This window comes from Engystomops pustulosus, chromosome 1 (assembly GCF_040894005.1).
Source record: "Engystomops pustulosus chromosome 1, aEngPut4.maternal, whole genome shotgun sequence".
NCBI classification, from domain to species: Eukaryota; Metazoa; Chordata; class Amphibia; order Anura; family Leptodactylidae; genus Engystomops; species Engystomops pustulosus.
This window is the reverse complement of record NC_092411.1, coordinates 61,780,599-62,068,956: the sequence shown is the minus strand read 5'-3', so window position 1 is coordinate 62,068,956 and position 288,358 is coordinate 61,780,599. Positions and strand designations below refer to the sequence as shown.

At 39.8% G+C, this 288,358-nt stretch overlaps 1 protein-coding gene across 1 annotated transcript; it reads right to left on the bottom strand.

Annotated features, from left to right (window-relative positions):
* Nucleotides 1–66,036: 66,036 nt before the first annotated feature.
* CHSY3 (chondroitin sulfate synthase 3) lies at nt 66,037–277,272 on the bottom strand. The gene is made up of 3 exons (XM_072141788.1): nt 276,509–277,272; nt 246,517–246,800; nt 66,037–69,627 (listed from the first exon to the last, which is right to left on the bottom strand). The coding sequence occupies exons 1-3, from the start codon at nt 277,122–277,124 to the stop codon at nt 68,065–68,067; spliced, it is 2,463 nt and encodes an 820-aa protein (XP_071997889.1). The 5' UTR covers nt 277,125–277,272; the 3' UTR covers nt 66,037–68,064.
* Between the last annotated feature and the right edge of the window lie 11,086 nt (nt 277,273–288,358).

Here is a 288,358-nt window from a genome sequence, read left to right as displayed (position 1 = left end):
TCAGTGGGCAACGGATCATGTCTCGTATTTGGGCATAAAGTTGAGTTTCCCAACTTCTAAACTTTTCCATCTAAATTACGTCCCTTTACTAGAAGACATTGAAAAAGAACTAATTACTTACGCTAAAATGTATATCTCCTGGGTAGGAAGAGTGGCGGCTATAAAAATGATGGTATTGCCCAAAATTCTATATATCTTTAGGAACGTCCCGATCCTTGTCACAAGAGCTTATTTAAAAAAGTTACAAAGTTTAATAAATAAATATGTATGGTTATATGGAAGACCCCGAGTAGCGACAAAAATCTTATACCGCCATCAAAAGAAAGGAGGATTGGGCTTACCATGCATAGCCAATTACTATGATGCAGCTATCCTAGATCAAACCAGACAATGGTTGATACAATCCTCCCCTAAACATTGGATACAAATGGAAAGTGACGCTTTCCCTTCCATTCCAATGGCAGCACAATTATGGGCGATAACGTTAAAATGCAAAGTGCCTCAGCCGACATTCTGTACATCCATAGCGGGTCTAAACAGATGGGAACACTACACTAATAATATTCCTGTCCTTACATTGAAAGTGAAAGACTTACCTCTTAAGTGGATATCGTACCTAGTGTCGGATTTGGATTTTAAGAATTGGATTGATATGGGGGTCAATACAATTGCAGATATATGGGAAAGTGATCATTTATGGGCATTTTCGGAGATTAAATCTAAATATTCAATCCCAACTCATGACTTCTACAAATATTTACGCCTACGACATGTCATTTCAAATATCTTAAAAGATAATAAAACGTCAAAAACATTATTTGATTTAACCTTTTTTCATCCTACAAAATTAGCAAAAGGCATTAGCCTGGGATACAAACAAATTGAAAAATTATCAATGTCCCAATCCCTCCCCCAATTTAAACAATGGGAGAATGATCTGGCAGTGGAGATAGATGATGATACATGGGAAGCATCCTTTCAAATTATGACAAAGCTGTCTAAATGTGCGTCACACATGGAGATTAGAAGAAAAATTTTATATAAATGGTATTATACTCCAGCAAAGTTAGCACGAATATACCCCACTTTGTCAAGCTTATGTTGGAGATGTAGAAAGGACAAAGGAACTCTACTTCATATATTTTGGTCTTGTTCAAAACTTGTGGGATTCTGGGCTCAACTACAAAAGTTGGTACAAAACATAATAAAACGGTCATTTGAGTTAAAGCCAGAATTAGTTTTATTGGGGGTGGGTTTAGAAGTTCTTACTTCTGATGAAAGAATCATAGTGTACCATTTAACAACTATCGCCATTTCCCTATTGGCGTCACTATGGAAATCAAAAGAAATACCATCATTTAGCGAATTAACCAGGCGTATGAATGTAATATGCAATATGGAAAGAATAGTGGCGTTTCAGGACGGGAAACCTAGTCTGTTTTATAAGTGTTGGGATATGTGGTTATCATCAGTTTTCTATAAAGCTACTATAAATGCCATAAATAATGTATAATTAACAGCAAGCAATAGTTACCTATATGACTGAAGAAATCCTAGAATATAATTCCTAGAATATAAACGAGATAGTAATATCTTTCTTTAGAAAGTTAGTATAGACTTGCCTAGTTTGGTTTAAGTTGGTTTAAGTTACTATGTATGTTATATGCGACTATTATTATAAATATTCTAAAATAGAGCTCAAAATGATGAACAAATTCTGTATACATTAATGCACAGCACAATGATGTATGATTACTGCGTATGTATATGTTGGAAGCTCTAATAAAAATGTTATTAAAAAAAAAAAAAAAAAAAAAAAAGGATATAGTAGAGCTGGAACGGGTGCAAAGGAGAGCAACCAGGATTATTAGGGGAATGGGGGGATTATAATACACTGACAGATTACAAAATTTGGGATTATTCAGTTTAGAAAAAAGACGACTGAGGGGAGACCTCATTACAATGTACAAATACCTGAACAGACAGTACAAGGATCTCTCCAAAGATCTTTTTATACCTAGGCCTGTGACCAGGACAAGGGGGCATCCTCTGCGCCTAGAGGAGAGGCGATTCTACCAACATAGACAAAGGTTCTTTACTGTAAGAGCAGTGAGACTGTGGAACTCTCTGCCGCAGGAGGTTGTTATGGCAGACTCTATGTACAAATAGAGGCCTGGATACCTTTCTGGAGAGAAAAAATATCACAGGTTATGGGGATAAAACATTTATTTAATTCTTAAAGGTTGGACTTGATGGACTTGTGTCTTTTTCCAGCCTTATATACTATAATACTATGATACAAATTTACCGGCTTTCACTGTGCGCTCCAATTGACACATCTATTTAATTATTTGGGTCAATACAATCACATGGATACCTAATAACTGTTTTATAATATGGTGTACGGACCTGTGTAAGGTAGCATTTTGAATGGTGATGTAGAAATATACTCGAGTATAAGCCTACCCCCAAAAAACTATTGACTTGAGTCCCCAGCCCCCAGCCCAAGGTAGTTAGCCAGCCCCCTGCCCCTGTCAAAACTCATCTTTCCGACGCCCCTGCAGGTCTTCTCTTCTTCGGTCCAGCAGCGGCAGGTGACACCAGAGCACGCTCTGATTGGCACACATAATATGATGACAGCAGGGAAAAGAAGACATGCGGGGTGCGTTGGAAAGGTGAGTTTTGACTTTATATATTTCTAGACACGAGTATAGGCCGAGTTTGAGTTTTTCAGCACATTTTTCTGTGCAGAAAAACTCGGCTTATTCGCAAGTATATACTGTATTCTAAATCTGATTTGCAAAAAATAAAAATCCTTCTTCAGCGATGTTAAACATATTGGGGGACATTTTGACATTTTTCAGGGTAGTTTTCTTGCATACAAGCCCTGCAATAGATTAAATTCACAGCATACAGCCAAGAACTGTGCCTATTTTCCCCCTTAGGCATCTTCACGTCAAATGGTCATGGAGGGTTATAAAGGGGGTTTGGCTGGCGGCTCAGTGGGCTGGTACTCTGCCTAAAGTCTGCATATAGGCGCAGGCTATGTCACAACTCTATGCGAGGTCAGCGCTGCCACTAGTGGATTTAGGCCAGAGCCTGCTGATAAATCCACTAGTACTGGGAGGTGCGGACAACATCATTTGGCACTAAGTGCCAGTGTATGATAAATGTGTCCCTATGGTTTTGTTTCATGAGTAATTCCCCTATATATTCAGACCCTAGAAATTATTTTCTGCATATCCAAGGAGGACCAAAACTTTATACTGGAGGACGTAATAATGCTTGTGATGAAAGAATATCTAATGTATCATAGTCGGTCTGTATCCCTTTATCAGTTATAAGACGGGAAAACACTTAAATATAAGATTGCAATAAATGGGTCCTTAAAAAATTATGACTTAAACACTTCTGTCCTTTGTATAAATGTTCTGTTTGCTGACATTTCAGTTAGAGCGTAAATTGATCTCCAATGGAAAATATTTATTTCAGCCATTAATAGGGTGGCATTTCAACACATTCTATGCCAACGCGTTCATTCCTCAAAGACTATTTAATAAACATGATGGCACAATAGTCTTGGATATTTGACATAACATATTTGATGACTATTGATTAGGAAGCTAGACTCATTATATGAACAGTGTATTAACCTGTCCATGGAAAAATTTATTTTCCTCTTCGCCATTTCCACAGCTGCTGCACAATCATATAAATCTGAAAGTGTAAAAGGTGAATGTGGTGCTTAGTTGAGAGAAAGTTCTTATTGATGCATTACAATAAATATTTTATTACAAATATGCTGTAAAGTATAGGAAGTAGTAATAAAGTGTACACTAAAGTAGTTACATAAATTACCATCAAGTGAAGAGATAAGGATTAGGCAAAGATGTTCAAAGCTTATAGTTTTTTCCATCATCATACATGCATGTTCTTATTATTATTTAAAAGGTAATAGCTTGAGAATTAACTGTGTAGGTTGTCCTGCAAGGAGACATTTTAAAAAAGTGACTTCTTCCCCATAAAAATTCAGAAAACATTAATAATAACTAAATGTACAGTTTATAGTTCCCCAAATGATTTAATTACTATATATTTACCACACACCCTCCCCGCAACTATAGCTGACCCCCTCAATACTTCATAACCCCCCCCCCCCCCCGAGCCCCGCAAGCAACTCCCCATCTAGTCAGTGAGCACCAGAGATTTTCCATTAAATACCACTGTGTCAATGTGAAAGGCCACATTAGGGGAAATCTACCTTCAGGTGTGAAATGATGAACAAAGCAATTCTGCAACTTTTTAAAGAAGGGACCTGTAAGTTTGGACTTTTGACGTTCAGCATCCAGAAACTCCTCCTTTGTTGATATAACCATAGGAGCTGACAGAGCTGCCGGTTCCAGCCACTGCTGCACCAGGCATCTCTGGGCAACCAGGCGAAAGTGTGGAACAATTTTGGAATGTATGAACCTTTACCTTCCCCTCTGAGTTTTCCACTGGGTTGCAACGAAAAAGAAACAAAAGTGGATCGCTAGCTAAAGATGCTCCCCTTTTTCGCCCTGATTCTGTTCTTCCTCCCATAACTGCTATGAATGAGGACACTCTCACAATCCTTGAAATCAGTCAGTGCCAGGTGTTTGACATTTGGGCAGGCGATCTGGAAAGTGTGGTAAGGGCGGAAGATTGAATGCATAAACTGCTCTATGCAGAATTCTAAAATGTGTGTCCCTCCAAACTTCATTTACCACTATCTTCTAAATGTTTTTCCAACACTTCAGTAGGGCCTCCCCTGACTCCCCTGAGTGTCCCATTATATGATGCCCGTTATGTGGCGCCCGTTATGTGGCGTATTTGTGTTGCCCTGTCTGTGAACTGCACCTCCTTCAGACCTGTCTGTTATCAAATACCTTTGTAGAGAAATGAATTACTCCCTTTGCTGGGGCCTCCAATGACATATCCACCAAGCTATTCTGAATCCCTGAATTGGCCTACAAATCCTTAGTGCCCTCTGCCAGGTTGAACAAAAGTGACAAAAGTGGACATCCCTGGCAGGTGCCCTTCTGCAAAGGGAAGTGTCTGGAAAGAAAGCCTTGGGTTCCCACCTAGGCCCTCAGTTTGGTGTACAGGGAGGACAGGAGCCTGTAAATCCCATTTTATCCAGGACCTGCCTGAGCCACCCACATCAAATGTTGTCTAATGCCTTTTCTGTGTCTGTGGTGACAAGGGCAGGCAATGGATTCTCCCTGGGTAAGCACAGGGACATGTCTATTGCCAACAGGACCCAATGGACTTTGATGACTGCTGATGAGAGATGAGGGAAGGTAGGATTAAAGTCAAACAATCAGCAAGTATTTTGAATAGTAATTGTTGGTCCATATTTATGAGGGAAATGGTACTCTCCAGGTCATTCCCTTTCATAAGCAGCAGCTTGATATGTGCTGCATTCATATGAGGTGGAAGTGGAGCCCCACCTAGTATACTGGATTACATGTCCAAGAGAGTAGGAGCTACTCATATCCTCATGGCCTTATAAAATGCACCAGAATAACCGTCCAGTAATGGAGCCTTTCCAGTAGCTAAATTCTTGATTGTGGCCTGTACTTCCTCTGTCATGGGAGAATGCTGATCGTCCGAGATAGAGGGAATGGGCCAAACAGGAAAGAAAATCCTTTCCCAGTAATGCATCAAGGGGGGCATTGAGGATAGAGACTGATAGTAGTCTCCTAGGATCTGATTTATGTTTCTCAGGTCCACTGCCATTCTCCCCTCTGGTTGTCCTATCCTAAGAATATGTGAGCTGGATCATCAGCCTTTTGCCAGATTAGCAAGTAGGTAGCCAGACTTACTACCAAATTTGTGCAGCTCTAACTCTAGGTTGGACCTGGTAAACTTTCCCATCTCTCTGCCCACGTTTTGAATTCCTCCTGAGCCTGAATCTTAGTGCCTGGGATGGATTAGCAATGAACACTGTATACTCTTGTTTGACCCTCTCACTAGCCTGCTGAAATAGGGTGGACATGGTTCTTTTTTAATGCCTGGACATGTTTCATGATGTGGTATCTCACTGCCACCTTTCCTCCCTTCCAGAATAGTAGCGGATCTGCTACATGTTTCTTGTTTCTCACCATATGCTCTAGCCGCCAGCCCCTCAGGAGTTCCACAAAACATTCATCTTTGTGCCAGATATAATCAATGCCCTTCGGGCATACCTCTACAGGGTCACACAGCACAGGTGAATGATCTGCTGTCCCTGCTGTGATTTAACCTTGATTTGATTTAATCTGGAACAACTTTCCACCATATTTTATGTAAGGACCATTCATATATTTATATAAATTAATCATGTCGTAGTCATTTCTTTACCAGACTAAATAAATCCAGTTGTTTAATCTTATTTAATTTATGATCTACTAGTACCCCCAGGTCTTTCTCAACAAGGGGCCCAGATTTACTTCCCCAAGGACATATTTTGCCTTTGGATTATCAGCCCCCAGGTGCATAACCTTACATTTATCCAAACTGAATCTCATTTGCAAAGTGGATGACCAAACACTTAGTTTGTCCAAGTCACCCTGCAGCCTATGAACATCCTCCATAGACTGTATTACAGTGCACAGCTTGGTGTCGTCTGCAAAAATAGACATAGTGCTATTAATTTCTACCTCTATATCCTTAATAAATATATTAAATAATAGTGGGCCAAGCACAGAACCCTTGGGTACACCACTCATAACTGGTGACCATTCTGAGTAGGAATCATTGACCACAACTCTCTGGATAGGATCCTTCTGTCAGTTTTCAATCCAATTGCAAATCATTCCTGCCAAACCAATAGACCTTATTTTACCCATCAGGCGTTTATGAGGGACAGTGTCAAACACATTTGCAAAATCCAAGAACACAATATCCACAGCTGCTCCTCCATCCAGGCATCGGCTCACCTCTTCATAGAACCAGATCAGGTTAGTCTGACAACTTCTATCCTTAGTAAACCCATGCTGGCTGTCACTTATTATACTATTTGTTGTCACATACTCCTGTATGTAGTCTTTTACTAACCCTTCCAATATTTTCCCCACAATGTAAGTTAAGCTTACAGGCCTGTAATTGCCTGGTGAAGTTATAGAGATTTTTTTAAATATTGGCACAACATTCCCCACTCTTCGTCTGAGCTCCCACCAGCTACTAGAAACTAAATTAAGGGAACAGTCATAGAACTAAGCCTATCAAATAAAAGCATGCAAAAAAAGTGGCAATACTCCAATCGCATGTGTAATAAGGAATGTGAAAAAACTGTACTTGTAAGAAGTAAATGTGTACAGTATAGCTGAGTGCAATTTTCTTTTCCTTGTCATAACATTTCTAATCAAAATACTTAAAACAATAATGAAATCACTCACATATCAGCCACAGGGGGGAAATGGACCAAAGAAATACTAAATGAATTCTAGTCAAATCAGGAAACGCTTAATTCTATGAACAGTGTAGGAAGGTGAATTGATTTTATGCGTGGGTCACAGAAAGCCACTGGCAAAGCCCCAGAAAACTCAGTAACCTGACTTATGCACAGTAAATATCTGGTAGATGATAAACAACAAACAAAGCCTGAAGAAAGGATATTAAAGTGGCCAATTTATAATGGATAACCTTCAATATACAACCTTGCAACACCGTCTAACTAAAGGAAACAAAGGGGGAGATTTATCTTTTTTTTTTTTCTTTAAAATGTTTGGACAAAGAATGTTGCACATTTGTGCACAGTTTTTTGTGCATTTTTCTGTGACTTTTCCTTATTTACACCACAACGCATGGTTTACAGGTATAGGATTGATTTGTATTAATTATCTAACAAATCTAGCTATTAAGGCTCAAGTTAGTTGTATTGGCCTTCTGCCACTTTGACAAAAGTAAAAACAAAAATGTGTAAGAGCTTGCCTAGTCTTGGCTGGTGAGTTTAGAGGAAAGAAACCGCTTTGCAGCGTTGCAGAAATTTTAAAAACACCTGGACAACACACAAGACAAACATGTTAGCCTAAAAAGCAGAAGCCTGAATTCAGTGGGTAGGAAAAGTATTCAAAGCCATTTACATTTTTAATTTTTATTACAGCCAATTGGCTAGATCAAAAAAAGTTTTTTCCTCATTAATGTACACTCTGCAATCTTGACAGAAAAAAAACAGAAATGTAGATATTTCTGCTAATTTATCAAACAAGAAAAACTTAAATTATATGGCTATGAATATTTAAACCCTTTGCTGTGACACTCACTTTTAACTCACATGCTGTCCATTTACTTCTGATCCTCCTTGATACGGTTCTATTCCTTCATGATAGCTATCTATATAACAGCTTTGTTTAATTAAACTACCGTATATACTCGAGTATAAGCTGACCCGAGTATAAGCCGAGGTACCCAGTTTTACCACCAAAAACTGGAAAAACCTATTGACTCGAGTATAAGCCAAGGGTGGGAAATGCATTGGTCACAGCCTCCCAGTATATAGCTGCCAGCCCCCTTCAGTATACAGTCTGCCAGCCCCTTTGTGTATACAGCCTGCCAGCCCCTTTGTGTATACAGCCTGCCAGCCCCTTTGAGTATACAGCCTGCCAGCCCCTTTGTGTATACAGCCTTCCAGCCCCTCTGTGTATACAGCCTGCCAGCCCCTTTGTGCATACAGCCTGCCAGCCCCTTTGTGTATACAGCCTGCCAGCCCCTTTGTGCATACAGCCTGCTAGCCCATTTGTGTATACAGCCTGCCAGCCCCTTTATCTATAATGCCTGCCAGCCCCCTGTTGCGGGTAAAAAAAATAATAAACTTACTACTCACCATTCCGACGGCCCGGACAGCTCCTCTTCAGCTTCATCTTCATGTCGCAGGTCCGCGGCAGCTCCGTGGCCGCGCCTCTTCTGTCTTCATGCCGGCTCAGGGCTGCGACAGCTCAGGGCGGGCCATGCATCAAAAGTAGACTGACTAAAAAACTGGAATGAGAAAAGATAAATCTCCACCAATATATGTGAGATGATTTGATGGAAACTGGCAAAAGACAATTATGGAAAATTATTCAAGCAACAACATTTAAAAGAGATACATCATTTAGCTTTACCTATTTTATGTAGATACATTTAGTAGCTTTCCTGTAGCCTTCATAGAAAATTGTCTACCCAGCCAATAATAATATGGGGTCTTACTAATATAGGAAACATATCTTGGGACAAACCAATGAAGTAAAGCAGAAGTATATCATCATAGTGTATTTTAGTTTATATGGTTGAAAAAAGACACATGTCCACAAGAGATTTATGGGAAAAAATAGAGATAGAGACAGTGCCCCCTTGTCTTTTGATTTGATTTAATCTGAAACAATTTACCACCATATTTTTTGTATGGACCATTGATATATTCAAATAAATTAATCATGTCCCCTCGTAGTCGTCTCTTTTCCAGACTAAATAAATCAAGTTGTTTTAATCTTTCCTCATAACTGAGACCCTCTATACCCCTTATCATTTTTTCGTTGAACCCTCTCCAGCTCCAGGGCATCCTTTTTATGGACCGGAGCCCAGAACTGGACAGCATATTCCAGTCGAGGCCGAACCAATGCCTTGTACAGTAGTAATATTACATCCCTATCACGAGAGTCCATACCACTTTTGATATGACAAGATCTTGCTGGCTTTAGAGGCAGCTGATTTACATTGCAAGCTGTTATTCAATTTATGATCTACTATTACACCCAGCTCCTTCTCAACAAGGGACTCTCCCAGATTTACTCCCCCAAGGACATATGCTGCCTGTGGATTATTAGCCCCCAAGTGCATAACCTTACATTTATCCAAATTGAACCTTGTCTAGTGCCAGTCACTTTGCACCACACCAAACATTATGGAATCCCGAAGACTTTAGACAGCAATTGGTACAGCAATAACAGAACTGAGTTCTTAAAGAGCTCTGGGGTGTAACCCATCTGGTTCAGGAGCCTTGTACACATTGATTTTATTGAGCTTAGAGTGGATCATGTCTACATTCAGCCAGTCTAATATATTACAGGATGCATGACTCTCACTGGCGCCGCACACATCAGAAGTTCATTTTCTATTGTATCTCCGCGATTTAGTATCTCCGCCTTCTCTTGGTCTCCATTCACCGATGCCCCATTTTTAGAATAAAGGGGTCCAACCTGTTCTGACCATTTTTTTTGTATTGCATATACTTAAAAAATTTCTTGGGATTTGTTTTGCTATCTTTAGCCACCTGTCTTTCAATTTGTATTTTGGCCGATTTTATTTCCTTCTTACAGATTTTGGTAAGTTTTTTGTAAGTATTGGAAGAAGAGACAATCATATTTTTATGACGTTAAAACAAAAGTAAAAGAGTAAAGGAGTAGCATTGAAAAGTACAGATTTGCGTACTTGCATTTACACATGGTGTGAAATGCACAGACTCCTTCCATGATCAAATGTTGAGGTAACATGAAGAGTGTGGAAGACATGTACGATGTCCTGAGGGGGGAAACAACGGGGAGGGGGGAGGAGATATGGGGGACTTAGAAGTTTTTTTTTATTTCCTGAGGGTGGGGGAAAATCACTCCTCACTGGTCCCTCCCATAAGACTAGGGGCACAGCTCTGCATACAGAAAAGTAAACTTTGATGTAACTTCCTTTTTTTTTTGGAAACAGACCGTTTTACTTTAAAAATTCTTTGCCAATGTGTACACTATTCTTTTTGAGGGCATGGAGGAGTCAGAAAAAGGGCTTCTGATGACAGGTTCTCTTTAAGAACAAGAATGTTTTGATAGAAAGGCAGGTGTGTATCCTTACTTCTATTTATATTCCGTTCTTGAACATATGAAAACCAGTTACAGGAAGTTTAGATGCCATGAAAAATTTATTACATATTGATTTTAGAGAAGAGCTGCAAAATATATTTTAACATCAGTAGATTCTGACAAATATCATCGAGGGAATATGGAGGTCCAACATATTTTCACTGCAAGTAGAATTATGTATTGTTCTTTTTTTGTGAAAATATCAGGGGTAATGAAGTTTTAAGCAGATTCAGTGAATATCAGTTGAGCTCAAAATGCCTGGTCTTATATGTGGTTACAAATTTAATGGTGGATTCTTGGTCATGAGAAGAGTGTAAGAAGAAAATGTTATTTTTCTAGTTGTCACATAATCTGGAATACTCATTAACACAAAGTGCACTCTAAATTACCAGGCTACATCTGGCAGGGTACAGGCCATATGAATTCTTGCAGTTGGGAGATGAATTATTGGCGGTCGTTTGTTTATAATTAAATAAGATTATTTTCATGCCTCAATCATGAAAAAAATATTGAATAAATTAATATAAAGTATTTACTCATGCTTCCACGCATTTGGCTGATAAATATGCTGCGCCAGATTTATAACTGTGATGATAAATTCTGTGAAAGTGCAAGACTGTCCAGTTCTACTTAAGATCTTCTTTAACTATTTTCAGTCTTGACAAATGTGGCAAATTAATAGTCTGGCCAAAGTGGATTAACTCCCCCCATTATCATTGCCAACCAAATGGGGGTAATGTATCATTAGACTGGCTGACTTGAACAGTTCTATGTCTGTCTATGGAGCTCTGCTGCAGTCACATTCATGAAAGTGGCTTTGGCCCTTCATAAATGTGCTTATGCTCCTTGGGTTGTTTGCGACTGTCGCATGAAAAGTTGGGAAAAAAACCATCACAAGTCACAACATAGACCATCGTGAGATCTGGTGTAAATTTGTGCCTAAACTTTCGCCTAAGCCGAAATTTGTGCCAAATCAAAAAATCATTAAGTCGTTAAAAATCATTAATAATGACTTTGATGCAAGCAGGGTATACTGTATGTCAAAGTGACTTTGCACTGTCCTATGTACAACAATGCCAAACATAGACAAAAAAACCTAATGATAAATTACCCCAGTTGTTACTATCATGCTGTTTGAGTTGCCTCATATATACGTAGCCTAAAGCCACCATTGTTTTCCACAGTTTTCACATGCTACCTATAATAAGAAGTTATACAACTAAATGGAGATATCTACATTTGGCACTGTGTTCCTTGTTTAACGCCTGAACAGCTTATCAATGCGGCGATCTGATGTCGCTGCCGCCCATTACTAGTCTACCCTAAGCATAAGCAATCATTAAAATTTGTTAAGAACCATTTTAAGAAAATAAGTTGTACATTCTTTTGGGATCATTTGGGGTCTTTTGGGGGGGGGGTGTTTGATTTATCTTAGAGAGATCTGAGTATGTTTTGAAAAAAAAGTCACACAAGAGTGGTGATTTTTTACTCAAAAATGTGATATTTTTGCCATCACTATGCAGTATTGTCGTTAACATCTGGATTCCAAAGATGAATTATGCGTAACAGGTGGTCACTTTCAACTTTTTTATAGTGCCAGTTAGAATACACACCAATAATCAACCATGGGTGACAGCAGAACTTTACTCGGTGGAAAGAAAAGAGCTTATCGAGTCGGGTATAAGAAAACCTCTCAAATTCTCTAAAAAGAGGTCAAACTGAAAAATTAAGACTGAAAGAACTCCTTTAGGAAGATAAATGATGGAGCGGTCACGGGAAATGTGGGAGGGATTGAAGTTAATCACAGGGAGGCCGCCAAGGACAGTCAGGAACAAACTGAATCGATTTGATGTAGGTAGTGCAGGAGACTGCAGATAATATACTATCAAACGCAGGAAATTATTTATTACAGCAAGAAACATCAGGTGATGGCTTGGAAGTGACACTCACAGAATCCAACGATGTAAGAGCAAAGTTGCATAGATTAAACGTGAGTAAATCAGGGTGTTCTTATAAACTAAAATCCAGAGTTGTGAAGGTCTGTAGTACAGAACTGACACAAGTGTTTTCAAAACTTTAATTTAAGTCTTATCCATGAAAAATTACCAACTTAATGGAAGACCTCTAACATTATCCCAATCTGTAAGGTGTCCAGACCTGTCTGAATGATTACAGACCAATGTCCTGACAATGTTGATTATCTGGTGATGAGGCCGGTGATGCAGCACTTATCAGGAGCTGTCAAGCCATTTCTGCTGCTGCAACTTGCTTGGAGGATGCTTTGATACACTGGCTGCAGGTGTATATTCCTACATTAAGACCATGGTAAGGCTGACAGCAATACATTTGACACCATCATTCCTGCACTGCTGAAGGAGAAATGTAAGTCTATGCATGTATAACCAAAACTGTCTAATTGACTAGTGGCCAGACCACAAGGGTTCCGCATGGGTTGCACATGGCATGACAAGTTGTGTTCAATATTGAGCCCTTCAATATTGCTCTATTGCTCTATTTTTGTTTATCATTTATATGTCGGATTTTAGGATAACTTAATCAGAATTTTTTTACAGAAGTTTTCAGATGTCTTCAGATATATTAAAGATGGATATGATAAAGTGTATAGAAAAACAGTTGAGGAATTCACAAAATGTTGCGTGTGCAATGGATTTGCACTACATGTCTGAAGAACCAAAGAATTGGTGATTAGTTTCTTGCAACAAACTGCAGGGATGGGCAAACCATTGTGTGTTGGGGGCATCGAAGTGGAGAAAGTATAGTGCTTCAAATACTTGGGCGTCATGATTCATGACAAATTAAACTGGCATCATCATGTGGAGAAACATTGGTGCCCAGGGACCAGAGTAGTTTATCTTTCTTACCCAGATTTTAGGGACCTTTAATGTTTGTACGACAATATTAGTCTCTTTGTATCACACAGCTATAATGAGTGCTCCTTTTTTTGCTATAACAGCATAGGGCAGATGTCTCTCCGCTATAGATACAGGGAGTCCCCTACTTAAGAACACCTGACTTACAGGCGACCACTAGTTACAAACGGACGTCTGGATGTTGGTAATTTACTGTACTTTAGCCTTAGGCTACAATAATCAGCTATAACAGTTATCACAGGTGTCTGCAATTAAGATTTATTGTTAATCCTGGTTCTTATGACAATCCAATATTTTTAAAATCCAATTGTCACAGAAACCTAAACATTTTTGACTGGGGTTACAATAATAAAATATACAGTTCCGACTTACATTCAAACTCAACTTAAGAACAAACCTACAGAGCCAACCTTGTACGTAACCCGGGGGCTATAGTCAGACTTTAAATAAGAAAATCTAGAAATCGGCTTCAACTGTGGGCCTTGTGTCATACAACTGCGACTGCATATAACAGGATAAATCACTCAAGAAAGCAAATAAAATTCAGCCTCAGCAAAGTGTTTTTTGCTCACATTATTTTCTTTTGAGGGCGTCAGTCTGAGAGTTAGAGAAGATCCTTATTCCATTAACCCATTCCATAGCCAATGATAGTGCCGGATTGAGAGTAGGAAAAGGAGACTGTGATGACATATTTGTTTAAGCAGAATGCTTTCTTTTACTGTAACTATTTATTTTTTATGTGTCTTAAACCTACATGATGCTTTTTTGTATGATTTTTCTAATATATTGTATTGTTAGTGCTGGTAGCGTATGAGTTACTTGAATTTCCCATCAAGACAATAAAGTTATATTGTAATAGGGAATAACTAATCCATGGCAAACACGTTGGGTGGATGTACTACAGCAAAGTAGAATGGTAACTTGACTTAAATTACAATTCTTTGTCCCATTAAAAACAACACCCAAAATAATGTGTATGTGTGTTCTCACCATAAACTGACACTAACTGACAGTCTGAATCAGCACCGGATCGCCCCTTTAGGTGCAGAATTTTGTGGCATGTCGGGCATAGTGCAGCCGCAACGCAAAACTGGCGCATACACTTTATAAATACATGCGCAGGAAGTTTGCATGTTCGTTTCAGTCAGACAAAAACACTGACGCAAACACTTTAATAAATGTGGCCCAATATATCAAGATATTTGAAATATTATGGATAGTACAATTCTTTAGTTAAATAGACATGATAAAAGTAGAAAATCAAATACTCAAGTTGAATAGAAGAACTGCATTCCAGCACTCGCCCTATCTTCTTAAAAACAGGTAGGACGATCAGATTGTGGCACACACAAATTGGGGGGCTTTCACGCGACAAAATTGGGGGGGGGCGGGCCGTCGGACGATCCGACGGGTTCGGACTGAGCGCGGGATTTAACATTTAAATTTGTGTCGCAAGCCCAAGCACTTACATGCAACGGGAAGAAGAAGGTGAACTCTGGCGGACCTGACCGGGGAGAAACACATGCAGGATATTGGGCACTGGATCTATGCGGATCGCGGCACAGTGCATCATCATCAGGGAACGCACCTCGGGGATCGCGACTCGGACAGGTAAGTAAATGCGCCCCTATGTGTCATCACGTTGGACTTGTACTAAACTCTGGCACATAGCTGTTCGATTTTTTCACACATCAGACTTTTTCTCGCGGTGCATCTGCGTAGCAATACATGAAAAGGAACGCATGTCCTTCTTTGATGTAAATCTGAGGATCATCCTAGTGTGGTCAGTTTTTCTTGCATAGGTTTCAAGGAAATAGCTGAGAATCTGACACAGCTGAAAGGTGATTTTGTGCTCCACAAAAAAACAGTGTTGCTTAGCACTCGGACCAAACTCTGACCAAAATCTGATCAAGCTTGCACGATTTTCACTGAGCAAAGTCGTACGATTTTCAACACGGTTCATGGGCAAGAAGCCGTAGTGCTATACTACATTCCTCAAGTTATGTGAGTGCACATTACTTTGTACCCTTTGTACATAGCTATGATTGAAGTTCTAAGCTTCTCGTCCCATTAAGAAAATCTCTGTTGCCAATACTATGGTTGCTAGGCATTGTATCCATAGCAACCAGTATCTCTCCAACATTCAGATTGAAGATGGATCGACATTGTGCTGTCAGAGGAGCAAAACAACAGCTTGGCAGCAGTAAAGCAACGGCATTCATCATCTTAGACTGCAGTATGAAACTTTTTGATGCTAAACTAATATCTAATGTTTTTGAACAGATGGAAGGTATATCAGATTCTGGTTACAACTTTTTCACAATTTTTATGTGTTCTTATATTTCTGGGGTCTTGTTTTTGCTACTTAAACAATGTATTGTGAAATAAAAAACTTTAATTATTAATAATAAATGTGAAAAGATTTTACAGAGAATTACCAGTGGAAGCATTTTGTTTCTATTAATACTTACCTATGCATCATTGGCAAAATGTCAGGGACTTGAAGGCTCCTTTTGTGATGTTAGCTCCGTGATTGGCCCCTCCATACCAGTTGTGTGATTAGTCACCTGGCCTGCACCAATGGGCTCATGAGGGGACATCACAGGGTGGGAGTGGGCGGAGCTTTATACTTGTCTTTTACCCACATTAAAGGAATAAAATTAGAAAATCCATCTACAAATATATTGTGCAGTTTCCTCTAAGTAAGAGAGCACCCCATATGTGGACGTAACCTGCTATTTGGTCATATGATGGGGCACAGAAGGGAAGGAGCACCAATGAACTTTTGTAGAGCAGAATAGATTTCAGGTGCCATGTTGTGTTTGTAGAGCCCCTGAGGCCACGTTGACATGTGACATTTTGGTTGTGTTTTGAATCAATCCAAAGGCTTCACCTGCAATCACATGTTGAGATGCATTCATTTTGTGTTTAGTTAATGTATTGGAAATACAATGTTACCATACCACTGTATGTCATGACAAGTTTACACACACAACCAAAATGCAACGTGTGAACATGGCCTCAGGTACCACAAACCCAGCAATTTGCAAACTTTTTATCATGTGGTATCGGAGCATTTTAACCCCTTGTCACTGATGGGCTTTTTCCATGTTAATTCATTTTTATCGGACCCTACTTTCAAAAATCAATAACTTTTTATTTTTCCATTTACAGAGTTGCTTGTTTTCTGCTTACCAAAATTGTATTTTATAGTGGAAATAAAATAAACCCATATTTGAGCCGTTTTCTTGTGGGCTCTGATTTTAGGTCTTTTACTGTACATTCCAAATGGCATCTCTAATATATTCTTTGGTTCGGTACGATCACAGGGATACCAAATTTATAAAAGTTTTATTAGATGTTAATAGACAAAAAATGTACCAAAGAAAAAAATTATTAATTTTACCATATTCCAAATACTTTTTCATACTTAGGAGTACAGATTTGGCTAAGGTGTCATTTTTCCCGAGACAAGCTGAGGTTTTCATTGCTACCATTTTGGGGACTGTGCGACCTTTAGATCACTTTTTATAAAAAATTTGCAAAATTTGCAAAAAAAGTGTTGCAAAACGGCAAAAAAGTGGCCCTTTGGACATTTGAGTGCATTTTTCCATTACAGGGTTTACTGAATGGAGTAACCGTTTTTTTATATTGTCATAGATTGGGAATTTTGGGGTGTGGCAATAACTAATATGTTGTGTTTTGTTACTTTTTTCCACTTTTTTTTTTACATTATTTATTGTTTTATATGTGTTAGGGGCTTTTGAGACATTTTAATGAATTTTAATTTACATTTTTATTTACCGTATATACTCGAGTATAAGCCGAGTTTTTCAGCACAAAAAATGTGCTGAAAAACACTAACTCGGCTTATACTCGAGTCAAAAAGCTAAAAAAAAAAAAAAAAAAAAAAGACTAAAAAAAATAAATCTAAACTCACCTTTTCAGCGGCCACGCGAGTCTTCTATGCGATCCCTCTGGCTGCGGCAGCAGGTCCGAGTCACTGACTTCAGCCGCCGGCGTGATCGTATTGTGTGTGCCGGCAGCACACACTGTGATGTGAGTGCTGCGGCTGACGTCAGAGCTGTGCGCCGCATGGACCTGGCGCCGCAGCCAGAGGGATCACATAGAAGACTCGCGCGGCCGCCGAAAAGGTGAGTTTAGATTTTTTTTTTTTTTTAAATTAACTGTCCGGCTCCATAACGGGCCGGGGACCCGGCTCTTTAAGAGGGCACAGGGGCTGGTGGCTACAAATTGGGGCAGGGGGTTAAAGGCTACAAATTGGGGCAGGGGGTTAAAGGCTACAAATTGGGGCAGGGGCTGAGAGGCTACATATTGGGACAGGGGCTGACAGGTTATGTATAGGGGGCAGGGGCTGACAGGCTATATATTGGGGCAGGGGCTGGCAGACTACACTGGGGCAGCGGCTGGCAGGCTATGTACTACTGGGGGCTGGCTGGCAGCTATATACTACAGGGGGCTGCTGTCTATATTCTACTGGGGGCTTGGTGGCTATATACTTGGGGGGGCTGTGACCAATGCATTTCCCCCCCTCGGCTTATACTCGAGTCAATAGGTTTTCCCAGTTTTTTTGTGGTAAAATTAGGGGCCTCGGCTTATACTCGGGTCGGCTTATACTCGAGTATATACGGTATATTTTATTTTGTGTGTTTCTTTTGTATTTTTACAATACTAGTAAATGAACTTGTGATCATGTGATCACTAGTTCATAATAATGCACTGCAATAACCATGTATTGCAGTGCATCAAGTGTCAGCCTATGCATTTGCATAGGCCGACAGGCAGCTACTCGCCAGGGGCACATGACAATGATAGTCCCGGCAGTGAAGACGGAACCCCGTGACTTTTTTTGCAGAATTTCTTATATTAAGGAATAAAAGTATATTAAAAATGTTCTTATAACCCCCCCCCACACACACACACACATATATACCATCACAATAACCTATACATAGACACTGTGACTGTTGTAATCTTTTTATATTTGTTATTCATGGTTTCTTTCCTTTGAAAATAAACTTTTAAAACATATGCTCTGAGCCAGAAGGGTTCTATGGGGTGTTATCAGAGCCCGTCTGTGCTGTAGCATCACAGGCTGCTACACTGTGCACGAACACTTCCCCCTACCACTATGTGCTAAAACTTACTGCTGCCATGAGATTAAAGCAGGCAGATGGAGGGTGAGTAGGGCTAATGCCGAAATATGGTCTCAAAGAAGTTTATCATGAATGCCATGTTCTGGATTGCTGGGTTATCCACATTCGTTAAGTGCACTATATGGGTTTTTTTTTTATTATTAATTATACCATTATTTTTGGAAATAATATGGTCAATGGACATTACTCTTTGTTTTTACACTTAAAAGAAATTGGATGGGATAACCTGTATATGTACAGTATTTGCCTGGGGGCCATCACAGTCCTTCCTTTGCCATTGTTAAGATGAGTTCTGCTACTATGTGTCACATTTCCTTTATAAATATATTTTAAGTTCTACAAATAAAACATAAATATCCCAAATAGTTAATGCAAAGCACAATAAAAAAATATCCCAAAGCAAAGTACATCATGCATAAAATAATAAATACATTCTTCCTCACAAAGCAGTAAAAATGAGAACAAGCGGAAGAACTTAAATATAACTCAGAAACAAATCAAGTTGAATGTTCTGAGGAAAAAACTGAATCTGAGTTTCTTAAGTCCTTTTCTAATGTTGAATTAATTTGGCATTCCCATAATAACATTTATCTTTTGTAAAACAGATCTCTTTGAAATCCCTTTCCCCGGCTCATTAGCTCATTCTGATGTAGAGTAGACCACGAGTAAACTGTTTGTAGCTTCATTTGAATTTTCTCCGTTTTCTGGCTGCGTTCCACATTTCTCGGGGATACATTTGCGAAGTTATGAGTAATAATCATATTGTTCTTTACAGAACCATATACGAATGTGTGTTGTAAATCAAATGTCTACATGCTTATTAGAGATGAGCGAACATGCTCGTCCGAGCTTGATGCTCGGTCGAGCATTAGGGTACTCGAAACTGCTCGTTGCTCGGACGAATACTTCGCCCGCTCGAGAAAATGGCAGCTCCCGCCGTTTTGCTTTTTGGCGGCCAGAAACAGAGCCAATCACAAGCCAGGAGACTCTGCACTCCACCCAGCATGACGTGGTACCCTTACACGTCGATAGCAGTGGTTGGCTGGCCAGATCAGGTGACCCTGGGATAGACTAGCCGCTGCCCGCGCTGCTCGGATCATTCTGTGTCTGGATGCCGCTAGGGAGAGAGCTGCTGCTGGTCAGGGAAAGCGTTAGGGTGTTCTATTAGCTTACTGTTAGGCAGGAGTGATTCTCAAAGAACCCAACAGCCCTTCTTAGGGCTACAATAACGTTCTACTTTTTTTATTTTAATTTGCATCTAGTACCATTTTGTGAGGAATTAGCAGGGGGACTTGCTACCGTTGTGTTTAGCTCTTAGTGGCACACATATCCATAGCAAAGACCGAAGTGGGAAAATTTAGTAGGGGTTGGATTTCAATTAGGCACTAACTCAGTTTCATCTCATCTGACAGTAGTGTGCTTTGATACTTGGCTAGAAAATAGCCATAGGAGAATACAAAGAGCTTACTTACGCATACAGTAGCGTTCTATATATTTGATTTCTGGTTGATCTGCTGGTGGCTGTACTTTCTGCAGTGCATGTACTAGCCAATTCTGAGCAATTTGTAGTGAGACTTGCGACCGCTGTGTTCTGCGCTTAGTGACGCACATATCCATAGCAAAGACCGAAGTGGGAAAATTTAGTAGGGGTTGGATTTCAATTAGGCACTAACTCAGTGTCATCTCATCTGGCATAGTAGTGTGCTTTGATACTTGGCTAGAAAATAGCCATAGGAGAATACAAAGAGCTTACTTACGCATACAGTAGCGTTCTATATATTTGATTTCTGGTTGATCTGCTGGTGGCTGTACTTTCTGCAGTGCATGTACTAGCCAATTCTGAGCAATTTGTAGTGAGACTTGCGACCGCTGTGTTCTGCGCTTAGTGACGCACATATCCATAGCAAAGACCGAAGTGGGAAAATTTAGTAGGGGTTGGATTTCAATTAGGCACTAACTCAGTGTCATCTCAACTGGCATAGTAGTGTGCTTTGATACTTGGCTAGAAAATAGCCATAGGAGAATACAAAGAGCTTACTTACGCATACAGTAGCGTTCTATATATTTGATTTCTGGTTGATCTGCTGGTGGCTGTACTTTCTGCAGTGCATGTACTAGCCAATTCTGAGCAATTTGTAGTGAGACTTGCGACCGCTGTGTTCTGCGCTTAGTGACGCACATATCCATAGCAAAGACCGAAGTGGGAAAATTTAGTAGGGGTTGGATTTCAATTAGGCACTAACTCAGTGTCATCTCATCTGGCATAGTAGTGTGCTTTGATACTTGGCTAGAAAATAGCCATAGGAGAATACAAAGAGCTTACTTACGCATACAGTAGCGTTCTATATATTTGATTTCTGGTTGATCTGCTGGTGGCTGTACTTTCTGCAGTGCATGTACTAGCCAATTCTGAGCAATTTGTAGTGAGACTTGCGACCGCTGTGTTCTGCGCTTAGTGACGCACATATCCATAGCAAAGACCGAAGTGGGAAAATTTAGTAGGGGTTGGATTTCAATTAGGCACTAACTCAGTGTCATCTCATCTGGCATAGTAGTGTGCTTTGATACTTGGCTAGAAAATAGCCATAGGAGAATACAAAGAGCTTACTTACGCATACAGTAGCGTTCTATATATTTGATTTCTGGTTGATCTGCTGGTGGCTGTACTTTCTGCAGTGCATGTACTAGCCAATTCTGAGCAATTTGTAGTGAGACTTGCGACCGCTGTGTTCTGCGCTTAGTGACGCACATATCCATAGCAAAGACCGAAGTGGGAAAATTTAGTAGGGGTTGGATTTCAATTAGGCACTAACTCAGTGTCATCTCATCTGGCATAGTAGTGTGCTTTGATACTTGGCTAGAAAATAGCCATAGGAGAATACAAAGAGCTTACTTACGCATACAGTAGCGTTCTATATATTTGATTTCTGGTTGATCTGCTGGTGGCTGTACTTTCTGCAGTGCATGTACTAGCCAATTCTGAGCAATTTGTAGTGAGACTTGCGACCGCTGTGTTCTGCGCTTAGTGACGCACATATCCATAGCAAAGACCGAAGTGGGAAAATTTAGTAGGGGTTGGATTTCAATTAGGCACTAACTCAGTGTCATCTCATCTGGCATAGTAGTGTGCTTTGATACTTGGCTAGAAAATAGCCATAGCAATAGGATAGCATTGTTTGGTTTTAAAAACTCAAAAAAAAAACAAAAAACACAAAAAAAAAAAAAAAACAAAAAAAAAACAAAAAAAAGTAAAAAAAAAAATAAAGTTATAACTCTCATTTTAAAAATGTTTAACCCGAGGGCTAGGGGTAGAGGACGAGGGCGGGGACGTGGGCGTCCAACTACTGCAGGGGTCAGAGGCCGTGGTCCTGGGCGGGGTGAGACACCACCTGCTGATGAGGGAGCAGGGGAACGCCGCAGAGCTACACTCCCTAGGTTCATGTCTGAAGTTACTGGGACTCGTGGTAGAGCACTGTTGAGGCCAGAACAGTGCGAACAGGTGATGTCGTGGATTGCTGACAATGCTTCGAGCAATTTGTCCACCACCAGTCAGTCTTCCACGCAGTCCACCCATGTCACCGAAATCGCCACTCCTCCAGCTCCTGCACCTCAGCCTCCTCCCCCCCAGTCTGCCCCCTCCCAGGAAAATTTGGCATTTGAACCGGCATACTCTGAGGAACTGTTTTCTGGACCCTTCCCACAGTCACAAACCACTTGTCCGGTTGCTGCTGAGCAATTTTCCGATGCCCAGGTTTTCCAACAGTCACAGTCTGTGGGTGATGATGACCTTCTTGACGTAGTGGAAGTGTGTAAAGAGGTGTCCGACGATGAGGAGACACGGTTGTCAGACAGTGGGGAAGTTGTTGTCAGGGCAGGAAGTCCGAGGGGGGAGCAGACTGAGGGATCGGAGGATGATGAGGTGACAGACCCAAGCTGGGTTGAGAGGCCGGGTGAACACAGTGCTTCTGAGACGGAGGAGAGTCCTCGACCAGAACAGGTTGGAAGAGGCAGTGGTGGGGCCAGACGGAGAGGCAGGGCCAGAGCTGGTGCATCAGCGCCAAATGTGTCAACTAGTGAAGCTCCCGTGGCGAGGGCTCCTGCGGCGAGGGCTAGATCTTCAGAAGTCTGGAGGTTCTTTAAGGAAACACCGGATGACCGACGGACTGTGGTGTGCAACATTTGCCAAACCAGGCTCAGCAGGGGTTCCACCACTACTAGCTTAACTACCACCAGTATGCGCAGGCATATGAATGCTAAACACCCCACTCAGTGGCAACAAGCCCGTTCACCTCCGGCCGTGCACACCACTGCTCCTTCCCCTGTGTCAGCTGCTAGTCAGCCCCCTGCCCAGGACCCTGCCACAAAAACCCCATCGTCGCCTCCACGATCCTCCACAGCATCCACCAGCGTTCAGCTCTCCATACCCCAGACGCTGGAGCGGAAACGCAAATATAGTGCAACCCACCCGCACGCCCAAGCCCTTAATGTGCACATCTCCAGATTGCTTAGCCTGGAGATGCTGCCCTATAGGCTAGTAGAGACCGAGGCCTTTCGCAACCTCATGGCGGCGGCCGCCCCTCGGTATTCGGTCCCCAGCCGCCACTACTTTTCCCGATGTGCCGTCCCAGCCCTGCACCAGCACGTGTCAGACAACATCATCCGTGCCCTGACCAACGCCGTTTCTGACAAGGTCCACCTGACCACGGACACGTGGACGAGTGCTGCCGGGCAGGGCCACTATATATCGCTGACGGCACATTGGGTTAACTTGGTGGAGGCTGGGACCGAGCCTGACACTGGGGCTGCTCATATACTGCCGACGCCGAGGATTGCGGGGCCTACCTCGGTCCAGGTGTTTCAGGCCTACTATGCCTCCTCCTCCTCCCACCCCTCCTCCACCTCCTCCTCCGAACTACCATCCGTGGGCACGGCGCCATCAGTCGGTAGCTCTAGGCACAGCAGCAGTGCCGTCGCTAAGCGACAGCAGGCGGTGCTCAAACTGCTGAGCCTAGGCGACAAAAGGCACACCGCCCAAGAGCTATTACAGGGCATCACGGCGCAGACTGATCTGTGGCTGGCACCACTGAACCTCAAGCCGGGAATGGTTGTGTGTGACAACGGCCGTAACCTGGTGGCGGCTCTGCAACTCGGCAGACTGACACATGTGCCATGCCTGGCCCATGTGTTAAATCTGATAGTTCAGCGTTTCCTCAAGACATACCCCAATCTGTCTGATTTGCTCACGAAGGTGCGCCGCATCTGTGCGCATTTCAGGAAGTCCAGCCCAGATGCTGCCACTCTCAGGGCAGCGCAGCGCCGCCTCCAACTGCCCGCTCACCGACTGTTGTGCGACGTGCCCACGAGGTGGAATTCAACACTGACCATGTTATCCAGAGTTTACCAGCAGCGCAGAGCGATTGTAGACTGCCAGATGTCAACTTCCACCAGAACTGGTAGTCAGGTCAGTCAGCTTCCTCAAGTCTACAATGAGGAGTGGACGTGGATGTCTGATATCTGTCAGGTGCTGAGTAACTTTGAGGAGTCAACACAGATGGTCAGTGGCGATGCCGCCATCATCAGCCTCACCATCCCGCTGCTTGGCCTGTTGAAAAACTCTCTGGTCAGCATGAAGTCGGAAGCTTTGCGCTCGTCACAAGAGACAGGGGAAGAATATTCCCTTGTTGATAGCCAAAGCACCCTCAGGTCTGTTTCTCAGCGCATATCGGAGGAGGTGGAGGTGGAGGAGGATGAGGAGGAAGAGGAGGAGAATGTTGGTGAGACACAAGAGGGGACCATTGTTGAGTCCTTTACTGTTCAGCGTGTATGGGCAGAAGAAGAGGAGTTGGAGGAGTTGGAGGAGGAGGAAATGGACAGTCAGGCCAGTGAGGGGAGTGAATTCTTACACGTTGGTACTCTGGCGCATATGGCAGATTTCATGCTAGGCTGCCTATCCCGTGACCCTCGCGTTCAAAGAATTTATTCCAGCACCGATTACTGGGTGTTCACTCTCCTGGACCCACGGTACAAGCAAAATCTTTCCACTCTCATCCCTGCAGAGGAAAGGAGTGTGAGAATGCATGAATACCAGCAGGCCCTGGTGCACAAGCTGAAACAGTATTTCCCTTCTGACAGCGCTAGCGGCAGAGTGCGTAGTTCTGTGGGACAAGTAGCGAGGGAGAGTAGGCGAGCAGGCAGCTTGTCCAGCACTGGCAAGGGTACGCTTTACAAGGCTTTTGCCAGCTTTATGTCACCCCAGCAAGACACTGTCACCTGTCCCCAGTCTCGGCAGAGTAGGGCTGATCTTTACAGAAAGATGGTGAGGGAGTACGTAGCTGACCATACCATCGTCCTAAATGATCACACAGCTCCCTACAACTACTGGGTTTCAAAGCTGGACATGTGGCACGAACTGGCGCTGTACGCCTTGGAGGTTCTTGCCTGCCCTGCCGCTAGCGTCTTGTCCGAGCGGGTTTTCAGTGCAGCTGGTGGCATCATCACCGATAAGCGTACACGCCTGTCGACTGACAGCGCTGACAGGCTGACGCTTATTAAAATGAATAAAGGCTGGATTTCTCAGAATTTCCAATCTCCACCAGGTGAAGGAAGCTCAACCTGAATAATTGATCCACTCCTCCTCCTCCTCATTTTCCTCCTTCTCCTCCTCTTTGTACAGTAAAGCAGAGGAAAATGGCTATTTTTTGACAGGGCCCACTGGCTCTTGCTATAGTACTTCATGCATTTAATTTTTCTGGAGGGCCACCTACCCGGTCCTCTGTTTGAAACAATTTTTGTGAGTGCCACATACAGGCACTCAATCTATTCCATTTTACTGCAGGGCCACCTACCTGCTCCTCTGGTTTGAAACATTTTTGGGACTGCCACATACAGGCACTCAATCTATTCCATTTTACTGGAGGGCCACCTACCTGCTCCTCTGGTTTGAAAAATTTTTGGGACTGCCACATACAGGCACTCAATCTATTCCATTTTACTGCAGGGCCACCTACCTGCTCCTCTGGTTTGAAACATTTTTGGGACTGCCACATACAGGCACTCAATCTATTCCATTTTACTGCAGGGCCACCTACCTGCTCCTCTGGTTTGAAACATTTTTGGGACTGCCACATACAGGCACTCAATCTATTCCATTTTACTGCAGGGCCACCTACCTGCTCCTCTGGTTTGAAACATTTTTGGGACTGCCACATACAGGCACTCAATCTATTCCATTTTACTGCAGGGCCACCTACCTGCTCCTCTGGTTTGAAACATTTTTGGGACTGCCACATACAGGCACTCAATCTATTCCATTTTACTGGAGGGCCACCTACCTGCTCCTCTGGTTTGAAAAATTTTTGGGACTGCCACATGCAGGCACTCAATCTATTCCATTTTACTGCAGGGCCACCTACCTGCTCCTCTGGTTTGAAAAATTTTTGGGACTGCCACATACAGGCACTCAATCTATTCCATTTTACTGCAGGGCCACCTACCTGCTCCTCTGGTTTGAAACATTTTTGGGACTGCCACATACAGGCACTCAATCTATTCCATTTTACTGCAGGGCCACCTACCTGCTCCTCTGGTTTGAAACATTTTTGGGACTGCCACATACAGGCACTCAATCTATTCCATTTTACTGGAGGGCCACCTACCTGCTCCTCTGGTTTGAAAAATTTTTGGGACTGCCACATACAGGCACTCAATCTATTCCATTTTACTGCAGGGCCACCTACCTGCTCCTCTGGTTTGAAACATTTTTGGGACTGCCACATACAGGCACTCAATCTATTCCATTTTACTGGAGGGCCACCTACCTGCTCCTCTGGTTTGAAAAATGTTTGGGACTGCCACATACAGGCACTATCCAAATTAAATTGTCTCCATAGCAGCCTCCACACGTTGTCTCCATTGCTACCTCCAAAAGTCGTCCATATAGCTGCCTCCATACATCGTCCCTTTATCAAACGAGGTGTGTCAGGCAGAAATTTGGGTTGTTTTCATGGATTCCACATCAAAGTTGTTAACTTTGTCGCCACCCTGCTGTGTTATCCACAAAATATACTGGCAAACTTTTACCATTTAGGGATATTATTTCAGCGCTTCTTGCGCATCTGTTTACATTCCCCTCACCCGCCATATCCTAAACTTATAAGAACGCTACTACACTTGATCTTATACAAAAGGTTCTTAGAAGTGCTGTTTGGGGAGTAGCCTAGAGACAGGGGCTTGAATTGGCGAAAGCTCGCCTGGCAGCGGAGCGCCAGCTCCATGCGCATCATGCGCTTCTTGCGCATCTGTTTACATTCCCCTCACCCGCCATATCCCAAACTTATAAGAACGCTACTACACTTAACTTGGTGCAGGCTGGGACCGAGTCTGACCCTGGGGCTGGTCATATACTGCCGACGCAGAGAATTGCGGGGCCTACCTCGGTCCAGGTCTCAAAGGCCTACTATACCTCCTCCCACCCCTCCTCCACCTCCTCCTCCTCCGAATTACCATCCGTGGGCATGGCGCCATCAGTCGGTAGCTCTAGGCACAGCAGCAGTGCCGTCGCTAAGCGACAGCAGGCGGTGCTGAAACTGCTGAGCCTAGGCGATAAAAGGCACACCGCCCAAGAGCTATTACAGGGCATTCCACATCAAAGTTGTTAACTTTGTCGCCACCCTGCTGTGTAATCCACAAAATATACTTGCAAACTTTTACCATTTAGGGATATTATTTCAGCGCTTCTTGCGCATCTGTTTACATTCCCCTCACCCGCCATATCCTAAACTTATAAGAACGCTACTACACTTGATCTTATACAAAAGGTTCTTAGAAGTGCTGTTTGGGGAGTAGCCTAGAGACAGGGGCTTGGATTGGCAAAAGCTCGCCTGGCTGCAGAGCGCCAGCTCCATCCCAAGATCCAACTAACATAGTTGCAGCACCTTTAATCTACTACTAGTTCACTGCCTCCATAATAATAATAATAATAATCTTTATTTATATAGCGCCATCATATTCCGTAGCGCTTTACAAATCATAGGAAACAAATACAAATGTATTGTAACAGAGCACAACATTTGTATGGAACAACAGGAGTGAGGTCCCTGCTCGCCAGAGCTTACGGTTTATGAAGATGATGGGGTAACACGAGGTAAAAGAATATTTAACGGTCAAGCCATTCTTCTTAGGGAATAGAACAAAATATAATAAATGGAATTGCTGTCGCTTGAACCACTCAGCCGTCATCTTATATACCAGGTCCAGGGTGAATGGGACTGCAGAGAAGTCTGGTGCCTGTTGGTTGCTGGATAACAGATGGGAGGACGACACAGGACGGGTTAGTAGAAGAGTTAAAACTTCATGCAGTTAATGAGTGTTATAGGCTTGCCTAAAGAAATGGGTTTTAAGAGCACGTTTGAAACTTTGGAGGTTAGGTATTAGTCTGATAGTCCAGGGCAGAGCATTCCATAGAATTGGTGCAGCTCTAGAGAAGTCTTGGAGACGCGAGTGGGAGGTCCGCACTAGGGTAGAGGTTAATCTAAGATCACTGGCGGATCTAAGAGCACGGGTTGGGCGATAGACTGAGATAAGAGAGGAGAGGTAGGGGGGTGCAGCATTATACAGAGCTTTATGGATGAGGGTTATTATTATTTTAAACTGTATTCGAAAGGAGACTGGCAGCCAGTGCAGCGACTGGCATGAACTGTAAGCATACATGGTCCCCTTATCAAACGAGCTGTGTCAGGCAGAATTTTGGGTTGTTTTCATGGCTTCCATGTTAACTTTGTCGCCACCCTGCTGTGTAATCCACAAAATATACTGGCAAACTTTTATCATGTACCGATATTATTTGAGCGCTTCTTGCTCACCTCCTTTGGTTCCTCTCTGACACCCATTGGTTTGAAGCCTGAGTCCAATTAGGGTATGTCGCCATGCCACTCTCTAGCCTGCTGCCGCTGCCTCTGCCTCTGCATGCCGTCCCCTATAGTGTCAGGGTCAATTATTGGATGTTTTACATGCTATCTAGCTTCATTCTGTCACTCTGTCATGGCCATGCTGTTGCCCATAATTTCGGCATAATGGTGCGATTAAGCAGCCTCAGAGGCATCCATGCATGCTGCCCCTGCTGTTTCCTGTCCATTTCCGTGGTGTTTCCATCCTTTTCTGAGGTTCCCAGGTGTTTGGCCAAGCTTCCCTGTGCAGAGCCTTGGTCCCCTTGAAAAATGCTCGAGTCTCCCATTGACTTCAATGGGGTTCGTTATTCGAGACGAGCACTCGAGCATCGGGAAAAGTTCGTCTCGAATAACGAGTACCCGAGCATTTTAGTGTTCGCTCATCTCTAATGCTTATGCATTGGGGCACAATATATAAAACATGTACGGAATTAATACAGCACATCTAGCTCTGAGGTGGATTTAAAGTCAGAAGTCAAGAAAAATTCATAACCAATAATTGAGATAAAAATTCCCCAGAAGTATTATATAGTATTCTGCAATCATATATTACTGTATGCTTATGTGAACTAGATGAAAATGCTAAATTTGACTATTTGCGACATGCCTATAGCCAAATTGAAGATAAATCAATATTAAGTGTACAAAAGACACCATTGCTAATAGAACTGCTAAGGAAAAAAGAATTGAAGAGAAAATTATTATCAGTGTGTTATATAAAGGGAAAAAAGATCAAGCCCTGCTTACTAGAAAATTCCAAAGTAAAGAGAGATGGTTAAAGGTTGTTCAAGAACTTACGGAAGCAAGTTGGAAATGTATATACGATAATGTGAAAAGATGTTCTATGAATTTGAACTGCAGATTTATTCAGTTTAGTAGATTATATTATTATATTATTCCCCAGCTCCAGTTAGTAGGTTTTACCCTAATTAATAATCTCCGAGCCCAAGATGTCAAATTATGGGAGCAAATCTTTAGAATATGTTATGGGATTGTAAAAAAGTAAGGGAATATTGGTTAGACATAATAAAACAAATTGAAGAGATTCTCGGAGTGGTTATTGTGGGATCAATGAGGTTATGTGTGTTGGGGGATGATCACTATCTAAAGATACCCAGAGAGGAGAAGGAAAAGTTGATTAAAATGATATGAATAGCAAAATTACTGATATTCAAGAATTGGATGAGTAAAAAATTTGCCTAAGAAGGAAAGTTGGGAAGAATTGTTTAATAAGTACACCAGATACGAAGTTACACAAATAAAAAATGTTTTTCTTTTTAATAAAACTGTATTAAACTCTCCAGGCAGAGCGGGGTATGTTCTTATATAAAGGAAAAATGTCGGAAAATGTACTTGAAATATAAAATAATAATGTAATGTTTTGTAATGCAAGGTTAAAATACATGTATGGAATTTTTATGGATTTGTACAATAAAAGGAAAAAAAATAAATAAAAATAATTTAAAAAATTGTATTACTGAATGCTGGTTTACTTTGTGATAAATTTGAAGAAAATGGTACAATGGCATCTCTTTGAGAAATGAATTAATGTAGTAAAAAGCCATTGTCATAATACATGGCCGCTGACTGATGAGTGGCAGGAACCCCGAAACAGCTGTGAAAGGGAATTACTGGTTTGGTTCATATAACTTTGAAATTCTGACATTAACTCGACAATCCTAAGCTGTGGATTTAATTGCACACATTAAGAAATACACCACAGACCCTTTTTGTCTAGTTTGGATTGGTGGTTTTATGAAAATAGTATTTTTAGATATATTTCACACTATAAAATGTGTCCATGTGCCCAGGCTTTTTTGTTATTCTAGTACAGTGGTGGCGAACCTATGGCACGGGTGCCAGAGGCGACACTCAGAGCTGTTTCTGTGGGCACCCGGGCCATCACCCTAGCACACCAGACAGGACTCAAAGAATCTTCTTCTAGTCCCAAGCAACTTTAAATATGCTGCTTTCAGTCAGAAATTAAACTGATACTCAATTCGCTACCTGGGATCGTAGGAAGAGGGAGAATGAGGAGACACGGCCGAATTATCTTTGGAGGACCTCCTGTCGGCCCCACAATTCTCTGTGTACAGAGGGACACTGGAAAGAAGCTAAAATGATGCAAATTTCCATCTTTCTTTCTACTGTGCTGCTGTCCTCAGGAGGCCAATATGATTGAACGTTGTTGAAAAACAGGGAGCAATAAGTTACTGCTTTAATTTTTGGTTGGCACCTGATGATAGATAGGGGGGTTTAGGATTGCAGATTTGGTACTCGGACGCTAAAAGCTTCACCATCACTGTTTGCAATTAGTGTAGAGTGGATCCGAACCGTAAATTTCGGCTTCCAAACCCAGTTAGTTTGTGTGCAGGTCCCACTCAACATCCCCTCTTATAATACTTGCATTCTGTTCTGGCACTGATTTTGAGTGTCAATTTAATTGTCGCCTGCATAGCCACCAGTTTCATTTAAATAAGTGTGGGTGCCAGCTCTTTTTAGCCAAGGCACATACATGCTTTGATTTGGGAGAGGATTCACTCTCCCCTATGACATCATGGGGAAGTGCTGATCCTCCCCAAAAAAGGAACGTGTGACTGGTAACAGCTGGCGTGCACCCCAGATTCATTTGAATACTACTGGGAGCATTGCTAGCGATGATCACTGTAATAATTGTCTGGGCTTCCACACGTAGACAGCATTTTTAACTTTGGGTGCAAACAAACTCAGCTGGACCAAAATTTAATCTGGGTCCACTACTTCCTATTTGTATTGAACATTCTTTCCAAAACTTTTCTTATACCAATTCTTACATTAATTACTTACTATATGAGCTGTTTATGATCTTTTGTCTTTCTAGATCAAAGTGAAATCTAAAGTGCATAAAGAAATGTATAACCTGGAGGTCATCCATGGACTTGAAGTGTATGGGGGAGATTTATCTGAAGGTTCTGAGAGCAAAACAGTTCTAGTTGCATGGCAACTAATCAGAGCTCAGCTTTAATACAATAAACAGCAGTGAAAAAATGAAAGCTGATCTCTGATTGGTTCCTATAAGCAACTAGAAAAGTTTTACCTGAGACACTTCAGATAAATCTCCCCCATTATAATTTAATACAAGGCTGTAGAAAAACTAGAAAACATATTTGTATATAAAGTTGGTAGTTTTTATAGACACAATTCACTTTTTATATGATGAAATGATAATATACTGTATATACTTGTGTATATGCCAAGTTTTTCAGCACAAAAAATGTGCTGAAAATCCTCATCTCGGCTTATACACCATTCAATTAAAAAAATAAACTTACATACTTACTTTCCATTGCCCCAAATGCTCGGCGCAACTTCCAGATGTTGGTTTGGCTCCTCTTTTGTCTTCTCCGCAATGCTCCGGTCCCCACAGTTCCTCTACTGTCTTCTGTCTGCTGTAACACCTGGCAAAGACGCGGTATACTACATGGAGCTGCCTGGCTGTAAACTACAGGGGCTGACTGGCTGTATACTACTGGGGGCTAGCTGGCTGTATACTACTGGGGACTGGCTGGCTGTATAATACAGGAGGCTCGCTTGCTATATACTAATGGGGGCTGGCTGTATACTAAGGGGGGCTTGCTGGCTATATACTGGGAGGCTGTGAACAATGCATTCCCCACCCTCAGCTTATACCCGAGTCAAAAGGTTTTCCCAGTTTTTGGTGGTAAAATTAGGGTCCACGGCTTATACTTGGGTCGGCTCATACTCGAGTATATACGGTACTATCAATACTGAAATACTGGCCAATGTTTCTGGACATGTAGAGACCAGAGCTAAACAGCTGGGTTGCCGATTCATTAGATGTGTTGCTTTGTACCTCTGGGCTATTCAATATGAATGTGGCTAATGAATACTTGCTAGCTGTTTGTGTGGTTTCCCATCACACACCAGAATATACTATAGGTTAATTGGCTTTTTCTGACATTGACCTTTGTGTACATAAGATGGATGTTTACAACGTAAGCCTAATGGAGAACACAAATTAATTGACAAATTCTGTACAAGGCTGTGGAATATGGTGACACTGTAATAGTAGGAAATAAATCAACAAATGTACATTTCACTATAACTTATTTTATTGGCAGTCTTCTTCCTTTTCCTGGCCAGACTTAATTGACTGACCTTCAAGATTTTCTTTTCTCACACTTAGTTCTGGCAATATCAATGTTCGGTTCATTTGCAAAATATAATTTATGGCTCACAGCCAAATAATTCTGTAGTTCAAATGAACTAATATAGCTAATACAATAAGTTATGTCCAGGAAAACGATGGCTTAATTTAGATGTACAATACTATGTCCAATGTTTAAGAGAACAATAATTTACTGATCTCTTTTTTTTTTTTTTTACTATTATTAGATATGTGCTTATTATGAGAAAATAACATGCAGCTCTAAACCAATGTACATTACAAAGCTGCTAGGGAACAAGAGGAAGGTGATTATATAGTGAAGAACTAACAGCCCACACATGTCCTGGGAGCTTGTACAGAAAACTGCTCCTTTCAGGGTCTTTTCAATTTCAATTAGATCCTACTAAGATTTTCTTTTCTATATTCTCTTTGTTTACATTATGAAATACAATAAACAATACTCTGTAAGAAATGGGCTGTGTCTCGGGTCGCAGTTGCACCCGTGTCCCTCTCCGCGCTGCCTGCTCCTCCCGGGTTCACTTATGTTCCTGCTCCATCCCTGGTTTCCCATCGCGCACGATTGCGCTCCTAGATTTATAGGGCCAGCGCACCGCTAATTAACGCTGGCCATTTCCTACATATGAGTAAAATCTGGCCTCTCCCAGCATTCCCAGCCAGATCTTTGTTCCTAGTGCCTTTGAGAAAGCTGTTCCATGCGTTTTGCTGTGTTTACGAATTCCCATTGTGACCCTGGTTCCGTTATTGACTCCGATCCTGTGATGCCTGTCCTGACCTACCGCTACGTCCCCAACTCCGATCCTGTGCTGCTGTGCTTACCTTCCAATTCTGTACTGCGCCTTGGCTGCCACCATGGATAATGTTGCGCCCGTGGAACGCTCTAATTGTGCCATGCCACAACAAGTCCAACCTGCTTTGCAGTGGGTTCTGGTGAAAACCGGGTACCACTTAGACTTCGGTCCCAGGTGTTAGCTTATGTCATCATCTGTGGTGGTACAGAGAATCCACTACCACTAACCCTCACATGGGCAATGGGCGAAGATCAGCCTGCAAGACCTATCATATAACTTGGCCAATGGCACTCTGTTATTCCTCAAGCGCAAAGTCCCCATATGATGCAATGCAGTTCTATACTATACTATATACAGTACTAAAAGGCAGTGGTGGAAAACCTATGGCACGGGTGCTGGGTGCCCCAACCCTCCACCCCAGCACACAGTTGCCACACAGACCTCAAGACCTCCTCCTGCAGTCCCAAGCAGCCCAGGACGTGCCACACAAGCAAAATTTGAAATAAAACTGCCTTAGGCAGCACAAAGTAGCCCATATCGGACAATGAGGGTGAATATTAAAACGTCACTTTTATTACTATTCAAAATTGTAAAATAACAGTAGCATATCTACTGAGTCCTCAACTGAGAAGTGTATAAAAACACAAATGCCTAAGGCTCACTAGCTTCAGAGTAAGAAAATAATTCTGGTGTAGAAAGATGTAGCATTAAATCCTAACCTGGATAGCAAATATGGAGTGGGCTGTGAGGTATAAAACCCTAGTAGTTATAAAGCAAAAATATCCCTCAGTGAGTGAATCCAATCATTGTCATACATAGCAAAGGATAGAGAGTGCAGACTCAGGTAGACAGAGTTGTCAGTGATATTACGGCAATGGATTATTATCATCTTAACTAGAGATGAGCGAACACTAAAATGCTCGGGTACTCGTTATTCGAGACGAACTTTTCCCGATGCTCGAGTGCTCGTCTCGAATAACGAACCCCATTGAAGTCAATGGGAGACTCGAGCATTTTTCAAGGGGACCAAGGCTCTGCACAGGGAAGCTTGGCCAAACACCTGGGAACCTCAGAAAAGGATGGAAACACCACGGAAATGGACAGGAAACAGCAGGGGCAGCATGCATGGATGACTCTGAGGCTGCTTAATCGCACCATTATGCCGAAATTATGGGCAACAGCATGGCCATGACAGAGTGACAGAATGAAGCTAGATAGCATGTAAAACATCCAATAATTGACCCTGACACTATAGGGGACGGCATGCAGAGGCAGAGGCAGCGGCAGCAGGCTAGAGAGTGGCATGGCGACATACCCTAATTGGACTCAGGCTTCAAACCAATGGGTGTCAGAGAGGAACCAAAGGAGGTGAGCAAGAAGCGCTCAAATAATATCGGTACATGATAAAAGTTTGCCAGTATATTTTGTGGATTACACAGCAGGGTGGCGACAAAGTTAACATGGAAGCCATGAAAACAACCCAAAATTCTGCCTGACACAGCTCGTTTGATAAGGGGACCATGTATGCTTACAGTTCATGCCAGTCGCTGCACTGGCTGCCAGTCTCCTTTCGAATACAGTTTAAAATAATAATAACCCTCATCCATAAAGCTCTGTATAATGCTGCACCCCCCTACCTCTCCTCTCTTATCTCAGTCTATCGCCCAACCCGTGCTCTTAGATCCGCCAGTGATCTTAGATTAACCTCTACCCTAGTGCGGACCTCCCACTCGCGTCTCCAAGACTTCTCTAGAGCTGCACCAATTCTATGGAATGCTCTGCCCTGGACTATCAGACTAATACCTAACCTCCAAAGTTTCAAACGTGCTCTTAAAACCCATTTCTTTAGGCAAGCCTATAACACTCATTAACTGCATGAAGTTTTAACTCTTCTACTAACCCGTCCTGTGTCGTCCTCCCATCTGTTATCCAGCAACCAACAGGCACCAGACTTCTCTGCAGTCCCATTCACCCTGGACCTGGTATATAAGATGACGGCTGAGTGGTTCAAGCGACAGCAATTCCATTTATTATATTTTTTTCTATTCCCTAAGAAGAATGGCTTGACCATTAAATATTCTTTTACCTCGTGTTACCCCATCATCTTCATAAACCGTAAGCTCTGGCGAGCAGGGACCTCACTCCTGTTGTTCCATACAAATGTTGTGCTCTGTTACATTACATTTGTATTTGTTTCCTATGATTTGTAAAGCGCTACAGAATATGATGACGCTATATAAATAAAGATTATTATTATTATTATTATGGAGGCAGTGAACTAGTAGTAGATTAAAGGTGCTGCAACTATGTTAGTTGGATCTTGGGATGGAGCTGGCGCTCTGCAGCCAGGCGAGCTTTTGCCAATCCAAGCCCCTGTCTCTAGGCTACTCCCCAAACAGCACTTCTAAGAACCTTTTGTATAAGATCAAGTGTAGTAGCGTTCTTATAAGTTTAGGATATGGCGGGTGAGGGGAATGTAAACAGATGCGCAAGAAGCGCTGAAATAATATCCCTAAATGGTAAAAGTTTGCAAGTATATTTTGTGGATTACACAGCAGGGTGGCGACAAAGTTAACAACTTTGATGTGGAATGCCCTGTAATAGCTCTTGGGCGGTGTGCCTTTTATCGCCTAGGCTCAGCAGTTTCAGCACCGCCTGCTGTCGCTTAGCGACGGCACTGCTGCTGTGCCTAGAGCTACCGACTGATGGCGCCATGCCCACGGATGGTAATTCGGAGGAGGAGGAGGTGGAGGAGGGGTGGGAGGAGGTATAGTAGGCCTTTGAGACCTGGACCGAGGTAGGCCCCGCAATTCTCTGCGTCGGCAGTATATGACCAGCCCCAGGGTCAGACTCGGTCCCAGCCTGCACCAAGTTAAGTGTAGTAGCGTTCTTATAAGTTTGGGATATGGCGGGTGAGGGGAATGTAAACAGATGCGCAAGAAGCGCATGATGCGCATGGAGCTGGCGCTCCGCTGCCAGGCGAGCTTTCGCCAATTCAAGCCCCTGTCTCTAGGCTACTCCCCAAACAGCACTTCTAAGAACCTTTTGTATAAGATCAAGTGTAGTAGCGTTCTTATAAGTTTAGGATATGCCGGGTGAGGGGAATGTAAACAGATGCGCAAGAAGCGCATGATGCGCATGGAGCTGGCGCTCCGCTGCCAGGCGAGCTTTCGCCAATTCAAGCCCCTGTCTCTAGGCTACTCCCCAAACAGCACTTCTAAGAACCTTTTGTATAAGATCAAGTGTAGTAGCGTTCTTATAAGTTTAGGATATGCCGGGTGAGGGGAATGTAAACAGATGCGCAAGAAGCGCTGAAATAATATCCCTAAATGGTAAAAGTTTGCCAGTATATTTTGTGGATAACACAGCAGGGTGGCGACAAAGTTAACAACTTTGATGTGGAATCCATGAAAACAACCCAAATTTCTGCCTGACACACCTCGTTTGATAAAGGGACGATGTATGGAGGCAGCTATATGGACGACTTTTGGAGGTAGCAATGGAGACAACGTGTGGAGGCTGCTATGGAGACAATTTAATTTGGATAGTGCCTGTATGTGGCAGTCCCAAACATTTTTCAAACCAGAGGAGCAGGTAGGTGGCCCTCCAGTAAAATGGAATAGATTGAGTGCCTGTATGTGGCAGTCCCAAAAATGTTTCAAACCAGAGGAGCAGGTAGGTGGCCCTGCAGTAAAATGGAATAGATTGAGTGCCTGTATGTGGCAGTCCCAAAAATTTTTCAAACCAGAGGAGCAGGTAGGTGGCCCTCCAGTAAAATGGAATAGATTGAGTGCCTGTATGTGGCAGTCCCAAAAATGTTTCAAACCAGAGGAGCAGGTAGGTGGCCCTGCAGTAAAATGGAATAGATTGAGTGCCTGTATGTGGCACTCACAAAAATTGTTTCAAACAGAGGACCGGGTAGGTGGCCCTCCAGAAAAATTAAATGCATGAAGTACTATAGCAAGAGCCAGTGGGCCCTGTCAAAAAATAGCCATTTTCCTCTGCTTTACTGTACAAAGAGGAGGAGAAGGAGGAAAATGAGGAGGAGGAGGAGTGGATCAATTATTCAGGTTGAGCTTCCTTCACCTGGTGGAGATTGGAAATTCTGAGAAATCCAGCCTTTATTCATTTTAATAAGCGTCAGCCTGTCAGCGCTGTCAGTCGACAGGCGTGTACGCTTATCGGTGATGATGCCACCAGCTGCACTGAAAACCCGCTCGGACAAGACGCTAGCGGCAGGGCAGGCAAGAACCTCCAAGGCGTACAGCGCCAGTTCGTGCCACATGTCCAGCTTTGAAACCCAGTAGTTGTAGGGAGCTGTGTGATCATTTAGGACGATGGTATGGTCAGCTACGTACTCCCTCACCATCTTTCTGTAAAGATCAGCCCTACTCTGCCGAGACTGGGGACAGGTGACAGTGTCTTGCTGGGGTGACATAAAGCTGGCAAAAGCCTTGTAAAGCGTACCCTTGCCAGTGCTGGACAAGCTGCCTGCTCGCCTACTCTCCCTCGCTACTTGTCCCGCAGAACTACGCACTCTGCCGCTAGCGCTGTCAGAAGGGAAATACTGTTTCAGCTTGTGCACCAGGGCCTGCTGGTATTCATGCATTCTCACACTCCTTTCCTCTGCAGGGATGAGAGTGGAAAGATTTTGCTTGTACCGTGGGTCCAGGAGAGTGAACACCCAGTAATCGGTGCTGGAATAAATTCTTTGAACGCGAGGGTCACGGGATAGGCAGCCTAGCATGAAATCTGCCATATGCGCCAGAGTACCAACGCGTAAGAATTCACTCCCCTCACTGGCCTGACTGTCCATTTCCTCCTCCTCCAACTCCTCCAACTCCTCTTCTTCTGCCCATACACGCTGAACAGTAAAGGACTCAACAATGGTCCCCTCTTGTGTCTCACCAACATTCTCCTCCTCTTCCTCCTCATCCTCCTCCACCTCCACCTCCTCCGATATGCGCTGAGAAACAGACCTGAGGGTGCTTTGGCTATCAACAAGGGAATATTCTTCCCCTGTCTCTTGTGACGAGCGCAAAGCTTCCGACTTCATGCTGACCAGAGAGTTTTTCAACAGGCCAAGCAGCGGGATGGTGAGGCTGATGATGGCGGCATCGCCACTGACCATCTGTGTTGACTCCTCAAAGTTACTCAGCACCTGACAGATATCAGACATCCACGTCCACTCCTCATTGTAGACTTGAGGAAGCTGACTGACCTGACTACCAGTTCTGGTGGAAGTTGACATCTGGCAGTCTACAATCGCTCTGCGCTGCTGGTAAACTCTGGATAACATGGTCAGTGTTGAATTCCACCTCGTGGGCACGTCGCACAACAGTCGGTGAGCGGGCAGTTGGAGGCGGCGCTGCGCTGCCCTGAGAGTGGCAGCATCTGGGCTGGACTTCCTGAAATGCGCACAGATGCGGCGCACCTTCGTGAGCAAATCAGACAGATTGGGGTATGTCTTGAGGAAACGCTGAACTATCAGATTTAACACATGGGCCAGGCATGGCACATGTGTCAGTCTGCCGAGTTGCAGAGCCGCCACCAGGTTACGGCCGTTGTCACACACAACCATTCCCGGCTTGAGGTTCAGTGGTGCCAGCCACAGATCAGTCTGCGCCGTGATGCCCTGTAATAGCTCTTGGGCGGTGTGCCTTTTGTCGCCTAGGCTCAGCAGTTTGAGCACCGCCTGCTGTCGCTTAGCGACGGCACTGCTGCTGTGCCTAGAGCTACCGACTGATGGCGCCGTGCCCACGGATGGTAGTTCGGAGGAGGAGGTGGAGGAGGGGTGGGAGGAGGAGGAGGCATAGTAGGCCTGAAACACCTGGACCGAGGTAGGCCCCGCAATCCTCGGCGTCGGCAGTATATGAGCAGCCCCAGTGTCAGACTCGGTCCCAGCCTCCACCAAGTTAACCCAATGTGCCGTCAGCGATATATAGTGGCCCTGCCCGGCAGCACTCGTCCACGTGTCCGTGGTCAGGTGGACCTTGTCAGAAACGGCGTTGGTCAGGGCACGGATGATGTTGTCTGACACGTGCTGGTGCAGGGCTGGGACGGCACATCGGGAAAAGTAGTGGCGGCTGGGGACCGAATACCGAGGGGCGGCCGCCGCCATGAGGTTGCGAAAGGCCTCGGTCTCTACTAGCCTATAGGGCAGCATCTCCAGGCTAAGCAATCTGGAGATGTGCACATTAAGGGCTTGGGCGTGCGGGTGGGTTGCACTATATTTGCGTTTCCGCTCCAGCGTCTGGGGTATGGAGAGCTGAACGCTGGTGGATGCTGTGGAGGATCGTGGAGGCGACGATGGGGTTTTTGTGGCAGGGTCCTGGGCAGGGGGCTGACTAGCAGCTGACACAGGGGAAGGAGCAGTGGTGTGCACGGCCGGAGGTGAACGGGCTTGTTGCCACTGAGTGGGGTGTTTAGCATTCATATGCCTGCGCATACTGGTGGTAGTTAAGCTAGTAGTGGTGGAACCCCTGCTGAGCCTGGTTTGGCAAATGTTGCACACCACAGTCCGTCGGTCATCCGGTGTTTCCTTAAAGAACCTCCAGACTTCTGAAGATCTAGCCCTCGCCGCAGGAGCCCTCGCCACGGGAGCTTCACTAGTTGACACATTTGGCGCTGATGCACCAGCTCTGGCCCTGCCTCTCCGTCTGGCCCCACCACTGCCTCTTCCAACCTGTTCTGGTCGAGGACTCTCCTCCGTCTCAGAAGCACTGTGTTCACCCGGCCTCTCAACCCAGCTTGGGTCTGTCACCTCATCATCCTCCGATCCCTCAGTCTGCTCCCCCCTCGGACTTCCTGCCCTGACAACAACTTCCCCACTGTCTGACAACCGTGTCTCCTCATCGTCGGACACCTCTTTACACACTTCCACTACGTCAAGAAGGTCATCATCACCCACAGACTGTGACTGTTGGAAAACCTGGGCATCGGAAAATTGCTCAGCAGCAACCGGACAAGTGGTTTGTGACTGTGGGAAGGGTCCAGAAAACAGTTCCTCAGAGTATGCCGGTTCAAATGCCAAATTTTCCTGGGAGGGGGCAGACTGGGGGGGAGGAGGCTGAGGTGCAGGAGCTGGAGGAGTGGCGATTTCGGTGACATGGGTGGACTGCGTGGAAGACTGACTGGTGGTGGACAAATTGCTCGAAGCATTGTCAGCAATCCACGACATCACCTGTTCGCACTGTTCTGGCCTCAACAGTGCTCTACCACGAGTCCCAGTAACTTCAGACATGAACCTAGGGAGTGTAGCTCTGCGGCGTTCCCCTGCTCCCTCATCAGCAGGTGGTGTCTCACCCCGCCCAGGACCACGGCCTCTGACCCCTGCAGTAGTTGGACGCCCACGTCCCCGCCCTCGTCCTCTACCCCTAGCCCTCGGGTTAAACATTTTTAAAATGAGAGTTATAACTTTATTTTTTTTTTTACTTTTTTTTGTTTTTTTTTGTTTTTTTTTGTGTTTTTTGTTTTTTTTTGAGTTTTTAAAACCAAACAATGCTATCCTATTGCTATGGCTATTTTCTAGCCAAGTATCAAAGCACACTACTATGCCAGATGAGATGACACTGAGTTAGTGCCTAATTGAAATCCAACCCCTACTAAATTTTCCCACTTCGGTCTTTGCTATGGATATGTGCGTCACTAAGCGCAGAACACAGCGGTCGCAAGTCTCACTACAAATTGCTCAGAATTGGCTAGTACATGCACTGCAGAAAGTACAGCCACCAGCAGATCAACCAGAAATCAAATATATAGAACGCTACTGTATGCGTAAGTAAGCTCTTTGTATTCTCCTATGGCTATTTTCTAGCCAAGTATCAAAGCACACTACTATGCCAGATGAGATGACACTGAGTTAGTGCCTAATTGAAATCCAACCCCTACTAAATTTTCCCACTTCGGTCTTTGCTATGGATATGTGCGTCACTAAGCGCAGAACACAGCGGTCGCAAGTCTCACTACAAATTGCTCAGAATTGGCTAGTACATGCACTGCAGAAAGTACAGCCACCAGCAGATCAACCAGAAATCAAATATATAGAACGCTACTGTATGCGTAAGTAAGCTCTTTGTATTCTCCTATGGCTATTTTCTAGCCAAGTATCAAAGCACACTACTATGCCAGATGAGATGACACTGAGTTAGTGCCTAATTGAAATCCAACCCCTACTAAATTTTCCCACTTCGGTCTTTGCTATGGATATGTGCGTCACTAAGCGCAGAACACAGCGGTCGCAAGTCTCACTACAAATTGCTCAGAATTGGCTAGTACATGCACTGCAGAAAGTACAGCCACCAGCAGATCAACCAGAAATCAAATATATAGAACGCTACTGTATGCGTAAGTAAGCTCTTTGTATTCTCCTATGGCTATTTTCTAGCCAAGTATCAAAGCACACTACTATGCCAGATGAGATGACACTGAGTTAGTGCCTAATTGAAATCCAACCCCTACTAAATTTTCCCACTTCGGTCTTTGCTATGGATATGTGTGCCACTAAGAGCTAAACACAACGGTAGCAAGTCCCCCTGCTAATTCCTCACAAAATGGTACTAGATGCAAATTAAAATAAAAAAAGTAGAACGTTATTGTAGCCCTAAGAAGGGCTGTTGGGTTCTTTGAGAATCACTCCTGCCTAACAGTAAGCTAATAGAACACCCTAACGCTTTCCCTGACCAGCAGCAGCTCTCTCCCTAGCGGCATCCAGACACAGAATGATCCGAGCAGCGCGGGCAGCGGCTAGTCTATCCCAGGGTCACCTGATCTGGCCAGCCAACCACTGCTATCGACGTGTAAGGGTACCACGTCATGCTGGGTGGAGTGCAGAGTCTCCTGGCTTGTGATTGGCTCTGTTTCTGGCCGCCAAAAAGCAAAACGGCGGGAGCTGCCATTTTCTCGAGCGGGCGAAGTATTCGTCCGAGCAACGAGCAGTTTCGAGTACCCTAATGCTCGACCGAGCATCAAGCTCGGACGAGCATGTTCGCTCATCTCTAATCTTAACCCATGCATGAAGTTCTGTAACATGAGATTGTATTCAATCCCAATTATGTACAAAAGACTGTCACTCTGTTTCGTATTAAATCGTGTGAATAGTCCTATAGTAGCACAAGTTTAAATATACACAGCAGTAGCAATCCCCAACTAACCCTAAGCTCAACATATCGCAATGGGTTAACCTCAGCCAACCCAGCCACAATCTGCTATCCCTGGAGGTATGCTCAGCTAAGTAGAGAATATGACAACTGAGCACACTGCATATTAAAGTATAACTGACATTAGCCCCCCCAACAAGTTTCGCCAGAGAACTGGCTTCATCAGGGGTTGGGCTAATACTGATTCACGGCGAGACAACGCCAGACATATAAAAACAATGCCCCTCCCATGTAAAGTCCACTATCCAATGGATTTGAAAGAATCTGATAGGTCCAATATAATGAGCAACAGAATCGATTAACCAGTGAGAGAGTTAAGTTTACAGAGTAGTGCTAAACAGCTGATTGTGTGTCAGTCGATTTTCTATCTCTACCACTAGGTGGCTGCTGTGATGTGTGCATGACAGCGGACTTAGATCACGGAGGCAATGGCTATTTTGCATGCCCACGCACTTGGTCCGAACTCGTATAGGCATCGGAGATGAGTCTGATAGTAGACAGACATAGAATCCTGGTAAGTAGGCTAGATGGGTCCCGGAGCTCATTTATTGTCGTTGTATACTAATGATAGCAGAACCGTGAGTGTTATTAGTTACACCAAATTACTGGATACAGATAAATGTCTTGCTCTGTTGCACTAGATTCAAATGCTCAGCAATGTTCATTGTTAATATGCACCGGGGTCCTCATATGTAAGAAGTAAATAGCTACTACACCGTGCAGATTTATTATTCCCAAGTTGCCTTCTCTATGTTGCATGAACCCTGTAAAGATAAATATGGACGAAATATAGTAGTTGGAGGGATTCAGTTCTCATTATTCGAGCATCATAAGTAATATTTTAAAGTAAATTAGGTATTTACAATGTAAAGTATGGGAAAGAACAAGTGTGGGGTATCCTTGTTGGATAAGATAGGGGTATCCTTATTGGTTGTGAGAGAACTGATATGGCTAGAAATCCTCCTGCGAAATTGTTGAACGGTCTTACCTACATATAGATGTGGGCAGGCACATTGTGCCACATACACCACGTACCAATTGTACTTCTACAATTCATGAAACGTCTGATAGAAAATGTTGTATTATCAGCTGGGTTGACAAATGTTTTAGTTCTTGGTATGAAGGGGCAGATTGCGCAAGCCCCGAAAGCAACCGTTTTTGTCCCCCTTATCGGAGTTATGTCAGGTTTCAATGTTATGTCAGGGTCAGCATGTAGTTCCTCCAGTGCCTCACCTACTCAGCATTGAGATTTTTAAACTATTGTCTCTTATCCATTTTAAGTTTCTCAATGTCATTGGAGACTAATTGTACAAAAGTCTCAATGTTCTGGTATTTGGAGAAAGGGGGCATGTTTGGACCTAGGTCGCATATCTGTGAGTGGAGCTTGTATGTTAGATGGACCTGTAGCCCTGTAGCATTCTCTTCCTCCAGTGCCAAGAGTGACTCCAGGGCCTGTGTTTCCCTTTGCTTCAATCTTTTCTTGTCAGTTTCCTCTTCTTTGTGCATCTTATGTAGTGCTAATTTGCGGGCAAATAAATGAATATCTTTAATCCATAAAAAAGGTGAAGGTGAAGGTGAAAAAGTGAGACCTTTTTGTAGCAGTAAAAGCATGTAAAGTGAAAGTGTTTTGGATGACAAATTTATGACTAAATTATACATGGGATTTTGTATCTGTGGAGTTATTATTTCGCGAGGTACCCCCATTTCTCGTGATCCCTGAGCTGTACACTCAGGGTCTGTGTACCTAAAAAAGGAGACGGAAAATATGTGGTTGTCAAATATGGAATGATAGAGGTCTGTGTATTGAAAGGAGGTGGTTGTGCCGTGGACATAGGTGTGCACGGTGCCTCTAGTATTCTCCTGGGATCTGAATTTTGTGTCACTGCTGTGCTGGGTGAATGATGTAAACTGTTTAAAGGTAATGAGGAGGAAGAGGAGGCCAATTGTGCACCTAGAGTAGGGGGGTTGTTTGTTTCCGTGCATGGTGCCACTGGTATGTTGTTCCCAAGGCTGCTACTATTACTAGTGGCTCTCTTATGGCAAGAGGATTTTCGATTTCTGAAGTTCTTACGTTTCTTACCACCCTGTGAGTTAGAATGATTTAGGCCGGGATCTTCTGCACTCGTGAAATCTGATTCAGAGATGTCACTATATAAGGGTAAAAGTATAGTTTCCATTTCATTTTTGATTATTTTTCTGAAGGTAAATCTGCCATGTTTCAAAATCTTTTCTATCTCTTAGATATTTCTGATGTTTTTTATCCTTAATATCTTTCACAAGGGTGTCAATGTGTTTCTGTAGTTTATTTTCAAGTGTCAAGAAATCCGTATGTTGATTGAATGCCTGTATATCCTAAATCTCTTTCTGTAGTTTCTCTTGTAGTTTATATAAATTCTTTTTTTCATATGTACTCGATCATGCGTAATGAGTTTTCAGTTAAGATGGCTTGCCAACCCCTTAAAAATTCAGGGTCATCTTGATGTAAGTTGGGGGTTATTTGTATACTCAGCCCCCTATACACTAATTTTTGGTTCAAATAGGTGTCAAAACTAACAACCTCCCAGCTCACTCTTATGTACTGTTTATACGTTTTACTAACATCACTAAAGGCCAGATGGATATTGCTCTGGTTCAATGGTAGGTCTTGAGTGGAAAAGACCTGTGTAGCCTGTTGAGTAATATTCTCAAGGTTAATCACCTGTGATAACAAACCTCCATAGCAAGGTTATCCATGAGGGTCAAAGTAAGTAGACTCCAGTGAGGAGAATATTATAAGATTACCTCTATATGCTGTATATAAAGTGACTATGTAATTTGACAACAATAGCTAGAGAAACACACTTGGTACCCCTTAATACAAAGGGGCAAAATCGGAGGTATCACAAGATGCTATATAGGAGGGATAAAGCTTGTGGGGTTTACTATATATTTTTCAAAAAGTTGGACCTGAGGACCACGTCAGGGATTTAGACTAAATTTAGGCAGCACAAAGTAGCCCATATCCAGACAATGAGTGGGAATATTAAAACGTCACTTTTATTAATATTCAAAATTGTAAAATAACAGTAGCATATCTGCTGAGTGCTCAACCGAGAAGACATTTGTCAACCCAGCTGATAATACAACATTTAAAATCAGACGTTTCATGAATTTCGTGAATAAGTATTAGCCCAACCCCTGATGAAGCCAGTTCTCTGGCAAAACATGTCCGGGGGCTAATGTCAGTTACACTATAATATGCAGTGTGCTGAGGCTTTAGTTGTCATATTCTCTACTTAGCTGAGCATACCTCCAGGGAAAGCAGATTGGGGCTGGGTTGGCTAAGGTTAACCCATTGCGATATGTTGAGCTTAGGGTTAGTTTGGGATTACTACTGCTGTGTATATTTAAACTTGTTCTACTATAGGACTATTCACACAAATTAATAAGAAGCAGAGTGTCAGTCTTCTGTATACAATTGGGATAGAATACAATCTCATGTTACAGAACTTCATGCATGGGTTTAGATGATAATAATCCATTGCATATTTCATCAAAGTAATATCACTGCCAACTCTGTCTACCTGAGGCTGCACCCCCTAACCTTTGCTCTGTATGACAATGATTGGATTCACTCCTTGAGGGAGATTATTGCTTTATATCTAATAGGGTTTTCTACCTCACAGCCCACTCCATATGCGCTATCCAGGTTAGGATTTAATGCTACATCTTTTAGAGTAAGAATTATTTTCTTACTCTGAAGCTAGTGAGCCTTAGGCATTTGTGTTTTTAAACATTTCTCAGTTGAGCACTCAGTAGAAATGCTACTGTTATTTTACAATTTTGAATATTAATAAAAGTGACGTTCTAATATTCACACTCATTGGCTACTTTGTGCTGCCTAAGGCAGTTTTGTGTTAAATTTAGTCAAAACTCCCTGCCGTGTCCAACTTTTTGAAAAACACATTTAAAAGCAACACATCCTTGGCTGCCAGGGACTACAAAAGGAGATCGGAGATGTGGATAGAGCTGGATTATCCTAAGAGCTCCTGGTCCACACCCCGCTATTCTTCAAGTTCAGTGGATCCTGGATGGATACTACAATAATAATCCTTCTTTCTACTTTATTGGTGTCCTCAGGATGCCATTATGATTGAAAGATGTGGCAATAGTAGCTACGAGCAATAAGGTACTACTTAAATTGGGTTATAGAAAAAAGTAGAATGGCACTCACCATAAATCTTCTTGTTAAATCCTGTTTATTGAAAAATATTCACATGCAATGTGTACAAAGGGAGGGTAGGAAAAACATGCAGAACATCACATAGTTACAAGCTAACTAAAGCCGTTCCACTTTCAAGGTTCATCTGGTTAATAACTTTTTTCTATAACCCTATGTATGGACACTGCTTTCCTATCCAGGAATAGAGCGCCACCATTAGAAAAAAATTGTACTTCCTGGTACTTATGACATCAAAAGAAAGATTTTCTTTGTGTGCCTAAGGAACAATAAGTACCGTATATACTCGTGTATAAGCCGAGTTTTTCAGCACAAAAAATGTGCTGAAAATCGTCCCCTCGGCTTATACACGAGTCAATGCACGAGTGGCCCCGATGTGCAGCGCTGCTCCCCCGATGTCCGCGCAGCTCGTCTTCTGGCTTCCCTGCCGTCTTCTTTCTTCGGCTGGGCACCGCCATGTTTTTTCCCCGGCCAGCATCTAGTATGACGTCAGCAGCGGCGCTACATACTATGTACCTGCAGGGGAGAACGATGGCGGCGCCCAGCAGAAGAAAGAAGATGAGCGTGGAAGCCAGAAGACGAGCCGCGCAGCCATCGGGGGAGCAGCGCTGCACATCAGGGCCACCGAAAGGTGAGTATATAAGTTTATTTTTTTAATGCTGGGCTTGCTGTATACTACTGGGGGCAATCTGTATACTACTGGGGGCAGGCTGGGCTGGCTGTATACTACTGGGGGCAAGCTGTATACTACTGGGGGCAAGCTGTATACTACTGGGGGCAAGCTGTATGCTACTGGGGGCAAGCTGTATGCTACTGGGGGCAAGCTGAATACTACTGGGGGCAAGCTGAATACTACTGGGGGCAAGCTGTATACTACTGGGGGCAGGCTGTATACTACTGGGGGCAGGCTGGGCTGGCTGTATACTACTGGGGGCAAGCTGGGCTGGCTGTATACTACTATGTTAGGTATCACCACCTCCCAACCAAAAGTCCCAAACTGTCAAAAGATAAAAACTGAAAATAGTGCCCAACTGTCTAGACCACTTTTTCGCCATTTCACAACCAAGAAAAATTTGAGTAAAAAAATAAAAGGTCACACAGTCCACAAAAATTTAGCAATGAAAATGTCAGCTTGTCCTGTGAGAAATAAAACATTATACAGTTCCGTATACGATTGTAAGAAAAAATTATTACTTCAGAATATGGTGACAATTCTAAATCGGAACAAGACAGAAAAAGGTTGCCTAGTTGGCTAACTCACTTTTCAAGTCAAGAAAAATACATCCAGAATGTACCAGTACCATGCGTAAAACGTAACTTTTAATAATTACTGATAAAATAAGTTCACAGTGAACCACAATAGTATGCACATCAACCATCTAGTCAGCAAAAACACATCAGAAAGGGAGCTCGTCTCCAATAAGTCTCGTCTGACACGGTCCCAGGTAATACCACACTGTGTCTTAGTGCATTCCTGTATAGCATATGACACGGTGCATCATCTCAAACCCACAGACCAACATTAATCCTGACAGTAAGGAATAATAGGGTAGATCTCACCAGTCTTCGATGCACCGTCTTCTGGTCGAGCGGTACTGGTCCGGAGGTACAGGACCTATTAAATCCTATGATCGCTTTGTAAATCTCAGTCGGGTTGTTTAGAAGAATTTCATATGCTCCCCTATCCTTAAGCAGGTCAAGACACATTTCTTTGTAGTAAGATGTATGGCATAACTACCGTGTTACCGCCCTTATCAGAGGGCTTGATTGTTATTGAAGGTTCTTTTTCCATAACCTGGAGAGTGTGCATCTCTTTCTTACTGAAATTAAAGGGGGTATACTGTTTTTCCAACTGCCTAAGATCCTGTATGACCCTATTTAGAAACACGTCTACTGGTGAGACATCAAAGCTGGGAGGGAGTCGGGTACTTTTTAACTTACAGTCTGTAAAAGGGCCTCTACCACTGTGTACTGGATTGTTCTTATTTACTAGACTAGTCAGTAATCTAATGTCTGGGAGAATGTCAGCAGGAACGAAACGCGAAGGGATTACATATTAGGGACTAACAGGGTCTGAAAGGGACAGTACTGGGACCATCCTTGTCAGGGCGGGAGCAATATTGCGGGGTCAGGATACAAAGCGATCGTAGGGCTTAATTGGTCCTGTACCTCCGGACCAGTACCACTCGACCAGGAGACGGCGCATCGAAGACTGGTGAGATCCACCCTATTATTCCTTACTGTCCGGATTAATGTTGGTCTGTGGGTTTGAGATGATGCACCGTGTCATATGCTATACAGGAATGCACTAAGGCATGGTGAGGTATTACTGGGGACCGTGTCAGACGAGACTTATTGGAGGTCTGAACGAGCTCCCTTTCTGATGTGTTTTTGCTGACTAGATGGTTGATGTGCATACTATTGTGGTTCACTGTGAACTTATTTTATCAGTAAGAATATGGTGACACAAAGAATTTTCTTTATACAAATCTAACATAATATAATCTATTATATGTATAAAAAAATAAAACCTATATGAATTTGGTGTCCACGTGATCGCATTGACCTAATCGGACTGAACTGTGAAGGCTGTAAAAACAGAGCCCACAAGAAAATGCTCGTCGGGAAGCTGTGCTGGTGGAGAATCCTACATGTCAGAACTGGCACAGGCTAAAGCTTGTGCCCACACTGTGGCCAGGGCCCCCTTCATGCCCACTTACCATGAAGACTGTGTGAGGGGTAAATAATCACAATTCTTGGCCGTGCACTAGGAATTGTGATTTAGTCAATTCTTGTTCACCAGAAAACTGGGGTACAAGCCCCCCTCCTTAGTACATGTTGAAACCTGGAATATAACATAATGCTCAGTGCATGCTGCCATTATGCAGGGAACACAATAAACACAAATTTTCAGCATATTTGCCTCCTCTTTCCTAATCTATAATTCTCACTGAAATTTGACTCCTAGCTCATGTTATCTAGCAAGATTAGGTGTTCAGTTACAAATGTAATTGTCGATTCACCCCCTAACAATGGTGGCCCTACACATAATGCACTGTTCACAATTCTCCCCTGCTTAAGAGAGACTAAGTCAGTGCCTGTCTCATGTCCCAAAACTTGAGGAGAACATCAACGCACCCCATTCGGATGCTTTTGAATATTATTTTTATCTGGACTCTTCTCACTGATCCCATAGTTGCCATATAGAAAATCACAATGTACAGATGTATTAAAAATAGCCCACAGACATCTGGCCACGGCAGTTATGTCCACAGATCTTTTAGCTCCATTAATGAACTGTTTACACATTAACCTACACAACTGTCAGTATAGCCTTAGGCATTGCCATTACGGCATCACTTTGGATAACAGCTGTATGACCTCTATGTATTGTAAATGACGCTGTCCAATCTGACTGTGATAATAGTCTCTTTACAATATGATTACACAGTGTTCTGCTTTTCTATCGGAATCCAATATTTTAGAAATTGAGATTCAGCAGTAAAATAATACTGTACAGTCAAGGAGGCTAATAAGCAACATATCATGTTTTATGCTATGGCTGACATGACACCATTTCAGATTTTCCACAACAGTACATTCTGATAACATTATATGAAGGAAAGCAATTATATTTTAGACATGGTTGTATAGTGGTTCTTGCTTGTTTTTCTGTATTTTACACTTTTGTAGTGTTTCAGAAATCAGCCAGGAATACAGTACATGGCTCTGACACATGTACGGTGCTTGTAATTCTGCTATTTCTTTTCAATTTATCTTCCTAAACGCAGTGAGTTGCTGGTTGCTAACAATAGAGAAGAGGTTATAAATTCTTGTTATAAACGTAATGAACTCCTGGATGGATTTTTCTAGTAATTTGTATCTATCCCTGCTCCTATAGCTGTTCTTATTTTGGATTGGACATGTATTACCAATAGTCTGGGGGGGGGGGAGTGTTGTTCTTTACTTTGGGATTTTAATCTAGGACTATATTAAAACTTTTAATTACAGTACAGATATCACTGCCAAATCTTCAAACATCCCCACGCTTTGATCTCATTGGTGTTATATGGTTACTGTTTGATTACTCATTCTAAGAGATGTAAAGATGTGTACTGTATATTTATGTGCTTGTAACAATGCATGTATTGTATATTTTGTTTAGCTTATTTTGTGTTCAATGTGGTGGCTCAGTGGTCATCACTAATGCCTTGCAGTGCTGAAGTTCTGGATTTAGAAGAATGGCTGAACCATTATCAATCTCTTATACCTCTTGTGACACCTCTTTCCCTATAATAGACTGTAAGCTCTTGTGAGCAGGGTCCTCATCCCTATTTTTTCATATTACAATGAAATCTACCATATATACTCGAGTATAAGCCTAGTTTTTCAGCACAAAAAAATGTGCAGAAAAAACAAACGTGGCTTATACCTGAGTAAAAAATATATCAAAATTCCCCTTTCCAGCTTCCCCTGCTGCTGGCTATATACAGGGGCAAGGGGCTGGGGGGCAGGTGCTGGCTATATACTATGGGGCAGGGTCGGGCAGGCTATATACTGGGGAGGCTGTGATCAATGCATTTCCCACCCTCTGCTTAAACTCGAGTCAATAGGTTTTTACGCGTTTTTGTGGTAAAATTAGGGGCCTCGGCTTATACTTGGGTCGGCTTATACTCAAGTATATACGGGTAATTGCACCAGAGTATGATGCTGACTCTGCCCCGCGGCACACTCTAGACTTATTCAGATGACCTGCAGCACAGCACAAGAATGCATTGTGATGGCAGGGCAATTATAAGCCAGGTATGACATTGCATAGAATTGTGCTATAGCTTGTGCCTAAAGGGCGCTGGCTATAGGCACCAGTCCATACCATTAGTATGAGTACATCAAGACTTTAACATGGCACCAAAGCTGAACTCTCTCAATACAGGGTGGTTGTCTACTGTTTATACAGGAAACAACTGCTGTTTGGTATTGGTATTATCCACAAGAGTTTAATCTTTTAAGGGCCACATTTGTACTTTTTTGTTTTTAAATTATAGGACTTTTTGCGATTAATATGAAAATTTATATTGTTTGATGTTTAGTAGGTTTCATAGTTTTATGTTATTACATTTGTGGTAGGGGTAGATATGTGGCGAAATGTTTCATTCATAATGTACATTTAGACAACTTGTAAAATAAAATATGACAAGAGTGCTGTTTAGGAAAAAAGTTGCTCTCAAATACCAATCATATTTTTTATATTCCAGAAAAGTATAGAAGCTCTACTATAATCTCTTTTTATCTCATTGGTTATCATGCTGCTTGGCAGTGAATCATCTGCGAATCATCAGTGTTTTCCATGAGATATTTTGGTGGTAAAGGAAATGAATCTTTCTATGTTTGTGATTGGTCACTTACACTGATTCACAATAACAAATATTACTATAGTATTTACCAATTGTCATACAAGCAAAATGTTATTGCTCTTTAATGTTTTATGTAATCTGTAATATGTCCCATGATCTCCACAGCACTGAGGAATATGATGGCACCATGTAAATATAGATTTATTATTATTATTATTATTATTATTATTATTATTATTATGCACGAATTGGACAATGCAATTCATATTAAAAAGTTTATGTGTAACAGGAGTAGAAATCTATCAATATAAAAGCAATAATCTGCATTTGGCACTTAAAGTGTATGTTAGCTTTCAAAAACTTAGCCTAGGTGTGCAGGAGTACAGACCAAAAATTTGGGACACACCTTCTCATTCAAAGAATTTTCTGTATTTCCATGACTATAAAAAATGTAGATTCACACTGAAGGGATCATAACTATTAACACATGTGGAATTATATACTTAACAAAAAAGTGTTAAATAACTGAAATATTTTAGGTTCATCTAAGTAGCCACCTTGTGCTCTGATTACTGCGTTGCACACTCTTGGCATTATCTTGATGAGCTTCAAGAGGTAGTCACCAGAAAAGGTTAGAAAAAAGCAGGTAAGTAAAGAAAAACGAGTGGACATCATTTCTCTAAGAAATGAAGGTCAGTCAGTCTGTTTATTGGTTGCAAAAACCATCAAGTGCTACAAAGAAACTGGCTCAAATGAGGAGTGCCCCAGGAAAGGAAGACCAAGAGTTACCTCTGCTGCGGAGGATAAGTTCATCCGAGTCATCAGTCATCAGCAAAAATCGCAGGAAAACAGCAGCTCAGATTAGAGACCAGGTCAATGCCATACAGCGTTCTTGCAGCAGACACATCTCTACAACAACTGTGATCAAGAAGGAGAGTGATGGGGTGCTATGCCAGATGACCTGGCCTCCACAGTCACCAGAAGTGAACCCAATCGAAATGGTTTGGGGTGAGCTGGACCGCAGAGATAAGACAAGAGGGCCAACAAGTGCTAAGCATCTCTCAGAACTCCTTCAAGACCTTTGGAAGACCATGTCAGGTGACTACCTCTTGAAGCTCATCAAGAGAATGCCAAGAGTGTGCAAGCATTAATCAAAGCAAAAGGTGGCTACTTTGAAGAACCTACAATATAAGACATATTTTCAGTTGTTTCACACTTTTTTTCTTAAGTATATAAATAAACATGCATTAATTAATAGTTTTGATGCCTTCAGTGTGAATCTACAATTTTTATAGTCATTAAAACACAGAAAACTCTTTGAATGAGTAGGTGTGTCCAAAATTTTGGTCTGTACTATATATATCTTACCTAAAAGTATAAGAAGTTCATAGTGACTTCAAGTGGAACTGGCATGCTCTTGCAATAGCTGGGTTACGAACCAATACAATAGAAAATACAAAATAAATGGAGAGTAGGCACTACTATAAAAAAGAATTAAAAATAGTAAATACCCACATATAAAATGTATTATATCAACATGTGATGATGATTATAATAATAATATAGTTGATATATATTAAAAAGTAATACACTTGATGTATGTAGTTTAAAAGTCCACCAAATTTATCAGGGTATATACTCCTGAATGATAAATAACAAAGAAGTGCCAAGATTATGCACACTTTCTAGCGCACAGCTCTATTTAATGTGTCTGATGCCATGTTACCTTTTATTAGGTTACACAGATTCATTGCATATACACTCAGGGCCAATCACATATCATGTTTAGACACCCCTCCCTTCCCCCCACACACATTTAGGGGATTTATTATGGTTTATCCGCGTCCCCACCAGTCGTATGTCGGGGCAGAGAGCAAGCTGGCAGAGGGGCAGGCATAGGGCACATTTATTATAGTAAATCTACTATAGTAGGAAACTCCACCAGTTCCAATCTGGTCTACAGGTCGGGACTGGCATAGTTTGCGCCCAAATTCATTAAGAGGACCGCTAAAGGAGGGGGGTTTAAGACATCAATATGTGGTTAGTTAATTGGGGTTCTATAAGGTGGCAATTTTAAACAGAATAAAATAAAATACAATATATTTGTGTATTTTATTATTGTTTCATCTCGTGATTGCCAGGATGCAAAGAAGCAGCAAACCTGACACTGCCTGTATTCTCTGCACAGCGCTCGAGCAAGCAATGTGTATGAGACAGAAGTGGCATTTACCACATTCGGTGCCTGATCACTCGGTCCGCTTCCTGAAGCCTGAACTGTTAATATTCTATGGCCTAAGCTTTAGGGCCTCGGACTACCTGCTGTAAATCTACAGTGGGTGGTCTGGAACCTGTTAAATAAGTGGGAACTTGAAGAATGTGATAAATGTCTTTTAATAATAAGTATAAACTTTGTATTCACACTGTAACAACATTAACTCAATTTCTCCTACTTATAATTAAGTGTAAAGTTCTGAACCAGTTATTTCAGTAATTGTTCCTTGAAATGTAAGTGTACAGTATGTGGTGCAATGCAGTGACTCCTACATTTATTCATCCTTTCAGATAGCAGAGTATACAGATATAGACAATGTAAGCTAAGCATCAGACAACTGTGTAGATAATGCTTTATAATAACTGTAATTTCACATGTACTTACGCTTGTTCCCAGTGTCAGAAGGGGGAGGGAGGTTGTCAAAAGATGTTCTTCCAAATGAAATCATTTATTATTCCCGAGAGAAAAGAATTAATCACGAGACAAAGAATCATAATGAAAGATGTGTAATAATAAGATAGTGGAAATATTTATGAAATTGTTGTTCACTTCAGGTAATAATATAAACATTGTTGCTGGATTTAGATTAAACTTGATGAGTGTTATATACATATGTTGCTTTTATATACAGTAATATAAAGTAATATAAATGTAATCTCTCTGGAAATGCTCAGAGAGAAGTCATGATTCGTGGAGCATCAAATAATCATAATATATTTATTGACATCTTGATTTTTTGTCCAATTCTAAGTCAATTTAATGTCCCTATCTTACACTACTAGAAAAAGTTTTTTGAAACATGCTATTTTCCACATACGAGTACTGTATATTCAAATGAAGTCAACTTACAATAATTCAGATCTAATCAAATCAAAGTCCAGTTAGATTAAAAGATGAGATTAAATATGACCAGTCACTACTCATCTAATGAGTGAATAGATAGTATCAGAGTGTAGATGGGTAAACTTCCCATTGGTCACACCCAGTTGTCAATTTGTTTCTAATAGTTATAAGGGAAGTATACAATATTAGAAAATATACTTCAAAGTTATTTGATGGGGAAAATATTTACGGAAACTGACATATCAAGACAAGTTATCTTCCATTTTCTCAAGAAGGAATTGTGCAAATATCTAAATATTTTTAATGATGATACTGTATACATAGGGGAACATGTATTATTATTTCTGCTAGTCAAATTGTCTCATTTTTGCGACTTTTGTAGTTTTTGTGACTTTTTTGAAACTTTTTACTTTTCAAGATGTTCCGTGCAACTTTTCAAATCTGCACCTGGTCCAGGGCAGGTGCAAATGAAGTTTTTTTTTCATGAACCCTATTTTAACATGTAAATTGGAATTATTTCACATGCTTTAAATGTATAAAATTTTGCACAGTAACCTGTTTTTTGAAAATTTTGAAATTTTTGCATTTACATTTTAAAATGTATTGGTTACGTCTGAGGGTGCAGTCACATGTCGCGTCTAATGCATGCCTTTAAAAACGTATTGCAACAGCTGAGATTTGCCTAATTAAACATCTGTTATCAATTATGTTAACACATGCATTAATGAAATGTTAACGCATCGGCATTTACGATGCAGTGTGCAAATGCAAATGTTAACAGTAATTTAATTAGGCAAATCACCTCTCCTCAGCTGTTGTAAAAGGTTTCAAGATGCAATCAAGATGTGTGACCACAGACTCATATGTCGTCATCTCCCTGGGGTGTGACTACAGTGCTTAAAAATGCAGGACATAGCAGCAAATCCTAAATTATCAGTAGTGTCCCCTCCTGTATACAACCCCCTCGTGTGGCTTATGTCCATGTGGATTAGCGTCATTTGCAACAAAAAGTCTCAAAAAGAAGAAAAAATGTATCACAAGTAAAAAGACAGTATCATACATAAGGTGCAAAAACTAGCTGCCAGAGTCTCTAAAATTCACCTCAGAGAGACCAAACTATGATACATATCCTCCATAGGGTTGTTAATGTTTCATAAAGAGGAATGGGATAAGAGTAGAAACATTTTCATGCAGTTATCAGGGATCCCACCTAATACTAAAACGGTCCAGTTGCTATAGAGATGGGAGGCATAAGCAGCACTCACTCCTTCCATCCAGCCAAAACAGATGGGCACAAGGCCATGTGCAGGAAAAGTTTTACGTTTAATTTATGTGAAATATAGAATATTCTCTAGGGTTTGTAAACTTACAATTTGTGCATCGCTGTGAAGTATCGGTATATCCATTGTTAAGGAGGTTGCACTGGTTTTGGACACCATCTTGACTACTGTCCGCCATCTTAGATACAGCGGCCAACTTGGGGGGGGGGGGTATGCTTCCCTTTTAGAAGCTATAGAGTTAAATGTTTTAATTCAGCTATTTTTCTCATTTAAACTGTTGTTTGCCTTTTCACAATATCCTTGGCATATCTTACTGCCCTTCAGGCCTCTGTATTCTTGTTATTTTGGTTATGAAGAAGCTTCTAGGAGCCATTGTGTAGATAAGCATGGCTGTAAACAAGGCCTAGTCATTTTTCCCAGAATGTACTGGTAAAAAAACATAATGGCCAATAGAATCTAAGTGTCTTATCTCCTTTCATACAACACCCCAAATGCTGATCTCTATGTGCTAAAATACAGCTGTGACTGTTTGAAATAAACAGTTGGATTTGAGTGCATCGGAAGACTGGACTGTGTCTTTCATTTACTCTGTCATCTCGCTGCCGGCAGCTATCTCATCCTCCCTCAAAGGGTTAATTAGGACTCACCTTACAAAAGTCAAGAGGGCTGTTGGGGCCCTGCATAAAAAATCCCTAACACCATTAAACTAACAATGATGGCTAAATGCCAAGTTCCAAAAATCAATAAATATTGGGTACTAGGTGCATCAATATACATCTGCGAGAATTCAGAATCTCCCAGTTTCCGAAAAATAGTTGTATAGAAAAACAAACAGTCCATACAGTTTATATATGTTTTCTTTAGTAATTAAACACAAAATTACAAAGATACAAATAGTTTTTTCCACATTGTATCCTTCAGAGAAATATCATGAATAACTTTTTCACATTATATTCTCAGAGTATGCTTCCCCAGACACTCTCCGCCAAAATATCACAGGATGCAGCTCACATCATCTGACTCTATGGGGCACAGGGGCGCTGCTAGGGTGGTAAAAGATCCGGGGCACGGGCCTCAATGCATTTGTATCAGACTTTAAGTAATACCCCCTCCTGTACATAACCCCCTCGCATGTGGCTGTGCCAATAACAACTTTACTGAGGGTATATACAGCTACAGAAACCACAGGAGAAATCCTGACTTACATCCAGTGACTGCTGGTGACATGTCCAATTCATTATTAGGGTGGTGGCACACGTGACGTTTTGAACCTGCGGTTAGTCCATTTTTAGTCATGTGTTTTCAGTCCGTTAAAAAAAAATCGTTTTTTGTCCAGTTTTCCCAATTATCTTTATTAAAAACTAGCAAAAATGGATGTGTTTTCTAAAAACGGGTTCAAAACACCAACCACCCTTAGACCCGGCATCACCACGTCTCCTTTCTGTGGAGTTCACCACACAGACATGCGTTCACATGTTGCAGTTTCAAATGCTTCGCAATCAGTTTTGAGGTGGTTTTATCTGCAGTTTTGTTATTTTAACAAGTGAAAGACATTTGTGGAACAGGTTTCCCCTTCAAACTTAAATTCACCAGTTCATGTCTTTCACTTGTTAAATGAACAAAACTGTACCTAAAACCATCTCAAAACTGCCGGTGTTTTGCATTAAATTAACGAAAAAACACCGGCGGCTCATTCCCGATCGCAGGTGTTTCCATAGAAACACCGATGCAATTGGGCCGCGGCCCGCCCCGGTAGGCGCGGCTTTGTCTGCGCTTGTAATTTCAAACGCAGACAAAGCAGTGCGTGTGGCACCGACCTTAGGTTGCGCTCACACTATTGCATTTAAACAAATACAAGACACCAGGCGCTTGTTATCACATGCATTTCACTGGAAATGCGAGATCAAACCTAGGCCCTTCCTACTGACACATGTGGACACGCCCCAAGGAATGTCCCCCACACAAATCCCCCTGTCATGTCCCCCACACAGATCCCCCTGTCATGTGCCCCACACAGATCCCCCTGTCATGTGCCCCACACAGATCCCCTTGTCATGTGCCCCATACAGATCCCCTTGTCATGTGCCCATATAGATCCCCCTGTCATGTGCTCCATACAGATCCCCCTGTCATGTGCCCATACAGATCCCCTTGTCATGTGCCCATATAGATCCCCTTGTCATGTGCCCATATAGATCCCCTTTCATGTGCCCCATACAGATCCCCCTGCCATGTGCCCATATAGATCCCCCTGCCATGTGCCCATATAGATCCCCCTGTTATGTGCCCCATGCAGATCCCCCTGTTATGTGCCCCATACAGATCCCCCTGTCATGTGCCCATATAGATCTTATATGTTCTCCCTCTCACCTCACTCCTGCAGCTCTGTGCACTGCTTCCCCCTGCAGGTCATGTGACATCATCACAGGTCCTGCAGGGAAAGCAGTGAACACTAGGATCGTGAAGAGAGAGACGAGGATGCCCGGGCAACGGGACCTGATGTCCTGCAGACCCAGGGAGATACGGGGCACCGGCCAAAAGATCCGGGGCATGAGCCCCGGATCTTTTGACCTAGCGACACCCCTGACTAAGAATGTAGGAAACTGCACCAAAAGTGCTCTGCCCATGTATAATGTTCGGTGCACCAGATTTTGAGAAAGTGTGCGAGAAATCCGGAATCTGGCGCTTGCCCGCACTAGTCCGGCAGAACTTTTTTGTGGTGCACCTTTGACATAGGGCGTGCAACAGACTTTGCATGTTAAACCTGGCACACGGTCCGAATGAGCACAGGAACGCCCTCTAATTTGTGTTGCATGGAGGCAATTGCAGTTGTGCCACAAAAGGGTCACGAGCAACACATTTGTGGTGCATACACTTCTTAACCCCTTAAGGATGCAGGTTTTTTTTGCTCATTTCACGCTCCCCACTTTTAAAAATCCATAACTTTTTCATTTTTCTGTGTACAGAGCTGTGTGGGGGCTTAATTTCTGCGTAAAAAATTTTACTTCTCTGTGGCATTATTTATTATTCCATGCCATGTACTGGGAAGCTGGAATAAAATTCAAAATGTGGAAATATTGGGAAAAAAATGCGTTTGCGTCACATTCTTGTGGGCTCACTTAGCGCTCCAAATAACACCTCTACTTTATTCTTGGTTTGGTACAATCACGGTGATATTTATACAGGTTTTATTGTGTTTCAATACATTTACAAAAAGTAAACAAATGTGAACAAAGAAAATCTTATGGCACTAATAACTTTTTCATACTTTGGTCTATGGAGCCGAGTTGGGTGTCAATTTTTTTTCAAAATGAGCCGACATTTTCATTGTGACATTTTGATCACTTTTTATTCCATTTTTTATGTCATGTAAAATGGTGTAAAAGTCGCCTTTCAGACATTTGGGCGCTATTATCTTTTTCGTGGTTCACCGCCGGCAATAACCGTTTTTATATTTTGATAGATCGTGCATTTTGTGACACAGCAATACCTATTGTGTCTGTGACTTTTACTGTTTATTACATTTTATATAAGTTCTAGGGAAAGGGGGTGATTTGAACTTTTAGGTTTTGAACTTTTTAAAATTCCAATTTCCAATTTTTTAGACCCTCTAGGGTACATTAGCACTAGATGGTCTGATCGTTCCTACCATATACTTACTGTAAATGCAACTGTATTGCAGTATATGGCATTTTTGCACAGTATACATTACAATGAGCCACGATCAGATCCAAGATGACGGCGCCCACACGCCGCTGTCTTTTGCATGCCGCCGGCATCAGAAGAGTTAATACACATGATCGGTGCTAGCACCGTCCACGGGTATTAGCAGTGGGGGTTTGCTGCAATATGCTACAAACCCCACCTGTGTATGAAGAGGGCTCAGCCCGCGAGCTCTCTTCATCCATCCCCACACCTATGCGCCATACACGTACCTGCAAGCAGTTTCCACTAGAAAGAATATGCAGAGTACAACATAAAACTGGTGCAAAGCTCTTAGTAAATGTGCCCCTATGTCTTGTCTCTTGTAATGTCTCTGCCTGATGTCCAAGGTGAAGTTCATATATAAGAGAAAGAGAACTATATTTTATGGAAGTTTGAAAGATTGGAAAAGGTAATTTACCATTCAAACACAAAGAATATATTTAACCTTACTCTTTTTGAGAATATAATGTAAAAAAGTTATTGCTGATATTTCTTTGGAATATACCATGTGGAAAAAACTATTCATATCTTTGTTATTTTGTATTTAATCACTAAAGTGCAAGAAAAAATATTTGAACTGTGTCGACTGTATTTTTCCCTAAATACCACGCTCCTCCAGCTTGCACACTCAAGTAGCCATATACCTGCAGAACAGCACGTCTTGAAACTGTTTTTGAAACAACTGTATGAGCTAAAACTTTAGGATATAGTTTTATTGTGCTGAATAAATACACTAAAAACACAAAAGTGCAATGATGTTAAAGAAATGCAATATTTTATAAAATTAACAGAGGAACAAAATTATAATTTTGCATAAGTTACCAGACCAGCAAGTAACCAATAATACCTTAAATAATACACAATGAAAAACAAAAAGCATCATGGGTCTCAATAGACAATGTAATGCATAAAATGACTGCACATTGAAAAAACTCATTACAGTCTAGAACCTATTCCACAACCCTTGGTTTTATACAGAGCTGCTGGCAAGATTAATCCTCTATAATATGCATTGCTGTTTTAAAGATATTTCTTTTCTGGACCACCAAGTCATAAAGCAGTGGAGCATATTAAAAAAAAAATCTATAAATACAGTAAAAATCTTATAGTCCGGCACCCTTCAGTCTTGAACAAGGGTTGTCTAGCACCCATCAAAACAAAGTTCAAGTTCTAGCAGTCTAGAAATTTTTATTAATTGATGATGAAATATTATGTGACCCAAAAAGACTCCAAAAGAGTTAAAAAGTTTCTGCTTGGCCTAAGTTTCACCAGATATTGTAACTGTTATAGTAAAGCCCCTTCTACACTGGCGTTTTTCACGCGCGAGTTCTGCGCGTGCATTTGACGCGCAGAACTTGCATTGCACTCTGTCCCATTGTATTCAATGGGTCTTTCTTCATTTGCGTTGTTTTGCACGCGCGTGCTTGCGCTCGTTTGCACGCGCGTCAAAATCGCAGCATGCTCTATTTTTGCGTTTCACGCGCATTTTTCACGCCCCATTCAAGTCTATGGGGACGTATCAAAAACGCATTGCACTCGCAAACATTGCAAGTGCAATGCGAGTGCAATGCGTTTTAAACGTAAGGGTTGCTAGGTGACCAGTATAACAGTATTTCCCCTGCTCGCGAACGATCATTTAATTAAAAAAACACAATGAAGAACAGTTAAGAATAGAATAAAAACAGTGAACACAGTGAACACAGGATCATTTAAGATAAAAACACAGTGCAGAACACAGTGCAGAATAGATTACAGATGTTCGGCACATCTGCTTACTTGTCGGGAGATACGCGCAGAACGGTGCGGCCAAAATAGCATGTGAAGAACAATATATATGTGTGAAGAACACATTGCAGATGTATTTAAACATCTGCAATTTGTTCTTCACACACATATATAGCATGTGAAGAACAATATATATGTGTGAAGAACACATTGCAGATGTATTTAAACATCTGCAATTTGTTCTTCACACACATATATATTGTTCTTCACATGCTATTTTGGCCGCACCGTTCCGTGCGTATCTCCCGACAAGTAAGCAGATGTGCCGAACATCTGTAATCTATTCTGCACTGTGTTCTGCAGTGTTTTTTTCTCTTAAATGATCCTGTGGTCACTGTTTTCACTGTGTTCACTGGTTTTATTCTATTCTTCACTGTTCTTCACATCTGCTAACTTGTCGGGAGATAATATACACGGGGAACAGTGAAGAATAGATCGCAGATGTTTGCTACTTATCAGAAGACATTATTTTTTAATTAAATAACCCATTTTAATCCCAAACCATGGTCCCTTTGAAAAATGCTCGATTCTCCCATTGACTCGCGCGTGAAAAATGTGCCGAAAACGCAAAAAAAACGCTAACACCACGCGCGTGAAAAACGCAAAAACGCTAATTACTCCAAGGAAAAATGGAACAAAAACGCAGCCAAAAACGTCAGTTTTTCACGCATTGCACCCTGACGTGAAACGCAACGCTAGTGTGGAAGAGGCCTAAGACTGTCCAATAAGTACTGCTATCTCAATCACTTCACACAGGGACAACTTATCTGCTGATTTGTGTCATGGGAACAATGTTACGGTAAACATTATGTCAGTGTTTTTTGACCTAGACTTGAGCGCTGATCGTATTTACAGATACTGTTGTGCATAAGTGGTACTTTCCATGCACCACACAGGTAACATTTATTTTTAATGGGCTTTTGCATTTTCAATACTAATTAAGTCTCATTTTCATCCTTTTTTTTAAGGTGGCTGATAACCTACTAAGGGTCGTTTTCCATTCTGGTCATAATTATTCTTGCAGAACTTGTTGGAAAATATGCAAGTTACGTTTTCCAGGATGGAACAAGGAAAACAATGCCTTATTTTACTACTATGTAAGGCAGCCCTCTTAACATTAAGTATGACTTTCAAGAAGCCTAGTGACATGATGTCATGAGGATTTAAGCCAAACCAGTATATCTATTCCAGAAAGAAAAGATTCCCAACTATAGAGTGCACTGTTTCTACAGGGTTGCGTCTCTTCAGTACAGTGTAGGGAACTGGTGGAGCTGAGTGAGAGACATCTTGAAAAACGTAACTTGCAAATTTCACAGAATCTCCTTCTGGAGCAATGGCTATAAGTCTCCACCTGCCTACACAGCGGCCTTAATCGTCAAAGTCTCCGTATGGAGAACTCTTACTTTCCGACCTGCATCAGTTGTTCTGACCAAAACCAGAACTGGTTGAGGGCACAAAATAGCTGGAAATCTTTCCATTATACTCAATCTCTATTTGCTCACCACACAAAGTTTTGACAATAACTGATGCAAAAATTGATAAAATTAATGAGGTATGATTTGGCACAAAATGCTGGGAGTTTGTCCATTAATGTATGTCTATTAAGTCATCAACGGAGAAAACAGTGACCGGCACCATCCGACCATTAAGGCATATCCCCAGTGAAGCCCGGCACGGATCTTGGCAGGGTAGATTGGCCTTCTTGCACAAATCTATAAACGGTGGTGCTCAGCAAGAGCAAAAGTAGTTCATGAAGCAAATATAGAATACAGCGGCACTCACCAATTCGGTGCGAGGAAATCTTTATTGAGGTGCGTACAGAGGCAGAGCGGGGCCAGGCCTCAATAAAGATTTCTTCGCACCGAATTGGTGAGTGCCGCTGTATTCTATATTTGCTTCATGGTATGTCTATTAAGACTTACAAATTTGCATTACTAGAGTAACTGCACTTGTTATGTTTCACCTGCAGATTTCCTGTATAGCATATGGCAAAAAATGCAGTAACAGTAAGTACAGTAACATTGTAGTGCATGGGATTGATCACAGTGATGATACTGACCGGCAGCAAAAAAGTGATATGTCACTTAATGCTGCAGATTCGGGGGTAGAAATGAACTTTTGCAATGCAAGGATACACGTAGATACCCTTACATTACCAGACTTAGCTTGTAGCACCGAACACAAGAAAAGCTAATACCAACACTATTTACCTGTATATTCCTGGACTATAGGGATGTTTGTTATTAGAAGACACATATTATATACATTTTATAACTAGTAAAACAAAATACTCTAATAATGCATGTGCCAGATTATAAGATTTTTACTTTTTTTTTCTTAAAAGATCATTTTTTTCTTTGCATTTTTTCGCCACATATTTTCCCACTTAGACAAATTTGGCTCATTTTCAAATATGGTGGGAAACAGGAAACGGCTTCTTGTTTTCTAATAATATGCAGTTTCTTCAGCATTTCATGATCATTTCATAAGCATTTACTTTTGGAAAGAAGGCATAATAAATTCACATAACCTTAAAATAGCAGCTATTCATTTCTGGAATGAATACATCTCCATCTGCTGAATATCACTTAAATGGACCAACTATCAAAATCGGCAGATTTAAGAAGCCAGATGTTGGGGTTACAGCAATACTACAACTGGTCTTTCAATTACAAATAAACTGATAAAAGAAGATGATTTAAATACAACATTTCAACAAACCATCTGTACAATGCATTTCTCACATCTGGGGTCACACATTTGCTTGATGATTATGAAAAACCTTTTAGCATTTTTTTTTATTTTTCTGCTGATTGTCATATTTCATATGTGACACCCTTGGGAAGTTTAATGTACACATATGCAGTATATAAAAGTATACAGTACATTTAACATATACTAGTCCTGTGTATCTGTTTGAACCTTACTACCAAATATAAGAAATTTCTGTAATCACTTTAAGAAATCTTGTTTTCTAATTTTTTTTTTAAAGGAAATGTATTACCGGATTTCTTTACCTATGAGAAGCAAATGGTGAAGCATATCCCTTTATCTATTTGACTACAGGGGCTGACACCTTGTCTTGGCTTCTTTAACAGCATTTAGTGAGATGCTTTACTGCAGCCTCATGACCATTGGTAGCTATAGACTGGATTCAACTCATTGAGGTCTATGCTTCTTGAGTAGATATGATCATCTATTGTCAGTAGTGGACAGCAGTATAGATAATGATTATGTGTTTTATAGAGGTGTTATCTTATATTGTAATCCTGTCTGTAGCCACAAAATTTCCTAAGGAATTCCTTCAGCCTACTATTATTTTTAAAAAAAAGATGGTGACGTAGGAACATTTTTTGGCTCTGAAATAAGTTACTCACTTTACGTAGTAAAATCACTTTGTACAAGAATTTTTTTTTTCACTGCACACCTGGTTTAGACATCTAAAAGTGCATATGAAAACCTCAACATGTGAACACACCCTAAAGGAAGTGTTATAAAAGATTAGAAAAACATGTCTATTTCCTATCATTAAGTGTGTAATAGAGTGGTACTGAATATCTCCTTTTTTCCCAATCACTTGATGTTATATATATATAAGAAAATGGCAGCACTTTGAGATTCAATGTGAAAAAAATGTACCGATTTATTTCAACTTGTGCCAAGCTACGTTTTGGCTCTTAAGCACTTGAGAGAAACTGCACTTGAGAAAGGCTCTAGGCTTTAGGAGCCGACCCGTAGCTTGGCACATGTTGGAATAAATCAGTATGTTTTTTTCACATTGAATCTCAGAGTGCTGCCATTTTCTTTTTACCTATACTTTGGAGGAACTTTGGTCCGGGTTCTGGGAAGTGCACCTGAGTGGTATTTATATGTGTATAATATATACAATTATTGAGCTATATGTCATTTTTTAAAATTCGTATAAGGGTGAGTTGACATTTCCGTTAGGTCTTTAGTTATTTCCTTACATTATTTTGATCCACAACCATTTAAGGTTGCACAGATGCAAGTCTTTCCAGCCAATACACAGAGATATGGTATAATAAAAGGGCAGCTCCTTGAGTTCAACTGGTTATAGCTCAAAATAAAATAAGGCCTTAACTTTTGCGCTAAGGGCACCTAGTTCACCATTTGATTAGGAAGTTTGAGGGCATCTCATTAAACTATTACTAATTCCGGTATTGGTAATTACATTTTTTTTCTTTCTTTCTGATATGACCACATTTCACTGGAAAATGGTTTTGGATATCTAGCTGTTGCAGAACTTTAGTCTGATTTGGAGAAAAAAAAATGGTATAAAACCCAAATGAATTGCAGCAAACTTTGGGATTAAAGCTGGAAAAAAAAGTCTGTTTATTGATTGTCCAATCGGAAGAGGTGCTATTTACTATATTGCATAAGGTAGCAGACAGGCATCAGCAATGAGTCTGCTGAGCGCACAATCCATTAAGCTGTTGACAAGGTTTGAAATCTGTCCTGAGGGGACGGTATAAAGCACCAAAATATGGAAATTACAGTTCTTACATGCAGTCTACAGAGTTATAGTAGATAACACTTTTCAAGCTTCAGACAGTTTCAAAGCTTTTCTATCACAAATATTCTCATATCAGGTTAGAGGAAAGACTGAAATCTGTTTTCAATTGGTCAACAGGGACATAATATATGTTAATTGACTGTTATCTTTTACAAACCATTCATTAATACAATTGATTATTGAAATGTGTAATTGTAAGGGCAACTTCTAAAGATGACAGATTTTTTTATACAATCTAAGCAGTACTGCACCTTTAAATATCCAGCAATTTGTCACATTAATTCTTACAACACAATGAATTTAATGGAAATATATTTATGGTTGAACTCACATAAAAAAATTGCATATTTCTTAAAAAAGGAAATATGGTTGATGGTTCTGTGTTTTAAATACTATTTTTCATGTAATTCATCTTCTTGCCAGCATATAATAGAAAATGGATTCTAGAATGTTCAGTACTTGAATATTGAAGCAATCATATTCCCTAGGGAATAAAGAGTCGATTTATTATAGGAGGAACACATTCAAAAATGGACGCATAGTAAGACATATTGGACCTTGGTAGCCAGTACCAGCTGTTCATGAAAAGACCCTCCTAATGCAGTTTTAAAAAATAAAGATACAATCATAGTTATCTTTTACTTTAAAAATTCTAAAGATGAACAAAAGTAGTGTCTGTTTATTTAAGTCTTGTTATAAATTATAAAACTCAAGTCTCTTCCCAAAGGGAAGCATAATGCACTTCTGTGGTACCTTTGCCAGCAAATATTTGGGTCACATTGAGAAACAAAATAATGATATCACATCCTATTCCCTAGTAAGAGCTGTCTTCTTGGTCGGATGATGTCGTCTTGATAAGTGTGCTCCATGAGATCGTTGAACTCATTCGCAAATTTTAACTAATTTCCAAACACAAAAATGGGAATAGTAACCTCATCTTCAGCAGGAAATTAAAATATTGCTAATCACTAGAGTTCATTTTTATTAATGTGAGTGAACAGCAAATATCCTTTGGAAGACACAGAGGAGTTTGTAGACAATGATGACAAAGTTTACAGCATGAGGTAAACTCCTCTTGATGTCAAAGTAAGTAGACATGTCAGGAGTGCGTTCGGTTATATCCAACACCTAAATGTTTCTCTAGCCATATCTCTGCTAATTGAGATGCAGATGCAAATGTACTTGCTTTAGAACCCAGGCACATTTTATACTGTTTAGGGTTTAAATTGGGGTCACATTGGACAGGATGAAAAACATGAACCACCCCAGTTTCTTGACTTCGAAAGGCCTTCAGACCAGAAGAGATAACCTTTGTAAAGAGATCAACGTCTTCTAAGCCCCATCCTTGAATGGAGGTATCAAAACCACCAACTTTCAGCAGGTCACTTTTATAAATACAAGTTATACCGTATCCATAGTCTCGCCAAAAGCCAGTTTTTTTTGTAAACACAAAGTTACTGTCTGCAGGAGGGTTTCCCCCATATATTACTTTTGGGTCATACTGACTAAATACAATGGGATAATACACTTGTTGTCCCTGAATAGTGTTATCCCGACACCTTTGTAGAAATTCCGAAGTGAACAGCAAGTCTACATCACAAAAGAGCAATAAAGTGTCGTTATCAAACAGAGCAGATCCCTTGTCAAGACTCAACCCCCTGGAAAACTGTCCTGACATTTTCATTATGGACATCTCCGACTGTGGGTACTTGTTTTGATATTCTGCCATGAGTGCCATGTGCTTGTCGGAGTCTGTGTTTGTTTCAGAATCAAATAAAATGACGATTAGCTTTACATTTTGCTTCGGGATCAGGCAGACCTTCTCATAATTCTCCATAAACCTGGCAAAGATATCATACCTTCCGGTGAGCGGAACAAGGAAATGTATTTTCTTGTCACTCTTTTCTTTCATTTCCTTTGTCATATGAAGAGCAGAAAACATTTTTAATGAGTTCGAGAGAAATGAAAAAGACTGTGTGTCACTGTTAATGCTCTGCAAGAAGCTCTGCACATCCAGTTCTTCATCTTCTTTGAAAAATGGCTTACTAAATGACTGCTGTAGATATGCATGACGTCTTACTGGAACAGTCAGTTTTCTCCCTTTATGCCTTTTGTACAACAGCAACATGTCTAAAATATATTCTACTCCATACATAGGATGGATCCTGCGGTAGCCATACTGGATTTCTTTAAAATCAATTAACCTTCCTCTTGATTTGGAGTTCTCATTGATCATTTCCATTACTTGCATTACCGTGTCATCCAAAGACACCTTGAGAAGGTTATTCAGACTCTGGCATGGTGGTGTGTTTGCAGACATTGAATAAATATGCTTTCCTGTAAGAAACTCCCATTCAATTACTTCATTCCTTTCCCGTGGCTGAAATCTATTGAATGATGGCATCATACCAAGCTGCTGGTCTAGCTTGTTTATCTCCGTGTTACTAAGCTTGCTCATCAAAACACTTTCCCTATGAAGCTGGATGGTGTGAAAGCGTAATTCAGAAATCTTGCGGCTCAGTATATAATTATGGAGTCTGTACTGGTATGCCGGCCTTTTATTAGGGTGCAGTGTTATAGCTGTATGAATTTTGCTGTTGTGCAGATCTTGTATATATCCTTTTCGGTTGTGTTCATAATTTTCGTGGAATAGTTGCTGCATCTGAAAAAAAAGGACAAATAAAAGTTGTAATATTAATATAGCCGAATAAAAATATGTTAATGCTTCACATAAACTTTAGTTTTGAATAGAAATAGTGACTTAAAAAAATCAATAAAAACTCCATTTACAGATGTAATTTTATCCTTGAAATAATGAAAAAAGCTAATTTAGTGTCTACAAGATTAATTTCAATGAGTGGAAGCTCATTGAAATGATCAAATTTTGGTTTCGGTAGGACAGATTTTTGGTAAAAAAGGTTTAGGTAAAAAACGAGGTAGCCTGCATATATTAATTTGAAGCCCATTAATTAAATGTAGAATAAAGGCATGCAGAATTTGCTGCAATGTGAATATACCGTTAAAGGGAACGTGTCACCACCTTTTTCATAAAAGCAGGTATTGACAGGTTTCCACAGTCCCCTAAGAGCACAAGGGCAGCCTTCTTTTACCTAAAAAACTCTTCTCAGAAGCTGGTAAAATAAACTTTCATTCTCTATCTGGTATCCAGGCAGACAAGGCAGCGGGGCGTGGCCTCCATGGCCAAGTCAGGGGCACGTCCTGTCCTCCCTCAGCAAGCCACCACCTCCTCAGTGACATCATCCGGCTGGCTGGCCAAATTCCTGCACCTGCACACACTTCTCTTCCATTGTCTTTCATGTGCAGTGAGCATCGGGCGGGTTTGCGTCCTCCACCTGCTCACGTCTCATGCGCAGCTTCGTGCACCGCGTTGCTTAGCAGGGAGCGATATGCAAAAGCTGTCTCTGACTCACTGCCTTGTCTGCCTGTATACAATTTAGGGAATCAAAGTTCACCCTTCAAAAGAAGGGTGTCCTTGTGCCATTAGGGTTCTGTGGGGACCGGTCAATACCTGTTTTTATGAATAAGGTGGTGACAAGTCCCATAAGGTTAGCTGCAACTGTTTTCTTAACTAGTTTGCTCTCAACTTGTCTCCATATTCAGAACTATCCATAATCACATGTTCACACCAAATATTAATTTGTTAAAGGTAAACTCTTGTTTTCTAATCTAACTATTCATTCATTAGCAACAAACAATGCAATAAAATAGCATGGCCAGAATGCTAGATTTCTGAGAGCTACTCATATCATCCATTCTAAACTATAAAATACCAATGTAAATGTAGACTTAACTCTGGTGATTTTAATATATGAGCCTCACATTGATGCTTTGGATCAGTATGTTGTATCAGTTCCTCCATGAGTTAGAGTGCACACGGTTTCCATCTTTACAAGCACTATATAATATATCTGTGTCATTATACAAGAAGTGTTCTGATTTTCCTACATGTTGATTCTCCATGTTTAGTAGCCATTTTTTTTAAAGTTTATACACTTTCAGGCATATATCCATTTGCTTTGAGTTTGGAGCCAGAACATCCATTAGCTTTTATACACATCTGTGTTACAGAACAATGGGAGCTAATTGAAGGAGCTCAATAATGTAATCCATGATGTCAGGATAACACATTTTGTAAACTTGACTCGCAAAGCATAAATCTCCAGAACTAAACAAATATGTATAATCGTTTTTCGGAACTTGGGAAGGTTTATATCTTCTACTTCTTTATTCCATATTACATTGTCCATGACCATATAAGGTACATTGCAGGGGAGAAAACTGTAGGAGTTGGCCTGGGAACTTGGCAGCCGCCCTGATGTAATTGAGGCACTGGTTTATAACAACTTTCTAAGAAAGGCATAGTGTTCATTGCATGGGCAGCTGTAGAGGATTGTCACTAACACAACTTAAATATATGTCTGCCCTAACCTTTCTTGGGTATAAAGGGATAGGGGAAATAATGTGTACTAGATGTAACACAACATATGTGTTACAGTATGTTGCAGGCACTACACCACACAGTCACAGAACCCAAGTACAATGATAGCCAGGATGCCAATAGAGCGGCAGTCACATCTCCTCCTTATAGTACAGCCTTCTTATATGGCAGTCACTAGTGCCCCTCATACTGTCACTCATATGACCCTCTTAAAGTGACAGTTACAGGCATTTATAGCATCAGCCAAAGTCCATCTTATACTGTTCCATTCCATGGAAAAAAAATTAATCTTTTTCACATGAAGAGTGACCTCTCTTTATCTGTAGTCACAGACCCTTATAATATTAAGGGTGGATGCATTGTATGATGAGTTAATTGAGTATCATTGGTAAAACAGATTAATTACATAGGCATTGAACAAGACCTTAAAGGAAAGCTGTTACCAGCAGCTCCCGCAACATAGTAGCTTCAGTCTTTATACATGTTCCACTGATGCCCATATCCATAGGATGAGAGCCCCCATTCTTCTAAATAAGACTTTTATTGTTCCCCTCTGTTACTAAACATCTAGTTAAGAAGGTGGGAGAGATCTGGCTGACAGTCAAGCTTCACAGATGCGCCGTGCATGTGCGACTACAGTGTCTTTTTTAGAAGAATGGTGGTTCTACTCCCATGGATAGAAGCATCAGTGGTACATGTAAAAAGATATCTAAAAGGTACTGTGTGTGATTTGGGTAAGTGTGTGTGTGTGTGGGGGGGGGGGGGTGTCAATGGTGACAGTTTTCCTTTACTATCAGATTGGTGAAGTTCCAAAATACTTTTACAGATCAGCTGTTCTCAGAAGCCGATGGATATACAGTATGAAGGAAACAGTTCTCTGTGTTGTGGTCATACCAGATTACTGCAGATCAACCTCTGCTTATTTGAATGGAACATAAGCTGCAGGCACTCAGTTTGGCCACTTTAAAAAAAACAGTGCTATCTGTTCTTGTACACCAAATATTTTTGCCACTACAATTTCTATACGTATTTCAGTGATTATTATACAGTAGATTTGATTTAGTCAAAGTGATGCAGACAGATTTCACTTGCTTAGCCGCACTTTTACAAAGTCGGTTTATGCTTATTTGGCACCTATAAAAGTTTGCCATTGCAACACTTTGAAACATGTTAAAATATTCACCCATTTCACCATCTTTGTGAATGAAACCATTTTAGTTATATCCCGGATAGACAAATCACTGTGCAGCAGTAGCCGGTACTTAACAGCAGAGAACAAGTTCCCTTAATTCATTATATAAACATAAATACTTAAAAAATTAGTAGTGCCATGATAAGCTTTTGCCCATTTTTCAGAGCGAGTGTTTGTAGAGGGGTCTAAGTCTTTGCCGAGTGGTTCAATAAACCCTTTAAGAACAGTGTTATTAATGCCTGTAAAATTCTTTAATATATTTACTTTCATTCACTAGCTATGAGCCTCTAATACAATTTCTTTCATTCCCAGGAAAAGATCCATAGTACAAGCAGGGAATTGCTTACAAAAGATTAATATTGGGAGCTTGAACAAATATTGCCGGTATGATACATATACTTCAAAGAAGCACAAAATGTGGAAGCGTTTCATCCTACAGTAACTCACAAGCTTGAAAAGCTAAATATAGTAAATGTAAGATAATTACTAATTACTTTACACTTTTTCTACTTTAAAAAACTGCAAAGAGGAATAAGAACAGAGAGAGTTAGAACACAGAGAATATAATTTCAGTTTACTGTAGGTCCACAAGTTGCCAATTCTTTACTCTTGCCATATATATTTGGCTGACAGCTCGCTCTTCTGGCCCCTCATATCATCCACTATCAGATCATAAGTGTACATGCTTATTTCAGGAGGAAGAGGGATAAGCCACCTAGAAAAAGCTCTGGCAGCTTCTTATCTCTCCAGCATGTTGTAACTTGAAAGTCTAAGCATGTTTAGATTACGTAGTTTTAAGACTGAGAAATCCAACACATATTGTATCAAAACATGGCACACACCAAGTAGTCTTAAATTTTTCTCTGTTTTAATTCTAACTCTATTATAACAATAAGCCTCCACCAATATATAATGAATATAATCCGAATAGGCACGACGGGGTAGAAATCCAACACAGACTTGTTCAAGGAACATGAACGTGTGATACAAAACCACATAATTCTATTAATAAATGAATAGAACAAAACTCAATGTCATTAGTCACAAAAATTAGCTTAAATAGTTTGATTCTATGATCCACAAAATGTTATGCTCTTTTTAAAGTAGGCAGAGTTATTGCCAAGATGGCCATCACTGAATACTACAAGTCCCATGACCCTTTAGTTCTCAGTATCTCCTCCTCCGTCTTATGCTCTGCTCCCAGTGATGATGTAACAGACTGTCCTGCTCTGTTACCATAGTAATGATGTGTAACTGCCATCACTGTACATTACCTCACTGAGATGATGTCTCGCCATAGCACTGGCCACACTGAATGCACTACAACCAACCACAGCCAAACATAGTGATGATCACATAACCTGCCTAGGTAAGGTGCAGGACATGTGATGTGGACATCCGACCAGCGGCCATCTTTTGTCCTGTGTCTGGTCCGTGCGGAGGAAATCATCTGACTGATTAAAGGGTCAGTAGCATTTTAATTCTTCATTACAGTCTATGCCAACAGCATTTTTCTGCTAAGAGGACCCTATTGTATATGGATCCATTTGTATATGAATTATGCTTATTCCTGGAATACCCCTTTAAGGAGAGTCTGCAGAAGAAATGTAAGAATGACCCATGTATTCATGCAAAGACTTTTCAATTTGTCCATGTACAGATTACCCCAACAAATGGGTGTAATCTGCATGTAGGGCCAGTTCACATGACAGCATTAAAATTCGATTATACCCTTGCAAGAAATGATATAATATAACTCATGCCGAGGATTTATGTAAGCCATTCCCAAACGCTTACATATATGGATGCTTTTTTCCCTTAAAATTTAGGTTATTTAGTAGCAAAAAGTGGATTCTGCTGCATTTTTGCCATTTTGAATTAAAGTAGAGTATTACATAAGAAGTCAACATACACTTATGACAACATTGAGACTGCACAGGTTTTTACTTTCTTTTTAATGTTTTGCCTTGTTGAATTCATATTTAGTATCTTTTATGTCACATGTGCCCTTGGCCAGGGTTAAGGGACACTAAGTACAGCATCAGATAAAAACTGTCTCTTGTACATGATATAGTTCTACCGATTTACTAAGCTAAGAACATATTACAAATTATTAACAGTTCCCCAATTTTTAATATGTATACAAATATATTTTTAAGGGATACTTGATGTAATATTAGACACGGATCACAAGTTAAATGACAAGGTATTTTGGGACCTACATGTATATTGGACACTACTTGGGCACAGATCTTTAGGAATATTTCTTTAGCTCTTTTAATAAAATTATTCAATATAATATTAACATAGTTTATACTATTCACCACTTTAGTAAAAATGTGATAATGTGTGATATTACTAAATGTGAACTTTTGCATGTGATTTGGACTTGGTCCTAGAATTTAAGTGTATTGGGAACATATATATGAGCATGTTAGGCAGGATTTTGGAGTTAACATTTACCCATCTATTCAACTTCCAATTTTTGGACTAACAAGGAGTATTGTATCGAACAGAAGGGCAGACCGGTGATTATTTAAGCTATGCATATTGCCTGTGTGTTTATAGCCAGAAATGGGGAAGTATATTCAGTGAATATACAAAAGGAGGATATTTAATTTTTTTTGGTACTTGGGTTATTTTATATTATTTTGATTCCGGTATTAATATTTGTTACTATGTATTTATTGAACATTATTTGTGGGGCTAGTACTCCTCCAGTTCCACATTTTCAATAGATATAATGACATTTGTTTTCACGTTTCCTCAACATCTGGTCTGGTCACAGTGCTTAAGTCTTTATTTTTGTTCTTAAGAAGTAGATTTTAGTACTACATTCTCACGCTCAACATCATCTTAGGGTGATTTTTTTTTCCTGTTGATTAAACGCAAAGGATTAAGTCAAGCCTCCTTTCCACTGAATTTATCAGTATTAGAGTTTTATCATAATTTTATCCCTGCAGCTCACATCAAATTAAGACAACATAAGTAAGGTCAGTTCTTCCTTCCTATTTCTAAGTAGTATAGGAATACATTAACAAATCCCATGCTTGAAACTTTAGGCAGGTGATTAAACACTTTGCATAAATCAATGGTTCAAGTGAATAAAAAACATATCGTATTAAGGAAAAAATCCTCTTTCTCCACTTGTGAGATACTTTTTCTCTTTGCCTTCCATACTGATCATTCACTCTTAATTTACTGTTAAATTCCATATTGAGAGGGGAGATGGATGATCAGCTCACTGAAGGATCAGATTACAGCTGCGGCACTTTAATGTTTAGGGAGATAGGAAAGATAGGAAAAGATGATGTAATGCAATAGAAAGAAAGGTACGTGGATGTTGCTGGTACGAGTGAGTTTATAACTACACGGACATTTATAAAGACTGGTGCATCAGGTGGAAGTCTTAATAATACTAATAGGTGCACAAGAGGCTAAAAATTTCTGACCTGTTAGTTAATCCGACTCAGCACATAAATGATGTAACAAAGTACAACCTGGCATAGGTATCAGCTGTAATCTTCACCATTATCCTAGTAAAGGCTATAGTAAATTTATCAACCAAGGAGCAGGGCTGGTATTAGGGGCGGGAAACTGGGCATTTTCCCAGGGCACCCTGTCCCAAGGGGGTCCACTGCATCTATCAATCTATAATATGTATTATATTTATCTTCTATTTTCAATCTACCTATCATCTATCTCCTGTAAAATTATGTTACAGTCCCATATTTCAGATTGCCTTACCATACTACTGTTGTAAACTACAAAGTGTTATCATTGTGCGGGGCTAAAGGGAGCCTCTAACTGACTTCATAAAATAGTTTTATTTTTAGTTTTATTTAAAACTTCTAGTTTTGCTAAGGACCCCACTTTATCTAAAACCGACTTTGCCAGGGAGTCTCTGCCCTTGTCCCCCTTGTGCCCTACTATACCTTAAAAAGTAATGTAAGGGATGGAAAGGGGGAAAATGATTCTTGGTTGTGCAACAGAAATTGCAACTTTTTCATGCCTTGTATGCCAGAAAATTAACATATCCTCCCTACATAATTTATTTATAATGTGTAACCATAAAAAGACAAACAGTAAGCCTACATACTTACTGCAAAACAGCCTAGCAATCTACCATCAATTGCATTTCTATCTCATATCTATATATCACACCAAAAGTATAGAAATGGAAGCTGCTCATTTTCTAGCTACAGATTTTTGCAAAAATATTTCATTGTAAAATATCCAATTCAAATTAAACATACACATATTTAAGAATGTTTATGTGGCACATAACTGTGCAAAAAATTGTATTTATCACCATAGAAACTAGACAAACAATAGGTCTCTTTACTGGCTCAGGATCATACTGTGAAAGCTGTAATTCTAGATCCTCTTTCTGTATTGATTATCATTTCATTGGCTTAAGAAGATCTCTTAAGGAAAGTGGTTTGCTTTACTGCATCCTTTAATTGAACAGCTATGTTTAGCTTCGATTCATAAATCAAATACAGACCAATGTCATATGTTTAAACATACATCCTTAAATGTCACAAGAAGATTGACGTGTATATGCTTTAGTAGAGATCTGCAGGCTAAAGCCAGCAGTAGACCCTAAATGAATGTAAAAGATGATTTACTATTCTCTTTTTAAATCCATTCCAGAGATTGGCTTCAAAATACTGATTTGTCATTTTTTTTCTACATATTTTTTTATTACTACTCATATTTTTTGTTAACAACTCATTCTGGTAAATTTGTATTCTATTTAGTTATTCTATAACAATTTACAAACATATTTGTCAATCTGTTTTCAATTAGTTTTTTTTTTTTTAAATCTAGGTTGCAAAAAACTGTCTAAAATGCGTAAAAGGGTTTTAGAAAGTTTAAGACAATTAAAAATAAAATTAAAAATACATGTTAAACTGTTTCATTGCAGTCAACTGGTAAGATCAAAAAAGTACTTACTCTTTGCTCATTAGTGTACATTCTGCACCCTATCTTTAAAGAAAAAAACAGAAATGTAGATATTTTTGCTAATTTATTAAACAAGAAAAACTGAAATATCATATGGTCATAAGTATTCAGGCTCTTTTCTGTGACACTCATATTTAATTCACATGCTGTCCATTTCCTTGTGATCTTCTTTGAGATGGTTCTACTCCTTCATTGCCAGCCATCTGTGTTTAATTAAGATAATTTTACTTGATTAGGAAAGGTACACGCCTGTCTATATAAGACCTCATAGCTCACAGTGCATGATGTCTAAGGAACTGCCCAAGGAGCTCAGAGAAAGAATTATGGCAAGATTACAAAACAATTTCTGCAGCACTCATTCCTAAGAGCACAAAGGCCACCATAATTCTTAAATTGAAGAAGTTTGGGACAACCACTTTTCTTCCTTTCCCTGCTAATCCAGCCAAACAATGTCAACTATAACTGCAGCCCTTCACCAGTTGGGGCTTTATGGCAGAATATGTCAATGGAAGCCTCTCCTCAGTGCAAGACATATGAAAGCCTGCATACAGTTTGCAAAAAACACATGAAGAACTCCCAGACTATGAAAAATAAGACTCTCTGGTCTGATGAGATGAAGATTAAACTTTTTGGTGTTAATTCTAAGCGGTATGTGCTCATCACCTGCCAAATAAAATCCCAACAGTGAATCATGGTGGTGGAAGCATCATGTTGATTGCAATTGAAGGAAAGATGAATGCAGCCAAGTGCAGAGATATCCTGTATGAAAACCTCTCCCAGAGTGCTCTGGACCTAAGACTGGGCCAATGGTTCACCTTTAAAGAGGACAATGACCCTAAGCAGAAAGCTGAAATAACAAAACAGTGGCTTCAGAACAACTCGGTGACTATTCAGGACTGGCCCAGCCTGACATGATCCCATTTCAGCATCTCTAGAGAGACTTGAAAATGGCTTCCACCAGCACTCATCATCCGACCTGAGGGAACTAGAGAGGATCTGCAAGGAAGAATGGCAGAGGATCCCTAAATCCAGGTGTAAAAAACTTTTTGCATCATTCCCAAGAAGACTCATGGCCGTACTAGCTAAAAAGGTACTTTTACTCAATACGGAACAAAGGGTCTGAATACTTATGACCATGTGACAGTTCAGTTTTTCTTGTTTGATAAATTAGCAAAAATATCTACATTTCTGTTTTTTTTCAAGATAGGGAGCAGAGTGTATATTAATAAGCAAAAAGGATTTTTTTTTTGAATTTGCCAATTGGCTGCAATGAAATTTAAAGGGGTCTAAATACTTTCCATACCCAATGTAGATCTATTAAATGTTCTGCATTGCTTTTTTGAAATGTAAAGTAAAGCCATTGGTTTACAAATGTCTTTACCAGCTGCCATTCCTAACCATAAAATGGCTGCAGATAGAGAGACATATAATCTATAACTCCCCATGACCAATATATACATTTAATGACCATATGATATCATTCATTAATACAATCATAAGGTCCTGGTATCTGCACCCTACGACATGGTATCTGTACCCTAGGAGGTCAAGATATAGCAGTTTATGTGCTCTTTGGTAGAGCGGTGGTGTAGACTTTTTCCAGACTGTGTGCTTACATCTGTTCCTGACCTCTAAATGAAATGTTTTAATGTTCCTCAATGCTAAATGTTTACTTTCCTTCTTGTGTTAACCCCTTAACGCTGAAGCCACTTTTCACCTTCCTGACACGGCCCATTTTTTCAAATCTGCCCTGTGTCACTATAAGTGGTTATAACTTCGGAACGCTTTAACATATCCAAGTGATTTTAAAATTGTTTTCTCGTGACACATCGTACTTCAGGTTATTTGAAAAATTTTGGTGGTATGTTTTGCATTTATTTATGAGAAAATCAGATATTTGGTGAAAATTTGGAAAAATTTTTGATTTTTGAACTTCAAAATGTTCTACTTTTTCCATACATAGTCATAACCGCAAAAAAACGTAATAACTAACATTCACTAAATGTCTAATTTATGTGGACATGGTTTTTTATGCATACTCTTATTTTTGTAGGATGTTATGGGACTTTGAACATTAGGTGCGTTTTTTCACATTTTCATAAAAAACGCAAAATCCTGCTATTGAGGGACCTGCTCAGGTTTCAAATCACTTTGAGAGACCTAAATAAAAGTAAACCCCATAAATTACCCCATTATAGAAACTACGCCCCTCAACGTACGTGAAACAACTTTTATGAAGTTTGTTAACCCTTTAATTGTTTTACAGGGGTTAGCACAAAATCGGATGCAATTTTGAAAGTAACATTTTTTTGGCTAAATTAATATGTTTTTCAAAAAATGTACAAATTCTCAGTGGATAAAATACCAAAACGCTCCACAAAATTTGATACCCAATCTCTTCCGTGTATAATAATACCCCATATGTGGTGGTAACCTGCTGTATGGGCACACGCCAGGGCATCGAAGGGAAGCTGCGCCATTCAGAGCAGATTATGCATTGTCAATTTTTATTGGCTATACAATCTTTATTTTTTTGTCAATTAGGACATATAAGGGCTTATTTTCTGCGACATGAGATGCACTTTACAAATACTTCATTTTAGTGGGTCATTAGCTTATTGATGAGATTTTATTAACTCTTGAATGTATGGGTGAAAAGAAAATTGTCAATTTTGGTTTACTTTCTTTTTTGTATTTTTTGGGGGTCGTACACCGTTCACTAAAAATACTATATTATCTTCATTCTATAGATCACTACGATTACGGTGATACCTCATTTATATAGTTTTTCATTTATTTTTACAATTTTACTGGATAAAAACTAATATAGAGGAAATCTCATTTGTTTTTGCATCGCCATCTTTTCGGAGACGTAACTTTAATATTTTTTGGTTGACAGAGCTAGTTTAGGGCTTATTTTTTACGTGTTGAGTTGTTCTTTTCAGTGGTACCATTTTTGCGCACATAACTGTTTTTGATCACTTTTTAGAACATTTTTGTGTAAAGATTTTATGAAAAATGTAAATTTTTGGCGTGTTTTTCGGGTTTTGTTTTTACGGCGTTCACCGAGCGTGTCCAATAATGTTTCTGAGTTATTGTACGGATTGTTACGGACGCGGCGATACCAAATATGTGGGGGTTTTTGGCGATTTTGTGTTTTTTTCACTTTATTGCATGTATATAGGGAATATTTGTGTTTAGGGGACTTTAACTTTATTTAATTAATTATTTTTATTTAAAAATGATTTTATGTAGTATTTTTAACATTTTTATTAACTTTTACAGGTTAGCTTGAATAAGTGATCCACTGATCACTTGTTCAAGCTCTTCTTCACATTACACAGTGTAATACAGATGCGCATGCTCAGTGTGTTACAGCCGGGTCCTGTCAGAAGGCAGCACCCGGCTCCCGGCAGGAGGATCGCGCAGCCCCGGGCACCGGCAGTCCCGGGGCTGCGATCGGAGCAGCGGACCCCCCCGGTAAGCGCCGCGGGGGGGTCCGATTTTTCTGAAATGCCCCTTGCACGCCGCGGTCGGAGAAATCTCCGATCGCGGGTGTTAGAGGCAGGTGTCGGCTATAATATATAGCTGAAACCTGCAGCTTCTGGCGCCGGCTCCGTTCAGGAGCCGGTGCCAGAAGCATGACGTAATAGTACTGCATTTTGCGGGAACGCACCTCCCGCGATGCAGTACTATTACGTCAAATGTCGGGAAGGGGTTAATGGTGTGATTAAAATAGGAGTAAGTTCTCTTCTAAGTTCATTACTAATGATAGACTTTGAAATATATCAACATTCAGAAGCTGCAGGTAGTGATAAAGTCATTTGTTCCAGAACAAAAAAAAATTGTCCTTGCGCAACAAGGTTTACAATTGATTTCATGCATTCTAAACCAAACATACCTTGAGAATGCTGTAGCTACACTGATGCAGAATCATATCTGGTTTAATCTCTGAGCTGAGTGGTTTTGCTGAAAAAATAATAATAGAATTATGACAATGAGGCTCTGTCACTCCTTTGCCTGACTCCAGAACTTCTCCTTTCACATTAAGCATGCACTGCTCCGGAGAATGATGTAATCACTGTGTTGTCTCTGACAGGCAGAAGAAATCAATTACTGCACCATCCCCTAGCTGCTGTGTATGAGTGATACAGCTCAGGTTGATTAGTCTTGTCTGGACAGTTCAGGAAGCTTGTGTAACATGCAGGCTAAAGGCAATCCAGATTTCCCAAGGTCCAGAATGTTATAATTGTTTTTGCAGCAAAACCACTCAGCTCAGGGATTATACAAGATATGTTTCTTCATCAGTGTAGCTATGGCATTCTCAAGGTATGTTTGGTTCATAATGCAGGAAATCAAATGACAAATTAATATTATTGATGAAAAATAATTCAATTTTCCAATTTACCTTCTGTATCAATTTCTCAGAGTTTTCTAGATCTCTGCTTGCTGTCCTGCTATAGAAAGCTGCATTGTTTATTTCCAGTTGACAGAAGTCTGACCATGGTCACACAGGTGCTCCTGTGTGACCATGGTCAGATTGGTACAGAAAGTATATAGGAAAATTGTATTACTTTTCATTGCACAAACAATAACATTTATTTCCTGAAATGGGAATTACCCTTTAAGTTACCAATCTGCTATGAGTCAACCATGACTTAACTATAATTTCTAGTCATGTCTTATTTCTGCTGATCCCCTTGCTTGTAAACCTCCATAGAGTATACTACAGAGCCTATCATCTCTTTCAGTTGTAGCTGTAACAGTGCTGCTGTCTTCTCACAAAAGCCTTTCTGTATCCACCTCAGTTAACATACCAACATGGACACACATGCTCAGTCTTGCTTCTGTCTCTATTTTCAGTTTCAGACACACAAGGTGTTTCCAGTGTGGTTAGCTAGCTTCTTCGGAAGTACCAGAACCTGCAGCAGAGAAGATGTAGCTACACCTGGAATCCCTTGCAGATCTGAAGCAGTAAAAAAAATGAAGCTGCCCAATTGTTAAAAAGAAAAGGTCCCAGTTTATATGGCAATTAGCTCGTAATAAGCATGGGAGAAGTGATCTTTTATTTTTATACAGCACACAGTGACAAACATAGGCAAACAGAGCTATGGCACATGAACATCCAGAAACCAAATCTTTTGGATAGATGGATTTAAAATAAAATGAATGCCAAATTGATCAGGAGCACAACAAATCCTGATAAAGTACATTATTTAGCATTTTTTTAATAAGTGGTAGGTCCCCTAATGATGGACTAAATCTAATTCCTTTTGGACAAACTCATAAAATACCTACAAAAAAGTCCAAGAAAGTGCTTGTTAAGTGGGGGGGCTGTACATAAAAATTACATTTGCCAGAGCTCCTGTTGGGCGGAAGTTGTCAGAGCAGAGGGACGGCGGAATGGGACAACAAGAGCAGCAGCAAAAATAAGTACAGGTTTATATTTTTGTACAGCCCCCCCCCCCCTCCAGCAACCTTGAAACTTTTTATAATGTTGGACAACCCCTTTAAAGAGATTCAGCATTATAATGGAATAGATCTTTGTACAAAAATGCCCTTATCAGGTCACATGGATGGAGAAGATTCATGTTAGGATGTCTCCTCTAGGCATCAAATAGTTCCCAGAGTCCATGTACATCATCACAAGCCTGGATGGCAATTGCCTAATGTATATTATGGTGTCATCCTGACAAGGTGAAGGGGCAAGAGTTATTCAATTGGACTTCATTGTGCATCAAAAACTTCACAAAACAGTGGTGCAGAGTATGGTAACTAATAGGTGACAAAAAGCATAGGCTTGGCAATAAAGAGAAGATGCGTCACAATAATCTAACATTTTTAGACCATATTCACTAAATATGAAAGAAGGAGATTTTGTCATAAGGAATTTTCTTACTCCCATAAACCACTGTACAGCAAAGGATCTACCACATAGGTTATCAGTAAATAAGATTTGGAGGAGAAAAGCTAGTTGTGTTGTCTGGACAGTGACCTATACTCATCTAGCATTTATATGCATATCAAATTCTCACTGCAGCTCATGTGCTTTATGAAGAAAGAATAAGTTTTATGAAGGATCTTTAGATAGATCACTGGGTGTAGAGCATTAGTGACCATAACACGGTTGTTGTGTTTTGTGGTTAACAGCCTCTAACTTAGCCAAATCATTTACCTACACTTTGCTGAAGAGATGATAATATATTAACACAGCACTGTTCACAGCTGGGATTCTGTTCTTTATGGAACTGCTATACTGGTTTGACTATTATCATGCATCATGTCATTAGGCTTTCTGATATAGTCATGCTCTATGTTAGGGCTCATTCACACTGACGTCTGCGTGGCCGTTCATGTACGTCCCCATAGTCGGCAATAGCGGCATGGCGGGGATCCGGTGCCAAACATGTGTTGCACCTATCCGGGCCGCACACCGCTAAAACATAGAGCATGCTCCTCACCTCCAGCACACGGCGGTATTTGAATGTACCCTTAAAGGGGGCTGCCTTACAAGGTAGCCAAGAGGCAAAGTGTATTTATATATCTAATTTGCAACTAAATGTCAGACAGCCTTAGTAAATGTTCCCCTACTAAAACTTCTTTCTGTCATGTTCCTTTAAGGAATTTTGAAGCAGTATGTGTTGATAAATAAGCCTTTGTGTCTATTTTTGGGAAGCTCTGCTGGCTAAAATTGTATCTGTTCACAGAGGAGATAATCCAATAGGAAGAGGAATGGTATAGAACACAATCACAAAAAAAAAGAAAATTATCATGTAAATAAGTGGACGCCGAGCAGATAAAAATAGATTTGCTTGTACCAGACGACATCATTGAATCTTTGCTGAAGGTCTATGGGAAGAGAATGTAATGTGAAACCAGCGCAGAACAGATGTTCAAAGAGTAAGAACAAATTCAAATTTGGTTGATTTCACACTTTTTGATGCATTTTCGCTCAGGCAGCTGGGGTTATTTTTACAGCTTGTAAATAAAGGAATGACACTGTATTTCCATCTGTGCAGTTTAAGTTCTAATTAATCCTTTCTGTTTCTTAATTTTTACTTTTAAGTGACATTGTATTATTACACACGCGTTGGGAAATATTGGTAGCATGTTAATAGAAAGAGACACAGGACCCTTGGGTCCTTCAAACATGTTTTACACCAAATCTCATGGCAGATGCCACAGCTGCAGCCAGGAACTCCCAAGAAAAGAACAAATGAGCATGTGTGCGTCCGGGATCAGTTACAGGGATATCTGGTAATCCGTTAAGACTGCTTGTAAATTGCAATTTATGTGCAGTTTTGCTTCCTGTATGTTCTGAACAGAAAACTCAAATCTCCCATCTATTCTCATTATTTTCCTGCTTTTCTGACCTTTCAAAGAAATGTTTTAATATTATGTTTTACCTAAAATGCCACTACCATTCTACACCAGTTTCCATTTACAAAAATTAACTCTTTGCTGTTTGATTTGAACTTGAGTTTTCATGAATTAATAAATAATCTTATACTAATAACATCTTTGATACGTTTACCGGTCTGATTTTCTTGTCCTTTCTGATTAACATACAGGGGCAAATTAACTAAAAATTGTGCAAACTACACTTTTTACGTTTTACTGTGAGGTGTGCAGGGTGTGCGCCCGATTCATTTCTGGCGCAAGTTCTTCATGAATCCGGCGCCCCCTGCACTGCCCCGACATAGTGCACCACTTTTTATTGGCACAACTTTAACATGGGGCTTGCAACACAATTCTGTCAGGCTCTGCATGATAAATGTGACGCATGGTCCAACTGTGCACTGGAACGCCCCCCTTCAGTGTCAAAATTTGTGTCGCGTGAAGAATAGTGCAGCCGCGACACAAAAGGGTCTTGTGAGCCACATTTATGGCGCGGGCACTTCTAAAAGGAACGTACAAAGTCTGCCCTTAACTAATGTTCAAGGGATATTGGTGGATGCTCTTACACCTATCATCATCTTGGTCATTGGCTGATGGAGTGATATGACACCATATTGGAGGATAGCAGCTGAATTGTACCAAGCAATAAGGTAGCAAATCCATATGGCACAGATTAGGAATCACAACAGGTGTTTTACTGCTTTCATGTGCTGCAAATATTGGAAGCGGCATGGTAAAGTTGTCACATAAGATAACATGCTGCAGGTTGAAAGCATTTTGGAAAAACTACCCAGCTACCTGACTACCCTTCTGTTGTGTGACCGTTGCCTTAGTTAGAGGGATATGTTTACACAGCAGGAAAAAATATTTTATTTTTTACTATGGGCCCCACAGGGTATGAAAATACACACCTGGTTCTGGTGCACTGGTATAGCATGGTGCTAGCATACATGCTTGTATACAGAGGCTCAGCAGTGATGTCTCATTAATAGCCGCATGTGCTCTATAGCCTCTGGCTGCCACCTGTATTAGGTTGTGTCACTTATCAAGCCGGTATATTCATTGATTGGGATTTATCATTGGGGTTTTTGTCTATATCTACCACAATAGTGCCTTTATATTTATTTATATTATTGACAATGCTCAATTTGCCATAAAAATTTGCAGTACAAACCATATGTGTAGGATTTTCAAAACCCAGGGAATATGTAACAAGAGATTGTACACCCATGTGATTATACTTTTATTTTTATTACACATTTATATTCTGATGTGTATTGGTGTTGTTAATTTAAAAAGGGTGTTCCAGTTTCATCAAAAAATTGCTATACGTGGTTTTGTAGATCTCTGCTTGCTGTCTCTCTCTGTCTATACAGTATAACATACACAATTATATACAGTACTTTTTTAAATGTTATTGTAGAATTTCAGTCACATAGTAATTGTCACAGTCTTTTCATCACTTTTTCATACTATATTTCCTTTCTCTCAACATGAAATCAATTTGCAGTGGGAATTGTAACTGATACTCATTTCTCATACTTTTAAGCTTATAGCATCTTATGACATATGGATTTTGTGCCTACTATTGCATTGGCAAATACGCTTTATACAGCAATAAATATTAGCTCACTCATAAAGAATGTCAGCAAATAAAAAATACACAGAAAACATGAGAAATGAAGGGAAGGATTAGGGTTATAAATTAAATTTTTCAAAACCAGGAGAAAGGTTTAGCACAAAGTGCTTTGTCAAAGCCTAAGTATGTGTGGCTTGACCAGGCTAGACGGAGAGATTTAGAAGGGATTCAATCACTGTAGGGATTGTGTGTAAAGCAGTAAATCAGTGAGGTATACATATCTGGCAGTAATATATTCAACAACAACAATACAGAAGAAAACCTTATTTAAAGTACACAGAGCAATATTACCACATGGGTCCTCCTCTAATGTAATATGACGAACCAACAAAACTGAATGAAATAGTATAAAGAGGGGTCACAAACATAATAGCTCTAATTTCAATCTTAGCCTAGCATCTCTTTATCTGGAATTTTGGGTAGACAAGTAGAAATCCTCTAAGTAGTCCTGTGATCAGGAAATACAATGAAGCTTTGTTTGATTAATTATAAACCCTAAAATACATAGGCATGAAAGTAGCTGATCAATTTTTAATTGATTATTTGTATTGCAAATGTAGGAGCAGTACCATGCATAATCGAAGCCATGTATATTATATATTGTATATTACAATATTCATCCCCAGTATTGTTGTGGTTATTTTTTTTACTATGGGCCCCAGGGGATATGAAAGTAACAAGAGCTCTGATATCAAGCACTCTGGTGTCATCATCGGCATTTGTTTGAGTAGGGAGGCTCCGATACAGTATTGACAGTGAACGTGCCAGATTAAGTCTAACACAGATCACAATCAGAGGCTGTTAACAAGTCACCACTGAGTCTCCCTATTCAAATAGAGGCTTTTTGAATGATGGGAGGTCCTTTGTTTCATCAGAGAACCAGAGAGAGGTGAGAAGTGTCAGACTGGAGTGCCTAGGGCCCATCGGTAAAATCTTTTAATGGGCCCACCACTGTACACTGTAGCTTGAATTTTAGCCATTGCCTTAGACACTTATGGTCTTAGGAGCCCTGTCAATAACCTGCTGACTGGTCTTTGCCTGTAACTTATGCCCTCTTAGCTGTGTGAGTCAGCAATATATACCCATTAAATAGGGCCTGTGGGCCCTCCAAGCTCAGGGACCCACCGGTGAAACCACCAGTTCACCTGTGGGCCAGTCTGAGCCTGGGTAAGTATACCCTATTTGTTATTTAATTATTCCTGGAGATCATATTAAAACTATAACACAAAATATTGCATTGATTCATACACACTGAAGTATTCACTCAGTAGAAATGACATCACACGTAAACAAAGAATCACAGCTGTCAGAACTGACCGATGCTGAAATCCTTCATAGATGAAGTCACTTTGCTGATGGCTCAGTTCTCATGGTTAGTCTGCATCTTAGTAGACGTTGTGTCGTCTCACATGGTGATTCATAAAAATAAATCTACTGCTCGCTCTCTGCCTGTCATCTCATGTTATTAGAGGCTATAATTCTCTGTTTAAAAAGTTTGAAATATTTTGAAATCTAATTACCTCTAATTTGCTGAATTCAGGATGTGAACGGTAAACTAAAATAGAACAATTTCAGAGCAGTAGAAATGAGCCATTAGATGTCCCTAGGTAATGGGTGCTGTGAAATAGTACAAGGTGTGGGAAAAATCTTTTACAAAAATAAAGTTTTAACACTGTGAAGACAACCCCAATTGGTCAATCACTTGCCACTATTATAATTGGGTTGGTTTACAAATACTTTTGTTGAAATGTATATGTATAGGAAAGATACAATAATAATACATAACATAAAATGAAAAAGGAAAGTGATTTTACCCCATAAATTCTTCACCCTTGTCACAACCTCTAGCAGTATGTAAATGATCTACTAATACTAATGTACGGCATGGGGGAGCTGTAGCAATGACTGCCACAAGGTCTCCTGCTGCTACTTTTAAGCTTGAAAAAATTAGCACTAGGGTTTATTTTCGGGAAAACGGGGTGACAACTATAGAATATTACTTTACCCAATATTGCAAACTATATAAACTTGATGAAAGATTGTAATATGAAGTGTTTCAGAAAGTTTTATACATCTTATTTTTCACAATTTATTAACATAAATCAGGACACATCAACAACTATTGTATTTTTTAGTTTTCTGGTCAGAATATAATATGTTACAATATGGTCTAATTTAGTTACCAAAATAATGGATTATGTAAAATAATTAAGATCATATGCTTTCTTTTTGCTATAATTCTGTTTGTATTATTGTGCATTCTAGAATATTTTCTACTGAAAAAGAAAGCAGCGTGATTTAATCCTGGAGAGATTAGATCTAAATCGTTTCCATAATAATAGCAATAATTGGGGCAATCTGCATACCCCTTCAGCGATGGCAAGCCATTGTAATCAGTAAATGCCGATACCTTCTGTGTTTAATTGGTTACAGAATGTTCCAAATTACATGAGACTGCTGTAAGCATCATTCAGATGTTTCCTTCTCTTTCAGGCAGGATTATTACATCTGGTAAATTCTAGCTCCAATGGAAATTCGTAAAATTCAAAGCAGAAGCTCATCCGACATTTCTATTATTTCCTTGGGAACACACAACTCATTTCATTTAACAATAGAGGTCTCATTGCAATTGAATTCTTTTCTTAAGTTTATAGGTAAAAGTTTAGAACAATAAATTGATTCAGAGTAAGACCTCAAACAGGCCACAAACAGGGGAGAGTTTTGACTGTTTCGACGGGTGAGTGCTGCTCACCTTTCCATCTCCAAAGGTGCTGAGGGGCCGGCGCCCGGCTCGGTCACAGTGTGGTGAGCACACTAGGTTTGTGACCATGCACAATATACCTCTATTGGGGCTGTGATCATATGTGGTTATGTAAAAGAGGCTTAAGGTCCCCTTCCACACTTGTGTTGCAGATCACGTCAGAGTTTGCTCAGGGTGCGATCAGGGTTTGGTCAGTGAAAAACTGACATTTTTCATCAGAGTTCAACCAGTTTTCAGTCAGAGTTTGTTCAGTGTCTCGGTTTTTTACCCACTTTTCAATGCATTTTCAAGGTCTGAGGTTTATCTTTTCTATGGCAGTTGATGCGTGAAAAACGCATTGCACTTGCATGTGTCTCAGAGTACAATGTGTTTTTGATGCGTCTCCATAGACTTGTATGGTGCGTCTACAAACGTGTGTCTACAGAATGAATACACAGAATGCAGGTGACATATTGGGCAGCATCCAGGTGAGGTAATAAATAGTATTATTTTATTCTCCATATGTATAATGAGTCATTCCTATTACAGTGTTGCTACAGGTTGTCCCATGTTTATGGATTATGTTATAAAGCAGCAGTGACTGAGTAGAAACTCTGGAAAACAAACATCAGTCTTGGTTACTAGGTATACACAAGCAGTAATATATACATAAATGACCTACCACTGTAAAGCTATGTAAACACAAAGCCTCATCTGTAGTAAAGACTCCTAAACAAAAAAGTAACCATAACATTTCCCAGAGCTATATTTACAGAAATACATTATTTACCCATACCTCTTCTAAAAGGGGTTGAAAAAAAATTGCCACATGTCCAAAAATAAATAATTAATAATATAACAAAAATACTTCCAATTTTATCAAACTATGTACTATATCTTCCTCATGTCTACGACAGCGTCTTCCTCAGTTTGCTCAAGAAGATTTAGGAGATTTTGATTTTTTTCTTTCATTTACGTCTTCCATCAGTCTGTACTGGATTCTAATGTCTGGCTGACCCAGTATCTGCCACACCCATCTTTCTGTAATCTGCCTTGGTCCTGATAGAGTTAACTCTACTACCTTTGCTACAGGACCTTTCCTTCCTTTAAATATTCAGCACAGACTACACTCATTGCTGGTCAAATTTGTGTCCTAGCTTTGTTTTCTTGTATTACAATATTTTGTAAGCTTCTGGTATTTGATCTCTGGCCTGTATATCTGACTCTTTTGGATCACGTTTTTGCCATTGTCTGATCCCACTGTTGCTCTACCGAGTTTGTTCACTCCTACTTACACTGTATTGTGTTTTTTGTTTGTTTGTTTGTAATGTACTGTGTGTTCATTGAGACCTAAGGAGGATTAGTCTCCTAGTTATCTACCTCCGAATTAGTTGGGGCCAGGCAATAGGAAGGGAGGGTGGGGAAGTGGGTTTAGCATCAAGGCCTACTATCTGTGTCAATCTTTTTACAGAAATTTTTCACTTGTCAGATTTCTTGCCTCATCCCCTTACTTATCTTTGGAGAGATAGAGAAATCAGATTTTTACATCTGTAGATGGAAGAAACAGCCTTGAATGCCACACTTTTCTGTTCCCAAATGACAACAGGGAAATAAAAGCTAAAGAGTACATAAATACTGTTAATAAGGGAACAGAAAGAGGTACACAGACAGTGTTGCTGCTGCTTCAAGTGTCCTTTGTTACTTACTGGCAGTGATGGTCTAAGTGAGTGTGAGGGTTAAGACCTTGATGTTTTTTCTCAGATGTCTCTCAGTTACATAATTAGCAGTAAAGCTTTCTATATACTGGGTAGTTATTTGCTTCACCTACCTGTGATTCTGCCTGATCTAGATGCTAGTAGTTTACTTTCTGCTCTGTTTCCTGACTAACCCTTGCATTCTGATTTTGTACGCACTTCCATCTGGCTACAACTTTGGTTTATATTCTAACTAATCTCTTGAATACTATTTAATCTCTTAGGTATTCTTTTGGTCTGACTTGGCTTGGAGATCTAGATTTGTTTTACCTTTTCACTTTTAACTCAATGCAGGGAACTTTAACCGGTTGAGGGTCACCATCTATGGTAAAGTATGCAGGGATAGCAGGGGCTTATCATATCAGTGTCATATTTTAATATGCAACATAATGCTTATCTACACAAGTCTGTACTATTAATTGGATAAATATGGAAAATTTTCAGTAAATGGAAGTACCGGTAAGCTTTGTATCCCACTGGAAACCAGCTTCTTATTTTGTTACTAAGACGTAACCAATAAGATGTAAAGATTTTTATTATTTTAATTATATCATGACTATAAAAAAGACAATTAAATTTAGATGTGTTCAGATATTTACAAATAAAGATAACGACCCGATTAATTACTATGAGAAACATATTCACCAATTCTTCTTACTCTTTATTTAGTAAAATTAACTCCATTGCTCCAATTTGAGGCAACATAATGGGGACATCGGAGAATCACATGTTGCGATCGAGAAACCTGTTCTGTTTCTTTGAAGTTTACTGAATTCCCTTTTATGTTTTCTGTTGCTCGCAGTGTCTTATATTGACAAATATTAAAACCTCTTTTTCTGCGCTTTCTGCCAAAGCAGAAGAAAAATGCCGGGAGCACCACTTTTTATTAATGGCACATGAAACATTTAATAAAGAACATACTTTTTCTTTTACTGATCTAACTAAAACTAGTTTGGAAATATTCCGTGAGGGTATAATGCGAGAAGTAAGATTCTTTTTTTTTTTCAAACTGGCACACGACAAGTAAAAATAGTATTGGGAAGTAATGCTGCTCATAATCCAGTTTTATGCAGCAATTATCACTTAATAATAAGACATAATCTATTAATGTGCTGAAAAGTAATTCAGCCACATTAAAAAAAGAATAGAAATAGAGCACATATTTAAAATAAAATACAACATAAAAGTATAGATTCAGTACATACATTGTAGAATAATTGAGATTTGTCTAGAAAACCCCTGGGAGGCAGAAGATTGGGCAAGATGAAATAGATGGCACTTATTTTCCTATGGCTTCTCATTCCTACAATATAGCTATTCCCACTCCTGGGTTCCTGGGGGGAACTAAGGCTGCTGTGGCACGGGCTGTGGAGGCACTGTGGCTGCTGGTGGGCACTGTGGCTACTGAGGGGATGCTGTCGCTGCTGGGGGAGGCACTATGGCTGCTTGGGCACTGTAAGTATTGGTTGCTGATTGGCACATACAGGCCATGCCAATGTCTCAGGTTATTGTTATTTAACCCCTTACCAACATTTGATGTAGTTGTAAATCTCGAGCGCCAGGCACTTGCCACATTGTGACGTACCACTACGTCCCACCGACCGGTGAATGGAGCCGGTGCCAGAAGCTGTAGGTGTCAGCTGTATATTACAGCCGACATCCACCTCTAACACTCGCGATCAGGGGTTCCTTGTGGGTGTTAACCCCTTACACGCCGCTTTCATGCAAGGGGGTAAGAACTTCTGGTGTGCTCTAGTCATACTTCAAACACTAAACTATGGTCACTTAGCAGATATATCTGAATTTAGAAATTAAAGTAATTCTATTCTCATCAAGTAGAAATACCAAAAAAATATAGAAAGAGATGGAAAGTCACTGAATAGGTGAATCATTATATTCTAGTCACTCATTAAACTTTAGAAAGACGATTTACTTGAGGTCACTGCAAATGTTAAAAATGCTATATGACAGTCATAAAAAAATCACATGGCCTTGCTTTGACCTTGGCTTAATCATTGTCTTTTTTTCTTTCTTAAAAATTGAAACCTTTCACTGCAATTGTGCTCATATTAATATGTGAGTAGACTGGGTGATATTAATTAATAATTTTAGATATTTTCAAGTACCGTATATTTCAAATAAAATCAGTATTTTAAGATGTGCTTAAAAATAGGATTCTGCTTGCAAATAGGAGTCGCAATGGATACAAGAATTCCTGAAAAATTTACAGCACTGTGACAGGTTTACAGCTTGTATGACCATAACATTTGTCTCCTGGAATGTCTTATAAATTACAATTGTTAGAATAAAATGTGTCACAGGTGCCATGGATAGTGCTGAGACCCCCACTGATCCCATGGATAGGGCCTAACTTTCCTTCGTGGGAAAACCCCTTTAAGTGTCTGTCTCAAGCCTTATGTGATCTGAAAGATGAGATTCTTATGTTTAATACAACAAAAATAATGTTTTTTAATTAATGATTTGTGTTTTAAACTTTTTGTTATTTATTTTTACTATTTTTTAACCCCCTTCCCCAAGGTTGTTTCATCTATACAGGCTCCAATCACAATCTATTTCCCGTGGTCACATGGACAAAACCACAGTGTAAGACAGTAGTCGCTTATGTAGAGGACTTTCTTCCTATGCCCTCTCCGTACTTCCTATTTAACCGCACAGTGTACTATTGCTAATGAACATTTTTAATTATTGCTAATTACTTGTACTGGTTGCCCTGTTTAGTGGATAAACCTTGTATCTTTACATGTTTCTAGAAGGTGGAGATTCATTATAAGTCAATGAACTAATTTATGTCTGGTCAATCCTTTTAGGATTAATTTTATTCCTTTAGTGTACTGGTTGGTTGTCTGGCACTGTCAAATAGTGAATATTTACTTTGAGAGTACTAAAGTGACTTATCTGGTGCTGGGTGACAGCTTGTTATCATAACTGTGTATGTTCATCCATTGTAGGAATATTGTTTTGACTTATCTTGGGTTATTTGTCACTTTAATATCAAAGCTGATCTAAGGCTCTACTCCCAGCTTCCATATATAAATAAAAATGATGACTAATGTTGAAAAAGCTAAAATGTTGAAAAAAATGATTGATTAAATTTAAAATCTTACAGGAACACAGATTCATTTCATATTTAGTAAAAACACAATCACATTTAAATAACTGTGACAAAGCAAGTAACTGTGTACTTAAATGTCAAAAAGATCAATAGCATTTATTCCCAACAAAACCTTTCAAAAATTATTGGAAATTATGATTAACAACCACAATTTTATAAAAATAAATGAAAGTACTTTAGCAGAAATTGGCACTTTCCCATAAGGCCCAGAAGTAGGATTGAAATGCACACCCAAACGATCTGATTCTCACGGTTAATTGAGATGGGGGAGACAAGTCCAACAGCCTGTGAGCCATTTAGGCTTATTAGCATAATTTTTAAAGTTGATTTTATAAGGAAGAAAGCCATGGACAAATATAACATAATTGACAAATATAAGAAGATTATCACAGTCACAGTGCCTGGATCTTTGAGTAAGTGCCCCTGGTTTATAATGCTTGATATTGATGGTAGGTTTCCTTTAAATAGCTACCTGTTCCTGATGGAATATTTAATGGTACTTTTCAGTAAATCTCTTCCATTAGACATGTCTCTGCATATATACAGGCGGTGCCCTACTGAAGAACACGCGACTTACAGATGACCCCTAGTTACAAACGGACCTCTGGATGTTGCCAATTTACTGTACTTTAGCCTTGGGTTACAATAAACAGCTATAACAATTATCACTGGTGTCTGTAATGAAGCTTTATTATTAATCCTGGTTCTTATGAGAATCCAACATTTTTAAAATCCAATTGTCACAGAGACCCAAAAAAGTTTGGCTGGGGTTGCAATGATAAAGTATACAGTTCCGACTTACATACAAATTCAACTTAAGAACAAAACTACAGAATTTCCATTGTATTCACTATACTTTATACTGTAGTGTCTATAAGATGTGTATGAGCGTTAAGTATTTGGTGTGTTATATAGAGTTTTAATGAAGCTGTAATTTTTAGTCTCAGTCCAGGGGAAGCCTACAATTGGCAGACTTTAAATCTCTGCTAATCTGACTTGGCACAATGTAAGTGTTAATCTAACAACTAATTAACAGTATATACAGTAAGCCGCTGGAGATCATTTTCAGCAGAGAGTCACCATAAAATAGACATGTGTTATGATCACAAACTTGAAATGTGACTTATCTTTACAGAGGCAAGAATTTTTTTTTACAACAGAAATATCCTGTTCTTTCTGTGCACTAAGTATAAAGTTTAATGGAGGACATATACACGTTGCAGAGTATTGCACAGTTACAAGTTAACAGAACAGCACTTATGTCATAGTGGTGCAGTCAGAAATGGGACCACCTAGAAATCGTTAAGGGTACAACTACCCACAGAATGAGACAGTAAAGTAATCAGAATAAAATGAAAGAGTTAAAGTCTGGAAAACCAAAACATGACAGGTTACCAGATAGACAGTGCAAAATAAAAGACAAAGGGGCAGATTTACTTACCCGGTCCATTCGCGATCCGGCGGCGCATTCTCTGTGGTGGATTCGGGTCCGGCCGGGATTCACTAAGGTAGTTCCTCCGAGGTCCACCAGGTGGCACTGCTGCGCTGAAGTTCCCCGAGGTCCGCCGGAATGCACTGAAGTTCACCGGCCTATTCCTAGTGAAGGTAAGCGCGAGTCACACGCCATTTTTTTTTAAAAATGCGCTGGTTTTTCAGAATCCATTGGGTTTTCGTTTGGTCACACCCCCGATTTCCGTTGCGTGCATGCCAGTGCCGATGCGCCCCCACCCGTCGGGAAAAGCACAAATCGGGCCCTTAATAAATGACCCCCATTGTCATGCTTAACAAAGGGAACAGGGAATGAATTCATGAATTACCAGGCAATGCCATGATTAAGGACAGGTAGTGTGTCCGAAACGCGTAGGCGATTGTCGTGCTTCTGAGTGGAATGTTTGTATCGCTATTCATGCATTAAATAAAGAAATTATCGGGATTCAGGATCTTTGCTGGATCGTGCATTTACTTCTACAATGCATAAAAATGCCTTCACTAGGCTCCAGTTGACTTGGAAAGTGTTGTAGTTGCCCAGGCAGAGCACGGGAGCCACAGCTCTATCCAACAACAGGTTGGAGCAGGAGGTATTTGGAAGCCTCTTCCCCAGAGTAGGAGCCACTCATCAGATAAAGTCTTGGAATGGGTGAGGTAAATGTAAGTGGCCTTTACTATGTCACAGTGGGCAGAGGTTTAAATTTTTCTGTCCTTCTCTTAGGCCAACAATAAGTATAGGTGTATATCCCTTATAGTAGTTCAGAGGTAGAAGCAAAAAACATTGCTGAAGTTGGATTTTACCTTAATACTCGAAAAAACACCCATTACACCATGGCCAACTTGTTATCTTACTGGTAGCTTTAACACACAATTTTTTTGCCACAGCATCACAATACTTAAAGGAACAAATCAATGCTAAGGGGCTACATTAGATCGTTGTGATGTAGATTTACAGACTGTTACTCTGTTTCAATCTCCCCACTGCTCCCTCAGCACTGATACTACAGCAGGAACTGCTCACTCAGGGCCGGCACCAAAACTGGACGTACATAAAGAAACCATGGTGTTGAGGGGGGGGGGGGGGGTGTATTTAATGAATACATAGGGTATGAGGGGGGGGGGGCTGTATAGAAAATACCCATGAGGGGGCTTTATATAAAATACTCATGAGGGGGCTGTTTGGGATGATAACCAAGGGAATATTTTAGGGAGAGACTGTTTTAGTCTAAGATTTTTTAATGCTGCCATATTTACTGCAAAGAGGCCTACATAAACCTGAAGCTGACGCTGTGCTTACTGAACAAGTGCTGAGGGAGCAGGGGGAAGGGTGACACAGTGTGACAAGTATAAGATTACCAGAGTCACGGTGCCTGTATCTATGAGTAATTGCCCCAGGCTTATGATGCTTGATTCTGATGGTAGATTTCCTTTAATGTGGAATGCTAGTTATAAACATATACAGTATTCATTTTTTCATAATCCTTTTAATTCCAACTGATCCCCAAAGGGTAGAGTAGGGATAATATTTCATGTAGAGCCAGCCCTTTAATAAAGAGGAGGGGTTTATCAATTTTACTCCTGCCATGCAAACATATAATATACTTTTTCCTAATACAGATGCAGAGCACCGGGGGGGGGGAGGGGGGGGGGGCTTCAGGAGGAGAGAGAGAGGAGAAGGGATGATCAAGCAACATAGACAATATTCAATGTATATTTTTCAGTTTTAACTGTAATATAACTCAAAATGAGGAAGTGCTGCTTTTTTTTAAATGAGAAAAATACTTTGTGCATTCTCTGTGTTTAGTTTGCATTCAACACTTTACTATAAAACGGTAAAGGATTTTGCAAGTGCAGTATTAGATATTATGTTCTAAAGGGCACCTGTCCTATAAGATGTCCTTTAAACCCATCATTGAAAAGTCTACAATTTACTGTAATGATGTAATTCATCCTATGTCTAGACCTCATACACTGGCAATTCAACACCTTAAACATTTCCCCAACATCCAGTAGATTTCGAAATGTTCTATTCGCATAGATAGTAGATTTTAACTGAAGTTGAAGTGATTATATTAGGAGCTGAGAAAAAACTGATGCTTTCAATTTTTCTTTGAGCTCTTAATTTGCAAATCAGCTAAGGATTTCTCGATTTCTCTTCTCTTGTTCCCAATTCCTGCAAAGTTAATTACACACTTGCCTGTCTTTTTAATTTGCATTTAGCTGCAATATAAAAAAATGAAACCAACATGAAGAAGAAGTTATTATATACACAAAAGTAGTTCAATTGGGAGCCTGGAGCGTATATCATAGCTACAGAAAAGACAGATAATTAATGATGCACATTTACAGCTTTCAGCAAGCCCCGTATTATGAAGGAACGGAGACAAACCAATTCCTTCCCACTGCAAAATACATGGTCATTATAAAACCTGGGCACGAGAAGGAAGAGAGGCAGGGTTCAGCTGACAGTTAATTGCCGTTAGGTGGAAAGGAGGCTTAACACCAACACACCTACCCACTTGTCATCAATCTACATTAAAGTGCCATAAGCGGATTGTAGCTCTTACATGTAACATTTCTCTTTCTAAATTGGTTCTCACTTGTAGAATTAACCTACAACTTTATGGATTATTATCTCCTGGGGGAGATCTATCAACAACTTTCTTTCCAAAAGTTCTAAAATCTGTGGTACAAGTTCTTTGATTGGAATACACTGTCTTTCATAGGGTTGCTAGTTACTTTGTGTTTGTTTCCTTGTGCGATGGTATATGTTTTTGTTTTTCCATCCAAAACCAGGTCTGACAGAACAGAGGCAAACTAAAAACATGTTATTTCCTATTTTGTTGTTCCAAGGTTTAATCACCAGAGGTGACAGGAGTTCTTTACTGTGAGAACTGTCAATCTGTGGAGTAGCCTGCCTCAGGTGCTGGTCACAGTAGGGACAGCAGAGAGCTTCAAGAAGGCTCTAGATGCTTTTTATATCTAAAAAACATTGACATTTATGGTATAATATAGAATTGCTTCCCTTAAATCCCTTCCTCATCCAATCCCGTCCCTTCCTTGAACTTGATAGGCATGAACTTGATAAGCAGAGATCTAGAAAACAGTGAGAGATTGATACAGAAAGTATATTGGAAAATTGTATAACTTTTAATTATTTTCATTATTCAAACAATAGCAATTACTTGTTTAAATGGAACACCCCTTTAAGTTTGTCTGGAATAACATAAACAAATCAATGGATTTGAGCAAATTTCCATCAACAGATTAAATGTGATTAGTTCTCCAAGATGTTTAGAACAATTTCCACGCTGAGTTCCTTCGAAAAACCGTGTGCAAGTAAATCTAGAAGAACTGAGGTAATTTTGAAGCCAAAGGGAGGTCATGCCAAATCCTGATCTAACTAGGTTTTCTCTTTTGTTTATTCACTGAGCATTTTATAAATTGATAAAAACAATCAATTAACACTTCTATCTTGAAAACATTCATATTTGAAGAGCGCTCTATACAAGTTCACCCATTATAGGCATCATGTGGTTTGTGCTGCTTTTTAAAGCAATTGCGTTTTTCATCTCATAACCATCTGGATTGTAAACCTCACTGTCCTCACCTTATATCTGCCTTTTAAATAAAGTCCCCATCTGTGCAGCAGTATCGCAAATGTCTATGGCAATATACTGTCCTTGGTAGTAATGGAAACCTCAGTATCACTTAGAGAGGAAAAATAATATAAAAACACAACGCAGCAACATATAAAATGTTATATTGCTCATAAAATAAAGTATTTACATTGTCGTATACTTTTCACACCTACATAGCAAACAAAGTGTATGATTAAGAGGATGGTTGGCCTTGAAATGCGTAGCTGATATGTTACCTGTACCCTGTACCTGTGCTGGATATGTTTTATGGATTGATTGGAATTTCCCAAATAAAGTCTGAAGACTGAAGTCTTTTTAACTCTTTAACACAACTCCTTGACGCTCCTTGGCATACCTGTATGTCATTCAGCTCACGGGGTGAGCCCTCGTCATATAGACATGGGGTTTGCTGCATACTGCAGCATTTAAAAGACGAGGCACATAGGAGCCCAAATCTTTATTTTGATCCTTGCTGCCAGTGATGTCATTAGAAGCAGCGATCTGTTGCCATAACAGCCTCAAATCATTCAAAGACCTGAGGCTGTCTCGTTTTAACCCATGATTTGTGTGCGATTTTCACATTGTAATAGATGATGTGGAGAATCCCTGTATACTGCTATACTGTAGTATGCCAGTACTGCTAGGGTATATGCTAGGGTCAATCAGACAACCTTGGGTTCAAGTACCCTTGGGGGTCTGAAAAGTAGTAAAGAAAAAAAAGGTAATAATATAAACAGAGTTTTATATTATCCCAGCCACAAAATGTACTGAGAATGGCTGCAAAGGCTCCTTGGTAACCATATTAAGATAAGGAGAAGAAAACAGGCTGAAGGACAAAAAGAGTCAAGGAGAAGCAGATTAAATAAAATGGTGTTTTAATCATGACATGGCTGGACAGTGGATAACATGACCGCCGGCCTAGACAAGATGGTGGCTGGGTGAACAAAAATGGTGTCTGGAGAGAAATATGATATCTCTCACAAGCTCTAATATGTTTTTGTTTCCCATTTATAAACTAATGAAAATGTAGGTGTCTTTTTCTACACAGAATTATTTACCCAGTCAGAATCTTTCTTCAAAGTCTCCTTGGCACGGTGATTGTGTTATCCGCTTCCTCTGTGATGTCTCTCTTGCCAACATGATTCATCATTTTGGCTTCAAACACCATCCCTGCTGATGACAGTCATTCTAAGCCACATCATATGTCATCTAATAGGCCATAGAATCACGGATTCTTGTACATCTCTTATAGGGCTCTAATTTACTAAGTTAAAAACCAGATGAAAGATTGTGGTTTGGAAAGGAGTTGAGGATTGCATAATCCTCTACTGTGCATTAGAAGTGTTGTAATCTTCAATAAGAATACACAAATGAGATACCTATTAAATACTCATTCATTTTTATCCACTAATAAGGATTTCATGATGAGCTAGTAAAGTCTGATGCTCTGTTCAAATAGAAAAAAACATCAATATGGATTTCTAGTGCAGTGTTTTCCGTATTAGTTTTAGCCTTACTCACACCGTCATTCCACACTGATGAGGAAAAAAATAACGGGTTCACTAGTATCTCAGTTGAGGTTCATGCTTTAAAGGGGATGGCTTCTGGAATGTTGACCAGGCTAATTACAATACCCTAATTGGTCACCCATAGTCTCTGGGAGCCAAAAGTCATGTCATGTGACCCATTGGCGGCAGGGCTCTAGACTTCCTGTGACATCCCATGTCTGCCAGTAGATCAGGGGTTAATGTGCTCATTACTGAATGCATGCCCCTTCGTGAACACCACTTCCATATCGGTGGAGGGTAGTGTGTGCCAAGGACCTTAGAACGACAGTCCAACCACTGACATGGAAGTGGTTATCACAGTAAAAACTCAATGGCCCCCATGATCCACTGGAAGTTCACAGAGCTCTGGACATCACAGGAATTCCCGAGTACTGCTTCGGGCAGGTCACGGGTCTAATGGTTCCCATGGCCTGAAGGAAACGTTGACCACAGTGAGTACAATATGGATGACCCTATTAGGGAATAGCTTTCCTTTCATGGCTCTAAAAAGGTTTAGATACTGACTCAATAGATTCCAGTAGAGGACACCATTATGAATGCATCGCTATTAAGACTGCCTACCAGATGGAGCGCTGCGACAGGAATCAGTATCCATAAACAATTTATTTAGCAATTTATTTACACCAGTTAGTGTACCTGTTGTAAGTATTGATTCATTTAATGTTCATGTGATGTTCAGGTTTGCCACATCTAAGTTGTTTAGTACATTTTCCAACAAAATGTGCAGCTTGAGGCAGAACATTTCGTTTAACATTTTTTGCCACTTCTCCTTCGAAACAAGGTCAGATCCTACTTAGCATTGCATTTAGCACAAGACAGATTCATTAACACATTCTACAAAGTGCACCAGTATTAATAAATCTCCTGAATTATTTCATCGTATTTGGCAAACCATCTCCCTTACCTCTGTTTACAGCATTGTCACTCAAGAACAAACATTTATCCCTTTGGAGACTAATTTATGAGTCAACTTTCTCCCAAAACGGTAAAAATCAGACAGAAATACACAAAGTATCGGCCGCCTGACTCCGCTTACATTCATTCGAGACTTCTTTCATGGACGAGGTGAGACATTGCACCTTTTACCCTCTCCATTACAATAAAAAACATATTACACTGCAGAGAGATATTGCAAATGCATTTGTTGTGCTCTACAGTGACCCAATGAATACTAATACAGCTGTAAGCAGAGATCTCACATGAGATATACTGACACACAGTTGAATGAGAAATGAATCATCTGACGAGGCTGCGCTATCACTTACAGACATATAATTCCATTAGCTTTGAGCTCCTATTGTGCCGGTTTCATTTTAGTTAGTAAACAGAATGTGGAAGCCATTTAATTAGGAATCCATATTATTATATTACCGGGCTATCAACTACATTAATTAAATAACTCATAATCCATACAGAAAAGCTCACTGTGAATCAGAATAAAGTCTAATATGTTATGAATATTTGCACCTGTGTGACATCATATGACCATGGACAGATTACTATTCATTAGAAATGAACAAAAATAATAATTCTTTTTACTGAATTTTTCCTACAGAGATGTAGAAAATTATAAGAAATATGTTATGAAAGTTTTTGAGATTTTCGCAAAGTATTTGTAACAAACATTTACAAAAATCATCTTATTTTTTTAATGTATGGTATTCACCCTCAACACTCAAAACTGCAATATGTGAAGAAACCTAAAGGGATCATCTGGATGTTGAAAGACATGGGCTTTCCAGAATTCCCACACCCAGTGCTTGTTTTATGTCACCAGTCCCTGCTGAGGCAACTGATTTGTCCCATCCAAGAGTCTCAATATACCAATGTGGGCTGGGACATCAGGGTTGGAGTAACTATAATATAATAGTCACTATATATAAATACTATAGTATAATATAATATAGTAATATTTTTGCTGGTTTTTCTTACGTCGGCTCCAGTATTTCCCTAGCAAACTTTAAAAGCAATTTTCTACAACTTAACTATTAATTGCCTTTTTCTAGGATAGGCATTCAAGATAAAGTGGGTTACATAAAGTATTCAGACCCATTTACATTTTTCCCTCTTCGTTTTATTGCAGCCAATTGGTAGGATCATAAAAGTTCTTTTTGTTGCTCATTAATGTACATGCTGCATCCCATCTTGACAGAAAAAAACTGAAATGTAGATTTTTTGCGTATTTATTAAATAAGAAAAACTTGCCCAATTGGGGACAGGGACCAATTTGCCATGCTTTGTAAAGCACTGCGTAATCTGTAGGCACTATATAAAGAATTATTATTATAGCTTTGTTCTTAAGTTGTATTTGTATGTAAGTCGAAACTGTATATTTCATAATTATAGATCCAGACAATTTTTTTTTTTTGCCCCAGTGACAATTGGAGTTTCAAAATTTTTTTGCTATAATCGGGCTAAGAATTATTGAAAATGCTTCACTACAGACTCCTTACAGCTGATCATTGCAACCTGGGACTAAAGTAAAGCCTCCAGAGAGCTTCACTAGAGGTCACAGTGGGAAGAGGGGTCCATCTTTAACTAGAGGTCGTCTGTAAGGCAGGTGTCCTTAAGTAGGAGACCGCCTTTATTTGCAAAAACTAGACAACCCATTTAAGCAAGTCCATCAAGTACAAGAAAATTCCTTTACATTTGCAACTTTCTATTGTGTGAAAACAATGTAAAACCCACACGAGTATAACTGTGCAACAGTCAATGCTGGGAAATCACATGGAGACATATTCTTGTTATTGATATCCATGGACATGTTAAGGTCAGATTCCATAGCATTTGGCCGGGGTTTTACGAGTTTTCATGGTGTCATTTGATATAATAATGCATGTCATGCTGGATGATCCAAATGATGTGATAACTTTCATTCACAATGGTGAGACTGCAGCAAGCTGTTAGTACAGCAGTTTATTTGGTGCATGTTTCCGAAGCTTTCTTAAATTAAAATCCAACTTTTCATGCAGAAAAACTCATTCAAATGGAAGTATGCGAGAGCCAAATCCCAGTGTAACCATCTAAACTCATTCTACAAAGTTTTACATTATAAAGAAGACTTAAAACCCCCCTTGGTGAACACAACTTGAAGAAGTAGGTCCCGCTTTCATTTTACTCAATGGAATTCACTTCAAATGAATTCTTTAACTCAGGAATATGGCTTAGAAAACAAGTAGCGGGGCGACTATAAAGCCGTAATCTGGTTATGTATCTCATTTCTAATTCTAATATTCTGTATTAGATGAAAAACCTTGCAGATTCTGTGCTACCAAGGATAAACAACACGCGGGGCTCGGGAAGACTTCAGGTTTTGTAACTAGGAGGATCTATTAATGAAATACAATGAATTCATTATAGGCAACACTCAGGTTTAAAACTTTGTGACAGTCATACAGAACTTAAAGAAAACATGCCAAAATGGGAAACAGTACATTGGCTATGTAATGTGAGTAAAGTAAAAGAGATACAAGCTGAAACATAAAATATGATCATTCCGAATAAAAATGGAGACATATTGAATATAATTATAACAGCAATATAAGTTACAAAGTAAACAAAACAATTTTTTTTTTAGAAATGTACTACTTATTCTTAGGACATTGCTTGGTAATAATGCTTGGTAATAGTGGGTGCTAGTCTTAGGATCTACAGCTGTCTGCAGGCCATGGGTCAAAAAAACTTCACCTGTCTGGTGCCGCCATGAATAGAGAGATGGCACCACATCCACTCTCCTCTCTCTTTGATGAGAGTTTCACACACGTACAAGCGGTTTTACATTTTCATACTCAGGGGCAGGGTTGTTAGGTAGCACCCGAGTGTCCTGAGTGCTGATTATTGGCAGAGGAGGGTGCTAACATGCAATTGCAATTAGGGGCTAAGCAAAGGTAGTGAACTGAACCTTTGCCATCTTTATAAATGTAAGGAGAGAGCTGTCCCTCCATTGACAGTGGCTGTAGCAAGGGGCAAGGTAGGAGGTTGTGGGATTCTATACTGGAGATTGGTGTATGTCCCTGCATCTATGAGATCTATACGTCATATAGATAGAATGTCTCATGTGTAATCTAATCAAACAGTATTTTTATCTTTTAATGACAATCTACAATCAAAATCTACCATCATAAACGAGGGACACTTACCTTATCGTTCTAAATTCAACTTTTAAAATTATGCTAATGACCCAGAAGGGCTGGGGGGGGGGCTTTTACAGAGCCATTTTGTGCTGCAGCTTCAAAGGTTGTTGACCTGTCTCCCCCTCTTCCTTATTCCTGGGCATTCCCCCATCTTCCTGATGTAATCTTACCGTAGCACATAGTGAGAGGGAGAAGTGCTCCTGTACTGTGTAACAGCCTGTGAAGCTGCAGCACGAGGCAGCTCTGGTAACGTCCTCCCAGAGCCCGTCAAGCTCATTAGCGTCATTTTAAAAGTCTCTTTTAGAAGGGAGGAGGATAATCAATGTAAGAAGGTTACCACTGTCACAGTCATGTTTTATCATGATTGATTTTAATGGTAGATTTTCTTTAACATTTTCCAAAAATGTGTTCTGTGCTATTAATACTGTAAATCGAGCTAAAACACCTGTCTGCAGATTTAGAAACTGAACATTAATATGCAGAGAAACAGACAGCAAATTTTATTCTACAAACAGGAAACATTAGGAGCCATTAAAAACCCTAAATAACTACTTTTTAGAGAAACCTGATATTAAAAGAACAGGTATTAGAATGTGACCAATAAGTCATTTTTAATAAATTCTTCATTTTAGTGCTTCTTTTCTCTGCATTGTAGTTGTAACTCTCATCTGTGACACCATATGAAAATCCCTGAATAAATGGACAACAATTTTCTTGTGAAAAAGGTGAGTTCTTACAGAATCTGACAGCACTGAATGGACAATATTAGCAGATGCTGTAGAATTGTTGTAGTATGGAGAATCATGAGTATTTATACGTATTTATATAAATGTAGTATCTGAGTAGTTCTATATGTTCACTTACTGTATGGGTGGTCTATTATTTCCTATAGTGTAGTTCTTTCTGATCATCTATTATTGTAGTCAGCAGGACCTTATCTTTCCAGGTTGATAACAAAGAGTCAAATCATTGCAGAGGATTCTACAAATGTTCAAAAAATATTAGATAAAAAGGAAAATTATTCTGTTCACCCCTTTTTGCACTCGTACTGGTAGACCCATTAATCTTCTGGTAAATTCAGCTTGAAATTCATCCATTTCTTATGGCGTGCTGAAGTACCAGACATTCCCAACTGTAATGCAGAGCTATTAAGGGCTATTATCATGTTCCCATAGATGCCAATTAGATTTTTATACCGCAACCTGTTGCCAATAATGGAGCTAATTACTATTCTGTAAATCTTGTTAGGTAATACTCCATGTTGGCTAAAAGGCAAACGATCACTTTGTCCCTTTAATAAAATGTCCTTGATTAAAATGTGATATCATTATCCGATAAGCAACCAAAAGTACTTATCTCACTGACCTCTGTTCTCAGGACCATTGACTTTGGACTAAATAAAAAAATCTTGAATTTGGTCACATGTTCCTTTAAGTAATAGACTGGCGGGTATTTATCTGCGCTATCTGCGCAAGTGCACCGTCGCGAGGAAGGGAACACCGACCCTTTCCCCTTCCGAACGCGCCCCCTTCATGCCCCTCCACGTCCCCTGGCATGGAGGTGGCGGAAAAGGGGAAAATAATCGCACGTGCTAGCAATATCCTAGCATTTGCGATTATTTCAGGGCATCTAATCCACTTTAGTGATGTAGAAGTCCTGTTAAATATCCCCTTATGAGTGAAATGTGACTCATTACATAACAATTTGTTCTGGGATGAGCATTGTTAGTCAAAATATTATAAAGTAAGAATGTAACTTCATGGAAAATTAGTAATTGGTTTATGAAGCAAATAATATGGTTGTTTTATCAGGAAATGTCCAAGCTCAACCCCAAGACCCTCATCCACACTACAGATTGTACTTGTGCCATTACTTGGCTTTGTATGTTGAATGTGGTTTTTAGTTATAGTGACCCCAAACAATCCATTATATCTAGAGAATAATGTATCCCTAGTTTAATGTCACAGCATTGAGTTCGGCAAGTTATATACTCTCCTGACCTCTTCCAGATCTGTGATATTAGGAATTTCCATTTTTAACTAAATTTTTAACAAATGATCTTCTCATTGTACCAGGCCCTGGCAATACCTACAGATGTACCACGGCAAACAGTGGAGCTACAGTAGATGGATCTTGCCAGTGTAGGAAGAATTAAATTGGTATAGTATGTATATACAAGATCATTTGCATAAAAACATTATGCAAAAAATGAAAAATATTTCTATATTTATAGTAAATGTCACTTTAAAAAAACTACAATATTAATGGGAGCAAAGATGCAGGGAGCATTCACAGTAAATATGGAAACGTAGGAGGCAGAGAGGGCGCTTAGCAAAGATTTACACAAGTAGGAAACCAATAATGAAGCCATTCTAGTATTTTACTGTATTTAGATGTATGTTGTGAATCAATAGTGAATCTCTTTGCTCATTGTATTGTGATATCTATATAGATTTATAGCTATAATAAAACGAAGATATGGTGCTCTGAATCCTGCTAGAAATGGGTTTTAAATGGAGGTGATTATATCGATTTGTACCAAGATGTTACAGTGGCTACACCTGGAAATCGACAAATTACAAGATACATCTTAGAAATCCTGATTTACAGAAGCCCGAATGGCATGGGCAAGGTTCAATGTAATAGTATAGATGCAGTACATTCTACTTTTACAGCCAATTACCAGATGTATCAAAAACTGAAAAGACTACAACATTATTATTACACAATTTCATTAGCTGCTAAGCGGGTCCAACTAAAGGGAGACTCACAAGAATGAAATTCCTTGTACTTTAATAACATCTGGAAAAAATAAAGTCTATGGAAAATGCATGTTCTACTTCATATCATTTGCCAACACAGTTTTGCGCACCTGCTTTACCCATAAACGTTTGCACACTCGCGCCAGTTCTCCAGGCCACTTACTCATGTCCGATATTGGTGCAAATAACTATTCATGTCTATGGAAGTCATTATTTTTAACACAGCGTACATCAATGCCTCCCCCCTCAGACTTTCCCAGCTGTACAGCTGTTTTACATACAACTCTTCCGAATTGGATTTAAGGCTTTTAGCATTATTTGGCTTGGCACACTGGTACAAGCTACGAACTATGCTTGATGCAACTACATTGGCAACCTTTAACAAGATGTATTGATCTGTTACTATATACTTTCACTGTTAAAGATCATTTTTTATTTATTTTGAGACAACAACCAGACAGACAGGCTAATACAAGTGCCTGAGGCTGGATGATAAATCTGGTGCAGTATAACGCTGTCTAACCCTACCTTCAAATCTAGTTTGTGCAAAAAAGGCCACTAGTTTTTGTCGCACTTTACACTTCACCACATGAAACCACCTTTTATACTGAGGTCACACCCTTTTAGTGAACCAGTCACAAATGTGTCTAAAAACTGTCTGAAGCCTTTTGATAATGTGGTACAAGGGGTTTTAGACAGTTTTGAGAGCATTCTCATAGAATTCTGTAGTAAACATCATACATTTGGTGTCGACCCTGGCCTGCAGATCTATCCAATGTAGAATTACGCTATAACATGCTTCAGGAACATCCATAGACTAGAGTTAGTGCATCAGCACAGGCGTACCCGTTCAAAGCCGATACACTCTATAGACCATCAAGGTCTACATATGTCCCTCCATGTCGAATTGGCATGGAGGTGGCAAAAGGGGGGAAAGTCACACTTCCTGGTCATGAACAAGCAAAAAAAATGTTAAGATAAAAAAGGATAGGAGTCGTGTGAAGGACATCGGATATCTACTGTGTATCTTCTGTGTTTTATTGCATTCATTTAAGTATTATCTGCTTGTAAAGAGAATGTATCTGCGCACATACATATGTTTTTGTTTTTTTACAAATGTTACTATTTACTTGCATAGATGACATTTTCTACAGCAGTGATTTTCAACCAGTCATATTATACATATAGTTAATAATATAGATTCTAAATTTATTTTACTCACTCAGTGTGAAACCTGGGCCTGTTTCGATGAACACAAAAGGGATATTCTGGCAGGAATGGTGGAAAGACACACACAGTTTCTCCCTGTTTTTAGTATATGGTGCTGATTATTATGTGGCTCATATACTGCAAAATAAAGGGGTACAATAAGAAGTACTATGGCCATGAGGCCAGAGTACAAGTGCCAGCTCATATACTCAGCATATGAGCTGGTACTTGTAGTACTCCAGCCTCATGACTATAGTATTTCTCATTTTACATTTCTCATTGTTATATGCAGTATACTGCTGGAGTACTAAAAGTACCAGCTCATATGCTGAATATTCTGCCAACAGTTCATATACTCAGGCAAAAGCTCATATAGTCAGAATTATTGGTGGGCATTACCTTGGCAGTGGGCAAATGCGAGAGTCTCTCTGCTCTCAGGATGATGCGCCGGCCTCGGTGACGTCATTTTGTCGCGCAAGGTTCAAAGCTTGCGCATTTGTTATAGTACACGCCTCCTACATTGTAAGAAGCCGTGACTGCGCATCGCTGCGCATTGCCAGGAAACAAAACAAAGGGGGCACCATCGTTTGGGGAACTTTCCCCGCGGCACACCCGACCATGTGTCGCGGCACACTGGTTGAAAATCACTGTTTTACAGTATGTGCAACTTGTGCAATCTCACAGGGCACAAGCCTGCAGAGGGCAAAAACACATAGTATTCTAAGTAGACACAATTCAAAATAGTGAGCTACCACTACAGTATGGCATCTTCTATGTGATTAAGGCAGCTTTAGAAAGTAAACAGGAAAAAATTTGCATGCCGCACCAGGTGTGGATAAAACCATCGAAAACTCTTTATTCCAAAAATTTGTTTAAAATAACACGGAAGATATACACAGAAAGAAGACGGAGCATCCTGTTTGATGGAGAGTGTAAATGCTGACAAATGGCCTACGCGTTTCGGGCGTACACGACACCCTTACTCATGGCTAGTTTCTAAGCAAATGGAGCATGTGTATATATAGTCTCTTACACCAGCCGGCTCATCTTGCTAATGATATGCACGTGATAGAGAAAGTGAGATGCAAGCTTAAAAACATAACATAAAACCTTTACATAAAGTTACAGAAAATTGTCGACCAGTATATTATTCATGTCTATATCCCATATATCACATAAATATATAATTCCATTGTCTAAGGGGGTGGTCACTCACTTGAATGAAGCATTGACCGGAGACCAATCCGGAAGTGTATCCCGGAGGCTTGACAGGAAGTATGAGTCCTGTGTCTCCATGGTAACATGACGCCCGGAGTATACCAGATCCGGCTTCGTTATGCGAGGTCCATAGGAATCAAGACAGAACGAAGAAAACAGAGATCTCGGTAGGTACGGGTTTGTTAATGAGGACCTTCTAGTGATACAATTTCATACAGGTACTATAGAGAAGAATGAGAATAGGAAAAGCTTAATATATAAACAATAAATGCTTTAGAAAAAAAAGATATAATAATGATCCAAGTACAAAAAGGGAAAAGAAATAGGGAATAACTAATTAAAAAATGTAGGGAATTAAATGGCGACTTGTATATGTTGTTCCGTGTGTGGGAAACATATATATTAAAGGCATAATCCAGTGTTAACCCCATACCTTTGTGTACCCTGTGGGAAAACAAAGAGAAGAGGGAGGATCAATAATGGAACATTAGTTCCCTTTAAAATTCATGCCCATTGGGAAGCTAGTATTGAGGGCAAAGATCCAATATGCCTCTCGATCCAGTAGCATTTTATATCTGTCCCCTCCTCGTTGGGGAAGATGTACCTGTTCTATGGCAAATGTTTCCAGCGAAGCGACTCCTCCCTGGTGGCACTCAATAAAGTGTCGTGCTGCTCCAGAGAGGGAACTCTTCCTATCCTTTTGTTGAAAAACATTAAGTTTATTCCAATTACGTATGTCTCAGAGGTATTCCAGGAATCTATGTTTGAATTTTCTAGTGGTACACCCAACATAGAACTTGGTGGAAAGGGTACATTTAATTATATACACTACATGGTCAGAATTGCAATTTAAAAAATCCTGTATGTCATGTGATTGTGTATTATCAGAATTGGGAAAGGTTTTTGTGGGCGCAGCAAAGGAACAGGTCTTACATGGGTGCGAGCCACATCTATAAAAACCTTTATGATGTAGCCATGTCCGTTTGTGTCTAATTCTAGTGCCAAAGTAACTTGGAGATATTTTGTTTCCAATTGTAGGTGATTTTTTGGCTATGACTTTGACACCATTGCTTAATAGTCGTGATAGTTTCTCATCACCCTGTATAATGCGCATTATGGCTACAATTCCTGCGCGCCCTGTTCATTTCTCCTACAGGAATAGCCTTGATGACATGCATGGGATGTGCACTACGTGCATGTAGGATTGTGTTTCCCGCAGTTGTTTTGCGCGCAGGAATTGTAGCCATAATGCGGATTATACACGGGAGGTCTCAGAAATTAAAAGTAGACTTAGGGATAGAAAATATCCCAATTGGATGTTAAGCAGGGCAGAAACTGCCATTTCTCATAGAAACCGAAAAGACATGCTTAAACGCAAGACTAATCGGGGTCCACCAACAAACAATACAGACATTCCATGTTTGACTCTACAATACTCTAATCAATTTTCAGACATTAAGAATATTTTTCTAAAATATCTACCCATTTTGCAGGGTGATGAGAAACTATCACGACTATTAAGCAATGGTGTCAAAGTCATAGCCAAAAAATCACCTACAATTGGAAACAAAATATCTCCAAGTTACTTTGGCACTAGAATTAGACACAAACGGACATGGCTACATCATAAAGGTTTTTATAGATGTGGCTCGCACCCATGTAAGACCTGTTCCTTTGCTGCGCCCACAAAAACCTTTCCCAATTCTGATAATACACAATCACATGACATACAGGATTTTTTAAATTGCAATTCTGACCATGTAGTGTATATAATTAAATGTACCCTTTGCACCAAGTTCTATGTTGGGTGTACCACTAGAAAATTCAAACATAGATTCCTGGAATACCTCAGAGACATACGTAATTGGAATAAACTTAATGTTTTTCAACAAAAGGATAGGAAGAGATCCCTCTCTGGAGCAGCACGACACTTTATTGAGTGCCACCAGGGAGGAGTCGCTTCGCTGGAAACATTTGCCATAGAACAGGTACATCTTCCCCAACGAGGAGGGGACAGATATAAAATGCTACTGGATCGAGAGGCATATTGGATCTTTGCCCTCAATACTAGCTTCCCAATGGGCATGAATTTTAAAGGGAACTAATGTTCCATTATTGATCCTCCCTCTTCTCTTAGTTTTCCCACAGGGTACACAAAGGTATGGGGTTAACACTGGATTATGCCTTTAATATATATGTTTCCCACACACGGAACAACATATACAAGTCGCCATTTAATTCCCTACATTTTTTAATTAGTTATTCCCTATTTCTTTTCCCTTTTTGTACTTGGATAATTATTATATCTTTTTTTTCTAAAGCATTTATTGTTTATATATTATGCTTTTCCTATTCTCATTCTTCTCTATAGTACCTGTATGAAATTGTATCACTAGAAGGTCCTCATTAACAAACCCGTACCTACCGAGATCTCTGTTTTCTTCGTTCTGTCTTGATTCCTATGGACCTCGCAGAACGAAGCCGGATCTGGTATACTCCGGGCGTCATGTTACCATGGATTATTATCAAAATGTGGATATGTTATATGACTGGGTCCATGCACAAATATTCGTTATTAACAAAAAAGATCCCTGGGGACCTCACTGAGACCCATTGGTCTAAAACTTAACTTTTAATGCGATCACACGGTAAAAATCTATTTCCTATGTCTAGACCTATTCAAAAGCACACGATTAAAATTTCAGCAATTCTATGGTGTGGGGTCTATTATTGTTTATGAGTGTATACTCTTAGAGCAAGATGGTTTGTCACTTCCATACAATGTAGGGTGAACCACTACATATCACCAGTGAGTTAGTATCGATTTTTTAGTATCACGATACAATGTTGTTTCTATACGGACTACAACATTTGTTGCTATAACTCTGACCACTGATGCAACACTGCGCTACTCTTGGACAACTTCCAAGTTTATCCTCGCTAGTGTAACCACTTGTGTTCACCCTATTCCTAGATCATTAGGCTCTCGCTCACTATCTAACAGTTGTAAAGCATATGAGCTGATCCCTACACACCATGTCTTTGCTAGCTAAAATGAAGATATAAGCCCCCCCGACATGTTTCGCCAGATACTGGCGTCCTCAGGGGTGCCGGGGCTATATGAGGCCCCGGCACCCCTGAGGACGCCAGTATCTGGCGAAACATGTCGGGGGGGGCTTATATCTTCATTTTAGCTAGCAAAGACATGGTGTGTAGGGATCAGCTCATATGCTTTACAACTGTTAGATAGTGAGCGAGAGCCTAATGATCTAGGAATAGGGTGAACACAAGTGGTTACACTAGCGAGGATAAACTTGGAAGTTGTCCAAGAGTAGCGCAGTGTTGCATCAGTGGTCAGAGTTATAGCAACAAATGTTGTAGTCCGTATAGAAACAACATTGTATCGTGATACTAAAAAATCGATACTAACTCACTGGTGATATGTAGTGGTTCACCCTACATTGTATGGAAGTGACAAACCATCTTGCTCTAAGAGTATACACTCATAAACAATAATAGACCCCACACCATAGAATTGCTGAAATTTTAATCGTGTGCTTTTGAATAGGTCTAGACATAGGAAATAGATTTTTACCGTGTGATCGCATTAAAAGTTAAGTTTTAGACCAATGGGTCTCAGTGAGGTCCCCAGGGATCTTTTTTGTTAATAACGAATATTTGTGCATGGACCCAGTCATGTTACCATGGAACACAGGACTCATACTTCCTGTCAAGCCTCCGGGATACACTTCCGGATTGGTCTCCGGTCATTGCTTCATTCAAGTGAGTGACCACCCCCTTAGACAGTGGAATTATATATTTATGTGATATATGGGATATAGACATGAATAATATACTGGTCGACAATTTTCTGTAACTTTATGTAAAGGTTTTATGTTATGTTTTTAAGCTTGCATCTCAGTTTCTCTATCACGTGCATATCATTAGCACGATGAGCCGGCAGGTGTAAGAGACTATATATACACATGCTCCATTTGCTTAGAAACAAGCCATGAGTAAGGGTGTCGTGTACGCCCGAAACGCGTAGGCCATTTGTCAGCATTTACACTCTCCATCAAACAGGATGCTCTGTCTTCTTTCCGTGTATATCTTCCGTGTTATTTTAAACAAATTTTTGGAATAAAGAGTTTTCGATGGTTTTATCCACACCTGGTGCGGCATGCAAATTTTTTCCTGTTGAATTCCTATCCTTGTGGTCCCAGAGCAGCAGCCAGCACAGTGAACATCAGACGGTGAGCGGAAAATTTAATTTTTTCTTTGTTTTGAGCTTTAGAAAGTATTCTGAACAAGTCTGAATACAAGTGTACTGGCTGTTTCATTTAATTGTTATTTAGTTTTTTTGTTTTTTTTTTTTAATTCAGGGCACCTCTACAGTATTCACTTAAAAATACAGCTTGTTCTACAAAAACAAGCCCAAATTTACGAATTTAACTAAAAGAGTTTAAAGAGTTATTCTTATTAGAATAGTTGAGTCACTGCTCTAACCAGTGCTTGGCTGAATGGCCTCCCTGACACCCATGAAGAAAAGTGCAATGGGGATCAGGAGCATCATAATATAGTAGATAAGGTTAGAAAAAGATGCAGGTTCATCAAGTCCAACCTATATTATTTACAAAATGTTTTGTCCCCTTAACCTGTGATATTTTCGTTCTGATAAAAGGCATCCAGGCCTCTCTTGAACATGTACAACATATCCACCATAACAACCTCCTGCAGCAGAGAGTTACCCAGTCTCACTGTTCTTACAGTAAAGAATCTCTGTCTGCTACTCCCCAGTACAGGTAGTCCTTGGGTTACGTACAAGATAGGGTCAATCGTTTTGTTCTTAAGTTGCATTTGTATGTAAGTCGAAACTTTATATTTTATAATTGTAGCTCAAGACAAATTTTTTTATTTTTTGCCCCAGTGACAATTAGATTTTAAACATTTTAGCTGCAATGGGACCGAGGATTATCAATAAAACTTCATTACAGACACCTTATAGCTGATCATTATAGCCTGGGACTAAAGTAAAGCATCCAGAGAGCTCCACCAGACTTCACAGTGGGCAGAGATGTCCGTCTTTAACTAGGGGTTGTCTGTAAGTTGGCTGTGCTTAAGTAGGAGGCCATCTGTAATTGAGTGCTGGGGACAAGGTAAGTAACATGCTATTGTTTTATTGACCCCCTGTAAAAGAATATTAGCAAAGAATCCTTCAATCTGAGGTTAAGAGAAGTGATCATGACAGTACAGTAGGTCTGATGGAAAGATTCTGAGCATTTCAGTATAGTTAAATGAGCCATAATTTTAGCTTTACCATTCATTTTTACAGTACATGTACAATCTACAGCTTGATTCTTTGTGTATGTTGTTGCAAGACACATTTCCTCCTTGCTGAGGTCAGTGCGTACAGTATAAAGACAAGTGATGTTGAGGTAGTCATGATCTCATCACCATTATATACACTCCTGGATACATTTATAATCAAGGGAATGCAGATGCCATTCACGTAAATCATTCATTTGTATCTATGGATTCTGGTAACAGTGGACAAATAAATCAATACCATCATTTAAATGTTAGGAGCTCACGCTTACTGAATAATGTAGAAAGGGACTGCGCTACTTTGTGAAATATGGCTTGATTTATTTCATTTAACATCTATTTAGTAGATTATACATGCATGTGGTTTTGTTTTCCAACATTATATGTCTGGGATTAATTTCCAAATGTGTTGCTTTGGCCTGATAGGAACTAGAGCAAAATACTGCCAGGAGTTGATGTAAAATATCCTGATTGACTTATATGTAATAATTAGGAAGTTGTTGCCATGACATCTACAGATTACTTCCATGAATGGGATTAGATTAACAGTTTAGTGGCAGCCAATGCTACACTCATGTGAGGCTACAGATCCTGACAAAAAAAAGATAGAATTAACTCAGGACTAGTGATGAGTGGACCTGAACCACAATGTTTGAGTTTGTACAGGGTTTGGGTTATCACCCTCCAGACGAGTAACATCCGGCATCAGTGCTGGCACCGGTCACAGGTGTTTTTCTTTACCTGCTGGAGGGAAAGCCGTGCACTGCATGTACTTGCCATTTAGGCTGCAATCTTGTTGCTCCCTGTGACATCAGCCAATATGGGGCTGCACATGTGCACTGCCATTTTCCAAAAATGGGCAGCAATAACATGCCACTGCCGGCTTTGCCCCCAGCATGTAAATAATAACACTTGTGATCGGTGCCAGTACCAATCGCGGGTGTTATCGGTAGGTAAGTAGATGTCATGCACACGCTCTGTGTTTCACAGATGCAGTCATGTGAATAAATTGTTAGTGCGAGGGAGCAGGGGGAAGAGTTCTCCAGCACATTGCAACAGCCTGTGAATCTGTAACATCGCCCAGAACCCTTCTGACTTATAATAATAATCTTACAATATCTGACATTTACAAATAAAACATTTCGGATTACAAACAGTCATGTGGAAGAATAGGAGTGAGGGCCCTGCTGGCAAGAGCTTACAGTATCTGAGGATGAAGGGGGTGACACAAGAGGTAAACACTTTTATAATGGTCCAGCTATTCTTTATAAGGGAACAAAATTAAATAGGTCAATGGGACTGCAGAGAAGCCTGGGGCTTGGTATCTATCTGGTGTTTGCTGTATATGAGACAAGAGGATAATACAGATTGGGTTAGTAAAGAGAGAGTAGAAATTTCTTGCATTTAATGAGTGTGAAAGGCTTGCATAATGAGATGGGTTTTAAGAGCACATTTGAAAGTTTGGAGGAAGTCTGATAGGCCGGAGAAGGCCATTTCAGAGAATTGGTGCAGCTTGGGCTTAGTTCTGGAGATGTGACTGAGAGTTTTGGATTAAGGTGAAGATTAATGAGGGTGGAGTAAAGCCATTGTAATAACTGTATCCTGTGTTTTTTGTGGTACTTATGTATTTTTAATTGATTTTAAATGTTATGTGTATATGATTTCTATGAATTAATAAAGATTGTGTTATTATTATTATTATTTTGGTCCATTGTAGCACACTCATTTTTCTCAATGTTTATCAGGAGATGAAGCTAAGAAACTGGCAGATCAAAGAGCACGGGTTGAGATGAGAGAGGATAGGTGGTAGGTGCAGCCTTATGCAGATCTTTGTGGGTGAGGGTGATTATTTTAAACTGTATTCAAAAGGAGAAGGGCAACCAGTCCAGTGACTGGCAAAGACTGGAAGTATCCATGTAGCATTTAGTCTGAAGGACAAGCCTGGCTGCTGCATTACATTACAGTAGTCTAGGTGAGAGTGTATCAGGGCAAAAATTAGCATTTTCAATTGTAAGAAATGGGCAGATTCCAGATTGAGATGAGAGAGGTTAGGTGGTAGGTGCAGCCTTATGCAGAGCTTTGTGGGTGAGGGTGATTATTTTAAACTGTATTCAAAAGGAGAAGGGCAACCAGTCCAGTGACTGGCACAGACTGGAAGTATCCGTGTAGCATTTAGTCTGAAGGACAAGCCTGGCTGCTGCATTACATTACAGTAGTCTAGGTGAGAGTGTATCAGGGCAAAAATTAGCATTTTCAATTGTAAGAAATGGGCAGATTCCAGATTGAGATGAGAGAGGTTAGGTGGTAGGTGCAGCCTTATGCAGAGCTTTGTGGGTGAGGGTGATTATTTTAAACTGTATTCAAAAGGAGAAGGGCAACCAGTCCAGTGACTGGCACAGACTGGAAGTATCCGTGTAGCATTTAGTCTGAAGGACAAGCCTGGCTGCTGCATTACATTACAGTAGTCTAGGTGAGAGTGTATCAGGGCAAAAATTAGCATTTTCAATTGTAAGAAATGGGCAGATTCCAGATTGAGATGAGAGAGGTTAGGTGGTAGGTGCAGCCTTATGCAGAGCTTTGTGGGTGAGGGTGATTATTTTAAACTGTATTCAAAAGGAGAAGGGCAACCAGTCCAGTGACTGGCACAGACTGGAAGTATCCGTGTAGCATTTAGTCTGAAGGACTAGCCTGGCTGCTGCATTACGTTACAGTAGTCTAGGTGAGAGTGTATCAGAGCAACAATTAGCATTTTCAATTGTAAGAAATGGGCAGATTCCAGAAATGTTTCTGAGATGCACACGGAAAGAGCGAGCAAGTTATTGAATATATGGATTATCGTGATCCCACAGACAGAGATGGAGATATCAGGATACAACGGTAGGTAAATGGTGGAAAGGTTGGTGGGTTATTAGCATAATTTTTATGTTGATCTTAGAAAGAAGAAGGCCATGATTAACAAGTATGATATTACCACAGTCACAGTGCCTGGATCTGTGAGTAAGTGTCTCTGGTTTATCAGGCTTGACTTTGATTTCTCATAAATTGTCATATATCCTATTATGATGCAGTGATGGCTTTTGACCTATGATGCTGTAACACAGCTAAATTTCTTGTCACAAATGGAGCCGATCAAAACAAGGGAGTTTAGGAAACACTTTGCTATAACTTTTAGTGTTTCTAGTACAAAAACTTTTTTAGTACCATCAAATATGTTTGGACCCTCACAATGTGACACTCCACATCTTGGCATCAGGTTGACAGGTCTGTACAAATAAAAATGTTTTAATTATTCAATTATACTTTCTCAACAATGTGACGAATTAATAAACCAAAGAATGCAATCACGATGAAAGCAATGTTACATTGATAATCTAATGTGGTCACAAATGTATGTTCCAAGGTGACGCATTCCACCAATCTTTTATTTCGTTCCAACAGTTTGGTTTTTAGAACAACTATATTATGCAGTGTTTATGCATAATCCACATACATAATACATGTTTCCCTTCTGACTTTGATCAATGAAAGGCATTTAATTAAAATATACTATACCTCACATCTGATTCGTATTTTCTCTCTTCTAGTTCTCTTGTGTAATGCATAGAAAAAAATACTGTTCAGGCTGAAGAAAATGATTATTAAGCCTCTGGACAATTTTTATGACATCTTCAAGACATTCATGTTTTTCCATGAACAAGAATTTACATTTACATTGGTGAAAAAAAAAATCTACTTCTCAAACATCCTTATAACTTTCCAAACTCTGAACTATTGGAATATTTGGCCCCAATCTCTCATGTTTAACAATAGCACTTTCCTTAAATGACCACTTCATGTCCATGTAGCTGCTTGTAGTGCATTTGTCCTGCAACAGTCAGTGATTTTATTACACAAATTCTCCACTCATGTCACAACCTATTGCAGCATCTAAAAGATCTACTAATACTTGTACGGCTTGTGGGGAGATGAAGCAATGACTGCTGCTAGGTCTTATTTTCAGGGGATGTCCTATTTTCCATGGGGATGTCCTATGTAAACATACATCATTTGTTATCCTGGCAGCCATCAAACAACAGTATATTATTGATGCCCTCAGTGATTGGCTGCAGCCATGACCTGCCCCTAAAGGCAGTATAGGACCCACCCAACAAGAGCGTCAGTGGTCGGTACCAGGCCACTGCCCCTGAAACAAAAGGGGAAAGCAAATTGATTTTAATTACTCTATAACAAGGTTGTGAATCCATATTATACTAAGAACTAAGTGGATCGTCAGAACACCACCTACATGGAACATTTGCAGCAATTCTATGACAAAACTATTTTTGTGAGCCATCACATATTGTGCTACTTTCTGACCCCCATCTAAAAGTGGATGTTCAACACAATCCTAACTTTTTAACTTAGTTTTCCCATAAATATAATTAGATTTACAGAGCTCAACTGTTCTGAAAATAATCAAATATTTTGGAGACTGTTTGCAGAATTTTGTCTAAACATTTTCAATTTGCTGAATGTGGTCATGTAAGTCTCACTTCACACAAAAAACTAAGAAGACTGAACAGGACCATTGTTGGTCTGTGTAAAACGTAGTGGGCACAGGACATATTTCACAGAATGAACACGGTTGTGTGCACACGTTTTCTACCCTAATCCCGAGGTTCCAAGGGATAATAAAGATGTTTCCATCCCTGTAATATATTATGGGTTATGAGGTCCCTTCTTATGGTGAGTACTTCTTTTTTTTTTAACTAACAATAATAAAAGTTTGTCATATAAATACCACAATGTCAACAAACTCTATTGAATTGTCATAAATACTGTATATATATTTTCGCCCCCGCCCCCTTTCTGTCTGGCCAAGAGAAAAAAAGAAAACAGAAAAAAGGAAAAAACTGACTAAATAAATAATAATAAATAAGCCAAATCCTTCTACTTAGTTAAGACATTAATTCCATATTTTATTCAATTTATCCATCCTACCCACATTTCCTTTGTATACCTTATCAGATTTTACCACTTTACCAACCAGATTATCCCATACTACAATGAAGCCCCCCCCCCTTAAGCATTTATGAGCAATACCCACCATAGCTAATAGTGTTAACCTACATTTAGCGGCAATGTAAGCCCGGAGCCTTCATTAATGGAAAAACAGAATAACCGTCTTAGGTTACATACACACGTAGGTATGGGGGATGTATATATGGCCGACGTATATACGGTGTATATACGTCCCCCATACACCACAATGGCCTCACGGCACACTGTACCGTTTCGTAGAAAGATAGGACATGTCCTATCTTTCAACGGAATACGGCGCCGGGCCCCACGTTACTCTATGGAGATGGGCGAGGGTGAGCGGCGCTCTCCCCCTCCTCCTCTCCCCAGCACCAAAGGCGGGCATACATCGTATAAATGTAGCCTTAATGTTAATCTTACCAAGCTCCTGTACCGAGAATTGTTACACAATCGAGCAGCTCCAATTATTATGTAGAAAGTCTGCACCCTTTTGTCCACATCGGTAGCATTCATTATGTTGTAAAATGCACAATTTATATGGGGGTATAATAGCAGCCATTATAAACAGATGGGTCTACATTTAGAACTGGTATGTAGTTTCCATAAAGCTTTTCCACGAGGATGATCCTGATATAGAGATGTGACCTAATCCTTATCTTCATGTGCATGAACTTCTAAAACCACAACAACCCAACCACGTCTGACAAGTACCAGACCACAAACAGTTCCTACATTTATATTCCTATCCACAAAAGAAAAAAATGAAATACTGTCAAAAGATCAAAGAAAATCTTTAAAACTTAGCATCATTATTATTCAGGTTTGCAAATTTGTCTAATTATAAACTTAACTATGGTTGTTTCTGGGAAAATCAATTTTCAATCAAATTAAATCCTTGACTTTGGATACTTTTTGCACGTTTGCTTTTGTATGTTTTCAGAATTAACAGTGGTGATCTCCAGGTAGTAAAATAATGTAAGTCTGGATGGGTTAAATTATCTGCTTAGAATCAATGTAATCCTTTAATCCCTGTGGTTACTGTACACTCAATATTTGAATTTAGAATGATTCTCCTAAATCCTGTCGGAATACCGCAGCTGCTGCAAACCAGAACAGTATCTACAGGTAAATGGGTTTTTCTAGCCAAGTGAGGTAACAATAACTAACGTTTTATATTTCCTCTGGCAAGAAATAATTCATACTGCCATATTACTATGAGCAGATACATTTGCATAAATAATGTACTTTGAAATGTATATCAGATGATATTTAGCATAAGGCTTAGGTAACATGTACACAGTAAGTTCTTCATTGGCGCTTTCTACTGCCCAGTGAAGCACAAAATTAGTTCACATAATTCCGGTTTACAGTTACAAGGAGCAATGAAGCATGTATACAATCCATCCAACCTATTAGCGAGGGCTTCATGAGCTAGCAAAGTGGACAGAGAGGGAACGGAAACACTACCGAGCAAGCAAATGCTAAGCCATAGTGTATTTTAGCTATTAGGTTTATCATACAGCAATTTCACCAGCCCATGGATGATCCATGAGCAGAATTATTTGCCCAATTTAAGGTAAAGTTTGCTGTAAAGAAATATTTTGGGTTAGCAGTTTCTTAACAGTAATAGCTCAGTCCGTGTTACCAGCCATAGCCACCATCCAGTTGCTGATCAGAGTACTATGATCCTTACACACCTAGTCTATCCCCCATCAACCAGTGCACACCTTCGTTAATATAAGGCACCCTCCTCCACTGTGAGCCTTGCTAAAGTGTGGAATACAGCTGCCTGAACTCCTGTGTTTGATCCGAGCTGCATCTCCTGACTATGTTTCTACTCCATGTGTCCATATTCTTGACCAGCTTGACCTGACTCTAATCATTGCCTGCTTTGAACTCTAGCCGGTAGTTGGAATCTGTATGCCTGCCCTTGACCTTTGGCTTGTTATTTGGATTCTGCAAGATTGTCACCTGCCCTGAAATCTTGACTGTCTGTGACTAAGCCTAAAGTTATCTTTGGTGTTTTAACACTGGTGTTCCCTGACCCACCTGGTCCAGCAACTATCCACACAGGGAGTACTAGATAAGATAACAGCCTTGCAATCTCTCCACAGCAAGGTCCAGATCCCTGTATGGGATGAAAACCAGAGAAGTTCAGGGATAACATCCTTAGAGATGGCACAAAATAAAGTATGTTGGATATAAAAGTTGGTTCACAACCTTCTGTTTGATATCCTATCCTAAGGATAATACACAACAATCAGTGAAGGTTAGACTACCGGCAGTCTCAGGGATCAACTATTCTGGGCTTCTACAGCTTTGGAACTTTACAGCATGGAAAGGGAAGGGATGCTCTATTTGCTTAAAAAAAGTAGCTGGTCACTAAGCTCATCTTTGTACATTGTGTCAATAACTTTACCTAGTATAGCAGTATATCAGTAAAATATCATCTTAAAACTAGCAAACTAAAGGTTCAAGTCCATCATATTTCTAATATATCCATCACTGATTCCCCATTTTTGAGCAGCTAAAAGGACTGGAGTCACCAACAGAAACTATTTGGTCCCTCCATAATGAAGGTGCAATATTCACAAGTGAGTTTTTCTTCAATTCTGGGGTTGTGGTTTTTTAAAGTGGATGGTATGGCCCATGGTTTTCTATAATTTCTCTTAATAAGTAAAATGCAAGGCTTATTAATTCATGGAATTAATACATAGTTTAATTTTATACAGTCCTAAACATTGTTTGTTTTCTAAAAATAAAGATGATGTTTGCATGTACCGTATTTTATACAGTGGTTAAGTATAGATCCCTATTGCCAAATATTTTCCACTAAAAATCCATGTAGTTTATTGTAGCTACATTATGCGTCTCAGATACCCTATTACATCAACCAGTCATTGGCTATGATCTGTGATCCAAGCTCAACACGAGACCCGTTATTACTTTGTCACATCAGACCATACAGCAGACAGTTATTAATCTTTTACCTTTCATTATGGGTAACCCCATAAAATGGAGCAAATACCAGAACATCAACATCATAATCAACAGAACTAAAGAAAGTAAAGCTTTACTTCTATTTACAGATACACACATTTGTTGGGTGCATGTTTTAGTAGCAGTATGTTATTCTGGTTTACCAATAGGCTTCACTGATGTATTAAAGATAAATGGCTAAATATCACAAATTCTATGGTCTTTACATTTTCTTTCTATGTGTGCCATTGTTTTGCAGTTTAGTGACTTTCCATGAGCCAATTCAACAAAGACCTAAGAAAGTTACTTTGACATAGACCCTACTTGTGACAATTTCATTCATTAATTTAGACTATTTTTTATGATAGGAACGAAGTCATGTAATGCGACTCTCCGTTTAGGCACAAGATTTTTATGTGACTGTCACAGACAACAAACATAGAATTAGAAAACAGATTAGCAAACAGGTTTGGCCAAAAGCCACTTAATAAATGTGATGGGTAGCGGAACTGTCCCAAGGAGGCTACCTGATGATACATTTATTCATATGTTCCTCAAAACTCCATGGGGAACTATATTAAGACTGACAGTCTTGTGAGGGAAATCTCCACTAGATTATACCTGGCAGAAGGTGAAGCTATGGTCCCAGCAGGTTTTCTGGTGGCCCCGGAAGTTTGCGACCCCACCCACCCCACACTGCACAAATTGGGGTGGAAATCCACTTTATCTGTGGAAATGGAGTTATATACATGTCAGAAAAGTGTAGGTCAAAGCATAGTATATCTCACCTATATACCTAAAATACCATAGAAGATTTATGGCATCTTTGTCTAGTTTGGTCATCAGCTATTGAAGATTTTGGGGCAGCTAAAAAATCCATGGCTTCATCGCAAAATGAACAAGCTACAGTTAGCGCTTGCCTTGCTAAAAAAATAAAATAAAATATACCCTCATTCACACAACGTTTCACTTCCTTCTAGAAAGTGTATGTCCCATAGGAAAAGTCCTGATATAATTATGTAGAGGAAGAGAAATACAAGAGCAACATTTCATTGGTTCTTGTTCTATACAGAAGTCTGATCCCCAGGAAGAAACCATTAATATAAACCTAATGAAACAACAAGAGGCTTAGGCAATTCTGTTTCACTCGCTAGTCCCCTAGAACCAGGGGAGGATGTGGCTATCAGGTATGTCCTACAGTATTACAGGTATGTCCTACATATAAACTGTGGTTTGCATTAGTTTTTAGTTCTGCTGGATCATGTTATCCCTGTGGCATCACATCATTGAATAGTGATAATATATATGGGTTATACCGATCATGAGTAAGGAGTGTTGCCAAAACGCGACGATTGTCACTGGATTTCCTTTTTAATTATAGGGAAATTAAACCATTATATAAACCATTGTAAACATACCTCGGCTTTGACAGTTATGTTCTTCAACTACTAAGATCTCCAAGAATTGGCAAACTGTATGCGGCCATGTTACAAGCTGGCTGAAACACACAATCCTTAATTAATTTTATCTTCTAGATCACAAGTCGATAAATAATTGCAGGGGAACTTTTATTATGCAATTTTTTTTTTTATGTGTAATGATTCATAGATGAGATTTCCTTACAGAAGTACAAGTCATAAGGCTGTTTTCCAATGTCCTCAAATGCTTTGCGGCTTATTAAACATAGTTATCCTTCTTATTTCTACATCTATATATATTGAATATTTCTACATCAGCTGTTTGTGCCGGGGGTTATAGCTTGGAGCAGGGCTCAATGCTTGCATAAGGCATTAAAATCATTAGCATTTCCAGGGCTGTAAGATTACAGGTCTGTCACACGGCAATGCTACATCTACAAACATTATAATTGTATCTTACCTTGTATGTGCATAGATTGGGGGAAATAGACAAACAAGTTTGACGATACATATATATTGTATACTGCTGTAAATCTCTGAATATTTGATAATCCATCAAAATCCATATATAAATTCCAGTAAATGACAAATTATTTCAAAGCAGAACTAACAACTATTCAGGGAGCTGCCTTGTGGGAATGGCCAAAATTGGAGGGCTTCCATTCTTGATCTCAAAAAACCTGAAAATTATGCTGTATACTAGTGTATCACATCATTAATATTGTAACAAGACATGAAAGTTGGTTAAACACAATAAACAAAATGGGGCACGTTTACTTACCAGTCCTGTCACTTCCCTACTGAGGTCCGCAAGAGTTCACCATCTTCTTCCCGGTGCATGTGAGTGCTGATCTTGCGACACAATTTGATTTTTAAATTCCGTGGTTTGTCCGCATTAGTCGGGTTGTCCGACAGCCACGCCCCCGATTTGTGTCGTATGAAAGCCGGCGCCGATACGGCATAATCCAATCATGTGCGTCAAAAACCGGAGCAATTCAATGGAAATATTTGGGAAACCTGACGGAAATGCGTCAGACGGACCCTTAGTAAATGCGCCCCTATGTGTGTAAAATCTGTATAGGTGATGTACAGACTCTGCTCCCATTAAACTATTAGCCCCTTCAGGTAGGGTATGAAAAGTCCTTTCCAGAATTCCCTCTCTAATGTGATGTTTATGCTATAACCTATATTAAAAAAATTGTGCAGACAGGTAAAGAATTAGTCAGAAACTAGATCTTTATCGGTGGTGTTTTAACATGCATTTAACCTGCTGTAGCTCACAGATCCACAAGCTGGCAATGAATTAAAAGCTGAGATTCTTATTTTACATTGGACATAATAAGGAAACAGGTTTCTAGGTGCTATAGAACTGAAGACAGGGACATCTGGAGCGACACTACCACTTCAGCCTCTAAATTTTGAATAATCAAATATGACTATTCTCTGCTCATTTTCACATGGCTTTAAATATGTCTTTTAAAGGGGTAAAGGGGTGAGTTTTCACTTAAAAGAGACAATTCTAATAAGTACATGTCATACCCTACCTGGGGGCGCTAGTTTTTTAATGGGTTCAGATTTGGTGACAAAGTCCCGTTACATTACATATAGATAGGAGAAAAATGTATGTTTCTTATTAATGTTGGCTACAAAATAGGCCTTAGGTTGACCTACCCTACCAATATTGTCCATGAATCAAAAGACCCCAACAATTGCTGACATGCTATCGGCCTGACAAGATTAGAATATATGTCACTGTGTGCTCTAAGGAAGAAAAACAGACAAAACAGCATGGAATAAAACATTGCTATATTGAGTCAATCTAAACACACACACTGACAAGGCATCAGGGCCACAGACGCTGAAATGAATCGCTTTTCAATACGCACCTGTAGCTCCAAGTCCCACATGTACAATATGTATGAGAGCTAGGGGCACAGTGTGAGCAGAATAGTCTCATAGGGCAGACTGAAGGCAGGATATGAAATGGATCATATAAGTATCAACCTTTTCAATAACTTTGGGAATTCGTTGCTTTAAAGGTCATATAAAGGTAACTAGTGACATACAGATAAAGCCGCCATAGCCCAGCAGATAGCAGATGCATCTATGACCGATTTGGATACCAATAGTACACATATGGATAAAACTGCACAACTGAGCCAGATAACTACTATGCATGTGCCAACAGAAGTTATACAAATATGGAAATGTTAACATATCTATATATAACTATATACTTACTACAGCATAGTGTAACAAAGCATGGTGGGTCCCGTATAGCAAAACCTATAATGGTTTTACACTCCACCAGGACCCTTTACATAAGAAGATTATGCACACAGTAATATGGCTTAATATAGATAATGTATACAGGGATGTCACAATACAGAGATAATACCCACAGTGATGTCATAGTGCAGGGATGATACACATAATAATGTCACAGTACAGGACACCCCCGGGTTATGTACAGGATAGGTTCTGTAGGTTTGTTCTTAAGTTGAATTTGTATGCAAGTCAGAACTGTATATTTTATAATTGTAACTCCAGCCAAAATTTTTTATTCTCTGTGACAATTGGTTTTTAAGAATGTTGGGTTGTCATAAGAAACAGGATTAACAATAAAGCTTAGTTACAGATGCCTTTGATAACTATTATAGCTGTTTATTGTAGCCTGGGACTAAAGTACAGTAACTTCCCAACATCCAGAGGTATGTTTGTAACTAGGGGTCATCTGTAAGTCGAGTGTTCTTAAGTAGGGGACCGACTGTACTGGGATACAAGGATAGTGTACACAGTGATATCACAGTACATACATGACCACAGTATGAAGCTAGAAAATGTCTATGAACTTTAGTTTACTAGGTCTCTCTGAATATTCCTTAATGAAGATGCGCAAAAAGCAAATAGGAAATTGATTTCACGGTAAGTTTTTTATACAAAAAAATTGTGTTGCAAAGTACATTTAAACTGAAGTTAAATATCAATTTACTTTTAATTATAATCATATTTTGCCAAAGAAAGATTGTGAAATGCTGCCAGTCCTATGGGTGCCAACTGTCTTATTTATCCATCTAGCCACAGGAGACTTTGGTCTAAAGCCATCCAACAGAACATGTGCTAAATGTACCTGAGCAGCTTTGCCAAGACATGGCAGGAGTGAATGACAGACTAATAAATAGCTATATTTGTAATTAGACAATCTGAGTCCCGGCCTCTCACAACACTTACTGCTGCAAATGCATCAAAATTAATTCAAAATTCACATAAATGTGATTATGAAGTTTTATTTAGCATATTCTATGGAATATACAGCATAGGTCTTCAGTATTTTCAAGTCTTATGTAACTGTATTTGGATTGAGTTTGGATTTTATAAATCCAAATGAGTTTGAATTATAGGATTTACATTAAATATTTATTTAATTTACATTAAATAATTATGAAGCCATTGGCAACACACACTTTAGGTGTGGAGCGTGTTTGACATTATAGATTTTACCACTAACTACAATATAATGTATTGTTTATATTACTAGTAGCCTTCAATGGTCAGGAAGCATCTTATGGTTGTCCCATAGGCTTCAGGGAAACCTTACCCTTTCCAGGGTTATGCCCATGCGCACAAGCTGTTGCTTCTGTCCATATAATCTGTACCCACAATCCTAGTATTTGATTCAGTAGTCAGGTGTGGATTAGGTATTTCTAAGACTCCAAGGCACGTCTGGGGACCTCCTAATGGCAAACTCCACTTAATAAATAATACCATGGCTTTAAACGGTATTAGTGTTCTGAAGGACATCCGTGTGGTGTTTACTGATCTCTGGGGTCTCAAACAATTGCTTGTATGGCTTTATGGGTAAATCTACCTTGGCAGAATTGATCTAATTGGGACCTTAAAACTTTACAGCTAATGACAGGTTCCCATACAGCACTATTAACTAACTGACACCCTTCTTTTAGCTAAAAATTGTTCATCTCAGATCCCCATAAATCATCTTGATAAACTTGGATTCCATACAGCCAAATCAAGAGGGTTTTGAGGGTGCATGGCCTCCTCAGGCTGAATCCAGCAGCTTCTTATCAGCATGCAGCAATAGCGTTATGTGACTATGTGACATCATCTCAGGTCCGTTAGCCCCCTACCATTAGCAAACTGTACAACATTCATATATCTGATCACATGAAATCACAGCAGCCTCCATGGAGGCATGGAGAAGTCCATGAAGGCTGCTGTGGCTTCATGTGATCAGATATATGCATAGCGTTAGTTTTGTGATGTTAAACCCTTTAGATATGGCTGTATGCAAGGCATGGTTATAAAGATGATTTATGGGGATATGTTGTCAGTTAGTTAATAGGGCTCTATGGGAACCTGTCACTAGCTGTATTTGTGAAAATGTGGTGACAGGTTCCCTTAAAAAAGAATAATGGATATTCTCATTCACCTTGCTACACTATTAAAGTAGAGTGCAACAGTAGCAGTTCTGTTTTACATCAATCAGTGTACATTGTACAATATGGCCACCCTGGGGTCTAAAGTACAACAACATATGCATATTTATTACTTCAATGATTCTAACGGTTTAAAATTCTGTATGAGAAGTACAAAACATATTGTGCCTCTACAAATTTTGGACCCTTTGCTGTTAATGTCTAAAATTCTAAAATATTTAGCAATAAGTCACATTTTCCATTAATCCTTTCTTGCTAAGCAGAGTACAATTTTATTTGAAACATTCGTGGAATTTGATATATTGCAAAGCTGCTTATGAACTTCACATCGTGACTGTAAAATATAACCTTAGCCATGTTCTGAAGACAACGCGTACTTTAGGAGCTTTCCTTTAAGAATGTAATTTCATCACTGAATGTCACGTCTTTAGCAAGAGCAGATGGAGGTTATGTAATAATGATAACTGTCAGGGATTCCAGAAAGTATAACACTGAATAAGGGGGGAACAATGTCATTTGGGGTGAGAGAAGCCTATGACGAAGGGTTGCATTCTGTTACACCTTCTTATGAGATGACTTAATTACCCTTTCTCTTATGTTTATACCTTGCACGCTTGGAAAGGACTTATTTTTATGATAAAACTATTTTTTATGCATTGTATGAGTTGTAAATTATATGATTTGGGAAATACTTCTAAATAAATGTCATACATGACAAGGCTGTAATTTCCATTCCCATTGGAAGTGGTCGGCTCTGCTGGTTCATTGTTGCAACAACGCTGGCTGCCATTTGATGCTGCACCCACTGTCATAGGGACCCAATAAAGAAGGTGACTCTGAAGTGGTTAGTGGACTTCTTCAATATGCAACTAAGAACCTCGAGTGCTAGATTGTCCAAACTTAAAGGCTGGTTGGTCTAGAAGCCATTTTTGTATAATGCAATATTCAACTTCATCTTAAAAACATTTTATAAGAATATGGAAATGACCCAGAGGGACTCCGGTAAGTAGCTGGTGCTCCTTCTGCTCGTATCCATATTCTTATAAAATGTTTTAAGAAGAATCTGAATGTTGCATTTAATAAGAAAAACAGGAGCATGGATTTTTCTACAAGACCAGGTTCTAAGTTTGGACAACCTACTGTCAGTAAATCTGATGGTAGACGTCCTTTAATGTAGCCGAGTGGCAATAGATAGTGGATGTACGGTACAGATCTTTCTCTCCAAATATTAGCACCAGATCTCTGTGATCCATTGAACCTCATTCTGTTACAGATATGTAGTAGTGGATCAAGTAGACTGATTTTAGATGACTATTTCCACATTAATGGGGTGGTAGATAAACTAATAGTGCTATCTTTAGTGGCCACTGATCAGAGAGTCACTTTACATGACAGTCAAAAGTAAAAGTGAAAGATCCTGCAGAATTCTGAACGTTATTCTGCCTGCTCAGCAACTTGCCAAAACCTGCACAGTGCGGCCACATTATATTATGGGAAATCAATGGTAATAATTAGTGAGCTCCATAAAGCAATGACATATTTAATAGCCAAACTTCAAAATGTTTAAAAAGCTGGAATCAGAGTTTACATAGAGGCACAATACAGCATGGGAAGCAATCTGCTGCAAAGCATTAGATTTTATAATTGAAACTCTATAGGAAACATGAGGGTCAGTTTGCTGGAGGCTGCCTGGAACATGACAGATGTCTCATGCGGTACTGACTGTACTATGCAATCTATCACATCAGCCGTGCACATGAAATTACACAAGCAGACGCAATATAATATATGAAGCCAACACACAGAGGTAATAAGAGCCCAAACAGACCATTGAGGAATAACAGATTACTGTACATGTTTAGAAATGTTTATATGCAGAGCAATAGGTCAGTGTAACACTTTACACATGTTCAGTAAATCCATTTTTTTCTATTTTATTAAATAATAATAAATACAAATATTTCAACCAACCATAAAATTATCTTTAAAATTATCCATTGAATAGAAGGCGTCCTTAATTACTCTGGGCTGTATATAAAATAACTATGAGAATCCTGATTGCTATGATGAATTAAGAAATATTTTAGGGAAAAGGAGACTGTTTTCATTCCTGAATTTTTAATGCTGCCCTGATAGTTTACTGTAAAGGGGCCCACTGAGGCTCTGTCACCCAGGGGGCCACTGAAACCTGGATCTCACCCTGTTTATATGGTTATGAATGTTAGATAATATGGCTGCTTCACACCTGTTCAGAAGCTGTGTGTGGTTTTGCAGTTTTGAAGCAATGACAAGGTTACCTAGAGAGCTGTAGACAGCACCTGTTTATGCCTCCATTTGTAGTATTTTCAGGGGCACATCTTGATAGACATAAAATTTATATGAGGGGACAAACCACTCCTCAATTGCCAATTTCAATGGACACAGCTCAGCATACAGAAATGAAAACTTTTATCTAATGTCTCTTTCTTTTGTAAAAAGCCAGTTTTACTAAAAAGAACCCTTTGGTAAAGTGTACACTATTCTCTATTGGGACATGGGGGAGCCAAAAAAGGCCTCCTGATGACAAGTTCCCTTTAAGGGAAAATCTAATAATAATTTTACAAATCTAAAGATTTAATTACTATGCAGTCAATAACTACCCAAAGATTTGAACTTTTTCACACCTGTAGTTTGCCCCAATATTCCACATGGTCTCAAAGCTGTGCCAAATGTTTCGACGGCCCCAGAAAAGGAAATTAGTTTCACTATGTAAATTTCTAGTGAAGTTGAGTGTTTAGCTCATTTTCTGGTGCGTCTTTAAAAGATTGTCTGTGTTTTTAATACTGGCCATCTTTATATTGCTTCCAGTATGGTTCTGCATGTGCATTGTATTATGGAAGGGAGTGCAGCATGTGAAAGTTTACTGTCAAAGTAAAAACAGACAAAAGATTAAAAGAAAAACAAACAAGTTTGCAATGATTTATAAATAATATAAAAATGTTAAAGCTGCAAAAAGGATGTATATAAGACGCAATGTAAGTCAATAAAAGTTGTTTCAAACACAACAAGCAGATACAATATTCTGATTATTACAGTGCTGCTTACTACAATCTAAAGTGATACAGAGAGCTGAAAAAGTGCTGGATCAATAAAATCTATCACATCAACAAGATAAGGAATGTTTGCCTTGGAATGCTTTGGAAGTTCAAACTAAATAATAAACCAGTTTGATATTAGCTCCGAAGCTCCCTCTAGTGGTGACGGCCAGCAGCCACCATGTTATCTATGAGAATATAACAATGCGGAGGATTTAGATTTCTCTGTGAGAAACATACATAAAGTGTATTTCAAAAGTTTATTATCAAATCAGTAAAAAATTATATCGATAACAATAATAATAATTACTTATATAGCACACACAGATAATGCAGGGCTGCACAGAGTTTGTCACATAAGTCCCCCAATGGGACTCACAATCTAATCAACCTACCAGTATGTATTTGTAGTGTGGGAGGAAATTGGAGGACCCGGAGGAAACCCACGAAAATACAGAGAGAACATACAAACTCTTTGCAGATGTTGACTTGGATGGGACTTAAACCCAGCACCCCAGTGCTGCAAGGCTGTAGTGCTAACCACTGACTAGAAGAAATGGGTTGCATAATTTACACATTGTCAGTTTTTTCCATTTTTTTTCCCCTGTTCCATGCAGGAGCACGGGAAAGCAATCATACAGTTCGACAAGTTGACTGAAGGGACATTAAATCTAGTTTACTTTACCAAAGTGTGTGAATCCTGAAAAAAAACACCATTTGCTGTAACACTTTTGCATCCATCATCATATCCCTAAAAAGGTATCTTATATGACGAGCCCATCTCAGCGGTGTCTTGCCAGCACCTGCGCCCGTCTCTACCATGCAAAGCAGTTGAAATAAAGACAATAAGAGGTTTCTGTGCCTCCTTACTTCTATGTAGGCTTCTATTTCAGTATAATGTGAAAAGAATGCATTTTGACGTGATTTCATTAAAACAAAGCAAGTGTGCTTAGTGCCATAAGTGCCGTAATATGTCACCTAGGAGAATAGTCAGCATGTATTCTGACTCACTTGCTGCAAACTCTCACTGCGATTTATTAGGTTAAACAACATAAGATACCCCAGGAGGCCACTAAACAGAGGCCAAGAGAAGCCATGTAAAATGAGCAGCCACCATGGAGAATACTCCAGAAGGTGTGTCAGGGGTTTACAAGGTAATTGAGCTGTCTTCTCTTCCATTTCTAATGCTATTACAACCTGCGCTAATTTGTATAGAAAAAAGGAAAAGAAGAAATTACTGTGATGTTGGATTGTACAGTATTAGGAAGCCATATAAAATATCATTATATTATTATTCATTTAGTTATTTCTACTAAAGGATATTTTTATCCTGTTGTAAAGGCACCGGTGTGAAGCAGTAACTGGGAGCAGGAGCAGGGTAAGTTGACTTTTATTTAGCCAGCTCTGCTCCCAAGAGATTTTTTTCTGTAAAACCCCTTAAAAACATTGAATAAAACAAAACAGTTTTCAACAATGGACACTCAGTTTTTGGAAAGTTTTTTTTGGTTTGCCTACATACAACCTTTGAAATGGTAACAAAGTTGTTTCTTTATTTTTTTATGGATGTTGCGGTGCAAATGGAATATATATGTCCCAAAACCCACATTTAATGAAAAGAGGGATGCTCAAGCATGGTCTTGTATTGCTTTACCATTGACTAGAGGCATCAATAATTTGTAGATTAAATAGGATGACCTGTCTGAAACCTAACTTGCCATATTGTTGGGAAAACAACTTAGTTCCATTTAATTTGGCTGGACCTTATCAGTAAATTGGCATTAGGATCAATGAAAGTGACAACCCAAGGTCATTGGGATGAGTAAGGGGTATGTTCTAGATGTCAGAATCCCAAAAACCAAGTTGAAACAGTCTGTAAGGTTCATGTATGTTTTGACAAGCTCAGTTCTGCTACACCGGTGTAAGTAGGGTGTATTATTTCTCAAGAGTGTTTTGGGATGCATGATTTTATCAGCCAATGGAAATTGTGACAAACTTGTCAAAAAAACATCTTTAGCATAAAAAAGTAAATGCAACTTGCTACAGTAGATATATTAGGCACATCTCTCTTATTCATGCAAACTGATGTCTGGAATATTGGACATGTTGTTCAAGTCTAAGCATTTCATGTCCTTTCTTTACCGCAGCTGTTGAAACTTTGAAAGGAAAGTCTCCAAAATGTATCAAGATTTATCATGAGCTAACCCATGGAAGTTACGGTTCAGCTGAGTTCAGGGTTGGGGACCCTAACTACCAAAGTATGACACGGACATGAACGTCAAAGTAGTCAACACATTTGCCACCATCTACTAGATTCAACTGATAACAGAATACTTATTTACTTCAACTACTTACTTTGCAGTTTTATTGCTGCCTTTGCTTTTATCACGGCATCAGCTACTCACTGTAAGCTTCAGCTCTGTGGTCGGCCAGTAGCTGAGCCAACCTTGCATTCACAAGGTAGGTATAATAAATAAGTACAATTGCCATAATAATATATAAAGATAAATCAAGATTCTGGGAACGTTAGTAAGGAAATTAATGTGACATAAGTTCCTAAACCCATTATGCGAGTCAACTTAGGACAATCAAAGAAAGGAGCAAAATAAAAATAGTAACTAAAAAATACACATGAAAAGTAGACAAAGTCGTACAAAATATAAGCAAAAGAAACATAAGTAAAAAGTGGATAAAGATCATCAACAGTGGCGTAACTTGATGCTAATGGGCCCCAGTGCAAAGTCTGTGCCAGGGCCCCGACTATAATGTATGTTTTATAGTACCAGTCTTTTCATATGAGAAAGTGACACCTTATGGGCCCCCAAAGCCTCTTGGGCCCGGTTGCAACCGCACACTCTGCACCCCCTCAAGTTACGCCCCTGATCATCAAGGATGCATCTTTAAAGTCTGCTAGTTTTACAATTGTACAAGGAGTAAAATAAATCAGCTCTGAGTAAACAGTGTATCTGCTTTTTAATCCTTTATATTAAAAAAAACATTGATCTGTGAACTATGCTCGTGTCAGGGAGGTTATACAGTAATATAGTAACAGTAAAGTCAGCCAAGTCCTGGGAAAAAGTAGCCTTGTTGGAACCAAATAATATGGAGATTATCATTTACCCTTATTGTAAAAAGCAACTGCAACAAAATCCTCTGAGACTTAAACACTAAAGCATTGCTAATGTGTTCATTTCCTGCGTGTAGGATTCTATGGCTTTGTAACAACACACTTCAAGGATCCATCATATCCATTCCTAATATACCGAGCAAACCAAACAGGATTCTCAGGGTGTGAAAAAGATTACCCAGAGTTTATAAGGACATAGATGTTACCAGATATCCCTGACAGATTTCTATATGGACAGAAATTCCACTACATTTAAATGTGATTTTCCTGGTCATTTTAAACAATCCTAGGTCCATAGAACTACTGTATAAGTGGAAAATAGGAGATGTGAAGAATTAAATAGTAACACATGTCATGCACTGTGTGCAAAACCCCTTTAGGTCCCTTGAATAAACAGGACGCCTGCGGCTAGGACTCCACCAAAAAGTTTCAGTTATTGCCTTGGAAAGGGTTAAGGTAGCAAAATAATAGGTAAAACTTAACATTTATCTTTATTAGTTAAAATGTTGGTGCACAACACTTGTTAATGTTAATATAGGGACCAAGATTTGCACAGAAATGTATCCATGACATCTAGGACTTCAGTACTGCTGGGGACAATGTTATACACTTTATGGACATGTTCTGCATTGCGGTGTTAATATATAATAGCGACATTAGGCGAATAGGATAGAATGTTCATTGTATCAGTCAATTTTCGCCACCCCAAAAAATATCACGAAATAAAAGGCAATAAGAGAGGGTTAAAAACATTAATATTAGTTGATATTTTTCATTATCAGAATGTAGCAACATATAAAGTGGATATTTCCATTATCTGTGAGTTGCAGCAGCTCCTGTGGGCAGCAAATTCTCCCTGTAGCTGTCGGCTAAGAATCTGGAGGGGGGTGCATTTCAGAGGGCTGTATCTCTGGCTCCTTGACACATAGAACCTCACTTCTTTTTTCCTATGAAAGAAGAGAGTCTCAGGAGTCTCAAAGTGTCAGGAAAACAGAGATATTAACTGTTAAAGATGAGCTAACTGCTAACTGTTAGAGATGAGCGAGCACTAAAATGCTCGAGTGCTCGTTACTCGAGACAAACTTTTCCTGATGCTTGAGTGCTCGTTTCGAATAACGAACCCCATTGAAGTCAATGGGAGACTCGAGCATTTTTCAAGGGGACCAAGGGGACCAATAAAATGTGTCATTTTATTGAGAAATAAGGAAGTCAGTCCTGTTTCTTCGTTTTTTTATTCAATGGAATATTCATGGAACTTCAAAAAGGAGAATGACCCGTGTTAAACATCTGCAATGTGTTCTTCACACATATTGTTCTACACATGCTATTGTGAAGAACACCTTTCTGTACTCATGTCTTCTGATAAGTTAGCAGATGTACGGAAACATCTGCAATGTGTTCTTCACTGTGTTCTTCACTTAAATGATCCTGTGTTCACTGTGTTCTTCACTGTGTTTTCTTAATTAAAAGCTCGATCTCGAGCAGGCGAGTATGCTCATCTCTAGCTGTCTGGAGTGATTTTTATATATAAAAATCGCACCTAATATTCTCACTTTAAACCTGAATATCTCTGTATTCATGGCCCTGGGCAATTGCCCACTTTACCGCATAGCGCCGGCCCTGACGCTAGCAATGTAACACTGCTGCCTCTGTTTTAGCACTAACAGCTGCTTATTTGAGTAAGCAGCTCCTAGTGCCGTTCTTATAGGTGACAGGTCCTATTTAAAGGAGTACAATGGTAGTCCCAGAGTTATGTACAGGATAGGTTCTGTAATTTTGTTCTTAAGTTGAATTTATACGGAGCTGGTATATTTTTAGGTCTATCTCCAGAAAGAGCCCTTTTACCAATTGAATAAAAAATTCTGTAAGAACATCACAGTGATAAAAGAGGTCCATTTGTAACAAGGGGTCATCTGTAAGTTGGGTGTTCTTAAGTGGAGGACCGTCTGTATTCCAGGATTTATTTACTGATGACCTATCCTGAGAAAAGATGGAAAATGGTAGTGTAAACTTGTCTCGTGTTGGCCATAGCTTTTTGAATCTAAATGAGTATATTTGGTGAGCTTTCAAGAATACTAGGTTTTCTCTTCAGATCAGTAGAGGTTCAACACTGGACACTTCCACATGTCAGCAGCTTGGAAAGGGTACAACTCTCCATTCAGTGCTCCTACAATGTAAGAGGTCATTCAAGTCAGATCTATTCATCACGTTTGAAGTACTATGTACAGCACTTCATTCTGTGCCATGATAACATACCAAAAATAATTAAAGGGGTTGGCCATTTTTCTCATGTATTTTGTGTGTATAAGTGCGGGAAGCCGAATATTAAGTAATTATAGTAATCAATAGTTCTGCTCTGCTTCCTTGATATGTAAAGTCACGCCTCCTGTGTTTTACTTCTTAAGCCAGACATTCCTGTCCATTCCAGAAAATGGTCGCAGATGGAGGGACATGTGATCTCTAACTGTCGATTGTTCATGGACTGATAAAATAATATGACTCTCCATCTGCAGCCGTTTTATGGTCAGGAATATCTGGCTGATGAAGACTGGAGGCTTCACTTCACATATCAAGGAAGCAGAGCAGAACTATTAATAGATGTATATTGGTGGTAAATTACCTAATATTCTGCTGCCCACACTTACACACATATTACACAATACATGAGGTAAAGTGGCCAGCCCCTTTAAAATGGAAAAAAGTCAAGGTAGGGTTGGCTGTCAATGTAACTGGTTATGTTAAAGTTGGCTACATCTGAGCAACAGCGCTTGTCTATACTCCAGTCTTCATTCAGCAGTGGCTGGAATGCTTCTTCGATCTCCCACTTGAACGATTAATATTCTTCATCTACAGGGATTTCTGCCATTTAGATGAAGATATTACATTTGTTTCCACATATTTTGTTAACTCGTCCAACAGTAAATGCGACAAATGATTCAAATGTAACAAAATGTAATGGCTCTAAAAGCTGAATGAATAATCCTGCCCAAAAGTCATTTATCAACCTTCTGTAGCCCACTGGGCTGTCACTGCTTTCTATTCCTGGGTCTCTGGTGGGATTCAGTTTAACATGTGGAGCCAGACAGTTTTCTTCCAGTGCCCAATAACTGCCATCAAATACTTTCTGGGTCAATGAATTGCTCCCACCTCAGAGACGTCAGATGTGCAGAGAGAAATCACAACAAGGTGCTTTCATATTACTGAAAGGCTGCGCTGTATGAGCAGACTGTGAGCTCTTCATTTAGGAAGAATGATATCGGGGTAGTAGGAAGGTCGAAGCTACATCTGTGCAATTTAAAGAGTGTTTGTAAAAATGAGGCAGATTTATTCTGCAACATCAATATCCTACAATTAAATTACTCTAAAAAACCAAACATTTACAAGGTTTTTACAGCAGTTCAAGGCATATATATATATATATATATATATATATATATATATATATATATATTGCACTAAAATGTTATTTTTAGAAAATTAAATTAGAGCAATACAAAATTAAAAAAAAAAAAAAAAAGAAATTTTTAAATAATTACAGTGGTTGAATACCTTTATGACCTCTAGTTCAGGTAAATACAAATACATGCAGTTCCCGGTGTCACGGGTGCTCCTGCAACCCGCATCTTGGGTCTTACCTCTCCACGCTCCTGCTCCGCTACTCGCAGCCCTTCGTGCGCGTCCCCGCCTCCTACAGCACGTGCGCCCCAGCTCTTGAAGATTTAAAGGGCCAGCGCACCGCTAATTGATGCTGGCCATTTCCAGGAATTCTATAAGAGCCGGCCTCTCCCGCTGGATCTTTGCGCTATATGCCTCAGAGAAAGCTTGTTTCATTGCCTAAAGCCTGTCTGCTGATTTCCCATCGTGACCCCAGTTCCATTCCTGTCCTGACCTCCTGCTTTGTTCCTGATGTTGATCCTGTGCTCGACCTCCTGCCTGTCCCCGACCAGGACTTTGCCTCACGACTTTGTACCACACCTTGGCCCCCACCGCAGTCAAAGTCGCACCTGTGGAGCGTCCTGGTGGTCCCATGCCTCAGCAAGTTCATCCTGCTTTGGGGTGGACGCTGGTGAAAACCGGGTGCCACTTAGACTCCACTCCCAGGTGTCGGCCTACGCCATTGCTTGCGGTGGTACAGAGGATTCACTACTTGGGTCCTGACACTCAGGTCACATAGACAAGATAGCTTCTTTAGGTATTTGAATTTGCATGTAAGTCAGAACAGGCATTTTTTTATAATTGTAACTCCAGACAAAATTTTTTTGTCATGGGAACAAGGATTATTAAGAAAACCTTATTAGAGACCCCTTAAAGCTGATCATTGCAGCCTGGGACTAAGGTAAAGAATTCAGAGAGCTTCACCAGAGGTCACAGTGGGAATACATGTCCGTCTGTAACAAAAAGGTCGTCTGTAAGTAGGGTGTCCTTAAATCGGGGATAACCTACATAATCATATACTGTAATTTACATATTTTGTACCTCTTTCTCCTAGAAGGGGTTGTCCAGAATCAATATGTATTGGTGTGTAGATGCTCAACAGTGAGGTTGCACCGGTAGCACTCAGCGACTTCGGGCTGCGGTATGACGTCACCAACAAAGGTAGCGATTGGTGGGGGAAGCCATGCTGGAGCCGAGGCAACACAATTTGAAAGGTAAGCGTTACGGGAAATGGGGCATGACATTCGGCATTTTGTAGTTGGTGACAGAACCTCTATAAGATTCAATTATCAACAGGAGAAAAAGTGGTGTTACATGCAGCACAATATATCCATACAAATGCCGGACTCCTTAAAAAAAACTTGACAGATCCCAGTTACCCAGTTAACAAAAGATTAGATATGACAGTGAAATTGTACATTACAAAGCTCTTGCTACTGACACCTAAAACATTGACTTCTTAAGGCAATGTGCAGGCTCCTTGAATCTAGTTCTACTGCATAGTCTATATTTGGTTTTTCCATAAAGATAAGAATTTGTGTGCAGCAGTGAGGGTTTGACAGACAGCTTCTGGGGTTGGTAAGAACAGTTATTATCACCATACTCACTAACAGAGGATGGGAACAGCTTTTCAGGCTGCCCCTCTTTTGCCTGGCTGCAAGCCGAGAGAAGTGAGTTTTTTTCTGTATCAAGATTTGCCAGCTGGAACAGAAATCGTCTTGTAGCGTACCAGAAGGATATGCATAAAGAATTACTTAAATCTATATCACTCTTCAAAACACAGAAGAAAACCAGAGCAAAATCATAGAGAAATGCAATATTTGCCAGAGATATTCTTCAGGGAATTTCATTTTCCAAAAACTTAAAGGGGTATTCCAGGAATGAGCACACTTTATATACAAATGGGTCTTTAAAATATGAGCTTAAATGTAATTAGTTGCTATTTAAAATTTTGCTCCCCTAAGCAGAAAAATGCTGTTGACTTACACTATAATGAAGAATGAAAATGCTACTGGTCTTGATTTTCTCCACATGGAGCAGACACAGGACAGAAGATGGCTGCTGGTTACATGTCCACATCACATGTCCTGAGATCATCACTATGTTTGGCTGTAGTGGGTTGGTTGCAGTACATCCGGTGCTGTGGTGATACGTCATCTCAGTGAGGTAATGTACAGTGATGGCAGTTACACATCATTACTATGGTAACAGAGCAGGGCAGTCTGTTACATCATCACTGGGAGCAGAGAATAAGAGGAAGGAATGGTTTCGGAGAACAAAGGGATCATGGGACTTGTAATTTCCAGTGGCGGCCATCTTGGTGATAACTCCACATACTTTAGAAAGCCCATAAAATTTTGTGAATCATAAAATCAAACTTTTGAAGCTCCCTTTTGTGATGACAAATGACATTGAGTTTTGTTATATTCATTTATTTATAGCATTATGAGTTTTTGTATCAGACGTTCATTTCCCGGATTACCACTTTAAAGAGAACTTTAATGGAGAAAGGTGAAATATTTGTGATCAGGTACAGACACAAGCAAACAGTAATCCACTTTCAATTTTAATAAAGTAACAACACTATTGATTAAAAGACTTGAGTTTAGGAAAATGGCGCCAAAGAAACAAGAAATTTAAGTGACTCATGGAATTGGCATAGTGCACTGATAGCACCGCTACCTCCCAACTCTAGCACCACAGGTTTCAGACCTGCATGGGGTATGGCAGTACTCTGTGTCTTTATAAAAAGTTATGAAGTCAATTTCTAAGGCTTTAAGGCCTCTGGGTCTGAGCCTTTGTGGCAGATTCTGCTAAATATAACAGATGAAAATATGAAAATTTCAGATTACAAAAGAAAATATTCTCCATGCAAGAAGTTTTTTAATCTGGTAAAATAAGGCTAGAGAGAGTGAACTCCAAAGATATTTTCAGAGAAATGTAAAGATATGAAACATAAGCTGCACAATTTGAATTACCTTCCAAAAGATACATTAATTTAGCAAACACAGACAAGAACTGGAAAAGTTATACATTAATGAGCTGGAAGGCAACAGTGGAGGAATCCATCCCCTATTGCAGATACTGGACGCTCCTGGTCCCAGAGCAAACTTTTGGCTCTTACCTTGCATCATGTGTCATTTGTTATAGTGCAAAACAGCAATGCACCTAGGCCCAGCTACAATGGCAACATCTGTCCTTACAGGTCAACAGAGGTTAGAAAAACGACTTTACAAAGTAAAGCCATATAATATTGCTAAAATATTTATTAATATTTTAAAAGGTGAAGGGGTTGAGACAAGTCGTTATTTATGTTTTTAAATAGTAACATGTAAGTAGAAATGTTCTGATAGAATGTAAGGTTCTTGGGTGTCAAGCATGATCAATGGAAACTGAAAATGTTAGTAGGAAAAAGTATAAAATAACATAAAATAAATAATCAATTGGTGTTTATGTTCTATTGCTTTCCAGTTCAATACCGGAGCCACTCTCAAGGGACGCTGCAGAGGAGGAATTATGTGTTTACATGAGCTTCCTGTGGGATCGCCCCTATCCCTTGAATGAGATATGTTCAAGAGGAAAAACATGTTAGCATCCTGTCAATACAGAACAACCGATGCAGAAAAGCCCATGGGGGAATTTAATGCAAATGATCTATCAAACTCTTCCGCTCAATATCAATCTTTTCAAACTAAACTTTAATACTATATACTAAAACAAATATTTGCACACCCTTTAAAGACAAAAATGGTTCTCTGTCAAAAGCACATAAGTTACAAATTATACATATCAATGTTTCCAATAATTTTACAAAACGTTATTAACTATTAAAATAGATTCAGCGTTAGGACCTAAAACCATCTACAAAACACACATATATAGATGGTTAAAAGAAAAATTGTTTAGTGGGCAAAGGAAAATGAGAAAACGCTGTAAAAAAAAATTAACCAAACAAGATAAGACATTTTCATTTAAAAAAGCGTGTTTAAGAGAACTAGAGGGGGTTATATACTAATTTTCAGGACAATGGAAGGAGCAACATCAGTTTGGACCCAATAGGGCTTATTTACCACGGGTTGCGGATCGCACTCTAGTCGGACCGTGCGCTGTTTCTGGAATTTGCGCAGCTTTGACAGGTATTTAACAGGTGTCTGAGCTGGGACTGTGTCGTCTTTATCAGGCAGCTGCGCTGGCTTTCATGTGGCAGAGATGGGGGGGGGGGAGGGCGTGCCATCAGACGATCCGACCCATTATGATTGAGAGCTGGATTTAACTTTCAAATTGTGTCGCAAGACAATGCACTTACATGCACCACAAAGAAGAAGGTGAACAGCGGCGGACCAGAGCGGGGAAGCAACACATTTATGATATCATGCGTACAATCTTAGTGAATCGTGGCACAGTGTTTTCTCGTCAGACAATGCACTTCCGGTGAACTTCGTGGACCACGTAAGTAAATGTGCCCCAATGTATTCAGACCGGAAACAAATATTTAGAGCTTCTGTGAAGTGAATCTTTGATTATTGGGTCTTCTGTATTAACCACAGTAACAGTTACAATCATAATTTCTGGGCACCCATATAGTATACTACAAATAACTTGATCCCTATGATAAAGACAAAGTACAATAATGTAAAGACTGCTGCCGCAATGACCCAAGACTCATCTTTTTCTCTCAGTTTATTGAAATTCCTCATATTTAACATGTAAATATATTTATGCAATAAAAAAAATTAAGATAATGGTTGTGCCATCACAGGCACTTGATCTCAATCTACAGAATAGGTGGCAAGTGTAAGATCATTAGCGATCCAACCAGTTAGAGCCCCAGCTCTGGTCCTGAATCCTTCTGGTGGATGAAGTGCTAGTCAGCTTTTGTTTCTATGGTGCTGCCTGACTTTTTGGTACTGGCAATTTCCTAGCTCTGGTTACATACATGCCATGGCATTCACTCACAATATTCTCCTAAACATTGAGGGTCCAAGTGGCCAAACGCTAATAGAACAACCAATTACAAATGATTCAAGTGGAAATTAATAACAAAATATAAAAAAGGGACATACATATTTAAAAAAAAGGTAACAGAAAAAACAACATTTGTAGATTTTATACCTTTCAGTAATATGAAGTTTTCCCTCCAGTTTTTTGTTCAACCCCTTGCCCTGTTCTATTTATACTACTCATTCTAGCCCTTCTATATACTCGGGTAATAATGGAAACTTATGCAGTATTGTGGCTCCACTAAATTGATATGAGGAAGAGAATAAACCAAAAAGAGAATATGTTATTAGATCTGTCAGCCTCTATCCAGCGAATGCAGCTGTCACTTTGTCATCATAGTGCTTCCCATCGTGACTATATTTGGTGCAGTGTCTCATCAAAGTTGAGGTTCAGAACAGTTATTGAAGAGAATGGTGAATCTATATATGGAAGGCGCTACACTGAATGAATTATCTATATGGTCAGGAAACAGTAGTTAAGCATAGTAATTTGTGTCAAGGACTGAAGTAGTAATTAAGGCAGAGTATTACTATTTGCTTCCTCATTTGGCCCCATCATTCTACTGCCAGAGTGATGAGAATATAAAGGGGCTTCTCTTATAGTCATTTAACCCATGCTGTAGGCACCAGAAACAGCTGCCCACTCTAGTAGACTGAATTATATAACCACTCACAAAATAAGAATCTACTGTGTTTCCTATTCACATGTCAATAAGTGCTTCGTAAAAGCATGCCTTGTACTGAGTGTACATGTGGAATACTAAATCTTATAGTACTGACGTCAGAGGGAAACAGCACTTCGTGCCTGGAAGACACGCTCAATAGGAAAATGTATTAGCAGAATTCTTGTAAACAAGATGCTGGCCTGTAAATGTGCAACGTGATTATATATGTTGTTTCTTTATGACATTTACGTGCTGACTATCCAGTGAAGCATTTCGGGGAGTATAAGTGTCAAGATTTTAGCTGTTCGCTGGTTTCCAAAGAAGAAATTTCCTATATGATAGTCAGGGTTAGGGATGAGAGGACTGGTTACGGTTTGAACACAAACACTCACCCACACTGATAATGCGTGATCGGTGCTGGCAAAGATGCTAAGCAACCAGTGACATTTAAGTGTGTTTGGGCTTGGTGCTCCCTTTTACCAGAGGCTTTTAAAGAGTTAATATTCAACCAGAATTTCTTGCTGAATTTTCTTGGGGACCTGAACCTGCTACATTTGGCATGGACCCAAACATTATGGGTTTGGGTCTGCTCATTAGTCCCTTAGATTTCTTTCTTAGAGATCAACCTAAGGGGTATTCCAACCAACACCCGCTCCCACATTTCCCTCCTTACCGTTAAAAGTTATGTTTTTAACCTTTTTAACAATTTTACCTCTATTGTTCAAACCAACAAGGCCAAGAGACTATAAGTAAAGCTTGGTGTAGGTCCTATTATATCTCATGGATACACCCATTTGTTTCTGTATTTGATCATTTAACTGGATGGAATAAAGAATTTGTTTTACATTACTCACTGGAGCGGTGGACTGTGGCCATTTTATGGACATCAATGTCTGGCTGATGGGGTAAAAGACAGTAGGCTTTACTTTACATATCAAGAAAGCGGAGCAGAACCTTTAATAGATGTAAATTACCTAATATCCTGCTTCTCATACATTACAATAAACATGAGGACAAGAGGTAAGTATTTTTAAAGTTCGTCCCGTCTCTATCCTATACCCAGGAATGTGGTATATTAACAAAGTTGTAAAATATTGAAAACAACAAAGCAAACATCTAATGACGTACATTGTTACACCGAACAAGTAAAACTGAAAAACAAACACAATACAGACAGGCTACGACTTAAGAACACTCTACGTATAGACAACTCCTAGTTACAGATGGACATCTCTGCCCATTGTGACCACTGGTGAAGATCTTTAGATGCTGAAAATTTTGTGACCTTTAGCCCCATGCTACAATTATCAACTGTAGGAGTTATCAGAGGTGTCTGCAACAAAGCTTTATCCAATGACAACGCAAAAATGTGAAAATCCAACTGTCACAGGACAAAACATTTTGTCTGGGGTTACACTTATAAAATATACCTGTTCCACCCTACAAACAATATCAACTTTAGAACAAACCTACAAAATTGCGAGGTCACCAATAACAATGTAATGATAACCAGACACAAACAGTAGATTGTCATTAAAATCGTGTCAATAATTGTGGTTAAAAGAAAGAAGCTGAAACTGAATATTGTAAGTGATGTTGTCCCCCCAAATTCTGCTAATTAAAGTCTTTTATTTCACAAATATTTTAAATATTATTTTTTATATTGATTAAAATTTTTGTTATCTTCAATGAAAAAATAAATTTGATTTAAGAGCCAAATTATAAATGTTGAATTAAACCTAACCATTATGAGGTGTAGCATTAATATATCCTCTGGGCTCTATATTCAGAGCTCACTTCTACAGTGTATTTTTTTCTCTAAAAGTGAAATCATTTCAGATGGAACATGGAAAGGACATCAAAGTTACAGCTGTGGGTTTATCTCTGGCATTTGACAGAATCGAGTCTAAGAAACCATGTGACAAGCTCCATCTCCCATACTTTGTTCACATGTCACATCCTGAATTTCTAGCTTTGAAAACTGACATCTTAGGAACATAAAAATAGGCTATGCCTTATTTCTACAAGTATTACCGGATCAAAGGAGACTATCAAACAGGAGATTTTTTTTTCTGGTGTGCTCAATCAGAAGGCTTTTATCAAGCCTATATATTTTATATCAGATTAATTCTTAATACAAGTTGTCTCTAAATTCACAAATTGGGACAGTTTTTTGTTGTTGCTGTTGACATGTATGATAAAGTATTTTTTTGATTATTTATTAAGTAAAAAAAAAAAAACAACACAAATTACAGTACAGTAAATTTGTCAAAAACAACACATTGCATCTTGCATCATAACGTTATGGTGTGGTTAGGGATGTAGAAAGAAGGATCATCCATTTCCAAACAGGCAGGTGTCACACCGGTAAAGCCAGCACCGATAGTAAAAATTACTTTCTAGGTGCCTTGGCCAAACCTTAGTGTCTAAACAGTCACAGTTCATTGGCGATCATCTTGGGGGCCTATTGGTTGCCATAAGAGGACGTTCATAAGCTGGCCCCGATCAAAAAAATTACCTTCTATGTGCCTTGGCCAAACCTCTCCTTAGTGCCTAAACAGTTCATTGGCGATCATCTCTGGGCCTACTGGTTGCCATAAGAGACAGGTGCCTCTCAGGCTGAAACAGGTAAGTAGTAAATTCACAATGCACAACATTGAAGTATTGTATGCATTGTATGTATTGCAATAAATTAGCACAACACAAATACACTGCATGGATTACTAAGTGTTCATTCTTATCCACTTTTATGAATACTGATGAAAGGTGTGCTAGTAAGAAACACATGTGGCTATAATTTATTCCTATAACTTTACACATCATATTAGGTGTGCTACTTCTTTTATTACCTTTCATCTAAACTATGCAAATAACTGCTTACTCATAACTGTGTTTGTCACTGAATTCGAAATTGATTTCTTAATTACTTTAGAAAGATGTAATTTTTATTTGATTCTCTTCCAACTACTTTAAAGTACTCAAATAATGGAATATTTCCAGCTACTCTTAATGGAATAGAAAGGAAGTAAAGCCGCTTCTGTATTTATCATCAACACATTCTTCAACCTTAACCAGCACATTGGGGAGCATTGAAGAGAATTAATAATTTTATCAAACATTGCCAGGTTGTCATGTGTAAATGTTTATGGGCAAATTTCATTCCATAATTTAAATACAATATTGCTAAAAATCCACTAATGCTGCAAAATATATTCATATATTCAGGGCTGAATCAAGGTCATAGACTGAACCTTTTTTATTGGCTGAGGAGGAATATTAACATATATACTGCCATATTATGACCCACTAACAGTATTACTGTTTCAGTCAAAGGATAATTGATCTTCAAGTAGATAGTCCAGACCTGTACTACCCAGTCCTGGATGTAGATACTCCCTACTAGTATCACAAAACATCTCAACAATATGTGGCAATACGAATTACCCCCCCCCCCAAAATTACAAAAAATTATTAAATATAAACACCAGAAATAGCAACCTAACATAAATATTTATTATGATAAAAAACAGATCCCATAATGTCCAAAGAACCCTATGAAGACCCTTTGAAGTGAGATGCGAGGAACTGTAAATTTGTATCAGCAGACAAAAAGTACGTTTTTATGGACCCATTTGACAGTTGGGGTGAGACCCTCACATGTATTACTAGCACCTACTGCAGCTCTATTGGATGTGCTGCACCCTCTTTCTGTTTTGTGTGGGGTTGGTGTTTTTATTTCAGACTAGTTGCACATTTTCGGATGTATCTTCAACCTACGCACTCATGCCAAATTTTGTCAGTTTAGGTTCACATCACATTATTCACCCACCATTGGGAGGATTCCCAAAGTATTCTTGCAATGATCTGATCCAACATAAACCCTTGTGTCATACAGTGGGTTATGTTGTCCATTTTGGCTCCTCCCACCTGAAACAGGAGGAGGAGTGAATAGTGGCAGCAGGACAGTGATGGACAGTTATATAACTTAAGAAACTTCCAGGACTTTTGCTAAGCGGAGGCAGGGGATGGATGTAATACAGTGGATTCCATCCCCCATCGGCTGTTATGACCACTGCTGAGTGTATACTGCGCTCTCCAGCAGGATGGAGAAAACAAGCCTGCTGCGTTTTTTTATCCAGAGTTCTTGCTGGATGCTACGTATACAAAAAAGATGCTGCCAGAATAGTCTATGGATACATTAAGCCTATATGCACGGAGCTTTCCTGGGTTATACACTGAACATATTCCAAGTAATAATACAGTAGAATCATGTTTCTAAGGGTATTTGTAACGTAAGGCAGAACATGGTGGGAGAAGGGATGGTAAAAGCCATTATTATTTGGGGTCCCAGCCTAAATCTGTTGGTGAGCAAGTTTTACATGTAATTGAACCTTGATACCATGTAACATATTAGATGGAAAATACAGTTTCACCTCTAGCAATTCTTTATATTGTTCAACATAAGTCCATTCTTACAGTATTTCCCAGCGTGCCTTCTATTACAACACAGCAATGCTTCATTTACAGGCAGAAAATGATTCTGTACTGCCAGTATGCATTAAGAAAGCCATGGATTAAGATGTCCAGATAAAGATAGGACATCTGTCATATTCCACCATTATACAGTATATACAGGACGAATATACATTGTATCCAATTTACTTAAACAAATCAGAAAAATTGAAAGGATCATAGTACAGACAAGCCTGTAGTGAAGTTGTATTCTATAAATCCATGGCTTGAATTCATTAGTCACAAACATGAATTGAGGCAATATAAATATGCATTAAACACAGGATGTCTACTCTGGTGCTCTTGATGAATGAACCTCTAGGTATAATGCTGTTAGTAAATCTATCCCAGCAGTAAACAAAGTCTATATACATCAGGTAAAATCAATCTTCCAACCTCCACTTTTAAAATTTTCAGCTTGCTATTAACCTTGTCACTAAAGCAGTGAAGGTCAAAGGATGGATGCGAGCAGCATTACTATGATAGACTATACATACTGTACACAGGACGTGCAAGGGGTGTAGAAGAAAAAGTAACAGCTTTTACTGTAATGCTCATCTGGTCCATTCATTAAGAAAGGGGGCGACACATGGGGTCTCCACTAGGCGTTTGTTGCTTTTGGCTATTATAAACATTCAGGGTAAACAGATTATACACAAATATCTATCAGCAAATGATACTGAAAGTATGAAAGTATACATGACACATTGGGGCTCATTTACTAAGGGTTGCGTGCTGCACTTTCATTGGACTATTCACCTTTTTGGACAGGTATTTAACAGGTGTCTGTGCTGGTTTTGTGGTGCACGCGATCGTTTTTTGGCGCAGCTGCCTTCTGCTGGCTTCCATGTAACACATACTAGGGGGCGTGCTGTCGGATGATCCAACTGATTCAGACTGAGCGCGGGATTTAACTTTCAGTTTGTGTTGCAGGACAATGCACTTACATGCACCATGAAGAAAAAGGTGAACTCTGTCGGAGCCGAGAGGGGAAGTGTCAAATACAGGATATCGGGAGCACGATCTCAGTGAATCACGACAAAGTACATTATCGTCGAACAATGCACTTTCGGTGAACACCTTCGGGAATGCAAGTAAATATGCCCCATTCTCTTTATTAGTGATATTAAGAACCTCCATCTATTAGATGGACCATAAATCTGCAGATAATCCAACGTAGGAGGGGAGCGGTGAAACGGTGAAAGAGTCTGATGAGTGGAGGAGGGAAGGAGACTGACACAGGCATGCACAGGCTGCAGCTGAAGCCCCCCCCCCTCCCACCAGGACTCACTACACAGGGGGCCACGTAATGTAAAGAAACTATTATAAAGTACTGATTCCAAATGCTGACAAAAGCATTTTTTAAAATCAGCATAGCATAGGCTATTGGAACCTGTCACCAGCTACAAATGACATTCCAGGTGACAGGTTCGCTTTAATAGTAAATGAAATGCTCTAACTATAATTTCAGGGTAGTTTATGTTCTATACCTGGCTATCCAATAAAAATGTAATTACTTGATGGAGTAGCAAAATAAAGTAGCAAAATAAGTAAGGCGTGGGTGATAAGTTTTCTTAATTCACTGTTAGCAGTATGTCTCTTTAGATGTGAATAACTAAGTGGTAAATTCATCACACCATATTAAACATCACCATCAAGTCTGAGGCCTAAAAAGTATATTTATTAGGAAAACCCTTGGCTTAAATGAATAGGACAAAATTAGAAGACTTATATTTCAAACCACATAAGACGATAACACATTGGTAGGCTATGCCATAACTTTCAGATCAGTGGGGGTCCGACAGCTAGAATCCTTACACCGCACATTGATACTCTGGAAACCCTTTCTTCTTAAGCAGAATAATCAAGTTCCCAAAAGGTCAAACCACAACTGGAAAAATAGCAATATAAAGCTATGTCAAAGGAGGGCTAAAGGGCACATGCAGTTTTTGCTGCAGTTTTTTGAGCTAAACATAGGAATGGACAGGAAAGTGATGGACAGAAATTGATTTGATTATCTCTAGGACTCCTGCAGATTGGCTGATTCGGGTCATGCTATGAGTGCTGAAGGAGTGGGAATACATTTTCAGGAGGGTATGTCAGGAATAAAGCTGCACTGATATTGGGAAGATCACCATAATGTAAAACTGGGAGGGACATGTCTGAAATTAGGGGCCACAGTAAATTGGGTTAATCCCCCCCCCCCCCCCCACTGCCATAGGTGTGCCGGATATACTAATAGGCTACAGTTTCTCAGTATCTTCGGCGCGCTCTAATTCTACTCCAAGCCCTCAAACTGTTGAAGGCTATAGTTCATACACACTGTAGCTCACTTCAGAGCCCTATGGCTGTTGAGGTAATGGAAACACTACAGCTGGTTCAGTTATGGGGGAACTGTGGCATCTGAAAAAAGGTCAAGTAAAATATTTGCCAAGGAATTAACCTGGGAGGTATGAACATACAGTAGATTTTTTCGAAAGGAAAAAGGTGTTATAATAATAACACCCATATGAAATGCATTTACAGTAATTTCTTTATTTTTCTATCAGCTCCTGAAAGTCTAGACTTTGGATCCCAATGGATTCAGATAGAACACTGCACAGTATGAATCAGAGCGGCAGCACAGCATGCAGGCAGCAGCAGGCAAAAATCTAGCTGAACAATAATACCTCTGTTAAAACTTAAACCAGATGCATACTTTTCTAGCTCTAAGTTACAGTCGTAACCTTTAAGGAAATGTGTAGTCACCGCTGCTATGAACTTTATGTATTTACAGATGGCGACTGGCAAGTGAGCAGAATAAGCCAAAAAGATGCATGTATATCATTATTACTAAACACTGGGTTTTTTTTCTGTAATTTTATACAATTTTAATTCTGATAATAATACTACTAATTATACTACTACTAACAATAATTATTATTATTTATTATATTCCCTATGTTAAAGGAAATTTACCATCTCGTATCTACCTATTAAGGTAGATCCTGTGGCAGGTTCATCTAGTAAATGGCATTGGAGCAATTGGGCTAATCTTTCAGTGCCCGATAAGTTTGTAAATGTTTTATTGCCCTGATATGCTAATTAGTGAAAGAGGCTACTGGGGCGTAGAGGAGCCAGAACTGCAGCTACATGGTGCGGCTACTCCACTCCGCAGTAGCCTCTTGTGATTCTCCTACCCAGAGATCTTCAGCGTGCAGCTACTAGACTATGTATGTAAAGCCGGCAGCTGCGCATACTCGGCTTTGAAGTCGAAGCTACTGCTTCGAAACACAGCATGCGCATCCGCGCATTGAAGATATAGTAGTAGCCGTGCTGTGTAGCTACTCTACACCCCAGTAGCCTCTATTACTAATTTGCATGTAAGGGCAATAAAACATTTACAAACATATTAGCCACTGAAAGAATAGCATTGGCATTTATTAGAGGAACCTGCCAGCGGATCTACTTTAATAGATAGTTCTCAGATGGTAGGTTTCCTTTAACAATGATCTTTTTGGTTAAGCTACTTCAGAATTTCATTTAGTTAACAGTTAATGTAATACAACATATAGTCAGACTTTTTGCATTTTGTGTAAGTATTTGTTTTCCATTTGGCAATGCTTAAAGAGAACCTGTTACAAGGGAACCCCCTTCCCCCTGCCCACAAACCACACACAAAGTACCTTCTAGATATACCTGTTCCACAGTTGCCTCTATCCATGGGATTAGAGCCACCATTCTTGTGAAAAATACTTTTATTGATATCCTCTGTTCCAGTCATGGAGACGGGGAGCTGCAGTATACAGTCTGTATACCCCACCTCCTCACTGAAGCTGACACTCCTAGCTATGACTTTCTGAAGGCAATTTCTCTTCACACGGTCAGGTCTCTCTCATCACCCACCTTTCTGAGGGAGTGCTTAATAATGTAGCAGTGCTGAGTCACACAACCACCATCTGTGTACAACTTTTCACTACCCCTGAGGGCAAAAGTAAATGGAGCTGTAAATGTCTGTAGTATTGGTAGACAGTTCCTAAGTACTAGCTCCATAAGGTAGAATGCTTTGTAGCAATGAGACCTGTCAATCAGGAACAAGGCAGGATAGTGCAGTGATCACTGCATATGCAGGACCCTATTACTATTACTGGGCTATCATTAGATGAGCCGCATAAATATTTACAAACTTATTTTTTAACATTGCAGTCATGGAAAGGAACCATTTAGGGATAAGGGCAATGCTTTTTAATAATACATTTATTTAGTTATTTATTTATTTATTTATTTGGGGCATTAATTATCAAAGTTACATCGACAACAACAAGGGAAGTGACCTCTAATGGTCAATGGAAGTGATGTCCTACCAACTAGGCATAGCACCAAAAACCAAAAGTATCAGAGTAATCTGGGAACCAGGAGCCAGAATAGAATAAATATGCGGTCTATTATTTCCCTGTCATGCCCCCTAGAGGTTTTCCTGATTCCTGGAAAACACTTTAAGCTTTTGCTGCAGCAAGAGGACAATATTCAAATTAAGAAAAGGCATTGGCAAAGGTTGAATTCTGTAACAATAATAGACATGTTGTGGATTCTAAACTCACAGCGCAAATCTGTATCCACTTTTTCTGAACCATGTGGATGGGATTGGTATAAATCGCAGTCAGCTAGTGGAACATTAATTAAAGGGTCAAATTCCCAAAAAACTGCCATAGAACTGCTACAAGGAGCCGCCTATTGATAAATAACCCTCATAAAGTGAAAAATGTGGAGTTTTTCTATAGTTGCAGAAACAACTCAGCTCATTCGAGCCACCAAGACATGCTTGTGTGCACGGGCTCTAGTCCAGAGATACAGAGATGACAGCAGGATCAAACAAAATACAGGTCTGGCACGCCATTATCTTGGATAAAACTTCATTTCTTTATTGCATATCTTTAAAAGTTCATGACGAATACAAGCGTGCACATGGAGCAGCATTAGGACCAACGCATTTCAATAAGAAATGTCTTTCTCAAGGTTTTCTACAGTTGGTTATGACTTGACATTGTTCTTGTCATGATCATTTACAGCATGCTCTTCGTTTCAACGCTCTATTTACCTTTTTGTTGTCTTTACCAGTGAATTCTGGTACACAAGTTCTCCCAAGCAGCTTAAGACGCTGTGCCCAGCAGAAGGACTGAAAACATGCACAGCAGAGACACTCTTTGATTAACATTTTCCCATATGTTCCTTGATCTAAACAGCAGCTAAAAGGGATGACATTCCTATTTTTTTTAGTTGATCGTTGTAATGCTAAAGCAGCACTGGGACATCATGGCATAGACTTCTTAGCACCTCTGAAGGTTTCTATTTTCAAGCTCCTAGAGGTGAGCAGCAGGTATCTAAAGTATTTGTGGTAATAGATTTTTTTTTCAGCAGATCCCACAAATGCTCAGAAATGTAGGGAATTTGGTGAACAAGTCAACACCATTTCATTGTCTTCCTTCTCCAATCTATCCTAAAATCTTTCTGTTTATCCTCTCCCTTGTTGCCTCTACTCTCTGCTAGTCACTGCTCTGGTGACACATGCACCACAGAATACTACTCTCACTCTAGTTTACACGATGCTGAGTATCAGTGATTTGATGCTTGGTGGTTGAAGGTCCTGCTTCTATGTATGGGCACTGGAGATCATTATGTGTTTTTTGTTTGTTCACATGGTTGACCCCGACTCGTTGACATTATACAACTAAGCTTGGACTGATCTACAGTATTTTTCAGACTATAAGGCGCACAGGAGTATAAGGCGCACCATCAATAAATTCCTGCTAAAATGTCTAGGTTCACCTGATTATAAGGATGAATGACCAGCAGGTGGCAGACCTGTACACAGTTCAAGGCAGCTATTGTCTGTAAGTAAGGTTCGTATATAAGGTGCACTGGGCTATAAGGCACACCTTTGATTTCTGAGAAAATCAAAGGATTTTTTGTGCGCCCTATAGTCCGAAAAAAAAGGTACTCTATGGTACCATTCTGGTTCATATGGTATGGGGGAGGAGGGTATGTTTATTTTTGTATTTGGAAAATACATATAATATTAATTAAAGCTCCCTAATAGAAAAAATATGCTCACTTAAAAGGTTTTCTTAAGTGCTGTACTGCCTTCCTTTGCCTCAATGTCTCTACCCGTGCTCTCTGTTCTGACAATGACCTAAGACATATCTAAACAGGAATTTCACATTCCTCCAAGACTTCTCTCACGCTGCACCAAATCACTGAAATGCTCTACCCTAGACAATCATATTAATTCCCAGTGTGCAGATTTTATGTGTCCATAGTACTTTTTACCTCTTGTGCCTGTATTTTGGCATAAATACTTTTCTATTGTGGGAAAGCCCTGCTATTATGTAATGTCTGGTTTTTATTATGTACCTCTAATCCATTGTATCTGCATTTTAGAATTAAAATTAATATTATTATTATTACAATAAATTGAGCCGTATACAATTTAATAGACAGGCCATAACAACCCCACCTATTTCTACTGGATAATATACCCTACCCTAAATAATTTGTGATTGATTATAAGCTGTAGAGACTTATGACATTGTTTAAGAGGGGTTTAGTTGAAACTCATAAATACTAGAAGTTACTGTTTTTGAAAGATCCAACAATTTGGAAAACCTAATGCCAACTCATTTTACTAAAGGGTTGGAGAGATTGAATTAACTCAATTATCTTTTCGGACAGTAGATACTTTTCCCATGATATTAAAGACATGCAGATGTGTAAAAATAGAAAGTTCTCACCAGCTGAACACATCTGAAACGTCTAGTCATTAGTCCCCTCTGTCGCCAGTAGATATGATCTCTCAATGGTGCGCAATGTTTACATGATAAATGTCTGGGAGCCGAGTCATGACCGCCTTATGGGATAGATATGCAGGCCCTGTACACTACATTAATCTGGCTGGAGAGAAATAATTACTAGCATGAGATGTCCGCTGGATAAATGTAGATATTCTCTTAGTCCGCAGCTGTAATCCCTGGAGCAGCAGTTACAATCCACTACTTTGTGGATAATACGGGAAGGGTGGAATGGTAGCTGTAGGACAGCAGCTTAACATAAGCAGCCTTTTTCTTGATGCTAGCTTTATCACGGTGATAGCCAAATATTTGCTTTAAGATGAGAGATTCGGAATGTGAGGCAGATGTGCAAGAAGAGAGAGGTTGTTCTGTTAGATGTTTAACCCCAGTGTTTTTATAATACACCGTTATCATTACTATACTGCAACTATGGAAAATCAGACCGGGCATGAAAGCTATGAGGCTCAGTCATTAGTTAAACCAAAGATGAACAGAAAAAAAAAGTAGTGCTTCTATGCTTTAATTCTACTTATTTATAGCTTTTATTAAATATAAAGTTGAGTACTTTTACTATATATTTGTCTTAGTTATTTGCTTATTTGGGAGGGGGGGATTGGGTTACATACTAATTCATAGAGATTCATTCATTGTAAGCTACATGGTCATTTTTAATACATGGACTCCTTAAATGGGCTGTCTCAGTTTCCTTGAACAAACGTATTACTACTTTTCCATGTATTTCCCAAGAATACATGGAGCTGTATTGTAGCTCTGGACAGTAGTGGTATGGGAAACACATAAGAGTGTTGCAATATCCACTGGCATGAGAACTCTGAAATTCCCTCCACTCTTGTGCACATACATTTTAACAACCTCATTAAAGGAGTTGTTTTTGTAATGTGTGTGTAAGTAAGGGGGCAGAATAATACGTAATTTACCAATGTACATCTATTAAAAGTTCTGCCATAAAATGGCTGCAGATGCCATGTGATTTCTTAATAGATGTATATTGATACACACACATTAACAAAAACATGAGGTGAAGTGGCCAACCCCTGTCATGGCAATTTTAGGATATGTAAACACTTTCTGATTGGGGTTTCTATCTGTCAGACCTTTTCCACTAAACATGAGGAAACCCCTTCACATTGAGATCCTGCACAACAAGGCTCATCCACTCAGGGAGCTGCAGCACTACCCCATAACATATACAGAAAGAAGTATTATCATCTTAGATTTATGACATACACATAAGTTATGTCAGGAATACATTTTTGGTGAAGCTCTAGCACTGAGACATGCACATAACATAAAATGGAAGTTTGCTGTCCCCTATGTCATTGCCGGCCCAATAAACTGTTTTCCTCTATACAATACAATAAAACTTTATCTTGTGAGAAATTGCTTGTACAGTAAAGCTACAAGAACAGATGTTAACACATAAAACTCTTAACACACATAAATACTCGTAACATACTTAACATATACCACATATATACATTACCCTACTATTACCCTTCACCGTAGTAGAATTTCTTCCCATAGACTTGAATATAGAGCCATACAGTTGAGATGGCTGCAAGACTGGATAAATCGGTACTCTTTAAGTGCATGTCTCAGAAATGGGACCTGCACTTATCAGATATTTATGATATATTCCATGCATATGTCATAAATATGTAAAACAAGGATACCCCTTTAAAGTGAATAGGGCCCTGCGGTTCACTGCATAGCCAGTGGCTAAGAGTTGGGAGAGCTTACATCATGTCAATGTAAGAAACTTTGCGAACAATAACAGTAAACGCCATATTCTTGAAAAGATAACTAACTCACAGATCTGGATATATCCAGAAAAAACGGTTAAGGATACCTATTTACATCAGTGACTATATAGGCCATTCTGACTGAAACACAGAAACTGAGGGAAAGCGAAATTTCATCACATCAATTGACAGATATGGAACTTGGAGGCCCATAAACTTTGTTGATACTGTAGATCAGTGGTGGCGAACCTATGGCACAGGTGCCAGAGGTGGCACTCAGAGCCCTTTCTGTGGGCACTCAGGCCATTGACCCCTAGACAGAGTGCACCAACCAGGACCAAATTCACCAAATATTCCTGCAGTCCTAGGCAATTTAAGAGATGCTGCTCTCAGTGCTATTTTAAAACGACACTTCATTGGCTTTTTGGAACTGCAGGAAAAGTGAGAAGGTGTTGATAGAACTGCAGTATCTTTGTAGGTCCTCCTGCTGGACCCACCATCCTTCATGTACAGAGACGCTGGTAAGAAGCAATGATAGTCTGAATGTGCCCTCCTTCTTCCAACTGTGTTAGTGGCCTCAGGGGGCCGATAGAATTGAAAGATGTTGAAGAACAGGTAGGAATAAGTTACTGCTTAAAATGCAATGTTGGCACTTTGCGGGAAATAAGTGGATTTTGGTTATAGTTTGGGCACTCAGTCTCTAAAAGGTTTGCCATCACTGCTGTAGATTGACAAAATAAAGGAAAACGAATTGTTCTTTATATAAAACATAGAAATATTCTCGGATATTGTTGTACATGTGGTTCACCTACAGTTTACCAGCTGAGCCCACATGTTGGTGCACATATGTTCCATTTTAGAAGAATACAATAGATGATTACTTTCCTTCCAAAACAAACTAGAATGTTTTTTTTATTTTTGCAGGAGGAGAAATTCAAGCCAAGTATATAACAATATGCTATTTTCTTATTTTGGGGGCTTTCCACATACATAGAGAAATGAAAATGTATTTCTCACATTACAAAGCCATTGTAATCATTCAGATTTTCCATAATCTCACCGCATTGTGTGTGGGTCATTTAACTTGCTTTTAAGTGCGGCAATATCATTGCTAGGAAAGCTTGAATATACAGTATTATTTTATCTATTCATTCTCTCTTCTGAAGTAGGCTGTCATTCCAGAAAAGCGTTCATTTTTCCATTTCAATTTTAAGGAACAGCCTGAATGACTGCCTCATGGTTATTATTCCATTGTAGTTTAAAAAGTTTATTTGGCAATGTGGAAAGGAAACTATGACAGATCCCTTTAAGTTTAAGTCACTTCTTCTCAAATGTCTCAGATGTTAGTAAATATGTGCATTCCCCCAAAAATAGCAGATCATATTTTCTTTTAACTCTATGTTATACCATTCTCTTTTTTCCATCCTGGAGATTTATAAATGAACTGACAACTGGTCAGGGGGTGTGCCTCACTGCAATTCCAGTACTCATTGGACAGTTTCATACTATGCACGGCCACACCCCCAAAACTAGTAACAATGAATCGGCAATGTATTTATAAATAACCAACATGGAGATAAGAAAAGATGATTTGTTAAGTGTTATATGATGGGGAATGCAATTATTTTCTAAACCAAACATATCACATTCTTTTTAAGGAATTTTATTAGGCTCCTATGTGGAACTCTTTGAGGGAAGGATAATGGGCATAATAAAAACAATACATGTAAAGGACTACAGCTTTAAACTTCTGCTTTAAACTTTTTTTCTTGTAAATATCAGGTCTCAAGTCTCATATAATAATGAACGTTACAAAACTGCATTGTATGTATAAATGATAGCATAAATGTTAATAAAACCAGTTTACAAAAAAAAATAATGAATGTTATCTGACTTAGTAGCAGCCACCTGTACAGATTGTATGAGCCAAAATTTGCTCCGTTGAGGCTTCCAACATTTCAAAAGATTCCATTCGGGTCTGAATCTATTTGGTCCAGAACAAAGTTTCTCCAATTTTACTGGAAATTAGTAAATAACCCCTTCTAGTCCTCTAAAACACAGGTTTGTTATTGAAATTCTAATTTCTCAATGAGTTAATCTCTTTTCTTTTGATTTTTAATTAAAAAAAACCAAAACTATCTTTTAATTTCCCCTCACCCATTTAACCTCCCTAAGCTCTGGGAAGAATGACAGCAATAGCTAGATGCCCTTTTCAACATTCATCCGAAGAAAAACAGAAACATTTGGCTTAGATTCGCTCCTGAAAAATGGCAAATTCATGGCCAATCTATGAATCAACAAATAGAATAACTCATCTTATTTGTTTTTTCCCAATGCACTTGCTCATTGTTAATGTTACAGCAATGCAATTTCCCATTCACCAATAGAGCCGTATCTACACTTTATCTGTGTTTTGCCTGTATACAGGAATATACAGTAAAATACACTGCATTCATACACATGTCAATCACTGACTATAGCTATAGATCAATATACTCATATAACATGTCTATGTTTAACCCCAGATATGCAATAATTAACATAGTATATGCCGCTGCACTCTCCATTCATAGTAATAGTTCACACAGTATCATTGTCATTAGAGATGAGCGAGCATTAAAATGCTCGGGTACTCGTTACTCGAGCCGAACATTTCCTGATGCTCGAGTGCTCGTTTCGAGTAACGAGCCCCATTGAAATCAATGGGAGACCCGAGCATTTTTTAGTAAAATTAAAAACTGAACGAGCACTGTGAAAGAACACAGTGCAGAACAGATTGCAGATGTTCGGGAACATCTGCGATCTGTTCCGGAGACACGCGTGCAGAACGATGTTCTCTGAAATAGTATTTGAAGAACAATATGTGTGAAGAACAACTTGCAGATGTTTGGAAACATCTGCAAGTTGTTCTTCACACATATTGTTCTTCAAATACTATTGCGGAGAACACCGTTCTGCAAGCGTGTCTCCGGGACATCTGCGATCTGCTCCGGAGACACGGTGTTCTCCGCAATAGTATTCGAAGAACAATATGTGTAGAGAACAACTTGCAGATGTTGTCAAACATCTGCAAGTTGTTCTTCACCCATATTGTTCTTCAAATACTATTGCACCGTGCAAGCGTGTCTCCGGAACATCTGCGACCTGCTCCGGAGACACGCGTGCAGAACGGTGTTCTCCGCAATAGTATTTGAAGAACAATATGTGTGAAGAACAACTTGCAGATGTTTGACAACATCTGCAAGTTGTTCTCTACACATATTGTTCTTCGAATACTATTGCAGAGAACACCGTTCTGCACGCGTGTCTCCGGAGCAGATCGCAGATGTTCGCGAACATCTGCAATCTATTCTGCACAGTGTTCTTTCACTGTGTTCTTCAATTAAATGATTAAATTAAATGTTTTAATTGTATTTTTTTACTGTTCTTTACTTTTTTTTTTTTAAATTAAATGCTCGTTATCGAGCAGGGCAAATACTCGTCTGAGCAACGAGCCGGTCCAAGTATGCTAATACTCGACCGAGCATCAAGCTCGGACGAGTATACTCGCTCATCACTAATTGTCATCAATGATACTGGAAATCATTAGCATGAGACTAATAATGTTTTTTTTTAACAATGGAAAAGTAGTCCAGCAAAAAGGCAGTGCCTCCTAGCATCATATGGTGCAGGGTGGGAAACGGGGCCACTGTCCCTAGAGCTGCACATCCCATTGGGCCTGACTTTCGATGTCTAATTCTAATCACAGACATTTAGTCCACAGTGAAAATGAATGCATGAGACCAGTTAACTAGTAACATACAGTATTTTTCCCTACATACATACACTCAGTGCACTACTTTATGGTTATTTATAAAAGCATGTAACCCCTTGAAGAGTCCATTCGCATTGAGTACATGTTACCTGCAGTATAACATATGGTTCCTTCACCATCACCAATTATCTGTATATTTGTATCACGGCATGTGGCAATAAACACAAGAGCCGTAGTCTTCAAAACGCAGAGAAATAAAATAAAAATATACCGCAAGGTTCTCAGAAGACTAGTTTTAGAGGCCTCTGGTAGTAATGCTGATCGAACAATACAGAATTGTTCCTGACAGTATTATATGCTGCCTGGATTACTGAAACATCTGGAGTGATAAAGAACCCACTGTGACTGGATTTATTACCCTTGAAATGGGCTGACCAGCGAATGTCATACACTTACTATTATCTACAAGCCTAGACTTCTGCAACGTTTTTACTGCTCTGCATACGTTCTGGAGATGGTTATAATTACGCCCTATTACTTCTTGTTTAGCCTTAAAGGGGTATTCCAATCTGGGCATTCATATTTAATTTAATTCATTTGCCGTATGTGAATATTTTTTTCAATTGGATGTTATTAAAAAAATGTTCCTGTGTAAAGACAATCTCTCATACATGTAGCCATGTTGTCCCCCGCATTCTGGCAGCAGGTGCCAGACATGCACTATTGAGCCCTGCCTGACCACCTGGATTCAGCGTATATTACCCCAGGACAGCTGTGAGACATGTAGTAACTGCTGGACATTTCATATACAAAATCCTTTTGTTTCTATGTGCAATCACTCCAGCGGAGGTGGTCGTACCCAAGGACATAGTTTTGTTTCTAAGGGACCATATCACTACATTTATGAGAACATTTTTTAATAACATCTAATTGAAGAAATGTATAAGTATGGCAGATGAATGAAACTGAATGTGAATGTCCAGATGAGAATACCCCTTTAACATTCTGTATTAGTGCTGAATATTTCATGATGCTGTAGATTTCACAATTAGAGATGAGCGAGCACTAAAATGCTCAAGTGCTCGTTATTCGAGACAAACTTTTCCTGATGCTCGAGTGCTCGTCTCGAATAACGAGCCCCATTGAAGTCAATGGGAGACTCGAGCATTTTTCAAAGGGACCATGGTTCGGGAATAAAATGTGTTAATTAATTGAAAAAGAATGTCTTCTGATAAGTTAGCAGATGTATGCAAACATCTGCAATCTATTCTTCACTGTTCCGCGCGTATATTATCTCCCGACAAGTTAGCAGATGTGAAGAACAGTGAAGAATAGAATAAAAACAGTGAACACAGTGAACACAGGATCATTTAAGTGAAAAACACAGTGAAGAATAGATTGCAGATGTTCGCCACATCTGCTTACTTGTCGGGAGATACGCTGTCCCGGGATCCGCTGCTCTTCTTCCACTGAAGTCTCCCCGATGTCTCCTTGCCGCTGCCCGATGTCTCCGTGCCGCTGCCCGATGTCTCCGTGCCCCGATGTCTCCGTGCCCCGATGTCTCCGTGCCCCTATGTCTCCGTGCCCCTATGTCTCCGTGCCCCGATGTCTCCGTGCCCCTATGTCTCCGTGCCCCGATGTCTCCGTGCCCCGATGTCTCCGTGCCCCGATGTCTCCGTGCCCCGATGTCTCCGTGCCCCGATGTCTCCGTGCCCCGATGTCTCCGTGCCCCGATGTCTCCGTGCCCCGATGTCTCCGTGCCCCTATGTCACCGTGCCCCTATGTCACCGTACCCCGATGTCACCGTACCCCGATGTCACCGTGCCCCGATGTCACCGTGCCCCGATGTCTCCGTGCCCCGATGTCTCCGTGCCCCTATGTCACCGTACCCCGATGTCACCGTACCCCGATGTCACCGTGCCCCGATGTCACCGTGCCCCGATGTCTCCGTGCCCCGATGTCTCCGTGCCCCTATGTCTCCGTGCCCCTATGTCTCCGTGCCCCGATGTCTCCGTGCCTTCATTGTTCTTCACTGTGTTTTTTTAATTAAATGCTCGATCTCGAGCAGGGGAAATACTCGTCCGAGCAACGAGCCGTTTCGAGTACCTTAATACTCGAACGAGCATCAAGCTCGGACGAGTATACTCGCTCATCTCTATTCACAATCCTATATCATATATGTTCATATGAGCACACAAGTATTTGGACTATGAGATTTAGTCCACCTGAATCAAGGAACATCCCATGTTGAATATATGGCTAAGCCCTAGCTCTCTTTTCTGCAGTCGCATTACTTACTTCATTTTCACTAACCTGGTGCGCTAACCCATAAAGAACTAGACGCAAATGTTTTAAGTAAATTAACTTGATGATTTTAGTTCTTGGCATTTTACTTTTGTGTGATTCTTCTTTAATGTTCTCACTAACCTGGCACTCTCTGCCCATGTCTATGACCTCTATTGATACCAGTCTCTCTTATGTGAACGCACATAAAGCGCCCAGGCAATGTGGTAACAAGCTAAAATTCTCATTCAAAAAAGCCCCTTCATGTTCGATTTTTTTATTATATATATATATATATATACTGTATATACTCGAGTATAAGCCGACCCGAGTGTAAGCCGAGGCCCCTAATTTTACCACAAAAAACTGGGAAAACCTATTGACTCAAGTATAAGCCGAGGGTGGGAAATGCATTGGTCACAGCCTCTCCAGTATGTAGCCAGCCAGCCCCTGCCCCAGTGTATATAGCCAGCCAGCCCCTGCCCCAGTGTATATAGCTTGCCAGCCCCTGCCCCTGTGTATATAGCCTGCTAGACCCTGCCCCAGTGTATATAGCCTGCCAGCCCCTGCCCCAGTGTATATAGCCCCCCCTTCCCCTTCGTGCAGCACAACAATACCAGATGGATCGCATAGAAGATCTATGGGTGCTGCCAGAAAGGCGAGTTTTGATTTATTTATTTTTTTGACTCGAGTATAAGCCGAGTTTGGGTTTTTCAGCCCATTTTTTGTGCTGAAAAACTAGGCTTATACTCGAGTATATAAGGTATCTCTTGAACATACTAAAAGGTATATGTACATCACCATTTTTCGGCTAAGTATACACCCAGCCTGTGTGTGATGTTTCGGAAGAGACTCCTCGCGAGAAAGCGAAACGTCACACACAGGCTGGGCGTTCGTTGATGTACATATACCTTTTTGTAATCATTTATTGATTGTTGGAAAGCAATAGTGTGGATAGCACAACCAGTGCTTTTATGTCAATCCATTCTACATCCATTCCCTCCCACCTAAAGGTTATATTATAAAAAGTTAAACAACTTTCCAATATACTTTCTACATCAATTGCTTGACTGTTTTAGTTACTTTGTAAGGAGTTGGTTTAGTAAATAACTCAACTTTAATACATGTATTTCTAAAACCTTAGATGAAATACTTAGAGCCTCTTATATTATTTTAGAAACAGAAGAACAAATCTTCCAAACCTTTAAGACCTTTAAAATACATACGGTTTTCCAGTTCTGCTGCAATGTAACCAGTTATCAGTTTTCACCACAGTATTAAATATGGTCATTACTCGTGATTGTGTAATGGAGCGAGCCACGTTGATGACTCATGACATGACTGCCACCGGGGTTATAGGGGAGGAGTATGGCACTCTGTAACTGTAAATAGTATTACACTCAAGTGCAATGATGGTTGACATATGTAACAAAACTATATTGTACCTTGCCACAACACTGACGGACATTCGGAGTATGAGGTTTTTTTTCTCAATAGATTTGTAGCTAGATATGCTAAAAATGTCTGTAAGCAGGCCAAGTTGTAACAAATGAGAATCCTGGTGTTCTCTCTTTCAGGAACACATAGATATTCCAGTTTCCGTTTTCCATCTGGAATTATTTGCTTAATTTTGAAATATGGTGGAGATCTGAAATATGCTGTAGATTGAGAACTTGTTGTGTTGTAAATCCTCTGGTGCAAAGAAGACCTCACTGCTAGGAAATATTCTGTGATTTATGATGCCTATTTCCTGACATGTCAATACTAAAGATAAATCCATATATCAAGTCTTCAAAGTACCCAGGGTCCAAAGAATGCATTATGTATCATATCAGAGAAAGGCTACGCTGGTCTTATAGTTTAATTCAGGAAAGGACAAAGGCTGCCACAAAGAATGACTCATGTAATTAGAAAAGTCTTCTCTAAAAAAGAAGAATGAAAAAGTTCCTAAATTTATGCTGTAAAACTCAGGAGGAAAAAGTGTTTCTTGGCTTCCTGGAACACATGAAAACTTTCCTGGAAAGTGGCCCTATAAATAAGGGTAATGAGGAGAGCCAATACTCATGCAGCAGATGCGATTAGAGAGAAGACTTTTTTCTTAAGTAATGCAATTTCAGTTAACCTGGAAAATAAACTATCAGAGGAAATTAAGAGTAAAACCCACAGAGTATTTTAATTAAAAGGATGATAGAGCAAAGTGCATTGTGAAAATGCTGATAAGAAGAGTTTCATTCCTTCTAAGACCGAGCTGTTATAGAGATTCTACATGTCTATTAAGGAATATAATATATTATTCTTATCTGGAAATGGGGCAGGGAGCAGCCGAATCTACACATGAGGTCATCACACAAGATAAGGCTGACGATAGTTTTGTTGGGCAGTGGAAGGAGGGCAGTAGACCCTCACTATTGAGATAGGGGTCGGTCGCAGAGCTGGGACCCTATCATGTATGTATGGCTTTTTTAGTTATAAAAACTTGACTTTTCAAAAACAGTTTTCAACTAACAGTTTCCAGGCACCGATAAAGATGAGCACCACAGCACTTGGAGGTGTGCATTATGGTGTTCTGCAGCAACTGAGGTGTGTATAATGAGGTTCTCCAGTATCTGAGGTGTGTATCATGATGTTCTGCAGCAGCTGAGGTGTGAACCATGATGTTCTGAAGCAGCTGAGGTATGTATTCTGATGTTCTGCAGCAGCTGAGGTATGTATAATGAGGTTCTGCAGTAGATGAGGTGTGTATCATGTTGTTCTACAGAAGCTGGGGTGTGCACCAAGGGGTTCTGCAGCTAAGGTGTGTTGTATCATTTGATGTCTTTATGATAAGGTTGTGCTGGAGCTAACAAAATGTTTTCCCAAAAAGTTAATTTATGAGGGGCCACCACAAAAATAATAATAATAGTAATAATAAATAATTCCTTTATTTATATAGCCCACACAGATTATGCAGTGCTGCACAGAGCTTTCCAAATTCATTCCTGTCCCCAGTGGGAAGTGTGGTAGGAAACCCAAGAAACACGGAGAGAACATACAAACTCTTTGCAGATGTTGACCTGGATGGGGCTTGAACCCCGGACCTCAGCACTGCAATGCTAACCACTGAGCCACCGTGCTGCCCATACATTATTCCTCCAATGGCCTTTGCCAACCTTACTCCAGCCCTGGTGTACATATATATATATACACATACATTACAAAAAATATCATCATTAAAAATCTCCTCATCTCATAACTGGACATATCCGGCCAAGTGTAAATGTAACTGAAAATGAACAATATTTGCCGTTCATTATTACTCATAGTTTAAACAGTTCTGCAAAATCTTGTATAAAAAAACCCATCCTTCATCCCTCATTTTCATGGCAATATAACTTCATAATTTGCAAGTGACCTATTTTAGGAGATTTAAGAAGAAAAAGTCACGTTTTTGACACGGCATTTGCTGATTACCAGGCTCTACACAGAATTAAGCAGAATATTCCAAACCAGTCTTGGCAGAAGCTTTGAGTTTCACATGAGGAATCCTGGTGAGCCACACATAAGTATGAAGAAGTGGATGTGAGCTTGAGTGATCTTATGCCAGGTTCAGTGCTTTACATCTAAGTTGTCTTGAAGGATTTTCATGTCTATGTTTTCAGCTTAGTGTAATGTATTTTTCAGATGCAGTTTTGAAACATGAAAGACAGTGAAAGTCTTCTACATAACAAGGATCTTCCTACATGGTCCATACACAGATTCTTTGTATGACATGACATAGGGTATGTGTTAATCTAGCAGAACTGTATGGTACTTTTAGGCGATTAAACATGGATGAGGAAAGGTGCAATATAATCACATATTGCTGGATCTTCACCAATACATATCTCACATCGTATACAGCAAATTAGTTAAAATGTACCTAACAAAAATGCTTGCACTTCCCATGAATAAAAGTGGTTTTGTGTATTATATAACTTTGTATTCTTTATCGTTGATAAGTTTTCCTCTGTCTAGAAATCTGCAGTCCACTTTAAGCTGGTGGGATGATATTTAGCTGTTGTTATTTAACACTATTCTCTACCTTCTCCATAGAGGTAATATGTAAGCCGATACTTCTATGGGATTCTATCTGTTTCACTAGAAAGAGGGAATTCACCTGATATTTCCTTCAGAGTGTGTTTGTGTGGGGCTATTAAAAGCCAAATTGAGTGGATATAGAGACATTGATATAATACTGACGTGGAGTATACTGTGTGAGCAATCTGAACCCCTAAGGTTCATGTTCCCCAGTGTCCTAAAATATCTGTAAATATTTTTTTAAAGTGCTATATGGAAAGGTGCCATCTTGAGTGAAAGATGGCCAAACCAATCAGCTTCAGGGGCGGTGACTCCATTTAAACTTTGAGTATTTAAAAAAAGCTGATCTTACCAATTCCTTTCTCCGCAGGTTCCACATTAACTGAAGCCACAACTTCTGTTTCATGGTGACGTTCCGTATGGTGACATTACTACAAGCATGTTAGTGACTTTCTCTGTGTTACTCTGCTATGATATTGCAGTGATTCTGATCTTTTTGCTTGGACCTTATGATTTCTCTTACGATTATATACCACGTCGCTATCTTGATCCGGTTTGTATAAATTCGCCTAGTTGTCTGTCTACAGTTCTATGCACGTACCCAGAATAGGGTAGCAGTTGTTGCCTGGGTTGTCATCTTATACAATTGAGAGTTCCTACTAGAATTAGGTGGATAGCACAATTAAAATGTAATTTGATGGCAGTAGAATGGTGACCTTACACGTGTTCATATGGTTGTTCTGACTTTCTCCTGATTTCAGAGAGAAAAATAGGTAAGTGAGAAGAAAGGTCGGCATGTTGGCAGTACACACACATACTCATCCCGGGCAAGGTACCCACTGTCAGATCTGCCTTGTGTGAGAGCAGGCTACGGGTGCTGTTGCAGGTAGCTGCTTGACTCAGTTTAGAAACGGAATGAAAGCGCACAGGGGCGTGCCACAGCCCAATCATACATGCATTCCATAGAAACTCATATGTAATCGGGTCGTGCCATGCCCCCTTGCGTTTTGATTCCATTTCTACAGTAAGTGAAAGGGCTACGCGTGACAGCACCCTTAGGTGTTTGACAACTTTATAGCTGGAACCTGATTTATAAAGTCCATTTGTCAGGTTTGTCTTCACAGTTTTACCAGCAGTCCTCGATATTGATGTGTACTTCTACATATTTCCTGGAGCATTCCAACAAATGCTAGAATTAGTGCCTTCTAGAATGATGAGTTGCTTGTTTAACCCCTTAAGGACGCAGCCATTTTGCAGGTTAAGGCTCAGCCCGATTTTTTGGATTCTGACCTGCGTCGCTTTATATGGTTATAACTTTTGAACACTGTTACTTATCAAAACGATTCTGAGATTGTTTTTTCCCCACATGTTGTACTTCATTTTAGTGGTAAATTTTGGCTGATAAGTTTTGCGTTTATTTACAAAAAAAAAGAAAATATGATAAATTTTTTGAAAAATTTGCCATTTTCGAAATTCAAAATCATTGCGTTTTCAGGCAGATAGATTTACCACCTAAATAAGTTGCTGAATAACATTTCCCATTTGTCTACTTTACATTTTCATAATTTTTGATATGTCTGGATAATTTATTTTGATGTCACGCGGCTTACAAAAAGAATATCGCTTTTCCGGATTTTCAGAATTGACTATTTTGGGGATAAATACAGTTTGGAATGAAATTTTACATATTTAGCATCAAAACCCCCTATATAACCAACCCATTTTCAAATCTGCACCCCTCAAGCTATCAGAAACCGCTTTTACGAAGATTGTTAACCCCTTGAGATCTTCATAGTAATTGAATCAAAATGGAGGTGAAATTTAGAATGGTCAAATTGTTCCCTTATACGTTCATTTAGCACTAAAATTTACACATTTCCAAAATATAAAAAGAGAAAACCCACCATACAATTTGTTCTGCAATTTCTCCTGAGTACAAAGACCCCCCACATGTGGCCGTTACTTGTTTTATGGGCGCACAGCGAGACGCAGAAGGGAAGGAGCGCCCTGCAGCTGCCAGGATTTTAGTTTCCTCATTGGCCCCTTTTGAAGGCTATAAAATTTTCGCTTTTGCGTTATTGGGGCCATGTGATGCCATTTTTTTTGCGGGATGAGATGCTTTTTCCATTGTTACCATTTTGGGGTTGGTATCACCTATTGTTGAAAATTTAGGAACTTTTTTTGAGGGCAGGAGTAGAAAAGCATCAATTCTGTACTGGATTTTTTACTCTTTTTTTTTTTGGTGTTCACCGTATAGACTAATAATCCTGTTATCTTTATTCTATGGGTTGATACGATTACGGGGATACCAGACTTGAATATATTTTCTTACGTTTTACTAAATTTGTCAAACAAAACCCTAATGTGGGGAAAAATCTATCATTTATGTATTGCCATCTTCCAAGTGGCATAACATTGTTACTTTTTTGGCTAGGAAGCTGGTTGATGGCTTGTTTTTTGCGGGACATGTTGTACTTTGCACCAGTATCATGTCGGAGTACACATGGTTTTTTGATCGCATTTTATAGCATTTTTTGTGGGATTGAATAGCTAAAAATCATAATTTTTGGAAGGTTTATAGCAGTTTTTTTTTACGGCGTTTATCGTGGGGGTTCAATAATGATTTACTTTTATTCTACGGGTTGTTACGGACGCGGTGATACTATATATGTGGGGTTTGTGTTATGATTTAGACTTTTTTTTGAGTTATATGTCTCTTTATATGTTTTGGGGGTTTTGGGCATTTTTAGTGATTTATTACTTTATTTTTTTATTGAATAACATTTTTTTTTTTACTTTTTCACTTTTATACCATGGGACATGAAGAAGCAATCTTCTGATTGCTTCTTCATGATAATATTCTGCAATACTCATGTATTGCAGAGTATTATCAGTGTCAGCCTATGCACTTGCATAGGCTGGCACTGTGCCAGTAAGATGACGTCACAGACGCCATCTTACTGGCAATTCTAGCAAGTAACTCTGGGGTCCAGATCGGACCCCAGAGTTACTATAGCAACGATCGGCGCCCCCCGAAAACGGTTCGGGGGGGCCGATCGTGGGGGAAAGACCCCCCAGAGGCATGTTAGATGCCGCGGTCGCGCTGACCGCGGCATTTAACGGGTTAAGCACCCGCGATCGGAGTCAACTCCGATCGCGGGTGTTACACTGGGGTGCCGGCTATTAGTTACAGCCGGCACCCCGTGTTTCCCGATGCCGGTTCGGCTCAGATCTTGAGCCAAACCGGCATCAGCTCAGCGTCCGATATATCGGACGCTGAGCGCTAACTCACTGAGCTCAGCGTCCGATATATCGGACGCTGAGCGTTAAGAGGTTAAACACAGATTGTACATAGATAACAAATAAGAGGGAATAGATATGATTAATACCTCTCTATGTCACCATATAACACACCACAGACAGGCTCTGACATCAGTCAGATAAAGTGAGATCACATTTGTACACTGTGATACTACATATTGTTATTTACCGTTCCATGAGATCTGTACAATACTACTGCAGCTTAGCTCGATACATAAAACATAATAGCTGCCATATATCTAGCTTAGCTACACACCAGGACAGCCAGTATTACATACTGAAGATAAAAATACATAAACCAAATTTGGCAATGCTACCCTGTGACAGCAGAGATGCATACTCTTTACTTCTGATAATAGCATTTAAACAATACTGTAGAATAGAATGTGAGTGCAAGAACGTGCACCCTTTTGTTGCCTGAAGGGGTTTCTGGGATCACAAAAATGATGCCCTAGTGTCAGATTGCAATGTTAAAAAATCAGTTTATAAACTTATATGCACCTCACCTGATGTGAGTCCAAGGAGATTAATGAGGTCCTGCATATGCAGTGATCACGGCACTGCCCTGGCTCTCCTAAATGACAGGTCTGACTGCTGCAAACATGCCACCGGTGTGGAACTAGTACATTACTTTCTCCTGCAGAGGGTATAGGAAAGGTGGGAAATTCTACACAATCCATTGATGGAACGTTGAAAGAGGGAAATAGACAGACAGGGGCTGTGCATGACTCAGCACTGCTACATTATTAATCACTCCCTCAGAAAGGTGGGAGTTAAGAGAGACCTGGCTATTTGAAGAGAAATCAACCTCATGCTGCTCTTAGGAATTGTCTTCAGAAAGTCACATGTCTCTCTCAGTCATGAGGAGGACCAGGTTAGCAGTGCTGGTGAGGAGGTGGAGCATAGGTAGGACATCCATAAAAGCTTTTTTTTTCATTTTTAGAAGCTTGGTGGACCTAATCCCATGGATAGAAGCATCAGTGGAACATGCATAAAGACATCGAAAAGGTACTGTGTGTGGTTTGTGAGGGGTCCTTGGTGACAAGTTCTCTTTAAAGAGATTATCTAACCCAAACACATACAGCTTTCAAACAGGTCAATTTGGGATTCTTCTCCACAGGTCCATAAGAAGCACGCCACTAATATCATGGAAAAGTTGGACATTTTTAAGTTGTGTGTAAATTGTGCTGTAATCTTTCTTTTCTTCATTGAATAACTGTTAGAATTGAAGTGATGTACATTCTGACATGCATAATATTGTACCTGTAAGTAATTTGCCTAGTACAGAACTTTGTAAAAAAATGCAAGATTATGGGGTTAAAAAAGATTTATTTACTTGAAAATATTAACAATTAGGCCCAATTCACAACTGTGCTTAGACTTTTGTTGTTTTCTTCCATCACTTACTGTATATACTCGAGTATAAGCCGACCAGAGTATAAGCTGAGGTCACAAATTTTAACACAAAAAAACTGTGAAAACCTAATGACTCCAGTATAAGCCGAGGGTAGGAAATGCATCGGACACAGCCTCCACCCAGTATTTAGCCAGCAAGTCCCCAGTATATAACTATCCGGCACATGCCCCCCAGTATATAACTAGTCAGCCCATGTCCTCCAGTACATAGCCTGCCAGCCTCTGCCCCCCAGCATATAGCCTGCCAGCCCCTGCAGTATATAGCCATCCAGCCTTCCAGTATATAGCCTGCCAACCCCTGCCCCCCAGTATATAGCCTGCCAGACCCTGCAGTATATATCCAGCTCATCCCCCCACTATATAGCCTGCCAGCCCCTGCAGTATATAGCCACCCAGACCCTGCCCCCCAGTATATAGCCTGCCAGCCACTACTGTATAAATCTTTGCAGCCCCACAGTATATATCCTGCCAGGCCCTGCAGTATATAACTAGCTCATCCCCCCAGTATATAGCCTGCCAGCCCCTGCAGTATATAGCCAGCCCATCCCCCGGTATATAGCCGGCTAGCCGCTGCCCCGAGTATGCCAATACTTTTTCAGCACAATTTTTGTGCTGAAAAACTCGGCTTATACTCCAGTATATGCGATAAGTGATAATAACAGAATAGATCCATTAAAATGTTCATTGATGTCAATGAACTTTTGAAGGCTTCTGTTAGTCCCTTTGCACCACATCCATTTCTGCTTCCAGAAAATAGCACTGCAGCTTCCGATAAATTTCCCTCTCAAATAATGTTAGCATTATCGGTAGCCAATGAATGTCCGTTTTATTGGATCTGTTAGACTTTTGATATTACGGTTTAAGTGGCGAAAGATGATAACCAAGATCCAAACGGAGGTGTGCAGTGGGCCTAAAGTTTGTGTGGGTCTAACAATGGCACAGTGAGATTCTCCCCCTCTGGACACGTAGTATGGTAATTCCAGCTTCTTTACATAATACATAACACACTGTTGCTACACATCAACTTTAGCTGCTGGTGTCATTAAAAAGCAGCGTTACTATTGACCCTATGTCAACTTTTTGTTTTGGTTGACATTTCTATGAAGTGATACTTATCAGGTGTCGTAAAATGCCCAGCCGATTTATCAGAGGCATAGGGCGCATTGTACACAGCCACAATTAGATAATCTTCCTCCAGATCAGCTGATAAATGCTTTCAATTACATAGTAATCATTTATCCAGGCTGCCCATATTATATTCCTGGTAACAATACATTGTATTAGTTACACTTATTAGGATAATATGTAAACCCTTGCGATGAGTGGAAAGAATTTCCATAACACTAACATTACCACTGATTACACGGGCTAATTATGTTAGATGTCCTGGAACGTAGCTGATGCAAGCATTGTTGACCCCTGACTGGATAATCACAAGACTGTTAATTGTCAAACGTGTGCAATCTGTATTTTCAGGGAAAGTGTTATTTACCTATCACATCATTTCTGAGACGACGTGTAAAAGACGGCTTCTGCGGCGGCAGATGGAAGCGGAGTTTTCTAAGCGATGGGATGGTTTAATTAGCCGATACCACTCCTACTGCTGTTCTTTGGAAAGGCTTCGCTCTTGCCAAATAGTGACAAGGGCATATTTTCAATTTCTCTTTATAAATGTTTAACCACTTACTGTAGATACATGTATTAGCCACAAAATCTAATTCTCAAAAATAGTGTGTTTTGTTATGTACCGAGGGTAAAGAACAGACACTTTTTTTGAAAAAAACATTAAATATCTCAACATAAAGAAACAATAAAACTGAGCTGGGTAAGCCATCTGTTACTAATGTAGCATACAGAGGAATGTACTGCAATTTTAATGGAGATTTTAAAGGAAACCTACCATCAAAAGCATGATAAATCAGGGACGATTACCTCAGTCAGAGTGCCTATACAGTATCTATGAGTAACATAGATATAAGCACTCTGACTGAGGTAATCGTATGTCTTATCAATGGACTCCTTTCTTCTAAAGAGAACTTTTAACATTATTCTCATGAGCCTAAAGGGCTCTGGGGGTGTTACAAGAGCTTCTCAGTGCTTCAAATTCACAGGTTGTTACAATGAGCAGAACATCCCTCTCTCCCATCTTGCTCTGCCTATGTAATATAGCACCAGCAGCAAGTGAGCCCCTTGGGCTCCTAAAAATAATTATAAAAGTAGATTTTCGAGGGAAGGAGGCCATGGATAAGAAATATAAGAATATAACCACAATCACAGTGGCTGGATCTATGAGGGGTTACAAGTGTTGTAAGTGGGGTTCTCCATGCAACGGGACCCGTTGCATGGAGAAGGCTTGCGGACCGAGCCCTCTCCATAGCCGGTAAGTCTTTACTGCATATTGCAGAAAAGGTTTAAAGGTAACACCCACGATCAGTGCAAGCATCGATCGTGGGTGTTTCTCCTGCGGCTTCAAAAAGAAGCCCCTGCGGCTTCCCCATAGCTGCACCCCCTCGTCTGAGCATGCGCAGAACACAGGCTTGCGGCTGCGCGGCCCCAGCTCTGAGGCCAGAGCTACTGCGCATGCGCAGGTGCCGGGGACTCGGATGAGGGCGCGCAGCTCCTCGCAGCTGTGCGCCGAAGATGAAATGGTAGGCGTAGAAAAGAGGCTTCTTTGGCGTGGAGTAGTCGTGACTTGTAGCCTCATGTCCGGCTACTCCATGCCCCAGTAGCCGCTTAAAAAAATTTACATATCCGCGAATTAAAGCTTTCTAAAAGAAAGCCGGGACGTGAGGATTAGCCCAAAAAATCCTACATCCCATTCATCCACCTACCACCCGATCTACCTTTATAGGTAGAATCGGGGTAGTAGGTGCCCTTTAAGATCAGCTCTCCACCACCTCAAACAGCTGGAGGTGGTGACAGGTATATGAACCCCATCAAAACTCAAAACCCATATGAATGGCCTATTCTAAGTAAAGGTAAAGCATATATTATTCCCTGAATATCCATTGAAAGGAAATCTGTCAGCAGTTTTGTGAACAGCTCAAAGCTGCAGACAATGTTAGATAATGGCTTGGGGATATGTCACAAAACCTTTATGTGTGTAGTAAGTAGCAGAAGGACTGTAAAAAAATACATATATATCGATAGACAAGTGCACTTCAGTTCTTCAAATCCAGCTAAAATCCTTTGCATTTTTCACATTAAGAACATTGAAGTCTTACAACGTATATTCTTTTCCTATTCTCTATTCTTCTACAATTTATCATAAGATACTATTTGTAGTCTAATTGATATCATGAACAATGATGAGCTCTGTCTATGGTGGATATTAGGGTGGAGTAGCAATTACTTCCTACAATGACCCATTCTGCAGGAGCAGTAGCAGGATCATCTACTTACTGTAGCTATATTAGGAGGAGTGCACTCACTGATTCTGGGAACCAGAGGGTTTATGTCATGTACTGTAAGCTACAGAAGCCTGCAGAATACTGAAGTGGATTTGATGGGTTCTGTCAGCCCAGGAGCCATCGTCCTCTTTCTGAGAAATGTTACAAAATGACAATGTGACTATAACAGGTCAGACCTCAATCCTCAATGCAGCCACAGAACTGTAAGGCAGCAATGTCATTCACTTAGCAGCAGGTGTCCCAAGGTAGATGTGGGATGTTAAACTTGCAATGTGCCAAAAAATATCCTGCAAAGCTTTCTGTACGTGTCTGCTAAACTTCTAGTACATACTGTACTAGTAACTACAGTGAGAGATGCCACAGTGGCAGATGGATCATGTACATATGTGTAATTTCTATAAAGGGTCACACCTATGGGGTAGATTCACGACATTGAAATGTGAGAAACTAGACCAATACATTATGTGCTTTCCCCCATCAAACCAATCATGGAAAGCCAAGGGTCTTACTAGAACGCTACAAAAATAGAAATATCCCATCATGAACATGAAGGGGTAACACCTGGCGCAGGAAAACATCCCACCATAAACATGTCTTAAATAATGTCTTTGGGGAACCTTCACTAAGGGACCGCGGACCGCGATTCTGTTGGGTTCCCCAAATATTTCTGTTCTGGGCTGAATCGCACAGAGGATCATGTCACACGAATTGTGGTGCATTGGTGTCGGCTTTCATGTGACACAAATCAGGGGCCTGGCTGTCGCAAGATCAGCACTCACATACACCAGGAAGAAGATGGTGAACTCCGACGGACCTGAGCGGGGATACGTCACATTCAAGAAATAGGGTGCACGCTGTAAAAAAAATCGTGGCAGCTCCGAATCCTCGTCGGACATTCCAGATCAGCGGACGCAACGGGACGGGTAAGTAAATGTGCCCCTATGTTTTGTATAGCAACCAATCATGGTGCAGCTTTTTGATAATTTTGATAAAATTTTGAAAAAAAAGTTTCTTAGTTATTGGTGATTTTTAACTTTTTGATTAAACATTTTTTTTTCTTTTTACAGATTCAAAGACATGGTTTTTGCTTTTGACAACTGGCTTGTCTGGGTGAGAGTCCATAAAGGTACAGTAGGTTGTGAAAGAAACTAAACTCCTTGCAGAGATTTTGCCTCTAAAAGCCAGTGACATGATTTGGGTAGATGGGGTAATGACTTATGACTTATAAATGGGGTCCAGTTGATATTAGCATCATATCCAGTGCTGTATTAGGCATACAACTGTGTGTGGTGTATAGGTTGCAAACAGGTGAAGGTGCTGTGGCCAGGTAGATATTAGTGGCTGGGAGCTGGTGACCCCGCAGATGTCCATAGCACATGAGCAGCCTCTTGGCTCACTCATGGTGGGATGAGACACAGTGCATGCACCATGCCTCACCACATCATGACCATGTGCAAAAGAAGTAAATGGGGGCTTTAGATTAACTTCCTTTTTTTGCGACTAGCTCATGGCACCCCATTTATGGCTCACATTTACAGTCTTAAGTCTTGACATACAGATACACCAGTACTGGTTTACCTATTTAAAGCCATGGAGTAGTGCACCAAATAACAATTAAAATCTATTGTCCTCAGTGGTTAGCACTATAGCCCTGCATTGCTGGGGTCCTGGGTTCAAGTCCCATCCAGTTCACCATGTGCAAAGAGTTTGTACATTCTCTCTGTGTTTGAGTGGATTTCCTCTGGGTCTTCCAATTTCCTCCCACACTCCAAAACATACTGGTAGGTTGATTAGATTGTGAGCCCCATTGGAGACAGGAATCAGTTTGGAAAGCTCTGTGCAGCGCTGCGTAATCTGTGTGCGCTATACAAATAAACAGCACTCCAGACATAGAATTGTGCAAAAGATAAGTGGATTTATTCTATGTTCAAAGCGACTCAAAGCTAGAGCTATCTATACCTTTCTATATACTAGATAGATAGATAGGAGATAGATTTTTTATAGGTACCATTTCTGTTCCTGCAATCTCCGATTGGTTGCATAGTGAACTTCTTGCCTCTGGAAGCAATTCTATCTTAGTATGTGAAAGACAGATGTTTGATGCATAAAGCCAAACAGTTTTCTTTCCTCAAAATAATAGGGACTACAGAAGACGTGGTGACGGAATTATAATTTACATCACGTCAACATTTCTACAATTACATTTACTGCAAAAAAACAGCCTTAAAAAATGCTACTGTACATAAAGTCCTTAACGAAATTCTACTGCAGAGTTTCAATTTTATTAACAGTTCAAGCTGCTGGGTAGCTCCCCACAATGTGAATACAGGTATATGTTTGTTAGAAGGGTTAATAAAATCAATTGCTTAAAAAATTAATTTTTAACATTGAATGAAGAGCTTCTGGGGCAGGTAAAACCTTAATTTGAATAAAAGTTAATTTTATAAGCGACCTATTCTAAAACATAAGGAGGGATAACAAGATGTGAGCAGCAGGTCTGTGTCTGTTATCCCCTGCCACTACATCCCCACAGCAGCTAGGTTGTCTCCCGACTCCCACTATCCCTTGGACCACCTAACATTCAACAACCAAAGCCAGAAGTAGAGAATCTGACTAAAGAACCAGTCCTAAAAGCAGACGTGTATAAGGGGCCTGATAGATCTTGTATATCGATGACGTCTCAGACATGCAAGGGGTTGTCTCTATTGGTAAACTCTGAATGAGCTTTTGCAGATATGTATTTGTTGTTTATAAATAAGCCAATAATGCAAGTAGCAATGGATCGTTTTCATTAGATTACTAATTGGCCATTTCGGCCTTTTTTGGTCCAAGGGGATGATTGAAGTCAATGGGATGTATCTGCTGAATACAGAAAGAACAGCTGCTTAACTGCTTAATGAATTATCTGTGAACTGGGTGGTTTTTAATAGATTAACACTTCCAAAATCCCTGCTCTTTTTTCTAAACTGTATAAAATGAGATGATATGCAGAATTACAGAATTATATAGCGCATACACTGAGGTGTGCTGCATAGATATAGCTAGCTTCTACTGATTAATCTCCTGATTTACAGATTTTTTTAAGATTTATAAAAAATATAAGCCCTTCCATATTATATGTCTTCTTCCTTTCCAATTCACTACTGTATTTTTCTCCAAAACTGACCACAAAGATAGCTTATCCTAGATTTGACCATTTGGACCCCACCAATCAATGAGAACTTGAGTTCGTTGTACCCAAGTCACACAGGTGCAGTGCAGCCCTTTTTATTTCTATTGATCTGTATATAGCCAAGTATATCGGATAGAAGACATTTTGTCTTTATGGGTACACTCTTTATCCAGAAATTTGTTTTACTACCTATCCTAAGCTGACTGCTTCCAGCTCTGTGTTTTGTTTATATGCCAGACTACATGGTTGTTACAGGATCTAGGTGTCAGCCACCAAGCCATCAGATATTGAATGACTGGGTAAAGGCCATTTGGAATAAATTTCTGGACAACCCCTAAATTGAGTATACATTTTAGATCTCAACTAAACACTCTTTGGAATCACATAGCAGCATCGCATCAACATACGGATAGAATCCCTTAAACACTTTTTCAGGCACCAGCTATCCCTCCAACCCTTATTCACAGCCAAACTGGTCTCAGTTGAGCATGTATGTATTTGAAATAGAGGCACCTTTGGTGAGAATTTAGGAATTATTTGAGTCGTAATATCATAAAACACTGATTTTGAGTCAGTCCCTGAGTTGAGTAATAGTATTTTTGACATCTTTAAAGCCCTGACATCTTTGACATCTTTTAAATCCCTTCTTTATGCAGTTCGAATGTATTTACAAAGATTAGACTTTAGATGTTACAGGATAACACCAGAAGGAGTTTATACAAGTTCTTTGTTACAACAATAATAGAAACCACCAAGAGCTAGTAATAGAAATATTTAGAAAACAATGTTAAAAAGTAATAAAATGACCAGCAGGAGACCTGTCTGTATAGAGTCCTGTTTACCTTGGTAAAGGCTGATATATGCATTTCATCAAAATGATCGATTGGGTTGGTAAAAATATACATTATCCGATGTGTAATAATTAGTTATCTTGTCAATTAATCTCTGACAGATATAATAGCTGCTTTCCGGATCTGACAGCATCCTTAATTATTATTGGTAAGGAAGGCCGAGCTGACTAGACAGGAGATTTATGGATCTTTACAGACAGAACTAGAAGCCACTATCCCTCCCTCTGTCTATTTTATTCCAACAACCACTTCCACTGGTTAAGTCATTTTTCTAACATTCTTTTACTACAGTTTAATAACGGAGCAGACCTCAGCATCTGGCCGAATCACATGGAATTCCACCGTCTGAAGAAGAATAAGGGTGGGGTGCACTGAACAAAGGCACATTTCAGATGACAGAAAGGAAGCTATTAATGGATATATTACAGAAAGAGAAGTCAGTGAATAATTTCCCTTACATTCTATAAAATCTTGAATAGAGATGGTTGGAACGACACTCCATTAACTTCAGGATTTATACGATCAAAAGAATAGGCATCAAGAAAAATTCTTAACAATCGCTGAACTTTTACAGAATGTACAGTACAAAGACGAGAGTGTGTTCAGAAGTTTCTGAAATGTCTATTTCTTTGCGACTGTACAATTACTCACCATAGGAACTGTGATCATTGTTAGTGCAGTTTCTTAGCAATTAGGTGATGGATAAATAGAAAAATGAAAATTGTACATAAGAATATTGTCTGGTTTATACATTGCTTAGCCATATGCCGATCAAATAGTGTCCGCCTACTTGCTCTTCGCTAGTTTCTGAGATACATGGAATAGTGAGCATTAAAGACTTGTTCACATGGCGCTGCATGACGTCTGCTGTTTCTGTGGTGCGCTGCAGAGTAGGACCCAAAGTCCAGGGCCTACCACCCAATACAATAGGGAACCACTGAAAGGAGGTCACTGAAGAGGTTAGTGGGCTTATGCAATTTGATCAAAATAACCCTGAGTTCAATTAAAGGAAATCAATCACTTTCAGAAAGTGGTTTATAGATGAGATCATGAATGACAACTTGTGCATGCAAGAGGCGTGCATAATTATATAATAAGAGACCATCGGGGCTCTTCTCTGGTGCCCCAGTAATTAGCATAGGTTTCAAACAGCGTTTATCTCTGCCATGGAGCCCTTCTGCAACCAATAAAGATAAGATCCATGATCACAACGGATCCACTGATTGGTATGTGAGCTCACCTAAAAAACACTTTCTGCAAATGGTTCATTTCCTTTAAGTCAATTTAGCCGAGCAGCAATAATTAATTGTATAATGTGTGGATGTGCGGTCCAGATCTTTCTCTCTCCAAATGGTGGTACCATATACTGATGTTAAGTCGGTAGGTTTTACATCCGCTGATGAATCAAAATCGGGTTCAATAAGACATATAACTCTTCCCAACCTTCACTGAAAACAATGGACACCCATTCATTTTAGGGAGCTTATAGTGTTTTGTTGCAACATGGAATGATGTTTGCTTACAGGACAGAGACTTTTCAGGCAAAATAACAATCCTATATCCAGAAGCCATAGATATGTGAGACAAACAGCTACTACATCTGCTACTGAAATGATACATTTTGGAAAAACATTGTTTAAAACAAAGACTAAATAGACCGGACCATGTTTTCTTTTAGTTACACTCCACTGTAGAATATGATAAAGACTTAATGTAAAAATGCTACAAATCCCATCTAGCCAGGGGGTCATTTTCCATGTACAGTATCAGATGACGAAAAAGCTAAATTCCACAGCAGTTCTCCATTTCCTTGGCAGGTGCACTTTAATTTTTTCTCCTCAGCTAAACCTGGTTCTTTAAAAAGTAAAAGCAAACAATTGCTACTTAGGAAACATTTTTTGCTCTCCAGCTGATCAGCCTTTTGGTGTTTTGGCAACACAGAGGCGGCTGCAAATTCTAAACACATGATGTCACTGACATACTGTACAACAAAGGTATGTGCACATCTGAAAAAGTCTTTCTTGTCGGTAATGAAGTTTGGAGTCCTCGAAAGATATTTCACGAGTATCAGCAGCATCAATGAGAACAATGTAAGGAATTGAGCCTTTATTCTCCAAAGACAACAGTGTTCTGGGCTCTTAGACTCTTTACAAAACATTAAAAAGTATCAAAATCCATCCAAGAGAATATGGAGCTCCATGTAACTCAGATCTCATGCCAGAACGCTTTTATGCCATGTCACTTTCTGTTTCCCCATCCATTCAGATAAGACTCACACTATGGTTCTTATGTGTAAAAATTGGAGAACCTGATTTCTGATCACATGACAAAAGTTACACAACTAAGAGTCAAGCCAATGTTCTATTTTAGATTTGTATCACTACAACTGTGTGTTTGATTTATAACCAATTGTAAGATGAAGCAAAAGAGTAGCTATTTTATGTCTTTTTCTACATCTGCAATATTTTATTAGTTAGGGTAACTATGCTGTGTAAGCTAAGTGTAAGCTCTGCTAACATACTAAGTGTAGGCTCTCCTAACATGATATAAAGTAACTCAGCTCTTCATGGACAGGATCTTACTAACTCCCCATATCAGAGCTTACTGATACCCATGCGAAGGGCTTGGAAGAACAAGATATTTTGTGTAAGGGTCTGTTCAGATTAATGTTGTCGGGCAGCACGGTGGCACAGTGGTTTGCACTACAGCCTTGCAGCGTTGGGGTCCTGGGTGCATGTCCCATCCAGGTCAACATCTGCAAAGAGTTTGTATGTTCTCTCCATGTTTACCTGGGTTTCCTCCAGTTTCCTCACACACTCCAAAACATGCTGGTAGGTTGATTGGATTGTGAACCCCACTGGGGACAGGGACTGATTTGGAAAGCTCTGTACAGCGCTGCATAATCTGTGTGCGCTATATAAATAAAGGACTTATTATTATTATTATAGTGGATCAAAAGTCTAATGGATCCAATCAAGATTTGGACTATTGGGATTACATTGGTGTCTATGCTTTAGGCCATTTTCACATTAGTCTGGGATTAGTCCATGATCATGACGTGAGATATTTCGTACCATACTGTGGGCTCTGCTGCCTACTGATGAAACAAGAACTCCAGTCCATGGACTAATGTGAAACTGACCTTAAAGGAAACCTACCAGAACCCAGCTTTGCAGATGAGTGTATGCAGCTCCTCGTAGTTGCGCACTGAATATCCATTGGTAGGCAGAACGCAGAGGCTAGTGGGGCGTGGAGTAGCTGCGTTGTGTAGCCTCAGTTTCGGCTACTCCACGCCCCAATAGCCTCTTTAGGAAATTTGCATATTGGGGGAATTAACATTTATAAAAGTTCTGTGCCACAAAAGAATTATCCCTAAAAAGGGCTATACTTCTATACATTAGAGGAACCTGCCACCGGATCTACCTTAATAGGTGGATCCGTGGTGGTAGGTTTCAGTGATTTAGAACAGAAAATAAAATATATTCTACTACCAAGAGCCTGAGAATACTGAAAGAATAGGAAAATTAAAAAACAGTTTTGGGATCAGTAACAAATATTTTATAAATTGAAAAAGTATATGATTATTTGGTTTGAAGAATAACAAAAATGATACATTATTCTGGGTGTAATTCATTGTGCCATTTGTATGACACTCAAGTCCAATGGACATTCCCATAAATACTATAAAGCATCTGCATGAGATCAATAGTAAAATCATTATTTTGTTTTCCAACAATGTAGAAGGCACTCTACTATATTATATTGCATTGTAAGCTATCACGGGAATTATTTTCTTAAAATAATCAAAATAAACCCAAAAACATCAATAAATTGACCATAACGTCCATGTTCATAAATTATCCAATAGGTCAACTTTCACAACTAGACTTCACCAGACATTTAAATTGCAGCCATTATAAGCATGCATATTTGCATAGAAACAAGAAGTGATTCCTAACAAAAAAACAATAGTCAGTCAATGGAAGTAAATGATTACTGAAGGAATCAATGATCATTCCAGGTGACATGAAATGAAGGTCACATGAAATAAAAAAAATAAATAATAATCATTGCAATGAATTGACTGCTGGATCATAAGACATCGCAGAGCTAATAATGTGCAGAGAACAATGACATATCTGAGCCAATATGTGCAGTAACTAAGGATTCACAGCTACATCAATTATGCCACCATGTAGTTCTAGGAGAACATGATGTGCAGATATTTTTCAAAAAAGGTAAATTTATAAAAAGGTTATTTTAAAATGAAGAATTATATTATAAACCTATTTAATGGTCCCTACATTTTCAAAAAGTATAAGTGAAATCAGAAGTTTACATACAATATAGAAAAAGAGACATACATGTTTTTCTCACTGACATGAAATCAGAATACTGTATATACACGAGTATAAGCCGACCCGAATATAAGCCGAGACCCCTAATTTTACCACCAAAAACTGGGAAAACCTATTGACTCGAGTATAAGCCGAGGGTGGGAAATGCATTGGTCACAGCCTCCCAGTATATAGCCAGCCTGCCCCCAGTAATATACAGCCAGCACAGCCTGCCCCCAGTAGTATACAACCAGCCCAGCCTGCCCCCAGTAGTATACAACCAGCCCAGCCTGCCCCCTTAAGTATACAGACTGCCCAGCCTACCCCCAGTAGTATACAGCCAGCCCAGCCTGTCCCCTTAAGTATACAGCCATCCCAGGCTGCCCCCTTAAGTATACAGCCAGCCCAGCCTGCCCCCTTAAGTATACAGCCAGCCCAGCCTGCCCCCTTAAGTATACAGCCAGCCCAGCCTGCTCCCAGTAGTATACAGCCTGCCCCCTTAAGTATACAGTAAGCCCAGCCTGCCCCTTTAAGTATACAGCCAGCCCACTTAAGTATACAGGCAGCCCAGCCTGCCCCCTTAAGTATACAGCCAGCCCAGCCTGCCCCCAGTAGTATACAGCCTGCCCAGCACTAACAAAAAAAAAAAAACTTATATACTCACCCTCCGGTGGCCCCGATGTCCGCGCTGCTCACCCGATGTCCGTGCGGGTCCTCTTCTGTCTTCTATCTTCCTCTGTCTTCTGTCTTCCGCAGTGCGTCGCCATGTTTCCCGGGCGGCAAGCGCATAGTATGACGCGGCCGGTGCTGACGTCATACTATGCGACGGCTGGAGAAGAACATGGCGGCACGCTGCGGAAGACAGAGGAAGATAGAAGACAGAAGAGGACCCACGCGGACATCGGGTGAGTAGCGCAGATATCGGAGCCACCGGAGGGTGAGTATATAAGTTTATTTTATTTTTTTTAAGTGCTGGGCTGCCTATTGACTCGTGTATAAGCCGAGTTGAGGATTTTCAGCACATTTTTTGTGCTGAAAAACTCGGCTTATACACGAGTATATACGGTAAATCTTTCCAGTTTTAGGTCAATTAGGATTATCAAAATTATTTATATTTACATAGACTAAGATCACTATGCTTTTAAACCATTTGGGACAGCCCATATGAAGATGAGTCTTTGGAGGTTCAGGGTGCAGTCACACGTTGCAGTTAAAACTGCATTGCAATCAGCTTTAAGGTGGTTTTAGGTGCAGTTTTGTTAATATAACAAATGAATGACAGGTCTGCACCTAAAACCCCCTCAAAACTGATTGTGATGCAGTTGTAACTGCAACGTGTGACCACACCCTTAGTTTCATGGCAAAATCTAAGTAAATTAGCATAATAAGGCACACCTGAAACACAATACTTCTCAGTTTAACATGGGAAAATCTAATGAAATCAGCCAAGATATCAGGAGGTGAATTAATGGCTTGCACAAGTTAGGTTCATCCTTGGGTACAATGCCAGATACCTGAAGGTGCCTCATCTGTTTCTGCAAACAATTATATGCAAATACAAATGAGATGGGAATGTCTAGCAATCGGACCGCTCTGGAAGCAGACAAGTTCTGTTTTCCAGAGATGAATGTGCTTCAGTCTAAAAGCTTGCGAGCCTGGGAATACCAGCTCAGCTGTGAAATACAAGGGTGGCAGCATCATGTTTTGGGGTTGTTTTGCTGCAGGAGGGACTGGGGCACTTCACAAAATGGATGACATCATGAGGAAGGAATATTACCAGATATACTTAAGTGTAAGCTGAGCCGAATATAAGCCGAGCAACATAATTTTACTACAAAAAACTGGGAAAACTTATTGACTTGAGTAAAATGATAGGGTGGGAAATGCATTGGTTACAGCCTCTTCTCACTAATGAAATGCCCAGCAGCCTCCCCCACAAATAAAACACCCAGTTACCTAACCCATTAATTAAATGCCCAGCAGCCACCCTCATAAATTAAATGTCCTGAAAATATGCAAAATGTATCCATAGACATATGCTCGCAGATAGATGCATCCATTTGCCTGTGCCTGCACAGTATATGTCATGTCCACCAGAAAATACTGGGTGGAAAAACTCTGCAAGCTATGATTTCCCATCCTGCTACCTTGCTATGTTGTTCAGCAGAGGTCACAATAACCTATCCGGGAAGGCTGCAACAGTATGGCCTCCATCCCCGGCTTCTGCTGAGCTTATACACTGGGAGGTCCTGTAACAATGCCGCGGGGGGAAATGCTAGGGGTGTAAAAATTGATACAATGAATGTATGAATGTTTAGCACCTCTGAGGACGCATCCTAACACAACTTAATGGGATGCAGAAACGCGTTAGGTGTGAAGTAATGCAGATCAAAACCAGGCCACAAAAAATCACCAGCGCCTGTTGTTAGGTCTAGATTAGCTAAGCCATTGCTTTCTAACAGACCACCAGTGGCTCGCACAATTGGGGCAGTGCAATACAATTCCCATAAAAGGGCTGCCTCTTTATAGGACCACTATACTAGTCCAAAGTTGTTGGCCAATGCCTGATAAATGAAGTAATGCTTATACTTCGTGAGACTAGTCTTACAAAATTTTAATAAAATTTAATAAAATATAATTTTACTTTTAAAAGTTTCTAGTCAGGCAGGATCAATTTATTTTTTATACACTGGGAGGTCCCCAGTGATGATATTATCCATATAAGGACATTTGGGTTACAAGGGAAACCCCATAAACATTGACATCACCCAATCAGTGGCTTCTACAGACTGCAGAGAAGTAAGCTGCTAGAAATTGAAAATTACAAGTCACATAATGTTGGTCATATTTCCTTCAGGGGTTATCATATCACTTTCATAGTCATTGGGGCTTATTTACTAAGGTCCCGCAGCCACATTTCCATTGGGTATCGCGCCGGGGATTGAGTCGCACGTGATCGTTTTGTGTCGCAATTGTTGCGGCTTTCACGCGAAACAAATCAGGGGTGGGCCATCTGACGGATTCGGACTACGCGTGGGGTTTAACAATTCAAATTGTGTTGCAAGCCATGCACTTGGCGGAAGGTGAACTCTGGCGGACCTCCGCGGGGAAGCGACACATACAGGAACTGGGGCACACGATCTTGATGAATCACGGCAGACTTTATCCTCGTCGGACAACGCACCTCGGGGATCGCGATGAGACCGGGTAAGTAAATGTGCCCCATTGTCTCCACCACTTGCTACAAATCCCCTACAATTGGCTCCTGAGGGGGATTATAAATTGTTAAAAACATGTTCAAAAACTTTTTAAATGTAAAACTAGGGCGGCACGGTGGGTAACACTTCTGCCTTGCAGCACTGGGGTCCTGGGTTCGAATCCCACCCACGTCAACATCTGCAAAGAGTTTGTATGTTCTCTCTGTGTTTGCATGGGTTTCCTCTGGGTACTCTGGTTTCCTCCCATACTCCAAAACATACTGGTAGGTTGTTTAGATTATGAGCCCCATGGGGACAGGAACCAATTTGACATGCGTTGTGCTGCGTAATCTGTGTGTGCTATATAAATAAAGAATTATTATTCTAAACTATATTGTCCCTTCCATTGACATCTGTATGCGTTCACAGCACAAGATTATAGCACAATACGCCAGTGCACAACCATCAGACAGCTTGTCTGACCAAGAAACTACTGAATCAGCTTGAACGTGAGTCTTTGGGGGCTACTGAAGGTAAATCTAGTTTTAAACATGTCACTGAACGCTGGTGACCTCCATATTTATTCTGCCCGCTGTGCCACATTAATCTCCCACTGGAACCGCTGCTGGAAAGACTTACTGTGTTACACACTGTGCTGAGCACAGGAAATATAACCAGATCCTTTCCATGTATTAACTGCCCTTCATACTGACTGCAGCAGAGACCTTAAAGGCTTCCCTCAATCTCATTTGCTGTATTATGATTTTGTTGAGTGGCTATTAATTATACAGCAGAAGAACAGAAAGGATAATTCAAAGACAAAATGTGCTTGAAATCTGGCAGTGTCTGACATTATCCCAGAGCTGGGGAAGGCATTAACACTATGGAGGCTAAGCAGGAGGGCTGGATTACTTATATAAGAAATCTCTGTTCTCAATATCAATTACGTAAATGATAATGAAACAAAGTAGGAGCACATAAAAATATTCAATTAGTAAAGAAATATAACATTAATGCTGTAAGGTGTCTGTAATGAAGCTTTATTGATAATCCTTGTTCACATGACAGCACAAAAGTTTGAAAATCCCCCCAAATTTTTGTTTGGAATTAAAATGATAAAATATACCTGTTCCGATTTACACACAAATTCAACTTCAAGTACAAACCTAAAGAACCTATCTTGTACGTATCCCTGGGACTGTCTTTATTGATAATTTACAATGTGCTTATAGAGTATGAATATGCCTCTGTATATATGAGATACACAGGGTTTATTGGTGTGGATGATCTATGTAAATATACTGTACTTGTTATTAGCCAAGAACATCTTCTGAATTTCTTGCACGATGAATGTTAAAGGGGTTTTCCACTATAAACATATAGATTACCTATACATAACATCGGTGAGGGTCTGACATTCAGGACCCCTCCTGATCAGCTGATAATAACAGCTTACACTTCTAGAGCTGTTCGCTGTTTAGTAGTGGACCCAGGGAACAGCAGATTACTTCTGACAAGGGAACAGGAGCGAAACTGCAGTTCTATCATCAGCCACTATGCAGAGATTGGAGCCATTCTGTTATTATTATTATATTATTTGAGGAATTGAAATCACAAGGGATTTGAAATCCACAGCAACTCAATGACAGATATTCCCCAACCTAAGAACAGCTGATTTACAGACAACTCCTGAACTTTAACCCCAGGTTGCAAAGATCAACTGTTAGGATTATCAAAGGGTGTCTGGCATGAAGCTCATTGTTAATCCTTGTTCATATGAAAACTCAAAAGTCTAGAAACCCAATTGTCACAGGGACAAAAAAAAATTGTCTGGAGCTACAATTATAAAATATACCTGCCCCGACTTACATACAAATTCAACTTCAGAACTTCAGAATATTCCCTGTACCCAGGGTCTGTATTCCCATAGAAATGACTGTGGATTTCAACCCTATGAAAAGGATTGAAGGTTAAAATGCACAGATTTTTAACCCCACAAAAAAAAAAAAAATACACCTCCTACTACAAAACTAACCTGTGTTTCCAACCCAGAGGTTTTTTGATACAACCCTGATCTATTTACTAAAGGAGTGCAGATCCTTAAATACATTCACAAGCTGTGTGATATAAATCTCATGTAAAAGATTTAATAAGATATTTGGTACTTGTTCTTAATCCTCAATAGAATTACTGCCAGTATGTTCCAGAAAGCTCCTCCACCCATGACTAGATTTTAATCTGAATAAACTACTGTTTGGAAAAACTTCATCAGATTTTTTATATATTTTCTGGGGGGGGGGATCCCTTCAGAAAATATATAAGGGGGGGGGAGTAATTCATGTAGTCACAGTGACACTCATCACTTGAGCCCTCACCAGTAGTATGTAGCAAAGGGTTAAAAGGGAGCGTCAAATTCTTTTCTTATAGATAATATTAGCATCATAATGGCACTAAAAGAGTGATTTCAGTGCAAGCATCCGTAGTAATTGCATATGTTGCCCTCCTCTGATGTCTAAACATCTGTATACAGGATATACAGGAATACTTTAGGTGAATATCCAGCAGTGGGAGCATTTTGTCAGATGATTCCTGATAGCACAACCCAAGTATTAGCCACCTGAAGAAGAACAGCACGAGATCCCCCCCCCCCCCTTACAATAATCCAGGCAGGTAACATGGGCAATCACTGAATTTACGGCTGTGACTTAATGTAAAACTGAGCAGTCTAATTGGAATTATTTACCAAGCCTTACACCTTCACTACTGTACAGATCCAGGTTTATTTTCTTCAGAAAGGTCATTTATTGTGGAAATAAAAGGCAGTCAAGCAAGAAAATTGCATCTATTTTAGTTTGCCTTGCAAAGATCAGCTCATAGACCAAATCGCTTTTCTTTTTTTATCTAGTGGCTGTTGATCGTATATTCAGAGTTTTAATACAAACGTTTTGTAGACGCTCAGCTAAAAGCACTAACCACATTCCATTTACCGTTATTGGCATCCAAATATTGTTTGCTTCCTTTTTACTTCTATATTATGTTATTAATGGAAGTACTGACTGTAACCAGAATCACTTCAAGAAAGTCATGTATCATATGTCTGAATCAGATTTTCACAAGCCAAACATTTGATTTTTGATTTGCACATTAAAGAAGTTGTTCCAATTACACAGCCCCTTCCCAACAGCAAGTCATCCCAAACATCAGCTGATATGCTTGGTTCTATTTTCCAGAATTCAGTGAGTCATCTGATATTCCTGAGGGAGATTGCAGACATCTATTCATTGTAAGAACACAACTACTGTATGTATGCTAAAAGACCAGTAATGTTAATGAGAAGAAATTGCTTCATCCACTACCAATGTGTAAAATCAGTGGTGTAAACATGAATTCAGCTCAATGTCATGAGAACACTGAAAATGAGCTGATACTGGTTACCAATCTTGTAGACAATCCTATTTTAGCAAAAAAACGTAAGTGATCCCTTATCCACAGAATAGGGGATAAATATGTGATCGCTTTAAGTCCCAGTGGTACAACCTCCAAAAACCTTGAGAACAGGATATTACTTGTTCCATTCACTTCTAGTGGAATTTTGGGACAGTTATCACCTACACACACAAAGAATTAAATAGGAGCGTGTCCATGCTCCATTCAGTGAGTAGATCACAATGATGAAATGATGGAATAACGTGGGACCTTGTATTCCAATGACCTGCTACAACATCTTGAGAAAAGTCATGATGGCTTGAGCCTTCCTAGCCTGCCGGCCAGATACACCGTTACAATTACAGGTGGCAGTTGCAGAAGATAGCTTACTAAAAAGTACTAGTCCTGAAGGACATTATTCAAGCCTGGTGGGGATCTCTCAGTGTTACAAGGTTCAGATCTTTGTCTGCATAATGCGGAATCTCATAGAATTTAGAAGGAGGTCACTATGATCCCGTCAGTGTTCTGGATAACAAGTTGGTGATGATTTGTGGGCCCCATGAAGGTTTCTTTAAATTTTAAAGTGGTAAATAATCAATTGTGGCAACATTTAACAAAGACGTCTGTTCTGTACAGTCCGTGAAGACCAAACCATCTAAATAAGAATATGCAGAATGTATAGAAAAAGGGCAACCTTGTAGCTGCTTTGTTGAGCATTAAGGGCAGGAAAGCAACTCATGGAACCAACTTCCTAACTGTGATTTATAACACCTTTTAGTCATTAAGTAACAAGATAGGTTACCTGAATATGAACCTGGACAAAGTCATCCATTTTTCAGGGCTGATTTGCGTCAGTCTGTTATCTGTTCTTCATGGATCACCATAAATTATAGTATATGAGTAATTTGTGAAAGAATGATTCTGACGAGGACTTCTCTAATTTTTAATGGAATAGTGGATGAAATTGCCAAGGACAATGATGCAATTAAAGGTATGGAATTTAGTGGATCTTTAAATAGTATGTTCAGCCATGTGCATCTCCTCTAACTCCCACCCTAATGATCTCTGGACAAACATTGGGCCTTGCACATGCATTTTACTAACCTTAACCAGACATTCACATACAGTAATGTAGAAATTAAAGTTTTATTGTTAGGTAATGCTGTGTCATAGTTTATATACACACCATAACCTCCCTCTCTATTTCTCCATATTATCCTATATTATCAAGTTTGCAACTGGTTAATCACAAACGTCAAGTTGCATAATTCTTAGGTATAAGATAGTTTAATACAACATATTAGTGTACTAATACAAATTGCTCACATTAAGAGACAATTCATTAAACGTACCTTATGGCTCTAGGACACTTTGAGAAGTAACTACTACATCATCAAACTAGTTTTTATTCTGCAAAAAACTGCCCCTAAACCAGTTACTAGTGTATGTAGGACTCTGGGCATCTCTTATAAAATCTGATCAAAGTCACAATATGGGTTCTTTCCACCATCTGCATATGAATAAGACTAAGACTTTCTAATATTTTCTAAATGACGCCTAGAACAATCCCTACAGCAATGTGTTCTCAGTTTTGCAGGTCAGGCGGTGGCATATTATGACTTGACAATAAAGACAAGAGCACAATATAAACCTTAAGAACTGTAGTAAAACAACTAATTCAACTAATCTAAATTCATGTAATAGTCACATATTTCCATAATGTCTAGATGTACGGATTCAAGCAAAGCTGCGGGTAATACAGACCAGGATATCAGATTAGACCTGACCTGTTGATTTCACTCTGTTCACAACAATGGACAGACTTGCGAAGTGGAACTAGAAAATATGTCACATTCTGAGATTTTGTTAATGTACAGTCCTTTTTTGCTTAAAAAGACAGATTTAGCAGTATTTAACATGCTGTGAAGTGATAACTCTCAACAAAAGACACTGATACCATTGAAAAAAAGTCCTTAGAATATCAATTTCAGATACTAGGAGTAGCTTTTGTCTAGAGGCAAATGCTGCAAAATTTAATAAATAAAAGCTCAGCTTCAGTTATCAGTGCTGATCACTTTACCCAGAAAAGTTTTGGAGTCAAGAAAAGTTACACAATTTTTCAATATACTTTCTGCGGCACATTTACTAAGGGTCCGCATGCCCCATTTCCGTCGGGTTTCCCAACTATTTCAGATTTGCGCAGCATTTAAGAGTGTTTTTTGGCGCACACGATTGGAAGTCGCTGACTTTCATGCGACACAAATCGGGGACGTGGCCGTCGGACGACCCGACTGATTCTGACTGAGCGTGGGATTTAAAATTCAAATTGTGCCACAAGACAATGCACTTACATACACCAGGAAGAAGATGGTGAACTCCAGCGGACTTGAACAGGGAAGCGACACATGCAGGATATCGGGCGCACAATCTTAGTGAATCGTGACGGACTTCATACATTGGACAACGCACCTCGGGATCGCGACAGGACCGGGTAAGTAATTGTACCCCTCTGTGTCACTTCCTCATGTTTTTTAGATCTCTGCTTGCTGTCATGATATAGGAAACTTCTATGATTACTTCCTGTGGATTGAAATCAGTTACTGGTCATGTGATGTCACATAGGTGCATGGCTCGTTATAAAACACAGCTTTGATTACTCTCTGTGGTTATAACGAGCCGTGCACCTGGATCACCATGGACTAATTTTTAACCACAGGAAGTAAACAATGAAGCTTCCTATAGAATGACGGCCAGCAGAGATCTAGAAAACAGCGAGGAATTGATACACAGATTATATTAAAAAAATTGTATAAATTTCCAAGGTACAAACAAGGAGATTTATTTGCTGAAACTGGACAGCTCATTTAAGAACCTCTTCTATAGATTAAATGCACTGATTCTCAAATGGTACTCAGATATATCTCCCAATAGTACAATGGCTTCACAGAAAAATAACAGGAACGCTAAAATTAACCTTTTTAGCCTTTTTAACCTTTTATTTGTCAGTGAACCTATTCTATAGTTTACTGAGGTTAATAGTATTCTACCTTGGAAAACCCATTTCATGTAGACTAACAACTGCTAATGTTTTCTTCTTCTTTTAAAACTATACATGGAGCTAAATGGATAAGATCATATAATGGATCAGAACTGGAATCACAGACAAAGCAATATTATAATACAGGCGGTTTGGGAGGCACATGGCCACCCAAACCACCCACCAAATTTTATACTGAGAAGGGCCTTCTCCCATGAAATCCTTATACACGTGTTCCTGCTCTCAATACGCATGTACACAAGAGCCATTTCAGGACCTTTAAAGGTTCTCCAAAGGTTTGAAAGCAGGCAGAAGGGCACAACCGACATTTCCCAAGAAAAATCTGATTCAGACATATAATACACCACATCTAGGAAGTGAAACCCAGACTTGAATGGGCCCATTATATTCATACAGCCCAGGGCCCATGTCAGTCTTAATCTGCCCCTGATACATGACAGATGAAAAGGGATGGTGCCATTTCACACTAATGCCCCAGAGGTTTAGGGTATGCCCTTGCCTGGGATCCATTTGAATGAAATAAAAACTATGCTAAAATTGCATCTAAATGCAAGTATAGTAATGACAACCAGGCAGCAGGACTTAAAGGGGTATTCCAGGAATCAGCTTAATCCATATACAAATGGGTCCTTAAAATATAAGCTAATATGTAATTAGTTGTTATTTAACATTTTGCTCCCCTTAGCAGGAAAATGCTGATGACATAGACTGTAATGAAGAATTAAAATGATACTGGCCAATTAATCAGTCCGTTAATTTCCTCCGCGCGGAGAAGACACAGGACAGAAGATGGCCGCTGGTCACATGTCCACATTACATGTCCTGCACCTGCCTGGGCAGGTCATGTGATCACACTACGTTTGGCTATAGTCGGTTGGCTGCAGTGCATCTAGTATGGCCGGTGTTTTAATGATGGCATTACTATGGTAACAGAGCAAGAAAACCTGTTAGATCATCTCTGGGAGCAGAGCATAAGAGGGAGGAGGAGTTACTGAGAACTAAAGGATCTTAGGACTTGTAGTTTCCAGTGCCGGCCATCTTGGTGATAACTCCGCCTACTTTAGAGAGGCTATAAAATTTTGTGAATAATAAAATCAAACTATTAAAGCTCCATTTAGTGACTACTGACATTGAGTTTTGTTACATTCATTTATTTATAGCATCATGGGTTTTTGTATCAGACATATGTTCATATTCCCGGAAAACCCCTTTAATAGAATCAACAAGCAACATCTTAATTTGTGTTAACAATGAATTTTATGGCTGAGTGATCTCCTCATCCAATTTGTGGTAGCTACAAATTAAAAAACCTATAGTGAATGCAGGTACTTCTAGCCCTTATGTTATATCTTGAGGGAGATATGGGATTAGAAACAATAAAAAAACCAGCATGAAAGCTGATAAGAGAAGCTTTTTCACTGCCCAGGCAAAACAAAAAAAAAAAAAAAAACGGCCTGCTGTTCTCCAATGGAATCCAAACATATTCAAATGTTATTGTCATCCTGTTTCCTAAAAGGAAAAAAAATAAAGGCAGACAAAAATGGCTCTGAATATGCAATCAGAACATATAAATTTAGAAACAACGTTGACTGGAGCTTTCTAAATGAAAGTGGACAGCGCTTTATACGTCAGACCTCACCAGTGGATTTCATGAAAATGGAAAAAGACAAATAGAAACATTTAGTGCTGAAATAACTTGGAGTTAGTAAAGGACCATCATTCAAAGTAGTGGAGCAGTTCCCTTATCAATCTGACTTGTGAACACTACAATATTCGTCTTATTTAAGGAATTTTATGGCAAAGAAAAATCATGTTGAAAAGCTTTAGGTCGATGAGCGGTTGAAGCCCCCTCAGTCACTGATTGGCTCCCTGTGTTTCCTGTCGTGATGGGAGACACATGGGAAGTTGAGTACTGCAGGCATCCAATAGGAGGGCAAATGGGAAGCAGTAAGTACTGCCCAGTTTTACTGCATCAAGCTGACCAATAATAAACCATGTAGAGCATTTTTTTTTTGTTTAGATCCACATTAATTCCTCCAAAAAGCTGAAACTGTCCCATGACCATGCTTACTGCCATCATGTTATAGAAGATAGTTGAATACTTTTGCTCTGTTAAACAATACCTTTCCCTTCCTCTATCAACTCAAGCACTTTGCATCCTTTAAAAAGTGTCGCTCTACTGATTCTGATGGAGTTGGAATTTTTTCACTACTAATCGTTCCTGAGAAGTCCTGTGCTGTCAGTTTCAGGATAGGATATGCTACTAGACTCCTCACACTCAGATGAAAAGTCCTGGCTTGGAGAAGAACAATAATTAAGACAATAATCCAATAATCAATAGTTACACTAATGGTTAGTTTACGTCATTCAGATGTGACTTTGGGGTGAAACATTGAAAAGACTGCATGTGATTTTATCATGATCTCCGCACTCGTTGGTCCTCTAGTAGATGGCCGTCTACTATATGATCACCTGTGGCATAGGGCATTGATGGCGAACCTATGGCATGGGTGCCAGATGTCGTACTCTGAGCCCTCTATATGGGCACTTTGCCATCACCCTAGGGCAGAGTTTGCCAGACAGGACTCAAGGCCTCTTGCAGTACCAGGCAGCCCAGGACCCTAGAAGGTAGCTACAATGATAATCCAAACTTCTTTTCCTTCTTTCTACTGTATTGGTTTCCTCAGGGGTCTATACAATTTAATCCTGTGAAAGAGCAGGGAGTAATAAGTTACTGCTTAAATTGTCGCATTGGCACTTTGCAAAAAATATGTGGGTTTTGGTTGTAGTTTGGGCACTCAGTGTTTAAAAGGTTTGCCATCACTGGTATATGGTATTAATGAATTATCAGGACATTGCTCTATTTGGAATCCATATCATGGGATCATGGCATCACTTTAATCAACTCAAAAATGAGAATCAATACAGACAAAGATCCGGGAATATGTAAAAGAAAAGTTCAATGATTTATCTCCAATCAAGTTCAAGACTAATTGGGAATTTCCTGTTATTCCAGCGTGGGACTTGTTTTATTACATGTTTTGGATTATCAGGATTTTCAGAGCAGATAATGATGGATTAAAGGACATTGAATGTAAACATACATCAATTTATTGCAATTCTATCAGTCTAAGTAGCTGCTAATGTGATAGTTAACTGGGGTCAAATACTTCCAATAATTATCCTGCAGCAAATACGCAGAGCAGGAAAAGACGCTTGTTATAGAGGAAGCTTCATGGCAGGAATGCATCATGATTAACATGGTGAAAGCAAAGCCCAGAAGAATTATTGTCCTAGATACATTCGTGCCAAATCCTTATTATTAAGAATGATGTAGGATAAGGAACAGATCAATCCAATGTTGGCACAGGACTATAGAGAGATCAGATAAAATGTATTTCTAAAAGGACTTGCAAGACAAATCATTGTGAATAGAAGCAACACATCATTTTTCGGAAGATGCCACTATGTATTATTCTACTATGAAAACATGCACAAATGTTTCAAAACTTAAAAAGGTTTTCCAGACCATTTGATACTGGTGCTAGTAGTGTAGATTTGTACCATGTTAGCCATGGAGAGCAGAAGAAGAGTGAAGAAATCAGGCGATACCTTTTTGAGTATATTTGATGGTGAGCTTTCGAGAATACTAGTTCTCTTCGTCAGACATGATGTTATGCATAACATCATGTCTGACGAAGAGAACTAGTATACTAGTATACAAATATACTCAGTTAGCCTCAAAAAGGTATCGCCTGATTTCTTCACTCTTCTTCTGATACTGGTGGCCTCATCCATGTCGCCTAGAGAAACTAACACGTTAAGGCTATCACCTATCCAACATGTATATTTTGTTACAAAACAGTATAATGTAACCCATCAGTTTATTAAAAGCCAACAGGAGGATACCATACAACAGAAGTCACATATTTACAACCAAGCGTATTCAAATGAACAGATATAAAAAAGGGAATTAGATAAAGGGGATGCAGAGGTACCAGGCCCTAGAGTGCAAGGAGGACTAAAAGATCTTCTGCTCCATGGGAGTAGCTACCAGGGTACAGAAGTGCTCACCTCTTGTATCATCTAAGATCCTCTACTCCACCGGTGTAACTATAGGACTACAGAGGTAGCACCCGCCCATAATTGTATAAGAAGGACTAAAAGATTATCTGCTCCATTGGCTTAGCTGTGGGGTTACAGATATAGCGCTCACCCTTGGATGTATATAGAGGACTAAAAGCTCCTCGGCTTCACTTGTCTAGCTATAGAGGTACAGTCAGTCCCCTAGTTAAGGACAAACCTATGGAACTTATCTTGTACGTAACCCGAGGACTGCCTGTACAGAGGTAGCACTCACACAGGCCCTGGTTCATGAGGAGGACTCAAAGTTCATCTGCAGTATAGCTATAGGGGTATAGATAGGTAGATGACTCACCCCATGATATATGAGAGGGGGAACACAATTCTATGCTCCACAAGTATAAGACGCACCCAGGTCCTAGTGTATGAGGAGGAAAAGAGATCACCTGCTACACAGGGTAGCTGTAATCTATGGTTTTAAAAGGGTTGTTCAACTGTAAAGCATGTGCAGGTCATAACTGCAGCCAATCACTAGATGCTGATGGCGCATCATATGACAGATGCTGGAAAAACTTCAGGAGTCAATTCTGGAATGGAGGGGTCAGGTAAGCTGCAAGTACAGGTAGCATTTTAATTTTTTTTTATTTTTCCATCTAAACAAAATAACTTGTGTAGGACAACCTATTTAAGCTATGCCTCTGTCTGTAAGAATACCTCTATATACTATATAAAATATTTGTAGTCCATTAAATAGGGACCACAAGAAAATGTAAAAATATGTGTGTATGTATATTAGTAAGTATGTATGTTAGCCTTTTGCAGAATTTTGTTAGCCTTTTCAGGACATTTTTTTATACTTCATGTTCCTAATAATAAATGCACAACAGCTACAGTATTAGATATGTCTTAAAAAAATGTCGAGTCCTAAGTGATGTAATTGATTTTAATAAAAATTTGTTACATTTTCATCAGTGCTTTGACAAATACTGGAATTACTTTGAGCGGCAATGAAAAAGCAATAAGGCGGCTGTGAATAGAATGTTAAATAAATACATGGAGTAACGGACAAGACTGCCTGAGACTCCAAAAATATCAACTTCGTTTCTTTACGACCCAGGCTGGAAGTTCATATAACACAATAGTAGATTGATCCAGCATCAAACCCTCAAGTTATTCAAAAAGTTTTGTCTTCAGACTTTATTATAGAAATTCCAATCAATCCATAAAACATATCCATCATAGGTACTGGGTACAGGTAACATCATACTACCTACGCACTTCATCCGTAACCACACTCTTAATCATGGCATCTGATGTCTGCCATGATAGCTTTTTACTTAATAATAAGTCATATTTTTTTTTTTTCATCAAGAAATATAGAATAGTCTCCATCCCCTAATGGAATGGAAACAGGAAAACCAATCTCACACACCACTCTTTCCTTCCAGTCTTTACCATGCTTAACACACTGAACCTCACATTCCAACTATCCACTCCTCAGACATGAGAACCATGCAGACGTAAGAGATTTGCTTGCAGCACTGGGTCAGCTCACATCTGTAAGAGGGAGGGGGAAGTATAGTTCTTAGAGCAGTGTGTAGATAAAGATGATAGCCGGGTAAACTTTTAAAAGTGTGTGAAAGGAAGAAGGGGGGGGGGGGGAGCGGTTGGAAACATAAGGTTTATGATTATGTAAATTTTTATGTTGTGCAAACATACTTGCCTCAAGCACCCTAAGCGATGCTGGACAACTACAAGGTGGTCCCTCCCTGTAAAAATACATAACAGGACAAACAAACGAATACAGGTAGAATAGTCGATAAGCCGTGTCACAATAAAAAGTTAGCTGCAAACTATCAATACACAAAAAGCAAAAAAAGTGACTGAACAAGAACCAAGAGATGGGAATAGACTATAACCAGCAGTGAATTGAATGTGAGCAGAACACAAATGGGACACCAGAGCTTTGTCAGTCAAAGCAAGTTAACTACTGATGGACCAGAGCAGAGCTGCACAGGAGATGGGTGTGGTGTAATGAAATCAATCCAGTAATCAAGGCAGCTGAATCCCTATTCACACACAGTAGTACAATGAAATGCATAGATAAAACCAGCACCTCCTGGCATAGCCGCACAGCACAAACTGAACACCAAACATGGTGCAACAACATACAATTACATTTCATTTTTTATCTAGAAATTATTTTCAATGTTTACAACCTTTTGCAGCTGTAAAATAATAGTGGTTTGTCTCTTGAAAGCCTAAAACATTGGCTTGTCAATGTGGCAGCTCGTCATTAGATGGGATTCCTTTTTATGCTATTCACTTTTACATCCCATGTTTGGCTCAGGAGCGGCTCCTAGCTCCCCAAACTCTAGCTGAGAAAACTGTACATGGATTTATTGTAAGTTGGAAATTATGGGTCATTTGCTTAAAAAAACGAAGGGGGTAGTCAATATTCCAAATGGATTACTCTCATTGTGTTCTATCTGGAGCAAAACCGGAGGCCATTGTACTAAAATACTTGTAGTTGCCTCAGAAGCTTCTATTCCATTTATATCTTGATAGATGTTTACAGCTCTTTTCACAAGCAAAAAGGTATAAAAATTAGATAAAATAACAGGTAAAAAGGAAGCGCTAGCTCGCCTGTGTTCCCAGCAAGCCCCTGCAGCTGTCAGCAAAATGAAGCAATGTTCTACTAGGTTCGGACAGCCAGGTAAACTCAATATATCTTTTAAATGGAAAAAAAATAGGGAGTTGAAAACCTAAGTTAAAAAAGCCTGCAGTAAACTATAAACAAACAATAAATGCAGCGCAAATGTATTGAAGATATTGACATCCATGGATTACAAAACAATATATATCAGCTGTGAAAATAGTCATTATATGTCAATTTAGTCCTGTATAGAGGAAGACCCCCACTATTCCTCTTATTAAACAAAGAACTGGTAAGAACTGTTATATTATAGGATAGAAATGCTTGGAAGGAGATTCTGTCCAAACGGAAAATAAGAGAGAGCATGGGTGAGAGATATGAAAAGAGAGGGGAAGAGTGTCAGAGGAAAGTGTAAGGGAGAGAGAAGAATGGGAAAGAGGGAAAAGAAGAGGAAAGAAAGAGAGAGAGAGATGGGAGCAAGAAAAAGAGAGGAGAGAGAATGGGAAAAGAGAATAATGGGAGGATTAAGAATAAGGAGACAAAGGGGAGGAGGAAACATGAGAAAGGGAGAAAGGAAGGTGAAAGAGAGACAGGGAGAAAGAGGGTGGAATATAGAGATTGCGATAGAGAATAGGAAAAAGTGAGAAAAGAAGTTGTGACATTAGCATAACTATCAGTTGATTTCAGGCAGTCTCAATATACCAATATATATAAAACCGAATGATAAATAGAAGACGTTCTTAAAGTGTCCCTTGTGAGAATATTTGTTTTCCACAAATAATTAGTTCTTGTCTTGTAAAACAGTTTTGCCGGTTACTTTTATTGCTTATGTCAAGCAGTTTATTTTCTATCTTCAGTTTATCCTTTCACAAAGAGATGATTTGACAGGGGAAGGGAAGATGCCTCCTGCTCTCTCTGGAGTGAGGGGAAAGCCATATGATGCTGCTCGCTCAGTAACTAGTAGGAGAGCTTTGCTCTTTGCAGCTCCTGAAAAGACTAAGGGTGGCAGAGGCTCTCCTCTATCCTCTATCTGTACCCTCATCCCAGTCTGTAATCCTGCATAATGTTCTGAGGCTCTCTGCACCTCAAGTTGTATCATAGATGCTTCACTCCTCTGCAGCCCCCTTCCTCAAGCCATTGCTCTCTTGACACCTTGTTTGCAGTAGGGAAGCTGTTAACTCTTTGTACTCACACATCACAGACTATACCCTTCATGTAACCATTTCACTGCTAGTTTCTACTACTTTTTCCATGCCCATGCATGTGATGACAGCTGCCATGCTGGTCGCTATATAAATCCTTTATGTATAGAGAATACAGAGTTTACTGGATTTGATGCCATAATTTTGTTTATTTTGAGAGGGGGATTAGATATAAAATTATTGTAAAAAAAATCATTATGAACCCGGTGGTACACATTAGTAAAAGACTGTCCAGATTGCTAGGTCAATATCCACCATTAGGCTAGTTCTTACAGTACAAAGCTCATTCAGTATGAACAACATGGCTATAAATTGTCTACAGGAAACATATCTTATCAACCAGGCTTCATTAGTTCTAAATACTACTATTTCCTCTTTGAGGAAAAAAGCTGCAATAGCCTTTGAACATAATCAGAACTCGGCCTCGGTGCTGCCCTACACACATTATTAGCAGATGCTTCAAGTAATTGTTAACATCGATTCACAGATACGGACATGCTTTAGAAGAAAAAAAAATAGGTGATGCTATAGAAACCCACAGACACTGTAAATAATTGAGCACTGTGCTGTGAAATAAAATCAAAGTACGAGCAGCCATTAACCCTTCACACTGTCATGCCACAATAACAGATGGCACCCTGTATAACAATTCATTCAAAGTTCTCTTCACACTCTTGAAATGAATAGGGTTAAGTCATGTCCAAATGTTTTGTTTCCAGCAGATATGCTTGAAATGCACTTCAGCTCTCAGCAGGTTGCGACAAAAACAATTTCAAACAATTTTCCGTACCCTAATATGACTCAGTCAGTCAATTACCTCTCTACCTCCTGTATGGAGAAGAAATACATGAAACTGAACATTTTTTGTGTCAGGAACAAATCAATAGGAAGACAAAAGAAGCGTTTTTCACTGTAACACTCATGTGATCAGAATAAATTGAAACCTGGAGTATAGAGTTAAAAAATGACCCAATATATTGATAGGCAAAAAGCATGGGGAAGTTATGACTTTAAAGTATACTGCAGTCATGTAGAAGCCCTGAAATAATCACAAATACTAGCTTATATGGTGGAAGATGAAGGGGAAGGGTCGCGGCAGCCAGCCAACTTACATATATGAAAAGTCGCCAGCTGCGGTCATTTCTACGCCAGGCCCTGATCTGTGCAGAAACCCAGCCCGGGACACAAGAGGCCCGTAGCCTCTTGATGTATCCAACTGTGCCAGAGCAGTGGTGGGGCTATCATAAGTAGTGGGGTTATTTATCAAATGCTGGTGCTCATACTCCAATTTTCATGGTATTCACATGATGCATCTGTATTTTCTTTTGGCCAAGAGATTGATATTGAAGACCTAGACAATGCCCTCTTTTCTTGGGAAATCTTCTTCATGACTGTTTCTCGACTCCCTGGTGACCTTTTTCTTGGAAATTGCTAGTAATTTGTAGTGTGCAGGGAGAAAAAGATTGTTCTACCACTGGGAACAAAACAATAGCAATACACTTGAATCTTGAGAATCTGCCTAAGGTTGCATTTACACTGACGTATACCTGCGCGGCTATGGCAAGGCGGGCATACGTCCGGCACCATGGAGAGGAGTAGCATTGGGTACGGGCTGTAACACGTGGAAAGATAGAACATGTCCTATCTTTTTCCTGTGTGCAGCACCGTATCACTCCGCGCGGCCATTGCCCTCTATGGGGGACGTATATAGGGCCTCAAGCTTGCGTAGTGTAAATGCAGCCTAACTAAGCATATGATTAATAGTTGCAAGTCAAATTTATGCATGCGATAGTAACAATGTTTGTGAATAAAAAGATGGTAGGCTCATGTTCAAAGCTGTAATAGATGGTAAGATGTTCAAAACATTTGGGGAGATTTATCAGAAGGTTCTGAGAACAAGATTGTTCTAGATGCCAATGGCAACCAATCAGTGCTCAGCTTTCATTTTCTCACGGCAATTTCTAAAATGAATCAGGGCTCTGATTGGTTGACATGGGCAACAAGAACAGTTTTTTTTCTCTCTGACACTTCTGATAAATCTACCACCCTTTTGCTCGTCAGTATATATTGCAGTTTTCTCAAAAGATAAAAAGATCAGACATGTTGAACTTTTCACAGGCTCCATCCATTTATCTCAACGTCTAAATATGTATCTTACTATCACTTGTTTGAAATCAGCCTTTTATTGATTTTTACTCTAGCTGGCTCCTAATGCTTCCACAAATAAGGAAATATATTTGCAGGACAATGACATTAGACAATGAGCAAGCCACTTATACTTGTCAAAAAGCATTCCTCTTCATGTAACTCTGAATACACATTGCCCTTGGAGACTTATACATTTCACAGCAGGGCACTAGTATAATGTGAGTCCTTCTATCAGCTCGTGTAGGCAGACAGATTGGTACTTCTAGATTTTGGCAAAAAGGTTACATTAAAGTGACATATTTATTTTTAGCACATACATCTGTTCCTACTGTGCAGTAAAACGTAGAATCGGGTGATGCTCTGTGGTCTTAAAAATAAACTATTACAATATTAAATAAAACACAAACTGTGATCATCAGTGGAAGGTATTACACTACAAGATCTATTACCGACATTAAAAATGGAGTTTATGTCCTTTCTGCGTATTCAGGCTGCTTCTCCTAAAATCTTTTAGTTATTTATTTACATGCAGGGAAAGAAGATTACTTTTCCAACAATGCATATTAAAGGACATCTACCACAAGATTTAGTGGTTGTAGACCGTATCAATGTTATTCTTTTTACATTAGGGGTTAACTGCCACCGGTTTTCTAATGTTCTTAAATGTCTGTTACACTGAAAAATCATAAAAATCTGCTATTAAGCCTGAGGTGCCCAGGCCTACATCAGCTGAGCGCCTTCTGCCTCCGTCTGCTAATAAATTATGAACACCCCCTTCATAAAAATTCATCTTTTAAACCTCCCACACCCGGCTCTCTGCAAATCTTGCGCATGTGCAGTAGCTCTACTTCTTGCGCAGCCGTCCGGAAACCACAAGATTTACAGCCAGGTGATGTTACTGGCTGTCTGCAGCGATTGCGGGTGGTGTAACGGGCAATAAAGAACATCAATGCCAGTTAACCCCTAAGGTAACGAGCATGACATTGGTGACAGTCTACCGCCAGTAAATCTAGTAACCACCAGTAAAGTATGACACATAGGGAGAACAACTAAAACGGTACCTTTCTTGTAAAATATGAAATATGTTATATTTAATACAATAAAAAGTGCCCATGGCAGGGTTACAGATTACACATATGTGGCGCACCAAAATTACTACTAGGTGGGAACCTCTTTAGAATCTCACGCAAAAGATCACCCGAAATAAATTTAAATTTACTTTTTAGTCAAATGTCTCAAGTGAAAGAGTCACAAACATATTTTACAGCAAGTCTGCATAAAGTCAGTCACATTTCAGTCAGTCAAAGAAACAGGAAAGTGCAGGATCAGGGAACACATTTCATAAGAAATGTGACAGAAAATGTTCAGCACTATCCTTATATAAGATTAATCTAGAATTACCTTTTCAAAAGGACACAAAATTCACAAAACAAAAATCATTTTCCCAATATGTTGTTCAAGAGGTGGCCTTATCTTATAGAAATTAGCTTAAAGTGCTTCCTTTAAAATATTAGAACCTCAGTGTCGCTTATATCCTACGTCCAAATAAAAAAGTGTAACTGTAAAGCTATAGTGATTTTACCAAATGTGTGATTCTGTCCTTTTCTTTCCAAAGTTATGACATTTTCAGTTCTGAAAAATCTCTCTCATCAGAGGTGAAGTGGGTGGACACTAATGTCTGTATGTCTATGCCCTCAAGCTGAGGCCAGTTAGCTTGCCCACAGATCCCATGATGCCTTGTGTTCTCTATCAAAGTAATTTAGCATTAAATCCATTTCTTTTCCCAAATCCAGTGAACACTGCACAGTGTACATACATGATGCATATGGTGACTAGCCTGGCCACGCTAATCACATGGAGGAGCAGGGAACATGTAATAAGTGGTAGAAATAATTAGAACATGAAGTCTATGCCTGTGCTAGGTTAGCACTAAGAGTTAACAGCTTATCTGCACAGAGCTGATACTGCCGATGACAAGGTGAGGGAAGGGAGCAGCAGGTGGAGAGGAGAGAGACGGAGAAAGTTATGTAGAATCACAGACTGGCATGGAGGAATTGATAGGGATTGGAGACATCTGTATTTACTGTCTTGGACACATCCAGCTCTGCTACATACACTGTTACATTACCTCCTCCTCTGTGAGCAGGGAGCAGCAGCTCCTCCCCTCCCATGAAACCAACAGAGAAACAAAGTATAAACAAAGTACGGATTCAGCCCATGGAGAGGAGGCAGTTAATGAAACAATGCGGTAATAAGAAGGGTATAGCGAAGAAACTACTGCATATAGGTAACAATGATAATAGGCAAAGTTGTTTTACATCCCAAGAGCTATTGATTTGAGGAAACAAAACCTTTACAGGTACTCTTTAAATGTGATGCTAACTAAATGTACCAAAACACAAATATGAATTACCTACATGTCTGGATATATATAAACATAGAGGGCTGAAGACCTACCACTGCTCTTCTTTGTCAACCTTTATCTCATTTTGACACCTCAGTAAAAATCTGATGCTAACAAAATGGAAATTAGCAGACGTTTATGAATGAAAAGCTGATATGGAGAGAGAATTAAGAGCCAAAGTAAGTCCAACCCCTAGGACTACACAGAGGATTTTGTTAGGGTGCAAGGTAAGTTATAACACACAAAACAGAAAGGTAGATTTGGAATGCAGCTGTAACAGGCTTCAGTAACCTGTCCTTAGAAAAAATCAGGGCCCTGGTGACAGGTTTCCATTAATGACTATTTCAGATTGTGTCATTAGCACATATTTAACCCAGTTTCATTACATTTCCTCATATGGAAGTTGAAACTTCAATCATCTGTCCAAAAAGTTAAAGGACATTTACCCCCAGGATGAAGGATTATAAAGGGCTTAGGAAGCTAAAAGAAGAGTGGATCCTGCCAGATGGGGGAGCACCGGTATGTAAGTGTGCTGGGCTTACAATCCTTCACCCTAGTGGAGCACCATTCACATTTCTTATTGTAGTTACCTGTACATCAGGTATATAGGGTTCACTATTTTGTTTTACAGCGTTCTAGCACTTTATTTTTCAGCCATCCTGGTGCTGTACATAAAGGACTGCTTTTCATGTGAAGGTGAGAATAACTAGATGTTATGTGTTTATGACGCTTTTCCCAAGCGCACAATTTTTTCCTTATCACATTACGGCAGATCGCCACTTTTTTATGAAACGCTGAGCAACTGAAAAGACGATCTCGCCCTAAGGTCACCACTTGCACCACTCAAAGGAAACATTTCATAAGAGTCAAATGCTCCTTTGAAAAAACATGCAGACTGCTTAATCTGTTTTTTTAGTCTGTGTTGAGTCGAGCTATTGATGTCAAGTAGCAAACTCACAATGTAGCGTCTGAGAGAGAAGAGGTTTTTCTTTTCTTCTGTGTATTTCTTGCTCTTTATTAGATGTATATTATCAAAGACAAGAATCAAATATGCTTCCTCATACATTTCCCCCATTGTACACAATGAACACGTCACTACCACTTGGATTAGTTTTTTGTATAGCATATATACTCGTGTATAAGCCAAGATTTTCATCTCAATTTTTGAGCCAGAAAATTCTGACTCGGCTTATACACGAGTCAGTGTAATATTGGACCTTCATATGGGTGACAGATGCTGTGTGTACACGTATACATAGCAGTGGTACAGAAGCCCCTGTCAGACACGCAGCGGTGGTGCATGTGGTCTGTGGTGCCATTGGACCCAGCACCATACAGCGCATCTTAAATTTTTACCACCGCCTGGGTGGGAGGGAGTGGAATGGAGGAAGTGTGCAGGGAATGATGTCCTTCAGTTGGCTGCTGCATACTGTAGGGATGAAGTGCAGCCGCCGTCCCTGGGTGGGAGAGAGGTTCGGGCAAAGAATGACTTAAAACAGTACTCAATACCAAAGTATAAACACTTATCCCACTGATGCCTGTAATTTTATTGCTATCTATTTTTATTTTTGAAATTTACCAGTAGCTGCAGCATTTCCCCCCCCAAGGCTTATACTCGAGTATGGTTTCCCCTATTTTCTGCGCCCTGGTGACAATGGCCGGAGCGCCTCTGGCTTATTTACATATTTTATAAAGTTGTTATATGCCTTAAAGGTGTATTTCTATTTTGGCAAATTAATGTTGTTGTTTGTATGATGAAAAACTATACAATTTTTCAATATACTTTCTGTATCAATTCCTCACAGTTTTCTAGAGCTCTGCTTGCTGTCGCTCTATAGAAAGCTTCTAAATTTACTTCCAGTGGACAGAAATCTAACCATGGTTACACAGGTGTTAGTAATCAGAGCTGTGTGATATAACGAGCCGTGCACCGGTGTGCCCATGGTCAGATTTCTGTGCACTGGAAGTAAACATAGAAGCTTCCTATAGAATGACAGCAAGCAGAGATTTAGAAAACCGTCAGATATTGATACAGAAAGTATATTAGAAAATTGTATAACTTTCCATAATTCAAAAAATAAAATTTATTTGCTGAAATGGGAACACCCCTTAAATAAAGTAGTGCAAGTTATAAGAAAAGTGAGATTATCCCTTGGACAAGGTAACAAGCATTTCGTTGAGGGTCGATGGTAGATGATTTTTAAACTAGTAAAGATAGATAAAGATTTACACTTGAAACCAAAGAGGTCTTAGTCCTGGTGCTATGGTTGTAGTATTAGACGCCAATTAGGATTTCCATAATTCTTATTAATTGCAATGAGGAGTTAACCAGGATCACATTCATGACCCTCTAAAAAACAATTCACGGAAAACACTCCAAAAGGAAAAAGACCAGCACGGCTCGATCCACAGGTTCTATTGGTATGAAATTTTGTGCTAATGCATTTCGGCAAATGCCCTTAATCAAAACATTATATTATTAAGGGCATTTAACATTTTCTTTTGCCCGAAATGTATCAGCTGTTATGGGCGATACCTACCCATCTGTTTTTAACATGTAACAATCAAAGAAGAAAAAAATCCTTCATCAGTTGTGGTTTCTCATAGAGACTTCCAGTACTACCACTTTGTTGTGATTTCATTTTTTATTTAAATGCTATAAAATTTGTTATAAATTATTTCCTCTGCAAATTGTACATTACACAAATTTGATTTGTCTCGTCTGTAAATTCACTTGTTCCCTTTAAATTTCTATCGAGCTAAAATCTCATATAAACAGCATGTTAGTAAACAGCCCGATATGCCAACCAAATGTATATGACGTCAATTTCTGTAACGCAATATGTTTACATTAAGCAGCCAAAAAGGAATTTTATGACTTTTAATCTGGTTTATAATCCTGTTTTTAACTAATAATGACATATTTTGGTTCTTGTTACTGGTAATAAAAAATTTACACTGCAAACATGATCCTTTGCTGCATCCTTAATTACAAAAGCCTTGCTTCTTATCTTGAAATAAATGATGTTTTAATGTTTCTGTCCTTCATATCACTTCAGTTTTAATGTAAAACAGATGCTAGGGATTGTTCGCTCTGCATCAGTTCCATATTTTTCAGCGATCCATATGCTCGGTTTAACCATAAAATATCAATTTATATTTAGACGTACTTAACACAGATAGAGAAGCAGCTAAATCTAGATTACGTTCCCCTGACATTCTATATGGACCAATAAAGTTAATTTAAAAGTGAAAATATCATTTTATTAGAGGCAGTAAAGCATCTGAAATCCTTCTTTGTACCTAATTATCAAGAAAAATCCTCTCCTGACATGTTTCTTCTAGTAAATAATTGTATTCTACAAGAAATATGAAATTTGGAGCATGTTTTCCATAATTTTGCATTATACCATTCTTCCTCTGTTTCTCCTATAAAATTCTAGGTGTTACTTTGATAAAGTCTAATAAGGTCCAAAAACTATATCATTAAAGCGTAGCTGTAAAGTTATAGTGATTTTACCAAATTATTATATGTGATTCTCCCTTTAAAAACAAACTGAACGCTGCCTACTTTGTGCTGCTTGTCTTTTTCTGTTCTCAAAGTTTTTGACAGAGGTGAAGTGGGCGGAGACTAATGTCTGTCTGTCTATGCCCTCAGGCTGAGGCCAGTTAGCTTGCCCACAGATCCCATGATGCCTTGTGTTAATTTATCATTAAATCCATTAAATTTAAATGAAGTAAATCAACTGAACACTGCACATACAGGATGTATACGGTGACAGCCTGGCAGCTTTTATCACACAGAGGAGAAGGGAACATAAGTGAAAGAAATCATAAGTAAACCAGTTACATGAAGTGTATAGCATGTGCTGTGGGAGTACTAAGGGTTAATAGCTTATCTGCACAGTGCACAAAGTGTGAGAAGGGAGCAGCATGAGGTGCAGAGAGAGACAGAGAAAGTTATGTAGAATCACAGACTGAGATGGAGGAACTGATAGGGAACAGGGGAGATCTTGTACCTTACTATTCTGTTCAGGAGGCTCTGCTACATACACAAAGAGAACTCTGTCACATGACCTCCTCTCTGAGCAAAGAGCAGCAGCCCCTGGAGTCCGTAGAGTTTGTTTATACTCCAGGGCTTGTCAGTACAAGCAGAGGGAGCAACGTCTGCAGCACTGAGATAATCTGAGGTGTATAGCAAAAAAACTACTGGATTTAGGTAACAAGGATAATAGGCAAAGTTGTTTTACATCCCAAGAGCTATTGTTTTGTGGAAAAAAAACCTTTACAGTTACTTTTTAAGAGGAAAAAAAACGGAACAGCTCAACAAATAACAGATGATCCAGAGTTGTTATTTCATGAGGTCTGTTATATTTTATTAGACATGCAAGAAGAGCTGACATGTTAAGGGGTTTTCCCATCTAGACCATTTATAAAATAGCCATAGGATATGTTATAAAAAGAAGATTGATGCTGGTAATTCCTCTTGGACTATCACCTACTGTATGTCAGTAACAGAGGTATGTTGCCTCCATGTGCAGCATGAGGGGCCAATCTATATTCGACTCTGTGGAAGCAGAGAAAAATGTTGAGACAATATACACTCAGAACTTTCACAGAGATGAATGGTGGGGCTGAAGACCTCTCCATTCCTAAGACCGGTGTTGGTCCCAGAGATAGGACCCGCATCTATTTTCAATATATGACATTTTTAGACTATTTAGGAAATATAGGACACATTGTAAAATATATGGAAATGTATTTGGAAGCTAGAAAGGTGACAATATTACAGTCTACTGGATATGATTGGCTACTAATCACTACCCCTGATTTTAGGTTGGTGGCGGTGATCAGCAACATTATGGTGGTGCTTTCACTTTTGACCAAGACAACAAACCGGTTAACAGCCGTAATAAGTGGCGGCATCAATTATGGCTGTAAACGTTGGGTGTTTGCTTTATAATACAGCAGATACTTGCCATGTATGGAGAGGGTTATCTCTGTACAAGATTATCAAACCTGTGACATGGTGGAGCACATGTCAAACTCAAGGCCCCTAGCTGAATGCGGCTCACAACCTTGTTTCATTTTGCTCCATCAGTTGACCTGATAGCTGAGATTCCTTCATGCTCCCTGAGGTGGGCTACAGTGTTGTGTGCAAAGTGCGTGGTGTGCACCACTGATGAGCTGGTGAAGAGAGCAAAGTAACAACATATGGGCAAGGAGGGAAAAAAGGTTGGAAAAAAAGGTGGTGACCTAGAGGAAAATAGGGTGATATTACTTTGGGTAGTAGTGGGAAAATTCCTGCCCAGGTGTTATGGGATTGCAGGTGGAATTGGTGGAAGCAGATTTGGGAATAGGGAGAAAGTTCTTCCTCAGTATGGCCTCAGCATATAGAAGGAAATGTTCTAGGGAGGGGGAGGTTGGTGGCAGCAGGTGAAGGAATATTGGAATAAAATTATGTCAGAACAATATGTTGAGTCTTATGTTTTCCCACAAAGAATGAAGTAAAAAATAAATTATTGAAAATATATTAATCACACCTATATAATAGAGCATCATATGTATTTAAAGGGAACCTTTCAGCAGAAATTGACCTAATAAACCAGTATGTTGTCAAGCAACTGACAACCCTTCCAGGCCCAGGGTGGTGGCAGATATTAATTGGCTCAATAAAGTCAAGGAGGCAGAGATTGGTAGGACAATTGCAGATGACAGGTTCCCTTTAAGGATGTCATTAGGTGATTGTGTGATTTATAAATATCTCTTTAAAGAGAATTTGTCATGGAGAGATATGCTGCAAAAAATGTACCCTTACATACTTCTAAGATCTGGTAGCTTGCTCTCAAAGTGGCAATGTTTTATCATAATTGCCTAGTGTCCTTTCATAGGGACATAGTGGACTAAGAGTTGGAGCCTGGGCTGGCTTTTTGCAACTTTAAAAGCGTGCATATAATATACATCCCCTATGTTTAAAAAAAAATAATAAATAAAATTAAAAAAACAGGGATATTTCTTCTTTTGACTAAGTGCCCTGGTACTTGAATCATGGCCAACATACACTTCAGAAGATCCCAGATAAATGATGGAGGTTATTTCCAGAACTGAACCCTTAAATATTTACAAATTTAAAATGAACAACACCCAAAATCTCCTTGGCTGTAGTACATAACATTACTTCCTATAGTGGTTTGTTCCTTATGCTTTCATTTTTAAAGTTTTTCTGTAGAATTGTTTACTGCACTAGACTAGTAAGAGTTAAACTAATATTCTCTTAACAGCGTATGCGGACATACAGTAACGTCCTGACTATCAGTCTTGTATAGTGTTACTTCTCTTTCCCCAGTTTCTTTTCAATAAGAGCTGGAAGTGCTACTTAACATATAAAGTTGTTTTATCCCTCACATTTCACATTGGCATTTAATGAAAACCTCCCAAAACCCGCAACAGTTCTTCAGCTCGATCATCCAGCGCCATCATTTTTTGCATTCCCTAGATAGGAGCCAGCGGACTATGGATCCCTGTTGTATATTAGCTTTTCTAGCTGATATAATCATAGAACTGAAGGAAACTTTCAGAAAGCCAGATGATTTCCCCAAGCACTATGACCTAAAAATGATCTTACATTTTATTCCGCAGTAGGAATGAAATAAGCATAACATGATGAATATGTCCTCTGAATTGAATACATTTGGACATTATAATAAAGAGGTTTCACCAGAGCTACATATCTGACGTTGTAGTAGAGACAATACAGTGTCTGACAAGAGTCAGCTGTCTACATAGCGGAACGGACTGCTTGAAGTGGACACTCGCTCATGACTTCAACCCTTAGAAGCAATAAAAACAATCCGGTGAGCCTGCAGGACTGTTCCCACATTTCACTTTGACTTTGATATAGAATTACTCACCAAATGTCTGCCAAGAGGACCAGGACCATGCAAGCTACGGCACTCCATTCCATCTGGGCTGTTCCTTTAACTCTGGCAGATCATAACTGCCTCTTCATATAGCAAACTATTTACCTTCTGTATTATAATAGCTATATAATATATAACTCTATTTTGAATAGACAAATGTAAAGATTCAGTGGATATATTGATGGTAGATGATAGATTGGTAGCTTTAATACAGGGGTATAACTAGGAAAGGGAAGGCCCCATAGCAAACTTCTGAATTGGGCCCCTCAGAAAATATACATTTTTGCATACTCACACATTTAAACACTTATGCACACACATTTATGCACTGATATATACATTTATACACTTACAAAGATCTGTCTGCTGGGGCCCTCTTACACTGAGGGCCCCATAGCAGCTGCTACTGCTGTACTTATGCCTCTGCTGAATAACATGTTAGTTAACTAGATAGAATGAAAACAAATGTCTGAGCTAAGCATATGGTGCTGTTTTCCATTTTTTTACTTTTATGCTACATTCACAGGAACGTCCATTTTGGCCATCTGCTGTTTCAATGGCTAAAAAGGTCCATGTATGTTAACGGGCTCATACATATACCCAAGGTTTTCAGAACTCTGCACAGGACCTATTCCTACAGATATTTGCAACTCTGACAGTCTTTTCCATTGTTATCAGCACTTGAGCAGACGTAACACGCCAATGAAACATGGGCCTCAAACAACATATCGCAGGTTTATTGTTTGCCACCTGTGAAAAGCCATTGTGTCCAGCTAGCCTTAGATAGATGGATGGATTTACATATATCCATGTAGCACAGTCCTTGTATTATACAGAAATGTGATGCAAGGACAACCTGCTAGCCAAACTGTATAAATTGTTTAACCGTTACATTGCCAGCACTAGAGTTTGGTCACTCTGAACTCCTGTTGCAGTTCAGACTTTTTTGACGAAATAGTCTTTGAAAGTAGTACAAGAAGCCAGAAAATGTGGTGATGAATCGCCCTCAGGATGTCCTTGCATCTTATTTCTGTATAATACAAGGACTTATGTCCTTATGACTGCAATGTGTGCAGTCAATGGGATTTGACCAACAGCGCTGCCGACTTTAAAGGGGTTGTCCAAGACAAATAAAAAATGCATATGTGACCAGTGGGAACTGCTGGAAAATATAAAGTTCTACTTACCTCCGCGGTCCCCCCTGGTATCCCGTGCCGCCGTCTCTCTGGTCCTGTTTGTTTACGCTGTGATTTGAATCAGTTTTTTTTTAATTTCTAGAAGTGTTAGCAGCTGTGTTAACATTTTCACAGGCGCTAAGCACTTTCAGAAATGAAGAAAAACTGATTCAAACCAGCGAAATACATGGCAACATGCAAAGACGCAAATGTTTTGCAATGTGTTTAAAAACGCACGTAAAATGCACCATGTGACCGCACCCTAAGCTAAAGGCCAGTGGAGCCATGACAATAAGGTAAATTTCTTTATGACGTGTTTTGGGGTGCTGGGTGATCGACCTATAATAAATATGATAGAGAGATATACAATGTAGGAACAGAATTACTAATACTGTCTAAATGTTGCAATGTGTAGTTAAACTAGACACTCTTAAAAGACACCTGTCATCAGGTCTGTGTCACTTGTCCTGTCACTACTACCTGTTGGAGCAGATCACAATGATCCCATCCCAGCCTTTATCTAGTTATTTCATACATTATTCATTGTAAAATCATCTATTTTTTATCATGTAAATGAGGCTGGTCACATGGTCAGAGGCAGTGATGTCACCCCTGTTACCCCTCCCCTCTCCTCCCCCTGCTCATGTCTGTGTGTAATGTATAGTAAAGCATGGCTAGTGTGTGTGCTGCATCTGCTGATATGCTGCATCCTCCTAATATACAGGTGAGAGACACAGACACCAGCTACACAAGTACCTGACATGTTCTGCTATAACATGGCTGCAGCCTGGAGCTGTTGTATCTCTCCTATACACACACAGACTGCAGGGGTGCCAGCACCAGGAAGCACATCATTATAAAGGCTGTCAGTCATGCACTGGGGGTGTGGCTGTACCTCCCACTCATGAATAAGGTGGACAGCTTGAATATGCTAATGCTTCATTGGACATTTCACAGGTCATTTGCATACAGCTTTAGGACCTCATTGCTTAGGTTTACAGGCATGTAGAGGGACAATGAAGGGATAGAGGCAATGCTCTCTAATGGCAGTTTGTGAAAATATATTTAGTTTAGGGGGGTTATTTTGCATGACGGGTTCTCTTTAAACAGCATCAGATTAATTTAATTGACCTTTTCCCTGCCTTTCTTCCTTATTTAAGAGATAAGAAACTGTTTTTACTGACTGTGACTCTTTACAGACAGTCACAGAGAAAGTTAATCTTTAGCCTGCTTATTTATCCTGCTCATTACAGGAGAAAGAGCAGAAAAAAGCACAGGGGATCAGTTTACTGTCATAAAAAAAGCAGTTTTCTTCATTTAAAAAAAATTAAGGTTTAGGACTTTCCAATATAACTTTAATAGTTCAGGTTATAACAAGGTGCTTTTTACTGCATAATATGTCCAGCCTTATGCCTACTTTTCTGGAAACCACATCCCTGATTCTTACCAGATGTAAAAGTGTCTCAAATGGTCAAAACTGCTTCTAAAATGAGGCACAAGGCATTTTCCCCATACATTGCACTAGAATTCTGATTCATTTAGCTAAATAAACTGTGCACATAAGAGTAGTTTCAACACTCCTTACCTTCATCATTAAGATCTACGATAAGTGTAAAACAATAAAATAAATGGAAAGTGCCTGGTGCCTTCCTCTCATTGTAATGAGGAGGTTAATACACAAGTGAAGGACGGGGCAGCATTTCCCATATGCTCTCGTCACAAAGAGATGGCGCGTTTAATTAAACATTAGAAAGCCAATCTTCCACAGGCTGTAATTAAATGTACTCGCTTGTGATCACTCCGGGTCTATGTGCTCCACGAGATCCTCTCCTGGATAACTGTACACAGCTGGGACTGTTTATTATGGGAGGAAGCTCAAACATAAGAAATGTTGCCAAAGGAAAATCTGCACCATTTACAGTACACAGTTATTACTACAAACTGTTTTATGGAAGCTTTGTTTAATAAACACTTTGTGAAATTTGCCATGGCAATAACGTTCTATGGACTGAGCGAGAGCCGCCGAGGTGCACTTCATGATACATTATATCAGCTCTGGTGTCCATTTTAACATGTTCAGGGAGAGGATGAGCGCAGCTTGTCAATGCACTTTCCCGGAAATGAAAATTACAGCAGACAAAGGAAGCCATTAGTCAACAGAGCAAAATGGATGCCAGCAAGAAAGCCAAATCATTATCTAGAAATTTGGCTTGAATTTGTCAAGAGCAATTTGCTAATGGCGTCCCTGTTGTATTTCACACAGGGTCATGCACAGAGTCTTACTGTATTGGCTGCAGTTCATGTGGATGAAGAAAGAAAAGAAACAAAACTGGGCGGCTGAAGAGTCCAGACCAACAAATACTTCCAAGAAGTGAAATTAGAAATCTACTGTATCTCCTTATTCCCCTCCCCATATACCGGATTACTTCACATCGGATTTAGTGGCTCCACTACCGGGTTTGACCAGTTTAGACCATCTCAAATCTGGTCAAGATTTAAGCTACAATCTCCAGTGGTTTTCTTTTAGTAACTTTATAATTATACAAATGATCTAACCAGTTAATGAGTTTTCAGTATTGGGGATCCCACCGCTAGACCCCATACTGACCAGTTTTTCCAAACAGCCACCAATGCAAATAGAAAAGTGCAGCACTCCAGCTGCTACACCATTGACCTGCTTCTGGCCACATGCCTGTCCCTGCTTCTGCTGTTGAAGACCACCTAAACCAATTTGATTCTGGTGACCTATATGACAACAGGTCATTGGTATCAAAACCCTTATAATAAATAGCCTTAAAGTTAATATCTGAAAGCATTCTGTAAAATTACTGCGTATCATAGCTCTATAATCATTGGATCTTTCGATTCTTTGTAGATAAATTACGGCTTATAACATAAAAAGCAAATGACCTCCAGCACAACCAGGACATCTACATTCTCCATTTGTACTTATGGCTCTAAAAAAAAAAACACATTCCCTACACATTGCAATAGTCAAGTAATGAAGCATTTAATAGGTAATAGGCAGCTGAATAGTAGACTGAGGTCATTATGATAACTAATAACACTTACCAATGGCCTCTGAGTGGTAACCAGTGCTAACATCCAGCATACATTGAAGATTTACTCTGTACACTCCATTACATTTTATAACGTTTTGTGGAGATTGGTGGGAGTAGCACAAATGTGTTAAGCGTTTACTATTAATATTCATTCTACGTACTGTAAGTTGCTGCTCTGAATATATGAGAGAGATACTCCTTGGTTTTCCTCTTATTATTCTATACACCCTATATTTCAGATAGGCACAATATTGTGAAGCCATAATAAAAGGCTCTGAAATATGCCAAAAAACTCCTGGACCCTGTGCTATGCTATGTAACTAAACCGAGCTTCTGAAGATGATCTAAACTGTACCATACAGTCTATGGAGTCCACAAGTATAGTCCAGAATTCTATACATATGTAAGTCGACATACTGAGCTGCAGTATCTGAGAGGTTTATTATGAGACACATACAAAAGTATTTAAAGGGGTTGGCCACTTTACGTCATGTATTGTGTAATGTGTGTGTAAGTGTGGGGGGTCAGGATATTAGGTAATTTACCAATATACATCTATTAAATGTTTTGCACCGCTTTTTTGATATGTGAAGCCTCCAGTGTTGTCTTATCATTCCTGACCAGGTGATTGCTCATAGACAGTATATTGGTAAACTATCTAATATCTTGTGCCCTACATTAAAGAAACATGAGGTATGGTGGTCAACCCCTTTAATTACACATTTATCTCTGCTACAGCGGGGTCTAATGGGACAGTTATGATGTAGTCTGCTACTAAAAGTGAAAACTACTAAGAAAAAAAAAAATCCATGAAACTACTGAGGATTCTTTACCACTGCACGAAAAAATATTGCGGCAAATTTACTTACCCGGTCCGACAAAGATGAAGTCCGACACGATTCACGTAGCTCGCGCGCCCGAGTTCCTGCATCTGTCGCTTCCCCGCTGATGTCCGTCGGGGTTCACCTTCTTCTTCCCGATGCTTGTAAGTGCGTGCCAATTTGAATTTTAAATACAGCGCGTAGTCCTAATCCGTCGGGTTGTCCGACGGCCACGCCCCCCATTTGCGTCGCATGAAATCAGATCGCGTGCGCCAAAAACCCCTGTTAAATGCGGCGCAAATCAGAAATCACCGAGAAACCCGACGAAAATGCAGTCCGCGGAGCCTTAGTAAATGTTACTCATATAGTAAATGTTACTCATATATTAATGTTATCTGTTTACAAAGAAATGTAAAGAGTGTCTACTATAATCTTTTGGATGTCCTTTTAGTACATAAAAGAGATTAAAGAAACGTAATATTATAGCTGCATTGACCTCCATTTGTCTCACTCTATGGGGGTCATTTATCTTTTGTCTGTTTGTTTTGGCTTGTTTTTGCATCTGCTTCTATGGTAATTTATCAATCTCACTTTTTCCTTGTGTTAAATGTTTTTTTTTTCAGATATCTTTTTGAGATATTTGTTACAAATCATGATACAAGTTATTTCTTTCCATTTTCTACGTTTTCCTTGAGAATGGTTTTGTCTGGAGTTTTTTTGCACCAAAAAATTAGGCAAATTTTAGACAATTTGAAATGATAAATGTCGTTTGCGACATTTAGCACATCTGGAATAAAAGCTAAATGTGTGTTACTGGTGAAAAACAAATGTCCGGCGTAAATTTCAAAATGTCCCCAAAAAGGCGCAAAAATAGCGCCAAAAATGTCTCAAGAAAGACAGAAAAAACAAGAAGAAACATAAAGATAAAAGACCCCTTTTATGAAGATCTGTTTTTTCAACAATTCAGTGAACATGCAATCCTACAGGATAGTAAGAGGAATATGTACGAAAATATGGAATCTGTCTTTCTATATTTCCCAGTAAGGATAAATTGAAACAAATAAAATAAGAATACTAAAGAAAGTAATAAAACTATACACTGCTGTGGCCACAATTTAATGTGAAATAGCCCCTTCTACATACTGATAGATAGATGACTTTCAGTGTTTGATATAGTTTGCCCCTTATATCACAGTTAGCCCACTTGTAGACATCTGGTCCAATTATGCATCTCATCGGTCTATATTAAATAAATTGTGGCAAAGTCAAAGATCATCTATTAAGTCTATGATAAACCTGCCAGTCCAAAGACCATTTGCTTCCAATAACCATACACAAAAGCCCTGTTCAGAGTCATTCATGCTCCATTTCATCAAGCCGGCATACTGTAAGTGTAGAATGAAGACAACAGGACCCAACTCAGAATTGAGCTTGCATTACGTTACCTTACAAATCCTCCCTTTTTGTTTTTATAGTTATCCCTGGCTTAACCCAGACTCACATCATTCGGACTGGCACGGGGCCAGTTTATGTTAGCAGAGCCAAGAATAGCTGGAAAAATATCAAAGTCACAGAACAGTCTGGCTGTGCTACCAAGCAAAGTTAGTAAGTAACAACACATCACACGACATCACACACATCTCTCCCAGGTGACCCTGCCTGAACTTGAGCGACAGTCTCGCAAAGTCACCTCTAAAAGTTTTGTCATCTCCAGGCTCCCTCCTGTAGAACAATAAGGAAATAAAGCGAGCTGTCCCTCGCAGCACTTATGATGTATCTCATCTGGGTCTTATTTTATTAGCGCTAGCGCATTGTCACGGAAGACAGACTGACACAAAATGATCAAGGTTAAAAGTGATGGTTTTAGAGCGTTTCTGCGTGTCATTTTTACAGCAGAGACTGGATAACAAAGTTGTCTCCTGTCCACCGCTAATTGAGGCCATCCACGCTGACCTCTGTCACTTTCATAGCAATACACAACTGCAATGATCAAAAACAATACGGTCATTTAACCGCTGCTATCTTGGCTCCAGGAACACAAATGAAACATAATTTCCTATTAGAAGAACACAAAATATAATCATTGCAATCACAAAGAAAATATTCTACCAGCCAGTCCCCCAGATATTGAGAAAATGTAATGTGCCATCACATTGTGACTTTTATCACAATACGCTGTGATTATATAACGAATAAAGACTGATAAGGAAAAAAAATAACCTAAAATATTATAAACCCCTGGAACAGATTGTCCTCAAGCAGAGCTTCAGGGTCATACAGCTTTGCTTTGACGTCAGAGGTTGTTTCAATTCAGCTAAGGCCTATCTCACACCTGCATCCGAGGTTTACATGCACCATTTTAGTAACTGAAACAAATAATGGAAAGTCTTCTGTTCACTGTCCATTACCCGTAGAGTTCCGTTACTTGAATTTTTTAATGTTATCGATAGAAGAAGGTCCAACAGAAGCTGCAGATGTGATTCTCAACATTCCCAAGCCAGGCCCCCTACTTCAAAAATTGGAATCACAGTAGCCTCAAGGTCATGGTTACACACTCTACTGCCAGCTTGTGTATGCCAATAGCAGGTTGGCACAGGTAATGGACTCATTACGGTGCACATACCGCAGGGTGAACTTTGGCTCAAGACTGGGATATATATTATATACCATAACACGTAGAATGTTGAATCTGCTCAATTAAAGGGGTGGCCACTTTACTTCATGTATTTTGTAATGTATGTAAGAGTTATTATTCATACATATAAGATCGAGGTCCGGGCAGGGCAATTATTCATGGACAGGTTAGAGAACACATGACCCTCCATTTGCAGTTATTATATGGACAGGAATTTCTAACTGATGAGGTAAAAGATAGGAAACTTCCCTTTACATAAAGCAAAAAAAAAAAAAAAAATGCAAAACAGAAAATGTAATAGATGTATATTGGTTACCTTATATCCTGCCCCCCACACTTACACACACATTGGAGCTTATTTACCAAGGGTCCACGGCCGCACTTTCATCTGATTTTCTGATATTTGCACGCCTGTGACAGGTATTTAGCAGGGGATTGTGTCGCACACGATCAGATTTTGGCGCAGCTGCACTGGCTATCATACGGCAGAAATCGGGGGGCGGGCCGTCGGACAATCCGACTGATTCGGACTAAGCGCAGGATTTAAGATTCAATTTGTGTCGCAAGACCAAACACTTCCTTACATACACCAGGAAGAAGGTGAACTCCGGCAGACCTGAGCAGGGAAGCGACACATGCAGTATATCGGACACACGATCTTAGTGAATCCCGCCACAATCGTCGAACTATGCACTTTCTGTGAACTCCTAGGAACGGTAAGTAAATGTGCCCCATTACAATGACAAGATATAAAGTGGCCAAACTCCTTTAATGCAGAAACATTAATATTATAGAGAACTGTATGTTGCAAAATAGAATATGTTCCCTTTCCACCCTTGTACTTTGATGCGTCTGTACTATTTGTATCCAGTATCCTGTGTGCCATTTTACCCTCTCAAAACTGTGAGGCCCGAATTATTCCAAATATGACCTGAAGGTAAAGTATTTTCATTCATATATTCATTTTTGCTAGTGCCTTGTAATTTTTGTTTCCTTGTCAATGGCTGCTGACAGTAACATCACTTTTTCCTTCACCTGTCACTCTGATTAAAAAGGCTCTAAGAGAATTGTGCCTATTGAGCTGAGTCCTAGAATACAGGATGGGTTTTGTCATTTCAGTTCTTTTCTCTTAGTGGAAAGACACGAAGGAAGACAAAAGCTACGTCTGATGGTGCAAGAAGTCAAGATGCTTATCGGCATTGGGTGCTCTTTCAGAAGACCCTCTCACAGATTCTTTTATATTTGAGAGATTTTTTAATTTGCAGAATCATGGACTCCAAGTTAAGGGTGAGATTTACCAGAACTTGTACATCAGTTTTCTATAACAAGGCTATAACTAGTGTTACAAATTCCCATGCCTCTAGGTGTGGAGGTGAAAAGGGGGAAAAATATATCCCTACTTCAACACATGGAACATGTGGTCCATAGTCATATGCTCTTGGTTGCTAAGCAGTGCTGTAAATGTCCTGAAACTAAAAATGTCCAACATTTTTATAAAAAATTTCACTTGTGTGGTAATTTCAATTGGAGCTGCTGCAGTTGCAATATCAGACACCAATCACATATTGATGGCTGTAGACTGCTCACTGGATACATATATTTCTGGCAGGAGAAGAAGAAGCTGCATGTCATTTACATGTCTGATCCGTCACTTGTAATCCTATAATTGCTTGCTATCCTTTGTCCACATCTGTTGCACAGACAACTTTGTTTATGCCTCCAGCCACACACAGATTGGGACTGAAAGTACTCCTAGTACTCCAAAATCCAGACTCGTGTAAAGCTTGAGTGAGTAAGGTGGAAATTTAATTATGTCTGATTACTTCTGACCCTCCTAAATGTGCAAACATTAGTATGCTTCAGTTGTCTGATGCTAAAGACTATCAGAATCACTAATGTGGTTAGAACCATCAAAAATTGTGCTGAAAAACTCAGCTTATGCTCGAGTATATAGAGTATACTGTTAACTGCACTGACATATTTAGTTGTGGACTTATCCTTTACCACGTGAAAAGCAACCAGTTGCTTGGCAAAGAACCAAAGATATGTTTGATAAGGGCTACCCAATATTGTCCAAAACCTTAGAGATTACAAGTGTCAGCGGGACAGGTCCTTTAACTCCACACAATGACACATCTAACATTTGTGGAATCTGAAATAGGAAGTATTAGTAAATCTACCCATGTAACTGTTAAAAAAAATAAAAGAACAATCTGTACAATGTGAATTTCACTCCCTGGCGTGACAAGGCAATGTCCTGTATTTCTTTGATATGTGAATGTTCTAGCAGTGTGGCAGATTGCAGTTGGAAACACATTTATGAAAACATGTTGCCATCCTAGTTAGAACATTTTGGTTTTTTGCTTATCACTGAAATATACAATCTGAACAACACTGCAAAAAAAAGTGTAGAAATTATGAGCTATGAAATCTGGAAAATAAACGCAGGTCCCACTGTTTAGCACTATGTTTTCATGCAAGAATAAGCTGTGAGTGGGGGCATGCGAGTCTAGCTGGCTGAATTTAATGAAATTCTTCAGGGTATTGATATTGATGTAATTAATACTGTTAATTATATAAATTACATCAATGTTTTTTTTCTGCCAGTGCTTCTACCAATCAGCTGGTATCTGGCACAACTCAACTCATATACAATATGTAGTGGCTCAGTGGGTATTGCAACTCAGCTCATATTCAAGTCAATTGGAAAGTCTGTGTTCACACCACATTTTATGTACACGCTAAGTAAAAATATCGGGAAAGTACCCAAAGTACATGCTTACCATATATATTGATAAATAGTAGCAGACGGAAGCATAGTTGTGACCTCCGTCTGGCCACTATAAATCCTGCAGGATTGAAAAGACATAGCAAGCTACGTTTTTTTTATCCTGCAGCCTCCGCCTGAGTGACCTATGCAATCAGCGGAGGCACATACATAGCCCGGCAGGAGGGAGGACCCGGTGATGTCACTGTCCATGTTAGGACAGAGACATCCCTAGGGGAACACCCCATTCATCAACAGCAGCCAATTGCCATCTTCTGCCGATGTACACTCCTCCCCCTGCTTTCCCTGGGCGACGTATCACACTGTATACGCATACAGTGGGATACGTCTGTGCCATATGTTGTGAGGACATGTCGGAATCCTCCTGAAGTGTCCTTACAACATATGACACAAAACAAAGTGTGAACCCAGACCAACTCATCCCTGTGAATAAGCATTTACTGTGGCTACAAGACGGCTTTCTCAAACAAGCTGACATGCCATGGAGGTCATTTCTCAAACAACTGGGTTAAATCAAAACTTTTAAAACACATTTTATTAAGTATTATCATATTATTTTGGATAAGCTTTCTATTACCAACACAAAAAACAAAAGCATAGAAAAGACACAAGGTCATAAAATAAAACAATTCATGAGTGTCCAAATCTTTTTGTTCTATAATGAACCAAGTGTGAAGCAACACAAGGGCAAGCTATCATTTTAGTGGGAAATGGTAATTAATTATTTACTCCACTGACTTTTATTTCTATACTGGGATTTGGACAAGCAAGGACATGAATTACAGTCTACTATAATTCTTACCTACATCCTCTATTAATACAAAATGTATATATTATTACTGACAGCGACTATAAAAAAAGTGTTAAATGATCCTGGATTCTCTTCTTCATCCCAGTGAAATTATTGCCATGATGAGCATTCCAATGACATGGGAGCTCATCTTCTGAATGTAATAATTTCAGCATACTATGAGGTGCACATTGTGTTACTAAATTTAACTTCTGTGTTTAATAAAATATCAGCATATAAAATATTAACATGTTTTACAAGAGCATTAAGATGAGGAGTTATTAGAGAATGGCCTCTATTTCTCTGAAGGGCTAACTAAGGGTATTATTCTATTATGGAAAGAGTCTATATGTATTTTGGAAACTGAATATTAATAATACATGGATTTTTAACAAGGTAGCTTATATACAGCAGCTAAGGCAAATGCCTAAATGATGATAGTGTAGATACAGTGGTTTGTCTCAATGTAGGGAGAATAAAACTCCAATTGTAAACCATGTGTGGTAAAACATAGCGGAAACCCCTGAGCTTCCAAAGTAGCTTAACCCTCTGCCAGATGAGGAAATTGGGACAAACAACATTAACAGAAGGAGGCGCACCGTACGTACAGACGAGATACGGTGAAACCAAAAGAAATTATTCTAGATCCTATGCCAGCCAATTCAGAAATGACATATTCCTAGATTTGTCACAAACCTGCCCAAAGATGTCCCATAGTACTAACACCTCTACCTCAATAGATATGTAATTTTGCCGTGTGAATATAGGCTATAGTCTCGGAACACACATGGGTCTATACTCGTGCTGAGAGCACACATACATGAATATAGACCAACTACAAGATGACAGGGAAAACCTACTTCTGGCAGCTGCTGGATGGTGGAGTGGACAGGTAACCGGAATACAGGTATAGACCAGTGTTCACACTGGTACACAGAAATCGACACAAGACTGAGACAGGAAGCTGGGGGTCAGACTAGGAGATAAACAATACTGAGGGACAAACAACGAATACAGACAGACAAGCGGAGTCAAACAAACCGGGTCAAAACCAAGATGGCGGCAAAGGTACAGAAACGTATAGCATATAGAATGGTCAGTAGGCAAAGCAGAAGTCAATACACAGAATAGCAAAAAACACAATAGCAAGAGCACTAGATACACAGGTAAGACTGAATAACCAGCATGGTCTGATGGGAGTAGGCAGGTATATAAGGCATTTCCCAGACACGCCTCCAGCAGCACACTGGAGGAACTGTCAATCAGGCTAGTAACCCTTGCTGGCAGGGCTGAAATGTAAGGAGCAGGGTGTGGCTCAGAATCCAAGTCACAGTTCACACACAAATTAACGCCACCTATTCTGCCAACTGCGGATAGTGCGACGTTTTAGCATGGAAGTTAGAACCATCATGTTTACTTTCTGAGCCGGCGATAAACCGTCCAGCGATTGTTGGCAAACATTAAAACTCCTAGGACAACCAGACTTCAGACACGCCTTCTGATGACCCAAATCCTTACCATAACATAAGCCACCAACCCCACTCTTAATGCCCCTGCAGTCACATCACTAAGGAGTCTTTGCATTCGGCCTAGAGTTACGTCACACTGGAAGTGCATGACATGCTAGACAGTCAATGGATTGGTCTGTATGCCGGGCAACATCATAGAAAGGCAGATAAATAAATCCTCCCACGTGCTGTCATTAAACCCTGCTAATAACTTTGCTAAGCTAGACCACTGACAATGTTTAAACACTACAGAAATGTGTTGTATCAAAGGGGCAAAAAGAGAGATGAGAATGGGGACAAGTAGAGAACATCTAAATCACAAAATCTGGGACTAGGTTAGTCTTCTTAGAACAAGCTGACCAGTGAAACTAATACAGGCAGTAAGTTAAGTTTTAAAGGGGTTGTCCACTTTCAGCAAATAATTTATATTGTTTGTGTAAGTAAAAGTTATGCAATTTTCCAATATACTTTGTGTATCAGTTCCTCACCGTTTTCTAGATCTCTGCTTACTTTGCTTCTATAGTTTTCTATGGTTTACTTCCAGTAGATATAATCTGTCCATGGTGAAAGAGAATAATTTACAAATAACAAATAAGTGAGAAACCTAGGGATTCCCAGCAGCAAAGTTTAGATATCTGTAAGGCAGTTAAAGGGTGAAAACTGAGGAATCCCTTAGGCTTCGCTCTTCAGATAATTCATGAAAAAAATCTGTCACCAAAATGTAGTCCTTAAAAATAGAATAAAACCATATAAAAACCATAAAAGGATATTTCACTTAAAAGACATCCACACTTTCATTGTTAAACCATAGTAACCATTATCTTCCAACTGTGTACTGACAAAAAACCACAGGACTCCCCAAGAGTGTAATCTTGTCTATTACCCCGAGGCTACATGATCTATGCATTTGCTATGGAGCTACACATCAATATTGTGTCATTCCAGCTGTCATCCTATGGTTATCTTCTAGTGCAGTGATGGCAAACCTTTTAGAGCCCGAGTGCCCAAGCTTCAAGCAAAAGCCACTTATTTATTGCAAAGTGCCAGCACGGCAATTTAAGCAGTAATTTATTTCTCCTTGTTCTTTGACAACTTTAAATTGTTCAGCCTCCTAAAGACACCAATGCAGTTGAAAGGAGGAGGGCAAATTCGCATTGTAGGAAGATTCTGTAGGAAGATTCTTTGAGTCCTGTCTGGGGAACTTTATGCTGGGGAGGTGGCCCGGGTGCCCACAGAGAGGGCTTTGAGTGCCGCCTCTGGCACCAGTGCCATAGGTTCGCCACCACTGTTCTAGTGTATCTAAAGTTGGTTCTAAAGTGACTGTAAGTGCAGCATATAAATAAAGCATCTAGTTCCAGTTGTTGGAAGACAATGTTCATTGAATTTTTTTGTACGTAAACAACATTTCTAGGCATCAGTGTACTTAGCATAAGACTCACAATATAACTGCATAAGATAATTTTTCATATGCAGTCATATGGTCCATTAGAAACTTTATAACCATCCTTGGATACGACCACTGAGGCTGAAGGGATTGTACATAGAAACAAATTGTTTTTGCATATTAAATGACCAGGTGTTACTGCATGTCCCATAGCCGTCCTGTGGTAATGAACACTAAATCCAGGTGGTTAGGCGCCTCAAAAGTGAATGTTTGGCCACTAACATGGAGGCCATATCCAAGGACAGTGATCTTGTTTAAACATGGCTACATTTTTACTGAAATTATCTTCAAATAGTTAAAAAAAATTTCTTTAGCACATTTTTAACAATCACATATGCTCTAAAAACACACAAAAGAACCATATGTACATAACTATTCATATAACCCACCCAAACACAGAAGATAAAAAAACAACAGAAAAAAAAAACACCCGACTTTACCAAATCTCCCAACCCCAATTTTAATCTACTCAAAGAGACTCTATCTCCTATAGGTATTCAGCTTTATTTAAGGCTATTATTCTATACCTTCCAATTTGCTTTTGTTGCAGTATCTTTGTATACTATACTGTATCTCATCAGGAGTCTCCTATAATCTGCAGACAGTTGAAAACACATCCAATAATATTTCTCATATGTACCCCTCATGGTTGCTGTTAACTCCATCTTCCTAATGTCCTCAACTTTCAATATCCACTCATTAGGAGTACAGGTTTTCATCCAATTTGATAAAATACAGGTGCTAGCTACATTGTATAAAGGGCCAAAGATTGAAGTCTTATGCTTTTCTGTTAGAATCTGAGAAATATGAAGAAGAAAAAAGACAGAAATAACTACATTTGACCATTTGATTTGCAATTTTTTTAACCATCCAAATTTTGGGCACTCCCGGAAAATATGAAGAAGTGTTCCAAGGTCATTGTCACATTTTGTTAAGGGACATGGGAACCGTATATCATCTTGTCAAAAGTTTGTACCCAGATTCCTGAAATGAATAGCCATTGAAGACCCATGTACAAAGTAGAAATATGTTTCTTGTGTTGCTCAGACATAATAATCCCGAAATCTCTTTCCCATTTACCATTCAGCATTGTATAGATCCCCGAAAGTCAGTGTGCGATAAATCCTTCTTCTAGTCATCTTTAGTAAAATGGGGTTTATTCCCTACTAGACAAGATAGCAGCGGTACTGAAGATAAAAGTGAAGCACTCTCTAGCTTGAAACTTGCCTGCCTGCATCCATTGTCTAAATCCTGGATCCTCTCTGCCTGACATAAATAATGGGTTGTCCAAAATTGGGTAAACTGGAGATGGTTGAGAGGATAAAGGACTCCCTTGTAGATATTTATTATATTTAGTTGGGGATTTAGTTGGATGTATTAAATCTTATATAAAAGGTAGCGCGTTGCAAAGGTGCAACTTTAAAAGAGATTGGGGAGACATTGGCCCACATTTAGAAAGGCAAACTGCACTCCAAACTGTACTATAGTGCAGCAGGGAAACACATTCATAAATATCGGAGCCTGGTCTTCATGAAGCTTGAAGTGCAGTAACTGTGTGCACCAGATTTTTTCTGGTTCACTCAGTTCAAGGGTGTGCACAACATTTCTCTCGACTTGCCGAAATAAATGTGGCAGCCGGTGCGAGTACACAACGGAACGCACAGGATTGTGTTGCGGCATGCATAGTGCAGCCGAGACACAAGACTGGCGCAAACACTTAATAAATACATGTGAAACCAGTTTGCACATGTATATGCCAGAATTCTTGCGTAGACTGTCATCCATTTCTACCCATAATTGTGTTTCCCTATGTCTATGCCGATCTATCACTCTTGTCAAATGAACAGCTATGTATTAATTAAAAATATCTGGAACACCCAAGCCTCCTTTTTTTTGAAAAATATAATTTTTTTTTGCTATTCTACCTTTCTTTTCCTGCCATATAAAAGACAATATTAATGAGGAGATTTAATTTATAAATTATTTAGTAATGCTAATTAGGATCATTTAAAAGAAATATAGATATATTCTTGGTAATCAGTTAATTTTTTCCTCTATCCTATTGCTCCAAATCTTTCTGGATTACCGTAATTGTATTAAATGTAGAAAGTTGGCTGAAAAAAATTTGGATGGATCTGATGTTAGCTGAATACCCAGATACTTAAAGAGGTTTGCCCACGAAAGAAAGATCCTTTCCTTTTGTTGGGATATAACCATATCTCAAGTACACGGATTGCCCTACCACTAGGCCAAAAGACACATGCCTGACCCGTTTCATTCAATGTGTGGGAAAGGGAGCTCCCTTCTTGTGAACTAGGGGAGAAGGTTCGTTATGAGGGAAATTTATCATAAGTCTCTTAGAACAAAATGGTTCTAGTTGTCTATGGCAACCAATCAGAACTCTGCTTTCATTTTCCCAAAGCTGTTTATAAAATTAAAGCTGAGCTTTGATTGGTTTCCATGGGCAACTACAACAGTTTTACCTCAGAAACTTGATGATAAATCCCCCCCCCCCCCCATTTGTCTATGGAATAAATTGATAAAACCCCTCTAAACCCTATAAACACTCTTTACCCTTCTAAATTTTACTGCATTCATCCACTTCTATCTCCTTAAACTTATTATTGAAAAATTGATCTTTAAATTCCAACAAGGTCATCCATATTGTCGTGCTGAGAAGTCGGATTTCTATCATTAAACCAAACAGATGGAGAGAAGACAAGGGCCAAGCTATTTCCACTGTTAGTTTGACAGTAAAAATTAACTTCCTGTTTTATAAGGCTCTCTAGACAACAATAAGTAGCATTCTTTAGGATACGTCTTGCTCAGCACAACAGTTTTGTAAGTTCTTTTTGTATTGAACAGATTTACCAGATGGTATCATTGGGAGAACTCATTTGGGTTTTTCTTAATTCCTGACATAAAATAAGCTCTGATCATTAGGTAACGTAAGTGTAATACAAGGCACATGTGCTTTATAAGGCAGCTATGAATACAGATGCAGTGGTGCTGAGTTTGCTTTTTTGATTTATATGCAGTAAGTCGAAAAAGTATTCATTCCCCTTGTTATTCTCCTCATTTTTAATCCACAAATGTAAACAAATTTTATATTTTATGTGATTGATTGTTTTATCTGTTAAAGGCTACAAAAGACTTGGGTGTAGGTTCACTGTCCAGCAGAACAACGACACCTAAACATGGAATGTGTTATTCATATTGAAGTGTTAAAATGACCCATCCATTCTCCAGATGTAAAAAAAACCCTCTGAGAATTTCAACCAATTATGCAACAAAAAAGAAAGGGAAAAATTCCAGCCTCCAGATGTGCAAAGATTGTAGAAACAGGAGGGAGAAGTGGTCCTACAAATGAGTGACTCAAGTGGTCTGTAACCATATGCACACAACACTATTGGTGTTCTTAATTAGCAAAAATTTGCAAAAGTATGTATGAGACCTTGACAAAAAGACCTCTGTTAAAACGTGTTGGTCTGTGTCATCCTGTTTGCACATGGAAATGATTTTATATGAAATTGAATAAAGCAAGAATCCTTATTTTTATCTGCAATGCTGGAGTGCCGGGCCATTCATCTACTCTTTTCTATGTATCATTTATGTTACACTTCACAAATACTCAATACTTTGCATTTAATGTCAATAAAAAATCTCAAAATGTTTGGTTGTGACAGTTAAAAAGAAGGCAAATTCAATAACTGATTGGTCGGACCGTCCGACGGCACCCCCCCTAATTTGTGTCACATGGAAGCCAGCGCAGGTGTGCCACAAAAGGGTTGGGTGCAACACAATCCCAGCGCAGACACTTCTTAAATACCTGTGCAAGCCGCTTTAGCCATGAAGAACATGCACAGTCCGACAAAAGTGCACCGTGCGACCCTCAGTAAATGAGCCCCTGTGTGTATATAGAAATGGGAAATTTTATGGACATGATTGCAAATTGAAGCCTTTCTGCTATGAAAAGGTAACCTAATTCAGATAAGGTTGAATTGTCATGGCAGATGGATAGTCTGATTGCAATCTAGTATTTCTGTATACAATGTAATACATAGATTCAATGTCTAAAATGTGCACAGTATCTACCTATCTGTCCATCTATTGTTATATCTACATTTCTAGCCATGTCTTTTTCTTTCTGTTTCTCCGACTTTACTTACATTTTTGTTCTGAGCATTACGTTAATATTTTAGCATAAATCATATTAAATTCTGCCCATTACATTCAGAATTGCAGCTTAGCATTTTCCTTTCACTCATCTGTACTTTGTCCCATTTCAGCATATTTTTCCACTAATGATGATGACTTTGCCAGATAAGTCTTACATTCAGAGAAATCAGCAATAAACTGTCTTATATGTGTACAGTGAATGATGATAATTCCAACCATAGTTGACATTTTACTCAAGAATATTAATTCTTAGTGATACCTTAATCTGGCAGGACCCCTGATACAGCTGGTGTACAAGACCCCTCTACCATAGAGTATTTCTGGCCCATTTCCAAGAATCGTCATCATTACCTACAATTGATTTACAATGGCATTTCTCTTCCATTAGAAGAGTTTGGAAGGAAAAGGCTGTTGAAGGGTTATACAGCTGTTGTAGACAATTACAATATAGGAGAGCAGTCTTGTTAAGAAATATATCACACCAGTCCGTCAGTTCTCTCTTTATGGCTTTCCAGGTTCTTCTATAGCAGATCAAAGCCGTATTCCCCTGAATTCTAAAAATGACCCAATTTATATGTGTTTCTTGTATATTTTTGTTTCTAGTGACACAATGTTGTGACACATGTCAGGAAAGGATAGGAAAGGGATAGTGATCACTACACAAATTTCCCCAAACCATGCCTAACTACTTGAATACCATCTAAGATTAGACTGGAAGACGTTCCCTACAGTAGGTAAAGTGCGGGGGAATGGGTAAGGAGAGCTACAAGTGTCAGCAAATCAAGGTCAGTACCAGGATGGTACATCATGCTCCAAATTATTAGCCAAGAAATAATCCAAACCATCAAAGGTTACTACAAGAAGAATAAGTCCAAATTGGAAGTCCACCAAATAGTCCAAAATAACCTCAAATCCAACAGCAAACAATCCAACAACCAGGAAACTGGGAAAGTACCTGGAACTCAAGTCTGGGAAGAAATATGTGTGGTCAATAATTAGCTGAAGAGAGGTGAAGGGTAGATTTTAGGGTTTGAATCCCCGGCTTCCTCTCACCCCCAAACTGACAGCAGGCGGACATCACACATCTGTATGTAGATGGACATAGTCTTGGATTTACTCCGGTAACGCTATCAAACACTGCGGCGGGGTAGGATGTAATTGTCGGACAGCTTGCAAAGCTGTCCGACGTATTCATGAGGGGGCGGGGTTGGGCGTGGCTAGGGGCGGTGACTGCCACCTAGCGCGGCAGTCACTGCCGGCCTATGGAGCTAGCTGGGAGGTCCGGGGAAGAGGTAGCTTTGCAAGCTGTCCGATGATTACACTGTACCCCGCCGCAGTGTTTGATAGCGTTACCGGAGGTTTCCAGTAACGCTATCACTAACACTGCGGCGTTTGATCAAGCACTAGGAGCTGCTTACTTTAGTAAGCAGCTCCTAGTGCCGAAAATTTAGGTGACAGGTCCTCTTTAAGTATTATTTTGTACTTTCAATTTCCAACATTGAATAATGGATGATAAATAGGTCACATAATTGGCCTTGGTAGTCTACTTTTACACCCCCTATTTGTTAAAATAGTCTACACCCAAAAAATGAACGAACATCTTTTTGCAGCTAAGTCTTCCTGTAAAGTCAAGCCTCTTTTTTAAAAGTCATAAGGTGCTTATAAAAAATGATAAATGTGGTTCAATGCATTTTTGAGAGTATTTCTGCCCATTTTCCCCATATTCCAGCACATTTTTCCTAGTAAATCTCCTCTAATGTTTTATGACTGGTAGCGCAGTTGAACTTAATTATTTGAGGAAGGACCCGAACGGACTCTACACCCTTATACTAGGGATATCTTGAATTTACTGTCACCATTCTGCAGGCAATGGCACATCCACTACACGTTGTGACATATTATATAGAACAAATCAGAGAAGGAGCGGCTCAGACAGAACACACAGATCTTATCTCCATATTGCTGAAGTGAGGCTTTAAATCAGGGTAATTTCCGAGCTTTTGACGATACACAACCTTTTATTAGGCTCTCCACATGACCCCGCACTGCCTGTATTTATCATCGACAACTAATATATTTGCTATCTCAAGCAGCAAAAATTAGATTATAACATCCAGTTCATGTAATTCTCCCAGGCCTCAGTTTCTGAGAGGTATAAATTTTGTGCCTGTTGTTGTCAGGATAAGAAAGCAGTTATTTAACATGGTAATTTTCAAGACTGATGTGGGTGTACATTGTAAAGTTAGTCATTTGCACATGACATTGCAAAGCTGAAAGACGTAAAAGAACCAGAATATTAAAAGCTGTATCATAAAATCACAGAAACTGTATCAATGTTTCCTTATGTTATTTGATCCATACGTACTATGGGGGTCATTTATCTTAGACTTTTCCTTTTTTTCTCTTATTTTTGCTACTTTTTATGGCACATTTGTTATATTTGCACCTAAATCTGCGACTTTTCCACTCGCCTAGCAAAGTATTAATTGTTGCGCTTAATTTATCATTAAAATCCAGATGTGACAGTATAGAAAAGTCGCAATGGGTGCAAATCGTGGCTTATAAGTCGCAAATAAACTCCGGTACCAGGTGTATGAAAAACTTTAGAAGAAGTTGCAGAAGAGTTTGAGTCGTACTAATGCAACAGACTCAGATGCCTGATATATCAACCTCTAAGATAAATTAAACAAGTCCAAAACACAGAAAAAGAAAGAAAAGACACGCGCAAATATCTCGACTAAAGATGAATGACCCCCTATATCAGTGATGGCTAACCTATGGCACTGGTGCCAGAGGTGGCACTCAGAGCCCTTTCTGTGGGCACTCAGGCCATCACCAGAGATGACTCCAGGTATCTTCCTGCAGTCCCAGACAGGCCAGGACTTTCTGTGCACAGAGCTATTTTAATGTGACAGCTCTACCTGGGACTATTTTCTGCCATATTGGTGTCCTCAGGGGCTGGTATCAATGAAAACTGTGACAGAGAAGGGAGTATAAATCACAAATTACATTTTTGTGTTGGCACTTTGCGAAAAATAAGTGGGTCTTTGTTGTAGTATGGGCACTCTGTCTCTAAAAGGTTCACCATCACTGCCCTATATATTTCCTTGATCCTGTATCCTACTATATATCCTACTATATTCTATTAAATTTCTCACTTCTTTATTACTGACAATTCTGTTCATCCTGAGCCACCTGGTTCAGGAATTTAATGCCTGACTTCATATAGGCAAGTCAGGGTCGTAAAATGTAATTCTGTATATCTGAAAAATGATATGTCCCATGCTGGTTCTGGTTAAGCTGTGTGACAATCCTTATGGGTACAGTAATAATTGTTTCTCACAAATCCTGCAGCAGAGGAGCCCAAATGACACCGCAGCAGATAAATAGGATGCAATTTGGATATCACTACGCTACATATCATTGATTTCCCTATCGAACAATCACCCTGTTCAACGAAAACCTGACATGTAACTTGTAAGATTAATATGCATCACCATAGAAATCCATGTATAGGCAGAGAGTTTCAGTGTCTTGGGAGATTCTTGTAAAAATACAATGTATGGATGAACAAATGTTATAATCGATAAGCGAAAAGTCACTGATAGCAAATAGATGAATTATAATTGTTTATATTATTGTAATATGCTGAGAGATAAGCTCATGCATCATCGGAATTGTAAGTTCCGAACAACCCTAGTCTTTGAGAATTGAAGTACAAAACAGGTATTCATAGCCGATTAGATTTGCGTCTGATATATGTACCTGTTGTAAAAGCAGCACAGTGCCGTGTGAAAGTCATTACACTCCAGGCACAAAGATACAGATACACCTCTCACGTGGCTTTACCTCTCTCTTCCAGCATGTGAATAATTAGCAGCCCGAAGCGCCAGACATCTTGTCCCCGTGATCCAGCCTGCTAATTATAAGTCTCCAGGTGATCCTAGCACGTCAAAATGAAGGAAGACCAGCACCGGGATGAAGAGGACCTTAGGTGAGTATTTGTAGTTTGTTTTTTGTCAATCTTAATGGCAGTTTCCTTTAAAGTGGTTTTCCCGCACTTTCAAGCTGACCCTATCCACATTATAGGGCCTAACTTTCTGATCAATGGGGGTCTCAGTGATGCAGAGAACCCTTTCATCAATACCAAGAGGCCCTTTACATTGTGAACATGAAAATGAATAAGGTTGGCTAATATTTCTTTGTTTCTAGAGGATAGTGGGATAACACTGAGACCACAACCAATCACAAGAACAGGGTTCCTTCCTCCTAAGTGATGGAATGGCAGAAACATGTGTTTCTCTGCTCCTTCCGATATCTGTGGGACATTCTCATACAGAATGAATGTACATAGTTATTAGTGCTAGGCTTTTCTATTTACAACACTCCTTTACAATGAATGGAGCAACTGTACACATGATTGACATGCTGCTCCATCACTGAGGAAGAACGCAACCTTCGTTATCCTAGTCCCATAAGGTTGTTCCCCCCTGATCCCGTGGTTAAGGTATAAGAATAAAACTTAACCCAACACCTTTTAGTGACAAAAAGAATGACATTCATTTTCAGTGAGGCAATACAACATATCCAGTAACCTTGCAGTCATAAAAATGTTTTTGTTTCTAGTGAATCGGTGTATGAGTTAATAGCTTGGCCTTGTATGAGTGTATGAATACGCCTCCACAGCTGCGCTGCTCGTGATGTACTTCACTTACTCGTGTTAGGCAGCTACAGTAAGCGATTGTCTCATGTGGATGATTTATTTATACATACTGTACCTTTGTATGCAGTAGCCATTTGCTTTTGTGCACTTTTGTGAATGTTTGAAATTAATATATATTTTAGAAATGTAGCTTTTTCAGTCTCCTCACACTGCTGTGCACCCTGTCCATATTCCAGCTCTGCTATTAAGTGACAACAGTAATATTCAACCGGATGTTTGCTACAGACACCAGCAGAGCGGAAAGGAGTGGCTCTGGGGCAATGCACAGGGCTAAGAGCACTGCAGTGTGAGGACACAATTATTATGCTAATAGGGGGGGGGTTAAAGTCCTGAAATATAAATCCATATTTGCATTATACAGATCTCCAGGACAGCTAGCGAACACTACTAATATTCTAGAAGATACCTACAGGGCCCAGAGGTCCTGGTTATCACGATGAAGGGACTATATTTAATTACTATTTTATCAAATTGCTTGGATACATTTATTAATAGTGTACACTTCAAAGTTCTTTCTTTGATAACGAGCTGATGAAAACCACCCACAAAGAAGAAATCATTTTACCCTGTGCAATGAGAGAAGCCTTAACAGTTCTTTCTGCATAATTTATGGATCAAAAACTCAACTTTTTATGCAAATACATAAAACTCTGGGCTTCAAAGAACTTTGTTTTTGATGTTCCCACAATTAGGTACATAGCATCTCTCCTTTTAATTTGTATCTGTGATATCCTTTCCCTCATAATACTTCAAAGTCTATGTAGGCTTTTCTTATATGAACACTGCCATAGGTTGTTTATTAGACACCTTTAATCAGTTTATAAATGAAATGACTTCACTGGGCCATAAAAACAACTTATTTGCCAAGCAAATCATCCTAAAAGTACAGATTGCTTAGATTTGCTGCCTATTATACAGGCTTCTTTATTATGAAGAATCAACAGTTCATCCAATAGTAAGCACAAATTCCCTTCTGTAGATCGCCTTGGAAATAAATCAGGAGATGATTAAGCAGATAACAAGCGTATTACATGCAGGCTGGCTCTTTAGCGGGTAATATTTCCAGCAGAAGTCGCTGGCATATAATCAACTCATTTCTTTATTTTTATCTTGGTGATTTTCTACTCTACTTTTTTTTGCTACCTACTTTTCTGAACCATTTTCCTGATACTGTTCTTTCCGGTGACCTTGAGTCCTTATGTAAAGTAACATTTCTCTGTTTTTACCACTCTTATGTGTTTATGTTGTGTTATGGTGTTAATGAAAAGTACAGAATAAAATTGCTGCCTTGAGACCTGATATGTCTTACAGCAAACTGCTATAGGCGTTTACTGCATCCCTATCAGTATATGATGGAGGAATGCAAAGTAAATACTAACACGGCTACAAGGTCACATTAAAAATCCTGCTTACTCCTCCCACACACATTAATTGATAGCTTTCCTTGCGGGTGTTTAAAAAAGGTAATCAATCAATGTGTTAGTGAGGATTATAACAGATAATATTAAGCTTGAAGCTATGAAGCTGCTTTCTTAATAAAGAAAGTAGCTTGGCATTGCCTTTTTCTGCCCTTTCTCCAGTACTGAGCAGTGCATCTGAAGTTCTGTATATATATATATATATATATATATATATGTATATATATGTATATATATATGTATAGAGATACGAAAAGGAGGCCAATTGTTAACTCATTAGAAACATTATCAGGTTACCTATCTCTCAGCTGTCAGTGGATACAGGACAAAAAGCTGATATACACAAGCTGCTCAAATAATGAAGAAAAACAGGGGAAATCAATGGCACAGCTACAGATTTCTTTAACAAAGGATAATACAAAGTTTTCTATTATCATCTAATAATTTATGCATTTTTTAAAGTTTAGTTACGCTTTCAGGTATTTGATCATTAATGTTACTTATTATAGACATATATGAGAGTGGAAAAAAAGTTTTAAGTTTACAGGCAGTCCCCGGTTTACATACAAGATAGGGTCTATAGGTTTATTCTTAAGTTGAATTTGTATGTAAGTCGGAACTGTATAATTTATCATTGTAATCCCAGACAGAACTTTTTTGGTCTCTGTGACAATTGGAATTTAAAAATGTTGGGTTGTCATAAGAATCAATATTAACAATAAAGCTTCATTACAGACACATTTGATAACTGTTATAGCTGTTTATTGTAGCCTAGGACTAAAGTACAATAAATTACCAATATCCAGAGGTCCGTTTGTAACTATTGGTCGTATGTAAGTTGAGTGTTCTTAAGTAGGGGACCGCCTGTATAATATAAATAGTTATGTGAATAGGAACCTGTGAAAAGTTTTGACTATGTAGCTTTCCTGGATAAAAGTTGTCTATTGTCTTTGTTGTTAGTAGCAGTAGGACTCAATATATTTGGGTGTTCTAGTTTCTCCCAAATGGAATGACAAACTGATATGCTCCCAGCTCTTTACATGGATTTGATCCAAAGTCCCTCTCTTCTGCTAAGAGCTTTAGCATCAATCAGATATTTGCTTCAGGAGCAGATAATAGATACTATAGCAAAGAGCTAAGAGCACAGCAGTGTGAGGACACACACACTCAGTGCACTTCAATATGCTACAAAATCAATTTTTCACAGTCCTGCTGCTACGAACAACAAACAGATTTTGAAGGAATGCCTACACAGCTGACCAGGACCGCTACTTAATACTGTCTATAGTAGATATAATCGGGACCTTTTACAATTAACAGTGTAGAACATATTGGGGCTCATTTACTCCACGGCTGAGCTTTGGTTGGGTTTCCCGATTTTTCCATTTTGTGCTGAATTCCGCAGGGATTTTGGAGTACGTGATCGGATTTTGGCGCAATTTGGCACCGGCTTTCACGCGACAGATATCGGGGGGCATTATTGTGTCGCAAAATCAATCACTCACATGCACCGAGAATGGGTTGGTGAACTCCAGCGGACCTCGGCGGACTTCAGCGCAGCAGCGACACCTAGTGGACATCGGGCACACAACCTTAGAAAATCGCCGGAAGACCCAAATCCTTGTCTGGGAACGCGCCACTGGATCGCGCCAGGACCCGGTAAGTAAATGACCCCCATTGGGTCTCATTTACTAAGGGTCCGAACGCCGACGTTTTGTCAGGTTTCCCGAATATTTCCGTTTTGCTGCGAATTCCACTGGGATTTTGGCGCACGCGATCAGATTGTGGCACATCGGCGGCGGCTTTCATGCGACAGAAATGAAGGGCGTGGCCGTCGGAAAACACGATGGATTCGGAAAAACGTGGAATTTAAAAAACGATTTGTGTCGCAAGACACGCACTTACATTCACCAGGAAGAAGAAGGTGAACTCTGGCGGACCTCGGCGCAGCAGCGACACCTGATGGATATTGGGCCCACGATGTTAGTAAATCGTGACAGACCCGAATCCTCATCAGACAACGCACAGGAAGATCGCGACTGGACCGGGTAAGTAAATGTGCCCCAATGTCTTAAATATCCACTGCAAAGGGGATGGTCCATTAAATATCATTACCGAGAGTTTGCTTGTGGATCCAGATAGCAGAAGCTCCTTTACCAGCCTGCAGAGTGGTATAATAAGAAACATTTTATAACACACAGCTCTCATGACATTTAATCGTATCCTGTAGCTATGGAAGCTGGAATTTGGTTTGTCATGAAATGGCTTGAGAAATAAATTTATGGCTGTTTTGCCTTTTTCAAATTATCCTTCCGTGTAAATGAGCAAGTTGTAGAAAATAAAAAATGTGTAGTAACCCCCAGGGAGGATATACTGTGTTGCTACTTTGATATTTTATCTAGGTGACTCCCCATAAATAGAGAGGAGTTTAATTGCATTTTAAAGTCTAATGAATGAGATTTCATGGAATCACGACACTATGAGCCCCACTATAACCAGGCAGAAAATAAATAGCCAGCTTTAGATACAGATACATTACAATAATTAGTGTAGATATCATATTATACAGTGGTGTATGCTGCACTGTACGGAGAATTACATTATCTAATATTTCTGTTGTGATCTTATTAGATTTACTTTATCATAGTTTTACACAGGCCTAAACTGGTCCATAGAGAAGCATGTAAAGCCCCTAATGGGCACCTTTTCCCCATCCTCCTGTAAGAACAGTGCATGCCATGGTACATTAGTACATATAATAACCGGAGAAAAAATCCCCAGTTTATGACTATACACATTTGCACCAGTTTTTTGTCTGACTTTGCACTGAAAAGTACGTGCAAACTGCTTGTACATGTAGTTATAAAGTGTCTGCGCCAATTTTGTGTCACGGCTGCACTTTGTCCGACAAGACAAGTGCTAGTGCTTAGTCGGACCTTGCGCCACAATTCTGTCCAACGTGCGCCACAATTCTGTCTTTGCCACAATTATGCAGCATGAATAAAGAGCACAAACAAAATGGTGCTCACCTCCAAAGAGGGCAGGGGGCACCAGATTCATGAATGCCATGTAACAAATTTCATGAATTTGTTGCACTTGGCACTCCATACAGGCAAACTACACCTAGTGCAGTTTGCACTATTTTTGTTAAATGTGGGCCAATGGGTTACTGAGATGGCATAAAGACAGAACAGGACAACTAGTATCCTTCTACAATGTTCCCTGCCTTCGTGATTTAGATCACTAAAAGTGGGAGGCCAGGGTAAGGTAGCAGCCTACATACAGGACCCCAAAAACAGAAACAAAGGCAAAGGCTGGGCAGTAGGCTTCTGACAGCATACCTTCCAACTATACAAGAGTCCCAGATTTTCATGTCCGACTTTGCTGTCCTGGGCGTTGGAGGACATCAGCTTCATCTTTTAGTAGAGCACAATGGTGAAACAGGAAGCTACTGGCTCCTAGCTCCACCTTGTGCCTCTGCTGCTGCTGTGCATAGCTGGCCGGTGTGAATCCTGTTGGTTTTGCACCGCATACAGCCAAAGAGGCAAAGTTGCTGTAGGGGAACAAGTGATTTTTCAAAAAGCAAAAAGGAAAGGGATGCTGTAAGCATAGGTGGGGTCACTACAATTTTCAACAAAAGGCAACAAAACAAGGAGGCATAATAAATAAAGGAATTAGCAGTGAAATATATATGAGGGCATATATACTATATACTATATATGTAAGGAGGCACTTTAGTTGGGGGCTTCTAAATTTGAGAGTATAATTAGTGGTTAGACTATAGAGGGCCTTATACTTAAGGGGCTTTGAACAGTATGTGGAAGGGAGGCATGACAGGGTAAAAGGGGTTATTATAATCTGCAGGCAAGTAAAGAGATAAAACTGCTAAGGGGTGTGGAATAGGGTCCTCCATTTTTTGTGCTGAAACTTCTGTCCATCTTCCCACTTTTAAACAGCTTGTAGATAGTTACTGTGTGCTGACTGGGCCTTATAACATGAAATCATCAAGAGGCAACGACATGCAACATGCTAACCGCTGGGCTAACATAACAGATAAACACAAAAGTTAGAAGAAAAGTTAGGCATCAGGCCATTGATAGGACCCCCGCAACAGAAACAGAGGGAAGAATAGGCTAAACAGTAGGCTTCTGACAGGACTACTGTCAGGGGTGAAGGCTAAGCAGGAGGCTACTTACCAAGTCCACATAACAGAAACTGACAGGACCAGAATAATAGAAACAGGCATCAGACTACTGATAGGTTCCCCATAACAGAATTAGTCAGAATTAAGAATTAGCGGACTATTAACAATGCCCCTATAAAATAACCAGTCATAGTCAAGAATTAAGAGAGGTCCCATTACAGAAATAGTGAGGCAGCAGGTTCATAATTAGAAATAGTGTCTGTGCAGTTTCAGGACTTTATAAAAAGGGGCCAGGTAATATTTGCATGTCCCACCCTAGTTATCCATGCAACCCAAGTGCAGACTGATCAGCTTTATTGATGGCCAATTACACTCTAAACTAAAAGAAACCCTCCATTATTTTATGAGGTAATATAATGTAACAAGTCTCTTATGACTCATTTATATATGAATAACTACATGTATAATTATGCCAATTTGCTTATTTTAACCTCAAGTTTCAATCCAATTGCTGTAAAACTATTCGAGAATCCAGCCTTACGGACAGAAATTCCTATTCTTCTTCAAATAAGCTACCGTATATAATATTCTCAATCGGTGTAATCGCGATGTGGACTGCCACTAATGAGTCTTAATCTGAACAGTTTAGGTGAATGAGTGCCCTGGATAGAATCCAACACCATATATATTTACAAATGTAATTCCATGGTCTCAAGTTTTGATGAAAAATGTCAAATATTTTTATTGTAACGTTTCATCTGGCTCACTCTTTATCTTTGCACCTCTGTGCTGGCGAGTTGTCGCTATGTGTGCTACCTAATATAACATAGAAGTTATGATTAATTATATTTACAGCTACACATTTTTATAATGCTGTACATCACTCATATAGTGCGCATACATTATATTTATGGACCGATTTCGCAAGCTCTGTGCAGTGCTGCGTAATCTGTGTGCACTATATAAATAAAGAATTATTATTATTATGGTATACAGGGTATAATGAATAGTCCTCCCTTGAATACATTAAATCATTTTTAAAATACCCTCCACGTTTACTCCTTCATTGTAAATATTCCAATTTGCCTCACAAATGTGCGGGGTGCACCACGGTGCATGGTCTTCATAGGGCACTGCTCGGGATGTGTGCACCAATGACACCTTTAACATACAGCGTGCAACGCAATTCTGTCAAGCTGCTATAATAAATGTGGTGGGCGATCTGAATCGGCACCGGAATTACCCTTTAGGGGCGGAATTTTGTGTCGCTGCTCACACAGTGCAGACAAGACACAGATGTGGCGCAAACACGTCATAAATTCATGAGCACATTCTCTTCAGTGCAAAGTCAGAGAGAAAACTGGCGCTAAAACTTTAACAAATGTGGGCCTCTGTCTTTTATTAATGTCATCTGGGCATTGAGATTTGATTTAATTAATCTGACATATACATACATTTCTTTAATTGCATGTTATTAAATAAATGTGCCCATGCAAAGATAATTTCCCATGAATGTAACCATTTTGGCCCTTAGAAACTATATAGCTCTCCTTGGATACAACCAGTGATTGCACAAAGAAATAAATTATTTTTACAAATCCCTTTCTCATCTAATCCCTTCCCTTCCTTGGTTGAACTTGATGGACAAGTGTCTTTTTTCAACCGTATAAACTCTGAAACTATGAAATAATAGGAAGTTACTGCATTTCCCCCAACCATCCTGTGGTAACGAATGCTGTATCAAGGTGGTCAAGCAGGGGTAGCACATGTGGATGGTTGTATCCAAGGACAACTATCTTGTTTCTAAAATGACCCCTTTAACTTTTCAATAAAATTGATCTAGTTGTTACATGGAGTCATACTGATTCTTATAGGTTATATACAATATAGGTTATATAAACTATGATTGTCCCAAATTTCATTTAGTATCAAGGTTTAAAGCCTATGAGAAGACATCTGAACATAAGGCTTTACTTTCTACTTTCCAGAAAAACAAGTTAGAACCCTACATTTAGTGTTTACACAGTTAAAGGCTCCTATATATCCACAAGTTTGCATTAACATACTGAAGTGTCCTTTAAAAAAAGGATTTAATAGTATTTCAGTCAATGGCGCATGCTCATGTACAGGCGTATATGACTTTCAGATGGCTGCAACATAATGTTGGAACTAAGCCATTTTTGTTTTAGTTTCAGTTTTAAGGAGGAGCTCCTTTCTGACAGATGTTGTTGGTCGTCAAAATCTTCACACTCAGAAGATGTCAGAAGATGTATAAAACAACTCACTCAACTCTGTCACAGGAGTAGAATAAAGGTAAATGTCCCTGTTACCAAGTTTATGTAAGTTTTGTTAATGAACTTGTGAATAATACTCTACTGAAGGACAAGCCGTCATGTATGTAATGTGCAGTATATGCTTTGTAACTATGGAGCTCTTCCAAAGAGATTTATTTAGGAAAACAATTTCGGGAACATCTGCAGAACAGTCAGCTACAAGGTCATACTTATGTTATATGCTACCAGAAATTCTGAGACCACTAAAACATCATTGTAGAAATTCTGAGAGATAAACACATTTAACCAGCCTGCCTTGTGGTCACCACCAAACAGAACCACTAAAACCAGAAATAAATCCCAGAGTTAATCAGAAGATGGTGTTTATAGCAGTGACTAATAATAGAAGTATCCACAGCTCATCAATACTGCAAAGTTGTAATATTTTCTGATTTCATTCACAGTTTGAACGGTTCCCGCAACAAAGATTCTGTGCCGACTCAGGTTAGTAACGCATAGTAGATATATTGGAGAACCGGCAATCGTGTTAAGTCCATATCCTTTATTGCATCCCGTTAAAAAATAGAAAAATACCAAAAATACAAAAATGTAGAGCAAGCGTAATATGGAGCACATCCACGCGTTTGGGACACTACGGCATGTTGTCCATACTGGCATGTCAACACATCCGTAGACATTTGTAAATGAGTTTTGCACATAAAGGAAACTAAAAGATGAAATTCAGTTATTGCACTTCCCAGTACAAGTTTTTCATTTTCGCCCTTGCGTCTTTTCATAGCCTCAAGTATTAATCAGAAAAGTGAAGTCGTTTTGTGCTTCTCTGGGTCATTTCATGTGCATCTTCCTATCTCATTAGATTTGTTGAAACATACATATGATCTTCTTTCCCTTGTAAAGAAAAGTGACCGTACAACAGATTTCTTGGCACAAGCTGGATTAAAGCGTTAATAGTACGACCATTCACCGAGGAATATTTAACTGATTTAGACTTTATCTGTCTAGTGCTGTCAGCTTATTGAAGAGGGCAAAACTGCTGACTACCTTTCAGCCATTTTACACGCTCAACTAGGCACTTCAACCAAGTTGCCCCCACATGATAAAATACTGGAGCTTCACACACACTGATCCCTGATGTTAAATCAATTTTTTACTGGAAAAGTGAACTTGCCTTCAGATAAGATTCTTTTTTCTTTTTCAGAAAAAGCCTTTTTATTACATTTTTGTTTGCCAAATGTTATGCCCCTTTTTCTGTACTTTCCTGCCTACTAGTGTTTCCTTATAAGATAAAACATGTGCAATGCAGATACACTCACATATTTTCATCAAATACAACCATTCACCTTTTTTCTGTCAAAACAGTCTTTTTCATTACTTTTATGTGTCCAAATATTACAATATTCATACAATCCCCAACTGCAATTACGCCAATAACCAGCAGTTACACCAATAGCATTGCAGAATAGAAATTAAAATAGTCTCAACCCAACTCGAAAAATAAAGTAAATTTAAAATAATTACACATATTGCCATTTGATTGGTCTTTTAAAACAGCCCTAGCAACTTAATTGGACCCAGGAACATGGACCAACGAGAGTCAAAATCATCATAGGAACATTAAAGAAAAAAGCATAGAACCTGTGGATTTAGTTTCTTTGGGTTCGTTATTGTAATCCAATTTGCTGTAATTGGGATGTAACTAACCGGCACATTTTGTAGAAACGACATGCTCTTATTATACTGTAATGCTCTTTGTTGGTTGCACCTGGACTTGTTGTGAAAAATGATTATGGAAAAAAAACATTATAAGGCAACACATTGACTGATATTTGTTTTTGTAGAAAATGCTATGAAAGCTATGAAAAAAAAAAATTTTGTTAATTGGTTGGTGTTTGTAAACAATGCAAACATTTTTTTTTTCCATTTTAAAGTCAACTTTAAATGACCTTTTATTTTAAGGTACCTTATGCTATATCATGGCTTACCTCATAAGACCATACACACTGAGTTCCACCAAATCTCCGCACACATCTTCCCACTTCCACATCTTCATGTGTTGTGTACATTTCGCGCAGACATTCACCAATGTGTGGCACCATCCTTCGTAATACTTCACGGCTAAAGATCATCCCTGGACCTCCCATGCAGAAATTTTCTCCCGGTTCAAGTCCAAGTTTTCCAAGCTCTTCGATATTCCCAAGTCCGGTTTGCCCCAAATAAAGTGGTTTGCTGCTGTTTAGAGACCTCAGAAATTGTTCTAGCTTTTCACCTGTTAGATATAAAGAATAAAGTTTTATTGGGAATTTTTTTAGAACAGCATGAAGATACAATCACATGTCAGCATGTAAATGCTTTGTTACGAAAATATGGACAAGCATATCTTAAAACAAGTCTTATACATGTACCGGTAAGGGAAATACAAAGGGGTGCAGCACTGACTAAACATTACTTTTCAACTTTATGTGTGGACTAATTTATGTGTGTGGACTATTGTATGTGTGTAGATTATTGGAGATGTGTAGACTATTGTATGTGTGTGGACTTTTCGATGTGTTCATGTAATCTGGCAGTTCATGTGTAAAGAATTCTGTAAGAAAATACAAAGATAAGATATAATACAGAAAGATTATGGCTCATATATACTAATTCTGTTGCATTATAGCTACTATAAGAAGTCCTCAGATGCACCAGGTTCATCATATCATAGTGGGTGACGGTAGATGATAATCTGCTGCAGCTTTATATAATTTAGTCTAATTTATACCACCTTTTTGTTTAATTTTAACAGAAAATTTGTCCAGATGTGGCAAAAATGTGTCTAGGACAATTCTTGTAACTTAATCATATCTGCCCAACTTTTTGTGCTAAATTATTGACTTTGTGGTTTGCTATTCCCACATTCTAGACTAATTTAGGATATGTCAAGAATGTCCCAAAAGCATTCTTTTTTATACATATGAGTAATTGCAACCTTTTTACCCTCTTATTCCACCTCACTGCCAAGTGACTATGGAGAGGCTTGAAGGGGTCGTGAAGGTGGTGTTCCTGCCCCTCATCAAAATGTTGCAGGAACAGCACAGCCCACCACCAGATTTTTCAGAAGGATACATGTTCATCATTAAGTCCTCTGTAAACTCATAATGCTGGTGTTATTTGTTTAAGAAATTAAAATGTAAGATATTTACAATATACCATAAATGGAAACAGTATTTTATAACCTTGTACAATCTTATGTCAATTTATGTAGTTTTGGGTCACTACCCAGAATCTTTTTCTGATACTTTCTTCCAATCTCTACTTTTTAAATTGTAAGTAAAATTTTGAGCCAGTAAACAATTTGCCTATACATTTATATGTCATAACCATCACATATTATAGAGAAAAATAATTATCCGAAATTAATTTGTGTAAAAAATAACCCACACCTAAAACAGATGTGCATTGGAAAGGTGTGTTGTTACCAGCAGTAACTTGTCTGTACTAATATTTACTGGTCTGGCTACTTCTTATTTGTGGAGTTATTCACACTCCAGTATAATTCTACTTTATTCAGGATTGACCAAGCTTAATATAACTGCACACTGTTCTGTATGCATTTCTTAAGTTTTTCTTAGTTTCCGGTAATTTTTTATTTTTTTTGCTCTGAAATTGCTGTCGACCAATTCTAATCATTCAGTACATAAAGTACTGTTACCTACAGATGTGTCCTGCCTTATGTCTCCTCTAGACTGGATATGTCTAGATATGTGTGTTACAAAACCAGCAACTTTTATCAATATGCTATATAAAAAAGGGTTTTTTAAGGTACTTGTGAAAATGTGATTATATTAAAAAATTTGATTCATAAAACGAAATCCATCACCAAAATTTACCTACCCAAATTAGATGCTGTGTAATGTAGGGCTATGTTCACAAATGCCAGCCATACCTTTGTTTTTTGTTTTTTCTCAACAGCTCCTTCCATGCCAAAAGTCAACTTCAGAAATATTCAAATTAGGCTGAAGTGCTTTGGGGGTGTTAGCAGACTACCTTAGGGCTCCTGCTCCACAGCCATAATAATGGCCCCTGCTACACTTTCACTGCCGCCGCTCAGCCTTTCCCCTTTAATTACCTCACTCCTGTGTCTAGCAAGTTGTGTACCAGGAACCCTGCGATCATCTGCATAAGCAATTTAGCCTGATTCGCATATTTAGCAAAAATTGAGGTTTTGGTATGGAAGGTGCAGCTGGACAACAAAAACAAAGGTGTGGGTGGCTATTGCCCAACACAATATATACCATTTATCGCATGTAGGTAAATTGTCTTGTTGGGTTTCTTTAAGTAAATTAGAGAAAGTTACATCCAGGCACATCTGCCAGTTCCATCTTTGCCTGTAGGGATGACATTACTATTATCCTCCCCTCTATATTCTTTTTGATAAGCTAAGCAAATACAGTTATTGAAAATTATAATGGTGTGACAAGAGTGTATCATCAGCAGAAACTGTGATACGAGTTTCTATAACTTTCTTAGAAATGATAAAAGATTCTTTGCACCATGTTCGCTTGTTGTTAAATAGATGAAAATTGAGAGTCCTCAATTGTTGATACCTTTTATTGGCTAACTAAAAAGGATGATGTTAGATGCAAGCTTTCAAGACTCTATCTCTTCATCAGGCATGCTATAAGACAATGGCCCAGATTTATTTAAGCGTGTGCACCAGTTTTCTGACTGACACTGCACTAGAAAGAACGTGAAAACTGCTTGCACATGTATTTAAGAAGTGTCCAACAAGACAGAAAAAAATGTTCACCAAAAAGGGCGTTCTGCTGCACAGTTGGATTGTGACCCACAATTTTGTCCAATGTGCGGCACAATTATAAAGCATTAAGAAGCCCTACAACGTCCCTGTTGGATATGGCCCTGTCTACAGGAGATGAACCCGCTATCAGGGACCTAACTGATGGACCGTGAGAGGCTCTACAAGGTGACGGGAAACTTACTTCGTCTGGCAGTTGCTGGATGGGGGAGCGGACAGGTAACAGGAAAGCAGAGATAGACCAGTGTACACCATATTAATACACACAAAAGCGTGAAACCAATGACACTAGACTGAGACAAGGAAAGTGGGGTCACACCAGGAGAGAGAGACAAGACACAGAGGGACAAACAAGAGATAATAGCAAAGTCAGACAAACCGATTTAAAACCAAGATTGCGGTGAGGCTCAGAAAAGTGTAGCGAGAAAATGGTCGAATAAACAAAGCAGAGGTTAGAGATACAGAAAAGGAAAGATATTGAAAAGCACAAGCAATAAAAAAAGTTAGAATGAAATAACCAGCACAGTCTGAAGGAACTGGGAAGAATATAAAGCCAGTTATGGACACTGCCCCCAGCACTGACTGATTCAGCAGTCCATCACTCAAACCACAGCTAAACACAAAACAAGCTCAAATTCACACCCAACTTTCCCTAAGGAAAGATCCTAAAAAGGAGCTGTCAATCAAGACAGCCCTGTGTGTGTGTGTGTGTGTGTGGTTTTCAAGCACAGAAGTCTGAAACATCATCCCATTTATAGCAATTAGAGATGGGACAGTAATGCTATGGTTGATGAGAAAAGTGATAAGCAACAGAACAATCAATGGTAGAAGAAAAGTATACACTAATGGCAATGAATGTTTTAGCACTTGGGGAGCAAGATGGTATAACTGTCCCTTAATTGAGATCTGTGGTACTGTCCAAACATTTTTATCATATAGAAAGTTCTGCTGCCTGAGCTCCCTGCACATGAACATTGCTTTAGTATAGGTGCTACCTGTAAACTCAACACACAGTGAGAAATTGTATGGGCTCATAAATACGGCCGTGATTACGGGACTACACGAGCAACGAAATTAACTGCCTGTACTAAGGACTGTCTATTCTGTGGTCATTGGTTTGTTAGTGAAGGTCCCCACAGCAATGACACATGGGCCACAAACAACAGAACATAGACTCATTGTTTGCAGCCTGAGAAAGCACAGCATTGTGTGAAAGTAGGATGAGAGTGTAACTTCTGGAACCCATGGAATTTTTACCTATCTACAAAGTGTTGTGGTTTGAATGTATAGATAACCTTTTGAAGATTAAAGAAATATTATCTGTTCTGTAAAAGTGAGTCCAGCACCGGTGTTCTATGGTAACAAAACCTCCTTTATTCAATCCAATGGCAAAATGAACCATTAATAAGGAAACATTATACAGAAAGTGAAACACGTAGGTCACAGTGTCGGTTTGTTGAAGATGTGACCATATCACTTTAACGCTGGACTGTATAAAGGAGGTTTTATTGCCACGAAACATCAGTGCTTGACTTTCTAACACGTCATGGTCGGCACAGAGTTTACAAGCACGGAGGCAGATACGGATAAGCTGAAGCTTTTTTCTATTTTTATCTGCCAAAATATAATGCTATGATAATAGTAGTGTTACTGCATTATACATGAAAGGCTTAACCAAGAATATTATCATACACAATAAGCCTAAACATGCAGCATGAAGCACTGGAATGAGTTTGGTGGATATACTGTCACAGAATGATGACCTGGTATTTCCAATGAGGAATATCCAAGTGTTAATTTATCGAAACATTGGCCGTATGTACAGTATAACATGGGTAATCCAATATTCACCCAATTCAACAGAAACCTAATATATACATTATGGTGCACCATGCTAAAAGGAATTATATCAAGAGTCTTACAAGATGGGAATCTTCTCATTCTCTGCAACATGAACAACATTCTACAAGAGACTTTTCTACATCACTGCTGTGATGTGCTAAGCACATTATGACTGATCGCCTAATGCATATTTCTCTTTGAATTATATTTTACAGGTTTTACAGCCTGAGGCTAATTCTCACTTTTGATTGGGAAGTTGTGTCATTCAGCAGTTGCCCATAGAAGATGAAAGATATACAAACATATATCTTTGACTTAACCCCTATTGTAGCTTTTGGGCAAATAAGTAATTGAAATGCAAAAGGTATTGTCACTGCCCGAATATAAAGTGGTAAAAATATCTATTTTACTTTGAACATAAAAGTGAATATTATTCTAGTACAAATGGCAAAATCAAAGTTTGCTGTGCAGACATCTTGTGGATCATCTCATAGTTCAATCAAACATATCCATAAACACAAGGCAATGATGAAAGCCCTCATACACCGTGATAATATATTCAGAGATTGCTAGATTTAAGAGGTTCTCTTCTATACTGTTCACACAGCCATCTCCAAAAATTGCTGTGTATTCCGTAAGCTGTAAAATGAATTCCTATTACAATCTGACTTTCCATTGTGATTAAACCCTTTGGATGAAGAAAACAAGTGCAGATGCATAGAGAAGCTCATATTGTATAAAGATAGAACAGTCTATTGAATGCACATGACTGTACCAAATGCAACACCTTTGATTGGATCAGTACCCACGTCCATTATTTTCCCATTATTTTGACACCCCTTGAGAAAGTGAAGGTAGAATGCGTGTTGGGGTGCTATGGTGCTCTTTTAATTATCTTCCCCATTTCTTTATGGTCATTAAAGTCTTAATGGGTAACTGTCATAGTTTCAGATAAATGCTGTAGATATTTATTCTGTCAGGGAAGATAAATATGCAGATGTATGAGTATCAGGGAACAGGGGTACAAGCTCAGGAACAGGGTGCAGGCTCTGAAAAAGGGTACAGAGTACAGGTTCAAGGTTCAGAGTTCTTGTTAAAACATGATACAATTTACAGGTTCAGCAGGTAACAAGGTTCCATATGCAGATTCAGGATCAGCAAGGAAACAGGATCAGGCAAAGGTGATAGACAGTTCAGCCTGGGGTTAAGGGGAACCAGCTTAGGATATATACCATCTCAGACACAGGTTACAATTCAGGCTTAGTTTCAGGTCCAGTAAACACAAACAGGTGGTAGTTCTACAGGTCACAGAAATAATGGATCAGGCTAAGGTACACAGAGTCAGGAACGGGGAGCAGGAAAACATGCCAGAGTACCACAGGACTCAGAAGTACTTAATCAGGCTGAGAAACACAGAGTCAGGTCACAGAAGAAACAATTACCAGCCATGAGAGAACAGAGCCATGGGAATGTATCCCGCTTCTGGATTCCGCCCCCAGCAGCTGACTGGCTTGGCCCTGCATTAATCAACTGATAAAACTTACACAGAGCTTCAGAATGAAACCGCCCACCTTCCCAGAGATCAGATACTGCAAGGCAGTTGTCTATCAGATCCCAGTAAGGCAGTCATGAGTGTGGCTCACAGGCTCTGAACTCAGCATTTAGAGGATTCTGAAAGTAACTGTTGGTATTAGTCACTTTTTGTAAACATACAAGACTTTTATTTAAAAATTCTTGATTAGATTGTGAGCGCCATGGGTACAGTCTAGCATGACATAATCGGTGCACGCTATATAAATAAAGGAATTATTATTAAAAAGGGAAAACTCCTAAGAAAAAGAAAAAAAGGAGGGACACAAAACCCAAAACAAAGGTATATGTTCTCCATTGTGTTAAAAATCTGCAGTAGAACCAACTTTCAACAGCTGATTGACCACAGCATGTAAATTGTGGAAAAAAAACTCATCAGCCTGATGATGCCTAATGCCTGTAGATTGCAGAATTACCGGTGGGGCAAGTTCCACAGCCAATCAGCTGCATATGCAGATAGCCTTAGTGTATAATACAGGACATGGTCATCATCCAGTCTTGATGCAGTGACTAGCAGCTTAGTTTTACAGATTAGAAAAAACCTTTTCCATCTTTCCATGGAAACAAAACCTGTCTGGCAGAATTGTAAGAAAAAACACTTACATAAAATGCTGTGGCTTTTGGACATCAGTGAGTTAAAAAAATGTCAAAATGGTTGCGTCGGAAAGGGTTTACTTAGAGTCTTTCATCAGATTCTCATTGAAACTGGGTTAAGAGATGACTTGAAGAGTTCCCCGCTTAATAAAGAATAGGGGATAAGTGTCTGATTGCTGGGGGCACGACTAAGATGACAACAGAATCCTTTGGGAATGTTGAGTAATGATAAATTCACTTCAATAGGGCTATGCTAAACTATCATCAGGTTCATGGGAAAATATGAAGAAATATTACCTGGCTCCCTACCAGCAGTGTGTCCCAGGGGTTGGGCATCTGCAGTCTGTGTGTGCCTGTGTTAGTCTACTCCCTCCACACTCATGCAGCTCTCTCTGCAGGCATAGGAGGGAGGTGAATGGTCTTGAGGAGAGGTAGAATGCATGAGGAGACACAGGCAAACAAACTGTTTCAGAGGCCACCATGTGGGCCCTATTGCCTTAAAGAATCATTATTGCTAGCTTTTAGCTGCTATTTACATAATTTATGCTGGACTATATGATGGAAAATGTATTCATATATTATCATCTCCAAAAGAAATAACATATTTTTGTTAAAAAAATTATGTGCAAGCATGTGAGGTGCAGCCCAGTCTAGAATGTGAAATGTTTTTCCAATTTAGTTCAGCATGTAAGTGAGGCACAAATCAGAAATTTGCTTTTGATATTTTGTCTAGTTCATTGATGTTTTATCACATTTTACTTACTCTACAGCTGTCATCTTCCTTGATATTCTATTACATAATGAGTAGGAGTTACATCAATATCACAAATGTGCAATACTTTTCATTATGGCATCCAATCCATGCCCCAACATCTCTCCCATAAATTCCCATGATCACTTAAGTGACTAAAAAGGAATTACTAGGAATCAAGTCAATAGAGTATAATTCAGATGCACAGTAGTTAAAACAAGAAAAGATCAAAGTTTCCTTTAATCTTAGATCATAATCATAAAATAGAGCCCTTTCATCTATGAGCCTTCGTTTTCCAGAGGTTATGTGATTTACAATTGAAACATACAGGAACTTTTAACCATGACCCAGAAAATAGAAAAGGTTTTATTATGGCCAACTTATCCAGATGTGATTGTAATGCTCTGTATATACAGTCTTATTTTTGCTTTGGATACTGTACTATTTACTTTAATTCCACCAAAAAATTGAATATTTACTATCATGCCTTTTAATTATGACCAAAATTTGATATAGAGTAGGATTGTCGCTTTTACATTTCTAGTGTAGCCTTTTCTTAGTGAACACGCAAAACTCTTGTGGCAGGGGATATGTGTCTCAGAGAGGAAACCTACCATCAGAAATCTACTTATTAAGATAGATCTGATGGTAGGTTCTTATGAACGATACTAAACCCTAATCTATCTTTAGCTAACCCTATAGTGCTCTCTATACTAGGGTAAACTTTATCTAGCTAGTATGTAAATTTTCCAGAGAGGCTACTGGGGTGTGGAGTAGCCTTTTCAGTGAGCGGGAGCAAAGGCTACTCCACACCCCAGTAGTCTCTCCATTTCTGATAGTAGGTTTCCTGTAAGTATCCCCATTTTTTATTAGTAAGTCTATGTTCACAATGTCTCCAAGGCACTAAATGGCTTTAGTCGTACATCCACTCTAATTTGGGGGGGGGGGTGTTTATCTCGAGTCACGTGCACTGTTGTTGGATATACCTATTTGCTGTGAAAAACAGCAGGCACCCACCACATGCTAGGGTGCTAGCTTATTACCGGAGCTCACATCCTATTTAAAGGGAATCTATAAGCTCAAAATTTACCTACAGATAAAAACTGCCTGTAAAGGCACTTTATAAATTGATACATTATAGAGTTTGAGAATAGAAAAATCTACAGAAGATTTGTAGTGGCAAAACACATAACAGATAGAGCATCTGCTGTATAACTGCGGCGGTGTAGTGGCATATCTGATCTGTCTGGACATGACCTCAGGCCTCATTCACACGACCGTCTGGGGAACAAATATGCGGCTGCATATACATTCCCATAGACGGAATGGTGGATAGCATGCTCTATCTTTCCCTGTGTGTGCGGCCGTGCGGCACTGTTTTCTATGGAGAGGGGAGGGGAGAGCAGTGCTCACCTCCTCCTATATGCATAGCCGGACGTGCACACGTGTATGTGAATATACCCTTAGGCTACATTCACACAAACTTGTGATTTCTCGAGTCCTGTATTTCCATGCTCTATGAACCATATATATGTAACGTTTTTCATCCGCATGTGCCATCATATCACGCATGTGTCACCATATCCGTATAAAATACAGCGGCTTGGCAAATGACAGATGGCCGACTATTGGCTGGCTGACAGAAAGCACCTCCCACTGATTCTGGATACTGCACGCATATATACGGCAGCATATGGAGCACACATATTTTATATGTTCCTGTTGATACCTATTGGGCGTATGGATGCAAATACATGAGAAAATAGGACATGCTCTATATTTTTATATTTAGGAAAAAACTCTCAAAGCCGCTCGGCCAGCGGCCAAAAATATCCCTTTTGCCACCCGGGTAGGGGATAAAATATAACTTTTATTGGTTATTGAATAAAAATGAAAGCAACTGAACTGAATTGTTAAAATACACAAGGGGCAGTAAATCGGAGGTCGAATATAGCAGGTCGGGGATGCTTAATTGAGACTGAGATACGTAAGTATTGCTGCTGGAAGGATTGATCAGTTCCCTCTCTTCTTGCAAACAAAGTTGCAGTGAACATCTAAATAGAGATGAAAATTACTCTCAAGGTCATCCCTACTCTGCCTGCTCAATTTGCATAGCCTATGTGTGACTTCGACCTAGGTGAAACCTTTGAACTGCCCTATGCTGATTAAAATATTTCGCTCAACCAGGCCCTCCCGACATGTTTCGCCGAAACTGGCAGTCAGCCCCTAATCCCCTGATGACGCCAGTTTCGGCGAAACATGTCGGGAGGGCCTGGTTGAGCGAAATATTTTAATCAGCATAGGGCAGTTCAAAGGTTTCACCTAGGTCGAAGTCACACATAGGCTATGCAAATTGAGCAGGCAGAGTAGGGATGACCTTGAGAGTAATTTTCATCTCTATTTAGATGTTCACTGCAACTTTGTTTGCAAGAAGAGAGGGAACTGATCAATCCTTCCAGCAGCAATACTTACGTATCTCAGTCTCAATTAAGCATCCCCGACCTGCTATATTCGACCTCCGATTTACTGCCCCTTGTGTATTTTAACAATTCAGTTCAGTTGCTTTCATTTTTATTCAATAACCAATAAAAGTTATATTTTATCCCCTACCCGGGTGGCAAAAGGGATATTTTTGGCCGCTGGCCGAGCGGCTTTGAGAGTTTTTTCCTAAATATGTTTTTGCATCCCGGCCACCCTGGGTCTTGACCTAAATCCTTGGGTCTAAAACTGGGCTATCTTCCTCCCCCTACAGTTTGTATGGGAGAGGAAATTTTCTTGTATGCTCTATATTTTTATATGGCTCAAAAATGGTACGGTGCAAAATATGGCCATTCATTGGAAGGCCGTATTGCCCATAGAAAAGAATGGGGACATATGGTTCCCGTATACATGGATGTGTGAATATAGCCTTAAGTGTATGGATGAGCTGCAGAGAAGACAGAGAGATATTACACTATTCCGAATAGTAACCTCATCTGTGTTTGTTTCCAACTGTAATTCAGTATTGGACTACAGTTCATTGGACCCACTGGAAAAAAAAAAAGATTCTTATGCCCACCCTTCCCTTACACTACCACCATGTTCATGATCACTAGACCAGCATGAAACAGAACAGACGCTGCACTGGGGGCATGGACTTCACATGCTGACTATACATCAAGAATGTAACCAATTACTACTAAAAGGGGCAAGCGTTTTTATCTTTATAATAAGGGAATACTTAAAACTAAGTGGAGCGATCATTCAACTTAATTCAGGCTCTGCTGGAACGTCTGCGAGTGCATTGTAATATGTGTCAAACATGGTTTAACATCGCTGCAAAAATGACTTTGTTCATAATATGTGAAAATTCTATGATCACCAATATAAAGTGTAAACATCAATTAATCTGCCCATTCTGTTAGTTCACATAAATATAAAAAAAAGCCTTCATTTCTGTCAAGTCTCTTGTAAACAGTCCAATTTAACGCTATCCTGGCTTCATATGCCTCTCAGCGGGGATGAATTAAACTTAGATGGAATCCTTTAAAACTCAGAAAGCAGTACACAGAACATTACCACTTCATTACAGGGAATATCTGCTAGAAATTACCTGCATCCAAGATATCCAGAACAAATCTATCAACTGCCTCATTTGCATATTGCAGTATGTTTGTGGTCTGCATAGAAAATAAAGAACTAACTGTAGCTACATATAGGATACAGAAGTCATGTTGGTCTTAAAGAGGTCCTGTCACCCAGAAATTTGGCACAAGGAGCTGCCTACAATGTCACAGTGTTAAAATTATAGTGTTATCGGAAACCTCCAAAAACGCTATCTAACAATGCGGCGGAGTACAATGTAAATGCTGGACTGCTCTCAAAGCGGTCCAGTGTATTCATGAGGGGGAGATTTTGGGCGGGTTTAGGGACGGTGACTGCCGTGCGTCATGCCTGCCCGTGGAGCCGACCCCCCCCCCCCCCCGATGAATACACCGGACAGCATTGAGAGCGGTCTGGCGTTCACATTGTACTTCGCCGCTCTGTTAGATAGCGTTATTGGAGGTTTCCGATAACGCTATCATTCTAACACTGCGGCATTAGTTTTAGCACTAGGAGCTGCTTTCTTTATTAAACAGCTCTTAGTGCCGAATTTTTGGTGACAGGTCCTCTTTAAGATATTAATATATATTACATAATTAATTCACTGTAAAAATATTCAAGTGTCCACTTTTGTAATTTGGCAGTATTTTGGATCGCTAACATAGAGTTGTATACCAGACACAACACATGGGAAACAGTGGTGCTGCTTCTGAGAAAACAGATCTTAAACTGATCTTAAAGATAAAAGTACCTTTTTAAAAACTATTTTAAGGTTAAGAATATCCCTCATAAACAGAACATAAATTAGCTTATTCATATATTACAAATGCAAGATAATTAAAGGGAACCGGTCTCCAGATTTTTCAAAAATGCAGCTAGAAATAGGTTCCCAGAGAGCATCATTTACTAAATGACACCCTTCTTTTAGCTAAAAATAGTTTCCTTCACATCCCCATAAAATCAACTTTATGTTATCCTACCTGGCCTCACATGGGGTGTGCTCTGATCAGCTGGTCCCATCACCAATCTACTCCTCACCAAGCTATATGCCTCCTCACCATTTATGTCATGTGACCAGGCTGATATCATCTATGGTCTTTTAACATCTACCTCATATCTGTATCTGATCAGATGAAATCACAGCATGCCTCCATGGACTTTTACTCCTCCCCATGCCTCCATGGAGGCATGCTGTGATTTCATGTGATCAGATACATACATGAGGTAGGTGTTAATGTTACTGGATAAAGGACCTTAGATGACATCACCTTAGCCACGTGACATGAAGTGCTCAATGATGTTACAGAACTGTCTCTCAATGTTCCAACATGTAAAACATTTGACACAGCTTTTTCTTCCTCTAATAAAAGTAAACAGAGTTGTAGATGGCTGTAGTTAAATATTGGCAGAAGTTCCTTGAGTACTAGTTCCATACAGCTGCATTTTCTAGCAGTGAGACCTTCCAATACAAGGAAATGCAATACAACGATGCAATTCAACTAAAATGTAATATACAGAACTCCGTTAATATCATTTGACTCATCTCAGGTGAGTTGCATATAAATTTACAATCTAATTTTTTTAACATTGCAGCGCATAGAAAGGAACCATTTAGGGACAATGTTTTTCAATCATAGTTTTTGATGCAGTATTTATTTTGGGTGGGTTAATTTAAATGGCAGCTTCCCTTTACGTCATTACATAAGCCATTACATAAGTCATTACGTTAAACAAGCAGCAAAAATCCCTATTTTTTCTTCATCCAATACTTCAGACGACCATGGTTGGTACAACAACAGACGGTGCTGTGGCCTGTTTCACTGACTGACCACAGTATCGAGAGCAAGTCCCTTGTACACTACGCTAAACAGCAGCTCCAAACTGGATATATGCCAACAAACCATTGTCTTGACGGCTAGAACTAAAGTGTTTACTTGAGACCTGTGTTTGAGCCCACTGCACAAGCAGGTTGTCACGGCCGCACCCGCGATCCTCGGGACGGATTCCGGGTACACCCGTGCCCTTCTGTGTGGCGCGGTTACCCCCGGCCCTGACAGTGCTCCTGCTTCCCGTTTAGGCCGCGATCCAGCTACCTGACTAGGCTAGGCATTCCTAGCTCTCATTCCAGGCTCGGACTGTGTCCTGCTACCCCTGTTTCCCTGGCTGTCACCGCGGGCCTAGTCGCACCCGTGGAACGACCTGTGGCACCCTGTCGCAGCAAGACCATTTCGCTTTGCTGCGGGCTCTGGCGAAGACCAGGTGCCACTTAGACTCCGGTCCCGGGTGTCGTTTAGTACCATCTACATCTTCCTGCGGTGGTCCAGAGTGTCCACAGACTCCTCCTCCCTCCTTTAGTTCTGTTGTCATTATGTTGCCATTACACAGGTCCTATTCCAGCCTTAGCTTACGGCAGGTATTTTTGAGCTGACTTCATACTTTGGTCGCTGTAGTTCCACAGGGAAGCTGGAACTCTGTGTCTCATATATCACCAGACATTGCATGGTACGTTATTCACAGACTGATCACGGACAACCTCATCTTTTCTATGAAGCAGAGATATATATATTTTATACAGCAGTAAAGCGTTAAGCTATAATTTATCCTCTCTTGCCCCAAGTATAATAGATTTGTAAGATCTGAGAGGCTATTTTTCCCAAAACCAGTACTGTGCCATAACGGGTAACTAAAATCCTACATTCTGACTATAAAGTAAAATTTATTATAAATGTTCCCCTGTGCACAGGAGCAATTGTTGCAGTACATTGACACATTTAAGGAATTTGGAATAACTCTCTTCCATTAGACATATCTCTGCATGTCTTTGCCTCCTGTGAGAGCTTCAGCCTTTCCCTGTTCTCCACACGTTGTACTCAGCATCTCTACACAGCTTTCCGTTTCTCACTCCTTCAGTCCTGGCAGCCTCCAGTGTGTTTTTTTTCTCTTAGCCTGCCTCACTGACATACACAGGGAGAGGGGAGGGAAGGGAGCGAGGAGGTTGAGTTATAATCTCCTGCTGGAGGTCCCTCTTATTCATCAGATTTTAGACATGAAAACAAAGATCCAGAAAGAGTATACAAACAGCACTAAAGGAAGCATCAGGGATTATTAATCAATTGTTGAACATTCATGGATTATTATTAAGGCAGTAAAGATATGGGCAATCTATGTAAAAGAGTGGCCAACCCCTTTAAGTTATGAATGGTTTGCCCGGGATTCAAAATGTGAAACTGCTTTATTTTGGAAAATTAACAAGACTCTTGCCACGATGGGAAAAACATGAGAAGTGCTTTGTTACATTTTAAACAAAAATATAAATGACCAGTATTCAAAAAAGTCCCTGGAAAGAAGGTGTGTTATTGACCAAGAGGGGAGGGGGTACTATGCCTTCTCTGCTAGTTATTTGGGGGAGAAAACCATGTAATAAGACCCATCCCCTACAGTTTTTCTGCTTTTCCACCCCACTGGTCATATTGGGTGGGAGGATGTGGAGATCAGGACAGGAAGGGGGTGGCCACGGGCATAAAGTCCAGCCATATGTACTGTAGTCTCTGCCAGTAAAAAGAAAAGGGGTGGAGACTATAGCTACAATCTCCACCAGGTATAAACAGGTTCAAACTGGCGGAGAAAGATTCTGGATCTACCAAGAGGCCGGAGCACCAGTGGGGGGGAGAGGGAATTAAGACTGAAGTGCAAAAGCCAGTCTTAATACATCCCCGCCCCCCAATGTCTTGGAATACTTAGAAGAATTAAGTGTTTGGTTTCAGTGCATCTCAATAGACAATTATCCGATTATGCCAATAAATAACTATTCTACATTACAGCAATGATTCAAATTAGGATTCTGCACTTAATACATTCATTTACTAGAATCCTTATTTGCAGACATGCCTAGATTATGTCAAGCTGCCAAGTCATATGGATGGAAATTGTTATTTGTTCAAGGATTCATTGTGCACACGGGATTCTGCCAGTTTTGTACCGTTCCAATTTTATAAAAGAAAGCATTGATTTACTCTCACATGAATCGATCTCATACTTATCTGATATGGTGCAGATGGTTTCATTTTGCTTTTTTTTTTTTAAAAGAAAATATTTGTTTTCTGCATATTGCCAATAACTCAGGTTCCTCTAGACTACTATACGATCTATGATAATAGCGTATGTTATTACTTGAGAAGAAAATTCATTTTATAATTATTTTAATCAGTGTCAAGATAATAGGGTTATAGGCTTAAGGCTGCATTCACACTACCGTATGGGGGACGTATGTACGGACCCAAGCTTGCGGCTATACATACGTCCCCCATAGACGGCAATGGCTGCACGGAGTGATACAGTGCTGCACACGTATGGCACCGTACCACTCCATACATGGGAAAACGATAGGACATTTCCTATCTTTACTCGTGTTACGCCCCGTACCCAATGCAGCCTAAGGGCACCTTTCAGTCCCACCACATTGATTATGTCAAATACAAATAGCACCAGGGAAGTAACTTGAAGGTGGCACATACTTTGGCACTTCTATTCATCTTAACTCAACAAACATGCTAACTTACTCTTAGTCACGAAGACTCTCATTTTACATCTACTATAAGTTGGGCCATCTACATATGAACCTGTACATCGGCACGATTCCACAGACTACTTACACCGCACAGGATGGGAGTCCTGGCATGATGCAGAAATATAATGCAGGGACTTCCTATTTGCACCAGCTCTGTAACAGATAATTATAGAAAATCTACCATTTGCTTTCATGTATTATGAACCAAACATACCTTGAGAATGCTGTAGCTACACTGATGCAGAAACATTTCTTGTTTAACCCTGATCCCAGTGGTTTTGCTGAAAAAAACTATTATAAAATTATTATAATGTGGTTCTGTTGCACCTCTGGCAGACCCGGGGCTTCTCCTCGTACCCTAATTATGCACTGCTCCAGCCTTGTCCTGCCCAGCATAAGCCAAGAACACTGTAATCACTGAATTTTCCCTGACAAGCAGAAGTAATCAATCGCTGCACCATCCCCCAGCTGCTATGTATGAGTCATCTAGCTCAGGTTGATTAGCCCTGTCTGGAAAGTGCAGGCAGCTCTGTGTATGTCAAAGTAATATGTTTATGTACAGAAGCCAGGGCTCCCAGCTTTCCCAAGTTCCTGAATAACATTGCAGCATAATTGGATACTGGGAAAGCTGGATGATGTCACAGACTCTTGGGAAGGTTTATGGGGGTGGGATGAGGCAGTCTTATGCATGCTGGAGGAGTGCATGATTATCATAATTTTATAATTGTTTTTTCAGCAAAACCACTTGGATCAGGGATAAAACAAGATATGTTTCTGCATAAGTGTTGCTACAGCATTCTCAAGTGTCGTTCTCATGTTTGGTTCACAATGCATGAAAACAAATGGTAGGTTTCCTTTAAATACTGACTCTGCCGATTAACCAGCAGATGGGAATTCCTTGCATCATATTTCCTGTCCAAGGTGTGCAGTCCATGGGATCAGACCAAGATATGGACAGTTTCCACATGCTGCATGCATCTCAATCGTAGGTATCTCACAGGTCCAGCATCTTCTATGGATTGATTGAGATCTCCAAGGTTTCTCTGGTTACTAACCAAGATATTTAAAGCTCTACAATGGGAAAATTGGCCTGTGTGAGGAGCAGAGGAGCCGCATGTCTGCGACACACCCAGGATAGGAAAAGCCAACAGAATAAATCTTTACAGCAGACATCTGCACTTAACTTACTGTACATTTATAATTCTGCTATGGCACTGTACATGTGTAGGATACATGTAAAATAAATCTTCTCCTAAATATAGACACTATTATCTCAAACCTTTACAACCTCTGTACTGCTGCAACAACACATGCCCCTCCATTAGTCACATTTAGAGTTTGCACCAGAGTCTTGTAGCATTCAATAAGACGTTGTTATCTTCTGGACAGGATAATCAATTTCATTCTATCATTAAAGTTTGGAAAAGTTGGATGAATATGTGTCATTCTCTACTTAATACAAGATCAATTTAGAGTCTTAAAGGAAACCTACCATTTAGAATGGTAGGGGTAAGCTGTAAGTACCGAGCACCAGCTCAGGGTGAGCTGGTGCCGGTACTTACTTTCGTTAGTGTTATAAACCGCTGTATCGCGGTTTTAACACTTTTTAAACTTTAGAGCAGAAGAGGCATCGTGCGCGCGCCTACATAGGAAATAGCGGAGATGTTGCGCGCGCACGGCCGCGCGCAGCGCCGAAGCCCCTTCTGCTCTAAAGTTTTAAAAGTGTTCAAACCACGATACCGCGGTTTATAACATTAACGAAAGTAAGAACCGGCACCAGCTCACCCTGAGCTGGTGCTCGGTACTTACAGCTTACCCCTGCCATTCTAAATGGTAGGTTTCCTTTAATGCTTTACAGACATTAAACATTGGATCACCGAATATCATTGCACACCTAGGGACAATCAAAAAAAAGATTACATTAAACAACTGTGGAATTTGCTGCCTAAAGACCGGACACGATACTGTATAAAATCTGCTTAGCCTCCCACGCTCTATAACATGCTACTATCGGATAAAACACTATGTACAATCTACTCAGCTCCTCCTGCTCTATAACATGTTCTCTGTAACCAACAGTTGAGAGGTTTTATGCTGTAAGAAGAGAATTGAATAAAATTGTTCAAACTGGAAATTCCGTTGTCAGTGCCGGATTAGAGAGACTCTTATCTGTAATATGCTGCCTGCAGATAGGACCAGGGCCGCATCTGCCATGAGGCGAGATGAAAATCTCGCTTCAGGCGGCAGAATGCGGGTCCCTGTAAAGGGCGGCGAAATTCGCCGCTCTAAAGTGGGCGATTCGGGCGTACATTAACGCCCGAATCGCCCACCAGCTAAATAAATCGCGATTTATATATGCGGAGCGACGCAGCGCCTTTCCGGCAGCTGCGTCGCTCCATTCTAAGCAGTGACACAGGCGTCATGACGTCACGCGCCTGTGTCACTGTGCGGAGCCGCGGCTGCCGGAAGCGCCGCGTGAGGACGGGACCCGCGCGCCGAGGGAGCAGCTGCCTGCAGGTGAGTATGATTTTTATTATTTTTCATGTATTTAATTAATTAAATGTGGCTAATAATTAATAGTGGGGGGGCGCTATATATATATATCATATGGGGCCAGAATTATTTTATACTGGGGGGGGGGGGGGGCTTGATGGAATGCTATGTATTTTATTTGGGGCTATAATTATTTTATACTGGGGGGGGGGGCGCTATATATATCATATGGGGCCAGAATTATATTACACTGGGGGGGGGGGGGGTGATGGAATGCTATGTATTTTATTTGGGGCTATAATTATTTTATACTGGGGGGGTGCAATATATATTTATATTATTTGGGGCTATACTGTGATTATTTTATACTGGGGGGAATGCTATATATATATTATTTGGGGCTATGATTGTTTAATACTAGGGGGATGCTATAGATATTATATGGGGCCAGAATTATTTTATACTAGGGGCGGGGGGGAGGTTCTGTATATTTTATTTGGGGATTTGGGGCTATACTTATTTTATACTGGCGGGGGACGCTATAGATATTATTTGGGGCTATAATTATTTTATACTGGGGGGATGCTATAGATATTATTTGGGGCTATAATTATTTTATACTGGGGGGGGATGCTATAGATATTATTTGGGGCTATAATTATTTTATACTGGGGGGGGATGCTATAGATATTATTTGGGGCCAGAATCATTTTATACTGGGGGGTGCTGTATATATTATATATCACTAAGCTGGGGGGGCTGTATATCAGGTACAGTATATTACTAAGCTGCAGGGGCTGTATATGGGATACAGTATATTACTAAGCTGGGGGGGGCATATAGCAGGTACAGTATATTACTTAGCTGCAGGGGCTGTATATGGGATACAGTATATTACTAAGCTGGGAGGGGGCTGTATATGTGGGGCAAGATTTTATCCCTATATAATGAAGGGATGTGTTATATGTGGGGTAGGGTGCGGTCAGTTGTGTTGTGAGGGGTATATATTATTTAGGAGCACAGTGTTGTTATCCGGGAGACTTTATACTGTAAGTGACTGTGGTATTTTTAGGGACCCGGGTGGAGATGCTGCACGGAGCTGAAGATATCCGGCCGTGAATTCAGCAGTGAAACGTCATGGATTGGAGAATCCGGAATGAAGTCCTCCTGATGGAAGAGATTGTCATCTATAAGGTACTAGATGCCACTAATGCCTCTCAGATCCTGTAGTCAGTCACACAGTGTCAGGGAGCTGTCTGTAGGGATGTTACTTGTTAATAAAGTTTAAGGATTTACTTAACAGGGAGCGGGGGCAGCATTTTAATATTCGCCTCAGGCAGCAAATATGCTAGAATCGGCCCTGGATAGGACACTATGTCCAATCTGCTTATCGCATCATGCTATATAACAGTGGTGGTGGAGCTATGGCACAGGTGCCAGAAGTGGCACTCCGAGCCCTTTCTGTGGGCACCAAGGCCTTCACCCCAGCACAGACCGGACTCAAGCCTTCCTCCTGCGCTCCAAGACAGCCCAGGATGTTCCGTGCTCAGCGCTATTTTAAAGCGACATCCTTGCATGCCAGGACTACAGGAGGTGCAAGAAGGTGTGGACAAAGATGGATTATTTGTTGGAGCTCCTGCTCCGGGTTCCCTAATTCTTCCTCTTCAGGGCCTTGAAGGTAAACTAAAATCCAAATTTCTCTATCTTCCTTCTATTGTAATGGTGTCCTAAGGATGCCAATACGATTGAATCCTGTAATACAGCTTGGATCAATAAGTTACTGTTTAAATTGTCATGTCAGCAATTTACTGCTGAGTTCTTCCTGCAATATAACATACTACCCACATATAGGACACTATGTAAAATCTGCAAAGCTGCCCCAGCTCTATAACATGCTGCCTGCAGAAAAAACACTATGAAAAGTCTGCTCAGTTCCCCCTGCTCTATAACATACTACCTGCAGGTAGAACACTTTGTACAATCTGCTAAACTCATCCTGCTCTATAACATGCTGCCTGCAGAGTAGACTGCATTTTTAACATAGACGTTTTCAACTGGAGCAAAAGGTTAATGCTTCAGGTACCAGTTAAAATTAGAAATGTCTTTTTAGCCATCCTTTTCAAGTAGCAACACCATCTGTAGTCTTGGGCACTACAGTATATTTAATTCATAACAGCTAATGATGTCTGCCTAATGATGCTATAATAATTATTTCTACAAACTAAGAAGAAGAGGAAAAGAAGAGAATGTCTTTTAAGACTAACAGCTCTGTCAGGCATAAAAGCATTACTGTATGGAGCTAATTAGAAGCATGATTTACCATTTACGTAGATGCGATGACGGCCTATTCTGTTCTTCAGATATTTCATCTAGCTTTTGGAACTAGTGTGAGCCTGAGCTTATTTAACTGTATTTCTGGCTCTACTCCACCAGAGCAGAAGCTTCTGTTAAGTAAAATCGAGTTACATTCACATGCAAAGGCGAAAACAAATCACTAACTTACTTCCACTGCTGTGGGAGAGTACTGAACGTGCTAAAGGTTACTGTAAGATAATATAAGTAGTTCCCTGTAATAGTTCACATACTGTACATGATAATAGCTGAAACCAGAAGAACAAACATTAGGCAGAATATTGTGATTTTGAACCTTGGGGCTGCCCTACAATGATATTTATCACCTATCCATAGCTAGGCAATGAGTGGGGAGGGGGCTCATTATTAGGTGGTAAACAAAATTTGCAGTAAAACCTTTAAACTTCATCAGCAAGGATTCACTGCTTTTTAGGCTATGAAAGACAAATCTACCCCAATTATTGTTAACTTCATCCTCAGTTTACCTAAATAACCATTTTGCTCAGGAACTAGGATGTGGGAAATTAAGCAAAAATTTAGAGGTGAAAAATGTAAGACTTAGGTGTGATCCCTTGTTTGCAGCCAGTCTGTCATCAGCATGTTAGCCACACTAATACCACAAATGACAATCAAAAATGACTGGCCATGAAGACGGACAGGAATAGGATCTGCTCTATAATTTGCGACCCTGGCAATGCGGTGCAAGCATCGGCTGTGGGTGCGTGGTCTGGCCGCTGACATGAATGGACGTATTAGGAGCTAGCTCCGGGCAAAACAATAAGATGTGAGGAGATCATACAGACCCCACATGTGTATATTCACCCAAATATGCAGCAAAGGGAATGTTAAATCCACAGGGGACACCAAACAATTTTTGCTGAAAATTGCACTGAGCGTCACACAGATCTATCATTATATGCTCTCTTACACAACTGTAACCCAAGTAAATAACTATATATCCATAAACCAAGATAATGAGATAATAAAAGTCATGTTTAGATGTGTTAATACAAATGTATTAGCCGCACAATAACAGAACCCTCCGCGCTTCATAAGAATTTGAGTGAGAACATCATAACATAGGTGTAAATAATGCAGGATGTGTGAGATAAAAACTTTATTCCAGAACATGTGTGGTTTTGGTGTTATATATAACTTTATGGACATGTTCTGGGTCACAATGTTAATGTGTTGCTACATTAGGCAAAGAGGATCGAATGTTCATCGTATCAGTCAATTTTCTAAAAAAAAAAAAAAACTATCAAGGCAACAAGAGAGAAAGTGTGTTCTTAGATCGTTCTGCATAGAGAAAGGTTAAAAACATAAACATTCGTTGATTTTATTCCTTATCAGAATGTAGTAACATGTAAAGTGAATATTTCCATTATCTGTGAGGTGCAGCAGCTCCTGTGTGCAGCAAATTCTCCCTGTAGCTTGATGGCTGAGAATCTGGAGGGGAGACACACTTCAGGCGGCTGTATCTTTGGCTCTGTGACCCATATCTTTTATATCAATCTAAATTTGTGTTTCTAAGTGCCAGGAAATGGAGATATTAACTTTTAAACTGCCGTCAGGAATATTTTTTTATATAAAAATGGCACCTGAAGTTCTGATTTTAAACCTTAATATCTCTGGATCCATGGCACCTAGAAACAAAATTCAAGATTCATTTGAAAGAAGAGATTCCCCCCTTTCAATTGCCAACTTTTCCTACCCATAGCCCTTGTACCCCCTAGACATGACCAAGAAACGGGGAACCAGGTCCAACCCCCAGAAACGTAAGGATTTTTACTTCTCCCCAGCCACGGTTCCCACCCAAAATGGCGCCGAGCACATGGACTGGTCTCTGGTAACCAGCAGTGCGGCACTCTTACCACATGGAAAGCCCACTTTACTTGCACAGAGCCTCGCAGGTCTTCCTCAGCACCGTTTGCCCTTCATAATGAGGAGACGTTACCTACCAGGGAAAATATCAGAGGTCAATCTGAGGACTTGGAATCTGCTGCCTGGTCCCTACCCTATGTATCGAGAGCCCGTGCCTTTCCCTCGCAGAGCCCCGCTTAGCAAAGGCCTTCACTTCAAGAGCAGAATGCGTCTCTGGAGATGGGCGACTTATCGTCTTGGTCCCAGGCCTCAGAAGATGCGCAGGACATACTATCCCTGTTTCTAATAAGGTAATGACAGAGGCTATGATGAAGAACATGTTGGAGCATTGCGTCGTTCCTTCTAGGGCGTAGTTGCTTCTCTGTTAAGACCCATTAAAGCCGAGATAAATGCAGTGGGGGAATGAGTGGATCATGTTTGGGGAGTTTGCATCTTTGCATAATGTTCTAATTGATGCCTACTACCAGCTTGAGTCTGAGGTCAACTTTCTAAAGTCCTGTTCTGGCTAGTAATCATTTTTACAGAGTTAAAGAAAAAAAAAAATTGGTAGCCACCAGAAAGGGGGGGGGGGGGGGGAACTACCAGAACCATACCAGGATGGTTGACATTTCTGCTGCTAATCTCAAATCCCATAGTAATCTTATCCCAATTACAATAGCACTGAGAGAGCACCAAGTGCAATATAAATGGGGCTTGTCTCAATGAGGCTTGCAATATAAATGGGGCTTGTCTTGTTTACTCGTTGTGTAGTGCAATGGAGTTACTATTACTATTAGTCGCCGGAGGAAGGTTATTCCCTCCTACAGAGGTGGGGCTTTGAAATTCCTAAACCACCAAAGAAAATTCTTGATCTCCCTGGTCGTATAGAAGAGGACTGGCATGAAATTTCTACTTGAGGCACTCAAGGCAAGTGAGAGCTCTTTCCCTGACTGGCTCTGCTTTTCAATAACCCATACAACTTTGTATATGCGCCTACGTCATTCAGACGAACTGAGATTTTTCTGTTACCCCTCATCCAGCTTAACTGCTGTGTGATGCTTTTAACTCATTGTTTATGGTTTTTAGTTAAACTTTGTTCGCTGTTTATATCCTCACATGATAAATTTCCTTTTCCTGGTAATAGATTACCAATTATTATACAGTATATACAGTTGTAAAAGTGGTGGACGGGATTGTACTTGTAGTACAAGTGTAACCTTTGTAACATTTGTAGCTAAAATGGGATTTCAAGTTGTTTCAATTAATTCAAGGGGTCTTAGTAGCCCCTTTAAGAGTCAAGGCAGTTACGGGCTGACGTTATCAAGGCACAAGAAACACATATTGCGGCCAATGAAGCACATAGATGTCATCCTTCTTCCCCAAATATTTATTTATCTCACTATGTTAAGAAGGCGAGAGGAACATAAATTGGAGTTCTACCAGGGGATGATTAAGGATAGATGAGGTTTATATGGCACCCATTTAAATGTCCTTGTCTCTATACTTGGTTATAGAGGTGGGATCCCAAGATAGAACCCCTGTCTATAGTCTACTGATGGGCATGCCTTCTGTGAATCGATTAAGCATACCCTGTGACTCCTAAAGAAAGACCCATAAGCATTAGTTTGTGAGACTTCATATAAAGTTATATTTGAAGTGTCATAAAAAATCTAATCAAATTTATTTGCATCTACAAATTAAGATTGAGCTGCTTAAAATGTCACCAGGAGACCCATTTTTGGCACTCCCCCCCACCCCCACAGAGCATAGTAAATACACTGTCAAAGAGTTTTTGTATAAAAAAAATAGGTTTTACAGAAAAAAAGATATGTTATATAGAACCTTTCAATGCCATGTGCTCTGTGACTAGGCACATGTCACCTAAGAGTGGCTATAGAGGAGTAGTTTCCCCCCCACCCTTGGGAAACCGCTCTTCCAAGTGTCCTTTTCAGATATATGAAAACGCCCATCACCCAGCTTAGCGATGCCCCCTGCTCCTCTACAGCCACTCCCAAGTGATGGGAGTTATTTATATATATGAGAAGGACACATGGAGGAACGGTTTTCCAAGGGTGGGGAGGAATGGGAACTGCTCCTCTATAGCCACTCCCAGGGGACATGTGCCTAGTCACAGAGCACATGGCATTGAAAGGTTCTATATATCATATCCTTTTTTTCTGTAAAACCAATTTTTGTATACAAAAACTCTTTGGCCGGGTATGTACTATGCTCTATGGGGACTGCTAAAATGGATCTCCTGGTGACAGGTTCCCTTTGACAAGAGAAAGCTTTAAAACACAGGTAAAAGAACAGCAGACCAGACAGAATGTGCAGAACTTTGGCAGTCAGTATTGGTTGTTAGGAACATTGTGGCTGTAGCTTTTACTTAAATGCATATTGCAGGAATAAACATAATTCATATTCAAATGGGTCATTAAAATATTAAGTTAAATATGAAGTTAATGTGTAATTAGTTGTTATTTAGCAGAATAGTGTTGTGGACATACACTATAATGGAGAATTAAAATGCTACTGGCCCTTTAATCAGTCCACTGATTTTCTCCGCACGGAGCGGACATAGGACAGAAGTTGGGATCTGGTCACATGTCCACATGACATGTATGTCACATGGTATATGGTCTGCTGCCATCTTTATACATACATGCAGCGATGGCGGCTGTGGAAACTGATGGGTGAAGGTGCAGGGTTTTAAATAGGATTGGTGAACTATTTAATAGGTTATCAATGCCTTAGTCCCAGATAAACCCTTTATTTATAGCCAGGGAAAACAATAAAATATTTTGGTATTTTATTTTTTGTTTGTCATGTTGATAGATTCTCTTTAAACATGTTACACTATTAAATATGCAATGAATCAGAAGTTGTAAACTTGTTCACTTCACATTTTGAAACTAGATCTTATATTTTACATCTAATGACATCAAATAATAGATAATAACAGAAGCATTCATGGCATATTACATATAATTATTATTGGTGACACCATTGGAATTGTATAGAAAAGAGGGGCTGCAGCAGTTTTTATAAATCTATGGTTTGGCTACCTCCACATGAACATGGTCCATGGTCTGTTTTTGTGGTCTGTACATCAGCAGTAATCCATTGCCAAGCCGCATGTGGCAGAATCGAACCGCTCATTGGCCAACAGTTATCAAAACTAGGTGCAGTTTGCCTGAGGAGTGTGCAGGATGCGCTAGATTCATCAAAATTGGTGCACAGTCTTCATGACTCTGGCGCCCCCTGCACTGCTCTGGAAGTGTTTTTTTTTTTTGGTGCAGAATTGTGGCGCCCGTCAGTAATAAATGTGTTGCAAACTAAGCTCTAACACACCCCTTTGGGTGCACGTTTTTTCGTCTTGTCAGACACAGTACAGCCTCAATACAAAACTGGTGCAGACACTTTTTAAATACATGTACAAAGCTGGCAAATGATGTCACTCTTATCCCATCGTCTTGATGGGTCTCATTATTGTGTTACCTATACGGTGATCCATAGAGACAGCATGTGGCATCTGTATTTTTCATATTCCTATAGACTTCTATGGGAAGGAACAGGCTGCAAACAAGGGTGGGAATAGGACCTGCTTTGAGTTTTCTACAACTACCGCACAGATCCTGGAAACACACAACCATTTGCATAGGTCCATTAAAATGAATGTGTCAGTGTGCCACCAGCAAAAAAAAACAAAAAACAAATAGATGATGGACAAAAACAATGTTCATGGGCATGAGAGCTTATCCTCGCTCTACTGCTTTGTGGTTTTTGTTCTTGTGGGGTCCCAATGATAAAATCCCTTCCATACCACACAGGTCTGCAATATTGTGACCCAATGCTAGGACATTCCCTTCTATATGTACACACACAACTGTTTACATAAGATCCATCCTGTGCTATCCCCTCCGTGAACTGGCAGCGTGGTGCTAATGAGATCTAGCAAGGACTCCAGGGCTGGTCCTTCTTAAGACACTGCACAGTAATTCAATGCTAATAATTGGTTTAACCATGATAAAAAGTGTGTATCTTAATGGCAATGGAACTCAGTTAGAGCAGGATTTAAGAATGACAGGACACCCACAGAGCCCATATGTTCACTCGATACATAAAAGATGCATCAAACATTTACTGATTAACATAAGATGGGACATAAAACAGATACAACATACAGACGGTAAGCTCTTGTGAGCCTCCTATTGTTTCATCTTGACTATGGTTTCACTCTGCAATGTCTTATTTTATTTGTAAATGTCCTCCATTAATATGTAAATTGCTCCAGAATATGATGGTGCTATAAAAGATTATATTATTAATTATTAATATTAGTATTAAATCACATACAAAACTGGAGTCCATGGATCAAACCATCGGTGTAATTAAAGTGATAGCAGCCAAAGCAGCTGCTTTGGGGCCCACAATGTCAGGGGGCCCCGTCATCCAACCTGACACTAAAGAATGGAGGATGTGTACCATTATAGCATAACATGTATATAACATATATGGTGTATGGTGTGTGTGTAGAGACTGTGGGGTAGATTTATCAAGTTGTCTGAAAGTCAGAAAATTTCTAGTTGCCCATGGCAACCAATCACAGCTCCCCTTTGAAATATTCATGAGCATTGGTAAAATGTAAGCTGAGCTGTGATTGGTTGCCATGGGCAACTAGAAATATTCTGACTTTCAGACAGCTTGATAAATCTGACCCTGTATGTGCGTATATATGCTGTATGTCTGTGTATGTATGTGTGACCTCATCAATGTGTGTGTGAGTGAAGAACTGTATATTTATGTGTATAGGTATATAAATGTATGTGTATAGATGAGTCTAATATGTTTATTAAGAAGGAAGGGGCTCCCATTCAGAAGCCTGCTATGGGGTCCTGCCTCTCCTAGTTAAGCCCCTGGATTAAACCTGACCAACAACAGCAACAACAGATAGTATGTTCTTCCTCAAAAGTTTCATTTTTATCTACATTATTTCATGTGCATCCACTTTGCCACAAAGGCCTTAAAGGGGTTGTCCAAGTTAGAAAGTTACATAGTTGATATGGTTAAAAAAAGGCATATGTCTCTCTATGTCAACCAAGAAAGGGAAGGAATTGTATGCGGAAGGGATGTAAGGGAAACAAATATATATATTTTTTTTAATTAGTGCTGGCCGGTAACATAATAAATGTACTTATCTCTGTTACTTCTAGCAATTCAGAACTACACGCCTTGCATGGCTTCCGTTCTCTGTTGTGCAATGTGAGACATATGACCACCTCAGCCAATCAGCAACTGAGCAGTCATGTGCCGTATACAGGCCAAGCTGTATACAACCACTCAGCCGGTATAGCGTATTTCACAGCCCTGATTGGCTGCAGTGGTCACATACTGTCCGCAATGCAAAGGAAAGCGCGGAGCAAAGCAGGACACACAGTGCTGTAAAAAGGAGGTCACTTTATTATGTTACCGATCAGCATTTGGCAGCTAAATGTGAAAAAAAAAGAAATAATAACTAGGATATCCCCTTTAAATATAGTCAACCAACCTTACAACTATGAATAATATTCATATGTGATAATATTAGTGAAAGTGCACAAATGGCGCAGTGAGACTGGACCCCTTCTTCTACTGATCTTTTACTGGCAGCAGGTGAGAATATATTCCAGTAAGGGACACTGTGAAGAACAATACAGCTGCAAGGTTTACAGTATTCTCCTAGCACATGTCTGTGCAGAAGAGACGGCTAAGAATACAGGAAATGTTACTCTATTCCCACCACTACAATCAGAGAAGATATCACAGGATGATCCCTACATGGAGGGATCTTCCATGATATACAAACTTCCTTGTAACAAAATGGTCCTTCCATATATCTATATGTTATGTTTGTTTTGTAGAGCAGGGGACAAAACATGAATCTTGTGTCTGTATTTTTTTAAGATCAAAGCAAAACTGCATCAACGTGTCATGTAATGCTACTAAACGGTACAAACTGCGCTGGGGCTGGTGGGTGCAGAGTAGTTGCACAGGGTACCCAACTGAACTTTTGCACGGGGGCCTGTGAGCTTTTAGCCATGCCCCTGTGTACACGCTTATAGTATCATATATGTACACACTGGGGCTTATTTACTAAGGTTCCGCATGCACACTTTCGTCTGACTTTCCGTTGTTTTCGGGGATTGCACGGCTTTGACTGGTATGTAACAGGGGTTTGCGCTAGGATTCAGACGCACTTGATCGATTTTGGTGCGGCTGCACTGCCTTTCATGCGACAGAGATTGGGTGCGTGCTGTCTGACGATCCGACTAATTCTGACTGAGCGTGGGATTTAACTTTCAAATTGTATGACAAGACAATGCACTTACATGCACCAGGAAGAAGAAGGTGAATTTGGTCGGACCTGAGCGGGGAAGTAAAACATGCAGGATATCGGGCGCACAATCTTAGTGAATCGCGGCAGAGTGCATGATCGTCGGACAATGCACTTTGTGGGAAGTTCGTTGGATGGAAAAGTAAATGAGCCCCAATATATGGCTACATAAAAAGGCTGTAGGTAATTTGGCTGCTGAAGCTCACTTAGTGTAAGCTTCAGGTAGGAAAACTAGATGGGGAGGCTCAGTGGTGACAAGAACATGTACATTCCCTGTGTATATATATATATATATATATATGTATCATATATATATAGTGTAGTCTGACACAATTACCACATTACACAGCTGAATACTAAACACCTGATCCCCACAACCTCTTATTAATATGTTCATTACGTGTCACTACTTATAGAACTTGTTATGACAATATCAGGAGGTGTCAGTAAACAATTCTAGCTGTCAGTAAATAGGAGAGAGTTTGACGGTCATAATATTTCCCTGTCTGATAAGATGTGAAGTTGTTCAATTAAAAGTCGCACTGAGTGATGGAAGAAACAATGAATCGAGACTTTGTTTCCCTGGACTCAGCCACTCTGACTATCCAGGCTCTTTGTGGTGTGACCTCAGGCATCACTTGTTCTTGTCACCGCTATACTAACTAAATACTCTGCTTTTAACATTACTCCTTATGCTGGAAAATTCCTTCTTCATACATTTTTAACTATGGCTTGGCCTACAAAAGGCAGTTATTGATGGTGTTGCATATTTGGAAGTCGATGTCTGGATTATTTTACATTTTTCCACTGAAATGTAAGAGCTTGGGGAAGGAGGCGAGTATTTAGGATTGGGCTATGGAACATGCTGGGTCATTAATATATATGGTAAGTCTGATGGGACACATTGAATGAATTGAGGTGGTGACTCAAGTGTTAAATGTACCTCAGTGTGAATGAATCGATATATGTTCAATACATTTTCATTGCTTTTGAATAGTCCTATTATGATCTTTATATCTTAGTATCAGTATGATTAACCCTTCATGCACACCAAATGCCTTATCAGACTGGACCCAAACTCTTGAACTAGTCCTGACTCCATTGCTCCAGGCTCAGCTCTACCTATGTACTATGGCATGTGGCGGGGGCAGCGGTGGCACACATGTACTTGCCTTTGATGTACACATCGTCATCAGCCCTCATGAACCACTCATATTGGTCCAGGTACTTGTCATGCATGTGCTTGATCATCATGAAGGACTTCTTCTGAGGAGGGTAGGAGTCATCCACCCCAGGTAGGGCAATGACTGGCACTGGCTCTGGCAGCTGGATGTCCTCTGAACCCTGGCTGGAGAAGAACTCCACTTTGCCAGGGATGTAAGGTGCCCAGGTCCTGTATGCTGCCACTGCCCGGGTATCCAGGTATTTCTTAGCTGTCATGACCCCCACATAGAGGAAATGTCTTTGGCTCTCTTCTGGGGGACCCCAGTCCCCACTTCCATTGTGGTTAACCCTGTGCCTGCTGCTGTTAGTGTTGTCCTTCTTGGGGTCTTCTTCTTCAGGTCCAGCAGTGCTGTGTGGCAGGACCTCTCTGCCATGCCAGGGGTCATCCCTCTTGTTGCCCCCTGCCTGGACCCTCTCCCGGCTGTAGAAGGCGCAGACATTGGACCTTCTCTTTCTCTCGCTCATCTCCGCTACTTTGGGGGCGATGAGCCAGGAAGCGGCAGTGAATCCCAGGATTAGTCCCACCACCACACTCATCCAGGGTCTCCGGGAGCGCACCGCCATGCTTCTCTGTCAGGAGGAAAGTTACCGGGCAGCGGAGCGGGAGCAGCCCGAGGAGCAGCTCCGGTGTCTGGGCTGCCAGCTTGTCACTGCCGCTCGCACCTCCTCCCGCCGCACGCTGCAGCCGCCCCTCCTCCCGCTGCTCCACCTTCTCCCGCCAGCCCGAGTGCCACCCCGGCCACCCGCACCTGCTCCGGGCATCGCCCGCTACACTACAACACACCGGAGGTATCTACTTATACAAAGTATCCGAAGGATCCAGGAATAACAAGTATAGGCATGGCATGAACAAAGCATCACCTCCTCTAATACTGCTATAACCAGGCTATTGCTCCCTGTTAGCAGCCAGGTTATCAGCCAGGACAGAGACAAGATGACTTTCTTTGCCGTTCCTACTCTCTCCCAGACATGGAAAGCTGGGTAGCAAGCACAACGCATCCTCCCAAGCAGCCAGTGACTCCTGAGACTCCTGTGCAGCTCCTGGTACTTGTGGAGGGTAGACCTCTGCCCCTCCAGCAGCTTGTGACCATCTCCAGAGCCAGAGATGAGGGACCTCCATACAGTGGTCAGTGTACTGTGTGATACCAGACATTTATCAGGGTTTGTCTGTCAGTTTTGTGGCGTACAAACCCTGAAATAATCGCAATGTGAACCGCCAGACATTGCGATTATTTAGTCCAGAGCATGAAGGAGAGCCTCGCTATAACCTATGAACTTTCCTGACTGAAAGTTTGCAGCTTACTAAGCCATTCCACACCGTGCAGATTGTGACACATCATTGTACACTGCGCACCCAGATGTATCCTCCATGTGTGTAAATAAGGCTGCATTCACACGGCCGTATGGGGGACGTATATACGGCGGACTTATATACAGCCTATATACGTCTCCCATAGACGGCAATGGGCGCACGGCGCCCTACGGGAGCAGTACGGTGTAGCACACGTTCAGCACCCTACCGCTCCGTACGGTGTCCTGTCTTATCTCAGCATACGGTGCCGTGCGCCATGTTCCTCTATAGAGAGGGGCCGTGCGCCATGTTCCTCTATGGACAGGTAGCAGCGCTCATCCCCTCCTCCTCTCCCCGACACAGCCATGTGCCCTCTGTGCTACGGTACGGCGGGCAACGGCAATGTGAATGTAGCCTAAGATTGTACATCATATTTGGTTAACCCCTTACAGACGTGTGACATTGGTGCATAACACATCGGCTATGGGTGTATGGAGAGGGATCACGGACAAAGCCCTCTTCATACAAGATGGGTTTTTGCTTCATATTGCAGAAAACACCCACCGGCAACACCCTATAAAAAATCCACCATGTTGGCTTAGAATGGATTGTCACTCCCTGTGACATCTTTAGGAAGCGGCGATCTGTTAGGGCTCATTCACATGGCCGTCTGCGGGGACATACATGCGGCCGCAAATTTTCGGCCGCATGTACGTCCCCATAGATAGCAATAGCGGCACGGCGCAGATACACGGATACACATGTGTGGCACCGATCCGGGCCAGACACCGCAAAAAGATAGAGCATGCACAGCTTAGTACTACTTCTCCTATCCTGTAAAAATGGGCACAGCACAGTACTACTTCTCCTAATCTGTATATATGGGCACATCACAGTACTAATACCCCTATCCTGTATAAATGGGCACAGCACAGTACTACTTCTCCTATCCTGTATGTATGGACACAGCACTACTTCTCCTATCCTGTATATATGGGTACAGCACAATACTACTTCTTCTATGCAGTATATATGGGCACAGCTCAGTACCACTACTTCTATCCTGTATATATGGACACGGCACTACTACTTCTATCCTGTATATATGGACACAGCACAGTTCTACTACTCCTATCCTGTATATATGGACACAGCACAGTACTACTACTCCTATCCTGTATATATGGGCACAGCTCAGTACTACTACTCCTATCGTGTATATATGGGCGCAGTGCAGTACTACTACTCCTATCCTGTATATATGGGCACAGATCAGTACTACTACTCCTATCCTGTATATATGTGCACAGATCAGTACTACTACTCCTATCCGGTATATATGGGCACAGATCAGTACTACTACTCCTATCTGGTATGTATGAAAACAGCACAGTGCTGCTACTCCTACCCTGTATATGGGCACAACACAGTTCTAGTAATATGAATATCAGGTTCATATTCATATAGATGGAATATTTTCTTTTCATATCACAAGCATTGTAACTCTGACAACTTTTTTGCCCTTTGTGGGTTGAGTCCAAATGCTTCACCAATTATATATTGTTGTGAACATAAATCCAAGATGCAGCTGGTAGAAGTGATGTTGTCCTCTCTGCTACATACAGCAATAGAGAGGAGAGAGGAGCTGCTGCGGGGGAATGGGAAAGGTGCGTATATGTTTATATATATATTTAAGGGGAACTGCTGGGGGGGGTACAATAAGAGGGGGACTGCTGGGGGCCATTATAGAAGGGGAAACTGCTGCGTGGGGGCACTACAAGAGGAAGTGCTGCTGGGGGGCATTATGCTGTGGATATTTCTGTAAAGGGGCTCTGCTGTGGACATTTCTTGCAAAGGGGGACTCTTGTGTGGACATTTCATTAAAGGGGGCCCTGCTGTGGAATATTTTGTAAAGGGGGGCCAGTAGGGGCTGTGGTGGTGTCCTTGGGCGGAGGAGATTAGGCCTTAGATCACAAAGTTGGTTTGGCCGCTGAGGGGCCCTAGTTGTGTGAACACTAATCAGCCACTAGTAAGAAGTGTTGTTCTATCCACATTTTCTACTTTCTATTTAATCTTATTTGGAGTGTTTGGGTAATACCATTTTTTGGAAAATTTGGAGGTTAATTGAACTCCTCCATTTTTGTAGGTTTTAAGAATTGATGTTTGGGTGTGCTGTTCAGTCAGACAGGTAGTTGACCACTTAAGGTAATTGAACTGTCTTTATTGTTTTGCTGTGCATTGGGAGCGCTGCTCTGGACTGAAAGTGTTAACCTCCACAGAGACTTTGCTGCACAGCAAGAAATTCCAGTCCAGCAAAAGTCACTGGTAGGAAACACGTCTTCAGTCGTTAAGCTCTGCCCCTGCGTGTGGCACAAAGAACTTCCGTGGAGAAAGCCAGTGCTGCAGCTGTCTGGCAAAATAGGGGATGAGCGACCATCTTTGTCTTGGTTTTGTGTGCATCAACCAAAGTGCTGATCCAAAGTGCTTACCTCTGCTTGCTGCCTGCCCAGAGAAGGATTGCATGCTACACCACTTGTCGCCATCTTCTGCGCCAGGTTTAAAATGATGGACTCCCACCGCATGACAGCACAAGCCCTACCTATATATGAATAAAATAATACACAATCAGGCTCTTTTTGGATAATTAATGGGTTACAATGAATTAAATTCATTAAATGAAATAAATAAATTCATTAATAATAAATAATTAAATATATTACTGAAACAGCATAACTTCTATTTCATTGAATAAAAAACCAAGTCCACCCAACATTACTGGATGACAATACCCAACTAACAAACTTCCACGACAGTCCATATAACATGAAATGGGGGGGGGGGGTCCTCTTCTTCTTGACTCACAAAGACGTCTGGCAATCATCCCAAGGCAACAGCCATTCACGGTAAATACTTTTTTTCCAACAGTCTTCTACCAATCGCAAATACGCCGCCGATCATCTGCCCAGAGACCCCAAATCTTCCAGAAAGAATAGAACAACTCTACCGCTAATACAAGTTACCTAAAACATAGAAAAGGGGGGCGGGAAGGAAATACACAACGAACCCTACACCTAATATTAATTCAACCTAGTATAACTAATGCGGAAGGGCTGTGCGACCATGTGTCCCCCTGATAAGACAATCCTGGGGGACCCCTCTTTCAGCCGCATACATCGACCGGAGCCTTGATCAGCACTCCCCCCAATCCGTCTGGTGTAATCCCTCACAGTGGGATGGGGAAGTGCTTCTGCACAGTGTAACAGCCTATGAAGTTCTTCTGGCTCATTGGTATGATTAAGTTTATTTTGAAAGGAAGGAGGATATGGATAACAATATAAAGATTAATACAAGCGTGGTGCCTGGATCTATGATCTATTGATCTATATCCCTGGTTTATCATGAGGATTTTGATGGTAGATTTCCTTTAAAACATTTTTTAATACAATTCAGTTCATTCAGTGGTGAGCATGTTTAAAGGAAATGTGCAGGCTGGAATCTAATTTCTGAAGTAGATTCCACATGGCAGTAATATCCTTAAACTTGTTTTATATTCATTTGTGTGCAGCCTGTGTTAATAAAAACAGAGGCATGCAATAGGCTTTTTTGGGCTAAGGCTACTCCACACCCCTAGTAGCCCTGCAGACTACTCCTTGGGTAACTATGCGCCTGTGAACTTGATAGCACAGGTCCGCAAGATGGAGTTTCTGAAGGGATACTGGGGGCGTGGAGTGGCCTTAGCCCCTGAAAAGACTATTGCATGTCTCTGCAGATAATTAGAATTGTAATAAATTAAAGATTTTATTAATACAGGCTGCACACAAGGAGATATAGAGCAAGTTTAGGGATATCACTGCCATGGGGAATCTACTTCAGTAAGTAGCTTCCAGATTATACAATTCTAGTCCATAGACAGCACCCTCAGTCAGTCAGCCCCCCAGTCCATACACAGCCCCCCAGGCCATAGTCAGTCCCTCCAGAGTCCATAGTCAGTCCCCCATTCCACAGTCTCCCCCCAGTCCATAGTCAGCCCCCCCACCAAGGCTTTCTCCAGTTCAGCACATACTTGCTCATAGGCTCCCAGCACAGTAAAAGGAATAGTCACCAAGTGTTGCCTGCCTTCTCGCGCTCCCAAGTAGAGAAGGTCAACTGGAGTAATGCTCCAGCATTGGAGGAAAACCTACAAATCCTGGGGTCATCATCATGGGCTCCAAAATACCCCCAGTTGCTGAAGGCCAGTCAGAGAAGTGCCTACCTCCATTCTTTTCTGAGATGCCTCCTGCTGCAGATGACCCCCGGCTGTTCCAGCTACAGGTCCAGATTCTGGGTCTCCCTTGTCAGTGATTTCAGAGCCCACCAGCATTCCTGATGTTCTTGCTGAGGCGATCATTACAGAAGATTACCTCCAGGCACTCAGAGTTTCTGCACCAGTACAATTGGCAGTTCTAGTCTCCACCACCAGATCCAGCATGCTACAGAGCATGACCCCCAGGCTGATGATTCTGCTGCCGTTCCTGCTCCACAACCACAACACTGAATGGTCAGGCCCTGGTGGGAAGACATTGCAATGTGTTTTTTATGACTACCATAGACTTTTTCACAAAAAAAAACCCCCACACTTGTGTGCTTAAAGAAGAATGCAAGTCTGACAAAACCCTTTGACCCAATACCCAATACAATGGTTTAAAGAGCAATACGAGGCCTCATTGTCATTATCCGATATGTTTTGGTAAGAATTTTCCCTTCTTCAATGTAAACAGTCACATCTTAAAAAAATGATAGAAATATGACTAAAGTCAGTGATAAAATTCACATAAAAATAATTTTTATTTAAAATATCTATAAATGTAAAAGGTATTCTTCCCTTCCAGTCCAGATAAAAATCACATCATCTATAAATCATCTCCAAAGAAATTGAATTTGTGTGATATGGTTTCAATCTAGTCCCCATGGCGGTACCCCATTTCTGGGAAATCATTTTTGTATTTTTAATAATCATGCTTCTCTGGATGCAAGGATCATCATATACACCACAGGTGTCAAACACAAGGCCCGCTAGAGAAATCCAGCCTCGCTTTTCCTATGCTCTGCTGGTCAGGAGCTACACAAGGCATCTCCTTTTTTCCCAAAATATTTTCAAAAAAATATTGTACAAAATATAGTTTTTTTTTACAATAATAATATAAAACATGAGAACAGGCAAAGATCAAATAGGTCAAGAGAATATTACATTACAGTGCTGATGAGAGTACTGCAAGATTACAATACATAACATTGTCTTTCCCTCATCCCTCAACCCCGTGCTCAAAGAATTATTTTGGAAAATATTTTGGATTTTATCTGGGAAAGGTGAGTGCTTCTTGAGTATGACATACCTCGGGGGAGGGGCAGGGGATTCTACAAATGAGGCTATTTGGCTGCTGGTGTGGGGGCACTCTGCCTATTGGCTGCTGGTGTGGGGGCACTATGCCTATTGGCTGCTGGTGTTGTATACTCTGACTATTGGCTGCTAGTGTGGGAGCACTATTGTCCATTGATTACGGACAGCATGTCTGTCCTCAGGAATAGGACCTGTGATATAAATTGTGGCCATAAAAACTATGAGCCCATAGAAGTACAAGGGAATGTGTGCTAGTCCTTGACACAATACCTACCACATGACCCAAAACAACGTTTGAGACCATGATGCCTTAAAGAGGATGGTGCGGTATGACACATTTCATTAATACTTTGGGTATTTTCTTGTGTTGTTTTAGATTTTCTTTCTCTTTTACATCTGTCTTTATGCTTTCTCAAGTACAGGAGTAGCATTCAGCACTGGACCGTTATACAACCTTCATAACCCTTCCCTTGTACTGCATCATTTACAAAGGTCAGAAAGGTTACTGGCATGACCCGCTTTTACCATCTGAAAAACAGATCCATTATGTACGTGTTTTTCGTCTTGTGTGGTTGTTAACAATGTAGATACTGTAGTTCTAGGTGAGACGGCACATACTACAGATTGATAAATTGCACATTTAGCACATCGACTAGATATTCCCTGTATGTAATCATTAGTGCAGGCAAATATATGCAGCTTCTGTACAGTAGGTCAGAAGATTTATTTGCTTCTTTTTATGTAGAATACGGAATTTTAGTTTTAGATTTTCTGTGTTCTGGATAAGGTTTTAAAGAGAACCTCACCCGCTAGTGACTGCTACTCCAAGCTGTCACCATTGACAATAGCAAAAGGTAAGGAGCCATTTCAGCGCAACACAAGACACTTTACCTTGAAGAGCAGGTGACAATCAGAATCTTTCTATGGTTCTAGGACAAAATAGCCACTAAGTTTTTAACAAACTTTGCATAAATAAACCTAAAATACAAATATTGTGTAATAAATCCTATAAATGAAAGCATCTTCCTTCTCCACTCGGCCTCTTCTACTTTTAATCTGCTTTTCCTTATTATACTAAATTCTGTCTTGCTGAGAAGAAGCTCAGGCAGGGGAAAGAGCTGCACTGTTCAGGAAACACCTGTACTATGGCTCCTTTCTCACACTTGCAGATAATATCAAAGTTCAAAACATACTGGTAGGTTGATTAGATTGTGAGCCCCAAGGGACAGGGACAGATTTGGAAAGCTCCGTGCAGCGCTGTGTGCGCTATATAAATAAAGAATTATTAATTATTATTATTATTAGTCAATGCATGCAGAACATGTGAGTGAAAAATGCTAGAAGGAAAGGGGCCTAACTATGATTGTCAGTGCTTAACCCCTTTCTCGGGTCAGTAGTGACCACAGAATTTAAAGAGGACCTGTCAGCACAAATAAGGCCCCCCATTTAAATATACCTGCCTAATCCCCTCCCCAGCCCCTCTCTATTGACGTCAAATTTATTTTTCTATGTAATTTCAAAGTTTACTGTACCTTCATGCTGTGACCACTCACAAAATAAGAGGTTGGATTGACAGATCTCTGCTCCAGCGGTCGGCGATATTCATAAGAGGGCCATGTCAGCACTCTCCTCTACCTATGCGCCACCACTCCCCCTGCTTTCATTTCTGGCGTTTGCCCATGTGCAGTAATTCCTTCCCCCATAGCATGAAGCCGGTAGCGCTTGCAAAATAGATGCTGGCAATTCCCTCAATGAAAGGAGACGTCAGTGTGGTGGCGCATGCACAGGTAGTCCCTGCAAGCGCCGGCAGCCGGCATCTAGTGCACGAGGTGAATAATTTGAGCCCTGGGAGTGGCGGTCTGTGAAGAAAGAGGAGTGCCTGGACGGCCCCCAATGAATAAGCCAGACCACCGGTCTGTCAATCGGACCTATTAGTATGTTATATTAGTGATATTAGTAAATGGACTGCTTTAGGGACTGGGGGAAAGTTTTAGTAGGTATATTTGGATGGGGGCACTAATTTGTGGTGACTGGTACTCTTTAAAGAGTTATTTTCAAACGCTACTTTACCTCATCACTTATCGCCTTCCTTTGTGTCTCGTAGGCCTTCAACCTCTGTATCTGACACAGGGCTTTATTAGCAGGACGTCAACCACATCTAGTATGTATTATTGTTGCTGGAGCGCATTCGATGAGCGATCAGAAGTTTTCGTAGTCTGATCCAAAAAAATGTAAAAAAGAAGGTTTATAATGTTCAAATTCATAAATACAAAAAGTGCACTAAAAATATAGACTTTTTAATTTTAATAATTGCATGATTATTGTTAATTACTACATTTGTAATGAGCCATTCTATTAAAAAAAAACATTGGAAAGATTAAGACCACCATGGGCCCTGGGCTGTATGTACATTTTTGCCTCCCACATGTCTAATACTTTATAATGATTAATTTATTATCTAAATATGGTACTGAAACCAAGTTCTTGAGAAAAGACTAGGATCCCTTCTGTAATCTTATAGTTCAGGAGTTTAAGGACTGTTGGAGGACCTTCAAAGGTCCTTGTATACACGAGTGCCAGGAGCTAGCGCACATGTATGAAGATTTCCAGGTTAAAGGTTGCTCTCTTTGTTATCTCTATAAGGTACAATCGCATGTAATGGGTGATTTGGGTGGCCTTGGGGCCCCTAGAACAAGGATAACCTATTAGAAAGAGAGAGATTGAACTGCAAGCCCAAATCCACTTATGTATGTAATTTATCATTGTAGCTTCCCTCCAGGGCACTGAAATACAGCGGCCTGCACAATGATAATCTGACCCTCTTCTTCTCCCCTTCCTCCACTTCACTGTGTTGCTTTAAAAAAACTGCTGAGCAAGGCACATGCCTGTGTGGCATACTTTGTAATGGAGTGATGGCCTGGGTGACCACAGAGATGGCTAGGAAAGCTGCCTCTGCCTCTCGAAGCCTTAAACCATGGGCTGGTGCCCAAACCACTCCTATTATTATTTGCTACTCCATTCAAGTCAATACAGGAAGCAGCGTGGCTCCGGTCTCTCTTCCATGGCTCTCTGGAAGTAGCTCCACTTTCTAGCCATGTCCCTTCCCCATTTTCCCTACATTTCCTCATATCATTTCTCTCAGTACGGAACCAATATAAGCTCCAGTCCAATACTTCTCCTCTTCACAGTTTTTCTACCTCATGTTCTGGTCAGGACACTTTTAGATGAAAGCTGCTGAATGCTATATTGAAACTTTAACACCTAATGTTGGAGGGTGGACTACTCTCTACAAAGGGAATAGTTCAAAAATACAATCCCTGCAATCTGAATATTACCACTAGGGCTACACTTCGGTAGCTCATTTCCTTTAGACTTGGGTTCTGAAAGTCACGTCTTTGGTACTTGTCTTTAAGTCAAGTCAAGTTTATGGAACAATGGAAGTCGGCTATAGGCTACCAGCTGTCACTTGTAATGTGGAAGTTCTGCTATACCACCCTCTCTGAAGAAAACTAACAAATCCCCCATACAAAAACCTTCCTTAATTATTCCATAGGATCTATTATGCTCCTAACTGATTGTCTCAACTATATCCCACCTCCTTGATTTTTTTGAAGATCAAGATCCTGTAGCACAACATACTCAAAAGCCTTATCACTTTTGATATTAGGAGTAAAAAGGCACATTGCCTTATTTAGTTCATTGCCCCGGCCACTAGAATCCATATTGAAGCTAAATAGAAGTTGTCTTCCCTCTTGTTGGTGGCAGTCCGGTGGAACAGGCCAGAGTACAGGGTGGAGACAGGGCGTGGAGTGGGACAGGTGGAGGACAGACCAGTTTATCACATTTACTATAGTCCCTGCAGGAAAATTGGTGGATACTATAGTTGAAAACTCCGCCAGTTCCAAGCTGTTATAAATATCGGAACTGGCGAGAGCCTTTAGTCCCTGGATGGGCTACTACAGCTCTGGTGACCTAAACAAGGGCACTGACCCTCTACCCATAGTCTATGGTGGCTCAGTAGATTATCATCCACCTATATATGTACTAGGTTAACATTATGACACGTCCTTGTTATTTAGAATTTTGTGCTCTGTAATATTGCTAGTTGCCTTTTATGTCTGCATCCCACTTCCCCTTCTTTCCTCCCCCTGTTACCTAGTTTTTATTATTTGGTTTTTATGTGCTTTTATACTGTCCTCATGTTTATCTCCTCCTACGAGGGATATTGCTGGCCTTGACTTTTAGTAAGGCTTCTTGTTGTGTAAAATCTAAGCATTTTTAAAACCAAAGGAAGAAGCATGCAACCTCTGGAACCTATAACTTAGTTATGACTTTTGTATGTTATAAGTGGCTTCATAAAGAGTCTACATAAAAAACACAAACCCTTATGTGACATTCTTACAATATGGAACATGGAATATGGAATTGTCATAAAAAGTCATAAATGCACACAGAAAAACCCAAAGACATAACATAGACACAGAATTAAATGAATTATTCATATTTTTAAATTGAGCCTCCATTTACTACTAACATTAAATGTACAATCACTAATATAAAAGCTTTTGCTAAAATTAAGGGATGATTTTCATTTTGTTCCATGCTAAGCCACTGTCATTTCCCCATAGAATTATATTTTTAATTGGGCAGATTTTTCAGGCTTTTTTATGTTTGGTTTTACTGGATTATGAATTGTTATTAACCTTGGTTAGCATCAGCTCTGGAGAGAAAGAGGTAATGGCAGTAATACTTTCACTGTACCTCCCTGCCCTCTAGTGGCTACATTATATTACTACAGTTTCATTTATTTTTAGTAGTGTAGTATAATGAATTATTTAACGCTCACATGGCAAACACTCCAAAACTATTTGTGCCATTACCCTTCTGACTTAATATTTTAAATGAAGACAATGACAGCATTGCATGTTTTGGTTACTAGAGATTGTCTTTTAATTATGCTGTAGTTGTAGCTCATCTATTCTATTGCGGTCTAGATCTGTGTATTTTCATTTCAAGCCTGTTTTATTTCCCCTGTGTGATTATAAACCGATTCAAAAGTAAATGGGAAATAGATTCAGAAAATATTTTATTAAACTATAAATCATATAAAATAATGTATGCACCCTTCCC

What these genes read in the sequence shown, in the direction of transcription:
- CHSY3 (XM_072141788.1), bottom strand. Translation starts at nt 277,124, where the DNA reads ATGGCGGTGCGCTCCCGGAGACCCTGGATGAGTGTGGTGGTGGGACTA. An exon ending in TGACGATGTGTACATCAAAG is followed by an intron (nt 246,801 to 276,508) that starts GCAAGTACATGT and finishes TATATCTAACAG; the next exon opens with GTGAAAAGCTAGAACAATTT. An exon ending in AGTGTGTATGGTCTTATGAG is followed by an intron (nt 69,628 to 246,516) that starts GTAAGCCATGAT and finishes CTTTTTTTTCAG; the next exon opens with ATGCAGCAACTATTCCACGA.